The sequence below is a fragment of the Pinus tabuliformis genome, chromosome 6, assembly GCF_031772625.1.
Source record: "Pinus tabuliformis cultivar Carrire ecotype Pingquan chromosome 6, CPIR1, whole genome shotgun sequence".
Classification (NCBI taxonomy): domain Eukaryota; kingdom Viridiplantae; phylum Streptophyta; class Pinopsida; order Pinales; family Pinaceae; genus Pinus; species Pinus tabuliformis.
The window spans coordinates 425,271,813-425,560,170 of NC_142292.1; the positions used below are offsets into that span (position 1 = coordinate 425,271,813).

Genomic DNA, 288,358 nt, shown 5'->3' on the forward strand with positions numbered 1-288,358 from the left:
TTCTCTAAAAAAGAATTGCAGGAAAAATAAATTCAAAATATTATAGCTAGATTCAGAGGGATTACTTCAACTCCCTCAAGAACAACGAAAATTTCATTTATGGAAAGCATCAATAAGGAAGAGTTGGTATCTTTGTTAAAAGTAAATAATCTAGCAAGTCATATAGATCATTTTGCGAAAGCAATATTATGAAATCATAAGGATCACAAAGATCCTCTACTAGAATGGAATCGCAGCATGATGAAAGCGTCAAGAGGAACAATCCAAAGGAAGAAGAATACTACTTAAGGTACATAAAGATGATCTTCAAAATTGTGAAAACTAGATTAAAAAAAAAAAAAATCAAATTTCATGCTTGATAATAATGATGAGCATGATGAAAAGAGGGAATTGCAGAAACTCTTGTGGTATTGAAGTTTTCCATCCAATAAGCATATTAATGGTTGAAGGATGAAGTTGAATATTTCGTCGCTTATGAAAGGAATTTGTTTGGTTTATGAAGCTTCTATTTTATTTATTTTAAGGATGGATCTTACTGCTATATATTGTGATAACCAAAGGCTCATAAATGGAACCTTTGTCTCATGATAAGACTCAGCATATTAAGTATTAAAGATATGATCGTGAATCTAATATATAATAATAGATTTTCTTTTATAGTTAGTTTTTTTATTCACACAAAACTTGACCAACCATTATTTTACTAGCACAACTACATTAAGAAATGTGGTTGATATAGGCCATAAACATAACAAAAAGTTTGTGTTTAAAAAAACCTATTTAAATTTTTAATAATCAAATCTAAGAAATTTACCATATGCTTATTCTGGATATTTTTTAATATAATTATTAAATACAACATTCATAACCATATTATTCAAAAATAATTTATTATTTATACAACATACTTTTTTTTACATACACAAACTCAATAAAATACATTTAATAATATTCATTAAAAACAAAAAAAAACATATATTAATTATTTAAAAATAAAATACATTTAATTAAATCAGCCCACGTTATACTTAAGTACCAATAATTTGTCTTTTAATTAACTATTTCAGTACCAGCCCACATAAAAGTCCATGAAACCAAAGAGCTTCACTTCAAAGGTTTTAGTAACAAGTCTATAATTCCAATCTAATGGACAAATGAAAGAAACTCTTAGGCATCGCCAGGTTCCTTATTGGTGTTTGAAAGGTGTCTCTTTCCAAGTGTAAACAATTTGTACCACAAATCCTAACCTGAGACCGTATGAAGACTAATCAGATTGAAGGACAAAGGAAAGATTAAGTCTATAATTAATGTGTGCAATATTGGTTCAAATGCTTGTTGCACAAGACTCCAAACTATTTAGACAGATTAGTTCTTCAAATGCTTGTTGCAGAAGACTCCAAACTACTTGGGATCTCTTGATTTTTTTTTGTGACTTCAAGCATTTGCATCTGGTAAGTTTAGACATTGTTGGGAAGAGGCATGACGAAAATTTCATTAAGAGATGAGTTATATTAGTTTTCAAGGATGTTCATTGGAGTGAATGAGGTAAGAATGGTATGAAAGCTATTGAAACAAAACAAGACAAAATAGTTCAAATCTAATAGGCTTAATGGCCTCAATCTCTTGATTTTTTTTTTATCTCAAGCATTTGCATCTAGTAAGTTTAGACATTGTTGGGAAGAGGCATGATGAAAATTTCATTAAGAGATGAGTTACATTAGCTTTCAAGGGTGTTGATTGTAGTGAATGAGGTAAGAATGATATAAAAGCTATTGAAACAAAACAAGACAAAATAGTTCAATTCTAATGGGCTTAATGGCCTCAATCTCTTGATTTTTTTTTTACCTCAAGCATTTTCATCTGGTAAGTTTATACATTGTTGGGAAGAGGCATGACAAAAATTTCATTAAGAGATGAGTTACATTAGCTTTCAAGGGTGTTGATCGCAGTGGATGACGTAAGAATGATATAAAAGCTATTGAAACAAAACAAGACAAAATAGTTCAATTCTAATGGGCTTAATGGTCTCAATCTAATTAACATTTAAATTTAATGTATTATTTATTGGTTTGAAACTGAAACATGTTTAAGTATTTTTCATATCCAGGGTTTGATGGTGTATAAGACTAAAAAAATTATCTTAAAATCAATTCTTGTCCATTCATTTATTAAAATTTCAAAATTCCTCAAACCCACATCCATAACTTGAAATAAATACACCTACAACATAAATATATTAAAACATCATTCTCATATAACAAAACTACTTTTAAAAAAATAAAAATTATCTATTTTTCATTGAATGATGACTTAATAGTTAAGAGTATGTGTTTCGTCCTAGAAGTATAGAGTATGTATACTTATGCCTTAGTAAACTTAGTAGTCAAATCAAATCACTACCAGATAAGTCCCTTGTCTAAAAACTTTCTATACATTAAAACATTAGCCCCCTTTTCATTCATTAAAAATGATGGTGTTAAAAGAAAATTTGACAGCTGTGGGATTTGAACCCACGCCCTTTCGGACCAGAGCCTAAATCTGGCGCCTTAGACCACTCGGCCAAACTGTCAAGATGAACAACATGTTTCTTTCCTTTTATAATGATTACCGATATCGATCTCGTCCTCTCCTGCACGCGAGTTCCACATCGAAGATTCCATTTCTTCCCATTTACTGCGTTTTTTTTTGTAGTAGCGTGCACAGCAGTAAAAACAATTGAATCGTTGACTATTTTAGGTTGCTGGTTCGATCCCCCGAGGTTAGAATATTTTGTTCTGTGGTGTTTTTCTATTAACTGCATTAATTTGATGTATCGTAACGCTACCTGAAATCTCATTAAGTCCTTTAGCAGCTTGTTAAACAGATGCAGAATTATCATCTAACAAAAGCGGTGAAAGGCAAAACAATTACTTCAAACACATTAGCTATTTGTTTTTCCTTCACAATGCCCAAAGAAGGCCTTTCAGTCACTTCAACAAGTATTTTAAAAATAATTTAATATTCATTCAAACAAATTAAAAAATTTAAATATGACGAATCCTTTTAATTTAAATTTTTAAAAATTAATTTATTACTTTTTATTAATTAACACTACAAAATCTTCTATAAAAATTGGCTTCATAATATACTTGATTATTTATTATTTTACAATTCAAAAATAATATTTTATTGTTTGGAAAGGTTTATTTATTATTTTACAATTTAAAAATAATATTTTATAGTTGGGAAAGGTATTTTAAAATTTAATATAGTGGAGATGTTGTAGTGTCCCTAAAAAGATATTAAATCAAATAATAATAATACTAAAATATATTATTAGCTCATTTTAATCTTAGATTTGGGTGTTCAAGACAGTTAGCAAGCTAATGACGTCATGTATAATCTACCCAATGGTAAAGGAAGGGCAACACATTATGCTTGCCAACTACACTCGCCACTTACCTCTAGATAGGATGTCTAGAAGACTTCGCATCAACATTCAATTTTTCCTTGGGAGGTGAGTTAGAGGTTAATTTAGCTAGAGTTCATTCTTTCATGCATTTGTAAAGTCAGTAGAATTGAAAGGTTGCATAGCAACCATGTTGGAAATTCTCATTTCATTTCAATGGTTTGAGTGAGGGGATGATATTGGTGAGGAGGCAAAGGAAGAGATCGTCCTCCTTAGACCTCCTAGCATGGCCCTAGTGTGGACAGATATGATGAGGATGTCCCTCTACATATCAGACATATGGTTACAAAGATTGATATAGAAGAAATGAGAAATACAGGTGACAAACAATGGACTTTGTGCAATCTACTCGGCAGGCATCTCAGAGATCAGGAAGATATTATGAAGGTGACGAATTATTGCATTACCAACCTAGAATTTCACTTGGTCCAGGCAAGATCTGCTTTGAGAGTCATGGCTGGGGTGCTTAGTATTCAATTCCCTCCTCCCCCTCTACCTCCAACAACTTCCAACTCTTCGAACAACCCTAACTCTCTGAGTTCCCCCAACTCGTCTCTCCACAGTGAAGAATCTGCCAAACATGGAACATCAAAGCCAACAACTCAAGTGGAGAAGCCTTTTGACGAATTAGGTCATTTGTGCAATGATGGGAAAGAGCACCATGCCTCCTACTATGAAGAAGTCGGGTGAAAATACTCCTCCTCATACCATGGACACTTGCTAGGGCAAAGTGACTATTGAATGGGAATGTCTTGACTAGCTCTCGAAGTACCAGGATGACACAAGTTATCATTAGCCATCAACATGCAAATGAATGCATCCAAGGTTCAGGAAAGCAACCCCTAGTCTCCTGTTATCTTTTTTATAAGCTTTAAACATTATAATGTTGTTATACGATAAGTAGGGAGACCATTTCGTTTCCCACATCTAGGTAGATGTTCCTCCACTGACTCGGCATAGTATTAGTTTTGGTTCATACAGGTTTTGGTTTTTTGGCATCATGACCATTCCAAACAAGGTCCATATTTATATCCTCTTGCTTGTACATTCTGTAAATTCCCAATAATATAACATGTTCTAGCTTACAAAAAAAATTAACTCATTTAAAAAAAGGTAATAAAAAAATAAATTGATTCAATTCAATTTGTTACTGTAATTTTGTTTTTTTTAAATAAAATTATAAACAATTTTTTGATAAAAAAATCATAATTCTTTCACATTAAAATAATTAAAATAATAATGATTAATAACCATGATATTGCATAACATGTATTTTTTTTTGTAGGTTATCTTTGTATTGCAATGGAATATATTTACATTAGATTAGGAAAATTATTGTCTTTGGCCTACCACCTTGGAAACTAGACTAGAGGCAAGTAGAGAGTCAAGAACATGAAAAATAGAGACCAAAACAAGTTGCTACCCCATACAGGGGGAACACGCAACATGATACACAAATAGCAGGTTTTTTGAATTGCAAGGTCTGAGCTAACAAGTTAGTTAAACTGGGCATAGAAATAAAGTAAAACATAATTATAGCCATGAGGGTTGGCTAGGGAAACCAAAATTGAAAGAACACTACATGGAGCAATAGCATCAAGATAATAAATAAGTATCTAGGTTGATTGGTTGTTCCACAACCTTACATGGTGGAGTAACTGAAGAGTTGGGTGGAAAACCAATCTCTAATCAAGCCAATGGAACTTCCATGCCAAGCATAAGGCATTAGAGTTCATCTAACCTATATAAAATATTGACCTAGGATTGTCTTCTATCCAGCAATAATTTTCCCAACAACAACTTGACATGCCAATATAAATCAACAATTTTCAAGTAATGAACTTGACAACCTCATCAATTACCTATATTTGGAACTCGGGGGATAATGGTTACCATGACATTAGAATCGAGAGTGACCTATCGTTCATGGTGGATTTCTTCCTCTACCAAATCAAATTTCCCCTTGTATGTTTTATGGTGTTCTATCATGAAAGCTATAGGTTGAGGATTTTTCTCAAAGGAGTGCCTCGAAACCCATTGAAGCTCCACGACCTCCATTGTTATGCCTCCAACGAGCTCTTTGTTGTGTCATGGCTGTCAGAGGTAATAAGGCATCACATGGACCCAGACTGAGGTGAGAGGGTAGTTGCATTAGACAACCATTAAAGAAAGAAGTCGTTACAAATTGCCAGTCATGTTTCATAAGTGTAGAATGAGGGACAATGCCCCCCCCCCCCCCCTTCTTCTGAAAAGAATCCAACAACATAAGGGGGGAACCTATCAACAATGATGGGAGACAACCCACCCAAGTGACCAAGCGAGACTCTAGGTGCATGGTGGGGAAATAAAAGAGTTGGAGGAAGTGACAAAGGAGAGCATTGAGGTAAAACCACCAACCTGAAACAAATAACATGTTGTGGAGTGAACAAATGTGGCCAATGCATATGACATATGATTCCCGAGGGGCCTCAACCTCCCGCCTTGGGAGGAGAGGCTCCTTAAATGTGCCTCAAGGAAGATATATTTGCAGGAAGTGGTAGCAAGAAGGCATGAGTCTTGACCTCGTTTATTTCATTATTTTCCATCCCCATGGGGGTATTATAGTACATATAATTAATAATCATATAAAAGCTTAATAAATTTAATTAATAGACACACAATTATAAAAAATAAATATTTCTATACATAAAGATGTGAAATATATGTAGATATAAATAATATCTATATTATTAAGATCCATTTTACCATATAAATCAATTTCTTTTTTTGTAAAGTTAAGCACTTTGTATTACTTAAAAAGGAGATTACATAGACAAGTATAATCAATTATTGGTTTTCCTGAATGGAAACCAAACTAGTAGCACAAGTTCACAATTTTGAGGTTGTTGACACCCATTTTGATCAGAGCACCCTTAAGACAGAAAACATTACAAACGGGGTGGTTATTCTAGACCTTTACATCTCGTGTCATAACTAAAAAAACGTATTACTATAAGCATAAACAAAATTCCAACAGAGCGTGTTAACTAAGGAGGAGGATCCATGTGCATATACGATTATGGATCACCTTCCTCGTCTGAGGAGAAGGTGATATTCGCGGAGATCTTAGCCATAATGATCAAATTGTGATCAATGTGATAAATTTTGTCCTCTAGTTCTATAATTTGAATTGCATTTTCTTGTTGGATGTGTGCTCTGTCTGTGAGAACATGACCCATAAGAATCTTTGTGTGCTAGTAAAAATTAAGGGCTTGCATATGCCAATAGAACCAAGACTGGGAAGAAGATCCTATATCAAGAATCCATTCTTTGGTGGCATTGTCGACATGGATGTCTGGATGAAGCATAGCGCACATATGCATCCACTTGTTCAATTTCTTGGTAGACCAATTTAGGAATGATTTCTTATGAATGGGAAAAATATATGTGGAACTGAGCTTGGGCCTAATGCTCAAAGGAGGAGACGACTTGACTATCCACTAATGTAGAGGTAGTGGCTTGACCATGTCTTCCATCCCTATGCTCTGAAACTAACCTACCATCGGGCATGTTGAGAAGAGAGGAGACTACAAAGAGGATGAACTCAGGTGGAAAGGCCCTGCATTCTGAGTTGGCTAAGACAACTCTCGAGTTGGAAAGAAGAGGAGTCTAAGTGGAAAAAGGGCATACGTGAGAGAAGTTGTCACTAGCTAGGATGATAAGGAAAAGCTTATACAATAGAGCGTGAATATTTATAGAGTTTGGGAGGATTCTATTTGGACTAGTGGACGACAAAGAGTGGCTAGGAGCACACATAATAAGGAAAAGAATCACCCATGTAGATTCCAAACGAGCCCTACAAGGTAAAATTTTGAGGTATAATGGACAAGATAGAGAGTGTTGAGAAATGACTCAATGATTGGAACTTATCAACAAGATAGGACATGGAATCGAAAAAAGAATGATACAATAATTCCAAGAAGGAAAATAGAGACCCAACCACTAACAAAACCAAAAGAAAACAAGACCCGGTGAAGAGAAACAATAATAATAAAAACCTTACAAAAAAGAGCATTACCACTATGAGTGGAGAAACTACCACTGACAGGTTGAATCCTTGCACACTAAAAGGCCTAGATGAGGAGGAGATGGATATATCAATTGTATCAAAGAAGCTCGACATGGTTAGATTTCTCTATTGTCCATGTGTTGAACTATGAACCATCACAGTAATCAAGTTCCCAAACACGGAAAACCGAGATTTCAACATCCAAAAGTAGGAAGTAACCTTGGAGGTAAGACGTCTGAAAGGAAAAACGAGACGGAATAACCAAAAAATTGAAGCTTTACAAAACCACTGTAATCCATTTAAATTGCTAGAGGTAATCCCCTTGACAGGCCTCCTGTCTGTGTAATGATGTAGAGAATCCAGAGTGAATTTTCCCCCAATTATGAATCAAGCATGGTAAGTTACTTCTTTAACCTCCAATTGAGCACATGTGTACTCTCCCTTACCCTCTCAGCTACTCAATTAACATTTCCCCTCATGCTCGTCAACCACCTTCACATTTGAACAGGTGTTCTTACATGCATTGCACTAAGTGGGGGTTGTACAATATCCCCTATTTAATTGCCTCATAATTATATCAAAGTGAGGGGGGGTGACCCCACTATTAGGCACCCTCTGTGGAGAAATAAAAATTTAAATAATTATTCATATTTGCAACCACTATATTTCATAAATTTATATTTAGATTTAATTAATAAACATATAAAAACTTTATTCTCTTTATATATATATATAAGTGTTATGTATATCACATTAAAAAAATAAATAATAAAAATTATAAAAAATATAAAAGAAAAATGTGAAATATATATATGTAACTACGTATTAAAATTTTAATAAAATTAACAATAAAACTATTTCTTTTTATATATTATTTATAAAATATAAATTATATTATTAAAAATTGATAAAAATCGATGTTTTATTAATTAAGTGGCTCTCCAAGTAAGAACCTTGAGATTGCCCAAGCACTTCACACGTACACACGGTCTACAATCAAGAGAACAACCTAGTTATTTATAGGCTTTCTCACAATCAGGTGGTTTGAACCACTCCTTGGATATTAGGATCTGAGATTTAAAATTAGAGTCTCAATCCTATCATCACTATAACAATAATCTAAGTTTAGCTTTCTCCATTATCTCCAACACTCCCCCTTAATGGAGAAAGGGTACTGAACAATAACATATGCATGTTGGTCTAGTCTCAGCTAGGCTTACAATTAAAAACATGAAACAAACTTGGTAACAGAGTTTTCATTTTGGTCTTCTTGCCGTAGAGTCCGTACTTGTTCATTTGTGGATGAGGCTTCATCTTCACTTTCTTTGCTATGAGGTAGTGTTGTATCTTCAACTCATTTCTTCCCTTGTGAAGGAAAGCTTGAATTGTTATTCTTCCCCTTCTCATAATTATGGCAGGCTAGATACGAGAATTTTCCTTCTCACTATTTCCAGTTTCAACCATTTGAACGCCAGCGATGATGTCTTCACCATTTATTACTACAACTTCCGTGTTGATTTCATAAAGACATGGTGTTTCAATCCATGCTTCAAGAAACTTCAATTCTTCTTCAAACTTTGTTACTTTTTCCTTGTTGCTATTGGTAACATCTACACACATAGAAATATTAATGAGATCATAGTTTAAATTTCTTCAGCTTTGTTTTCTTTTGCCACATATTTGCAAGCAGCTTCGTCTGGCTCATCCCATTGATCTTCAACACATTGTTCCTCTTCACATCCTTCCTGAAAAACAACTCGTGAGTCTTCAGTCTCACAATGTTTCAGAACATGTAGAATCTCTTGATAATCGTGGTCATTAATAAAACCACTATGCCTTATGAAAAAATATCATTAGGATCAAATATGTCTAAAAGTGCAACCATATTGGAAAGTCCAACTTATCTCACTTTGAGATTTCTTTTCGACTCCACACGGTCCTCTAATGAGCTCCAACAACCCCGTTACTTGGCAGGCGGGAAACTTCTCCCTTTGGCAGCTCTTCAACTGTAGAACCTTGTAGACTATGGCTTCTGTGCCACACAGATATTAGTTCCCTTGGCTCTGGCGATGAGCGACTAAATGACCTCTCAGAAGCTGGAAACTCTATCAATATGTAATTTTGAAGCACATATTTCTGAAGATGGGTTTAAATCAACAAAAAAAAAATTCTCATTTTTTATGGCATATAATAATTTAGAAGGAAATTTCCAAATTGTTTTTTAGATCTCCACAACCTGCACCTTCTGCTCAGGGCCCACAGATTCTTGATGATGACAATTTAAAAATTTATGTATGGCCCAGAGATCTCACCATTCAAATTCAAATGTGGAGTCTGCGTGGCAATTAGATTGGAAATATGACAACCAAGTATACACTCCCCGTAATGATGTGAGTGAGATATTATTAAAACAAAAAATCAGATGATCGAATATAACTATCAATGGAAATTGGACACACAGGTGGTCAGCATGCAGATGATTGTCAATTTAGTTTCACTTTTATTTTTGCACATGCCTCATCTACCAGATCAATTGCCTTATCCGGAAGACGCCTCCAGGCTGCTTTCGCCTCCACTACGGCCTCCTTCAATTCCGCGCAAACCACCATGCAGCAAATCCAGAACAGGCAGCACCTCTCTCAGCCCACTATGCACAGGTCCAATCTGCGCTGCTGCCGATCTCTTTCACGCAGCCTCTAGCAGGCCTCAACCCTTTGCTATAAATGTAAGCTTTATTTCAAAATTATAAAGTTTGGGTAAATGAAGTTAACAACTAAGTGCTTACTAATTATAATGGTTACTATATTTAGTAATATTATTAACGTCTAGTATTCCTAATGAAAAGTGAGAAACAACTATCTAGAGTTATTTAGGCATAGAGAAACTATCATGGTTTTCAATACACAGGATTGTAATTAATTAAAGTAATTTAGAGTCTTTTGAATTTTTTACTTAATTTACCACTAATCAATTTCTTCACCATAGTCATGGTTTTGCATATTATTGAAAATGAGTAGTCTAGCTCCATTTAAAAGTCATGCAAATCACTATACTACATCTTGGTCGATGGGGAAACCTTATTTAACCACAATGTTTTTCCATGAAATCTATTGACGCGAGAAAAACTACCTAAAGGCAATTTCCCTGGTTTTCAGAATAACATTACCGTGAACCTGTGGGTTATTTCCCACCTATACAAATCATAAGCGTTTACATTGGTGGGTTTTCACACAAAATCGACCAACCACCAAACAATGCTTTAACATATAATCCACCAACAAACGTCGGTCCCACCTGAATGCACAAAACCGGACTCCAAATAAAATAAACTCGTGTCCATACATTTCTCAGGTCCGCTCAGCAATTGAACAACAATTGAAAAACAATTGAATAGCAATTGAACAGCAATTGAAAAACAATTGAATAGCAATTGGACAGCAACTGGTCCCACATTGACTTCCCTTTTTGCACAGGCGCTTCACTCTACGTCGTTGATCTTACCATTCAATCTAACGGTCTGTGGCCCTTCAACTAGCACGTGGATTACCAAACAACTCAACCCCCGTAGTTGACTGTGACGTAAGCGTTTGAAATTTAGATCGACGGTTGTGATTGAGTGTGGGCCTTCGACCATGATTAAGGCATCCATACACTCCTATCCCCTGCGGTATATTCCTTCACCATTCTTATTTCAGCCTTAGTCACAATTCCTCTATCGATTACATTGTATTCTCACTCTCTGTCTATGCTCTCGTACGTCCTCAGGTTTCATCTATTAAACCCCTTTTGTCAGAACATGAACAGGAATTGAACTCTTGGTTCAGGAACAGAACTACACTACGGAAGTAGGAATCAAACTTCTCCACGGAAACTGAATACCCTTCATCTCTACTCTAACACAGAGCTATGCAGGATTATTGCCTCCAATGTTACTACGTGTACACATCTCCTTTATACGTGGGGAATATACCAGCCCAAACCAGATCAATTCTGCAATCTAGTTTGGTCATTATACTTCTGATCAATTCGTATATGTACTTCCTCTTGGTGTCGAACAAAGGATTATCATCTTGATTTCACCTTCTTACCCTCCATAAACAAAGTTTTCCTTCATGGACATGACTCGATCTTCGTGGACAAACAAGATACTTCCTTCAATGTGGTAAATAAATTACCCATACGCACTCCAAATTCATGAAACACTTTAACTCAGCATACCTTCTGTGTTGATAACTTCAGCTCGGCATCACAGGCTTCTTCAATGCATATTTTTAGATCTTAAAGATTTGACATATTAGAATGATATTTTAAAATGATAGAATTGCTTCAACGCAGAACATTAAAGGAGCTACTCTCTTATCCAAGACTTCAACAAGAATTCAATCAATCAACAATCATCCAAGTTGAAATAACATAATGAAAACTTTCTTTCATTAATCAAACTATATACATAAAATAGTTGGACTGATTTCTACATTGAAATGACCCTCACACATTTACTCACACCCATCTCTGCCTTTTCCTCTATCACTACTTCTCCCTATCCTCTCTATCCTCATACACAAGCTTACATTTATAGAATCAATTACATAGTTATGGATTATTCTACATCCATGATTTTCTTTACAGGTCACTCAACTAAATCCCTAAAATATCTTATCCGTCTTTTGACTCAACTAATTTCTATTCAAGGAGCTCATAATCCATAACATATCTATACAGCTCAACTCCTCTCATATTCTCAATTATAAGAGAATATTTACAATAAACCACACACTCAAATTTTTCTCTTAAAATGCACATAATTTATAGAATAATTAAGAAAACATCACCCCCTAAATCAACCAAATAAAAAATGACATTTGAGCAGGATGCTCCTGCATCAAACTCCCCATGTAGAAAAGATTCCATAGACTCTCGTCTATGAGGTCTGTCACTTTTCTGTAATAATGTGACAGCCACAAGTCTCAATGACTTGCTACCTCCAGGATTCCAAACTCTGTTTTGCCACTGGTCCTTTAAAGCATCAACCCCATTTTGTAATTTTGCACAGAATTCCTAGAATAGTATTTTCAGAGAATTATTGAACATGATTCTCGAATTTCCATGCCACACCATATTTACCTCTGGAAATATAGACTTTCAAATTCTGCTGCAAACCCTAACTCTGCTTGTTTTCTCCTCAAATTATCGTGAGTTATTTTTTCATATCATCATCAACTTCACCCCTCCTTTCTACTCTCTCTATGGCTTTCTTCTACCATAGAGTTTTTTTTCGGGTTGTGCTAATTATCATTGAATATCTATAAATTATTTATTTCATATAATGGTCTTGATTTCTTTTTGGAGAACTGATTTTTTAGTGGATGAGTGATTTTGAGTGTTCCTTTTAAGAATAGACACTTGTTATAGAAAAGTGCTATTTTCACCTTGATTAATGTATGTTTGTTTAAATATTGTATAATTATATGGAGATTTTATTTTTAAATAGTGTATAATTATATAGAGAGATACTTTATAGCTAATATAAGGGAGATGTGGCAATGGAGCTTTATAAAAAACAGTAATAATAATGTCAACCGAATTAAACAAATAATTAAAAATACAAAGTAATAAAAATAATAAATTGATTCAATTTAATTTGGTATATATATATATATATATATATATATATATATATATATATATATATATATATCACATTAAAATAAATTTAAAAATAATAACTATTAATTTGTAATATGACATTTCAAAACATTTAAAAACTTCTTTTTATGCATATTATATAAAAAATTTAAACTATAAAATTACAAAACATGTGAAAGGAAAATGCCAAACACATATATATAACTATATGTATTATAAGCTTTAATAAATTAAAAATTAAAAATATGTCTCTATATAAATATCTGAAATTTATATAAATATAAATATTATTATTAAAAACCAACATAAATATATTTTGACTTTATATCTATAAAGCATCTAAAAGAATCAAATCTCTTGAGGTGTAAATATTTCCTCAAGTTTACACTCAAACAAAGATTTGCATCTTCAAAGATTTGATTCATCTAAGATCTAATGGATCTATACTAGTAGTAATATAATTCAAAAACGTATGAGAGAAGATGAAATTTATAGTGTTTTCAGTGCATGTTATGAAAAGATAGGTGGAGGACACTTTATTGGAAAATTGGAAAAAGGGCAATGTATAAGGTGTTGCAATGTGGATACTATTAATCAATTGGATTGAAGCTAAGGAATAAATTCAATAATGTGATTATTGTCAGAGAAGAGATAGACCCACAAAACAAACACAATTCTTATTTGCATATTTCCATGGTGGTTGGAATTTGAAGAGAGTGAGACTAGAATTTAATCCACATTTTCTATTTTTCAAATAGATGTTTCAAGTCTAAAACATGGCGCATCATTAACGCATAATGGTTGAGAGAAAAAGGAAATGAACCAATGCATAAATAAAACTAAAGGATGGGAAGACAAGAGCACAACCAAGATGTCTTTAGAAGCCCTAAAAAAAATTTGAAAACTAGAGAGCATGGAAATAACAATTGAATAAAACAAACAAAACAAAATTGACAGAAACATACATATATAATATTAATATGACCAATAAATATAATTAAAAATAGTAGCATTAATATATATTAATGCTAGGGGTTATTAATAAAAACCATTAATAGATGTAGTCACAAAACAATAAGTATTAATACTATTTAGTAGTAAGTATATTAGCTTACTATCAATTAATAATAAATATTAATATGTAATATTAACATGTACAATTAAAAATATTAATGTAGTAGTGATTGATATTAGTACGTAACAAGGGTTACATAGTAGCTAGTACCTCTGCTTAGCTTAAATATAGGTTAATAAAATAAAAAAAATAACAAAGACAAAGATTTCAGCACAAAAATAACACAACTAATAAAATATTGTATTGGTAAATGCCATCACCAAAACTTAAGAAATATGATTAACTAATATTGTTTATATTAAGATAGATATGTGTGTGTGTGTTTTATTTTTATTAATATATATAATTGTCTATAATTAAATTTATTAAAATATGTTTTTAATATAATAATAAGTCACTTTAAATTGAAAATATCGTAAAAAAATTATAATTGGTGAAAATAGAAATAATATAAAAAAAAATTCAAAAAGTTAAATAAAACAAAAAATAAAAAAATAGTAACTAATAAAAATGGGAGTTACTAAACAATCCATAATAAGACCTCAACCAATTATGTTACAAATAAATAAATTTAAATAATAAAAAAAAATGAATTCTTAATGTTAAACTATAGATATAATACCCAATAAAAAAAATACGTTATACCATGGTTGTGGAAAGTATAATACTAATAATGTGATGTTGATAATATTCCTCATGGGAGATCTGAGAGGTTAATGAGCCCTATTCTAGGATGATTCATGGAAAGAATTACCTAAGTTCTAAGATCATAATGATTTAAACCCTCATCGAGTCAATATGCTGACTCAAGGCCCGCATAAAGTCAAAGATTACTCGGTTTTTCCCAATACCATCTCTTCACGGAGACGATGCCGAAACTAGAGGATTGGCTTCCTAAACCCAACGAGGAAATATGGATACAATCCCGGTAGAAACTCCAAGAAAGACGCATGATGACTTCCTCTCAAGCGGATAAACTAAGATAGGGATATGCAACAGGCAAAAAAAAAATCTCAATTAGAGAAGCCTAAAACCTTGAGGCAAGGTGTAACAAGATCCCAAAAGCTTCCTTCTAGAGCAATATCTGGTTCATGTGGCTCCTAATGCAGAAGAAAATGCTAACCTGGAATAATATACAAAAGCAAAAATATTTGGAACCCTCTACGTGTTACCTTTGCTTCCTTTAATATGAAAACTTGGAGCATTGATTCAGTAGTTGCTCTTGTACTAGCCATCTCTAGAAATATTTAGAGATTACTATGAAACATTCAAATCACGGTCCTTCAAGTATCCCTGCAAACATCGAAAATTGGAGATCAAAAATCTTACACAACCCCATCCTAGACATGAAAATTGGAGATCACAAATCTTTCACAACCTCATCATAAACATGATTTAGATCCTACTTCCAAGCGTGCTTCTTTAGGCTATCTGGAAAGAAAAGAACCACCACATCTTTCTAAACAATTCCCTTCCTCGTGAAAATATTTGGCTCCTTACCTTAAGGAACATTCGAGCAAGAAAATTTGTAAGGATGGAAATGTATCTAAAAGTTTAGAAAATTGAGCGAACCTTACTAGTATTTGATATGCAAACTACAAAATGTTTAATGATATTTTTCTAAAAATATTAAAATTTCTAATGATTTTATATAAAATTTTGGCAATTTTTAAGGTAAAATAACTTTATAATATAAAATTTTGGAGAATCTTTTTTAGAAAAATATGAAATTAGCGAATATCTTTTTTGGAAAAAACATGAAAAAGTGTCCCACTTGCCAATATTACCCCCTAAAATTTTCCCTGCATGCGAGAATCCATTGCAATGCAACCCTGGGCAAATCAGGACAATAAGCCTCAAAACAAGAAGCCTCCATATTGCAAAACTAACACCTACATCCTGGTACCTCTTCTCCCTCAACTTCTGTCCCCAACTGCCTCCCATCCTCTCCATATGGACTCCCCCAAATTCCCTAAAGCAATTTCAATGGAGCCTCAAAAGGAAACCTCATCCTAGCAATATTTGGTGGAATCCTCAGAGACCACTTAGGGAATCCTATTTATATATACTTTAGGCCCATGGGATACACTAACAATGATGCAACTGTGTTGAAGGAACTAGAAGGAATTAGGATAATGTAAACTCAAAGCTATACCAAGCTCATGGTGGAAGGAGACTCATAGATAGTCATAAATATGATACTCAAAATTCCTAATGGAACTCCTCTGATTAAGGTTTATTATAGTTGGAGGCTTGAAAACCTCCTAAATCAAGTCAATATCATTCTCCTCACAACTATCCCTATGATAATCCCTAATCACGTTCATAGGATGGGAAACAAAATAGCTAACAAGATTTCCTGCGAAGGACACTCTTCTCAAGACAATATAATCTCCACTCTCTAGAATTATTTCACTAATTCTTCCCTCAAATAGGAGCGTAGGACCTTAGCCCAATAGGAGTTAAACTCCCCGGATGGGATGCTCAAAAAGAGACGAGGAAGGTGTGTTGTCGTCATCCCACTAGCCCATATGCCAATAGCACGGTGCAACACACCCCCTTAAAGTATCATTACTCACCATGAAAAATGCATAGGCCAAGATTATGCTCCACCACTGAGTGATTTGGTCAGTTATTTTCTATAGAGTCTATATAACTAGGTAGATGGCATAAAATACAGGAAAATATTAAAGAGTTAATGTTGTACCAAATCATCAAATAAGCCATCCAAGCCATGTCCTCACACTAATTTGGCATTTAATTAGCACCAAGAGGTGGGAAATCAATACTAGACCTTGCCCTCAGGAGAGAAAACTCATCATTGCGCTTGGTATAGGGTTTGGTAAAATCTCTATGATGAGGGTCCTTAAGCACTCCCGAGCTTGGAATTTCATTTTAATAATCTTATAGTACATGACTTTTGGTCCTCAACAACATAAGGTCTAGTTCAACAGGGGGTGTATGGAGTACTGAGTGTCTTATGAACAAAAGAATGAAAACTAGGGCGAGCTAGGTTTTTTCCCTTTCTATCCCTGTGGTTCACATACACTCCAAGTTTTTTATAGAATTTTATGTTATTTGAACTAACTTGCAAGAAATTGCTATCTCAGTCAAAATTTCTAAAGCTTCTATTTATTCTAGGCCTCCCTAGTAAGTTGCCTCCATTTGGTTATAACTCAAGGTGGAAAAGGATTGATTCTAATCCACCCTTCTCTATGAACAAATATGATGGTTTTGTCATGGCAAACTTTGTGTTTCTTTTTATCCCAAGAAGTTTTGGGGTCTACTAATAATTTGCCATGAGCGAGTCTCACCAAAGGTCCCGTGTGAATGGTAATTCAAGGAAGTGAAACGACTCCAGTCACACATTTGTGACTTGATATCTCGAACATAATCGGTCTCATTGAGTTCTATAGTATAAACTCACGAGTCAGTCACAAGCTAAGGTGCCAATTCGTTAGCACAGCATTTATCTATTTATGTTGACATACGCCATGCCTTGACAAAGAGCAAGGGTGCATCAAGGCACAACATATTAACAGGAAAGGGGATACTCTAGAGCACAAATCAAAGTTGAGAGGTCGACTTCCAGATGCAAAGAGCTTACCCCACAACAGGTTCAAGAGGAAATCACCTAGGTAGAAAGGGAATTAGCAAATGAGAGTTGCATTCTCAAGGACACTTAAGTTTTGGTAGAGGTGGCAGACTAGGTTCTAGATGTCGAGCACACCCAAGGTTGCTAAAATTAGTATATATACATGGTTAACATGTATTTCCATTCAAATTTTCTCTTGGGAAGAATAATTTTGGATAGAAATGAAATCAAGGAGGAAATACTCTTGACCCTGAATGAGATGCAAAGGCACATGATAGCAATGGATCAAAGGTTTGAATGTATCAAGAGACACATGGAAATTCTTCCTAATATTGGTTGTTCCCTAGGTGATAACAAGGAGCCCATTCTAGTTAAATCCATTGATTCAGATAAACCCATTTACATGTTTTTCAATTACTTCATTTTTAATACTTTTATTGTTCAATTATGTAGTTTTACATTTAGAATTGGCCTTGGAGGCCCAATAGCTGGTCCTAGGATTTTGAATTTTACAACTCTACACAATACTCAATCTTTTGCAATTTTGAATCAATTGAGGTTTTGTATCTATTTTAGTTTTCCTAATGGAATAAACAATGTAAACTTTGAAACGAGAACTATAAACTCAAAATGGGAACTCTAGCGAAAAAGCCCTGAAAAAACATAAAAAACAGTGCTAAAAACGAAAAGTGTGTATTATTGGAATGATGTTTTTTTTAGGGTCGATTTTGAACATGTTTTAAAAATGGCAGTGAAAACAAAAATTTTGTGCAAAAAACACCCTAAAAATTAAAAATGTTGATACTGGAACGATGTTTTTTTTAAGGGTCAATTTTCAACATTTTTAAAAAATGTTAGTAAAACAGAATTTTTATGTGCAAAAAAAAACTGTTTATGAGGAAAGAACACACTAATGTTTTTGGTAGAATAACATTTTTCTTTCTAAGTATAAATTCAACATGTTTTAGTAATGACCATGAAGATAAAATAATGGGATCTGAAATACATTAAAATTATATTAGTTTTCATCCATCTTGTTAAACATATAATAACATCACACTAAAGATTGCTAAAATTCTAATTGTTTTCAACCAAACATTAAAGATACAAAAAAAATTGGAGTTTTTTCAGCCATAAAATTAAAAAACCATGACATTGTGAACAAATTACATGACTAAATCAATCAAAATGTCACTATTTGTATATTGAATGAAACATACATTATATCTCTAATTTAATGTTGCATTGTAGATATTCTAAGCAATAAAAATCATCATAATTAAGACATATAATTCAACAACATAAAAATGGTTTGAAACGTCGATCAAAAAAGAAATTGAATGCGATGGATCCGGAAGAAAATCTACATAAACATAAAAATGACTCATAACTTTTGATTTAACACCATATGGAAATTAAAATTTTTATTTCAAGATACGATGCAAACATCAGTTATATAAACTGTCTTAGACAATTATTCAAAATCACTCATATTTTCTTGCACACCATCAGAATTCACATCTTCAGATGAATGACTGGATGAAGACGAAGATGTCCATATTCTTATCTTTCATCAACTAGTGCCCCATCTGAGTCCACATGCATGCCCACCATTTCAGGCTTCAAAATTTTTCTGGATCTACGACTGGTTTCAGCAGACTCCCTTCTCAACATTGTTCATTTTGGTAACAACCTTTTCAGAATCTATATCGTCTTGAAGCAAAGAGTTCCCCTCTTTGTTAAATTGAAGTCATAAACATTTATGTCAACATCCTCCAATTTTAAGAGGTTTGTGCGGCGGCGATTTATATTTATACCCTTTCTTTTTCTCTTTCCACCATTTTTTTGTCAACTACCATCTTTGGCTTATACCCACCATTGAGTGGGTGTGTATTTGTGGCATACCAATGTACTTCAACACTTGTAACATCCTCATTTTCTTTAAAGACCTTTATAACCTTAGCAACCCAGAATGGATAGCCATTGGGATCTCCATCTGCTAGCACTGCGATCATGAAACCCTCCTTAATATCTTGTGCTAAACCCTTGTAAAGGTCTTCTATGGCTTCACATTGTGCACGAGATCTTCTAGAACCAATATACATCTCTCTTTCCTCTGCCTATGAAGAATTAATAATACCTTGAGATTGTTGATGTTCAACAATGTTTATTTCTTCATGTTCATTTGACACATTTTGTGGCCAAATAAATGGATTTTTCAAAGGTATATCTTCATTTTTTGTTGTTGAAATGATATCACTTTGATTATTGAAAAATGACTCCCACCAAACTGAATCAACAATGTCAAAGTACTCATATGTATATTTAATACATTTTTTAATTTCTTCTAGGCAATCAAATTAATTTATATCTCTATTCTGTCTGCGTGCATTATGAACTTCACCAACTGATTGTAATAACAATATTTTTGATGCAAATATTGGATGATCTGGAATGAACTTATAAAATTCCAAACTTGATGACGGTGCCCATTCTGCAGTAGTTGAATACTTCTTGCCCCATATTAGTGTTTTCCCATCAATTTTTTTGATACGAAATTGATGTTGGAAGCTAATGTCATTAAGTTGTTCAATGCATTTCTCCTCACCATGCGATCCCAGAATAAACCCTTGCATGTCAAAAGTTTCTTCTAACACATCAAAAGTAGGCTCTAGCATGTATGATTTCTTAATACATTCAATTAATGATGGCAAGCTCCCAAATTCGTTCCTCCTTAATGTGACTGAAAAACGACTAAACATCTGATCAATATGATCATGAGTGTGCCCAACAAGAATGAAACCAACCTTTACCTTCTAAAAAATTCTCAATTCAACAAGCATGTTTAGATATCCAAAAATAACCTAATTTTTGTTTTCACGGAAAGTGTTGTCCCACATCCACCATGCTGTAAAACAATTCCATAATATTCGTTTTATCATAGTTTTCTATATCGCCATAACAAAATTAACATGTTAATTTTTTTATAAACAAATTAATCCCACATTAACTATATGGTAAAACATTTCTGTAATTCCATCCATATAATAAATTTCATTATCACTATTACTCACATCACATCAAGGTTTTCTGAGGTTCGTTAAAAGACTTGGAGCGAATTTATGGAGCAGCTACATTGCTATTAACAACATATTCAACGGAGGATTCTCGCATTTGAAAGGTTAGTTAATTTTCCTGCTTTGCAAATTTTAAAATTAAATAAGTTTAATTTTTATTTTTTATTTTTAAATTAAAAAATTTTGTGGGCCAAATTTACCCACTACGTCCGCAATGGGCAGGGTGGGCTCGATAATTCTCACAGCTGCCAACAGGCCCATAGGTTAGGGCCGATGGGGCTGGCTACCCGACACCTCGCCCCACCCCGGCAGCCCAACGGCTAGCGGGGATGGTGAGGGGATTCTTGAAATCGCCCTTCCATTCCCGCAGGCTGTTGGGTCATTGGGGTGGGGCGAGGGGCTACAGACAGCCTCCGGCCCACCCCGACGTCCCAATGGCACACGGGGGTGGTGGGGTGATTCCCGGAATTTCCCTGCCACCCCCGTGGGCCATTGGGTCGCTGAGATGGAGCGGCTACTATCCGCAGCCCTCAGCCCCACCCTGACGACCCAATGGTCCGCGGGGGTGGCGAGGCAATTCTGATGTCGTTGGGTCGTCGGGGAGGGGCGGAGGCTGTCCACAACCCCTCATCTCACACCGGAGGCCCAACGACCTGCGGGCCGATTCCAGGAATCGCCTCACCACCCTCGCGGGCCGTTGGGCCTCCGGGGTGGGGCGAACGGCTACGGACAATCCCCGCCCCACAACGGCAGCCCAACAGCCCGCGGGGGTGGCGGGGCGATTCTTAGAATCGCCCCGCCACCCCTGTGGACCGTTGGGCCACCGAGGTGGGGCGACGACTGTCCACAACCCTCTGCCCCACCGCAACGGCCCAACGGCTCGCGGGGGTGGCGAGGCGATTCCCAGAATCGCCCCGCCACCCCTGCAGGTTGTTGGGCCACCAGGGTGGGGCGAGGGGCAACGAACATCCTTCGCCACACCCCGGTGTCCCAACGACATGTGGGGGTGGTGGGGTGATTCCCAGAATCGCCCTACCAACCCCGCGAGCCGTTGGGTTGGGTTGGGGCTCGGGTTCAGGAGGGGGGACATTTGTTGGGCCACTAGGGGGGCCGGACCGAATGGCCGATTTGGTTGGCCAGCCGATTTTCAGGTTTATAAAATTAATTATTATTTATCGTTTTTCGTTGTTAATTTAAGTTATTTTTTTGTGATTTACTGATTTATATGTGTCTTCTTTTTCTTCAGGAAAATGGCATCAAAGAAGATTTATGTGAATCTTTCCGGACCAAAGGCTTTTAAAGGTGGATCTTCAAAAAATATTGGTGAACGAACCCCACCTGAAATGATGGCTACAAATCTTTCAAGTGTCTCAAACGATAAGAAGATGATCTCATACTGGAAGAAATCAAAAGAAGTGAAACTTCCATCAAATGTCTGGTATGTGAAAGAAAGAGAAAGCTAAAATGTGCATATATACCTATACGCTGATATACCTAATGATAATGGAATTTATGAAGTGATGGGAAAGGTCATAGACATGTGTTCGATACTGGATAGTGAAGTTGTTTACAAACTTACAAAACCACCCAAGTCACATGAAAGGATTAAATATTAGTTATCATATTCATTGTATGACACGAGAGAGGTATCTACAAAGTTGTGTAAACAAATCGTAAATGAGATGACACAAAATATCGTAATTATTGTTATGTATATTTGTGTTTTGCGTTCTTGTAACTGTCTCACTATATTTTTATAGCTTTGTTTTTATTGACATATGATATTTTATTTGGCAGAATTTTGTTGAAAGTTGTTCAATTAGGTTGGGAGACATTCATTTCATAGAGCATGATATTATGAAAGTTGTCAGCAATTTTTACTCAGTGTCAGAAGAAGATATGGAAAACAAGAAAAATGTAGTAATTCATGATGCTACAAAACTACATCCAAGAGATCAGAACAAAAAAAAAAAAAAAAAAAAAAGAAGAAGAAGAAGAAGAAGCCTCTAGTGGATAAATCTAACAAAGGTAGACAAGTTACTTTTTGAAGATGAGGAAGTTGAAACTAACAGTGAAGAATATGTTGTCGTTACTGAGGATGACATTGGAACTGAGAAAAGCCGTAAAAGACCAAAAGTAACAATGCCCAAGAAAAAATTTGTTCCAATTAAGGATGAGAATGTTATGAGTAAGAAAATTAGATTTGAACATTTTGAAGTAGTCATTACCAACAATCAAGAACCTAGTGAAACTTCAAAAGAAAGCAGAGAAATCATTACACCAGGAGCTGATTTAGAAGATGGCATTATCAAAACAAAACAAAATGCCATTCGACAAAACTTGACAAAGAGAAACTTAATTGAGGGTGGTTGTATATTTCAGCTTAATGTCAGACAAATCTGTAAGGCAAGTGAAGGACAATGTAAATATCAAAACAGAAAGCCACACTATCTCCATGTTCACAACTTGAAGACATTGATGAGGTATAATCCATATGCTCATGTGGTTAATTATGTGCTTCTTGTTGATCCAGTTCAAGTTCTCAACAAAGAAGCATTTGATAAGTCAAAATGTTTTGAATACAATTATTATGTGCTTGGGGGGACCATTCTGTAGAACCTCAAAGGCAATTGATGGAGGAATATCCTAGTAACCCATGTTTTGAAACAATGAAATGTATCATTTATGCTGATTTATCAGATACAGAGGAAAAGTAAGTGGCATGGGATCATAATTCAAATAATGAATATAGGATGTCTATGACTTTCATCCAAAGGGTTAGATTTATTCATAGTGAATCTGAAGAAAAATGTGGTGGGGATAAGATAAATGTTACTGTAGATTTCCGAAAGGAATGTTGTATGGAAATAGGCTATCAAATTGAAGAGAAAATCAATTCAAAAGGCGGAAAATGAAGAAAATTTAGTGATTTATTCAGAAGTGTTGATAACATTTTCCAGTTGGCATTTAGAACTGGAGAGATATGGGAGTTGATTAATGAGATTTTTAGCATGTGGGAGAACATTGGCATTAAAAACCAGAAGGTCAAAAGATCTAAACCATTGATATGTAGAAACAATAAATCAAGTCCTGAAATGAAGCAGCTTTCAGAAGATATGACTATCACACCTTGGAGAGCATTGCAAGGAGTGAAGGATAAGAAACTTGTCAAAGCAATATTATCTCATGTGAGGTCAGGGGAATTATCATTGGAGGAAATGTCTGAGGAATTTCAAAAGTATGTTTGTTGAATTATTTTTATTTATTTCTAGATTATAATTTTCTTTTAAAGATAACATATTGTTCTTGGTAGTATTTGTTATATGCAGTCACAAAGTTTAAATGAAAATTCAAGAACAAATGGTTAAATTGTTGAATGAAGATAGTTGGGATGATGTTGTATGCAACTATCCAGATTCAACTTCTACATCAACATTAAAAAAAAATTATCTCGCATTTAAAAAGCTATGTTGATTTAACATTCATTTTTATTCATCTGTATACTATTTTTAATTTATAACTTACACATATATTTATTTATTTTATAAAAGATGAAGAAGGATGCAAATGGAGCACCATATAGTTTCAGAACCTTTATTGAAAAAATTAAGATCGAAAGACTGAAGAAGCAACGTCTTAAGAATGTTGAACTTGATCCAAATTTTACTCATTTCATTTGGAATGGGATTGACACTATTCAATATCAAGTAATACAAAGCGACTGTGACGACATTACTAAAACCATAGCTAAAAGGGATTATGCCCTAGTTATTGCAAATATTCCCCATGGTTTCAATATTCCAAACATTGACTATGATAGTGACCTTATACTTATCGAGCTCTTAGTAAAGTGGTTGCGGGATTTCTAGAAATCACGTCATCACCATTATGGAGATTTGTGACAATTCATTCAAACACACAATTGGCAATGTTATTGTCAAGCTTCAAGGGGAAAACAAATTCAAAGATGCAGCTTACATGGTAAGACGTTTAAAATGTATATATGATTAATGTTAAAAATTTTATTTATGTACAAGTTAATTGAATTTTTGCTATTTCATGTTACAGGAAGAAGTCAAATCTTCTTAACCGTGAAGATCAACTATTTATAAATGATTGTGAGTTCATCCATATCGATAGTTGGGCAAAAGATGATAGTTATATGTCTATTATTTCTAATCGGGTAGATGGAAAGAGTCATAGCCAAATACTGACTTATGACGTTGTTGTGAGAAAACTAACATATGAAGACAAAGAAGCAAAATGAGAGATAGTTAACATTTATCAAAAACCACAATTATTGATTAACTATCTTATAAACATATGTTCAAATGAAGGAAATTGGGTTCTGGATTTATTTTCTGGCTCAGGTAAGTTTTATTATATGGAATTGAATTTCAATATGTTATTTCTTAATTTATATGTCATTGTACTAATTTACTTCATTATTTATTTTGTGCTTGATAATTAAGTACAACACTACCATGCTGCCTTCAAAAAGGAATAAATTGCATTGCCATTGAAAAAGATCCAATACAGTGCAATTTTATTTAGCGAAGAATTAACGCTCTTCAATTTCTTCGAAATGCAATGCAAGAAATTTGGTTGAAGAAAGGGGACTTTAGTGAATCACGTGTGGCAAAGAAGGCAAATGAATCCCAATCACCCTTACACAAAATGATTGGAAAGACATACATTGAGAGATTTGCAGACATCAAAAATCCATTGGAAGAGGAAATTGAGCAAAATGAAGCAGAAAATATTGTGGAAAAAGACAATGATGAAACTCTAGAGGACGAAGAGTTTGGATTATGTGACATTGTTGATTAAATTTAAGTTATGCTTAGAAATCAAGCTCATTTTTTGTAACTATTAATTATTATACTTGTAATGTTTTGACTTTGACATTTTATGAGAAGAATAAATACTCAATTAAGGTTGTTATGCATTCAGTGTTTGTATTATGTGATTTTCACATTAATTTTTATGTTAATCATTATTTTTTGAAAAAAACAATGATTATTATTATTTTTTTGACATGAAATTCATTAAAAAAACTATTATTTAACCATTTTTAGTTAAAATTTTCCTATAAAAATTGTGATTTTGACATATCATTTCTAACAAAAAATTACAAAAAATTATCAAAACGTGTAGTTTTTTAGTTATATTTATGTTAAAAATGGTTATTTTTAAGTCAATTGTTAAAAATTATTGTTTTCTAGAGACAATTATTTCATGTGGATTGAAAAACTAATTAACGATGTATAAATATGTAGAATATCGAAAATTCAAAATATTGACCTTTTTCTTTAAATATGCAAAACAATAAAAACCTCACTACAAAAAAAAAAAAAAAAAAAAATATGAAGAAGAATACTACTTCAAAAATTATTAAATCTAGAAAATAATTATTTACATTTCATAATTAATAAATATAAAGTCAAAAATAGGTCTTTTAAAAAAGGGCTTGATGCAGAATTACCACTTTTTTTAGTCAGCATAAAAATCACTACCATTTTAAAACGCAATGTACATAAAAAAATTTAAAGTGCCAAAAACTATGCTTTAAAAAAACATGTGTGTTATGCATCATCCCTTTTCAAAATCGGTTCACTTTTTTGCTATCTCTATGAAACGGGTAACAGTATCAGTTCTCATTTCAAAGTTTACATTGTTAAAACCAAAACAAGCCTCAAAAGACATTATTGTAAATGATTTAAAGGAATGAAATTTTTTACCTTAAAAAAATGTAATGTCAATAATATGAATAATGTAATAGTAGTATTAATATTAGTATGCATGTACTATCACATTAGGATTAACAATGTAATAATAGTATGTATTACCATCAATGCTATTTATTAATAAGTATTAATTGCACAATCATATAATTTAAATGGTTAGTAAACATCGATAGGCATCAATCCATGATAAACTTAAAAAAAACTTAACCTATGATACTTCTCACATCGCCCACATAAAATAAATGTAGAAAATCCACAAAAATCTACAATTACTCTAATTAACGATTTGAAAGCTAGTTTCTTTTCATTAGAACATATATTTTTTCTACCTAATTTGCAACAAAATAGGAACATAAATAAACACAATCACAAAATTCAAGACATAATTTCTAGGGAACCCAACTAGGAAAACCCTCTACTAGATGAGAATTTTATTGATAGCAAAAATTGAGATATTGGTCTCTTACAAAATACAATTGTTTCAATCTGAAAGACACTCTTGGTATTTCTTGCTTGATCTAAGCTTGAAACCTTTGCAAAATTGTCGATCTCTGCTACCCTCTACCAACATGTGCATATGATTCTTTTGCACACTCTTTCTATCACAAGCTCACACACACAAACTTGTGCAACCTGCTCACAAACCCTTGAGTTGTATTATCTTGTCTCACTAACTCATGCTTACATGATAATGAATAAATTGTGCCTTCATTCCTCCTTTAAAAGCAATTCAAATGGCTAAGTTTAGACAATTTCTAATTGAGGAATGATTTTGTGATTGATTGAGTTAGCATGAGTTAACTACTCATGCAAATCATCCTGTCTCTTGAGACACAACCATAGGTTATTTTCCTCAATTAACTCACACTAGAAGGCTAATAACTCAACCTTCCACTTTGACACATTAGTTAACTGCGTCATGAACACTTCCTAAATTTAGGAACACATCCTACTTTTCAGGAATTAGCTCTTAACTCATGACTTGTGCATGCTCAAGGAAAAACTCATCACGATTCCTTTGATTAAAGCACAAATCAAGGAACCCTTTCTCGCTATTATTTTCAACACTCCCTCTTAGTGAGGAAAGTGTTCCTGGAAGACCCTGGTCCACCTGGATTTGTCTCTAATACTACCATGTTCTCTGCTATTGCAGCTTCTCCCTATGAACTAAAAGGTTTACCTACTCTATTAACGAAACCTACTTTGAAGGTATATTCTTTCCCACAATACTCTGGGATTCCACCACTTTAGTGCCATGTACCTTGTGTACATGTGTTTCTGCTTCCTGATGTTGGGAGCCTCAACTCTCTTTTGATCTCCCTTAACCAAATCCTCTGCCCACTTGGTTTGAACTCTCCCTATACTAGGATTCTCGACTAAGTAGTTGCCTCCACTCACCCTAGGTTATGCTCCTCATCATCCTGTTGGTCATCCCAACTGCCAACTAGCTTAGACTCAAACTGAGATACTGGTTGAGGCTCCATCTTGAGAACTATATCCTGCTCTTGCTCAACCACCACTTCACTACTTTTATCTCTCCCTTACTTACTGCTCAAAGCTACACCCGTCTCAAACAAATCTTCCCACTACCTGCTTTCCTGCTCCTCCAAGATCATCAACTATTAGGGTCTTCAACAAACTTCCCACTAGCATTAATATGGCTACTCCATCATCACTTCTCTTAGGGACTTCTGGAACTACCCTCTTATCAACCATATGGCTCCTTTCATCAGTTGTACTAGGGCTCCCATTCCAATCTACCTCCTACCAACCCATGACTCATTCCATGAACACTATACTTGAGGTCTTCAACAAGGTTGGCTTCCCATGGTAGATAAGTACATCTACCCACTGCATGCTCACCCATGAGAAACATTGTTCACAACTTCGTTTGTGAACAATACTTTGTTGCCTAAAAAAATTTAGGTCTGAATTCTTTGTGTTTTGGTCTATATTTTGTTCATTGCTCTGGGAGTCCACCACTTTAGTCATAAGTGCCATGTACCCTGTGTACATGTGTGTCTGCTTCTTGATGTTGGGAGCCTCAACTCTCTTCTGATCTCCCTTAACAAAATCCTCTTCCCACTTGGCTTGAACTCTTCCTATATTGGGAGTCTCGACTGAGTAGCTGCCTCCACCCACCCTAGGTTATGCTCCTCATCATCCTACTGGTCATCCCAACTGCCAACTAGCTTCGACTCAAACTGAGATACTCACTAAGGCTCCATCTTGAGAACTATATCCTACTCTTTCTCAACCACCACTTCACTACTTTTAGATCTTCCTTCCTTACTGCTCAAAGTGCACCCGTCTCAAACAAATATTGCCACTAGCTGCTCTCCTGCTCCTCCAAGATCGTCAACTCTTAGGGTCTTCAACAAACTTCCCACTAGCATAGATATGGCTACTCCATCATCACTTCTCTTAGGGACTTCTGGAACTACCCTCTTATCGACCATATGGCTCCTTTCATTAGCTGAACTAGGGCTCCCATTCAAATATACCTCCTACCAACCCATGACTCATTCCATGAACACTATACTTGAGGTCGTCAACATGCTTGGCTTCTCATAGCAGATGAGTAACCTACCCACTACATTCTCACCCATGAGAAACATTGTTCACAACTTCGTTTATGAACAACACTTTTTTGCCTAAAAAACTTTAGGTCTGCGTTCTTTGTGTTTTGGTCTAGATTTTGTTCACTTCTTTGGGAGTCCACCACTTTAGTCATAAGTGCCATGTAACCTGTGTACATGTGTGCCTACTTCTTGATGTTGGGAGCCTCAACTCTCTTCTGATCTCCCTTAACCAAATCCTCTGCCCACTTGGCTTGAACTCTCCCTATACTGGGAGTCTCAACTGAGTAACTGCCTCCACTCACCCTAAGTTATGCTCTTCATCATCTTGCTAGTCAGCCCAACTGTCAATAGAATCAAACTCAGATACTAGATGAGGCTCCATCTTAAGAACTATATCCTACTCTTTATTAACCACCACTTCACTACTATTATCTCTCCCTTCCTTACTGATCAAAGCTACACTCGTCTCAAACAAATCTTCCCACTAGTTGCTCTCTTGCTCCTCCAAGATCACCCGCTCTTAGTGTCTTCAACAAACTTCCCACTAGCACTGATATGGCTACTCCATCATCACTTCTCTTAGGTACTTCTGGAACTGCCCCCTTATCAACCATATGGCTCCTTTCATCAACTGAACTAGGGCTCCCATTCAAATCTACCTCCTACCAACCCATGACTCATTCCATGAACACTATACTTGAGGTCGTCAACATGGTTGGCTTCTCATAGAAGATGAGTACATCTACCCACTACATGCTCACCCATGAGAAACATTGTTCACAACTTCGTTTGCGAACAATACTTTTTTGCCTAAAAAACTTTAGGTCCGCGTTCTTTGTGTTTTGGTCTAGATTTTATTCACTACTCTGATACCATGTAGAAAATCCATGAAAATATACAACTGCTCTAATGAACAATTTGAAAGCTAGTTTCTTTTCATTAAGACACAAATTTTATCTATCTAATTTGTAGCGGAATATGAACATAAATAAACACAATCACATAATTCAAGACATAATTTCTGGGGAACCCAACTGGGAAAACCTTCTACTTGATGAGAATTTTATTCATAATAAAAATCAAGCAATTGATCTCTTACACAATACAATTGTTTCAATCTGAAAGATACACTTGTCTTTTCTACTTGATCTAAGCTTGAAACCTTTGCAAGACTGCCGATCTCTGCTTCCCTCTACCAACCTGTGCATGAGCTTCTCTTGCACACTCTTTCTCTCACAAGCTCACACACACAAACCTGTGAAACTTGCTCACAAACCCGTGATCTCTATTATCTTGTCTCACAACTCGTGCTCACAAGATAATGAATAATTGTGCCTTCATTCCTCCTTTTAAAGCAATTCAAATGGCTAAGTTTAGCAAATTTCTAATTAAGGAATGATTTTGTGATTGATTGAGTTAGCACGAATTAATTGCTCATGCAACTCGTCCTATTTCTTGAGACTCAACAACAAGTTTTTTTCCTCAATTAACTCACACTAGAAGACTAATAACTTGGCCTTCCACTTTGACATATCAAGTACTGCTTCATGAACACTTCCTAAATTTTAGGAACTCGCCCTAAATTTCAAGAACACGTCCTACTTCTAAAGAATTAGCTCCTAACTCATAGGAACTCGTGCATGCTCAAGGAAAAACTCGTTGTGGTTCCTTTGATTAAGGCAAAAATCAAGGAACCCTTTCTCGCTATTATTTTCCACAAGAAAATCATAAGAATTTACTAAATTATAACTTTATTATTATTATTATTATAACTTTACTATTTTATTATTGATAATTAAATTAAAAGTATGGAAGACCTATTCGAAAATAGACATTCCTATCGGCGTAATAAATAAATTGACAAGCATTCACTTATTTAATGTCAAAAAGACAAAACCCAAAAATCATTTTTTTCCAATGTTATATGCCCTTGGACAAGGGGATAGAGGTTGCGGTCGTTGTAAGCATATCCCTTCTAACGGGAATACCTATAACTCGAGTGAGAACTTTGGCTATTCCTAAAAGCACAACAACCACCTTGTGCCAGTCGTTCTTTAGGTTTGCTAGGACCTCGGGCTTGCAGGAGTTGCACTTGTAGCATAGAAAACCCTCCTCATTATTCCATGTTGTACAATCTTCTTCCAGCATGTCTATAGCCATGTTGTTTTTGTACATGAAACAACATGAATTAGGTAGCTTATAGGACCCAAACTACACAAAAACCAAGAAACAAAGAATTTAATCAACTACAGTGAATCGAGCCCTTTCCAAAACAAAGAAAAATGTACCTAAAATCCATATTAATAAAAAGAGATTGAGAAATCAAGTTCTCACCAAAGATAAGGCTAGTGAGTGTCTTCAACGCCCTCATGAAAAATTTAGCAAGTAGATCTACAAGTCAACTATTACCATTTTAATATTGAAACAATAGAGTATTAAGAATAGTCACATGAAAGAAAATGATCGAGATATCTATAAACAACACAACATAATGACATATTTTACAAACCATGTAAACATACCAACAAATGGAACAAGTTCAAATGTATTGGTTGAGCGAGAAAACTTGAGTTCTCACATTCAGGCCTAAGGTGCTTCTCAATAGGGATTTGCATCTTGAAAAAAGAATAAAGTAGACCTGCAAATCAACAATTACCATTACAATACTAAAACCACATAGTAACAGTAAATCGAAATCACAAATACCCATCAAAATCTTATTTGATAGAATATACGATTTCAAAAACACAAAAACTAAAACATTAAAATAAACCAACCAAATACCAATATATACTTAAATAAATGGCCATTAATACTCAGATGTTATACCTTCAAATGAAAGACTCTCTGAAAATGCCATACTATGTATGTAATGCAACTGAAAGTATGTGCAAGAAAAACCTCTACTCCTCTTCAAGCTCAAAGCACAAAAAGATACACAAAACTAATAACTAGGAATTACTATATTTAACAGCCAAAAGCCATCATATATTTAAATAAACCACAAAATAAACTCTAGAGAAAAGCTAAGATGCCATGCTTTTGAACTGAGAGGCAACTTTCTGTAAATGTCAGACATGTTAAAGCATTTGAACAAAAGGCTCTCTGAAAATGTTGCATTGTGTGTAGAGAATAGGAAAATATGTGAGAAAATCCCCAAGAGAATGATGCTTATATACTCCGCAATAGCGAAGGTAATCATTGGCTCCATCTACGCCTGTCCAACACTAGAGAAGGTAATCATTGGCTCTGTCTACGTCTGTCCAACGCCTAAACTACACAAAAACCAAGAAAAAAAGATTTAGTTAACTTATGAATCCACCCTAACACATGGTGGGCGAAAACCTTTCCAACTTATTAGTTAGTCATGGAGGGTGGAATAGTTATTACATTCATTGAACCTTAGCTAAAAGGGGACAAGTAATGCTAGCTATTTTATTTTAATTAAAAGAAACTCACAGCTGATTCTGGAATCATATGAACCCTTGATGTGCGCAAAAGGTTATGAATATTTTTTTTTTTGATATTCTTGGGAAGTTAAATCTCCATGGTCCATTTAATGTTTTACATAAATGAATTAAAATTATGAAATCCCAATTTTGAAATAAACGTGTCTATCGATATACTTAATTAAGTATTAATAATATTAACAGTAAACAATATTATTAATATTAATAATATATTAAAGATATAGTAGTGATATGATTTAACCTAACAAGGTAACCTAAATAGAACAAGTCAAATCAAACAAAAACATTGGTATTCTTTTAAGATAATCTTCAAGTTGTCAAGACAAATATGGTGTTTAGAATGTAAGGACTTCTTTGCAAGAGTAAAGGTGTGGGTACATTGATTTCTGATGTATGCTCTGTATTCTTTTATCCTTAATTGAAACTGGAAGATCCTTTGAGAATTGTTAATCAACATTAGTTTTGTTATTAGTATTTTGTTTGTAGAGATGACTATTTGGATATGAGTGTCATTTTTCTTTGTTGGTTGTGCTTTATATATGTGCTTTTATCGATAACTTTAGCATTTACATGAAGTGGTATTAGATACATTGAACATTAAATGCATTTATTTGCTAAGATAATCTTAATAAGGAATGGTGTTGCTATAGTATCAAATAGTAAAGTGATTATATTTTATAGGTAGTATTGTAAAATAACTAATGAGTATTGTGTTGTAGATTCAAATGGAATTTGGAAAAAGAAAACTATATTTTATGGAGGTGGAGGTTTTTTCCTTATTTTATTTTTAGAGGAAGTTGTTAGTGAAAACGAGAAAGTGGAGGTTTTAGCCAAGATTTATTTCTAGTGCAACTAAAATATCAAGATGTACTAGTATATTATGTTAACTCGTTGACTCCTATACTAAGGTTTTATCAGTGTACTAACAATGACAACTCAAACAATTCCTCATCATTCTCAAATTTTTTAAAACCAATAATGAAATAAAATTAAATAATAATTTCGAAAAAAAATCAGAATGCACAATAGGGCTACAATAATATTGGTGTGTCCATATATACACATCAATATATCAAGATATGAGGCACATTATATTAGGGTTAAATTTTTAAAAATTTACCCAATTGATTTATCATTTTTATCCTCCATCAATACTTCAAACAATTTCAAGATTTCTTTTTTTCTATTCCTTTATGAAGTTCTTGTTTTCCCATTCTTATTAATTGCTAAATTTCATTAAAAATATTCATTTATAACATACTTCATTTCACTTTTAGATTTTGCTAAGCCCCTAGAATTAGTTTATGATTTATGTAGGAACTATGGCTCAAGGCAAGGGCAATGATTTCATTACAAAAATTACATTTTCATGGTTTTTATTTTCCATTTCAATCCTTATTATCTATTTATTTTCAATATATATGATTTTGAGAAGATCATGTTTTGTTCAAGTTGTATGTATACTTTGGGACAACCCTTATCCTGATTGCATATTCTAGGAACTTCGTACACTACTGCTAAGGCCTACCTATCTATCTTTGTTTACATAAAAGGACATTGGCATAGCTGGGTAGTTCAAATTCCATGCCTCGAGTTCCTCACTAGATGAAGTAAGGACAATGGAAAAATATCAAATGTAACATGTTATAGAGGATAGGATAAGTTTCTGGATGTGAAAATTTTCTAACAATAAATAGCTTTGATAATGAACATCAACATTTATCTATGTTAACAAAAAGATAAAGAGGTCGGTTTGAGCAACCACATAATTAAATTCCAAGAATCAAAGATAAGAATGGCAATGAATTCCATTGACCTAGTGACTAATTGACTTCCTTAGTTGAAACTGAAAACATTACCATTTGTATTAACTGAAAACAGATGTTGAATGCAAATATTTGTAGTGAATAAAATAAAAGTTAATGAAAAATGATGAATAATGGGCCGCCATTTTGACCCATCAATTCATGAATGCATCAAACACTTAGGGAGTTTAGTACATTCAACTATTTCAGAGAATCCTTCATCGATGAGCTATCTATCAAATAAAAAAGACTACTAAGGAGAAATATTATAATATTATACCTACATACATATATCTAACAAAATTGAGACAATAGAAGAGAAAATTTGCAAAAAGATCCCATCAGAGAAGGAAGAAGACAACTTCATTTGTTGGCCTATTCAAGTATAGATGTAGATTGCTAGAAACATGGCTTGGATCAGAGCTGACAAAATCCAAATGCGTTGTGGCAATGTCAGTTAACTCAATATCATTAAGTTGTCTTTGAATGGCATTAAGTTTATCATCCTGGCAAGAGATTTTGATTTTGAGAGATTGGAGTTCTTTTGTGACGAAGATGAGGTGATTGTTTTGCTGGTGAATTATCCTTTTTAGATCCAAATTCTCCACCTATAGGGCTTACAAATGCTTGTTGCATGCATAACAGACATAATTACTTGAGGTGGAAGAACTGTTGAGGCCGGAAGACATGACTGGAAAAACAGTGAAGGGGGTCCAAGAGGTAGTAAAGGTTGATTGCACATTGAATATGCAAATGGCAGTGTAAGGGATGCTCGGAATAGAATTGGGCATAAGGTTGTCTTGGGATGAGGAAGCAGCACCAGAGGGGACGAATAAGTGTAGGGAGGTCATGCACAAGGGTTCAGGATTAATGCAATGGACACATATACCATTTTTGGCTGCAAAAAGGGAAGAACTGGAAAATGAGACCCAACTTAGGTTATATGGATGGAAGGGGTTCCAAAAGATGATTTGATGTAGAGAAAATTACCATATTAAGGAGAATGGGTTAAGAAAAAACAAAGCACAGGCACTGAAGACAAACTCGAAGATGCCTAATTGTTGAATCCCAAATTGCAGAAGTTGTATCGCAATCTAATTAGTATCATTCTTCTTTTTAGGAAGGGTCCATGAGAATGAATTCATCTAGTTGGTAATAAAGTTGCAGTGGTGGGGGACCTAAGATCTTGTCCCACAAAATATGAGGATGTTTCTAATCATGTGGGGCTCATTACAATTAGAGAAATTTTGAGGTCGAAAATGGGGCTCAAAAAAAATGTACGACCAAAATCAACTTTATAAGAACCAATAGGATTAAATATGATGATGTCAACCATGGGGGATGATTCACCATTTTTGGAGTAGAAAAAAACAACAACAACAAAAACTTTTCAACTTGTATTTTCAACTTATCTCCCTACGATTTTACTCAAATTTCGAGATGGGGCACTCGTTGAGTGCAAAATTTAATTTCTCATTTAAGGAGTACCCATGTAGCATAATTTCGATGGACCCTACACAAAAAATGAGAAATACGTGAAAAATGTGATTGCAATAACATTTTTCATGTATCTATTATTTTCATGTAGCAGGGTCCATCGAAAGTATGCAACATGGGTACTCCTTGGATGAGGAATTAAATTCCGCATCCAACAAGTACTCCTGCTCGGAATCTGATCAAAATTGTAGGGAGATAAATTTAAAATGAGTTGAAAAAAGCATTTTTTCTTTTTTCCCTCTAAAATTTAATGATGTAATCTAATCTTATTTTATTATTTCCACTATTATTTTATAATATTCCTTAAGAAACCCATTTTACACCTCAAAATTTCTCTAATGAAAACCCCTTGGAGCACAAATTTGTAGGCACCACAATGTAATCAGAGGGGAAGAGCCTAGAATTCTAGTCGAGACGAGGAGGAAAGATCCTCAACGGAATTATTGCACTGACAAAGATGCAAGGGGGGTCAAACTAGGCCTGAAATTTATCAACGAAGAAGTTGCCCTCACATGCAATGCCCATCATATCACAATTAAGACTCTGCAAGCTCAATGTTCTATGTTGTTGGATTCATCACTATGGAAGGTGGTGGAGCAAAACGAGACACCCTCTTCTATACAATGCAAGGTGAAGCATGGGGATTTAATAGATCCTCCCACGCATGGATTGAACTCGAAACGAGCACCATGAATTCGACCAGTATGGCCCCTGAGATATTAATGCAAATGTTATGTATGGTCCTTTAAGTATTCATATGAGGGTTGTGCGAGGGTAGGAGCATGAAGTTAGGAATTATCATACGAGAAATATGGGATTATATGACAGTCCTTGAGCCCATTAATTTCTTTTTGTCCCACAAGAGGCAAGCTAAATTGGCTTCAAGATCGGCCTCTGAATTTTGGTTTCAAAGAACATGGTAGAAAGGTTTTGAGGGAAATAGGTCTGAAGCACAATTTATTCTTTTGAGGAGTTTAAGGAGATTCTCCTCATGATAGTAACTATTGTTCAAGTGTTGAATAGTAATCATAGAGTCTCCCAAGATTATCTAATCCAAAATTCCAATGTTACGAGCCAAAGTTAAAACCTGTAAAAGTCCACACATTTATGCTTGATTGTTGGTTTTCCTACCAATCCCACAAGAGTATTTGGCAACAATTTTTCCTTCGAGGTTATATATAATCATTCCCCCTTCTACTACCCCTTTTTGCCAAAATCTAGTAAACAATTGTTAGAATTACAAATTCTAGTTGTAAATTCTATACAATCTATGTGTGTTGAATATATATATATATATATATATATATATATATATAGACTCTAAATACATTTATATATATATATATATATATATATATATATATATATTAAAAATGTATTTTAAATAACAAAAAGTCATAATCTTGTTGAAAATTATATCATCACATTTTAATAAACAAAACATAAAATAATTAAATCACATCATTTTTAATTATTTAGTCGCTTTGTTCCATAATAATTTCATGAATAAACTCTCTAAAATCCCTTTTATATTGATTTCATCCATAACATTGTATACTTTCTTCATTTCAATTAAAAAATTAGAGATCCAATTGGAATAGAACAAGGCCGCATAGCTAGCATTACCTGCAGTTTAATTTAATTATTCAACTTTGAAAGCTATGAACCAATTTCTACATTTGAACAAGGGCTGCAAAGTATAATTTCTGCCTAGGTAGAGATAATGCAGCTAAGTCTAAGTAAAAAAAATGTCTCCGTGATGGCAACCAACTGATAATAACTTGATTTATATAGCTCTTGTTAAGATGACCCACAAGCATGTGAATTTGAGAGTCTAGTTTAAATCTACAACATCCAAATGGGATAACAGTAAGTCATGGCTTGATTTTTTTTATTTGGTCAATGCCCAAATGTCAGCGGCATTTAGCATGTGCTTTACAAATTTTCAACTTTTTTTATTTACCAAACAATAAACGGAAATTAAAATTAATAGTAATAATAATAAGTTCTTAAGTAAAAAATATTTTGTTTGAAAATATTGTATATATAAAATGCCACTTAATTTAAGTATAGCTAAATTAAACATTTAACATTACAATTTGATAAATGAATGATGAATTTCTGAACATTGATTAGACAAATGTGAAATAAAATATCTTTTTAATTTTAGATAAATGTGAAATAAAATATCTTTTTAATTTTATAAAATATATTATATAGTTAATATATATTTAAATTATAATTATTTTAAATTTAAATTTAAATTTAAATTTAATTTAAAATTATTTAATTTAAAAATAATAATTTAAGTGGTGAAATTTAAAAAGATATAAATATTAAAAATTAACATAAATACTTTTAATCATAATACATTCATTATGTTTTTTAATTAATTAAAATTACTTGGAAATAAAAAATAAGAATCTAATCATAATGTGTATTATTAATAAAAGGATAAATATAAAAATTATTGATAAAGGATAAATATAAAAAACTACCAGTATGACTCATTATGTTAGTATGACTCATTATGTTATGTTTTGTACAAAATTCATAGATAGACATGTAATATATAATGGAGTAACGGTTAAATACTTTATATATTAAATATGAGGGTGACATTTTAAGGCAGGTTACGAGTTGTGATGTTGCAAAAGCATTTGAAGTTTATGCAGTTATGGATGAAGAATACATACTAAATGATGAGATAAGTGTGAGCCACATAATTAAAATGCATCTGATTGTATTGCTTAATGGTTAATATTATTATTAATCTGGTAAACTCTATTCATATTTTTATAATTTCAACAAATTTACATGTGAATGTGAAACTGTACTTAATTTGAATATTAAAAATAATGAATTATTTTAAACTCAAATAATTATCGATATTAGCATTCGAGCTCATATCTTTAACAAATTCATGTAAAATTTTTCACTAAAACTCATTTCGCTAAATATAAAAAATAAATAATTATCAATATTAGCACTCACTCAGTTCATATCTCTAACAAATTCTTGTAAAATTTCTTACTAAAACTCATTTCACTAAATATAAAAAATAACAAATCAATAAAAGCTTATAAATAACAATCAATATTATCACAGATTCTACTTAAACCTTCAACAAATTCACATGAAATTTGTGTAAATGTGAAACTTATAAATCAAAGTGATTTATTTATTTGGCTACAGAAATCCCATTGTTTGCATGTTTGAAGGGAAACATAGAGATTGAACAACCCTCAACCCAATTCCATTAATAAGATGTATTTCCTTTCCAATTTGATATGATTCTGAAATCTGATGTAAAATTTTTTCTTAATTAATATATATTTAAAAATTAAATATTTAAAACTCAAAACTATATTTCAGTTTATTTAAAATATTTTTATAATTAATATATATTTAAAAATTAAATATTCAAAACGTATTTTTAAAAAATTCATATATATTTTTAATATGAATATATATAAAAATTAATTGTTTTATAAAATTTATTCAATTCAAGATTATTTTTCTTTCCTGGTTATCTCAACTTTGTAAACCATGAAAAACCACACTGAAATTGAAAACTGAGAAAATTTCTCCACTCACTATTAGTTTCTATTTTACATGCTAACCATTTGCATCTATTTTTGTTTAAAAATCACAACATTTACCATTCCAAACACGCAAATTAACAAATCCTTATAAGAAACCGTGAATTTTCATTTATCCACACTAGATTACATTACCATGGACCGGATCGAACTTTTATCAAAATATTCGATATACGAATTTCCACACTTTTTTCTCTGATTCGGTGGTATTTGGTAACTATAATCTTCATAGAATTCAACTTGGGATGTTTAGTAGTTTGATGGCCGCATAGTCTGAGTATGAGGTAAATAAAATAAAAATACATTGAAGTCAGGATGCAGTAAATTGAAGTCAGTTTATGTTATTATTATATAGAGGTGAAATATTTTAGTCAATAATATTGGATAAAAATTAAGTGCTTTAATGAAAAAATTAATAACTATTTTTTTGACCGCTGCTGCTGCGCGCGCCTGCCTGCGCCTGAGCCTGCCCGCGTCCGAGCCTGCCTGGAGCCGACTGACTGAGATGAACCATGGATCCTCCGGATCCGCCCAGTGGGGATCCGGAGTTGCAACGAGCCTTCTCAAACCTGGTGAAGTCTCTTCCTCCGCAAAGACCTAGACCAACAGCAACCAAGTTTGTGAAGAAGCTAGATGTATTACAGGAAGTCCTTCTGCCTCCGACCATTCCACGCATGGCAGCCATTTCCTTAGCAGAGAAAGGGTTAATCGGACAATTTACAGGATTATGGCCTTCACCTAAGACAGTGCAAAAGTGGGTCGAAAGAAATTGGTCGGACAAGATCCAGGGCAAAATATCCATCCGATTCTGTGGTAGAGGATATTTTACCTTTCATTTTGAAACCAAGGAGGATAAAGACCTCATATTCAGAAACGGGCCTTACTTTATGGATTCCAGGGGCCTCTATCTCAATAAATGGACCCCGGATTTCGACCCTGAACTAGATATACCAAGTGCGGTTCCAGTCTGGGTTAGACTTCCTCATCTCCCGCTTCACTGCTGGGGGGATGACTCTGTGAAAGCAATAGGGAACGCGGTTGGAAAATATATAGACCGCAGTGAACCCAAAGACAACATGCAGGCTTGTGCGCGGATCTGTGTTGAGGTTGATCTGGGTCGAGGACTGCCGGAAGCAATCAAACTGAAAGTAGATGACTGGTGCCATATTCAGCAGCTGGATTACGAGCAAATACCCTTCAAATGCAAGGTATGCCACGAATATGGTCACTTTGCAAATAGATGTCCTAAAATTGTTAATGTTGAACCAGAAGAGCAAGATGGGCAATGGGAAACTGTTAAAAGGAAGAAATCATCCCTTCCCCTCAAGACTTCGGACTCTGAAGCCCCTGGTCCTTCCCATCAGCATCCTCCCCTCCAACCCTCTTCCCTTCAGCATCCTTCCTCCTCCTCCCAGCAGCCCTCCTTACATCGTCCGTCCTCCCCCCCTCGGATTCCCGATCCTCCCATTCCCCATCCTCTAATCCCTTCGCTTCCCTCTCTGAGGAAGAATCTGTGCCAGATTTCCCCCCCTCTGACCCTCCTCTTCACCCCTCTGCCTCCCTCATTTCCCACCCCTCTCCTGACTCCCCCTCCACCAGGATTACCCGAAGTTCTTCAAAGGATCATGGGGCGCCCAGTGATGTTCCAAAGAAACATGGGCTTGGCAGAAAATCGGCCAAACAACAGAGAGGAGAGTGCCCAGAAAGACATTGCAATGGGCTCTCAGACTCCTATAGAATCCTTTATTCTTGGGCATACGGATAAAGAAAACAACAACAAAGGCAAAGAGAGGCGAGCACCTCTCCATGTAAACAGTAAATCATGATGAAAATGCTATCCTGGAACAGCAGGGGATTAGGGCACCCCTCCAAGATAGCAGCCCTCAAGGATTTAGTCCAAAGTGAAAATCCTGAAATCGTTCTTATCCAAGAAACAAAACAAGACCAATCAGAAATGAATAAAGTCATCAACCAGCGAAAGCGTTACAGTGGATGCGCAAGTGAAGCAAGAGGAGCCTCAGGCGGCATTCTAACAATGTGGGACAGTAATAAATGGACTTGCATCTCCACCAGAATACACCAGAACTGGATCCGGGTTAACTTAGAAAGTAAGACAGATGGAGCAGCGGTGGTTATCTACAATATTTACGCTCCGAACCAGTATAGAGAGAAAGATGTATGCTGGAGCGCGCTGGAAGCCAGTATAGAAGAAGAGCGAGACAACAATCTCATTATTGCAGGGGATCTAAACTTGGTTTTGCATGCAAACGAGAAAAGAGGGGGACACTTCACCCCAGATCCTTTCAGAAATCGACTTGAGAATATTATGCAGGAGCAAGATCTCGTAGATATCAGGCCTAAGAATCGAAGATACACCTGGAGCAACAGAAGAATAGGAGTTGGCAATATCATGGAGCGCCTCGACAGGTTCCTAATAAGCATAGCTTACCTGTCCACTTTCACTACCGGTCAGTCAAATATCCTCAACGTCTCCGCCTCTGATCATTATCCAATAACGCTCACTTTGCATAGTCAATGTCAGCTTGGACCTCTCCCATTTAAATACTGTTCCATTTGGAATCGTACACCTGCAGCAAAAGACGTGGTGTGGCAGACTTGGATACAACATGTGGAAGGCTCCCCAACTTATATCTGGGAGACAAAACTAAAGAGAGTAAGACAGGCCTTAAAAAATTGGGCAAAGAATAATTACCAAGAGCCTGAGTTGAACAAAAAACAAATTAAGCAAGATCTGGAGGAAGTGCAGCGAAACATTGAAGCCTTTGGGCTGACCCAGCAAGCCAAGGAGAACGAACAAAAACTATACTCTCAGCTGAGACAAACTATAAAGGACGAAGAAACAAAATGGAGGCTAAAGTCAAGACAGCTCTGGCTTCAGGAGGGAGACAAAAATACTTCTTACTTTCATAAGCAGGCTATAGTTCGAAAGGCTAGAAACACTGTGAGCACAATTAAAGATAGTGAAGGGTACAGCTACAACACCCAGGAATCTATAAAGGAAGCAGCCACCAATCACTTCAAGAACCTCCTGACTGAGGATAAAGGTGAGGAGGACTACTCAAGTTTGTTACAGCATCTATCCAAAGGAGTCACACAAGAAATGAACAGCAAACTCAAGAAAGAAGTTGATGAAGAAGAAATTCAAAAAGCGATCTGGAATCTTCACCCAGATAAGGCTCCAGGGCCTGATGGATTTCCAAGCAGCTTTTACAGAGAGTATTGGCAGCTGATCAAAAAAGATCTCGTCAAGATGATACGTTGGGTTTTAAAGAAAGGTAAAATGGGGGGATTTACCAACTCCACCTATCTAGCCTTAATCCCCAAAGAAAATAGACCCTCCACCTTTTCAAGATTTCGGCCAATATCTCTATGTAATTCTGCGTACAAAATAATCACAAAAATCCTGTCAACTAGACTCAAGCCCCATCTTCAATCCCTGATCTCAGAAAACCAAGGAGGCTTCCTTCCCAATAGACACATCTCTGACTCTATCCTTCTTGTGCAAGAGGCTATCCACTCAAGCATAAGCAGAAAGGAGAAAGGATTTGTTCTAAAGCTGGACCTTGCCAATGCCTTCGACAGGGTAAGGCATTCTTTCCTCTTTGTTGTTCTTCACAAAATGGGTTTTGACTCCTCCTTCATCACAATGATCAAAGCCTGCATATCGGAACCCTAGATCTCTCCTCTGATAAATGGGAGACCGTGTGCTGCCTTTCAATCCTCTAGAGGCCTTAGGCAAGGCTGTCCCTTGTCTCCTTACTTGTTTATCCTTATGGCCGAGTCCCTTAGCCAAACCCTGGATTTCAATAGGAGAATAGGTCTAATCACGGGCATCAAATTTGAGCAAGGAACAAAGAACATCAATCACTCTCAATTTGCGGATGATACCCTCCTAATTGGAGGAGCGTCCACCACTATAGCAAGGTGCTTCAAAAAGATCTTAGACCAATTCATGGAATACTCAGGGGGAAAGATCAATCAGCAAAAAAGTTGCATATATGGTTGGAACACTTCAACTCACACCATTCATAGTATTGCAAGTATATTAGGAGTCTCTTACAAGCTTGTCTGGAGCCACTTCACCTATCTTGGGATGCCAGTAAGTATGGGACCGCTGAAAGCTAGCACATGGAATGAAATCCTTGATAAAATAAAGAGAAAAATCCAGCAATGGGGCACCATGTGGCTGAAACCAGCAGGACGGCTTGTTCTTCTCAAATCAGGTTTGGCCTCTCTACCTAGTTATCGTTTTTCTTTATGCCAAGCCTCTGCTGTTTTCCATCTTAAAATGGAAAGAGCTCTCAGACACTTCCTTTGGCAAGGAGGGAAAACGGAAAAAAGAAAATTCAACCTTGTCAGCTGGAAGAATGTCATCCAGTCTCAGGAAAGGGGAGGATTAGGAATAAGATCCCCAAAATTGCTGAATTTGGCTCTTGGAGCTAAAATAATATGGAGAATGATCACAGGGCCTATAGCTTGGTGGAAGAAGGTGTTAGAGGCAAAATACTTGAACAGTTCAAGGCAACAACTTCTGGAAACCAATAAACCAAGTAGAGAAAGTTCAAAAATTTGGCAACTATGCAAGAAAGCCATACCCTTCATGTCTCAAAACATCTCAAAAGTCCCAGGAGGGGGGAGTAGCATCAATTTCTCCACAGACAAAATTCTAGGACAGCATCCAATTGAATCAAAAGTTGAGGCAATCCCTGCTATAAACTGGTTAAATGGACAAGGAATATGGTATCTAGATCAAATATCACAATGGGACACCCAATCTCAAGCTTGGATAGGTTGGAAGTTCCCGGCTTTCCCTAGGGAGCTAGAAACCAGTCTCGCCGCCTTAAAGAACCTCCTCCACAGCAAAGCACCGATTCAGAAAAGCAAGCAAGATGGTTACCGTTGGGACCCAACTGGAACACATTACATGGCCAAAGTGGGGCACCAGCATCTATGTGACAACACCTTCCCTCAGGATATATGGAACCAATGGAAAATTGTCTGGAGAGCAGAAGCACCCCCCAAGGTCAAATTTTTCATATGGCTGCTCCTGAAAGGAAAAATACTAACAACAGAAAATTTAAAGAAAAGAGGCATAATGGGACCATCAAGATGTCCGAATTGCTGCAGGTCAGAGGAAACAATACAACACTTGTTTATAGATTGCTCGGTTGCTGATGAATGTTGGAGACAGATGGCCTCAATTGGGGATGCTCCATGGGAGCCTCAGGCAACTATTGCAGATACAATACATAAATGGAGAAAGAATTGTCCATGGAAAGAGAAAAGTAGCAAATTGACGCAAAGGATATGGAATGCCATTCCTCTAACCCTCCTATGGCGCATCTGGCTGGCACGAAATAGAAGGGTATTCCAGGAGAAAGGCTATAACATCAGAGCAATCTGTCACAAGGCAAAGCACTTAGCGTTGGAGGCAGTCACAATCCACATCAAAGGTAGGATAGAGATGAACAACTACAGCATGGAAGAGAGGAACCTGATCAGCTATGCCCAAGAGAACATAACTAGTGCACAGGATTTAAATCAAGGAAAGACTCAAACGAAAGAAACAAACAGGGGTTGGAAGTTGAGGCTAAAGGAAACTGAATTTGCAAGCTGGCTGAGAAACTGTAATAAGTTCTATTTATTTTTTGATGGCGCCTCAAAATCAAACCCGGGCCAAGCCGGCGCAGGGGGTCTAATCTGCAATGCTAACGGGGAAAGAATTCTTCAGTTCGAATGGGGATTGGGGGAGTTGTCCAACAACAGGGCAGAAGGGTTGGCTTTGTACCAGAGCCTCTCTCAGCTGATCAAGTTAGGGATAAATAAGGTAATAGTGCTTGGGGACTCAGCAATTATTATTAGACTCATGGCGCAGAGGCTGAGCTCACCGAACATTCTGCTTCAGCAGATAAATTATAGGAACCAGATCCTCAGCGCCTCATTGGCAGAAGTCACCTATTACCATATCCTCCGTGGACTGAATAAGGAGGCTGACAAGTGCGCCAACAGAGCTTGCGAGCGCCCCAAAGGTATCTTGTGCTGTAACGATAATTCCTCCTTACAATCGTTACCATGAATATTCCTCAACCAGTCAACAGCAAGCGTACCGTGGATAGCAGAATCTATGACAGCAGGCAAACAATCAATTCAGTTGGCAGAACAGGTATGGTAAGAAAGATTTTGATCAGAAACAAGATTGGGAGATCTACTCAGAGTAGGGGAATCAAGCGAATCGCAGGTGAAAGACGTCCTTGGCGACAGACCACTTGTGTAATTCATGATAAGTTTTTGACCATGAGCTGGAGCATCGGGAAATGCAGGGCTCCTTCCCGCTCCTCTAACTTGTGGTTAGTTTCTATTTATAGATCGGGCTACATGCCTCTCCATCACGCTGAGAAAACCTGTGCCCGCAAGCAGAAGAGCAAAACTGCTTCCGCCTCTCTTCAGGCAGTCCGTGGGAACCAACAAGCGCACAACAGCCCTGCGCGTGCTGGGGAAGTCGCTTACAGCAAGCAAAGAGACTTGAGCTTCTGTGGTAAAGTAGTGAACAGAAAAGGCAAGACCCATTCGGCGTCAATGGAGCGTCCAGAAGAATGTTTTCACTGTAGAGATCTACAGGCTGAATTTGAAGAACTGCGAGCTCAACAGAGGGCTCTGGAGGATCAAGTGCGCAGTCTGGAGACAAGACTGGAAGACCAATACCGAATTCTTAATGAGAAATATAGGGCTGAGATAAATCTCTTTCTTCACAGAGTCAGCTCCTTATATGAACAGTTTAACAGCCTGGCCAATAGATGTAGCCATGCCGAAGAATCAATTATGTTCCTTAAGTCCATGATGGATAAGAAGTTCAAAGATGCTCCTTCCTCTTCGAGCGCTAAACAGAATGAGCCTGATCCTAATCCAGAAGCGTCCACTGCTAGGAAGATCAGTCATATAGAGATAGATTAATTATGTTATGTAGTTGTAAATTTTGGTGTCTGCAGTTTGTCCGGATTTACAGTAGTTTAAGAAGCCCCAGAGGCAGGAATACTAGGAAAAGGATCAAGGAAGAGAAACTTTTTGTAATTCCTTGGATCCAGCATGCTCAGGAAGCACTATATGTATGGCAAACTGCCTTCTCTCTTTTTTCAGATTAATATATAGCACCCAAACTTTGTCTAAAAAAAAAATGAAAAAATTAATAACAAATTAAAAAAATGAATATATATGATTATCTTAATCACTGATTTAACAGTTAAATTATAATAAATTTTCTTACTATAAAAAAAAAATTAATACATTTTTTTTTAAATATCCTCCACCATCATCTTCAAAATCTTTGTTAACAACTTAAAACCATACATAAACCTCCTCTCCACTTAAATCTTGGATCTTCAAAAGATGTTGTTAATCTACCCAACGTTGATGAGAACTTGGGAAAGCGTTGATGTTAATCTACCCAACATTGATGAGACCTTGGGAAAGCGTTGAGCTCCTTAAATGGGAAATGTCATTGTGTAAAAATCGAACTTCAGTTTGACCTTGTAAACTAGTATTTGCACAAACATGTAAAGAAATGGCGAAGGCATTAAATGAAAAGGGAGAAATGAAGAGGGAGAAATGAAGAGGGAGAGGGAGAGTGTCACGCTCCTACACTAGCAGTAATCTTCCAATCACTTACACCGAGGTGTGGTACCACCAAACACTTTTTTTTCACCAACACTTATGTTCATGGACTACGCCTTAACATTCGATACTTAGTTTATTTTATGTTACCAAGTATTATGATTAACTTTTATATTAATGAACACCCATACACATTCATTATCCACAACAATTAACATATATACACAATTGCAACAGTATAAAGGGAGGGGCAACTCCATGATATGAGTCTGCCCGATATCAATATATAATTTCCACTTTCATAAAAATACAAGTTAAACCTTGGAAACCCCAAGTTTACACTTTGCCAAATTTCAACCTGTGTCGTTTGCTCAACTTGAGCGCTCCTCGTCGTAACCGTGTCGCCACACCTGGGCGCCCTCCGCACGAGTCACACCTTTGTTTTGTCAAATCGGCACACCACCGTTTCATCGTGCACAGCACGCCCTCACCCAGGTCACCTCACCGCATGAGTCACCATTCCTTCGTTCGGGCGTGCACGGCGCGCCCACCCGGTCGCCCGTCCGCACAACCTTCGTGCACAGCTGCCCACCGCACACTTCACCCGGTGCTCACCCAACTGCTCCATCGCACAAGCTAACTGACCGCACTTACCCACCGTGCATGGCGTGCCCACCCGGGTCGCCCGTTCAACCGCACGAGTTACCTTCGTGCAACCCTGCGCGCTCGTTCAACCAAAGTCACCCAACCACCTTACTATTTCCACCGTTCACCCAACTGCCTAACTTGTCGTGCAGGCGCACCCGGCGTGCAGCTCTGCTGACTTGTCCTCCGTTTCGTCCTGAACGATAACCGTCGACCTACTCGACGTGCGGGCGCATGACCTGCGCCTAGACCGCAGTCACACTCGTCCCTTCGCACTTCTGCAGCTCCCCAACTCCTTTGCACTTCTTGCCTTGGCTTGAATGCTCAAACTTGTTGGTTGATCGATTTGTTTCTTTGCCACCCAGCCGACTCGTCTTACTTCGCCCGGCCGACTTGCCTTCACGTTGTAAACTCGTCCAAGAGGTGTGTCGGCCTGCCCAGCTCGTGGGACCGCCCCCTCCTTCGCTCGCCCTGTTTACAACTTAATACAATCGGCCCGCAGGTCGAGCTATGACTCGCCTACCTATAACCATGCAACCGCACCTTCGCCCGCACATATATGTCTCGCCTTGTTCGGTCGCACTTTGTCCACGCAAGTCGCAGGGCGTTGCATTCTCTCCCACTTGAAATCATTGTCGTCCTCGACAATATCCCACCTTAGTAACCATCTGCCACCAAGATAACTATTCGAACAGTCATACCCTGATCCATGATATCAACCAGTCCATACATCACAAACATCCCTGCAACATATGCAAAACGACTGTCTCCATCATGTGTCGTCCCATTCTGTAAACTGTGGTCAAGATACTCACAACACAATGCCAACACATCTCTGCACACTAGTACCCCTCATGACTCGAACTAGTTGGGTAGTTAATCCAACCATCACATCCAAACCATAAGAATGCACATCCTTATGTCATCATCAGTCTTTCTCTGACTTCTACTACATCTTGAACTCATCAAAAATCTGCTCTAAACCCCATGCTCAAGTCCTTGGAATCTCCATCCCATCTGCAACATGTCCATGCAGTCCATGGTCTTTTTGTACAAGAGTGCACAATCTCTCCATCGACTCATACACACATCTCCATGTTACATTCAACGTCTGCACAACATCCCTGCCTCGACACTCATAGGATGCCCATGAGTGACACCTCTACAAGTGCTCCTGCATAATGTCCCTGCATAAACCGCCATGCTCCATGTTTCCAACCTGATGTCCATGACTCTAGTTGTCCATGATATCCAACCAAGTAGACCTCATCCCAACATTTGGTCATTTTCATCCAAGTCTGCAAGTTTTCCATAAGAAGCCTTTCTCCAAGGCCCCTTGCCAAGGTGGTGCAGCTCCTTCCAATCAAGGTCCCTGCACCAACCTATCTCCAAGGTTGTCTATCGAGAAAGGAGGGCCAGGAAGTTTCCTCCCTGACTCTCATCCACCCATGTATCAGATTGGTGTTGTGTCCTCAAGTATTTGTGCACAGCCTCAACCTCTTCACATGTACACCCAAGCTCACCAAGCTTGTCTTTCGTCAACTGAAAGTCATATATGCCCATAGCATACCTGCAAAACTCCACTATGCCAGCCGGATCTCTACCTGCATAATCTTCTCCAACCACTGCCTCTGAAGTAGTACTTGGACTCCCTTCATCTGCAACTCCATTGTGAAGATCTTCAATAGAAGATGTCTCTGCCAAGTGCTTCAAGATTCGTGAGATTGATCTCCCACTTCCTTCCTTCTTCCTCGCTCTTGCAACGAAGTCAATCAACTTCCCTTCCTTCGTTGTTTGAGTCATACTCCCAAGTCCTCTTTGCTCCACATCCTCATGCTTCATATTCGGATCTTTGGGATACAAATTCATAGAATTCATCCTCGGTCTATACCCCAAGCGACTCCTTCTATTCATCGGAACCATCATAGTTCTCCCTTCAGCGGTGATAAGGAGAATGTCCCGATCCACCATTGGTATGGCTTGTGCAAGCTTCATGAAATCTTGCCCCAGCACCATAGAATGATCATCCATGTCCACGATCCTCAAGTCCAACTTTCTTAACCACGAGCCCACTCTCACCTGAGTGTTCTCCATCACACCAGTAACAGCCTTCATGGTAGAGTTGACTACTTTGAAAGCACTCCACTCTTTTTCCATCTCAGTTTTCTTCCCAAAAGACTTTGTTGCCTCCTTGCTTAAGAAGCTATGAGTAGCCCCCGTATCCACCAAAGCTACAAATCTCTTACCTTTCACAGTCACCTGCACAAAACTGAGCTTCAAGGCATCACCTCCTTCTGTCAGCTTTATCTTGTGTCTCACATCAGCAACCTTCTTCAAGAATTCGGCCTCAAAAGTGTCCATTGGCTTATTTTCCAATTTGACATCTGCCTTAAGGTATTTTACTTTTATGCTTGGCTCTTCTAGGCAATTCGATCCTGGCTCAGTTTGCCTCCCTTCAAGCTTGTCCTCCATCGCATTCTGCTAAAGTGCACCAACCAAGTGTCCATTGACTACTTCCATAGAACTAAGCTTCCGAACATCCTCTGGATTGTTACGGTAGTAAGTCCCCAGCCTGTCAATGTAGTCGAGCTCTTCCTGCTCAATTACAACAACCTTCTTAACAAGAAGCTTCTTCTTTATCTCCTCCTCAAGCTGTTTGACTTCGGCCTCCACCATGGCACTCTTCTTCCTTAGTCGAACTCTCTCATCCAAGAGTTCTCGAAGACCAAAACCATTTCGTTGGATCTCCTCATCAAGTTCCCTGAGTTCACCATCCATCGTACTTCTGCATTGGTTCTTGAGTCCTTCAAGTTCTTTTCTCAGCTCCGAACAGATTTCCCGAATCTTCATATTCTCGACCTTCATCGAAACCCAGTCAGAACTCCATTTACTCACTTGCTCCAACACTTTGTACCAGAAAGCTTTACCTGCATCATGGCTAGATTCACCTGCCATAGGTTCTTCTACCATCTTTGCCATTCAGCCTTCTTCACCATTCACCAGGTTCCTGCACAATTGACGAGCTCTTGATTCCACCTTTCAGTGAGATCAACTTCCTTCACTTGTGTTCACCTATCACCACTGTCACTTCACCAAGTTTTCTGCAAACTTGTCCCAGCTTCTGCCAAACTTGAACTTCTTTTCAAGTCTTCAAACTTGTCCCAGTTCCTGCACAATTGACCAGCTCCTGATTCCACCTGTTAGTGAGATCAACTTCCTTCACTTGTACTTCACCTATCACCACTATCACTTCACCAAGTTTTCTGCAAACTTGTCCCAGCTTCTGCTAAACTTGAACTTCTTTTCAAGTCTTCAGCCTTGCTTTGATACCAACTGTCACGCCCCTACACTGGCGGTAATATTCCACCACTTATAGCGAGGTGCGGCACCACCGAACACTTTATTTTCACCAATACTTATGTTCATGGACTACGCCTTAACATTCGATACTTAGTTTATTTTTCGTTACCAAGTATTATGATTAGCCTTTATACTAATGAACACCATACACATTCATTATCCACAACATTTAACATATATACACAATTGCAACAGTATAAAGGGAGGGGCAACTCCCTGATATGAGTATGCCCGATATCAATATATAATTTCCAAACCACCAAGGTCCAAGAGCTCAAATTTTCTTAAAGTATCAATTTTTCCCTTGGTGGGTGAGCTCCAAAAATTAACTTCTCTTTGACCTGCGAATTTCTCTATAATTAGTTTTTACTCAAAATTAATTAATTTTCTGGATTAATTGTTTAATTTAGCCAAAAAAAAAATTAATTGACACTAGAGAGGATTAATATTTTTTTCACCCTCAAATATTTTAGCCATGGTGTCTAAGTAAGAGGGACCATGTGCAAAAATATTTTTTACATTAAATATTACAATTAATTCAAATCTCAAAGGAGGAATACACTTTTACATATAGACCCTCGTGACTATACCCAATTCTGTGACTCAATATCATCTAGTATAGACCAAGTGATTTGTAATAAAATAATTTAGCCAAATGTGATTAAATTATTCCCAAACCACTTTTACAAAGACTCGATATAACACTAGGACTCACCTAAGACCTTGCCAATGAATTCCACCCTAGCTTTGGGGTTTAAGCTAGAAGAAAAACATTATCGATTATACGTGTTTAGAAACACAGAGAATTCAGGGAGTTTAAAAAGCTTCCTAGGATGAAATTCATCGTTGAAATCAGAGGCTTATCTAGGTGTTGTTACATAATTAAATGGTCATACTAACATAATTTACAATATAACTTGCAAAAATTGGGTTTGTAATGATAAAACTATGTTTGCTGATGACTTTGAACTTTGAAAAAAATTCTTCACATCTTTGCATTATGCTTCCTTGGACTCTTGACAAAGCATGGTCAACACAACGCATAATATATGAAACAATTTGGAGGTGCTTAATTCCTTCATACATACAATGGAAAACATACAAATTCATAATGAACTCCCAAATAGTTTGGCATTGCATCAATTTGTGTGTGAGTTCTACCCTCATCAAGTGCAAATTCTTCCATGATGCTAGTTGCAAACACGTCGTCTACCAATTTAAATTCAACCTTGAGAATCACTTCTTCCTTGTTTATTAGTAACACAATTATTCTAAGGCTCATACATTGTAAGATCTCCTCTTGTATTTTGTATTCATTTCAATCAAGCCATGTCCCACCAAACATCTACCTTATGGGGTTAGGAATGATATATGATTTTTCCCAAATGGTCCTTGTTACCCACCAAAATGGATAACCCTATAGGAGAATTTTTTTTTCCTATCATGGATAAACAGTTAGTCAGGAACCCCACATGTTTCTCAGAGATGATGATATGCCACATTTCTATTCCATTTGCACTAGTTATGCACCTCTCACCATCCAACAATCCTATTGAATGAAGGTGGGGTACAACTCAACATGTACTTTAACGAATTTGCAATCAAGTGCTTTTACTTAATGTTTTGGGAATTTGAACATGGATAAAGGGGTGAGCTAGATGATTAATCGATCTTGATTGTAAACTTGTTCTCTCACATTATTAGGGGAGAGAGTCTTTAGCCCTAGTCTAGTGGGATTATGGGACCTCCTCTATGGCCTTAGGGTTATAGGAGGGTCTCTACTTGGGAAAACTGGATTGAAGTAGCATGTTCATTACCATTCAATTCTTAAGATCTTTCATCATTCCCTTGATACCACCCCCACCCTTTGGGTTAACTATCATTGGTACATTGGGATTCAACACTCACACATACACATCCTTGAGTAAGGCTAGAAAACATTTCCCTGGAGGTTGATGTAGCTAAAAGAATGAAAAAACATAACATGGATGCAACAAATGAAAACACAAAGTAAAAAATGCAAAAAATAGTTGGGACAAAATTAGTGCATGGGAAAAGTCCTAGCATGACCTCTACCCCTTCACTAGCCATCACCCTCCTCCTGAGCACTTGACGCTCCATATCATCGTAAGGGACCATTACATATCCCTGTAGGTTTTAACCCTGTACAGAAATTACCTGCAAAGAATTCTTAAAAATAGAAAATTAACAATGGCGAGAGCATAAAACATAAAACAGATATACATAGAGATTTTCTGCTGGATACCAAAACTGAGACTACCAGATTGATTTTTCATTATATTCCTTTCAATGTTACAATACATATATATACATGTTGAACCATCCATAAACCCCAATCCATTAACTCTGGATTAGAACATAATCGTAGTTCCCTTGACCAGATCTACAAAATACCATGGGAAGAAAACTATCATGCCCAAAACCATGTGCAAAACCCATGCACAAAACCACAGGTAGGTCCGCCCACCTACTATAGGGTCCAAAATATCTTTTCACGAGGCGCTGCCTCGGACCTTGTAGAGGGGGGCGGTAGTGACCCCCTGTTGTGCCCCGCTCAATCAGGGGGGTTGGTCGTCCCCCCTCTAACCCCCCAGCTTCGCACACGAGGCTAGTTGTAGAAAGAATATAACACACATCAAACAATCCCAACCCCGATGAGTGAGAAAATGACTCATTTTAAGGGGTAAAACAAATGATATATCATAAAGAGAAAGTTTTGATCCTTGAGCTATGCACCATATATAAACATTATAAAAAAGAAGTAAAAGACACACTAAAGGGGTGGAAAAAGTAGGCCAAGGAAAGGGGTAACTCATGCCTCCATGATTGCTCCCTCCGTTACGTCTATACACTCATGATGTGGACATTAGTTGGTCCCCTAACCATGGCACTTGGCCATGAAGTCATTCCCCTTCATTGCCACCTATTATCACTAACACTTATGGATTGAAGGGTTGAACTTGGAAATGTCACCTCCCCTTAGGGTTTGGGAGCACCTAATAGGATTGATTACCTAGCCACCAATACAAAGGTAGGGAACACTTCTACGGGACTTGGACTAGTTAGATATTTGAAGGTGATCTTGATTTAAAGGATTATTATGCCCTTAATAGTTAAGTATGGTCCACTTAGATGCATCTATGGTTATTGTCTCTAAAGAATGATTGTTTTCACTTGAGTTTGAGATGGTTTTTCCAAGTGGTTTTGCACAAGGTAGCTGAGGCCTCTATGAAAATTCTATCATTGCAACAACTGATTTACTTTACCTACTTATTTTCCAATTAGTTATTTATGAAATTCCTTCAATAAACATTAAAATAAATTATGTTGTGGATATCACACCATAATACAGAAACAAACACATGCACAAGAATAAACTCATCGACACAGATATTTTGGACAACAGGTCCTGGAAAAACCAATGTGGGAAAACGGGTGCAGCAAGGGAGGATTTTATTATTTAGCAATTCTTCAGTACAATAGGGTGCCAAACTGGCTTACCTAGGTCAGCGTCACCCTGGCTGACCTCTGCGTAGCTCCCAGACACTCTGCGTCAGCCCCTGCCTCTTTGTGTCAACATTGGGCCTCTCTGCGTCACCCACGCAGGCCCTCTAGTGACTGCGTAGTCTGTTGCTGCCTCTGCGTCTGCCTCTCCAACCTCTGAGATGGTCTTCTGGTGCTGCTCCCGACTCTTTGTTCTGTACTTGCTGCCTCCTGCTACACTACAGACCACTAGTTTGAATTTCTTAGCTAACCCCACTCCAGAAATCGAACTGACTGGTCTCCCTCAATGTGTCCTCTAACTGACCCTCAAGCCTCTTCTTATACTTTTCTCATTGTTCCATCAACGACCGAGATTAAATCTCTAATCAACGGCTAATATTAGATTTGGCTTGATCCATGACTTTTGGACCCTTCTAACCTAGTATTATATTAATACCCATTAATATTTTATTTTTCCTAAGTTTAGACTTAGGAACTCCATTAAAAATATTAATTATTTTAATATCTCCCAAACCGATTAGAATCTGCCTAAACCATTTATGGGTCTTGGATATCAAATGTGCTTTAGCCTTTCCACCAATTTTCATGGCTAGAGCACATCTGATGCTACTCCAAATCAACACTCCCTCTTAGCGAGGACTGTGCTCTAGTAATACTCCTCACTGAGTATCACTCTGATCATCTAGCATCGATCCCTATGCTGATGTTAGGCCTCCCTTCCCAACATCCTCTGCACTGCTGCATCCTGTACTACTGCCCATGGTCCTGCCACTACCACTGCTGCGTCTGTATGGTAGCTCCCTCTGCATTCGTGTCGCTGCTGGTCCTTTCTTCTGACACTGCATCTGCACTGTAACTCCCTCTGCCATGTTGCACCGTGCTACTGCTAACTGTTATTGCACTGTACCATCACCCCCATTTCTGCTACTGAAATGGGTTCTTTATCATCCCCATCTTTTCCCTGAAATAATCAAACTTTGTTCTTCCAAGGGCCTTGGTGAGGATGTCTACCACCTGTTCTCCTATAGGAGTGTAGCTCAACTGTACAATGCCTCATTGGACATAGTCTCTGACAAAGTGACACTGGATATCAATATTCTTTGACCGACCATGAAACACTGGATTCTCAGAGAGCTTGATACAACTCTGATTATCGCACAAGATCCTGGTTGCCTCCATTTTTCTTCGAAATAGGTTCATAAGCAATTTTCTGAGCCATATGGCCTCACACGGAGCTGTGCTTGCTGCCATATATTCTGCCTCAGATGAGCTCAGAGCCACGAACTTCTGTTTCTTACTGCACCAGGAGGTCATTCCTGATCCAATGTTGAAACAATACCCAGAGGTACTTTTTTGATCAACTGAACTTCTTGCCCAATTTGCATCAGTAAATCCACTCAATATGATATCCTTACTCCTAGTGTACAAGAGTCCATAATCGATTGTTCCCTGTAAATATCTGAGAACATGTTTGGCTGTTACCCAGTGTGCCCTCTTTGGGTCCACCATGAACTGACTAAGGGTGTTGACAGCGTAGCAAATGTCTAGCCTGGTATTGACCAGATACATCAGGGACCCTATGAGCTGCATGTATAAGGTGGGATCAACATCCTTGTCTTCTAATGCATCAATCTTCTTCCAGTTGGTGATCATTGGAGTAGCCATGGGTCTACAGTCCTCCATCCTGAACTCTTCAACATTTCTGTAGCATATCTCCCTTGCCCAAGGAAGATCTCTCCCTTTTGCTGCCAAACTTCCAACCCTAGGAAATAATGGATTCGTCCCAAATCCTTCATATCGAATTTTGTGACTAGATTCTTCTTGTAGTCCCCTATGAGCCTGGATGATCCTGTCAGAAAGATATCATCCACATACAATACTAGGATTATCGGCTCATTCTCTACAACCAGATAGTAGAGATTTGGATCTACTTCACTCTTGATAAATCCCATCTTTTGCAAGTAGCCATCGATTCGACCATACCATGCTCTAGGTTTCTATTTCAGCCCATACAAGGCTTTCTTCAACATGCACACATGAGACTTCTTCCCATGTGTCTCAAAGCCCTCTGGTTGTTCAATGTATACCTCTTCTTCTATCGCCCCATTCAGAAATGTCGTTTTGACATCCATTTGATGAATCTCCCACCCCATCTGTGCTACAAGAGATATCACGGTTCTAATAGATGCATACCTGGCTATCGGGGCGAAGGTCTCTTCATAGTCAATTTTTTCCTTCTGAGCATACCCCTTAGCCACAAACCTGGCTTTATATTTCTCTACACTGTCGTCTGCAGTGTATTTGACCTTGTAGATCCATCTCGAACCTACCACTAATTTGTCTTGAGGCCTTGGCACTACCTCCCAGACATCATTCACCATTATGGAGTTGTACTCCTCTATCATCGCATCTAGCCAAACCTGATGTTGAGCTACCTCCTGGAAACTCGCAGGCTCCCCATATTGAGCTACTAATGCCTGATATCTATCTAGATGTTTTCGCTCCCTCTTATTGTTTCTTGGCGCACTGATGAAGTCCTCTGCATCTCACAGAATCTGATGAAGTTCCCTGCTAGTTCTTCCTCTGCTAGCAGGTGCTTCTATTAGCTCCTCCTCATCCTCTGAATATTCCTGACCCGAGGAAGAATTCTTTACTTCCGTTGGTTGAAGAGGTTTAACCAACGGCTCCTCTTTTGACTCCTCAAAAGGCATTTCACGAGATTTTCTAAAAGCCCTGTCCTCCATGAACTTCACATCTCGTCAAACCACTATCTTCCTGCTCCCTAGAAGATAGATTTTGTATGCCTTAGCGTTCTCACTATATCCCACTAGATACCCTTTTTCCACAGTTTGATCCAGCTTTTTCCTCTTTTCCTCGGGTATCTGGCAATATGTTAAACTCCCAAATATCCTGAAATGACTGACTTCAAGTGTTTTCCCTGTGAAAACTTTCTCTGGAGTAATCTTGCCCAATGCCCGATGAGGAGTCCTATTCTAAACATAGACTGTTGTGTTGCATTCTTCCTCCCACAGGAATTTTGGCATATCTTAATCATACATCATGGCCCTAGCTACTTCTACAATAGTCATGTTCTTCCTTTCTACTACTCCATTCTGCTCCAGATTGTAAGGAGCTATCCACTCTCTTCTGATGCCCTCCTTAGCGCAAAAATCAGTGAAGTCCTTATCGACATACTCTCCACCATTATCTAAGCGCAAAACTTTTATTTTCTTCCCAGTTAGATTTTCCACCAGAGCCTTGAACTCTTTGAATCAACATAAAACCTCGTCCTTGGTTTTTAGAAAATAAATCCAAGTTTTCCTTGAGTGGTCACCAATGAAGGTAAGGAAGTACTCGGCACCACTAAGAGCTTTAATGGACATAGGTCTCCAAATATCTGAGTGTATCAATCCTAGTACACTCTTGGCCCTGTTTTTACTTCTAGGAAATGATGCTTTGGCATACTTTCCTAGAGCACATCCTCTGCATACATCATCTCGTTCCATACTAAGATCTGGAACTCCTATTACAGTGCTTATTAGAATTCTCAGAGCCCCATGGTGCAAATGTCCCATTCTTCTGTGCCATAGTTCGTTCAAATCTTTGTCTCCATGACTGCCTATTAGTGCCATTGGTGATTCTAGTTGTAGTCTATACAACCCTTTACATCTGCACTTTCATTTTCCAGCTCGAGTGTTTGACGTATACTTTCTCCTTGATGAAGAAGACGTCATAGCCTTTGCCTTGAAGTTGCGACACGGAAAGTAAGTTCATCCCCAATCCTGGTACATGCAGCACATTGGTAGCACGGAATCGCTCTCCCGATTCTGTTTGAAAAACTATGGTACCCCTCCCTATTGGAGTACACTTTGCCTTGTTCCCCCATGGTGATCTGAAAGTTCATCTTCTCCTCCCAATAATCTGAGAAACATTCCCAGATTCTCGTCATATGCAAAGAGGCTCTATTGTCTATATACCATACCTCTGATGATGTAAAACTAGTCATACAAGCCACTTCTTCCAGCCTAGAAGCCAACATAGAGAAATCGAAATCACTTTCTCTTGTGCAATTTTCTGAAAATCTTTGCGAGCCTCCTGACGTAGATGCCTCTGCATCATGCTCTTGACCCATAATTGATTTTTCCTTCTTGTCTCTAATTACTTGCTCCGATACCATGTGAAAATTCTATCAATGGAACAACTGATTTACTTTACCTACTTATTTTCCAATAAGTTATTTACGAAATTCCTTAAATAAACATTAAAATAAATTCTACTACAAATATCACCATAATACAAAAACAAACACATGCACAAGAATCAACACATCGACACAGATATTTTGGACAACAGTCCCCGGAAAAACTCAATGTGGGAAAACTGGTGCAGCAAGTGAGGATTTTATTATTCAGCAATTCTTTAGTACAATAGGGTACCAAACTGGCTTACCCAACAGAGGAAAAAATTCTCCAACACTTCTCCCAGTCTCAATGTCACCCTGGCTAACCTGTGCGTAGCACCCAGACACTTTGCGTTAGCTCCTACCTCTCTGCGTCACCCACACAGGCCCTCTAGTGATTGCATAGTCTGTTGTTGCCTTCGCGTCTGCCTGAGAGGCCCTACGTCTGCCTCTCCAACCTCTGCGCTGGTCTTCTGGTGCTGCTCTCGACTCTCTATTCCGTACTTGCTAGCTCCTGCTACTCTACAGACCACTAGTTCGAATTTCTTAGCTAACCCTGCTCTGGAAATCGAACTGACTGGTCTCCCTCAGTGTGTCCTTCAACTGACCCTCAAGTCTCTTCTTATACTTTTTTCATTGGTCCATCAATGGCCGAGATTAAATCTCTAATCAACGACTAATATTAGATTTGGCTTGATCCATGACTTTTGGACCCTTCTAACCTAGTTTTATATTAATACCCATTAATATTTTATTTTTCCTAAGTTTAGACTTAGGAACTCCATTAAAAATATTAATTATTTTAATATCTCCCAAACCGATTAGAATCTGCCTAAACCCTTTCTGGGTCTTGGAGATCCCATGTGCTTTAGCCTCTCCACCAATTTTCATGGGCATATCTGATGCTACCCCAAATCAATAGCCTCGTGAGGCATAATTGTAAATGTTCTCGAATGTAGGAGAACATGAGAGATTTAGGATAGTTGAGTGATGAGAGGATTGAGAATTAATTGTAAATCTCAAATTAAGAGTTAGTTCATGAAATTATGGATTAGAGAAGAGTTTTAGGAATGAGGAAGGGATTTTAGAATTTTGTTGAAGAGTTTGTGGATCTAAACCAGAAATTGGTTTTAGAATCGCTTTGTATAAATGTAAGCCTAAAAGGCATGATCAGAGAAGAGACAGGTTAGAAAAAGGTTAGATAGGTTTGATTGTAAGCCTACGGGCAGAGTGTGAAGCAAAGACCACTAATTAGAATAATCAGGCCAGAGAGATAGAGTCTCAATATGTAATAATTTGTTTTATATTTATATATAGAGAATTCGATCCTAAGTGTGTGTGATTCGAATATTGAATGATGTAATCAAAGATTTGCATAGTTTATATATGCAGGCAGAATCCAGGCGAATACACAGAGGAGGAGAAGAGACAGAGGATCGTGTGGATCTTTGAACCATTCAAAGGATCAATTAGAGGCCAAGAGGACAATGATCAAAGAAATCACGAAGTTAAGCTCAAGCGGAAGTGAATTGAGAGCGAAAGGGCGAAACCATTGAAAATCCGAAAACCACAAAAAACTGAAGAAATGGCAAAAAATCTAAGTGAAACAAAAGAGCGAAGAAATGAAGTATCGACGCACAGTATCCGTTGGATCTCATAGATCAACGATCATCGCATGGTGGAAGAGCGTGGATGATAATCAGCGAGGAAAGTGGTTCCACAACAAGAAATGGTATTTCGAGCAAGGTAGAAGTGGTAAGAGCTAATTCGGGGTAAGCACCCAATTCCACTAACCGAGCGACACGTAGCACTTGGGAGGAGAGAGGAAATCGCTTTTTGGGTAGGTAATCCCCGTGCTATTTTTCTGCCCGAAATCTCTGATGGTTGTTGGATTAAGTGTGTTAGATCTAAGGTGGAGGATTGTCGTGCAAGTTGATTTAATCGGAGGTATCGGTGAACGGGGTTTCGGAGATCGAAGTGCAGCGCTGTGGAAAGGTGATAAGGGTAGACCCGATAAGTTATATGGCGTGGTTAATAATATTTGAAATCCAATATTGTTATAGCATATCGGATGCAATAGAACTTGTGTTAATGAAACCCGTGGAGGAGCAATTAGCGATAGTGATAAAGGGAGCATCGATATCTGTGCAGAGGCCGTCTAAAGGCGGAAAATGTATGTTTTGCGGGTATTTCCTTTGTAAATGGTTTATAAAGGATTAAACGTGGATATATGAGGTTTTATATATAAGTCCAATGTTATCAAAGGATGGAAGGTTTTATGTGTTAAAATATATGCAACCAATGTTAAAGAGGGAAAAGTTATATATATGCGGTGAAAGGGATGATGAAGGTTTATAAGGGTGAATAAGTCCCGATATTAACATTAATGAAGGTTATGAGGAGTTTTAAATTCCCGATAGGAAGGATTTAATGAAAGGCTTTAATAGAGTCATAAATGAAGGCTTGAGGGTTGATTAAAGTCCTGAAAAGTGGATATTGCCTAAGGGTTAGACTATGTTGGGTTTTAATAAAACATTTCACATAGAGTTTTATTAAAGTGGGCCTTAAACCTTAATTTCGGAAGATTTAACTCGGAAAAGAGTTAAAATTCCTGGGACAGACATACTATGTGCATAATCCATGCAAACTGTGGGTAGGCAGGGGTAACCCTGCATCATTTTGGGATTGAAAACTGTGGGTAGGCAGGGGTAACCCTGCATCATTTTGGGATTGAAAGAAGGAATTTTCTTGGAAAAATTGTATCTTATTGCATATCTTTTATGGTTTTAAATGTAATGAAATATTGTTAAGGTTTTTTTTGTTACTTCTTTAAATCCAATTTTTTATTGTAAAGTCTTGGTGAATTATTGCATGTTTAATATATTTTCCTTGAAATCCCTAGAAGACATCCTAGAGAGCTTTTCTTCTAGTTAATTTCTCCCCTCATAAAATATATCTACGGTTTGGAAGTGAAAATTAGGGTTTTCTCCCTTACTCCATGCATGAATTTGATATCTCCATAGCTTAAACCCCTAAGACTCCATCAACTGAGTAGGGAAAGGCACTCAGATCCTATTGATGAAAAAAATTCTTTAAAGCTCTTACCCTTTTCCTCTTTTCTTACTTTTTCAGCGCTTTAAGGAAAGCTGCTAGGGGTAGGGCAAGGGTCGAATTCAACTAGGGCTTGAGTCATTGAAATGTTGGAGCTACTTTGGCATTCTTTCACGTTGATTGACCTCACACACTCAAAATCTAGCTTTGTTCATGGTGAAAATTGCCTTATTATGGCTGATGTCATAAACCCTAGATAATTTAGTGTCCTAGTAAACCCTAGTTCTATACAAGGCTTCAACTTAGGGCTTGTTGAAGGTTTACCATCTCCTATTGTTGATCATACCTTTAAGTAAACCTTTTCTTTGTGTTTGCATGCCTAGATATACTCTTTTTGAACTATATATTGAAACCCTAGGCCTCAAGTACTCTTTTCAAGGCTTAGTTTATGGTACGTTGCTCCTTGACATAAAGAATTGTGCCCTAATCCAACTAAGAAGTACCTTGCTTAGCCATTCACATACATCACCTTGAACCAATTGAAATAGAACATTTTTTAGGTGACATACTCTGGGAAGCCCCCCATGTTGTGAAATTCCACTTAAGAGAAGAAGGTGGAGTGCTAAGGTGACAGTGACAACCACCTCATTTTTATATCTTAGTCTAGTTCTTTCCTTGTGAGGCTTCTCACAAGGCCTGCTAGATTTTGGGGAAATAGTCTTTTCGACATGCCACTCATCCATTGCTTGACTGGCTCTATTTTTCTAAATATCTGGCGTCTAGCTCATAATGAGTGTCATCACTAATGATTATAAAGAAAAGGCACATCCTTAAATTGGAAAATCTGAATTCATCCATGTTGCACAGTGAAAGAATCACCTCCTTGTTGCTGTCCGCAAAAATGCCATTGAAATGATGTCTTTTCAATTAAAATCCTCATCTTAATCATACATCAATTTCACTTATGCTCTTAGACAACATAAGGGATCATGATCCTTTAGGGCTGACTGACTTTCCAGGGCAACAACAGTGTCTTCACTTGGCATATTTCTGGAATTTGCACTTAAATCACTCTCGTCATTGAAAGGTTTCAAATCAGAAGAGATACTTGACTGGAAATGGACAACAATTCCTTACAGAATTCATTGTTCATTTGATGATTGTTCCATCATCCCTTAAACTGCCAGAATCTTCAATAGGAAGATGGGACACTCTGGTTGGGGATCTGTGGTCATTTCATCATCAACAATGTCACTGCCATCATCAAAACTGCATATGAAAGTCCCCAAAACAATGATACTTTGATCACCAAAACTTTGAGCGGTGATGTCATCAGTCTTTGCAATGATCTTCGTTTGTGTGATCAATATTGTTATCTCCTTCAAATCTTGGGCTGCTCCCCTCATTTATAACAACAACAAAATCAGCTGAAAAACTAGGATGTTTTCAATCCACACTTGTCACATCTTCATGGTTTTCTTCAATATTCAAGGATGAGATAAGGGAGCTGCCCAACTACTCCTTCCTGAAAGTCTTGGAAGAAGGGTTTGTTCAAGAGGGATAATGAAAATAAAATACCATGACCACCTGCTCAATACTTAATTGCCATCGTCCATAAACATTAACGAAGACAAAACAAGTGCACATACTTAGATTACCATGCATTAATCCAAGCTGCATCACTATCCATCCAAGAAAAGAGTGAAATCCACATCAGTGAAACCTCTCGAAGAGGTTGCTCAACCCATCCAACCGTACACAAATTATAAGAACAAAATTGCAGAAATTGCATACTCGCTAAGGAATCTCTTCCCCAATCCAACCATGAAAAAATGAGAGGAAGTGCACCTCTATTTATAGACGAGGTGCTCAACTTCATTTACATTAAAATATTTATTTTCTAGGCCAAAAGCCCCTAATTTGGCATATGGAGGGGCAAAAGGCCCTCTTTAATTACTTAATAAAAGTCAATACAATATAAGGGCTTTTCAAGCCAAGTGTACAACAACTAAGGTGTAGATTCTAGAAGCCCTTGACAATGACCAATCTCCATAAGCGAGGTTGTAGAAGGGGTGTTTTGGTGCAACATCCAGCCTTCAAAGGCCCTTCTACAATGTACCATTCTAGAAGTGTTAAATTGGAAACTAGGGCCAAACTCCATGTGGGTCGGCTTATTTATGGCAGCTGATATTTTTATTGGATCCCTCTCGTCGAGAGGTGTAGGATTGATCCAAAGATCATCCGATTCCGATAAGTATTTATGGAGATATGAATTTATTTTGTCTATGTAATTATTATCAAGCCGACCAGCTCTTATGTAGGATCTAGAAGCCCAACCGACGTGTCTATTCATCATCCTCATTTTAGTATAAATAGATGAGTATTTGATGTCATTTGAATATGTATTCTTGAGTGATCTCCTCCTCTCCACGTCTTGGGTTTTTGGAGAAGGAGTGAGACACCAAGAGTAACATGCTTATACGTGGATGATGCCCTAGCTATATACGCAACAAACCTGTTACATGCACAGTGTGCCCTATACTCTACATGCAGACATACAACACAGCTAAAATGGATCTATACGCAGCTATTAAGCCAACGTAATGAAGCAAAGGATCAGAGTCATATAATATAGATCTATACGCAGCTATGAAGCCAGCGTAATGAAATAAAAGGAACATAGTCATATAATATGGAGACAGTGATACGTGGACAACCCTATCAATATACGCAATTCATAATTGATGAAATACGTGGACATTTCATGTTGTAGCATGCTCTCATGGGAATGACTTACACGCAGTCCATACAACGCACTCATGTGAAACGCTGGATACTAACCATGTAGTCCATACAACGCACAACACTTACACACAGTCCATACAACGCACAGCTCTCTATATTCATTGGCAATATATGCACAGCTCTATATATATGCACAACTCTCTATACGCTGTCAAAGGTAACGAAGTTGCAGTTGTAGTGATGCTCTAGCCGCAATAGCCGTAGACACTTAGCCGCAGAGAGCCAAGATATATCCACAAGGATAGAAGAGTCGCAGTCCAGGTATGTGGAACCGCAGTCAAGACATGTACGCAATCATGAAAACTCAGTTTCAATCTTCTCCCAGTCTCGGTGATCTCCGTCATCACTGAAGCAATTACAATCTCGGCATACCTGTAACGCAGTATCTCGGATGGACAAAGAAGACTGTGTATATATATTGCAGAAAGAACAAGGGTTACATCTCGGCTCTATATTCAGATCTGTCTATACATATCACAACGAATATATGTGATACTTAGTATACCTGTGATTAAAGGAAATATCTGCGGATGTATAAATCTAGGAATATATATGAACAACATCTCGTCAACCTGCAAGTGTTTTCATCAAACAGATGAAGCTGAAGGATTTGTCCTATGATCAAGGATCTCAGCATACAATTTATATTAACCTGCATACCTCAGTGTGCACTGCAATTTGATATCTCTCGATGGGTATTCGAAATAAAGTTCCATGGTTGCAATCACAGTTTAGACACACATGGAGATCTAACCTTCAGGTAGACTTCATGGATATGATAAGGAAGCAACAGTGAGGGTCTCAATGATGATGAAATAATGGTGCAACAATAAGGACAACTTCAGTCTCAGCGCTGGAAGTCTGGGCATAATTACATTCATAGCAAGGTCAAGATCTCAATGAAGCAGTGATGAATGATGATGAAAAATGCGACACTGTGGGCGAAGTAATCATGGGCAGCACAGTGATGTATGAGAGCATGAGCATCATGATGATCATGGGCAGCATGATGGTGCTACACAGTAAGGTGTAGCAAATGGATGAGATGCAGCACGATGATAGGTGAAGGAGTCACCTTGAGAATCAGTTGAAGCAGAATGTCTTCAACTGATTTCATCATGATATGAAATTATCTATGCTAGATCTAGATAAGTCAAAGTATTGACTTCTGTTGTAAATGTACTCTCTCTCTCCCCTTCTCTGCTGAACTTTGAAGATAAAAGAAGATTTGATCAAAGGGTTTCCCCACACATTGTGGGGTTTGTCCCTGGCTCGCGCCATATCTTGTGTCCTCTTGCCTTGGCTTGTCTTCTGCGTTTTATATTTATGTTCTATCTGCAGTTTATCGTAATGCTGATGTGATTGCTAACTATGAAAATTTTATAAATTGCTCTAGCATAGAACATACCCAAAACATAACATGGTATCGGAGCTGAGGTGAAGACAATGCCCAAGCAAGAGTGAAAGAGTAATCACCGAAGACAGTTGGGACAAGACAAAAGGATCAATGGGTTCCTCATAATTCACCTAGGGTGAAGTCAAAGCAGAGAATGTTATCAGAATGGTGCAGCGGAAGATTCTGATGGTCCATCTTAAGATCACTTCATTGGGAAGTTCGGATCTAAGGGTGGAAGGAAAGGCGGATGCCTTGTTGAAATAAGTTTGGCCGTTATGCGAAGGAGTGTCTGAATGGCATAGACACATCTCTTGATGAAGATAACAATCATTCCTAAGACATATTCAATGATCAAAAGAATGACTGGTAATGCAGGTCATCAAGGAAATGGTCGACTCTTCCACGAAAGCAAGGAACCCCAAAATCTCTTTTATGTACCTGATCGAACCTGATGTCCATCTCGGAAATGGAAGTCAAAGGTTACAGGGTGGCACTTATCGATGGAAAGGTACGTGTTTGAAAATAGATCTTTTAAAGATGTTTTTGAGTTCAGGGTTGTATCAAGTTGCAGGAAGTCCACTAGGGACCATGTCCATTGACTCAGCTCCGGAGGTCTGTGAGTCAGATGGTGACTAGGATGCCTGAATTCAAAAGGAAGCATGAAGGTACATGTCTGAAATGTACCAAAGGAAAATATTATAAGGGGACCCTTCCCCTCATGCAGCAGGTTCACAGGTTTGGAACAACCCGAGGAGTTTGAGAATCATGATCAAGGAATCTCATGTATACAGGTGGAAGAAAGCCCTCTATGGCTTGAAGAAAAACACCTCGGGCATAATATGAAAGGATTGATAGCTGTCTAATGCAGCTGAGATTCACTAGGAGTGAAACCGATCCAAACCATTACTTGAAGGTTGTGAATGATAAACCTCTCGTACCGACACCTATGTCTGACAGGTGCAGACCCTCTCATTTATAGGAGACAGAGGGAGTTGGATTCTGAATGTGGGAAGATAAGCTGCAAGCTTGTGACTGCCTCGAGGATCTTAACTTTAAGAAGTTATATGGTAATGATGTCAGACTAGATTTGGGAAATGCCTCTGAGTTTCATAAACTCATTCGCATTGATGTTCTTGGAGAACCTCCATCCAGACATCTGTGTTGCAGTTAGCATGGTGAGCTCATATTTGGTTTAGCCTCACTAGATTGGTGCCAAGAATCTTCTAAGATATCTTCAGGGCACAATCTCTCATGAATTGAGATACACTGTTGGAAATATGAAACCACATGATTATTCGAATGATGAGTGGGCAGGCAGTATGGAGGATCACTAGAGCACTTCTCACTGTTGTTTCTCTTTGGAATTTGCCTCGATATCCTGGATGAGCAGGAAGCAGAAGTCGGTGACCCTGAGCACCACCAAGGCAGAATACATTGTTGATAGTATGGCCTCCTGTGAGGCAGTCTGGTTGCTGAAGCTTTTCAGTGAGCTGTTTGTGCACATGATGAAAACCACTGTGATTCTCTGTGACAACCAGAGATGGGATTTGATTATTGAGGAATCCCGTATTTGACACAGATAGACATCAAATATTGCCTTATTTGGGATATGGTAAGTCGATGATTAAGGAGGCTCCATCGCACTGAGATGATGTACAGGATAGAGCCCTGAGGAAAGATCAAATTTGTGATTTTCCCGAACGACTTGGAGTCATCGAGAGACCTTTGTAAAAGGGTCCTGCATGTTGCATACATTGAGCTCTGGGAGCTTTAGGGGGCTTGCAGTTATATTGGAGCAACATACAACCACAGGGTGACTCACCCTCCCCTGGTGGTGCGCATTGGAACAAGATGATTCCCTCTCTTGTGGGACAAGATGATTCGCTCTCTTGTGTAGCAGGATGATTAGTTCTCCTGTGAGGCCTGGATTGATGTGTTCTCCATGGCAGCCTGGATTGATGTGTTCTCCATGGCAGCCTGGATTGATGTGTTCTCCATGGCGATTGTAGCAGGATTGATGTGTTCTCCTGTGAGGACAGGATTGATTAAGTTCTCCTGTCGAGGCATCCTACCCATGCAGTCTGGGACTCAAGGGAAGTACCTCTCATCTAATCAATGAGCAGGGAAATGAAGTTAGGGACCATAGTAGTACCGATGGACGCATCGTTGTATCTACCGTACTCCCTACGCTAGGATGTCCTCCATTGACATGGGATCAATGATACTGGTCTGGGACCAGTAGTAGGAGTGGTACCTACTATGACGCTGACTTTAGGTCGATTGAGACTGGTCTGGGACTAGTGGTACGCACTCTGAGTCTGACTTCGGGTCAGTGGAGAATGGTATGAGACATTCTTGATCAATTCTTCTTCTTCATAGTTCAGCAGAGCAGAGTAGAGCAGAGCAAAGCTAGCAGAGCCAGCAGAGCTGAGCAGAGCCAGTAGAACTGAGCAGAGCCAACAGAGTTGAGCAGAGCAGAGTAGAGCAGAGCCAGCAAAGTTGAGCAGAGTTGGGCAGAATAGTGCAGGGCACTGATGGCAGAGATAGTACAGTTGGACTTATGGATCAATGGATGGAGTTCTCCCTAGTTGAGAGGGAGTGTTAAATTGGCAACTAGGGCCAAACTCCATGTGGGTCGGCTTATTTATGGCAGCTGATATTTTTATTGGATCCCTCTCGTCGAGAGGTGTAGGATTGATCCAAAGATCATCCGATTCCGACAAGTATTTATGGAGATATCAATTTATTTTCTCTATGTAATTATTATCAAGCCGGCCAGCTCTTATGTAGGATCTAGAAGCCCAACCGACGTGTCTATTCATCATCCTCATTTTAGTATAAATAGATGAGTATTTGATGTCATTTGAATATGTATTCTTGAGTGATCTCCTCCTCTCCATGTCTTGGGTTTTTGGAGAAGGAGTGAGACACCAAGAGTAACATGCTTATACGTGGATGATGCCCTAGCTATATACGCAGCAAACCTGTTACATGCACAGCATGCCCTATACTCTACACGCAGACATACAACACAGCTAAAATGGATCTATACGCAGCTATGAAGCCAGCGTAATGAAGCAAAGGATCAGAGTCATATAATATAGATCTATACGCAGCTATGAAGCCAGCGTAATGAAATAAAAGGAACATAGTCATATAATATGGAGACAGTGATACGTGGACAGCCCTATCAATATACGCAGTTCATAATTGATGAAATACGTGGACATTTCACGCTGTAGCATGCTCTCATGGGAATGACTTACACGCAGTCCATACAACGCACTCATGTGAAACGCTGGATACTAACCATGTAGTCCATACAACGCACAACACTTACACACAGTCCATACAACGCACAACTCTCTATATTCATTGGCAATATATGCACAGCTCTATATATACGCACAGCTCTCTATACGCTGTAAAAGGTAACGAAGCTGCAGTTGTAGTGATGCTCTAGCCGCAATAGCCGTAGACACTTAGCCGCAGAGAGCCAAGATATATCCACAAGGATAGAAGAGCTGCAGTCCAGGTATGTGGAACCGCAGTCAAGACATGTACGCAATCATGAAGACTCAGTTTCAATCTTCTCCCAGTCTCGGTGATCTCCGTCATCACTGAAGCAATTACAATCTCGACATACCTGTAATGCAGTATCTCGGATGGACAAAGAAGACTGTGTATATATATTGCAGAAAGAACAAGGGTTACATCTCGGCTCTATATTCAGATCTGTCTATACATATCACAACGAATATATGTGATACTTAGTATACCTGTGATTAAAGGAAATATTTGCGGATGTATAAATCTAGGAATATATATGAACAACATCTCGTCAACCTGCAAGTGTTTTCATCAAACAGATGAAGCTGAAGGATTTGTCCTATGATCAAGGATCTCAGCATACAATTTATATTAACCTGCATACCTCAGTGTGCACTGCAATTTGACATCTCTCGATGGGTATTCGAAATAAAGTTCCACGGTTGCAATCACAGTTTAGACACACATGGAGATCTAACCTTCAGGTAGACTTCATGGATATGATAAGGAAGCAACAGTGAGGGTCTCAATGATGATGAAATAATGGTGCAGCAATAAGGACAACTTCAGTCTCAGCGCTGGAAGTCTGGGCATAATTACATTCATAGCAAGGTCAAGATCTCAATGAAGCAGTGATGAATGATGATGAAAAATGCGACACTATGGGCGAAGTAATCATGGGCAGCATGATGAAGATCATGGGCAGCACAGTGATGTATGAGAGCATGAGCAGCATGATGGTGCTACATAGTAAGGTGTAGCAAATGGACGAGATGCAGCACGATGATAGGTGAAGGAGTCACCTTGAGAATCAGTTGAAGCAAAATGTCTTCAACTGATTTCATCATGATATGAAATGATCTATGCTAGATCTAGATAAGTCAAAGTATTGACTTCTGTTGTAAATGTACTCTCTCTCTCTCTCCTTCTCTGCTGAACTTTGAAGATAAAAGAAGATTTGATCAAAGGGTTTCCCCACACATTGTGGGGTTTGTCCCTAGCTCACGCCATATCTTGTGTCCTCTTGCCTTGGCTTGTCTTCTGCGTTTTATATTTATGTTCTATCTGCAGTTTATCGTAATGCTAATGTGATTGCTAACTATGAAAATTTTATAAATTGCTCTAGCATAGAACATACCCAAAACTTAACAAGAAGTTACCTTCCGTGAACATCAGGCTTGAAAGAAACAACTCAGCTCCAAAATCCCCTCAAAGTAGCCCTCTTCCACCAGTACAAGTAATACCTCTATATCCTTAACATGTGGACACGGGCTTCCAAGGGGTTTTCCAGCCTTCAAAGGCTCCCCAAGCATGTAGGATGAGGTTCCGGAGTGGATCATCCAGCCTTTAAAGGCTTGCCAAATATGTAATTCATACCCCCAACTCCTCAAGTGGGACCAATGTGGGCTGTCAAGCCTTCATCAATCTTCAACGTGATCTTCAAGTATGCCACACGTAATGACTCTGGAATCTATTTACGGTGAATGTTTGGGGATTCAAAAATGACTGCTGAGGTCTCCATACAGTAGGCAGACCCTTGAAACAACCCCACACTTTCCTTAACTCGTGGACTCATGGATCGTCAAACAAATGAAACTTCCAGCAACAAAATAGTTCCCACATGGTTTAAATGACATGACCAAAGGTCGGCCCTGTGCCTGGCAATTATTCAACTTAGTTATTCTGTACCACGGGTCGGCCTCATTTAACCACATATATTGCAACACAGGATGGCTTAGTTATACTTGTTTCGCATGTAGGTTGGCCTTACTTTGATATATATTAGCAAAGGCCGGCCAACCTACATGCGAAACAAGTATAACTGAGTAGCAGAGTGAAGCAGTTTCTACTGTGACTAGAATTACAAAGGAAGGTGCTTGATTTTCTAGTCACAGTTGAAACTGCTTTACGCTGCTACTCAGTTATACTTGTTTCACATGTAGGATGGCCTTACTTTGATTTATATTACAGCATTCTCTCTTTCTCTTTCTATATATATTATTCCAAAATCAAACACCTTCCTTTGTAATTCTAGTAACAGTAGAAACTGCTTCACGTTGCTACTTAGTTTACATGTAGGTTGCCCTTCTTTTATTTATATTACACGCTGCTACTTAGTTTACATGTAGATTGGCCTTACTTTTATTTATATTACACGCTGCTACTTAGTTTACATGTAGTTTGATTTATATTACAGCATCTCCATATATATATATATATACCCCACAAAAATTACTCCAAAATCAAGCACCTTCCTTTGTAATTCTTGCTGCCGGGAACATGTCCGAGTCACGGTAGAAACTGCTTCACGCTACTGCCCAATTCTCTGGCCCAGGCCTCTGTATCACCGCAGGTCTCCCATCCATTCAGCTTGTATAGAATCCGTGGATGTTCTGCCATCAATCCGAAGTTTCAGTATGCCCTATATTCTGATTCATTAAGATTCCAAGCAGCCATACAGTGAAGTCAGCACGTTAGCACATAAAGCATACGGTTTGAAACCAGCCATGGTCAAAGAGGATCTTCTCCTAGCACCTTCACACGGAAAAATATTCCAAATCACATGCTAGATACTGCTGCTCCAATTTTGTCCAAATTAGTGTTTGCTGATCTATACAGATATCATATAGATCTCCTTCTGGTGCTTCAGATCAGTGTACAGTGCAAAATCCAGCCTTGAATCATCAAAAACTCAGACAGAATCAAAGGAAATCCTTTCCTTAAGCTTCCAGATATACTGAGCGTTTGTTACAGCCACTTTTGTGTGTTCTAATTACTGATACAGTAAGCTCCAAAGACGGGCCTTTCAAACTGTCATAGGTCGAAGATTATTGCTGCAATAGAATAAAGATTATGGCCTTATCCCTAAGATTATGGCCTTATCCCTTCAATGTTAGTTTGACAACGAATTAGTAACTTTAGGTAAAATGTAACTAGACAGTTTTATACCGAATAATTAGTTATGTAACGACAGTTGATGATATAAAAACTATCAAATGCTCATGAAATGTAATGCGAAGAATCATTGTTAAATAATAAAGTCCAATCCAAATTCAGTTCAGTTTTCTTGGTCATTCTGTTGTGGTTTCTTTGTTGTTCCTTCTCCTATTTTTTCTGCTATTCTATCAACAAGTGGTATCAGAGCTCCGAGGGCGGTGCCTGGGCGTGAAAGAAAGGCGGCTGTGTGAGAACCTGGAGCAAATCCAACCTGTGTGAATCTCCCTGAGCGTGATCAGAGTGTGGGCGTTGAAGAAAAGGCAGCTGTGTGTTGCAATCTGCCTGTGAGAAACAAAAAAAAGAAGGCAACTTGCATGAGCGTGATCAGAGCGTGGGCTTTGAAGAAAGGTGGCTGTGCGTTGGAAAAAAAGAAGGCAACCTGCCTGAGCGTGATCAGAGCGTGGACTTTGAAGAAAGGCGGCTATGCGTTGAAGAACAGGCAATCCAGCCTGCGTGAATCCAGAACCGACAGTTTTTTGAGGACCTGATCTGCGTGCGGTGAGAACCGGCGGCTGAGTGAAAACCTTATCTGCGTGAGGTGAAGACCAGAGCGTTGTGGAATGCTGTCCAGAATCTGCGTGCAAAGAAAACCCTGCGTGTTTGCACAAAGGTTTGTGAAGAGCGTGTGCTGTCTGCAGAGATCGCAGAATTCTGTGCTGATCAAAGCTGCGTAAAAGACCGGGTATCATTTTTCCTTTTCAGCCATTGCTAAATAAATTATGGGCTGGTTAAAGTTTTTTTTTTTCTTTGAATAAAAAAACAAAGGAAAAAAATATTCAGCAATTGTTTCAGAAATTTTAAATAAAGAAATGTGTGAGTGAAATAGAAGGAAAAGAAGACAGGTTTCTTTTTTTTTTATTGAAGGAAAGGAGAAAAGTTTTTTTTTAAGGGTTCTTTCTATTTGGAGAAATAAGGAGATATACACCCTAGCTTAAGGAAATTAAAAAAAAAAAAAGAAGGAAATATAAACCTCTCTGAAACCCTAGGAGAAGAATAAAATGGCCAAGATGTCGAATGTGAAATTCGAGGTAGAGAAATTCACCAGAAATAGCAATTTTGCTCTTTGGAAACTGAAGGTTAGGGATTTGCTTGTGCAACAAGGGTTGCACAAGGCATTGGATGGGGCAACTAAAAAACCTGCAACCATGACTACTTCAGACTGGGAGGACTTGGATGCCCGAGCTCTCAGTACCATCCGGTTATGTCTAGCGGATGAAGTTCTCTTCAATATTGTTGAAGAGACTACGGCGTCAGGATTGTGGGAAAAACTTGAAAACCTCTATATGACAAAATTATTAACCAACAGAATTTATCTGAAACGAAAGTTATACAGTCTTCGAATGAAAAAAGGTTCAAACGTTGTAGAACATTTGAATGTTTTTAATACACTAATATGTCAATTAACAGATATGGAAGTCAAAATACAGGAAGAAGATAAAGCCATAACCTTGTTGTGTTCTCTGCCTGAATCGTGGAATCACTTCGTAACTTCAATCAGCTTCAGCTCTGCTGATTCTTTGAAGTTTGAATCAGTCGTGGGAGCTCTCCTGTCTGAAGAAGTACGAAGGAAATCCAGCACTGAAACCGCTGCATCAGAAGCCATGGTCGCTAGAGGATGCTCAAAGGAAAGAGGAGAAAAACCAAGGGGGTCTTCCAGATCGAAATCGAAGGGAAAGAAGTGTAAGGAAAAATATTGGAACTGCGGTAAAGTTGGACACTTGAAGAAGGACTGTTGGAAACGAAAGGAATCCGAAAACCTGAAGAACGAAGCGAATCAGGTCGATTCATGTATGATAGACGAAGTTTTATCTGCTGAAGAATTATGTATGATAGATGAAACTTCACCTGAATGTAATGTCTCTCAGGGTTTTGATAGTTGGCTGTTAGACTCTGATGCTTCGCATCACATGTGCCCACATAGAAATTGGTTTATATCGTACGAAAATATAAACGGTAGTTCTGTGTTTATGGGTAACAATGTGTCATGTCAGACTGTTGGGATGGGAGATATCAGGATTAAGATGTATGATAACACAATTTGGACATTAACTAGTGTTAGACATGTACCTGATTTGAAGAAAAATTTAATCTCTTTGGGAGTGTTGGATTCAGATGGTTATAAGTTTACAGGTCAGGATGGCGTCTTGAAAGTCTTTAAAGGAGCCCTTGTGGTTATGAAGGCAGAAAAGGTCGGAAATCTTTACAGGTTAAAAAGAAGTACTCAGGTCAGTGAAGCAGCGGTTGCATCAGAAAAGGAAGAAGCAGGTACTTGTCTGTGGCATCAGCGTTTGGGTCATATGAGCGAGAAAGGTCTTCATATACTGATGAAACGTAAATCTCTTCCCGGTCTGAAATCCTTGAATTTAAATTTCTGTAAACATTGTGTGTATGGAAAACAGTGTAAACAAAGATTTAAAGTTGGAAATCATAATAGTAAAGATGTTTTAGACTACATTCATTCTGATCTATGGGGGCCTTCCCCTGTTGTGTCATATGGAGGTGCATTGTATTTTTTAACGTTCATTGACGATTACTCCCGTAAAGTTTGGGTCTATATGCTAAAAACGAACGCTGATGTATTAAATTTTTTTAAACAATTTAAAGTAATGGTAGAGGAAAGAACAGGCAAATCTATTAAATGTCTAAGAACTGACAATGGTGGTGAGTTCACTTCTGTTGAATTTGAACAATGTTGTAAGGATGAGGGCGTTGTGAGACACAAAACTGCTATTTATACTCCTCAGCAAAATGGTGTTGCTGAGCGTATAAATCGGACTCTTATGGAAAGAGCCAGAAGCATGATCAACAATGCTAACTTGCAAAAGGAGTTGTGCGCAGAAGCAGTGTCTATTGCTTGTTATTTAGTTAACAGGTCACCTTCAGTAGCAATTGATTGTAAAATTCCTGAAGAAGTTTGGACAGGTCAGTCTTGTGACTATTCACATTTGAGGATATTTGGTTGTGATGCTTATTCTCTTATTCCGAAAAATCAGCGTTCAAAATTAGATCCAAAGTCGAAATGTTATGTCTTTGTTGGGTATGAATATGCAGTGAAAGGATATAGGTTGTGGGATCCTACATTGCGGAAGATATTCATTAGTAGAGATGTAACATTTGATGAATCCTCTTTGTTAAAATCAAATGTTGAAAGAATTGAACAGGAACAGGTATTGCCGAGTCAACGAGTTCAGTTGGAGGCTAGACCTTTCGGTGACAGTCGAAAGGAAGGAGAGACTTTTGGAGAAAAAGGTGTTGAAGACACAAAGGAAGCCGTTGAAGCTTCTGAACCAGTGCAAGTTGCTGAACCAGTTCAGCAACTAGTCGCTCTGAGAAGGTCTACAAGGGAAAGGAAAACTCCCAAAAGGTATGAAGATTCTGCTTCATCTTTTGCTTTGATTACTGAAGATGGGGAACCTTCTTGTTATCAAGAAGCAGTAGATGATACAGATAGCGAGAAATGGAAAATGGCTATGGAAGAAGAAATGGACTCCTTAGCCAAGAACAATACCTGGGATCTTGTAGAGCTTCCTGAAGGGAGAAGTGTTGTTGGATGTAAATGGGTCTTCAAGCTAAAACGGAAAGTTGATGGTAGTATTGAAAGGTATAAGGCGCGACTGGTAGCAAAAGGGTATTCTCAGGTTGAAGGTATACACTTTCATGAGATTTTTTCTCCAGTTGTAAAACTTGTTTCTATACGTACTGTGTTGGCACTAACTGCGTTGCTTAATCTTGAGTTAGAACAGTTAGATGTTAAAACAGCTTTTCTACATGGTGATTTGAACGAAGAGATATATGGAACAACCAGAAGGTTTTGTACGAGGTCGCAGTAGAAGATTAGTTTGCAAGCTCAGGAAATCATTGTATGGTCTGAGGCAGTCTCCCAGACAATGGTACAAGAAGTTTGATTCCTTCATGGTGAGCCATAACTTTATAAGAAGTGAGTATGATAATTATGTGTACTTCAAAAGTTTCAATGGCATATTCATTATCTTAGCTTTGTATGTTGACGATATGCTTATTGCAAGCAAAAGCATGGAAGAGATCAACAGGTTAAAGGCTCAACTCTCTAGGACGTTTGATATGAAGGATCTTGGAGCAGCAAAACATATCTTGGGCATGGAGATACACAGAGACAGGAAAAATGGTAAGCTTTGGTTGTCACAGTAGAAGTATGTGAGAAGGTACTTGAAAAGTTCTCTATGAATAATGTGAAACCTGTTAATGTTCCTTTAGCTTCCCATTTTAAGCTTTCTTCGGTTTTGAGTCCTAGAGCTGATGAAGAAAAACAGTATATGTCTCATGTACCATATGCAAACGTTGTAGGCAACTTAATGTATGCGATGGTATCTACAAGACCTGACATTTCACATGCAGTTGGAGTTGTCAGCAGGTTCATGGCAAATCCAGGTAAAGAACATTGGCAAGCAGTGAAATGGGTGCTTCGATATCTAAGAGGCACAAGTGGCCATTGCATCGTCTTTAATGGTAGTGAAGGATTAGTCTGCGGATATGTAGATGCTGACTATGCAGGTGATTTGGACAAAGAAGATCTACTACAGGTTATGTCTTTACTCTTGCAGGTGGAGCAATTAGTCGGATGTCAAAGCTTCAAGAAACAATTGCGCTGTCCACTACCGAAGCTGAATATATAGTTGCTTTAGATGCCAGTAAAGAAGCAATCTGGTTAAAGGGTCTGCTCGATGAGATTGGAAGGACGCAATAGAAAGTGAATGTACTTTGTGACAGTCAAAGCACTATTCACTTGGCTACAAATCCTGCTTATCACAGTAGAACCAAGCACATTGATGTAAGGTATCATTTTCTGAGACATGTGATCGATGGCGGAAAAGTAGCTCTTCAAAAGGTCCATACACGAGATAATTGTGCAGAAAAGATGATGAATGGGCATGGGCAAGAAATTAAGAAAATTGTTGTCAAGGTGGAGTTTGTTAGTTTGACAACGAATTAGTAACTTTAGGTAAAATGTAACTAGACAGTTTTATACCGAATAATTAGTTATGTAACGACAGTTGATGATATAAAAACTATCAAATGCTCATGAAATGTAATGCGGAGAATCATTGTTAAATAATAAAGTCCAATCCAAATTTAGTTCAATTTTCTTGGTCATTTTGTTGTGGTTTCTTTGTTGTTTCTTCTCCTATTTTTTCTGCTATTCTATCAACATTCAACAGTTGAACTGGGATGTTCGATGAGGTTTTGATGGATTATCTCTCTCAAAATACAAACCGTATTGATGTTGAACCGCTGTCACCCTCTCCATTGAATGGGATAGCTTCCTTGATTACCCTATTTTCTCTTAGATCAAGTTGTGGGTAAAAAGACAAAATAGCATGGAAGCCAACATACTTTGCTTAAGATTTATTCATTTGTTAGGTGTAAATACCTCAGCCCTCAGTATAAATAGTACACTCAACAGTTCATTCGTTACAACAGTAGCACCATGGAGAAGTATAGAATCTTAGTCCCAAGCCTTATCGACTCCCTTTCACAGTTGTGGCTCAATATTGTGCTTCAAGAAAGAATTAGAAGAGACAAGAGAGGATGGGACCATGAGACGAATCCCTTTGAGGAAATATCAACCAAAACTATAAAAATGTATGGCTCTCAGCTTTCTCAAAATTCCTACAACATGATAATATCTAAATCATAATTCTTTGTGCTACTGCCTCATCCTCTTTTTTAGACCTTGTGTGACACATTGTACGTAAAAACTCTGTGAAAATTCTATTGCAGTGAATCTATTTATTATTCTCCTATTTTTTATAGATTAGTTGTCCTGGCAAATTAAATTACTGCAAATACTGAATAAAAACACAACTGCAAATTTCACCATTTAAGTAAACCACAAGAACTGAGAAAACATCACACATAAAACAAACACCAAGATTTTTGGACAAATTGTCCCTGAAAAAGCCCCACTGTGAGGAAACTCAGTTTTGCAGATGAGGGTTTTCTTATTCTTCACAAATCTGTGATTGAAAATTACATAAACTGCTTGCCATAAAATGACAATGCTCTGACAAATATTTTTCTTCACTTCCACTGACCAAATCAAACCTCTGCAAATAAACTCAACCTTCTACTGGTCAATTCACACTGGCCAACTGGAAATGTGCATTGGACTTCTTGGCAATTCACACTGCTTATGGGAAATTGATCCTGCAAGATAAACTGCCTCCAGCAACTCACACAAGCAATTCACACTGCCTCTAGCAATTTATTCTAGAAACTGGCAACACAAACTGTTCCTCCGACAATTGCATTGGTAAACTAAAAACTCACATTGGCTAATCTGGACTCCCTCTGGAGAAATAATGTAATGTCCTGTTTTGATCAAAATTAAGGAATTTTGGGACACTATAATATCCCTTATTGTTGGACACCTAATCCTCAATGGGTTAGTGTGGAAGCCGAATGGACAAAAGGAGTCCAAGAGACCTTGGGATGTGAAACCCAGCGGTCAAACAATGTACTATAAATGTATATCATTTGTCAATAAAAATTGTATTGCATGTTTTATCTTTCATATCTCTCTTGCTGTCCATGTGTGTTTAACATGGTATCAGAGCTATGATGTGTGGCCTGTGTAGTTTTCTTCTTCACAGTTTATGCCTTAGCTAGAAAAAAAAAATGCCATGTTATTATTTCCTGCGCAACTGGTCTGAGTCGCCCTGAATAGCGCTGGCCTGGTCTTCATTACCTGTAACATTCTATGCATACCTGACGGTCCTGAGCACTTTGCCTTCCTGCGGCTTCCTTCTTGTCAGAACTATCATTCCTTAGCCTCGTATGCAACAATTTTTCCCTGAGATATTATGCCCTGACATGACATTCTACTGCGCCAATTGTGTTAGGTAGAAAGGAATCGAATGCTTATCTTTTGATATCTATTGTTAATATTTGCTAGTTATGCGTTAGGTTTTCTACCCTGCAATTCCCTACCAACTCTGTCAATCCTGACATTTCCTCAGCGTTGTCGATTCTCTTTCGCCATGAATAAGCGCTGGTCTCTGTCCCATGCAATTTGTAAATAAATTCAAACAAAGAAAAAGGAAACGGTCCCTGCTCGGATTAGAGGTCAGTTTGTGAGGCAAACTAATGATATCGAAGCAGCTGGTGCTAATGGGGTTGTTTATGGTGTCGATTCCTCTGAAGATGAGGATGATGGGTATGTACATGGTTCTATCATGCCTGTTCAAATGCTACTTGTAATTCTGTTGTACGTTTAAGCGACAATTATTCATTTGTTATTGATTTCCTCAGAAAGAATCAAGAAGTTCCTCATTGTACAACAAAGCATATGGAACGTCCTGGTCGTTATCTTCGCGTCGGTCATTGTTGAGAACGTGTTGAAAGAATGAGTTGAAACTCCTGCATGGTGATGTATGAGGTTTTTGTTTGAAACTCCTGCATGGTGATGTATGAGGTTTTTGTTTCTGGCCCTTTTCACAGAAGATAAAGAGGTCGACACCATTTCGATGTCATTTCTGGCCCTTCTTGTATTGTGCTTCTGAGAGTCTTCATTTCTGGCCCTTTTCACAGCAGATAAAGAGGTCGATACCAATTCGATGTCATTTCTGGCCGACAAAATGTTGGACGCCAACTTGATAGGCGACTGCTCAAAGTGACGCTGATTATAATTTGATAGGTACACTCTCTGCAACTCAAAATTGTGAGAAACTGTGCCACTGGAAGCAAATAAAGAATTACTAGGCTGCTGCCCTACGACAGGAGGATACTGAAAGCCGTCAGTTGGCGGGTTATTGAGAACTGGATTCGATTTGCTTGCAGTTCGGTCATTGATATGGGCATTCTGATGTCCTCCCAGTGCCTTAGAACTGTGGAACACTTTTGAGCAATAGCGACAACGAAAGACACGGCCTTTAGGGCCCTGAGCAGTCCTTGTGTTCTTGGAAGCAGAAGCCACTAACTGCGGCACCACGTTACGGTCGTTGCGGCTGAAATTCGTGTAGTGTTGGGTGAGATCCACTCCAAACAGTCTGAGTTGTTGCTTCTTATGATCGCCGTCTGAAGCCATGGATCCGCTGAATATTTGTATATATGACTTCTGGATTTCGTAGCGTTATATTTCTAACACCGTTTTCCATATATACATAGATATAGACATACTTCCTAGCGTTATGTTCCCAAGGCTCACAATGGCTCCACAATGGCCACATACTTGCTGGCGCACAATGGCTCCATAGGTGAGAGTGAAGAGCTCCGCATTCACGCGTTCGACATTTGCAAAGACTGCATCGCCTGATCTCGGTACGAGGGGAGCCATGATAACCTGGATTATACTTCCTTTCTTCTTCCTTCTGCTGTTGTTGGTGTTGTATTAAACTGATGCTGCCTATGTGTGCTGATGATCGGAGTCCTGAAGCTGAATATACACAGATTCTCCAAGTGATAAATTGATATGTTGTAGGCTGAGGTAACTCTGAGGCTGGCATAATTTCCTGAGGCTTTTTGGAAGTCCGGCCACAACCTGTATCACACCCGCAGTCACCTGATACACACTGAGATAAGTGCGGAAGGGTTCATAAGTCTCGAAATCTGTGAGAAGCTCCTGTAGTGAAATTTTGAAGATTGGTTTAGGCCTGTACAGATTGGGATTTTCACTGGACTGAGGTAAAAATAAAAAATAAAAAAAAAATGGGATGAGTATCTGAAGCAAATCGCAGGCAGAAGCATTCTCTCGGGACAGATTTCGGAAAGGTTCTTGCAAGTCTTTGAAGCAGTTATAGGATAAACTCGGATTGTTGATTAGGGTATTATTGTTCGTTTTTTAGAACTGTTGGATTCAGAACTTTGTGGAATTATACTGGACTTTGAGAATTTTCCAAACTCCTTCGCACAAGCTGTCAAGGGGGCGAAGATTTCTCCTCAAACGAAGCCCAACTGACTTATTTCCTGTATATGTTTGAAATGATTCTTGCTCATTTTCATTAATCACCTTACACATCTCGTTGTAAAGTCTAGCTAATTCCAGGCGATTTGAATCATTATCAAAAGCATGTGTTGACACCTCTTCTGGATCTGGAATCAAAACTTTGGGTCAACTTTCAGCAGAAACGCATAAATATCAACCTAGAGCTGATAGAGCAGAAAAAGCAGTGCTACCAATTTCTGCCAGTGGTTGATTTACAGGGCTTGGTACATGTGCATCTCTAGCCTCTTGCTCAGGTTCTTCATTGATAGACTCAAATTCCTTCTGCTCTGCAATTATTGACTCCTTATGGTATTCAGCATTTAGTGTTTTTTCTAGAAGTGATACCCTCTTTCTAATAAACTCAAGGAGCCTCTTTTGTACATCTCTTAATTGGGCAAGAAGACTCTCTGAAGATCCAACTTGAGGCAGCTGGTTTCTCTTCTCAATTGCCAATGTTGCTACCACTTCACCAACACCTGCAAAGAAGGTAACCTCACTTGACCTTCTACCATGCTGCTACAACCATCTTCTTGTATATGGGAACCCTTGTTTTCTATAGCAGAAGAGACTCCAGCATTTTTATATAATGGATCTCCCACGGTAGATATATTTAAGGGTGGAATATAGTTAGTGCAGCTTTATGACTTGTGATGGGTATGAATTGATATTAAATGCCCATGACATGGTGTTCTGATAGCCATCATTTCTGAAGGAGTATTTGAAGGATCCAAGCAAGTTTGCAGTTGTTGCTGCCCCAGTTGTGGAACTGTATTTAAAACTCATTATAGTTTCTGTTCCTTGATTCATTTGCTGCACATTTACAAAGGATTTTTCTGTGTCTTTGTACTGTGAGTGGGTGTTACTTTTACTCATTGGGTCATAGTTGTAATCAATGTTTTAAAGGGGTGTAATTTTGACAATGAAGAATATGCCTTGAATTACTGAAATATTAGAGTTCTTAAAAACTCTGATATATTCCTCTAATCATGAAACATTCCAAATCAGCAAAAGCTCTCTCTCAGAAATTCAAACATGTCTACAATATGCACAAGAGAAAATTGATTTTTTGCAGCTTGAAACACAGCTACAGCAAGAAGAACTAAAACGAAGGAGTCATTCTGAACCTGTTTCTGTTCAGAACAATGAAGCAGACTCCCATAAACAGCAAGTCAATGTTGTTCAAGTTCATTCAGATCCAGTACCCAATAAAGCAGCAATTGTACAATGTACATGCAGATGCAGAAACTCAATCTGCACTTCCCAAGCCCATCATCAGACCTTGGGAACAGCTTGTCCACAACAAGCACAGAACTGGTCTTGGATATGACAACGACTTGTCCTTTCATATTCCAGACTACGCCAAGCCCATTCAATTTCAGAGTGCTGGATTCATTCATGACAGTTCACCTGCTCCTCATGACAGTTCAGCTTCAGCTGTTCCAGATTCTGCCCCTCTTCCACAGCAACAACAACAACAACGGATCGTGAAATGCCAACACCGTGACCGAGTTGGCCATCTGAAAGATCACTATTTTGATCTTCATCCATGTAAGCATTGCCATAAAACCAGTCATTCTTCACACAGATGCTTCAGAAACAAACTTCCTGCAAGAACAAAGATTCATCTTGGATGGATCGCTTCTTGGCAATGGGCATCAACAGCCAAGAAGATATTCCAAACACATGTCAGAACTTGTTCCAGAATATTGAACAGTCTTGCAGTTGAGTTTCCTCCATCATCTCACCTTGTATCTGACAGGGGGGAAATGATGGTCATCTACAAGCTTCAAAGTCACATCAAGCGAGCCTGAGCCACAACCTGCCACACCAGTTTCAGAGTTGTAGCCAGAGACAAAGATGCTCGTGAACATGCCTTCAGTTGGCAATCTAGGACACTTCCTCTAGCAGAAGACTTCAGCTTCTTGCCATTTCAGAAGCATTCCAGGAACACAATTGAGAACACTTCCTCTAGCAGAAGACTCCAGCTTCTTGCCAGTTTTGGAAGAGTTCCAGGAATTGCATTAAGCATTCCAGAGTTGTTGGTCATCCTTAAACCATCACAGGTTGAGACTTCTCTTTTCAGGTTGAAGTTTTACCTTTTATGTGGGGTGAGACCTCCCTTTATTGGTTGAAGGTTTCCCTCTTCAAAACAATAGGAGCACTTCCTCTAGCAGAAGACTTCAGCTTCTTGCCACTTTGGAAGAGTTCCGGGAACTGCACTAAGCGTTCCAGTGTTGGTGGTCATCCTTAAATCACCGCCTTTATACCAACATTTCATAGAGCACATTCAGCCTAGTGCTGCCATGCATTTTTACACATTTTGTATTATAGCTCTCTTCTTGGACTCATACGTAACCCTTCGGATTAAGGGGGGGAATGTTGGACACCTAATCCTCAATGGGTTAGTGTGGAAGCCGAATGGACAAAAGGAGCCCAAGAGACCTTGGGATGTGAAACCCAACGGTCAAACAATGTACTATAAATGTATATCATTTGTCAATAAAAATTGTATTGCATGTTTTATCTTTCATATCTCTCTTGTTGTCAATGTGTGTTTAACACTTATAATATTTTCGTTAAATCTTCAGGGTTTTTCTTCAGAAAATTATGCTGTAATGGTCTTCAATCAAATTACACTAAATTCACCATGAAATTATCAGCAAAACTAAGAAACATAAACCTACAACTCAAAATTGACAGGAAACAGAGGCAACGAATCTCAACCTTATTTTTATTATAAAATCTGAAATTACATGCTAGTACAGATGTGGTATCCCCTATTTTGTGAACTACTATGGAGATAGCCCTTAGCCCACTTGGTTCCTTGGGAAAAAAGGATAAAATGGTAAAGAGATCACTTTTTGGCATACTAACACTTTATACTTAGGAGATATGAATAATAAGTGGGTCCCATGTTGAAGAGGGTCACTTAAGTTGTGGACCACATAGAAAACAAGTCTCATCACTAAGAGGGGTTCGACTAAGATGAAGACATGGGGGCCACCAAGCAGGTCGAATTGGATCATGAGGTATATAAGGGACATAAAAAGGTGACACCAACTTATCTTGGCCATTACACTTATTAAATTGGCCTCTTGTGAGCTGCTCAGCGTAAGGGTTTGGAGTGTCACTTAATGTATGGATTTTAGGCAAAATCCAGGCCAGTTTAGGAGAACTTCGAGTGCTCCCTAGTTGAAAATCAGAGGAGTCCATCTCAGGGCTTCACTTGTGCGTCATCTTCAGCTAATTTGGACAGTTGTGCGCATTTCTGGGGCTTGGAGGTTATGGATTTCTAGCTTCATGATTTATCTTCAAAGGGGTTTCTTTGTGGAGTGAAATTCCGTGGTTTAACCTTCGATCTGATATTTGTATTTTGGTGGAGCCTACACATAGGGAATAAGGGAAGTTGTGGGGGTCGAGTCACCGTTTCCAGTAGTTCATGGGTCTCCCTAGGGAAAGCCTGTGCAACCTTCTTATGGGATGAATTGACATTCCCAGTTTGAGTTGGAATTTGGGGTTTGCCTTAGGGAATTATCAGTGAAATTTTGGGGAGTCTCTAGTTGACAGATTGGAGGCCATTTTCAGCAGCATCAGTTCTACAAAGTGCCACATAGACTATTCAGTTGGGTCATTCACACTATTTGGTGGGGTCTCACACTTTCAAGTTATGGACCAAACCCCTTCTGAGGGTTTTGGGATTTTGGAGAGGATACCATGGGATGATTTTCAAGTTGATCCAGACACTTTTCAGGTCAGTTGTCATCATTCTACCAGCTAGACAACAACAATTTATCCACTAGGCCATTTACATCACTATTTAGAGTTACACATCACCTAGGTCAGAGACATTTATTTGGGTTTTTCCTTGCTTGCTTAGCAAGCCCAGATTCCACTATTTCTTCCTACTGATGTACTCTTTCTAGTGAATTAATAAAATGGCTCAGTGATTTGTTGGTGTCTACTTGTGTCTAATTGTTGGTTGTCTTTATTTTGTCATTATTCACTATTTCAAGATCATCTGTGTTTATTTACTGTATTTTTCCTAATGTTGGCTTATTGGGGCCTGAACCAGGTTCAGAAGTATTTTAGCCAAACAAATCCCGAAACTACCGGCCCTTTTGGAAACAGTCCGCAGAGCACGCACTGAGGTCTCACCCGAGGTAGTATGGGAGGGTGCTGGAACCAGGTTTCCGCACCCTAGGGATATCTAGATGAGGTCTGGAAGTTCGCAAATCGATCCTACGTGCTGCGCTACTTCCGCGCAGCCGTCTGTTCAGAGTATCTAACCTTGTGCGGCTTGGAAGACGAGCACGAATGCAATTTACCTTTTTTGTGCTTAATATTATTATAGATCTTGAATTAACTTAAGAAGGCACAATGCTTTCAGTTATCATTTAACATAACAGACATACGCGCAATCATAAACCATAAACAGATGCATAAACTAGAATATAGAATAGATACACAATATGCCAAAACCAACTTATCTTTATTAACGCCTTTTTCCAGTTACAATCCACTTCCTGCCCTGAGCACACAGCTGCAAGGGTCCGCACACACAGCTGCGGAGCTTCTATCTCCTACTACAACCCTTGACTTAGACTCAGAGCGAATATCGCCGTTAACAACCCATACACTTTAGATCTTATTCAAAACTTCCCCCAAAAGCTGCCTTCTACACCTAGAGCCTTGCTCTATTTATACATTCCCATGGTCCGCAATACCAATATTCCAAAATTGAGGGCTTTAAGGCCCAAAACCGTTATGCAGGGGATCCGCTGCCCAACAGGCCCCCAAGACAAACATCGTGACTCGTCCCGAGTCACTTGGCTGGTGCGGTGATCTTTGCTCGGAGTCCATCCAACAACTTCTGCGCTTCGCGGACGTCTGTCACACATTCCTCCGCTATCTGCTGTATCAATTGTACGCAATTCTCTGGTGCATCGTTTTCAGAAGCATCCTCTTGCCTTTTCGCATCTGTGTCCTGTATCTGGGCCAGCTTTCCTTTGATCGTGGCAGTCACTGTGAATGCTTCCTCGAGCCAAGGCCGGATGCGTGCTTTAAGCCCTACTTCTTTCTTGCGTGCGGCATCCACCCATTCTTTCAGATCCTGAGCCTCCCTTATCTTGGCATATAACTGGGTAAGAGCGACCGTCTGCGCGGTTCCCCGAACATCATCATAGGCCTCCTGCAATTCCTGCGCTTCTGTTTCTAACTGCTGTAGCATTGGGTCCTCGTGGAGTGAGGTGAGTGTTAAGAGGGATTGGTCCAACAAGCTAGTGCAATCTTGTACAACATGCTCTATCTCTTTCAACCCCGATTGGATGGCACAATGGCGCTGCTCTCTGACTTCCAGGGGTGTGGAGGACTACGCCTTCAGTCGCAGCTCCGCGATCTGCAAGTTCAGCTCCAACTGAACCTTCGTAGCCTCCTCCTGGGTCCTGCGGACTCCAGCTGCCAGTTGATGAATCTTTTCTGTGGTGGGAAGTGCCGTTGGCATGGCCAACTCCACAATGCTGCTATAGGCCTCCCCCACTACCTGTTCTAATCCTTGGTTTTGGGCGACCATGCTATTGCACTGTTGGCTAAGTTGTTCTAAATTTACCTTCTGCTCACTTAAGACTTGAAGAGCGCGACCCTCCCTGGCACGAAGCTTAGCAGTTACCCCATCCTGCAGCTGGTATAGGGTTTCTCTGGAGAGGGCAGCCAGATTCAACCCCCAACCCCTCATATCACCTTCGGCTTCCGCTAAGACGACACCTTCTGGTAACATCACAGTGTTCATTGTGCGTGCGCACAACATCTGCTTAGCTTCGGATATACCTTCCGCAAGGAGTGGTGTCGTCATTCCTGGGGGCCACACCAGTAATGCCTTCAACTACGCCCTGAGCACCCCCAACACAGTTGTCTGCTCCATCATCAACACTGCCAAAGCATCCTTAGTGACATTGCGACAGGGTTTGCTACTGTCAATAAGGGTTCCTTCCACGGTTTTTGTCGTCTTTGTCTTTTTGTGCGCGGGTGGCTACTCTTGGACGCACGGCCTCTTGAGTTGGGTCAAGTTTGTTGTAAGGTCTATGTATTCCTATGTCTTCACCTCCCCCTGTATGTCCTGCTCCGTGGACATCTCCTGGCCTTCCTCGGTCTCCTCAGTGGGCACGGTTATGGTTTGTGTCATCTGTTCCAGTGCTGCTGCCTCCGCCGCATTCTGTTGCGTGGCCACTTCCTGTTCCTAACACTTTCTTTGGGCCAGCTTCGCGAGGCGCAACCTGGTCTCCTTCTTCATCTGCTGCACCGCAACCTTTTCTAGTTCCGCCAAATCCGGGGCGCGCCACTTCAGAGACCATGATGCCATTACTTCGAAGATTGCATCATCTGTGGCAATGAATGACAACTTTTCCCACGCTCAGGCTGGATCCTTGCAGGCCCGGATATATAAGTTATGCATATCCGCCTTGAATTTTGCCGCACTCTGCAAAGTGTTATATATCGTCGGGGACAAGCGCGGCCTACGATTGATCCATGTTCGTAATCTTGCCTCTACAAATGTCCAAAATACCTTTATCCCTTGAATCCTCGCCGCGTCCTTTGTCACCCAGAGCGAGGTGTACCTCACGGCTTTGGGTAGGTTGCCCTCCACGAAGGAAACTGGCTGTCCGTCGGTAGCTCCCCAACAACCAATAGGATCGATAAGAGCAACCACACGTAGTGGAAGCTCTTACCATGGTCCTGTGCTTCCCTGCAATTCGTAAAAAAAATCATCATAGAGAAACTGCCCCCAATTGAACTGGACCCCTTCTGCACATTGCTCCGCCAATGCAATTACCGATGTTGGCACTTCGTCTGTGCGACATTTCCTCATGAGCTTACTGGCCAGCAGCTGGGTGGCGAGCACCCATCGGTCCTTGATGCTTGTTATTACGTACCCACACTTCCTTTTCTCTAGCTTATATTTGGCCTTCATAACTTCCGCGAGGCCCAAGTCGCTACTCTTTGCAGCGATGGCTGCGGGATTGCTTCCTTTAATGGGCAGCCACGAAATTTGGTGAATTAAGTCGGTCGTGATGGGAATCGGCTCCTCCAGCCAAAGATACCCATCGTGCACTAGACATAGTAGCTTCCAGATGACAAAAATTGTGATAGGCATGCGGTGGTAGTGGGGTATCCACCTCAGATGGAGTAACCCAGCCTTCTCCACACCTCGCAACCATTTCTGTTGTAGCAATTTCTCCGCGGCCAACTGTGACAACTTCTCACTATCCGCGAGGTCCCATTCTTCAAATTTTATATTCAGTACTAGGCGCAGTAGCGGACTGTCAAACCTTATGTCATCCGGAAGAAGCGGGGTCTGGAGCGCACTCTTCGAGGCCTCCAGGTCCTTTGGTATCTTGGCTGTCCCTTTATAGGGGGGAACGCAGGGGTGTAACTCTATCGCTGAAGGTACTTGGGAGATATTTTCCACCTCATCGTCCTATGCCTCAATTTGGGCTATCAGGTCTTGCAAATCTTCTCCTCCTCCTCTTTTTCAACGGCGACAACTTTGCCCTTCTCTGTCAATGATACTTTACTAACTCTTGGGTTTCGTGGGGATACCTAGACCGGCCCCATTGGCTGTTTGTTTTTATGTGGTCGCGGCATGCGTGGGGACTTCGGTACCTCTGTAGCCTCTCCAGGCTCCTCCTGGGTCACCCGGGGTTTTGGGCTAACTTTTGTAACTCGCACTCTAGTTCTCGACATTGTGTTTATACTGGATTCGCTCGGTTGTGTATTCGCGGGTGGCATGGTAGCTCGAGGCTCGCTGCTCTGTACTAACTCAATTCTCAAACAACCTAGGGTTGCTTCGAAACTATCCCGCTGAATTTTATAGTAACATTCGATTTGAATTTGGCCATTCCCTCCATTTCTGAGTCATTCGTACCTACTTGGCGGTAGATCTCCCCGATTCTAGCTCGTAATTCATGTCTTAATGGCTCGCCACCCGCTCCTTTCTTCATTAAATTAGCCTTCTTGTCATGAACAGTGACATCAACGGTCACCCCCAGCCTATCCACATAGCAGTGCATCCCCCTAAGCGCGACCGCGAGCCTTATGACAGACAGGCCCTACACGGAACCTCCTTTCCGCGCAGATTTCCTACAGCCTTGTTTATAGTCCCGCGCCTCCTTTCAACTACCTAGAGCGCTGAGACTATGCCTTCTACAGATAGTCAGGTGGTCGCACCCCTGGTGCGACGCTGCGCTTTTCCTGCTAGCCCGGGCTGCAGGCACCTTTCACATGCCTTTGCGTCACGTTCCTCTATATATGGTACCTTCCCTTGTGTAGTAAGGTGCAGTTGCAGCCATGATAACAAGGTCGCAACTCTTTCTAATGCAGTAGTAGGGCTGGGTGTACTTGGTCTCATCATACTTCGTTTCTCGCGACCCGCTGGCGTGACTTCAGTTTTCAGTTTGCGGATTTCTTCATCCAATGTCATACTTTTGTTCCTCAGCCGTGCCCATTCATCATTGATTTTACGAAGTTTCATGCTTCCTCGCCGAAGGTCTTCTTGCGACTGCTTAATTCATTTACCCAGGTCCTCGCGTCCTGTCCCTACTGCGGGAGTCGTGGTCTGGGGCTTCTTCTTTGTTCTCCTGGTTTCCTCTATTCTTTTCACCATTGAGATAATTTCTGCGCTTCAGTTTTTGCTTATGTTCCTATAGGCCCATCGAACCACTAGTACGCGCAGGTCCCAATCCGTTTGTCCCAACTGGTAAACTTTCTTCATGATCCCGCATAGCCTCGTGAATGCTCTGTCGTGGGGTATTTGCGGTGTGCATCGCTCTTTCTGCTGCCGCGTCAAGTCCGGATTTTTTATCCTTAGCCTGGGTTGTGCCATCCCAGCACGTGACTACACCCATCGACATAGGTGGGCGCGCAAACTACTTTTCCCTGGTTGCCCGGCTCATTTTGGACGCCAGAGACTTCCAAACCGTAAGTGCATCCTTCTTCTGCAGTTGCTAGCTCTCAGTATTCTTTTGGTTCATCTGCCACCACTGTGCGGGCATCGCGTGCAATGCCCAGTCCATCGCATCGTACCGTTGCTGTTTTGGTACTGACCTTCCGACTTTGTCTAAGAGTTCATCCCCACTTGTGTCCCCATCATATGTTGGTAGTTCCCTAGCTTCGGTCGTCACGTACCGCAGTGATCTAATCATCATGTTGCAATTTAGCGTTGATACTTTGTGCAACCGGTTCTGCCAATGTTCTATTTCTTCGCCTGAATCCGAAGTACAGGAACTATCACGCTCCCATGAGATTCTCCCATGTTCAGTCGGGTCTACCCTATCCTAGTCTTGTGTCGTTATCTGGTAAATGCAATCCAGCTCATCGTCGTTGTCATCTTCGCGCACAGGTTCAGTGTAGCACACTCCTTCAGCTGGATCCAGCGGAACTACTACGCGTAGAGACTTTTTCTCGAAAATCATTTTTCGCTTCTTCAGGTTGATGACTCCATTCATATCCGTAGCCCAATCTATCCCTAATAACGCAGGGTAAGGGTTACTGTCATCCACAATCTCTATTACCTCAAAGTCTGTCTGCGTGCTCGCACCTTCAATATCCACTGTTACCCCTTGCAGTCTTCCCATGGGCACGATCTTTTGTTGGTTCGCCATCCGTAATTGAATAGGAGACCACTGTAACATGGGCCGACCCATTCGTTCCCAAGTCTATTTTGGTAACACGTTCACGTCCGAACCCAGGTCGAGGATTACCTGATCCATCTCATATTCGCTAATTTGCGCCGTCAACCACATTTCCCTCCCATTGTGCAAAGCATGCTGCCCCATCTTTAGAACTACGCGTGGTTTCCCTCACCCTGCGAACCTAGTGATCAGCTCTTGTAGTCCCTTAACCACCTTATTGTCTCGTAACAACTTCATGCATCTCTCTAAAAAGGTAGTAAGCATAGACGGATCCATTCCCGGTTCTAGTTGATCCTTACTACCTGAAGTAGAGGCCTCCTTGAAGCTCTTCTTAGCTTCCATAACCGTTTCCTTTGCACGTTCCAAGTCAAGCTCAGATTCCTTCGTAGGGGCCTTGCGAACCCATGTATCGTCCTCGGGTTGCTTTCCCTTATCTTCCCCTGTAGTCGTGCCACTTCTAAGCACCATATTCACGTTGGGGTCTTCTTCGCATGGTTCAGACCTCATCATTTGGATATTTTGAGTTGGGGCAGGCTGTAGTACCCCTTTTTCGCGCATCTATGCGATCAACGTCAGACAATCTACGGTTTCATGATCAAACTGATAATAATACGGGCAACATATTCTGGTTGTATTCGTACAGTTGCGCGCGTAGTGCCCGGTCCTCCGCAATTATAGTAGATTAACTCTCTACGCCTTCGTCCGGGTCCCATTCCTCCTCATCCTCGACCTCGCCCTTGAAATCCCCCCCACGCGATTGTTGCAGCTGGATCTAGGCCTCGTATTTCTGTTTGCATTCGATAAGCTGGGGTCCTATCCATCATTAGCTCATAGCACCGGCATGCCCGCTCATCGTGACCCACTGATCTACAGAAATTACAGTACAGTTGCTACGGAGTCTGGGTATACTTCTGCAACAGGTGACAGTAGTCCGTCATGTGCTTTCCTCCCACCTAACAAATCGCGCATCGGATCGCGAGTGTCGCACTCGGCCCTGCTTGTGCCTCCGATTTCAACGGCATCGGTCCCCCTCCCACCAAATAGTTCGCAAATACAGGATAATGATCCTTATCATGACCCTGGCCTTTACATTTTATACACCACACTTCTTCACACGCCTCTGGCCGGGGCACCCTATCCTGCTTCAAACTTTGCATCTCCAAGCATAGGTTTTGTAGTTGCGCGTGGATTTGTTGGACTCCCAACCCCGGATCCTATATCGGTGTTTCGTGCAACCTCATCGCCATTTCCAATGCCTCTGCCTGGGTTGAGAGCTTCTATTGTGACAGTGCCATCCTCAGGTGTGGTGTCAAAGACGCCACAAACCACACGCGGTGTTGCACATCTGTCAGTGTCATATTAGCCTCGCGGATCGTACTTTTCAGCCTCTGATCCAGATCCCAGGGGGTTTCACCTGGAAGCATCGCAATCTCCTTGAATCCAATGATCGACTACATCTCTAATTTCGGCTGGCTAAATTCTTTGTTCAATGCAATTTGGATCTCCACTATTCCAGTGTTCAGATGATCATTCGAGTGCTTGATATACCATGTCAACGTGCAATCCTGCAGCGCACTTACCAATGTAGCCTTCTTAATATTATCATCCGTAACTCCATGTGCTTCCCACATAGCTCTTACTACAAACCAAAACTGATCTGGGTCTTCATTCCCTACTCCTCTGAATACGGGCAGCTTGATCGTGCTTGCCATGCTAAACTGCTAGTTTGGTGGAGGTGGTGTGGGCGAAGATGGAGGGGAAGGAGGTGATGCGAGTGGTAGTGTTAGCAGGGAGGATAACTGCGGAATGCGTTGCCTTATCAAACTGACTGCACTCCTTGGAGAAACCCAAGCGCGCTCTTCCTCACTCGTTTGCAGAATTGAAATTAAAGGATTGTTTCAAACCCTTCGATACCTTTGTAGACCTTTCCACTCTGCGTCATTCCACTCATTGATATATTCACATCACCCGTTTTTCACATAACAACATTTTAATCCAGGTATTCAGAGACTTGATGTACTTACCTCGCGGTCCCTTGAGAAAATGTCTTTCTAATTCGATGTAGCTGACAGTCATGTCTATTGCAAATTCAGTGATAAACCCTCCTATTATCCGATCCAGCTAATGGTCTACGGCCCCCGCGATCTTATCTTTAGATGCCTCTAGCCTGCACACCAACTTTGGAGTCGACATTATCAGTTGATAGAGCTTGCACCTTCCCTGGCTGTCTACTAGCCTCGCAATCCAATCATACAGCTCTGACGAGAAGGTTGCGAAGAAGATTTCGTGGATTTCTATATATATGTAGCGATCCAACCACCTTTTCTCAGATATTTTCATGGTTTTGTTTTCCTATAATACAAACTCGTGAAGCTTCTGATCCAACCAATCTTCAATTTCCTTCTTCGTAGGGTTCCAGTGTTCCGACATTAGACATCCCTTAGGTAGATCCCGGTCCCGGCAACGGATCCATTTGTTGGCTTATTGGGGCCTGACCCAGATTCAGAAGTATTTTAGCCAAACAAATCCCGAAACTACCAGCCCTTTCTGCAACAGTCCACGGAGTGCGGACTGAGGTCTCACCCGAGGTAGTATGGGAGGGTGCTGGAACCAGGGTTTTGCGCCCTAGGGATGTCTAGATGAGGTCTGGAAGTTCGCAAATCGATCCTACGTGTTGCGCTACTTCCGCGCAGCCGTCTGTTCATAGTATCTACCCTCGCACGAATGCAATTTACCTTTTCTGTGCTTAATATTATTATAGATCTTGAATTAACTTAAGCAGGCACAATGCTTTCAATTATCATTTAACATAACAGACATACGCGCAATCATAAACCATAAACAGATGCATAAACCAGAATATTGAATAGATATGCAATATTCCAAAACCAACTATCTTTATTAATGCCTTTTTCCAGTTACAGTCCACTTCCTACCCTGCGCACATAGCTGCAGGGGTCTGCGCACACAGCAACAGACTCTACTAGGCCTCCGCGCACACGGTTGCAGAGCCTCTATCTCCTACTACAACCCTTGACTCAGACTCAGAGCGAATATCACCGTTAACAACTCATACACTTTAGATCTTATTCAAAACTTCCCCCAAAAACTGCCTTCTACACTTAGAGCCTTGCTCTATTTATACATTCCCATGCTCCACGGACCATGGGCAGGCCGACTCACTTTTTATTATTTTACCCTATTTTCGGGCGGACTACCCTTTGACTTGACCCATTACAACTCACGCTCTGTGCACTTCACGGAACCTTTACAATACCAATCTCCCAAAATTGTGGGCTTTAAGCCCCAAAACCGTTACGCGGGGGATCCGCTGCCCAACACCTAAAAAGGAATATTACAGTGGTATCAAAGCATGTTCTTGGTCAACTGCGGGAGTAGGAATAGGTGATGCCACCTATCTCCTATCTTCAATGGTGTGGTATTTCACAGGGGTAGGGGCTGAGGCAGAGGTTTGAAGTTTGAACCATGAACCTTTTTCTTACATTGAGGTAGATCATGCAAGGGAGTGTGATGATTGGGATGGAGAAACCATGGAAAATGTGGAGGAACCTGAACAAGGGGGAAAGGAGCCAACATTGTTTGAGTTAGCAAGACAACATAAGATCATGATGGACATATTGGCATAGTTGGCTAGTGTTCATGTAGAGAATCAAGGGAAGCATGATAGTAACAGGGAGGAGCCTAGGCCCTAATGCATTTGCAGCCTTGATGAGATCATTCGCAGCTAGGATTGATGATTATGATGCATTGGACCCGATGGTTAAATTAGTGCTATCTTTTGGTGAGTTTTGTCACTTGAAGGAAAAATCTAAACCCTGGGCTAGGGCACCATATATAGAGGAGGAAAATAGAACCAAAACCTATAGAGGACAGTGGGAAAGGTAACACTTCCCAACTTTGATGGATCAACTATGAGTTCTACCATATTTTGAGGCTTCGATTAGGTAGTTTGATCAAAATTGGGCAATGTTGACTAATATCCCTAGACAATCAAGGTAGAGGCAAACACTAGACAAGAGGAGAAGAATCTAGATTCAAGATGGTTGATGCTCGAATAATTAATCGTTGATGTACAATGGATGCCATATCTATCTCGATTTATGTGCAAATATGCATATTTTCATATCTTCTACAACTAATTTGGTATTTTGGATATTTTTTAATATAAATGCAAAAAATATAAACACACACACACACACACACACATATAGTAGATGCTTCTGAGATGCTTCGCTTCCTAGATTTTTGGAAAATGATGCTTTCGACACTTTGCTTCCAAACAATGTCCCCGCTTCATGAAATATTTGGTGAGGGCCTACAACCTCACCACACTGCAAGATGTAGTCACCAGGACTAGGGGCATGCAGTATGCAGTCCCTAAGGCCAGATTACCTCCTAGGCCTACCTTTCCTCGAAAGGGTAAGGACATCAGACCTCCTCAAAGGGAGTGGATAGGATGTGGACAGTCGGATGTTGAGGTCAAGAGGGACCTCCAAAGGAGGAAATTGTGTTTCACGTGTCAGGAGCATTGGGCACCTAGGCACAAGTGTTCTAAGGGCAAGGCCTGTTGAGCCCTAAAACTACCTCTCTTCTACATACTTTCCTAGACCTTTTTCCCCTCACCAGTGCCTCATAAGCTATCAACGATCATTACATATTGATTCTAAGAGTGCATTTAAGTGGCTTTCTAACTATATTTTTGTGTTTGCTATTTGACTTAGATTTTGCTCATCAACTACGGAATGCAGCCACTTTCCGCAGCTGACTCGTGATTCCGCAGCTGTTTTTATTGATCTATAGGTTACAAGTGTTGGCAAGTAAAACGAGGCAAGTGGGCAGTTCAGAAATGATCTGGACATGGACCAAGTCCTATCTGTTCAGCCAAATTCGTAAAGAAAAGCCTTGGTCAAAAGATGGTCAAACAAGGAGTCCTACAGCAAACATGTCTCTGTTTTCAGCACGTGAAAGGTCCAAGACCATTCCTAGATCCATGGATCCTTCTTGGCAGTTGTAGACCGTCTCCACGATGCAAATCCAACATCCACCTTTTGTAGATTGAATGATCATGCAACCAAGACGCTAAGCTCACGGGTTCTGTCTTTTTACGTGTCCTCTACTGAAGGTTTCTCACAGAAAAATAGTTATGTAATTTCCTCTATAAATAACGCGTTTGCAAACGCATGTAGCTAGTCTTGATAGTCTTGCTGTTAGTTTTTATACTGTTGTTGTAGCACTAGTCTTGCTGTTGTAACAAGAGGATACTTCCTCTGTTTTGCAATATAAAGACTCTGTTTCTTATGACTGTTTGAGCGTAATCTTGGGTTGACAGCGTATTAACCAAAGGCCGTGCAGAGGGCCCCTGCTGGCTGAGGTTTTGTTTCTTTATTTCTATAAAGTCTTCATGTATCGTTTTCTTATTTCCATTATAAATATTTCATAGCTTGTTCACCTGTACATATATTTCATAATTCATTTATGGTGTTAACATTTCATTCCTGTACATGATTTTCCAGCACTGTATATTTTTGCTAACACTGATCAGTGTGTTTCAGGATAGGTTATGCTCGAGCGTTTTCATATAATTTTTGCATCAAATAATGACATGAGATTGGCCTCTCTGCTGACTTTGTTTTTTTAGCTTTTCAATTTCAGTTATGCTTTGATTTCAATCTTATTTATTTGTTGTTGTTAGCTAGTTTAGATATTAGGTTCTTCATGGCATTTGACGTTATCTCCAGAGCCATTGCTTAACCCCAAAAAGCTACTTGGCGAGCTATCAGATTATGAGTGAAGTGATTTGGTTTTACTTTCGTTTCTGCAATTAGATATCAGGTTCTTCATGACATTTGACGTTATCTCCAGAGCCATGGCTGAACTTCGAAAAGCTACTTGGCGAGCTATTGGATTATAAGTGAAGTGACTTGATTTTACTTTCATTTGTAAGTAGGTAATTTAGATATCAATTCTTCATGTTATTTGACGTTATCTCCGAAGCCATGGCTTAACCCCGAAAAGCTACTTGGCGAGCTATCAGATTATAAGTGAAGTCAATTGATCTTACTTTCATTGGTCTGCAATTTTTGGTTTGTTTTAGTGCAATAGTCTAACTTTTATTTTTGTATTTAGATGAGCAACAGAGGCAGTGATTTCATGATCAGTATTTCATCATTTGTTTGATTTGAATAGCTATACATTTACATTCCTGTTCAAGTACTCATTTTATCACTAGTATGTTTTGAGATCCTTTGAAGTGTTAAGCTCTGGAAGTTATCATAAGGGACATAAAACCTTGTCTTAAATCTATATCCATACTTTCCTTCTAGAGTATTCTTAAAACTTAGGAATAGGATTTCCATTTGCATTAGGAGACAAACAAAGACAAAACCCCAAAACAAAATAAAATTGAAAACAATAAAAATTAAGAAAGAGGTTGTCTTGCACATATAGTGCGTCACACTTCATCAGTTTATGACTCCCGGATTGATAATTAATGAAGCAATTTAGGACATACTAAATTGACTAAACATTTGGGTGCCGTTTTCGGGGAAGTGTAACTAGGTAGCCGATCTTTTACATAAAAAAAGAAAAAGGGAAAATTGATAACTTCTTGAAGTATGCTCTCCTCTTGCACCTAGTGTGATCTGGAGGATTAGAAAAGAGAGTTCTTAGTTCAATAATTTCTTGAGTATGCTCTCTTCTTGCACTTAGTGTGATCTGGAATATCAGAAAGAGAATTATTAGCCCGACTAAAAAATATATATATATAAAAAAATGACATTCATAGAGCAAGAGAATCTAGGGGAAGGTTCATAGCTAGGGCCAAAAGTTTGATTTTCACAACTCCAGCTACTTCAAGGCATAGACAAGATACACCTCCATCCTAGACTCATACTCCCAGCCTTAGGATTCCTGGAATTCAAGGGGCAGCAGTTGAATTAGAAGATTCTCCCACACTATCTACTAAATCTGATCTAGGAGAAGAACCTTTCTTCACTTCTACAGGGGAACATATTGTAATTGAAGAAGTAGAATCACCTGAAGAAGAAGGAAAGGGAGAAACTCTCTCTCGTCAGCCATTAATAGAAGAACCAGAAGACACCAAGGAAACTATCATGACATAAGAAGTAGTAGATGGATTTGGAGGAGGGGGTAGAGGTAGAGGAAGAAGAAATGATGGAGGTAATAATGGAGGAGGTAGAGGTAACAATGGGGGAAATAGGGAAGGAGATAACTCATTCGGATTCCCTATAGCCGATGAGGAAATCCATGCAACAATGAAAAACATTTCACCATCTGTCCTCCCAAACTTCTATGGGTTGCGAAGTGAGGATCCCGAAACATTTCTATTTGAGTTTGAAGTCTTGTACCGAACATATGACTATATGGAAGACTCTCAAAAACTCAAACCGTTTCCTTCAACACTGAAAGGAGCTACTTTAAAATGGTTCATGGGATTAGTCACTCAATCTATTGGATCTTGGAATGAAATGAAACAAACATTTTTGGATAGATATCTGGATTATTGTATGCCCACTAATCATAAGGATGAGGTATTCAAAATGATGCAAAAAGAAGATGAGAACTTGGAGGATTTACTTGAAAGATTTCAATGCAACTTAAAGAGAGCGAAAATGGGTAATTTAGATGAGGAAACCTTGAAAGCCCTTCTATTGAAAGCCATTAGAGATGAATGGATAGATATTTTAAACATGATGGGGGAGGGAGACATTTCTCAACTTCCACTTCGTGACATAGCAGCACTATGTGTCCATCTCTCAGGGGGAAAATCTAAAACTGGAAAAGGGCCTAGAGATCCTTCTCTTATTAGAGCAAACAAATCTGCAACTGGATCAGTAAGTAGGGTAGAGATTGGCAATATGCTTGATGAGTTCAAAACTGATATTCTAGGGAACCTTAGTGAACAACTAGACACCCTTAAAATTCAAAACAAGTAAAAAGCAGAAGTTGATGCCTTGGCCATCTTTTGCCCAAAATGTAGAAAGAAACATGCTCTCAGGGAATGCCCCTTGGATGCAAAAGTTGTAGAAACATGTATGATTTGCTCAGAAAGCCATGAGACCAAAGATTGTCCTTCAATTCCTGGACTCAAAACTGTCTTTCAGGAAGATCCAAATTCAGTAGAATCCCTTTGTTTTGTTTCAAAAAGACCTTGGCAAGGGCAACAAAATCAAGGATTTAACAATCCTATGAATTTTCAGCGCCCGCCAAATTGGAATTCTTGGCAACAACCTTGGCCCCAACCTCAAAATCCATACCAATCATGGGCACAAGGGGTGCAAAATCCTTATGGGAGATTTGCTCAATTTTATCAATACCCTCCATCTTTTCAAAATCAACAACAAAATCCGCAGCTTCCAAATCAGAACTCACAACTTTCATTGCCATTTCCACAACAACAACCTTCTCAACAAAATCCAAATTCCAAGCTCTTGCTTCCATTTCAACAAAAGCCAAATCAACTACCAGCCCAGCCATTATCAAATCCCAACAACAAAAATCCTCAGAATGCTTACATGGTAGAAGGACAACAATTTCCTACATATATTATTGTTCCTCTTAATGATGTTCAACTCAGATCTGGTAGAGTTTTAGAAAAACCTTCTATAGCTATTCAAGAGCAAGATGCCTCTGAGGAGGATTCTCTTAAAGTCAATAAAGGTTCTGAGGAAGCATCTCTTCAAAACCCAATCATTCAAAAAGAAAAAGAAAAAGAGTCAACCCCCACAACTCCTATAGTTGAGCAACCTGCATCTTCATCCACACCTCCTTTCCCTGAAAGATTACAAATTGAGAAAGGGGTGGAAAAACAAATCTTGTTGCCTGGCTATGATTTTCTAGATGAATTAAAGAATGTCTGTATCAAGATTCCCTTGCTACAAGCCATTAGAGAGATTCCTATTCTAGCAAAAACAATAAAGGAGTTGAGTGTCAAAAGACCAGGTAGGAAACCAAGAGATACAAAAAGAATCCATCTGGTAGAAAAAATTGCAGATATCATGATGGGAAGGATTACCATGCAAAAATATGTGGATCCAGGTAGTCCAATTGTCAAGACACACATAAATAGGATAGAAATTCCAAATACTTTGATTGGCTTAGGGGCTGCTATAAACATTCTGAGTAGACAGACTATGGAACAACTTAAACTTCCTAATCTTCTTTTTACACCCACCTTACTACAACTTGCAGATAGATCAATAATCAAACCAGATGATGTATTAGAAGATATTTCAGTCTCCTTAGATTCTTGGGAATATCCAGTAGACTTCATGATTTTGACTCCCAAGAGTAATCTAGGAGGGCACCCACTCATCTTAGGAAGACCTTGGCTAGCCACAGCTGATGCTTTCATTAGTTGTAGATCTGGAGATATGTACATTTCTGATGGTAGTTCGACAAAGAAATTCAATTTCTATCCTCCAGCAAAAGCAATTACAGAAGTAGGAGACAATGAATGGGTCAATTATGAAGATATTATACAACTTGTCTTTACTATCTCTGAAATTAGTGAAGATAGTCAAATTTTGAACACATAAGAAAATTTTGAAACATCTTCAGAATATGACCACACACAATTTCAATTAGGTTATGATATTGAATATTTGTCATCAAGGCAAATGTCTCTTTACTCTATGGAAAAGTTTGGTAGTTCTACCGTCGAAATTTTTCCAAGTAAAACATTGAATATCAACAAAAATTTGGAAAAGTCACAACAGGAAGAGCTAACTAGAATCTTGCAAAAACACTCTGTTGCATTTGCATGGGAGTATACTGATATGAAAGGTATTGACCCTAAGACTTGCATCCATCATATCTATATCAAGGAAAACAATAGACCAATCAGACAACCTCAGAGAAGGATGAATCCAAATCTTAGGGAGATTGTGAAAGAAAAGCTCCAAAAACTGCTCAATGTAAACTTCATTTACCCAATTTCAGATAGCCGATGGGATCTCTCTTGGTTATAGTACCCAAAAAGAATGGTAAATGGAGGGTGTGCATTGATTACAGGGAATTGAATAAAGCAACTTTGAAGGATCACTTTCCTTTGCCCTTTATCGATCAAGTATTAGATACATTAGCAGGCAAAAAGTACTTTTCATTTCTGGATGGTTTTAGTGGTTATAATCAAATTTAGGTAGCACCTGAGGATCAGGATAAGACCACATTTACTTGTACATGGGGAACTTTTGTTTATCGAGTGCTTCCTTTTGGATTATGTAATGCACCCGCAACATTTCAAAGAGCAGTACTATATATATAAAGGTATATATGGATGATTTTACAGTTTATGGTAACTCATTTGAAAAGGCATTAGAAAATTTGGAAAAAGTCCTTATAAGATTTAAAGAAACAAACCTTTCATTAAGCCATGAAAAATGCTTTATGATGTTTATTGAAGGTATTATTTTAGGACATCATATTTCAAGGGATGGGATTAAAGTTGATAGATCAAAAGTTGAAGTCACCTCCAAATTACCTATTCCAAATTATCAAAAGGATGTTAGAAGTTTTCTAGGATTTACTGGATATTATAGAAGATTTATAGAAAACTTCACCAAAATAGTATCTCCACTCTTTAAACTACTTACAAAAGACTGTGAATTCAAATGGGGTCCTGATTGTTAATCAGCATTTGACGCTTTGAAAACAAGAATATCTGAAGCGCCTATCTTGAGAGGACTAAATTGGAAACTTCCTTTCCATATTTCTAGAGATGCTTCAGATACAGCTCTAGGGGCTGTGTTGGGACAAAAATATTTAGTTCCATATGCCATTTACTATACCAGTAAAAATTTAACTCCCACTAAGTTGAATTATACTGTGATTGAAAAAGAGTTCTTAGTTGTTGTTCATGCAATCAATAAGTTTAAACATTATATAACAGGATATGAAACTTGTATTCATACTGATCATTCTGCAATTAGATATCTAATGAACAAACCCATTACTAATGGCAGAGTTACAAGGTGGCTACTACTTTTACATTAATTCAATATTACTGTGTTAGATAGACCAGGGAAACAAAACACAATAGCTGATTTCTTGTCTAGGATTCAGAATACTAAAGAAGATTCTCCTGTAGAGGACAAGTTTCCTGATGAATATTTATTTGCGGTAACTACTAAGACTCCTTGGTATGTAGATATAGCTAACTATTTGGTTACAGGGAAACTACCTCCACATTTATTTCCTAGTGAAAGAAGAAATATTATTCAAGAGAGTTCAAAATATTCATGGATTTCTAATGAATTGTTTAAAACAGGGCCAAATCTTGTAATCAGAAGATGTGTTAGGGAAGATGAAATGCCTGATATTCTCAAAGAATGTCATGATGAACCGTGCGGCGGAAACTTTGCTGACAAAAGGACAGCCTATAAAATCCTTTCTTTAGGATATTATTGGTCGTCCCTCTTCAAAGATACAAAACAATATGTCAAAAGATGTGACAGCCGCCAAAGAGTAGGGAAACCTACCCTCTCAAATGAGATGCCATTACAACCACAAGTACTCATCGAACCCTTTGAAAAATGGGCTTTAGACTTTATTGGACCTATTAATCCACCATCTAAACAGAAAAAGTATATATTGGTATGTACGAATTATGTCACTAAATGGGTAGAAGCCAAAGCATTATTTTCTGCTACTGGGCATTTAGTTGCTAGTTTTCTTTATGAGGATATTTTTACTCACTTTGGTGTTCCAAGAGAAATTGTGACAGATCAGGGAGGTCAATTCACATCCAAACTGGTGGAAAAGCTAATGGAAGAATACAAGGTCAAGCACAGAAAATCTACTCCTTACCATCCGCAATCAAATGGTCAAGTAGAGTCCACAAACAAAGTTATTGAAGGCATTATTACCAAGACTGTTCATCTACACAGAAAAGATTGGGCAGAAAGGCTTCCTGAAGCCTTATGGGCCCACAGAATTACATGGAGGAACACAACAAGACATTCTCCCTATGAACTTGTTTATGGAAAAGAAGTTCTGCTCCCCATTGAGTTCCAAGTTAGAACCTTCAAGATGGCAGTTCAATTGGGAATGGATTTATTAGAAGCTCAAAAGCATAGAATGGAGCAGTTGAATGAACTAGACGAGATCAGACAAGAAGCAATCCTAAGAACTGATCTAGTTCAATATCAAAGAGCTAAGTGGCATGACAAATACATCAAGGAGAAAAAGTTTCAAGAAGCAAATTGGGCATTGCTATTTGATTCCAAGTTCAAAGATTTCAAAGGTAAATTTCAGACTCATTGGCTTGGGCCATATGAGATTGACAAAGTCTTTAGCAATGGAGCAGTAAGAATCAAAACCATTGATGAGTATCAAACTCCTCTCATTGTGAATGGTCACAGATTGAAGATTTATCATAAGCCACTCTCAAAAGAGGAATTTGTCAAAATCTTTCAAGATAATTCTGCAACAAGGCTGGTGAAGAAGAATCCTTCTTCTCCACCAGCCTAGTCTTTGTTCTTTTCACTGTTTCTTAAAAAAAAAAAAAATTAAAATTTGTATAAACCTGAAAACCAATCACTGATTGGCAGTCTTATACAGAAAATACATGGTGAAAATCAGAAACTTCCGACGCCCTATATTTTCCAAAAAATTTCCTCTCATTTAATTCATAATTGTTCCATTTCATGTCATTTCATTTCCCTTCATTTCATTCCACTTCATCATCACATTCCGCCAATAAAAGCCCTTTCATGTCCAGTTTTCATATATCATTCATTCAATCATCATTCATTTCCATCCATCTCCATTCAGTCATATGTTCACTGTGGCAGTTTCCGCTGCTGAATTCTAATTCCGCAACTGAATACTGATTCCGCAGCTAATACTCTGTTACTCAGCAGTAACAGTCAGATGTTAGCCAAACAATGATGAGAACCAAATGCAGGTATGGAAGAAGAAGATATTTTGAAGATGTTAGCACCTAAAGCGCCAACAAGAAGCAGCCAATCAAAGGTCAGTGGACGAAAGTGGTAAGATTCTAAGGTATGAGCAAAATTCATTTCAAATAGCATTTTAAAGCACATAATCTATATAGTTGTGAAACCACCGGCTCCATTATGTGTAATGATTCGCATTGATAGCTTTCATAACTCCTCCATGACCTTTGCATAATTCCACCATGAACTCCGCATCAATTTCTAACGGCCTCATGATCCGCCTCCGAATCTAACTCGTACTTAATTGTACATCTGCATTCCACCTGTTGAACTGGGTAATTATGAAGACGTAATCTATTTGACCACGGCTCTTCTCTGCCACACAAATCCGCAGTCATTTTATGAACGTGCTAACGTCCACTCCACAGCCTTTTAATTCAAAGCTCTGCCAGACTCACTCTGTTTCCATACTCTCCCATTGAAGTTGTGGCCTGTTTATACAAGCCTCCGCTCCGTGAACTCATTTTCACTGCATGTTCTGTGTTCTTTTGTTTTACAACTACTGGTTTGCTCCACAATCCTTCTCCATCTTCCATTCACACAACCGTTCCACCTCCGTCAATCTAACACTTACAGTCCATCACCCGCAAAGGTATTTTCAAGGCAGGAGGAAGGAATGGGCCTTCTGGTAAGAACAAAGCCAGACGTGCCTAAATCCATGGAGGGTTATCCACAATTAAAAAGCATATTAAGGAAGGCACAGTGGCTGCAATTTATCCAAAAATTCAGAGGTCACAATAAAGAAGTCATGAAGACATTTGCAAGGTCTTTTAATGGCGTGGAAGTTGAGATTGGAGATCTCAAATTTTCAGTCACAGAGGCATCCATTGCAGCAGCAATGGAGCTCCCACAGGAGGGGGAACGATGGTTCAAAAACAAAGAATTTGATAAGAGGGCCTGGAGGATTATTTTGCGTAACCCAGGTATGGTTATAACCGTTTTCAAACGTGGAATCCCTGTCTCTACTCTAGAGGAAAAGTGGACTAGTTTATTATTGATAATTCATAACTTTATTACATGTGAAGGACGGTTTGGATCCATGTACATGTACCACATCAGGTTACTAATGAATTTTCTAGAAAATCAAACCATCAATTTGCCTTATTTCCTGTTGAGTAGCCTGAAAAGGATGTCCACAACTGTACAAAAGAATCTGGATGACGTAGAGCCTAGCCTTTACCATCACGGCCTTGTTAAAATTCTGATTGAAAAACAATTGAAGGAAAGAAAGGACACTTGGGAACAGTTCTTGATTAAAAATTTCTTTCAGGACCCACCTGAAACACCTGAAGGTAGCTCAACAAGGAAAAGTAGGAGAAGGAAAACAAGTGTAAACATTCAGGATACTCCTACTAGCATAGCTAAAGAAACTAGTAAGGAAGAAGAAAAGCTGCTTGAAACTTTCATTGAGGCTAGGAAGCAAGTGAAACTAAAGGGGAAAAGAAATGTTGAAGTTGTCTATCAAACCCGAGAACCTTCCTTAAAAGAGGATCAGATACTTTCTGAAATACTAATCCTCCTTAAAGAACAATCAGCTAAAGCAAAGGGAAAAGGGAAAGAAAAACAAAGTGTAGAGAAAGGAGACACCAACTCACAGAATCTAAGGAGGAGCTCCAGACTTAAGGGTAAACTGAAGAAAGTACAAACTAAAGGGGCCCACTTCATAGACTTAGGAGGAGAAACACCAGAACAGTCTCCAGCAATCCGTCCTGACCATAGCCCACAACATTCTCCTTTTTCTCAACCAGATTTTGAGATCAGTCCTTCTCAACCAGATTTTAGGGTCAGTCCAAGAAAGGCTACACCTGAAATAGACCCAACCCAGCAGGAAATGTATGATTTTATTGAATCGTCGGAAAAGACTGCAACAAATCAAGGCACTTCATCTACTCAGCATAATACAGCCCAGGAAGTTTTAATCCAATCACTAAAACAAGAAGTTTTTGAACTGGAAGTCCTAAATAGACACATCAAAAGGGAAAATGAAACATTGAAAGAATAGAGCAGGTTGGATAAAATTATCCATGACAACACCATGTTGCATCTTGGGCTGTGGCAAAAGAAAAATAGGAAATTGAAGAAAAAGAGCAGGAGGTTGAGCAGAGCCCTTATCAACCTCAAATACAGGTGCCTTATGAGGAAGCCTAGGATGACAGTGGTACCAAGGAAGAAGAAAAGAAGGTTGGATCTATTAGAAAAGGTCTCAGGACAAATGAACTGAAGGGAGGATGGACACAGTTTTGGTTGCATGAGGACATGCAACACCTTCACAGTGGGGGTATGTTGAGCCCTAAAACTACCTCTCTTCTACATACTTTCCTAGACCTTTTTCCCCTCACCAATGCCTCATAAGCTATCAAAGATCATTAAATATTGATTCTGTTGACCACTACCGGTCAACTACCCATAGCATTACACCCCCCTTTTCTTTGCAAAAAGGGTAGCGCTTGATCGACATGTCTGTGCCATTCGACAGTCATCGACAGCTTGATCAATTTATGTTGTAAACCCAGTCTGCATGTATAAATTGTAAATAATCTTAGCAGATATGAGTCATGTATGTAAATTGCCTAGGTGGACCTAATTTTCTAAGTGATAATCTACGTTCTGGAAGGTTTTTCGTCTCTCCGATCCATGATCGGCAGAGTTTTCCTTCAGCCTAACCCCAAAGGCGGAATGGATTTTGTCATCAGAATCTTAGGAGAATCCTAGTGTGTTAATCTTCTAGATTATAGTTGTGTCGCAAAACTGGGTGGTTTATGAGGGTCTTTGTCAAATGGATTGTCCCCCCTTTGGATGTAAAGTTGTAAAAGTCATGATGTAAAGTGTCTTGAGGGCTAAGAAATTTTTAATCCCCTCATAAGTCCTAAGTCCTAGGTCCTAGGTGATTTTTCCAAAAGCTAAGTTCGAGGATCCATTTAAAAATAATTTTAAAAAATTAAAAAATATATAAAATAATAATAATAATAATATAAAAAATAAAGTAAAAAACCTAAAAAAAAATAATAATATTTTGAGTAAATAAATGTAGAATTTCAATTTTTTAATACATTAAAAATTCGACGGATGAGATCAAGAGATATCTTGATCCTCATCAAGAGTCGAGATCATTTGACGTGGATCACTCGAACTAGCTGTTGGGAATTTTTCCTTTAAATAGGGTGCTAGGGGTCATTTGAGATCATTTGATCTGTGAGTCTTGTGCTGAAGAAGCTCTCTTGTAATCTGTTTCTGGTGTTAATAAAGAAAGACTTTGGGGTTGAAATCTTGCTGGTGTTACTCTCTGTAAGTGCTGTGAGCTATTTTATTTTCTGCATATTTTAATTTTCAGCCATTAGTAACAGCTTTTTTGAAGAGCATTGTTGAACATAGGTATCTTGTTCACTTGCTAGGGTTTGAATGGTATTAGATTTTCCGAAGTAATGGCAGGTATCTCCATTGCTTTTGAGATCTAGTACTGCTTTTTCTCTCCTTATTGATGGTTGAAGTGAGCTGTGCAGGAAACTCTTATCAGAGAAAACTAGCGGGCGTTTGGGGAAGTTCTCGACTGAACCAGCCAACTCTCGCAAGCATTTTCTTGCAGAGCCCAGCTAGTTTTGATCCTGGGTTTATCATTTAGTTTATTTTTCTGAATTGCATGAGAGATTTTCTGAAGTTTTTTTTATAGTAAATCTAGAATTTTCGATAATAGTACTGCTGAAATATTGATCAATCTAGCTATTTAAGAGTCAAAAGCTGTAAATCGTTTAGCTGATCTAGGGTTTTTATTCTTGTTTATGCATATATTAGTTTTGGGTAATTTTCCATTCCAAGTTACAGGGTCACTGAAGATTTCCAAGGTTTATCTATGCTGTTTAGCTGATCTGGGGTTTCAATTTTTTTTAATACATATATTATATTAGGGTTTTCCTTTCTTCTGCAGGTTACAGGTGCTTTTGGAGCAGGGAAATTCAAATATAAATTTCGTGGAGAACTGCAATGGTTTCTCTTGGCAATCCGGGTAATCCATTTCATCTCCATAGCTGCCAAATCCACAATCTGTCAAACCTTCACGCAGTTCCTTTTGGAATTTTCAGCTGCCCAACCTGCAAATCTATTCTCATCCCTGCAAAGCCCTCTTATCTGTCTGCTGTCAACAATCTTTTTCCTGATCCGCCCTCCTCTTTCATTTCTTTTCTGTCACGGTTCCATTCATCCCCGCGCCATTTCAAACCTGCAGTTGCAAAAAACATTTAAAGCCTGCAAATAAAGCAAAATAGCGTGATCGATCCGTGCTACTGATTCATCGCGTCTCTCTCAGCCTACGTCTGATCCTTCACTCCTCTCCGCGTAGTCAAAAAATCGCGTTTGCAAATCAAAACCCGTCATCCGAACTATGGAACATGCGTCTAACGTTGCCCAAGCAGTCCATCTCCATTCGACTGCGCCGATTTTCTGGGTTCCACACACCTACACCCACCTGCAAAGACTGCCTGCGTGCTGCGGCCATCTGCATCCATCCAAAGCCCGCACCTGAAACCTACAGCCACCTGCAAAGACTGCCTGCATGCTGCGTCCATCTGCATTCCCTTGCCCGCCGTCAAGTTTCGTTTCACCTGCACGCACACACAACACGGGTTCGATTTTCTTCGTTTCATTTATGTTGTGGTGTAGCATAAACCGTTCTTTTTTTTAATTTTAATTTGTTTAGGCTTCATAAAAATCAAAATCGATTTTCAAATTTTTTTGTTTAGATTTCGTATAGCTTAGTCTACGTTAGATATCGTTTAGTTTAGTTTATTTTCTTTTAATTATAATATAAAAAAAGGGGGCACATTTTTATTTTTTTTTAATAGATTTTTTACTTTAGACATAAGTTTTAATTCGATTTTAGATTAGACTCCAGTTTTGAAATTTAAAATCATAAAAAAGGGGTTCTGGGTTTTAAATCTATAGTTTAAGTTTTATTTTAGGATTTAGATTTAATTTTTACTTTAGTTAAATTTTATTAAAAAAAATAATCTTAAATCTTAGATTTTGATTTAGCATCATTTAGATTTTTGTTTAATTTTCTTTTAACTTTAAATTTTTACTGTATCTAGAAAAAACATAAAAATATTTTGGAAATATTCAGATTTGATCTTAGCTCGGGGATTTATCACATTTTATTATTATTATTTTTTTTTTTCTGCTGAGGCTGAATTTTTTGATGTGGAATGAATGTTTATCATCTTATGTGAGTTGGCATGAATGATCATTTTGAAAATTAGCTACATGAATATGATATCTGGTTAATGTTCAAATTTACGTGGTCGTGTATCAAGCTTTATCTTGCGAAGTTTTAAAATTGCTAGATCATCGTTAAGACATTGTGAATTTACTGGATATCTTGCATCGTTCAAATTATTTGATGATAAATGATTGTTGTACATGGTTTATATTTCTACAACATCTAGTAATTAATCGTTTAAACATTTACTCCACAAAGCATTTGTCTGTTAACTTAATAAAATCAATTTAGTGTTGGTTTCCTTTCGTGTCTCCCAAACCAACTGATTCACGGTTGGTCGTCCTTTTTCCTATAGGGTCTACCCCCCTTAGCCGCAAGAGACAGGCTTAAACGGAGGGATCGGGGATCAGGGTGACAGCCCTCGGTCTGAGGGTTGTCGTGACAATTTGTGCAACAACATTTTTTGGCGTTGTTGCTGGGGAAGTTTTTCTGTCCTTGGTTCTTTCATTTCGAGCTTTTTCGTGTTCCACTTCTTGTTCAGGTGGCGACTCCACTTCATATATTATCTTCAAGAGTGTATACTAGAAGACATCCAAGTAGTCTGTGCAATCCAACTCCTGATCTTGAAAAGGTCCTCAGGGTACGATTACACAAACTCTCTTCTCGTACACTTCTTGTTAACCTTGGACAAGAAGCCCTCTCTGACATTCATTTGCTTTTTAAAGGTCAAGTTAGGCACAACATCATGGATATGTATGCCCCTTGCAATTTTTCTAACATTCCAGGGTATCCCAATGCTATTCCATCAGTTGGGATAGATAAATTGCCTAAATTTCAGGGAGAATGCTATTAGTGCAAATTCGCATCTAAGAGACTTTAGTATATGGATGGCTAAATATGCAAGGTCTCCTGATTTCGATCATGAAGATGTTAGAATGACTCTTTTCATTTTAACCTTGGGGGGTGATGCTCATGAATGGTTTACTGAAAAACCCCAGAACTCATTTGATTCCTTAGAATCGATCATTAATGCATTTAAAGAAAAATATGGAGATAAGAGAGAAGGAAGACACCTCGTAAAAGCTATTAGCCTAATCAAAAAGAGAGAGGATGAAACTGTTGAAGAATTTAATAAAAGGTTTAATGGTATTGTTAGAGAATTACCTCAAGACTATAAACCTACAGACAAAACTCTCCAAGATTTTTACATTGATGCCTTTAGTCCTGAGCCATCTTATGAATTAAGGCGTGCTAAACTTAATGATTATAGACATTGCCAAGCCTTAGCTATAGAGCTTGAAAAGGACAAGGTCGCATCTGGGAAGTCTGAGATCCCAGGTTTCGATAGGGCTGCTACGAAACTAAATGAACCTAAAGGAAAAGCAGTTCAAGAACCTGAAAGTGAGCTTGTTCTCAAATTGCTTCAAAAAATTGAAACTATGGAAATTAATCATAATAAGGAGATAACCACTTTGCAGAATAGGTTGATCCAAATGGAAAGAGCGCAAACGCAGAATTTTCAACCTCGAAATAATAATAATAGAAATAACAATTGGCAAAGGAAGGGTCAATCTAGTGAGCAGAGACCTCCTAATCCGCTAACTAATTTGGTTGATAATGCTCCTCCTTACTGTCGGGTTTGTGATGCTCTTCATGAAGAGGCCACTTGTCCCATTGTTAGAAGAATTTTAGATAATGGAATGTTTGGAACAGGTGATCAAATAAATGTAGTAGGCAGCAAGTTTCCTTTGTCTATGGATGATTGGATAGAGGTCAAGGAAAAGAGTCGTGATGTTATGATTCCTTCATCAGATTTTAGTATAAATAACTTGGAACATGAAGATGACATTTTCGCTAGGTTATATGGTGAAAAACCCTCTCCCGAGCAAATCTTGGAAATTGCTAGAGATAAGGGTTTGACCTATCAGAGAAGGGATAGAGATCAAAGCGGGAATCAAATTCCTCCTCGAACTTTTAACCCTGGTGTAAACTCTGGAATAGATGTCGATTTGGGAAGTTGGTTTAACAATGCGAAATCTGGGTTCCTGTCTCCGAGATTGCTAAAATCCCTTCCCAAAGAGACAAGTTACTAGAAGCTATTCAAGGTCCTCAAGTCAATACTTTCAACAGAAGACTCGGGAAGTTGACTATCATGATGCTCCCATATATTTGCAAAGCTTAGATGCTGATAACAAAGATCACCAGCCTTTCTTTATCACCTTGTTAGTTAATGGATGTAAATTGAATAATTGCATGTTGGATTCTGGTGCATCAGCTTGTGTAATGACTAAAAGGGGCATGGAACAGCTTAACTTAAGAGTTTCTAGACCCTACTATAACATATGCGCCATGGATTCTAAGAAAATCAAAGTGCATGGTTTAATCAAAGATTTGCAAGTTCATCTATCAGTTTACCCAGACATCATGATTGTCATGGATATTGTTGTTGTGGATGTGGCTGATGCCTGGGGTATGCTGTTATCTAGAAAGTGGGCCTCTGATCTAGGAGGAAGTATTCAAATGAATTGGTCATATGCTATGATTCCTTCTCCTAGGGGTGATGGTTTTGTAAGACTAAATAGAGAGCCTGAAAGAAAATTTCATGTTGAAGATCCTAAGAGACCTCACAACGAAATAATCAAAGAGCAATCTGATATTGGGAACTATGCCATCATGTCTAATTTTATAATTCCTCCCAATGATAAGATTAGGGATTTCAAGGGTAAAGTTTGGTATATGTACTTCGATGGTGCATCGTCTAGGCATGGTAAAGGTGCTGGAATAGTGCTTAAATCTCCCCTTGGTCACATTTTCAAGTTTGCCTATCGATTAGAATTTGAAGCAACCAACAATTTCGTTGAGTATGAGGCTATATTGTTGGGGCTTGAGTTGGCCAAGTCTTTAAAGGTTAAATTGCTTAGCATTAAGGGGGATTCTGATTTAGTTATCATGCAGCTTAAAAATAAATTCACATGCAAAAATAAAAGATTAAGAAATTATCGAATTGTTGTGTGGGATACTATGGAGCATTTTGATGCCCTTGACCTCGAAGCAATTCCAAGAGAGAAAAATAGTTTGGCAGATGAACTTGCTGTAGCTGCTACTACTTTCCAATTATCTGATGAGCTAATTAAAGATAAGATTAAAATGGAAGTAATATTCAGACCATCTGTTCCAGATAACTCAGAGCATTGGCAGGTATTCAATGATGAAAAGCAAGTCATTCGTTTTCTTAATAGTTTGGATGAGTTTGAGGATTTCCGGATAGTTTCTGAGGAGGATGGATCTTTAAATCATGAGCATATCATAAATCCTACTCGTAGGAATGTAGTTTCCTTAGAGCAACATTTTGATCGGCATGATGCCACGAAGCTGAGAGAACAAAATAAGATCGACCCAGGCAAATATCTTGAGATAAACATTGGTACTTCTGAAAACCCAAAGATCGTTAAAATTGGTAGAGGTACTAGTGTGGAGGAAAGAAAAAGGTTAACTGATTTACTTCGCGAATATCGAGATGTTTTAGCTTTTTCTTATGATGAATTAAAGGGCTATAGGGAAGATGTCATGGAACATACTATCCCTTTAAAAGATGAAAATTCTAAACCCTTTCATCAGAAACTTAGGCAAATTAATCCTAAATTAGCCCCCTTGGTTCAGAAAGAACTTGCGAAAATGCTTGCAGCAGGGATTATCGCCCAAACAAGGCATTCAACATGGTGTTCGAATCTGGTGATTGTTAGGAAAAAGAATGGTACGATAAGGCTGTGTGTCAATTTTCGAAACCTTAATCTACCATGCAAGAAAGATAATTACCCTTTGCCAAACATGGAGACTTTGTTGCAAAGAGTAACCGGTTCTGGAATGATGTCGCTGCTAGATGGTTTTTCTGGGTACAATCAGGTTTGGGTTAAGAAGGAAGATCGTCATAAAACCACATTCACAACGCCATGGGGTACTTTTGAATACATCAGAATGCCGTTTGGATTAACAAACGCTGGGGCTACATTCCAAAGGGCTATGGATTATGCCTTCAAGGGGTTAATCGGGAAATTTATTGAAATTTACCAAGATGATCTTACTGTTTTTTCTAAAGATGGTATCAGTCATGTAAATCATCTTAGGCAGGTTTTCGATAGATGTAGAGAATACGGGATTTCTTTGAATCCAGCTAAATCTGTTTTTGGAGTAACAGAAGGGAAATTACTCGGCCATATCATTTCTAAGGAAGGAATCAAGATTGATCCTGAAAGAATTGAAGCAATCCAAAAGATTCCTCTCCCTCATAATCTTAAATCCCTTCAGTCTTTCCTCGGAAAGATAAATTTTATTAGAAGGTTTATTCCAAATTACGTAGAAATAGCTAAGCCTATTCAAAATCTTCTAAAGAAAGATGCAAAATTTGTTTGGCAAGAAGACGGCAAAAAGGCTTTCCAAGAAATCAAATGTGCTATCACAAGAGATCCTGTCTTAGTTAGTCCCGATTATTCCAAGGATTTCATGATTTTTTCTTTCGCCTCCGAAGATACCATTGCTGGTGTCCTGCTTCAAAAGAATAAAGATGGTCACGAGCAGCCTATTGCTTTCATGAGTAGAGCACTTCAAAATTCTGAATTGAAGTACAATACCATGGAAAAGCAGGCTTATGCCCTGGTCAAGTCTCTTAACCACTTTAAAACTTATGTGGGTTATTCTAAAATCATTGCTTTCGTCCCACATTCTGCTGTTAAGGATATATTAACTCAAACCGATTGCTTAGGGACTCGTGCTAGGTGGGTTACTAAAATACAAGAGTATGAGTTAGAAATCAGACCCACCAAGCTGGTCAAAGGCCAAGGTTTAGCTCAGATGTTAACTGAAGGTAACGAAAAGACTCTTGGTTTGTTCTATCTTAGCGATCTATCTTCGCCAGAACTACAAAGATTAGCAGAGCATGAATGGTACAAGGACATAGTTTATTACTTGATGAATCTTGCATCTCCTAACCATTTAGTTGCTCACAAGAGAAGGGCTCTTAGAATAAAAGCCACTAAGTATTGCCTTATGAAGGATGGCCTTGGGTGGAGAAATCCTGAGGGCATAGTACTTAGGTGTGTTGATGACGTTGAGTCCAAGAAAGTAATCTCTGACTTTCATTCAGGATTTTGTGGTGGTCATTATGCTACTAGAACTACCGCCCACAAAATCCTGAGAGCTGGCTATTATTGGCCTTCAATCTTTTCTGATGTGCACAAGTTTGTGTTAGAGCTTGTCAAGCGTGTCAACTATTCACTGGGAAACAAAAGCTTGCTGCCTTGCCCCTACAACCTGTCATTGTAGAGGCACCTTTTCAGCATTGGGGTCTGGACTTCATAGGGAAGTTCCATGAAAATTCTAGCAATAGCTACTCATGGATTTTGACTGCTACGGATTATTTCACTAAATGGGTTGAAGCCATTCCTAATAAGAATGCCATTGAAAAGGTTATTATGGATTTCATTGAAAATAACAACATTACTAGATTTGGTGTCCCCGCTAAGATCACTACTGACAATGCCAAAGCTTTTATTTCCTTAGAGTTTTCATCTTTTTTGTTTCAAGTATGGCATTGTCTTATCTCATTCGTCAAATTACTATCCTCAGGGTAATGGTCTGGCTGAATCAAGTAACAAGAATCTCATAACCATTATCAAGAAGATAGTAGGAGATAATAAGAGATCATGGGACAACAAAATCAAGTATGCTTTATGGGCAAATAGAATCACTAAGAAGAAAGCTACTGGTAAATCTCCCTTTGAATTAGTTTATGGCTTGGATGTAACTTTACCTGTGCACCTCAAATTTCCAGCTTATCAGCACCTCCAGAATTTTTCTACTAATAAAGATGTTGTTCATAATAGAATAGATCAGATTGTGGAGTTAGATGAAACTGGTAGGGCAACTTTTGATGCTATATGTAAAAATCAATCTAACATTAAGAAAAGCTTTGATAAATTCTCTCGATCTAGATCAAATCAGGTGGGAGATATGGTATTGCTTTGGGACCGCAGGAATGAGAAACCAGGAAAACATAAGAAGTTTGACAGTTTGTGGCTGGGACCTTACATCATTCGAGATATAGCTGGACCAAACTCATTCCACTTGAGCAGACTGGATGGCGAACCACTTGATCTACCAGCGAATGGCCAAATGCTCAAGTTGTTCTTCAAAGATGATATCTGATGCCATAGGGCATCCTTTGTATTGTATTTCTATCCCTACTCCTTGTCATTTCAGCATTTCATTTCTGTTTTAGATTAGATTTACTTTTCATAGTTAAAGAGCTTCTATCTTTTCTGTGCTTAAATGTTATATGATGATTTTTGAATGGACGCTACTTATTTCTGTTGTGTGTTGTGTGGATGCAGATTCTGGATTCTCACATTCCTCCAGTGCAGCAACGTGTCCCCAAGTAGAGCCAGATGTTGACCACTACCGGTCAACTACCCATAACAGTACACCCCCCTTTTCTTTGCAAAAAGGGTAGCGCTTGATCGACATGTCCGTGCCATTCGACAGTCATCGATAGCTTGATCAATTTATGTTGTAAACCCAGTCTGCATGTATAAATTGCAAAAATCTTAGCAGATATGAGTCATGTATGTAAATTGCCTAGGTGGACCTAATTTTCTAAGTGATAATCTACGTTCCGGAAGGTTTTTCGTCTCACCGATCCATGATCGGCAGAGTTTTCCTTCAGCCTAACCCCAAAGCCGGAATGGATTTTGTCATTAGAATCTTAGGAGAATCCTAGTGTGTTAATCTGCTAGATTATAGTTGTGTCGCAGAACTGGGTGGTTTATGAGGGTCTTTGTCAAATGGGTTGTCCCCCTTTGGATGTAAAGTTGTAAAAGTCATGATGTAAAGTGTCTTGAGGGTAAAGAAATGTTTTAATCCCCTCATAAGTCCTAAGTCCTAGGTCCTAGGTGATTTTTCCAAAAGCTAAGTTCGAGAATCCATTTAAAAATAATTTTAAAAAATTAAAAATATATGTATAAAAATAATAATAATAATAATAATATAAATATAAATATAAAAAAATAAAAAATAAAGTAAAAAACCTAAAAATAATAAAATAATAATATTTTGAGTAAATAAATGCAGAATTTCAATTTTTTAATACATTAAAAATTCGACGGATGAGATCAAGAGATACCTTGATCCTCATCAACGGTCGAGATCATTTTGACGTGGATCACTCGAACTAGCTGTTGGGAATTTTTCCTTTAAATAGGGTGCTAGGGGTCATTTGAGATCATTCGATCTGTGAGTCTTGTGCTGAAGAAGCTCTCTTGAAATCTGTTTCTGGTGCTAATAAAGAAAGACTTTGGGGTTGAAATCTTGCTGGTGTTACTCTCTGTAAGTGCTGTGAGCTATTTTATTTTCTGCATATTTTAATTTTCAGCCATTAGTAACAGCTTTTTTGAAGAGTATTGTTGAACATAGGTATCTTGTTTACTTGCTAGGGTTTGAATGGTATTAGATTTTCCGAAGTAATGGCAGGTACCTCCATTGCTTTTGAGATCTAGTACTGCTTTTTCTCTCCTTATTGATGGTTGAAGTGAGCTGTGCAGGAAACCCTTATCGGAGAAAACCAGCGGGCGTTTGGGGAAGTTCTCGACTGAACCAGCCAACTCCCGCAAGCATTTTCTTGCAGAGCCCAGCTAGTTTTGATCCTGGGTTTATCATTTAGTTTATTTTTCTGAATTGCATGAGAGATTTTCTGAAGTTTTTTTTATAGTAAATCTAGAATTTTCGATAATAGTGCTACTGATTATTGATCAATCTGGCTGTTTAAGAGTCAAAAGCTGTAAATTGTTTAGCTGATCTAGGGTTTTTATTCTTGTTTATGCATATATTATTTTTGGGTGATTTTCCATTCCAAGTTGCAGGGTCTCTGAAGATTTCCAAGGTTTATCTATGCTGTTTAGCTGATCTGGGGTTTCAATTTTTTTTTATACATATATTATATTAGGGTTTTCCTTTCTTCTGCAGGTTACAGGTGCTTTTGGAGCAAGGAAATTCAAATATAAATTTCGTGGAGAACTGCAGTGGTTTCTCTTGGCAATCTGGGTAATCCATTTCATCTCCATAGTTGCCAAATCCACAATCTGTCAAACCTTCATGCAGTTCCTTCTGGCATTTTCAGCTGCCCAACCTGCAAATCTATTCTCATCCTTGCAAAGCCCTCTTATCTGTCTGCTGTCAACAATCTTTTTCCTGATCCGCCCTCCTCTTTCATTTCTTTTCTGTCACGGTTCCATTCATCCCCGCGCCATTTCAAACCTGCAGTTGCAAAAAACATTTAAAGCCTGCAAATAAAGCAAAATAGCGTGATCGATCCTTGCTACTGATTCATCGCGTCTCTCTCAGCCTGCGTCTGATCCTTCACTCCTCTCCGCGTAGTCAAAAAATCACGTTTGCAAATCAAAACCCGTCATCCGAACTATGGAACGTGCGTCTAACATTGCCCAAGCAGTCCATCTCCATTCGACTGCGCCGATTTTCTGGGTTCCACGCACCTACACCCACCTGCAAAGGCTTGCGTGCTGCATCCATCTGCATTCGTCCAGAGCCCGCACCTGAAACCTACAGCCACCTACAAAGACTGCCTGCGTGCTGCGTCCATCTACATTCCCTTGCCTGCCGTCAAGTTTCGCTTCACCTGCACACACACACAACACGGGTTCGATTTTCTTCGTTTCATTTATGTTGTGGTGTAGCATAAACCGTTCTTTTTTTTAATTTTAATTTGTTTAGGCTTCATAAAAATCAAAATCGATTTTCAAATTTTTTTGTTTAGATTTCATATAGCTTAGTCTAGGTTAGCTATCGTTTAGTTTAGTTTATTTTCTTTTAATTATAATATAAAAAGAAGGGGGCACATTTTTTGTTTTTAATAGATTTTTTACTTTAGACTTAAGTTTTAATTCGATTTTAGATTAGACTCCAGTTTTGAAATTTAAAATCATAAAAAAGGGGTTTTGGGTTTTAATTCTATAGTTTAAGTTTTATTTTAGGATTTAGATTTAATTTTTATTTTAGTTAAATTTTATTAAAAAAAAAAAAACTCAAATCTTAGATTTTGATTTAGCATCATTTAGATTTTTGTTTAAAGTTTCTTTTAGCTTTAAATTTTTACTGTATCTGGAAAAAACATACAAACATTTTGGAAATATTCAGATTTGATCTTAGCTCGGGGATTTATCACGTTTTTTTTTTTTTTTTTTTTTAGCTGAGGCTGAATTTTTTGATGTGGAATGAATGTTTATCATCTTATGTGAGTTGGCATGAATGATCATTTTGAAAATTAGCTACATGAATATGATATCTGGTTAATGTTCAAATTTACGTGGTCGTGTATCAAGCTTTATCTTTCGAAGTTTTAAAACTGCTAGATCATCGTTAAGACATTGTGAATTTACTGGATATCTTGCAGTTATTTGATGATAAATGATCGCTGTACATGGTTTATATTTCTACAACATCTAGTAATTAATCGTTTAAACGTTTACTCCACAAAGCACTGGTCTGTTAACTTAATAAAATCAATTTAGTGTTGGTTTCCTTTCGTGTCTCCCAAACCAACTGATTCACGATTGGTTGTCCTTTTTCCTATAGGGTCTACCCCCCTTAGCCGCGGGAGACAGGCTTAAACGGAGGGATTGGGGATCATGGTGATAGCCCCCGATCTGAGGGTTGTCGTGACATTCTGTGCGACAACAGATTCTAAGAGTGCATTTAAGTGGCTTTTTAACTATATTTTTGTGTTTGCTATTTGACTTAGATTTTGCTCATCCGCTGCAGAATGCAGCCACTTTCCGCAGCTGACTCGTGATTCCGCAGTTGTTTTTATTGATCTATAGCTTACAGGTGTCGGCAAGTAAAACGAGGCATGTGGGCAGTTCAGAAATGATCTGGACATGGACGAGGTCCTATCTGTTCAGCCAAATTCGTAAAGGAAAGCCTTGGTCAAACAACGGCCAAACAAGGAGTCTTACAGCAAATAGGTCTCTGTTTTCAGCACGTGAAAGGTCCGAGACCGTCCCTAGACCCGTGGATCCCTCTTGAAAGCTGTAGACCGTCTCCACGACGCAAATCCAACATCCACCTTTTGTAGATTGAATGATCATGGCAACCAAGACGCTAAGCTCACGAGTTCTGTCTTTTTACGTGTCCTCTGCTGAAGGTTTCTCACAAAAAAACAGTTATGTAATTTCCTCTATAAATAACGCGTTTGCAAACGCATGTATCCAGTCTTGATAGTCTTGCTATTAGTTTTTATACTGTTGCTATAGCACTAGTCTTGCTGTTGTAACGAGAGGATACTTCCTCTGTTTTGCAATATAAAAACTTTGTTTCTTATGACTGTTTAAGCGTAATCTTGGGTTGACAGCGTATTAACCAAAGGCCGTGCAGAGGGCCCCTGCTGGCTGAGGTTTTGTTTCTTTATTTCTGTAAAGTCTTCATGTATCGTTTTCTTATTTCCATTGTAAATATTTCATAGCTTGTTCACCTCTACATATATTTCATAATTCATTTATGGTGTTAAAGTTTCATTCCTCCAGCATTGTATTTTTTTGCTAACACTGATCAGTGTGTTTCAGGATAGGTTATGCTCGAGCGTTTTCATATGATTTTTGCATCAAATAGTGACATGATATTGGCCTCTTTGCTGACTTTTTTTTTTTAGCTTTTCATTTTCAGTTATGCTTTGATTTCAGTCTTATTTATTTGCTATTCTTAGCTAGTTTAGATATGAGGTTCTTCATGACATTTGACGTTATCTCCAGAGCCATGGCTTAACCCCGAAAAGCTACTTGGCGAGCTATCGGATAATGAGTGAAGTGATTTGATTTTACTTTTGTTTCTGCAATTAGATATCAGGTTCTTCATGACATTTGACGTTATCTCCAGAGCCATGGCTTAACCCCGAAAAGCTACTTGGCGAGCTATCGGATTATAAGTGAAGTGACTTGATTTTACTTTCATTTGTAAGTAGGTAATTTAGATATCAATTCTTCATGTTATTTGATGTTATCTCCGGAGCCATGGCTTAAACCCGAAAAGTTACTTGGCGAACTATCGGATTATAAGTGAAGTCAATTAATCTTACTTTCATTAGTCTGTAATTATTGGTTTGTTTTAGTGCAATAGTTTAACTTCTATTTCTGTATTTAGATGAGCAGCAGAGACAGTGATTTCATGATCAGTATTTCATCATTTGTTTGATTTGAATAGCTGCACATTTACATTCCTGTCCAAGTACTCATTTTATGACTAATATGTTTTGAGATCCTTTGAAGTGTTAAGCTCTGGAATTTATCATAAGGGACATAAAACCTTGTCTTAAATCTATATCCATACTTGCCGTCTAGAGTATTCTTAAAACTTAGGAATAGGATTTCCATTTGCATTAGGAGACAAACAAAGACAAAACCCCAAAAAAAAATAAAATTGAAAACAATAAAAAGTAAGAAAGAAGTTGTCTTGCACATATAGTGTGTCACACTTCATCAGTTTACGACTCCTGGATTGATAATTAATGTAGCAATTTAAGACATACTAAATTGACTAAACAAGGCCCACTACATCAAGGTGTTTTCTGACAACGAGCTTGAGGAGGAGGGTGAGTAGGAGATGTTAGGAGGAGAGGAGGATCACCAAGGCACAGGAGAGGAGCCACATCATTAGAGTGCCAAAGGGGGCATCATTGCTTCACTTACAGGGATTCCTAGATATCGTACCTTGCAGATCAAAGGAACTATTCTGGGACAAAGGGTGATTGTTTTGGTTGATGGTGGGTCAACCCACAAATTTATAGATGCACAACTGGTAAACCAGAGGGTGTTAGAAACACAACCTTCTAAGGGCTTTTCAGTTCTGATACCAGGGAACCAAACGATGGAGTGTACTGGGATGATCCCCAAGATAAAGTTTACGATGGGGAACTACACAATCATTGATGACTTCTTTGTGGTGAATGTGTCAGACACCAATGTGGTGTTGGGCGTTATACTACAAATTACCAGGCAATTGAGATGGAGTTCATGGGGCAAAATACGAAGAAGGTGGTGTTGAGGAGCATGCACTCCTACCCACCTAAGATAGTGACAACCAACAAGATGGAGGCATATCTACGGTGGGGGGATATAGCTTGAGTAGTAGTGTGTAGGATCATAGAGACGAGGACAAGGATTAGACGCGACAGTACCACTCGGACATTCTAGCCATTCTGCAGAGGCAACATGCGCTTTTGGAGACATCTCTCCAGGTCACCCGCCAGACAGGGGATTTGAACATATCATTGAGCTAGAGGAGGGGGTCTAGGTGGTTATCGCCATCCCTTATCGACATCCCAAGGCATATTAGGATGAGATTGAGAGAGCCATTTAGGGTTTGCTAGCCTTGGGCCACATCAGGCCAAGTTCTAGTCCCTTTGCTTCTTCGGTAGTGTTGGTAAAGAAGAAGGATGGGACTCTATACATGTGCATTGACTACAGGGCCCTAAACAAGAAGACACTCAAGAACAAGTGACCCATTCCGAGGATAGATGAGTTGATGGATGAACTGAGAGGATCCAAGTATTTTTTCGAAATAGACTTGCGCTTTGGGTACCATCACATTTGAGTGAGAGAGAAGGATATACAGAAAATCACTTTCAGGCACCACTATGGGTACTATGAGTTCCTAGTTATGCCTTTCGGTTTAACCAATGTGTCAGCTACCTTCCGTCTTGTATGAACTACGTGTTCCACAAGCAGTTGCGCAAGTTCGTGTTGGTATTCTTTGATGATATATTGGTTTACAATAGGACATGGGAGGAGCATTTGCAACTCTTAGAGGAGCTGTTGAGGTGCTTAGAGGAACAGCAGTTCTATGCGAAGATGTCCAAGTGCGAGTTTGGCCTCACAAAGACACTTTGTTTGGGCCATGTGAATGGAGAAGAGGGAGTACGGGAGCATCAAGATTCGGGCTATCTTAGATTGGCCGACTTCTAGAAGTTTGACAGAGTTGCGGGTATTTTTGGGCATTTTCACTTACTAAAGGTTGTTTGTGAGAGGATTCTCTCAGTTGGCAATACCCATGGTAGATCTCATGAGGAAATGGGTCTTTGAGTGGTTAGCAAGGCACAGGAGGCTTTTGAGTGCCTCAAGGTAGTGATGAGTTCATGCCCAATTTTAGCATTGCCTGATTTTTTGCAGCCCTTTATCCTAGAGTGTGACACCTCAAGGAAGTTTTGACGCAGGGTGGTCACCCCATTTCCTATCAGAGTAGGAAACTCCAGGACTATGAGTGATTATACTCCTTGATAAGGAGATTCTAGCTATAATTCATACCTTGGCCAAATTCAAGAAGTACTTGGTGGGGAATCAGTTCAAGGTGAAGAGAGACCATAACGGATTGAGGTTTCTCTTGGACCAAAAGGAGCTTAATGATAGGCAACAAATAAGGGTTAGAAATATTCAAGCCTACAACTTTGAGATAGAGTATGATAAGGGGAAGATCAACGTGGTGGCAGATGAGCTCTCCAGGAAACCAGCAACACTCTCTCCTATGGATATCACCCAATATTGGAAGGTGCAACTTTTGGTGGAGTACTTTAAGAATCAGCAAGCGTGCGAGATTTTGAATGACCTATTTGGGGACGACAAGTACAAGGTGATGGATGAGGTGATCTATTATAAAAGAAAAATTTATTTGGTGCTAGATCTCAGCTACGAGAGAAGATCATTTGGGCATCCCACGACTCCCCTCTTGCAGGATATCCTGACTTCCTCAAGACATACATGTTTGTCAGGGAGCAATTTACATGGAGAGGCCTAAAGGGAGATGTATTGAGGTACACGCAGGAGTGCAGTGAATGTTAGAGGAACAAGGTGGAGCATACACATCCAATCTGGTTACTACAACCTCTCCCTGTTTCAGAGTAGAAGTGGAAGTGTATCTCCATTGATTTCATCACAAGACTCCCAGAGGTACAAGGGAAAGATTGTATTTATGTGGTGGTGGATAGGTTGACCAAGTTCGCCCATTTCTTTTCTATTCCAGCCAGATACTTAGTAGCACAAGCGGTCGAGCTCTTTTTCAGGGAGGTGTTCAGGTTGCATGGACTCCCTAAGACCATTGTTAGTGATAGGGAAAACAAGTTCATGGGGGATTTTGGCAGGAGGTCTTTAGATTGGTTGGTCACCAACCTTACACCTAGCAAGAGCTACCATTCGCAATAGATGGGAAGACCGAGATAGTGAACAAGTGGCTAGAGGGCTACTTGAGGAACTATCTGACCGAGTAGCAACGAGCGAGGGTGAAGTGGCCTCATTTGGGGGAGTGTTATCCATCAGAATGACACCTTTCATAGAACTCTACAGTTATGACGCCCTATTGTTTACTGACATGGTATTCAGGGATAGAAGAATTTAGAGGACAAAGGATTGTTTCCAAAAGAGCCATGAGATCCTTAAGGCTCTCAAGGACACTTTGCAAATGACACAGAACCAACAAAAGATCTAGGCAGACTACCATAAGATAGAGAGGCAATTCGAGGTAGTAGACTGTGTACCTCCTCTTGCAGTCATACTGACAGTCGACACTCAAACAAAAGTGGGTTGAGAAGCTCAAGCTCATTTCTATGGACTTTACAGGGTGATCATACGTGTAGGGGAACTGGCCTATGAGTTAGAGCTACTCTAAGTAGCAAAGTGCACAATGTATTCCATGTGTCCTGCCTAAATAAGGCTTTGAGACAACAGGTGACAACTATTGCAAAGTTACTGCTTGATGAAGAGGGGAAGGTAGTGTTGGTTCCTGAAGCTATCCTGGAGGTGCGGGAGAGGAAGCTTAAGAACTGCGTTATTAGGGAGTATCTTTTCAAGTGCAAGGATTTTCCTTTGGAGGATGCGACATAGAAAGTGGAACAAATACTACAACACCTAGCACTAAAATTGCTTGAGCACAAGAAAACTTTGGCGAGGAGGACTGTGATATCCCATATTTTGTGAGCTACTATGGAGATAGCCCTTAGATTTTTCTCCTTTAATTGTTTTCAACCGACAACCAACAATCCCTTGTAGCCACCTAATAGTTATTATGTGCTACCATTCTCCACTACCTGAGCCAGTTGGTGTGCACCCTCGCTCCTCTATCAAGATCGTATGTTTGAAGGTGGGCAATCCATTCCCGAAGGTATAATTTTTCATTATGTAGGGTGTTTATGCTTGATTTTCTTAGGCACACTTGGGCATGAATTACTGAGAGACTAAGAAGGAGGGGCTTTTCATTATGTAATTGGGTGTTTATGCTCTACTCTTGTTCCCTTACCTCAGCTTTGGGGTCAATCTTGTATCATTGTCCTATGGGATCTCCTTTATTGGCTACTAGCTTTAGGAGTGGAACTACATGGGAAACCTTGATATTGGTTGCATTGTCACGCTTCCCAACACCATATGTCTCACTCCCCTCCACTCATTACAAGCCCTTTTCACATTTTCCCCACATGGGTCCACATTTGCCCATTGGGTCCACAAGGTGTTAGCCTCCCCCTCTCCTTTTTCACACCTTGGGTCGGGCCTAGAATGATGCCACAAAGGTTGATGTAGCTAAAAAATAAAGATAAAAGCATAATATGGCCACATACAACAAGAAATGTAACACAAAATGCAAAAGAAGGTCGAGACAATAACATTTAGCATGTGCGAAAAACCCAAACATGGGCTCTACCCCCTATCATTATGGCCATCACCCTGGTTCTTGTCACCGCTCAATCTAGCAGGGGTCCTAGGAGGGGTTCCAAAGGAGAAACTACTAGACCAAGTGGCAACAATGGGACAAGGACCCACTATCACCTAAGTTGATGTCCCCTTCTCTTTACAGGCTTTCACCGATGGAAGGGGTCCTAGTATAAAGGAAATCACAAGGAGGAATAGGTCAATGATAAGATATATATTGATTCCCAAATCCCATTCACAAGAGTGTCTCAAATAATAGGCTTGCTTGCTTTAAGGGCAAGGTGAGATAATGAATGATGTAGATATGGGACCACAAAGAAGCCCAAGGGTGCCCAAATAAGACCTATGGTTTCGGGGCAATATTTGACCAAAACTCTGAGGCAAGTAAGGGGAAAAGTTGGATCAATAATAGATGAAATTCCTTTGAGTTTTCAAGCACAGTATACTCCTTTAAATGCCACTAACCTAAGGATACCTAGACCAAAACAATTCAGGGGCTAGAGCTTGATGTTCCTCCAAAACGAAAAGAGCGATTACCTTCAAAATTGGAGGGCTAGAAGAGGAGAGCCAACGGAAACGCCACCAACTCGCACCTCAAATGGATGGCTCTAAAGAAAATCATTTGATGCCCTAGTCAGGATGTCTAGGGTTAGGGAAAAAGCAAAGAAAAGATAAAGAAAGGTTTTTTTTAGGGGTGATCACAATGGATTATGGATCAGTGCCTTGCTTTTAGGAAGAAATGGAGTCAAATGACCTTGACTAAGGCAACTTCGATGCTTCAAGGAGACCTTAAGGGACTTTGCTATCCTAATAGAGGATGGCTAGCAAAGATCCTCAAGTATTTTATACTTCCCATACAATGTGTAGATGGAGTTTCAAGGATTTAATTATAGAATTATTCCCCTAGGAAAATTCACCCAAACCTTGTCAAACGAGTAACACATGCAAAACCTCAATCAATTTTCAATGCTTCAAGCAACTTCGTACTAAATTGCAAGGCGTTAGGCAGTTATTATGAAAAAATAAGCTTTACAAAGCACTTACAAGGTAAAAAAAGAGTATATCCATCCATCCAACATGCAAATAGAATCTCCAAGAAGAAGTGTGAAGTAAATCCAAACATCAGAGTTCATTTAAAGTCTCCAAAATTCGTCCAAAGCAAGTTCGAGTTCTCTTTTAGAGACAAGTTCCAAATCCAAGTGATGATGAGAGATCAAATGATCCTCTAAGGGATTTGAATGGCTAAATTTAGCCTAATGATGCCCCTCTAATAAAATAATGTCCAATAACTCTAACTTTTGGTGACAAGACCACCAAATAGATCCATAATAAGAATAATTAGCCTCTAAAGAGGGCCGAAATGTTAGAAAGATAGCTAGAAGCGACGTTGGAAGGCAAAATGAAGTCCCTCATGTGCCAAAATGAGTAGGAGGGCTCCAATAACACTGATGAATGAGGTGCCCCCTCGATCTTTGAGCAAATGACCTGTGGTGCTCCCAAGTGGCTATGGGGGAACAAATAACATCCTCATAGGTCTCCAATTGAATCGATCAAGCATGTGCTCCATCTATAAGGGATGCAATAATGATTGAAACCCTCCCTTGTCTCCATATGAGAGACAAACCCCATGTCAGCCCTAAATCAACTACAAAGTGTGTAGTCGACTGGGCTAGGTGGCCTAGGTGCATCATCATCATTGAATAAGTCGGAGATGAGCGAGAAATGAATAGTGCTGAATGTGAAAATTTATAAAATAGAAATCCTACTGCAGTGATTAATATGACTTCTTCTACTTATTACTTCAAAGATAAGTTATCTACTATATTCTTACGGAAAATATTGAAACATATTCTACTACAACCTTCACAATTAAAATATTGGAGAGATTAAATGTAAATAAAATGCCAGCACATATACAAACACAATGAAAGTTATTTTTGGACAATTGTCCTAAGAAAAACCCAATGTGGGAAAACCGGTGCAGTAGATGAGGGTTTTATTATTCTTCAGCAAAAATCAACATTTACAATATTTCACCCAACAGTATAGAACTGAGAAATATTTAGAGACGTTCCTGAATAAGTATCTGACCCAAGAGTGATGTTCCTTCACCCTCTGCGTATCTCTGGCTTGCCCAACATCACTTTCTCTGGCCTCTGGACTGGCTTGCGCAATGCTCGTGTCACTCAGGTCAGCGCTTCCTCTCCCAGCGTCAATCTGCCCAGTGTTGTTCCTTTTGTTGCTCCATGTCTTCGTCCTTGTCTCCCTGACTGATGCTGAACCCTCTCTATCTCTCCACCACCTGCAACTCTCCCTCTGAATCGATTTTCTCTTGTCGAACTTCGACCAGTGAGAAAATCGATTTATCTTGGGCAACTGAGTATCTGCCCGATGTGTTTTCCAAATGACCCTCAAGCTCCTTCTTATATCTTCCTGTTGGGCAACCAACGGCTTAGATTAAATATTAATCAAAGGCTCAGATCATTTTGGCTTGATCCGTGGCTTTTTCTAGAAGATTCACCACTGATTAGATTAATACCCATTAATCTTTTAATTTTCCTAAGTTTAGACTTAGGAACCCCATTCAAAATATTAATTATTTTAATAAAATCACTTATGGGTGAAATTTCCTAAAACTCTTTTTAGGTTCTTTGGAATACATGTGCCCAAGCCTCCCTGCAAAATTTGAGGCTTAGATCACATCCGATGCTACCCCAAATCAACACTCCCTCTTAGTGAGGAATGTGCTCCAGTAATACACTGCTACCGCATACTGCTCTGACTCTGAAGCATCGTCCCCTACATTGTTGATATCTGACATACTATCCACCAACTACTGCACTGCTAGTGCAATTATATTTCTGTCTTTGACACTGCCACTGTCAATGCTACATCTTTACTACAACTCCCTCTGAATTGCTGCATCCGTGCTGCTGTTGGCACTACTTCTGCCAACCATCTCTGCACTGCATCTTGCTACTGCTACTGAAACAAATTTTCAAACATACCCAACTACTCTCTGAACTGAGTAAACTTAGCTCTTCCGAAAGCCTTTATGAGTATATCGGCCACCTACTCTCCATTGGGAACATACTATAGTTGTACTGCCCCACGCTGAACATAATCTCTAATAAAGTGACAATGGATATCTATATGTCTCGACCGATCATGAAATACTGGATTCTCAGAGAGTTTGATGCAACTCTGATTATCGCAGTAAACCTTGGTTGCCTTCATCCTTTTTTTGAATAGGTTCACAAGCAATTTTCTTAGCCATATGGCTTCGCACGTAGCTGTGTTGGATGCCATATATTCTGCTTCTGCTGAACTCAGTGCTACCGATTTATGCTTCTTGCTGCACCAAGATCTGATCCAACACTGAAGTAGTACCCAGAGGTACTTTTTTAGTCTACTGAATTACCTGCCCAATCTGTATCGGTGAACCCATTCAAGCTGATATCCTCCCCTCTAGACTACTTCAATCCATATCCGACTGTTCCTCGTACATGTTGATTTTGGGTAGCATCAGATGTGCTCCAGACCTGAAATTTGGTGGAGGCTAAGGCACATGAGATCTCCGAGACCCCAAAATCGTTTGGAGAAATTCCACCTGAATGAAGAGATATTAAAATAATTAATATTTTTAATGAGTTCCCAAGTCTAAACTTAGGAAAATAAAAATATTAATGTATCAATATAATATGGGCGAGAAAGTTCTAAGTGACGAGGATCAATCCAGTTCTAATTTTAGCCGTTGATTAGGGACTTAATCTCAGTCGTTGAATCGTCAACAGGAAAATTATAAGAAGAGGCTTGAGGGTCAATTGGAGATGCACCAAGAGAGATCAAGAATTCGATTTTCTGGGGTGAGGTTTGCTAAGGAAATCGACTTAGTGATCAATTGCAGTGAGGGGCAGTTCAGCAAGGAATTTCCATCCGAAGCGAAAGAATACATTGCAGAGAGATAGTGAAGTGCTGGGAGAGACAGTGCAGGCCCTAGAAGGGTTGACGCCTTAGGAGCTGACTAGAGGATGCAGAGGACCGTAGAGGCTGACGTAGAAGCCATAGAGGGCTTCAGAGGTAGTGCTAGAGAGATTCTGTGGGGCAGACTAGGAGCGAATAAATAGATTCTAAGCTGGGATAGGGTGACGCAGCTCCTGGAGGAGTGATGCAGTTCCTGAGTAGTCCCTGGAGCAGCTTTCGCTATCCAGCATAGGGAACAACCTGAGTCGCTGTGGGGTTTGATCATCCAGTTGTGGATTTGCTGGAATATCTGTCTCCAGATAGAGGCACTACTGCCGATGATATTATTTGTTGGGTGAGCCATTTCTAGCACCCTAGTTGTATTCACAAAATCTGCTTAATAATACAAATCCTCTATATGTTGCACCGGTTTTCCCAAATTGGGTTTTTCCGGGATGATTGTCCAAAAATAACGGTGTCCCTCGTGTTATTGTTTATGTTTATTTTAGTGCATGATCTGTATATTTGTGAAGGCTGCAATAGTGTTTACTTCGATGTTTATAACTTGTTAACGTAAAGAACAAGTAGGAGATTGTAAACCGGTAATTGCAGTAGGGGTTTCTGATGTGTTAGATTTAGGAATTTTCTCAGTACATACCTAAGTATGTGCCTTGCTGCTGCCTAATGCACCCTTTTTGGTTCCACCATGAACTGACTAAGAGTGTTGACCGCAAAACAAATGTCTAGCCTAGTGTTGACCAGATACATAAGCGACTGAATGAGTTGTTTGTACAAGGTTGGATCTACTTCTTTATCCTCTAAAGCATCTATTTTCTTCCAGTTTGTGATCATGGGAGTAGCCATGGGTTGGCAATCCCGCATTCTGAATCTCTTCAGAATATCTGTAGCATACCTTCCTTGACCAAGGAAGATCTCCCCATTCTTCTGCCAAACTTCCAACCCCAGAAAATATTGCATCAATCCCAAGTCCTTCATGTCAAATTCGACTTCAAGATTCTTCTTACAGTCCTGGATGACCCTAGATGATCCAGTTAGAAACAATTCATCTACATATAGTACCAGAATAAGTGGCTCATTCTCTACTAGTAGATAGTAGAGATTGGAATCAGTATCACTCTTGACGAATCCCAACTGCTGCAAGTAACTATCAATTCGACCATACCATGCTCTAGGTCCTTGCTTGAGCCCGTACAGGGCTTTCTTTAACCTAAAAACATGAGACTTCTTCTCATGAGTTTTGAAGCCTTCGGGCTATTTTATATACACCTCTTCTTCCATCACCCTGTTTAAGAAAGTTGTCTTAACGTCCATCTGGTGAATCTCCCATCCCATTTGAGCTGCTACGAATATAACAAATATGAAAGAGGTTAACGAGCAATTGGGTCGAAGGTCTCTTCATAGTCTATCCCTTCTTTCTGAGCATACCCCTTTTCCATGAACCTTGCCTTGTACTTCTCTATGTTGCCGTTTGCAGCTTGTAGATCCGTCGTGATCCAACAACTGATCTATTTTCTAGTCTAGGTACTACTTCCCAAACATCATTCGTCATGATGGAGTTGTAGTCTTCCACCATGGCATCCACCCATACTTGGTGTTGAACAACTTCCTTAAAGCTATAGGATTCTCCAACCTGAGCTACCAATGCTTGGTATCTATTTAGTTGTCTGCGTTGTGTTTTCTCGGGTCTAGGAGCTCCAACAAAGTCCTCTGCATCCATTAGTGTTTGTCGCACTTCTCTGCTCATTCTACCACTGGTGGTGGGAGGCTCAACCAATTCTTCCTCCTGATCTTGTTGTTTCGTCCATTGAGAAGCATCTGCATTTCCTCCCTTTATGGAAATACTAGTACTAGTCACTGTACTTGACCCAGGTGTATGCCCTCCTGCCTATCCCTCTTGCTGCCCCTGCTGCTCTTGGACTAACGAAACATCTCCTGACTAATCTTTTGTAGGCGTTTCACGAGATTTCCTGAAAGCTCTATCTTCCATGAACTTTGCATCCTGCCTTACCACAATGTTCCTGCTGCCTGGAATGTAGATTCTATATGCCTTTGAGGTCTCGTTGTATCATACGAGATACCCCTTCTCTGTAGTTTGATCTAGTTTCCTGCGCTTCTCGTCTGGAATGTGGCAATAAGCCATGCTTCCGAATATCTTGAGATGACTGACTTTTGGCTTCTTCCTTATGAATACTCTTTTGGGTGTTCCTTTCCCTAATGCATTATGACGAGTTCTATTATGGATATATACTGCCGTGTTGCAAGTTTCTGCCCATAAATACTTAGGTAGATCTTGTTCATACAACATGGCCATGGCTGTCCCAACAATAGTTCGGTTCTTTCGTTTTGCCACTCCATTTTGCTGCGTATTATATGGAGTTGTCCACTCTCTTTTGATGCCCTCCTTTGCGCAAAAATCTGTGAAGTCCTTATCTGTATATTATCCACCATTATCTGAATGCAATACCTTTATCTTTTTCCTTATCATATTTTCAACAAGAGCCTTAAACTCTCGGAAACGATCAAAGACCTCATCCTCAGTCTTTACGAAATAGATCCAGGTTTTTCTGGAGTGATCATCAATAAAAGTGACGAAGTATTCACCACCACTAAGAGCCCTTGTGGACATAGGACCGCAAATATCTAAGTGTAATAATCCTAATACATCCTTTGCTCTATTGTTACTTCTGGGAAAAGTTGCTTTAGCGTACTTTCCTAGTACACATCCTTTGCATAAGTCATCATGTTCATTGCTTAGGACTGGTACCCTTGTAATAGTATCTCTGAGCATCCTCAGTGCTCCATGGTGTATGTGCCCCATTCGCCTATGTCATAATTCATTTCGCTCCTCACCATTATAGTTGTTGCCTATCAGTTCCATTGGTGATTCAAGCTACAACCTATACAACTTGTTGCTTCGAACCCCAATTTGCTTTTTCCTCTTCCACCCTGTATGCTTGATGTATACTTTCTTCCCGATGAAGTATACACCATATCCCTTGTCCTGTAACTGGGACACTGAAATTAAATTCATTCTTAATCCTGGCACATGCAGAACATTGGTGGCTCGGATGCTGGTCCCTGCTTCCATCTGAAAATCTATGGTGCCTCTCCCTATTGGAGTGCATTTCGTTATGTTTCCCATAGTTATTTGGAAGTCCATTTGTTCTTCTTGATAGCTCAAGAAATGTCCTTGTTGAAGTTTCTAATTTTACTTAGTTTAGAAACCCTTCATGCACTTATTTTGATTTATTCCTACCTACTTGTTATTTTTCTTTAAAAAGTTATTTACAAAGTAAATACTCAAAATAAACACTAGTACATGCTCAGCATATTATAGATCAACAACTAAAAGAAACAAGAACAAACACACCACATGACACCATTATTTTTGGACCAATGTCCCCGGAAAAACCCAATGCGGGAAAACCAGTGTAGCTATCTGAGGGTTTTCTTATTAAGCAATATCAGAGTACAATCTGGGTGCCAAAATTGGCCTACCCAACAGAGAATTTCCTTAGCATCTATACCTCGCAGTTTAAGAGAAATCTCCTAGCCGAAACCCTAGAAAAACCTTCCTGCAACTCCTCACACAAAACTGCTCTTGCAACCCCAACATTTGCCCAATCTCGACAGTGTTAGTCCCTCTCTGTCTCACGTTGACCCTGCGTCAGCTTTGGGAGCCTCTGCATCAGTTGTACTGACCCCTCTAGTGCTCTGCGCAACACTTGGTTGCCTCTGTGTGGCCCTGCACGAGCCCTTGCTGGCTCTACATCACCCTCCTTGGCTGCTGCGCTGCTCACCCGACACAATCTCTTCCTTCTCTATTTCTCTGTACTCAATGCCCCTCAACTGCTCTCCCGATCACTGATTCTATCTCTCTTAGCAAACCCCGCTCTAGAGAATAGAATGACTGATCATTTGGTGTATTCTCCAAGTGACTCTCGAGCCTCCTCTTATACTTTTCCTATTGACATCTCAACAACCGAGATTAAATCCCTAATCAACGGCTAAGATTAAATTTGGCTTGATCCATGTCTTTTGGACCACTCTAACACAGAGTCATATTAATACACATTAATATTTTATTTTCCCTAAGTTTAGACTTAGCGACTCCATTAAAAATATTAATTTTTTTAATATCTCCTGATCTGTTTAAAATCTGCCCAAACCCTTTCTGGGTATTAGAGATCTAATGCGCCCTAACCTCTCCACCAAATTTCGTGGCGGGAGAACATCCGATACTACCCCAAATCAACACTCCCTCTTAGCAAGGACTGTGCTCTAGCAATACTCCTCACTGAGTATTACTCTGATCATCCGACATCGGTACCTGTGTTGATGCTAGGCCTTCCTGCGCACCATCCTTTGCACTACTGCCTCCTGTACTGCTGCGCATGGTTCTGCCACTGCCACTGATGTATCTGTACGACAGCTCCCTCTGCATCTGTACTGCTACTGGTCCTTTCTCCCAGCACTGCATCCGCACTGCACCTCCTCTCATCATGCTGCATCGTGCTGCCCACTGCTGTATTGCAACTCGGTTACTGAGAAGTAAGTAATTGATCTCCCAACTGACCTCCCTGTTGGGCTAGAAACACCCACTAATGGCGAAAATCTCTCTGTCGCTGACAAGTGCTCCCTCTCTCTGACCTCTACGCTACTGCAACAACTCCCTGCATCTCGCACCATTGTACACCTCTCTGTGCCTTCTTGCACTGGTGCAACACTCCTGTGCCTCTCGCACTGCTGCAGCCTGCTAGCTCTACGTTGTCTTGGGACTCCTGCACTGTAGCTCTCTCTGCTGCTCCATCCGCATCCGTCTCTACCCACCCAGCCAGTCCTGCTACTCCTCGTCGGCGCTCCCATAGCAAGGTCTAATCCAAGAGGCTGGGTACCTCAAAAATCCTACCCCTCATCACCTGTAGTCCGCCAGACTACAGCACGATGTCTCCCCACTTCTTCTCAAGTGGTGCGTGTGCAATCATGGCACAGTCATCGTCTATCAAAACTTCCTTATCTGCCTGTGCTGGCACTAACTTAGTCGTAGAAGACTCTCCCTTATTGGGCACTAGGTCGCATAATGACCTAGCTCCCCACAGTGGAAGCACTTGATCTTGGAGAGATCTTTCTTCTTCCGCTTCTCTTGCTTTCCCTCAGATGCTAGGGCCATATCCTCCTCCTCCTGCTTGACCTTGATCCCTTTGTTGCTGCTACCTATCTTTGATTGTCGTCTGATCTCTTCCTGGCAAAGCGCTGCCCACATCTTGTCCCAAGGTAGGAGAGTCCCTCTACCCAGGATTCTCTGCACAAACACTTCCAACTCTTTTGAGACAGCATTCAGGGCTGTCCTCACCATAAGCTCCTGATCTGGTGTCGCTCTTATAGCAGTCAACTGATCTCGGATCTCATTTAGTCCTCCGAAGAAGGAGTCAATCGTTTGACCCATCTTCATCTTATACGACCTCATATGATTCTCGAGCAACATTATTCTCTGCACAGAAGTATGCTGGTACAGGTTCTTGAGAGCCTCCCACATCTCAAATGTCGTTTCTTTCTCGGCTATATGTGGTACCACATGATCCTTGACCTCGTCAAGGATAATGCACTTGGCTCTCGCCATCGCCTCTTCGTACTTGTCATTATAATTTGAGTCGACTAGTATAGCTATCGTCTTCAACGCGAAGTTCTTGACACGATTCCTGTCAAGCACTGATAAGATTCTGGCCTTCCAGATTGTGAAGTTCGATGCTCCATCTAGCCTATCCTGGTCTCTTACCCCGTGTAGTGCCATGACGCTCCTCTACTTCCCTCCTGGAAGTTCTCTGTTCGACTCCCCTGAGCCTCTACTTCCCATCTGGAAGTTCTCTTCTGGACTCCCTCTGAGTCCTGATTTCCCTCTTGGAAATCCTTCTGTCGCTTCTCGATATGCCCCCTACTCTGATCGGCTTGTGCACTTGCACTGCTAATCCAGGTTCCTCGGCTAGAAACCCTCCGTAACAACTCCTCTAGCCATGCTCTACAGGTACTGTTCTGACTACAGTACCTCAACATCTCCACTCTGCAATATTTCTGCAGCCTTCTAGACTCCAGCAACTGCCTCTTTGTCAACTGTGTCAGCCCCTCTCTTCCCCACGCTGGCTCTGCGTCACCCCAGATGGGTCTGCGTTAGCCCTGGGATGCCCTAGGATGCCCTACTAGCCTCTCTGAGGCTCTGCGCAGTTCCCAAATTCTTCTGTGTGGTTCTGGATGGCTCTGCATCACACTTCTCGGCTTCTGCACTGCTAGAAACAACTTCTGTCACCTCGGGACAACTGTTTTCTATTGTTATTGCTCCGTTTGACTGTTGTCCTCCTGTGATCTGCAATCATGCTCTGATACCATGTTGAAGTTTCTAATTTTACTTAGTTTAGAAACCCTTCATGCACTTTTTCTGATTTATTCCTACCTACTTGTTATTTTTCTTTAACAAGTTATCTACACAGTAAATACTCAAAATAAACACCAGTGCATGCTCAACATATTACAGATCAACAACTAAAAGAAACAAGAACAAGCACACCACATGACACCATTATTTTTGGACCAATGTCCCCGAAAAACCCAATGTGGGAAAACCAGTGCAATGATCTGAGGGTTTTCTTATTAAGCAATATTAGAGTACAATCTGGGTGCTGAAACTGGCCTAACCAACAGAGAATTTCCTTGGCAGCTATACCTCATAGTTTGAGAGAAATCTCCTGGCCGAAACCCCGGAAAAACCTTCCGGCAACTCCTCAACACAAAACTGCTCTTGCAGCCCCAGCGTCTGCCCAATCTGGACTGTGTCAGCCCCTCTCTGTCTCACGCTGGCCCTGCGTCAACTCTGGGAGCCTCTGCATCAGCTGCGCAGGCCCCTCTGGTGCTCTACGCAGCACTTGGCTACCTCTGCGTGGTCCTGCGTGAGCCCTTGCTGGCTCTGTGTCACCCTCCTTGGCTGTTGCGCTGCTCTCTCGGCACAGTCTCTGCCTTCTCTGTTTCTCTGTACTCAATTCCCCTCAGTTTCTCTCCCGATCACTGATTCTATCTCTCTTAGCAAACCCCGCTCTAGAGAATAGAATGACTGCTCATTTGGTGTATTCTCCAATTGACCCTCAAGCCTCCTCTTATACTTTTCCTATTGACATCTCAACGATCGAGATTAAGTCCCTAATCAACGGCTAAGATTAGATTTGGCTTGATCCATGTCTTTTGGACCACTCTAACATAGATTCATATTAATACACATTAATATTTTATTTTCCCTAAGTTTAGACTGAGGGACTCCATTAAAAATATTAATTATTTTAATATCCCCTGATCTGTTTAGAATCTGCCCAAACCCTTTCTGGGTATTGGAGATCTCATGTGCCCCAACCTCTCCACCAAATTTCATGGCTAGAGCACATCCGATGCTACCCCAAATCAACAGTTCTCGTACTCCAGTGAGATGAGCTAAAGCACTTCTATCAATGTACCAAACATCCACTAATGCTGAATTCGCTAGGCATGTGAATTCTCCATCTAATCTGGTAGATAAATCTGGGATATTTTTAGTATCCATATTGTGCCAATGTCTGACGCTAACCTATCCCAGCAACTGTTGTAGGAAAAACTTCATCCCACCTGAATTAATCCTCCTTGTTGAACCTTCTGCTACGTTGTTCCTTCTACCACTGATGAATTTCGACTGGAAAAGACTTACCTCTCTATCGGCTCACTCAGAGAGAGTTTTCCCATGAAATCCAATCTCTTTGTTTCGAACTGCTCAATCCTCTGGGAGATTCAAATTTCTGCCCTTGCAGGAATTTTTAATTCCCTTCTTTTCTCGGTGTCTGGATCTTTCGGCTTTTCTCTTCTCCTTCCTTCTAGGTCCGATACCATGTGAAAATTTCTCAAACAAAAATCCTACTGCAGTGATTAATATGACTTCTTCTACTTATTACTTCAAAGATACGTTATCTACTGTATTCTTACGACAAACATCGAAACATGTTCTACCGCAACCTTCACAATTAAAACATTGCAGAAATTAAATGTAAATAAAATGTCGACACATATACAAACACAATGACAGTTATTTTTGGACAATTGTTCCCGAAAAAATCCAATGTGGGAAAACCAGTGCAGCAAATGAGGGTTTTATTATTCTTTAGCAAAAATCAACATGTACAAAATTTCACCCAACAGTATAGAATTGAGAAATATTTACAAGCGTTCCTGAACAAGTATCTGACCCAAGAGAGATGTCCCTTCACCCTTTGCGTCTCTCTGGCTTGCCCAGAGTCACTTTCTTCGGCCTCTGGACTGGCCTGCGCAATGCCTGCATCACTAAGGCCAGTGTTGCCTCTCCCAGTATCAATCTGCCCAATGATGTTCCTTCTGCAGCTCTGTGTCTTCGTCCCTGTCTCCCTCATTGATGTTGAACCCTTTCTATCTCTCCTCCACCTGCAACTCTCCCTCTGAATCGATTTTTTCTTGCCGAACTTAGACCAGTGAGAAAATTGATTTCTCTTGGGAAACTAAGTATCCGCCGAGTGTGCTTTCCAAATGACCCTCAAGCCGCTTCTTATATCTTCATGTTGGGCAACTAATGTACTAGATTAAATCTTAATCAAAGGCTAAGATCGTTTTTCCTTGATCTGTGTATTTTTCTAGAAGATTCACCCTTGATTAGATTAATACCCATTAATATTTTAATTTTCCTAAGTTTAGACTTAGGAACCCCATTAAAAATATTAATTATTTTAATAAAATCACTTCTGGGTGGAATTTCCCAAAACATTTTTTGAGTTCTTTGGAATACCTGTGCCCAAGCCTCCCTGCAAAATTTGAGGCTTAGAGCACATCCGATGCTAACCCATATCAACACTTAAGGATCCCATAGCATGTTTATCTACTATAGTGGAGGCCCATGGCTCTGAATGCACATCCTACAAATGTCAATATGACCCTCTAGAGGGCTTGGGCACCGTATAGGGAGACCAAACCCCAAGATAAAGATCCAATGCGTCTCCTCACCTTCCAGTATAGCAATTCATTAATTCAATTGAGCAAATGAGCTTACAAATCATGGAACCTAGTGGGCACCTCATAGTGACATGCCTTTCCATAAAGGGCTTTAGAATGTACAGGTGTCCCCAGGTTCAAGAGGGAGGTTAATCAAGTACCCTATTAGGTGGTTTCAATCTCTAAGGGTGTCCATGGTACATCTGTCAAATGGCAGTTGTCATGTGAAATAATAGTGAAACAGAGTGGGGTAGCAAGGGAAGGCTCCAAGCCACATGCCACGGTATAAGGGTAGCTATAACGAGGGAGGCCTACATATGGGTGTATAAATGTAGGAGGGAGTAATTGTCGTACATGAGTTACCTCGGCCTTTGTTTTTCCACCCTTCTTCATATGCCTTTCTCCTTTTATTGATTTTTCTTTTTATAACTGCTTGGGGGTCTAGGGAATGAGAGCATGATGTGAATGATATAGCAGTAAATACCTCCTTAAGGTTGGGAAGTTCATTGCCCACTAGGGGTTGGGACAATCATGGGTTCCTTAATGATGCAGGGGCTCACATAGGGTCCCTAGGGACTAGGGTGATGGCCATGATATGGGGTAGAGCTCATGCTTGGCTTTTTCCCACGTGCTTAATTTTTATGTCCCAGCTATCTTTTGCATTTTATAGTACATTTCCTGTTGTAGATGGCCAAATTATGCTTTGACTTTCTTTTTCGTTGCATCAACCTCTGGGGCATCATTACAAGCCCGACCCAAAGCGTGGACAAGGGGAGAGGGAGGCTAACTCCTTATTGACCCAATGACCAAATGTGGACCCAAAAGGGAAATATGTCAAAAGGGGTTATAATGAGCAGAGGGGAGTGATGCATGTGAAGTTGGGAAGCTATGATATTCCTACTTAGTGTTTCACTAAGTAAATTTCAATTTTTTCTCAATTTTGGCGTATTACATTGTTTCACTTAGGAGTAATGGGCTTAGGGGACCCACATTCGATTTTTGCTATGAGAAGCACCCCGACATTAGTGTTTGATGGAAAGATTGTGGCTTTGGTGGAGCGTGGGGGCCACCACAAGGGATTTTTGGCCCACATGGAAAGTACGCTGTCATTGGAGTGAAATTGGTGAGGGAAATTCGATGTGGGCCCACATGGGCAGCCTTGGAGGCAAATCAACAAAAGGAAGTAGGGGCTCTCATTTTTCTCATCATGTACCATTTTTAGAATTTGTCTTTTGACATAGCACACTTGAGCAGTGAGCCAAGTCTACATGTGTTGTTTAGCACACCAGGTGTTTCTGAGCGGAAATCCTAGCCCTTGCTTCGTTGGACTTCGAGTGCTAACCCAAGGAAGGAGTTCTACTTCATCCCAATTCGTACCAGCAACAGTGAGTCGAATTACAGCAGCAGGAAAGGCTACAACAACACTGGGACTGCGCAGTCTTAGCTAGAGGCACTCTAGGAAGTTGAGGAGTCAGGGAAGTTTGTAGAGGAAACTTGTCAGAGTTTAGGAGGATATTCATGTCTGTGGATGGGCTAGCAGAGCCATTATGTGGGTTAGTGAGGTCCAATAAGCCCATTACATTACAGGATGTGGTAGGGAGAGCCCGAGATTTACAGGATGCCCTACCTAGGGCACGAGCACCATTACCCCTAGACAGGGTTTCCAACAGAGGGAGAAGGACACCAAGGCTCCACCACTGAGAGCCAATCAAGGGTGTGGGTAGCTGGATGAGGAGACCTGGAGAGACCTCAGGAGGAGGAAATTGTGCTTCACTTGTCAGGAGCCATGGGCACCAGGCCATAGAAATGCAGCAGAAAGGCCCACTATATTGAGGTCTTCTCTGACAGCGATGCAAAGGACGAGACCTATTTTGAGATGGGTGGAGAGGGCACCGCAGCACCTCAGGGGGGAGGACCACCACCACCAGGGGGAGTTTCCTTCGGACTCACTGGAGGGATCCTTGCATCACTACGTGGGGTACCCAAATTCTTGACTATGAAGATTAGAGGCACTATTCAGGGGAAACGTGTATCAGTTCAGGTGGACAGTGGGGCTTCCCAACAATTTCATTGACGATGAGTTGGTTCATAGGAGGGGCATCACAACTGAGGAGTTTGAGGGATTCTCAGTTCTTGTGCTTGGGGACAGAACCATCCAGTGCACTCGTTATGTGCCATCCTTGATAGTGACCAAGGGGAACTACTCCATGACAGATCATTTATTTATGGTGGATGTTCTGGACACCAATGTGGTGTCGAGAGTCCAGTGGCTCTATACGCTTGGCAGAGTCACATCGGACTGGAGGAAGTTGGAGATGGAGTTTGTAGGGCCAGATAGAAAGACCATGTTGCTTTGGGGGATGCACTCATACCCACCACACACTGTTTCAGCCCACATGATGGAGGCTGACTTGAGACATGGAGACATTGAGTGGACTGTGGAGTTGAAGATCTCAGAGGCTGGGGGAAAGCCCAAACCACCACATCTGGAGATACAGGTTATTCTTGACAGGTATCCAGTGGTATTTGGGGACATACTGTCTGGTCAACCACCTGACCGGGGTTTGAGCACACTATCAAGTTGGAGCCAGGGGTGTAGGTCATCATCACCACCCCTTATCGACATCCCAAGTCTTATCGGGATGAGATCGAGAGGGCCATCCATGAGCTATTGGCACTTGAGCACATCAGACCTAGCTCTAGCCCTTTTTCCTCATTAGTTGTGTTAGTGAAGAAGAAGGACAGATCCTTACGAATGTGAATCGATTACAGGGCCCTCAACAAGAAGACAAAGAAGAATCGTTACCCCATTCCCTGTATAGATGAGCTAATGGATGAGTTGAGGGGAGCTAAGTTCTTCTCGAAGATTGATCTACAGTTAGGGTACCATTAGATTCAGGTGAGGGACCAAGATGTCTCGAAGACAACATTTTGGTGTCGTTATGGGCACTTTGACTTCCTGGTTATTCCCTTCAGGCTGACCAACGCACCTGTGACATTCCAGTCATGCATGAACTCTTGGAAAAAGTAACTATATTGGGTCTTCAATAATGTACTTGAGTCATTATGTAATGTACTTGTCAAAAGAATAAAGAAAATAATTTTTATTATTGTAACAATGACTTATTAAAGCATGGGTTTCATGCTTGGGTCATCATTATATTAGTCAAAGTCCCCTTGGGCTTTCGAATCATGTAAAAAGGTTTTGTATCAAGTCAAACATGAATTATGTCTCCTCCACATCATGCCAACCTAAGGAAGATCAAGTCAGCCCAAGGACCCCCATTCGACCCACTAGAAGCCTATATATTGAAGGAGGTTGAATTCATTTTAAGCATTCACTCTCAAGCAAGCTCGATATCTCAAGAAGAGCTGGAGAAGTGTGAAGTCCATTGTTGGGAGGACGAAAGAAGTGTGAGTTTGGGGGAGTCTCTAGAGAAGAAGAAAATCAAACTTTTGGTGTCCCTCTCTCTATTTTGTTGTTTGGGTTGGGAGATCGAAGTCTCTTAAGATTTCGTTGTCACCGTAAGTTGCATGTTGACGGAAGTTGTTGCCTATTCGAAGTTGCTGGAAGGGGCCGAAGATCTTGGAGGCTGACATGGTGTGGAGGGAAAATCTGATCTTGGTCTAGGGTAAGGAATCTCAAAGAATACTATTGAAAGGAAGAATTATCTTGACTGGTTTTTCCCCTCGAGGGGGGTTTTGCCCTGGCATGTGCCTATATCTTGTGATCTTCATATATGTATAATTGCTTGATGAAAGATAAGATAATAAAGAAGTAAAAGAAGCCAACACATGCATAAGTAATTATCAAAAAAGGAGAATCAAACCCTAATATAATATCCTTGATTTTCCATCATGGTATCAGAGCTAAGGTCAAGAGAAGTCGAAGATCACTTTGTTGGCATGGATTCTCCCTCTATGGTGAATTACATAAGTTTGGGTTTCTTCAAATTCAAGAGTAAAGGATTCTTCACTACCCTTATAGGTTCTCTTACTGATGACAATGCATGGATCATTGATAGTGAAGCATCGAGACACATGAAAAGTCAAAGTAGGCAACTACACACACTATCAAAGGAGTCATCCTCTCATGTAGTGGAATTGGGTGACAACAAAAGATATGTTGTTAGAGGCCTAGGATCTACATCATTGAAACTGGACAATGGATCAAAGTTGCACCTCAACAACATTCTCTATGTTCCAGGTTTGAAAAAGAATTTACTTTCTATTTCTTGTTTAGAAGATAAAGGGGAAAGAATTTCTTTTGTTGATGGAAAAGTATTGGTTTGGGGAAAGAACTCTAGTATTGACAAAGTTAGGCTTATAGGAGTTCGTGAAGGAAGCCTTTACTGGGTTAACACTCCATCTCCTCAAGCTCTGGTTCATATCGAAATAAGTCTCGTTGAACTATGGCATCGAAGGTATGGCCATCTTCATTATAGGGTCATCCCTACTCTTAGTCAATTGTTTCATGGTATTCCTGTTATGAAGTTATACCATGAAGGTTTGTTCAAGGGATTTTCTCTAGGGAAGCATACTAGAAGGCCATTTCATTATAGTGAATTTAGATCTAAAGAAATATTAGATCTCATCCATTTCGAAAAACAAAACACTTGGAGGTCATCTCTACTATGTAACATTCAATGATGACCATTCGAGGAAGACATGGCTCTACTTACTCAAAACTAAAGATGAAGTATATGATAAGTTCAAGGAGTTCAGAGATGAGGTGGAAACCCTAACCGAAAAGAAGATAAAGACTCTAAAGTCTGACAATGGTGGGGAATACACCTCTAAAGAGTTAATTGCATATTGTAAAGATGCAGGTATTAAGAGGGAGCGCATTGCTCCCTACTATCTCGAACAAAATGGATTGGCCAAAAGAAAGAATAGGTCAATTGAAGAAGGCATTTGAACTATGCTCCTTGATCAAGATCTATCGAAGTTCTTATGGGGTGAAGCAGCGATAATTGTCGTATATGTTCAAAATAGAAGTCCTCATAAGATTCTTGATAATACTACACCCGAAGAAGTATTCACAGGAAAGAAGTTGAGTGTGTATCATTTCTGCATATTTGGAAGTCCAGCATATGTCCATATTCCAAAAGACAAGCGAAAGAAGTTGGACTCGACAAGCATCAAGGGAATATTCGTTGGTTATAGTCTGTCCTCAAAAGCATATAGAATCTACATAAAGGAGGGACAATACATTGAAGTAAGCAAGGATGTCATATCTGATGAGAATCAAGCTGACAAGAAATGAAAGTATATTCCTATTGATTCATGAGAACTCTACTGCAAATGATGAAGAAGAAGGACCAAGTGAGCCTATTCAATCGGTAGTTATCCCAACCACAAGGAAGAGGCCAAATTGGTTGAAAGCTACATTAGAAGATGATGAAGGATATGACACTGCAAAAGGGTCCTCCAAGGAAAGTAAGAAACCGAAAAGGTATTCTGGTTATGCTGCATATATGACAAAGTTGATTGAAGTTGAACCATCTACATTCCAGGAAGCTGAGCATGAGGAGGTTTGGAAGAAAGCTATGCAGGAAGAATATCAATCCATCATGAAGAATGGGGTTTGGGAAATCGTTCCTAGACCTAGTGACAAATAAAATGTCAGATCGAAGTGGATCTATAAGATCAAACATGTTGTTGATGGAAGTATACACAAGTACAAAGCAAGGTTTGTCGCAAGGGGTTTCTCTCAAAAGGAAGGCATTGACTATGAATAAATATTTGCACCTACTGCAAGGTACACTACCATTAGATCATTGGTTTCAATAGTTGCTACAATGGGATGGAATATGTTGATTTCTGGTAGCATCGGATGTGCTTTAGGTCTCAAATTTTGCAAGGAGACTTAGACACATGTATTCCATAATACCCAGAAATCATTTTGGGAAATTCCACCCAGAGACATTTTATTAAAATAATTAATTATTTTTAATGAGTGCCTAAGTTTAAACGTAGGAAATTAAAATAATTAAAGGGTATTAATCTAACTGTGGGTGAAACTTCTAGAAGAAGACGAGGATCAAGTCAATATGATCTGAGCCATTGATTAGAATCTAATTTGGGTCGTTGAATACTCAACTAGAGGATTATAAGGACTTCGAAGGGCATTTGGAAGACACACCAGGCAAATACTCAATTACTCGAGTAAAATCGATTTCCTCACTGGTCGAAGTTCGGCAAGAGGAAATCGATTCAGAGGGAGAGTTACAGGTGAGGAGGAGAGAGGGTATCAACAACAGTCGAGAGGCAGGAGCAGAAGAAGCAAAGTAGAGAAGAGGCAACGCAGAATCTGTGACGCAGAGGGAAAACGCAGAAGTTGAGACGATGGGACTGCATAGTCCCTATGCAGAAGTTGACACAGTGCGTGACAAAAGGGGCAGCAGGTCCTTTCCCATATCAGAATCTTTCCAATGAGTGTGAGAAAGTTGTCTGTAAAATTCTCACAGAGATATCTTATCTATTATGCTAGTTGCATCTTGTACATGAGATTTGCTAAAGATTAATAAAGAAACACTCATCTACTGCACCGATTTTCCCACAATGGCTTTTTCCGGGGATGATTGTCCAAAAATAACTATGTCATTATGATCATCCTTGTGCTAATATTTTTCTTTGCATTTACTTTCCGCAGTATTTTAATTGTGAAGGCTGCAGTAGAATTTATTTCGATATTTGTCATAGAAACACTGTGAATAACTTATTTCTGAATTAATAAGTAGAAGAAATAATATCAGTCGCTGCAGTTGGATTTTATTTTGAAGTTTTCACATGGTATCAGAGCTGAGATAAGTGTAGACCAGAAGAGCCAAGCATTGGAGAGAAGAAGGGAGTTTGAAATTACTGCATAGGCAGAAAATCGAAACCCCAAAGTAATTACGCAGACCAGTCCTGGAGGGGCAAATTTTTCATAATAAAATCCCTCTCTGAGTGAGTCGACAAAGAGGAAGATTTACAGGTTGAAATTGCCAATAACAGAGGGAGCGGCACAAAAGCTTTAGCGTAGAGCAATATTCAGGTAAATACGCAGTCTTTTCTGCAACCGTTGCTAGGGGCAAAAAAAGCGTCAGAGATTGATAACACTAAGAAGGATGGAAAATGAAGATGTCTCCAGATTATCTTCTAGATTAGAAGAATAATTCGCATGTTTGTACAGTTCAGCATCGATAGATGTTTGGTACATTGATAGCGGGGCTTTAGCTCATATGATTGGAGTACGAGAATGTTTCTCGAGCTATCAAGAAGAACAAATAGACCTCTAGATTACTATGGGAAACAAAACGAAGTGTACTCTAGTAAGGAGAGGAACCATAGCATCTCATACGGAAGCAGAAACCAACATCCGAGTCACTAATGTTCTGCATGTGCCCGAGTATCAAAATCTATGAGAATCCATTATTTCATGATCAATTGAAACACATTGATATCAGATGTCACTTTATCAAAGACTGTGTTTAGCGTGGGGCAGTACAACTATAGTATGTCCCCACAGGAGATCAGGTAGCAGGCGTACTCACAAAGGTTCTAGGAAGAGCTAAGTTCATTCAGTTCATAGAGCATATGGGTATGGTAGTGAATCTGTTTCAGTAGCAAAAACAGGTAATTTTAGTTGGTGGATAGTGATGTCAGACATCAACAGCACAAAGGGAGATGTTACAGAACAGGGTGGTGCTTCGGCAGTTTGCAGTTTGGACTTAGAGCGTGTTGCATTGTTAGAGCACGTTGATTTCTGGTAGCATCGGATGTGCTCTAAGCCCAAATTTTGCAAGGAGGTTTAGACACATGTATTCCACAATACCCATAAATCATTTCGGGAAATTCCACCAGGAGACAGTTTTATTAAAATAATTAATTATTTTTAATGAGTGCCTAAGTCCAAACTTAGGAAATTAAAATAATTAAAGGGTATTAATCTAACTATGGGTGAAACTTCTAGAAGAAGACGAGGATCAAGTCAATATGATTTGAGTCATTGATTAATCTAATCTGGGTCATTGAATACTCAACTGGAGGATTATATGGACTTCGATGGGCATTTGGAAGACACACCAAGCAGATACTCAGTTACCTAAGTAAAATCGATTTCCTCACTTGATGAAGTTCGGCAAGAGGAAATCGATTCAAAGGGAGAAGTGCATGTGTGGAGGAGAGAGGGTATCAACAGTAGTCAAGAGGTAGGGGTAGAAGTAGAGCAGAGAATAGACAATGCAAAAGTTGTGACACAGAGGGACAGTGCAGAAGCTAAGACGTTGGGACAGCGTAGTCCCTACGCAGAAGTTGACGCAGTGAGTGACAGAGGGGGCAGCAGGTCCTCTCTGAGATCAAAATCCCGCCAAGGAGTGTGAGAAAGTTGTCTGTAAAATTCTCACAGAGATATCTTATCTATTTTGCTAATTGCATCTCATGCATGAGATTTTTGATGGAGATTAATAAAGAAGCCCTCATCTGCTGCACCGGTTTTCCCACACTAGGTTTTTCCAGGGACAATTGTCCAAAAATAACTGTTGTTGCGATCATCCTTGTGCTAGTATTTTTCTTTACATTTACTTTCCGCAGTATTTTAATTGTGAAGGCTGCAGTAGAATTTATTTCGATATTTGCCATAGAAACACTATGAATAACTTATTTCTGAATTAATAAGTAGAATAAATAATTTCAGTCACTGCAGTTGGATTTCTATTTTGAAATTTTCACAGAATATCCATCCAATGGATGTTAAGACCGCATTTCTAAATGGGACCATTGATGAGGAAGTGTATATCAAAAAACCTATAGGATTTGAAATGAATAGTAGGGACTCTCATGTTTGTAGACTCAAGAAGGCCCTATATGGCTTCAAACAAGCACCAAGGGCATGGTATGCAAGAATGGATGGATATCTTCTTAGGATTGGATTCGTGAAAAGTATTGCTGATTCGAATCTATATATCAAGGTTGTGAATAATGAGCCCATCATTATTCTATATATGTGGATAATTTATTCATCATCAGTGTAGAACAAAGAATTCAAGAATGCAAGAAGATGTTGGCAGTTGAATTTGAGATGAAGGATCTAGGACTGATGCATTAGTACCTAGGTCTAAAAGTATGGCAAAGACCTGTGAGATATATTTGGGGCAAGGAGAATACATCCTCAAGCTATTGCAGAATTTGGGATGATGGAATCCAAGCCAATGGTTACTCCTACGATCACCCAGTGTTGCGAAAATTGCGATAACATAAAAAAATTGCAACTTTTTCGAATTGCCGATAAACTCGCCCGATCACTACGCAATTGTTTTTCAAAAAAATCGCGATAACTTCAAAAAAGCGTGATTTTTTCGAAATTATCGCGATTCAATGGGAAGTTATCGCCAGGGTGACGAAAAACGCGTTTTATAAGGGAAAACATGATTTTTTTTTGTCATTTTGAACAGACAGTGGCATGGATTGAGAGCTGAGGAGGAGAGGAACCCTGGAAGGTGTCTACAAGGGCAAAGGAGGAAGAAGCCTGGAGATTTTAGCATCCCAAGCAAGAGAAATTCGTCTTTAAATCAAATTTCTTCGGCAAACCGTGGTTTCCAAGTATGGGCACCAAATTTGGCCATTTTGTTTTGACTTTTTTCTTGTTTTTGCTTGGGTTTATATAACCCATTGATTATCAATGATTTTTGAGTGGATTTGATGGTGGTTTTTTTTTCATTTTTGTTGCATAGAGTGGAGAGAGTTCATTTTGGATTGAGTTGAGGTTTTTTTGTTTGTTTGTAAAAAATTCAATGTGTTGTGTCATGTATGTAATTTTTTTTTTAAATTTTTGTAACTTGCAATTCTTATTGTGCCATAGATTCAACTTCAAAGTTCAAACTTCATCTTATATTAAAACTCAAGAGTTCAACCAAGTTACAAACATGCCAAGGAAATTGGACCCTCTGTGGGAATTTGGTGAACCTGATGGAGGGTTTGAAACTTTGATATATTGAACTTGTCTTGCAAGTTGTGTGGGAAACACATGTCAGGGGGTTTATAGATTGAAGTATCACCTTGCACAAATCCCTGGACATGATGTACGGCCTTGCAACAATACAAATGCGGAAATCATCCGAAAATCCATGAGATCATTGGAAGAATTAGAGCAAGAGAGAGTGGCCAAAGTAGATTTGAAGAAGCAACTTGCAGGAAAGGTGTTAGGAGGTGAATATGGAAGTGGTACTGGTTCGACTTCAGCATCAATGTCTACAACCAACCCTATAGCTGCCTCATCATTTTTTGTTCCTAGAACCACTCTTGGTTCACAACCATCTATCACTTCAATACTTAAAAAAAATGAGAAAAAACAAGCTGACAAGTTGTTGGGCAAGTTTCTCCTTTGGAGTGATATTCCTTTTAGCGTTGCAAGGAATAATCCATTTTTCGAGCCTACTGTTGATGCTATTGCAACTGTTGGCATAGGGTACAAAATCTCTTCTATGATAACTTTAGAGGCCACATTCTTCAATAGGAAAAGGTTGACTACACCAAAAGATTGGAGGAGTTTAGGGCATCATGGGCATGAACAGGATGCACTGTGATGTCAGATGGTTGGACCGACCAAAAGGGGAGAACCCTTATAAACTTCTTGGTTAGTTGTCGCAAGGGGACAATGTTTATGAAATTTGCTGATGCATATTTACATATCAAAGATGCAAAATTATTATGTGATTTGCTGGATGTGTTTATTTTGGAGGTGGGTGCAGAACATGTTGTCCCAGTCATAACGGGCAATGCTACAAATTATGTTGATGCTGGCAGGATGCTTATGGAGAAGCATTCTACTTTATTTTGGACACCTTGTGCTGCACATTGTATTGATTTGATGTTGGAGGACATAGGAAAAATTTCCTTTGTCAAAAATATTGTTGACTCATCAAAAATCATTACAAAATTTATATATAATCATGCATCTGTGCTTAGCTTGATGAGAAAATTCACCAACAACAAGGAGTTGGTGTGCACCGTCATTACACAGTTTGCCACCAGTTTCATATCTCCTCAATCCCTCTTGAATTCTATGTGGGATGTGAAGAGAATGTTTCTTTCAGAGGAGTGGCGTGCTTTGAAAATGAGCCGCAAACCAGAGGGAGAGGCCATATGCAGATTAGTTTCATACCAGGAAGACTTCTGGGCGGGAGTGCAGGAGGTGTGCACCATTACTGAACCATTGGTAAAGGTTCTTCGATTAGTTGATGGTGAGAAGCCCGCAATGGGCTATTTGTATGAGGCCATGGACAGGGCCAAAGAATCCATTCGAGCCTACTATGATGATAAAGGAGATGAAGGGTTTCAGAAACAACTCCTCCTATGGGAAGTGAATGATGAACGATGGAACAACACACTCCATCATCCCATTCATGCTATAGGGATCTACTTGAACCCCGCATTTTCTTACCCATGTGGGTTCTTATTTGATGCCAAGATCATGGATGGATTCTTAACCTGCGTTCAAAGGATGCTGCGATCTCTAGTAGAACGTGCAGAAATCTCCAAAGAAATGGAGATATACAGGATGGCAAGTGGCACATTTGGCTTTGAGATGGCTGTAACTGATAGGAAGACTACAATGCCAGGTATTTTCAAATTTCATTGTCTCTTCAAGTTCATAACTTCATACTTTGCTTCAACTTTCAAATTTCATTTTTTTCTTATGTTTATCTTATTCGTATTTTTGTTGTAGATGCATGGTAGACTCGCTATGGTGCCAGAGTACCCCCTCTGCCAAAGCTTGCAATTCGAATCCTCAACCAAACATGTAGCTCCTCAGGATGTGAGCGCAACTGGAGTGTATTTGAAAAAATACACAACAAGAAGCACAATAGGTTAAACTTAAAACTTAAAATATTCCAAATTTCCAATTAATTTTTTGAATTCATTTTATAATAATTTTTTAATAATGATTATTTTATGATCTTTGTACAGGTTGGAGACCCAACGACTTAATGGCATGGTCTACGTCTACTACAATCTTTGATTGTGGGTGAAGCAAATTGAAAGGATACTTGATATGGAGGCAATCTCATTGGATGGGATTGACACCACTGCTACATGGAGGGTTGAGGCCGAGATGCCTCTCATGGAGTCTGTCGATGATTGGTTAGAGCAAGAGGTAGTGGATGGCGTAGAGGGGGAGGAGGAAGAGGTGACACCACCTACCCAGGCTACAACTGCCACCAGTAGAAGACGTGGTCTACCTCCTATAGCTCCTAGTTCTTCAACTTCTAGAGCACAGCAGAGTCCACTGCCAATTCCACCGGCATCTACATCTAGGGAAAGGGAAAGCTATTGCATTTTCTAGCAAGTGGGGCATAGGAAATCAATAGTATTAGTTATTTGGTTCATTTCATTGTATATGACATTATGACTCATGATATGAGATACATTATTATATTTTTTGTTGATATTTTGAGTCTGAGTTGGGATTCGGGAGTCAGGACTTACTATTCAGGGCATGATTCACTGTTATGTGTGATGTAGCACTAGAAATGATATTACACATCTTATATATTAGTTCTTTATCATATTTATGTGTCAATGTATTTATTTTATGTTTTAGATGCTTTAGATATTAAAAAATTGAAAAAAAAGAATATTTTTGTATTTTACGATTTTTTCCCAATTTTACGAATTTTTCCGATTTTTTTCCCTCGTCGATTTACTCCCGATAATGATTTTTGCAAAATTGTGATCACCAACCTCAAGAAGTTGAGGAGCTCCAACTGGAGTCTCATGGATCCTACCTCATATCATCAGTTGGTGGGTTCGTTGATCTATCTAGTAAATACTAGGTCAAATATATGTTTTGTAGTGAACATTCTTAGCTAGTTTCAGTTGGATCCTCGTCATGATCATTGGATAACTGCCAAACATATATTGAGGTATCTTCATGGCACAATACATCACTTCCTAAAGTATGATAGTAAGGAACTAAAGCTAATTGGATTCACAGACTCTGATTAGGGTGGCAGTGACACCAATGGAAGGAGCACTACCGGAGAATGCTTTAGTCTGGGAGCTGCTATGATCTCATGGATGAGTAGGAAGCAAGATCCTGTGGCATTGAGTAGTGCCGAGGCAGAATATTTGGCTGCATCTGAATATGGAAAATAGGTTACTTAGTTAAGGAAGCTTCTAATAGATTTGATCGAGAAGTCTCTATGTCATACTGCGATTAATTTTGATAATCAAAGTTGTATCAAGATGTTTGGAGATCTCGTGTTTCATTCATGGACGAAACATATCAATAACAAGTTCCACTTTGTTAAGAACTTGGTGCAGGATGAGATCGTGAAGTTAGAGTATGTTCCGACAAATGAACTGGTAGCAGACATTCTGACAAAAGCTCTTCTTAATAAGAAGTTCAAATATCTAAGGAACCTGATGGGTTTGGTAGATATTGGTGATTGTATTGATCATAAGGACTTGGAAGAGATTTTTTGAGGCTTTGCAAGTGAAGCATTGCCTGGGGAGACATCAAGCTGGCACTCTGTGTTGATGTCTGGAATCCCGGAATTGAAAAGGATGTGTTGTTTATTGAGCTCTGTTTTGAATACACACCTGTATGTTTGGGTTGGTGGTTAGCAAGTAAAGCCTGGTGGTACCTATCGGGGTTGAAAGCTTGAGTCCACCTTAGTCCCACTTGGATAAATTGCCCTAGTCGGAATCTAGTCCATGGCATTGCGGTGCGTAAAGGTTCTTCATGTTTTCATATAGTTTGAGATTTTCCATTGTATTTGTACATTATGAATACCTCTCTAGTTAAGAGGGAGAATTGGAAAAAGTAACTATGTTCGGTCTTCAATAATGTACTTGAGTCATTATGTAATGTACTTCTCAAAATAATAAAGAAAATAATTTCTATTATTGTAACAATGACTTATTAAAGCATGGGTTTCATGCTTGGGTCATCATCATATTAGTTAAAGTCCCCATTGTGGACTTCTAGGATTAATATTGTGTTTATAGAGTCATTGTATATTTGAAGAGACCCTTCTTAGGCTTTCAAATCATGTAAAAAGATTTTGTATCAAGTAAAATATGAATTGTTTCCTCCACACCATGTCGGCCTAAGGAAGATCAAGTCGGTCTAAGGACCCCCATTCGACCCACTAGAAGCCTATATATTGAAGAAGGTCAAAGTCATTTGAAACATTCACTCTCAAGCAAGTTCGATATCTCAAGCAGAGTTGGAGAAGTGCGAAGTTTGTTGCCAAGAAGATGAAAGAAGTGTGAGTTTGGGGAAGTCTCTAGAGAAGAAGAAAATCGAACTTTTGGTGCCTCTCTCTCTTTTGTGGTATGGGTTGGGAGATTGAAGTATCCTAATATTTCGCTATCGTCATAAGCTGCATGTTGCCGGAAGCTGTTGCCTAGTCGAAGTTGCTGGAAGGGGTCAAATATCTTGGAGGCTGACATGGTGTGGAGAGAAAATTTGGTCTTGGTCTAGGGTAAAGAGTCTCAAAGAATACTATTGAAAGGAAGAATTATCTTGATTGGGTTTTCCCCTTAGGGGGGTTTTTCCCTAGCATGTGCCTATATCTTGTGTCTCTTGTTTTGTGATCTTCATATATGTATAATTGCTTGATGAAAGATAAGATAATAAAGAAGTAAAAGAAGCCAACACATTCACAAGTAATTATCAAGAAAGGAGAATCAAACCCTAATATAATATCCTTGATTTTCCAACATGAAGCACGTGTTTCGTGGGCAGTTGAGGAAGTTCGTGCTGGTGTTCTTTGATGACATACTGATTTATAGCTAGACATGGGAGGAGCATTTGCAGCACGTTGAGGCAGTATTGTGCATTCTGGAGGAGCAACAGTTCTATGCCAAACTATCCAAGTGGGAGCTTGGGCTAACCGAGATTCTCTACATAGGGCACATCATTGGGGAGGATGGTGTCAGAGTACATGAGGAGAAGTTCAAGGCTATCCGGGATTGGCCAAAGCCCCGGAATGTGACCGAACTGAGGGGTTTCGTGCGAATTTTCACTTATTACAGGAAGTTTGTGAAGGGATTCTCCCAATTAGCCGCACCCCTCGCAAAATTGACAAAGAAAGGGGCCTTTGAGTGGACCACTACAACAGAAGAGGCATTTGATCACCTCAAGGAGGTCATGAGTAGTTGTCCAGTGTTGGCACTTCTTGACTTCACTCAACCTTTCGTGTTGGAGTGTGACGCATCAGGAGTGGGTGTGGGGGTTGTGTTGATGTAGGGAGGGCACCCCATATCATTTGATAAAAGGAAGCTACTGCCCCATGAGCTACTTTACTCCATCTATGATAAGGAGATGCTGACCATTGTGCATGTGTTGGCCAAGTTCAGATAGTATTTGGTGAGGAACAGTTTTAAGGTCAAGACCGATCACAATGACCTTTGGTTCTTTTTGGAGCAAAAATAGTTGTAGGAGAGGCAACAAAAGTGGGTTAGCAAACTAAAAGCATATGACTTTGACATTGACTATGTCAAAGGGAAGCACAACGTAGTGGCTGATGCGTTGTCCACGAGGCTATCCACTCTTTCCTTGATGAGCATCGCCCTGGATTCGAGGGCACAGTTATTAGTGGAGTACTCTAAGGACAAGTTTGCATATGAGGTCCTTGATGGGTTGGTGACAGATGATCGGTATCAGGTGATGAATTGTTAAAATGGCAACTAGCGCCAAACTCCATGTGGGTCATCTTATTTATGGCAGCTAATATTTTTCTTGGATCCCTCTCATTGAGAGGTGTAGGATTGATCTAAAGATCATCCGATTCCGATAGTATTCATGAAGTTATGAATTTATTTGTGTTATAGGACAATTCGTCAAGGTCGGCCAACAACCAAATAAACCCCACAGGTGCTCAACGTTTTAGTATAAAAGGAGATGACTTGAGAGTCATTTCTCACACACACTTCTATCTTGATTTCTCTCCACTTGTCTTGGGTTTTGGTGGAAGAGAAATCTAGGAGTAGAAGCCTTGGACATTGGAGGAGAAGAGGCTGCCCTAGACACAAATGGAAGGCAGCCCTAGACATAGATGGAAGGCAACCTCAAATGCAGAGTAAAGGGTGCCCTAACGCAGACCTAAAGGCTGCCCTAAACGCTGGTGTAATCCAACCCTAAACATTGATCTAATTCAGCCCTAACGCAATCAAGTTTATGGGCTGCAGTGAGGGTCTGTTGTAGGTAACAACGTGGTAAGTAAAGGCTTTTCCAAGTGCATAATGCTGGGCAGATTAGGCCAAGGAACAACTATGTGGACAACAGAGTCATAGCCGCAATATGAGGGGTCAAAGGAACAGTGTGGAGGCTGCCCTAGACAATGTAAAGGGGCTGAAGGGCCAGTGTGGCCTTAACCACAGTCAAACAAGGCCTAAAGAAATAACGTAGGTATGGAGGGTTATCCAATTAGAGAACCGCAGTCTTTAGAAGGCTGCCTTGCTGATTTGTATGGAAGATAAGGGCTATAGGGTGATTCCCTATCCAGTGATGCAGTGTAGTAGTGCAGCGTGGTGAAACAACACATGGCAGCAAGGTTACATGGTGCTGCAAACTAGTGCAACAAAGTAAATATACAGCTGGGCTACATGGTGCTGGCAAGACGCATGGACAGCAGGCTACATAGTGCTGCAAAGTCACATAGGACAGTAGCAAGGTATAACAACCATGTTTGGAAAACAACCATGTTGGGACATCAATACTAATAGGACAGCGAAGGACATAGTGTTGCTAACATGCATGGGACAACAAGGTGACATAGTGCTACTAACATGCATGGGACAGCAAGGACATAGTCTTGCTAACATGCATGGGATAGCAAGGACATAGTGTTGCTAACATGCATGGGACAACAAGGTGACATAGTGCTGCTAACATGCATGCGATAGCAAGGTGACATGGTGTTGCTAAGACACATGGACAGCAGCCAGGTATGCTAAAACATATGGGACAACTGCACGGTATGGCAAGGCAAAGTGAGACAACAGTTGTGACATGGCAAAAGGCACATGGTACAACAGCAAGCATGGACAACATGGATAACAGTGTTGAAATTTCTAAGTCTACTAGTTAGAAACCCTCCATGAACTTTACTGATTTATTCCTACCTACTTGTTTCGTTACTTAACAAGTTATTTACATTGTAAATACTGAAACAAACACTAGTGCATGCTCAAGACATTATAGATCATCAACTAAAGGAAACAGAAACAATCACACCAAATGACACCGTTATTTTTGGAACAATGTCCCTAGAAAAGCCCAATGCGAGCAAACCAGTGTAGCTATTTGAGGTTTTTCTTATTAAGCAATTTCAGAGTACAATTTGGGTGCCAAATCCGGCTTACCCAACAGAGAATTTCCTTGGCAGTAGTGCCTCTCAGTCTAAGACAAATGTCCCGGCTGAAATCCCGGATAAACCTTCTGGCAGCTCCAAGGCTCCAATCTGCCCCAGAAACCCCAACGTCTACCTTTCTAGACTGCGTCAGCCTCTCTCTGCCGAGCACTGGCCCTGCGTCACCCTGAATGGGGTTGTGTCAGCCTCAGGAGGCCCTGCATTAGCCTTCCGGGCCTCTGCGTCAGCAACGCTGGCCTCTCTGAAGCACTGCGCAGCTCCTCGCTGCCTCTATGTGAGCCCTGGCTGCCTCTACGTGAGCCCTGGCTAATACTGCGTCACTCTCTCTGGCTCATGCACTTCTCTCCCGGCACTATCTCTGCTTCCCTGTCCCTCTGTACTCAATGCCCCTCAGCTGCAACTCCAATCACTAATTCTATCTCTCTTAGCAAACCCCGCTCTAGAGAATAGAATAACTGATCATCTGGTGTACTCTCCAAGTGACCCTCAGACCTCCTCTTATACTTTTCTCGTTGACATATCAACGACCGAGATTAAGTCCCTAATCAACAGCTAAGATTAGATCTGGCTTGCCGCTTGATCCATGTCTTTTGGACCATTCTAACACAATTTTATATTAATCTACATTAATATTTTAATTTCCCTAAGTTTGGACTTAGGGACTCCATTAAAAATATTAATTATTTTAATATCTCCCTAACTATTTAGAATCTGCCCAAACCCTTTCTCGGTACTGGAGATCTCATATGCTCCAACCTCTACACCAAATTTCATGGCTAGAGCACATCCGATGCTACCACAAATCAACACCCCCTCTTAGCGAGGACTGTGCTCTAGCAATACTCCTCACTGAGGATTACTTTGATCATCCGACATTGGTCCCTGTGTTGATGCTAGGTCTGCTGCCCACCATCCTCTGCACTGTTGTATCCTGTATTGCTGCCCATGGTTCTGCCACTGCCACTGCTGCATCTGTATTATATCTCCCTCTGCATCCATGCTGTTGTTGGTACTTTCTCCCAACACTACATCCGCACTGCAACTCCTCTCATCATGCTGCATCGTGCTGCCCACTGTTGCACTGCAACTCAGTTACTGAGAAGTAAGTAACTGATCTCCCAACTCTGACCTCTCTGTTGGGAAAGAGACCCTCCTGATGTTGAAGCTCCCTCTGTCGCTGAAAAGTGCTCCCTCTCTGACCTCTGTGCTGCTGCAACAACTTCTTGCATCTCGCACAGTTGCACACCTCTCTGTGCCATCCTGCACTGGTGCAACACTCTCGTGCCTCTCGCACTGGTTCAGCCTGCTAGCCTCGCGCTGTCCTGGGAACTCCTACATTGTAGCTCTCTTTGTCGCTTCATTTGCATCCGTCTCTACCCACATCAGCCAGTCTTGCTACTCCTCTTTGGGGTTCCAGTAGCAAGGTCTAATCCAAGACGCTGGGTATCTCGAGGATCTTGCCCCTCATTGCCTGTAGTCCGCCAAACTACAACTCAATGTCTCCCCACTTCCGGCTCAAGTGGTGCGTGTGCAATCATGGCACAGTCATCGTCTATCTCCACTTCCTTCTCTAACCTTGTTGGCGCTGCCTTAGTCTCAGAAGACTCTCCCTTACTCTTCTTCCTTGGACACTGGGTTGCATAATGACCCAACTCCCCACAATGGAAGCACTTGATCTTGGAGAGATCCTTCTTCTTCTGCTTTTGTTGCTTTCCCTCAGATGCTAGGGCAACATCTTCCTCCTCTTTGACACTGATCCCCTTACTGCTGCTTCTCACCTTTGACTTTTGTCTGATCTCTTCTTGGCGAAGAGCCGCCCACATCTCATCCCAAGGTGGAAGTGTCCCTTTGCATAGTATACTCTGGAGAAATACCTCTCAATCTTCTGAGACTACATTCAAGGTTGTCCTCACCATTAATTCCTGATATGGCATGGCTTCTATCGCAATCAACTGATCTCGGATCTCATTCAGTCCTTCGAGGAAGGTGTCAATCGGTTCTCCCTTCTTCATCTGATATGACCTTAGCTGATTCTCTAGTAACATCCTTCTCTGCACAAAAGTATGCTAGTACGATTTCTTTAGGGCCTCCCACATCTCACTTGTCGTTTCCTTCTCGGAAATGTGTGGTATTACATGGTCCTTGATCTCGTCAAGGATGATGCTCTTGGCCCTCGCCGTTGCCTCCTCGTACTTGTCATTCTCAGCTGGATCGACTGGGATAGCTATCGTCTTCAAGGCGAAATGCTTGACATGATTTCTGTCAAGTACGGATGAGATTATGGCCTTTCAGACTGCACAGTTTGATGCTCCGTCCAACCTGTCCTAGTCTCCTACTTCATGTAGTGCCATGATTGTCTTCTACTTCCCTCTTGGAAGTTCTCAATGAGACTCCCTCTGCATCTCGATTTCCCTCCTGGAAATCCTTTTGCCAATGTCGAGATACCCCTCTCCTATCGTCTATGCAACTGCAACACTGATCTGGATTCCTTGGCTAGAAATCCACCTCAGCAGCAACTCCCTCTACCTTGGCCTTGCCCCGTTAGGTACTATTCTGACTACAGTACCCCACGAGCTCCACTTTGCAACTTACCCACAGCTTCCTAAACCCCAGCAAACTCAAGGTTAGAGCTCCTAGGCTCTGCGCAATCCTGACACCGGTAAATCAGCCAACTGTGTCAGCCCTCCAGGCCTCTGCATGAGGCTTCCTTTGCCTCCCTCAGCCTCTGCGCTTCCTCTTCCTAGCTCAATCTGGGTGACGTAGGAACTGCGTCACCCCTTCCTTGTTGCTACTCTGCTAGGAACAACTTCTGTCACTCGGGACAACTATTTTCTGTTGCTGCTGCTCTGTTCGGTTGATGTCCTCAGTTCTCTTGTGATCTGCAACCACGCTCTAATACCATGTTGAAGCTTCTAAGTCTACCAGTTAGAAACCCTCCATGCACTTTACTGATTTATTCCTACCTACTTGTTTCGTTACTTAACAAGTTATTTACATTGTAAATACTAAAAATAAACACTAGTGCTCAACATATTACAAATCATCAATTGAAGGAAACAAAAACAATCACGCCAAATGACATCGTTATTTTTGGACCAATGTCCCCAAAAAAACCCAATGCGGGAAAACCAGTGCAGATATCTAAGGGTTTTCTTATTAAGCAATTTTAGAGTACAATTTGGGTGCCAAATCTAGCTTACCCAATAGAGAATTTCCTTGGCAGTAGTACCTCTTAGTCTGAGACAAATGTCCTGGCTGAAACCCCGGATAAACCTTTCCATAGCTCCTCAGCTCCAATCTTCCCCAGAAACCCTAGAGTCTGCCATTTTGGATTGCATCAGCCTCTCTTTGCCCAGCACTGGCCCTGCGTCAGCCTCAAGAGATCCTGCATCAGCCTTTTGGCCCTTTGCGTCAGCAACGTGGGCTTCTCTGAAGCACTGCACAGCTCCCGGCTGTCTCTCGGTGAGCCCTGGCTGCTACTGCATCACTCTCTGGCTCTTGCACTGCTCTCCCGGCACTATCTCTGCCTTTTTGTACTCAATGCCCCTTAGCTACAACTCCGATCACTGATTCTATATCTCTTAACAAACCCCGCTTTAGAGAATAGAATGACTGATCATCTAGTGTACTCTCCAAGTGACCCTCAAGCCTCCTCTTATACTTTTCCCATTGACATATCAACGGGAGAGATTAAGTCCTAATCAATGGCTAAGATTAGATCTGGCTTGATCCATGTCTTTTGGACCATTCTAACACAGTTTTATATTAATCCACAATAATATTTTAATTTCCCTAAGTTTAGACTTAGGGACTCCATTAAAAATATTAATTATTTTAATATCTCCCTAATTGTTTAGAATCTGCCCAAACCCTTTCTGGGTATTGGAGATCTCATGTGCCCCAACCTCTCCACCAAATTTCGTGGCTAGAGCACATCCAATGCGACCACAAATCAACACTCCCTCTTAGCAAGGACTGTGCTCTAGCAATACTCCTCACTCATTATTACTCTGATCATTTGGCATTGGTCCCTGTGCTGATGCTAGGCCTGCTGCCTACCATCCTCTGCACTGTTGTATCCTGTACTTCTAACCATGGTTCTACCACTGCCACCACTGCATATGTACTACATCTCCCTCTGCATTCGCGCTGTTGCTGGTCCTTTCTCCCAACATTGCATCTGCACTGCAACTCCTCTCATCATGCTGCATCATGCTGCCCACTGTTGCACTGCAACTCAGTTACTGAGAAGTAAGTAACTGATCTCCCAACTCTAACCTCTTTGTTGGGCTAGAGACCCTCCTGATGTTGAAGTTCCCTCGGTCGCTAACAAGTGCTCCCTCTTTGACCTCTGTGCTACAGCAACAACTCCCTGCATCTCGCACCGTTGCACACCTCTCTGTGCCATCCTGCATTGGTGCAACACTCTCGTGCCTCTCACACTGTTGCAGCCTGCTAGCCTCGGGTTGTCTTGGGAACTCCTGCACTGTAGCTCTCTCTATCGCTTCATCCGCATCCGTCTCTACCCACATCAGCTAGTATTACTACTCCTCTTCGAGGCTCCCGTAGCAAGGTCTAATCCAAGAGGCTGGATACCTCGAGGATCCTGCCCCTCATCACCTGTAGTCCGCCTGAATACAGCTCAATGTCTCCCAAAACCCGCTCAAGTGGTGCGTGTGCACTCATGGCACAGTCATTGTCTGTCTCCACTTCCTTCTCTTCCCTTGCTGGTGCTACCTTAGTCTCAAAAGACTCTCCCTTACTCTTATTCCTTGGACATTGGGTCACATAATGACCCAACTCCCCACAGTGGAAGAACTTGATCTTGGAGAGATCCTTCTTATTCCGCTTTTCTTGCTTTCCCTCAGATGCTAGGGCAACATCTTTCTCCTCTTTGACTCTGATCCCCTTACTACTGCTTCCCGTCTTTGACTACCGTTTGATCTCTTCTTAGCGAAGAGCCGCCCACATCTCATCCCAAGGTGGAAGTGTCCCTCTGCACAGTATACTCTGGAAAAATACCTCTCAGTCTTCTGACATTGCAATTAGGGTTGTCCTCACCATCAATTCCTGGTACAGTGTGGCTTCTATCGCAATGTTTCCTCGTGGCTTCTATAGCATTATGTTGCACTTACAAGACAAATAAGTGAAGGAAAGTCAGGGAGGAGGAAACACACAAATTGACACAAAATTCAAACACAATAACATGAGTTGTGGCTCTTCAATTGGTCACACAAACTTGATTATTACAATGAACCCAGTGAGGGGTATTTAAGCCTTTTGGACTACATACCCACCCAAAATAACTCAACATGCACACACCCATTGAACCCATTGAGGGGTATTTAAACCTTTTGGACTACATACTCGCCCAAAATAACTCAACATGCACACACTCTAAATTCGACTTTTCCCAAACTATAACTTAACTCAAACTCACTCAATTTGACTCAGTGAACTTACTCTCCCAAATTTAGCCAACTCTGGCATGCAGGAGCAATTACGATTTCTAACACTCCCCCTTAACTATGACCGTATGATTCAACATAAATCAAACATTAATCAACATGAATTAACAATGCATGTTAGGCTTACAATAGAAATTGACTTTATTGTCACTCAAATATGTCTGCTACTCTATGTCTCAGCTAGGCTTACAATGACCCAAAACTTTTACAATTTTGCATTTTATTTCTCTTTTCTTCCAACTTGTATATCCTCGAAATTGCTTCATTCTTTGTTGTGCATTCTTGTTGTAGGTTCCATATTTCTTTACTTGTTTCTGTTGCAATGTTTCTTTGACTTGTCTTAAATTTGTGCTGAAAAACAATCTGATCGTGTCTTCTACAACTTCCTCTTCAAAGCTTCGTTCAACTATGGATTGCTACCACAACTCTCCATTTTCAAACTGTCCTCTTCCCTCTGCTGCTTGTGCTTCATATTTTTGTCTTTCTTTTTGCCATATTTCTTGATAGCAGAATCTTATCTCTTCTTGACTCCATTGCTGAAAATTTGTTTCAATACATTCATCTTTGTCTTCAGAAACATCCATATCATTCTTTTCACTTTCATCATTAGGTACTCCAGTTCTTTTTTGTAATTTGCACACTCAAGATCATTATTCACCATTTCATTCAATTCATTTATTCCAGTTGTTGCTTTAATACTTGCATCAATTTGTTCAATTGGTTTCTAAATCCATTCTTCAATGAACTTCAAAACTGCATCAAACTTCCCGGATGCGGGTGTTTGAAGGCATTGAAGGCTGGCAGGTGGTGTGTCACATGGGCAGGTGTCCGCCCAAGCATGCCACCGGGTTCAGCGCAGGACAAGCGAGCTGGCCTCGCACAAGGTTATTAATGCGGGCTCTTAACTCCTCCACCCGCCTCATGGTGAACTGTGCAATGGCGCACCATATACGCCATATTCCCGCGGCTCCATCGCTCATTTCTGCTGCTTCATGGATCACAGTGGTCTGTGTCATTCTTAGCTGCTCCACTAGCGTGTCTGAGCCCGACCCCTCTCCAGGTTCAAGCGCGTTATTCAAACGCCGAGCTCAGGTTCCAGGGGCCTGCGACTTAGGGGGAGTTCGGTCTCAATCTGATTTGGGTTCCAAGGGCCTGCGACTGAGTTGGAGTTCGGTTGCAATGCCGCAAGAACGGCTCAGGATGTTAAGCAGGCGAGGAGGCTCCAGAGGACGTGCCATCTCTCAGCGGTCAACCCCTCCGACACACTCTTTCACGGAAGTGTTGGAACCAGGGCGCAGCAGTCCCCCTGCTACCAGATCTGGTCGAGGCAGAGGACGCGGGCGTGGTAGGAGGGATGATTGCGAGCACGCGGCCCACCCCACGGTTCGCTATCGCATCCCCTGTACTCTTGCTAATTCCACCTTTATCGTCTCCGTTACGATTGAAAAATGCGAAGATCTCAGAGGCCAAGGAGAAGCACTTCCTGAAGTTCCGGTTGATCAGAGGAGGGCGCCTCCAATTGACAGTCAGCGTCCAGTAACAGGAAGCTCCTCTATGGCGAATCAAGCTGTCTCTGCAGGTCCAAGCGAGCCAGCTCAGAGAGAACCAACAGGCTCCGTGATTCTTCACTCCGACTCGGATGACTCATTACAGTTTGGCTGCAGGGTCGTTGAGGAACCCTATACCACTGACGATGATTGACCTTGTCCGGTTTTCCGCTCTCGGCAGCTTCAGAAGTAGGAACACTACTCTGTTTTGTGTCTTGAATTATGCCAGTGTCAGGTCTCTGCATGTCTTTGTGTCGTTTGTGCATCGTGTTACTTTGTCTATGTTCAACAATGTTTCGAGTGCTATATTGTCTAGGTTCAGCAATGTTTCGGGTCTTATAAGAGGCCAAATCTCAGATAGCGGTCCACTAAGAACTGAGAATATGAACATTTGTGCAAATTGCCAACTTCTTGGCAAGATTTTCAAGGCCAAGGCCTTGCTGTAACTTTTTGCTCCTTTTTGTATAATAATAGAAGTAGACAGATTGAGAAAAAAAAACTGCATCAAACTTATTAACAACCTTGTTTTTAACTTCTGCTCCCATGCCATTTTGAATACCTACATATTCAAAAACAATGTTAAAAACATTTTTATTATTCTCTTCATTGAGAGCTTCCTTCTCTGCCTTCTTTTGAACTGCATGGAGGTTGTCTTCTACTATTATGTTGTTAGTTGATATTCTCATAAAAAATCCTTCAATCACTTTCCCTCTTCTTGATCATCAGTTGCTGCTAGATCATGTATTGCTTCATGAGCCGTTCCAACTGCTTCATATCTTGCTACTACAGTGGCAGCTTTAACCTTGAATTCTTCATCAAACATGGCGCTTATCATATTGCCACAATCAATCCCTGTTTCAAAAAAAAAAACCACACATAACATCAACATAATGTTCATCCACACTATGGTGAGATTCCAAGCATGCATGTGCTCATTAACAATTTCAGCTTCACCAAATTCATCAGTCGCAGCTGGATTCACCAATTCACATCTCACTTTGCAGTCATCATCCACATTTGTTTTGTCATAGTGGGATTCGCCATCATCTGCACCATCCACGTTATAGTGGAGTCCTTAAGCATTTATATGCTCTTGCTCTGTTTCACACATAAAGGATTCAACTTCTCTCTTTGCAATCTCTGCTGCATCTTCATCTATATGCACGTCTGCATAATGGGTTTCAATTTTATAGTCTTCACGACCATCATCCACTTTTGAGTGGGATTCTCCAAGCTCTGTTTTCCTCTCAGAGTCTTGCTCACCTACTCTTAAATTTGCGGTTGTCTTCTTTGCTTGTGACATAACCCGTTGATGCATGTCACTCCCCCTTGCACAAAATTCTTCTTCCAAGATCTCCTATGCTTCATTGGAAGATGTAGCTTTTGCTACCTTGCACATAACTGTTTCATCCATCGCTTGTTGAATGAAAATCAAAGCTAGGGCATCAATAAACATAGGAGGTGGTAGCAAATCCATGCTATACCAATCAACCTTGATTTATTCTGTCTTCTGCTAGACTTCTCAGTTCCTTAGCTACGGCCTAAACCTCTCTAAACACGACAACAATCTCTGCCTTTTTCTTTTCGATTCATTTTCATAGTCTTCTCCAGTCATGCTTTGCTACCCATGACTGATGTCTTTCCTATGTCTTATAGCTACTTTCTTGATTGAATGAGGCTATCTTCGATATCGTCCCCGAAGAAAGATATGATTTTTAATATGTGACCCCTGTATGTCACAAACTTCAACCAAAACGTTGTCATGCTTGAAAAAGTTCTAAACTCTCTTTCCAATAAAATAATCCAAATCCTCAAAAACAACTATCACTGAATTCTTCCTTGTAATAAACCATGCATACGCCCTTTTTTTTTTAATTTTTGAATCTCTTAACAAAGCCCTCTTATAAATCCAAATCTTTATATAATAATCCCTTTAAAGTTTTCTTTTAAAAACACTCGCTTTAAACATATCACTTTGAATGACTTTAATACCATGTATGAATACTTTATCAAGAGGAACTTTCGGCAGCCACTTTTAATAAAATATTTTTCAAAAAAAAAACTTTGCCTACACCATTTTAAAAACTTTTCAAAATAAAACAAATTTCGAAACCTTTGTCTTAAATCCTTTTCACTTCTTACCGGCTAAGTCTCTGACTAGTCAGAGCTAGATTATTCTTCATGGCAATGACGACAGGAGCTAGCCTGTTTGGCGGCACGATGGTTTATGGCCTTAAGGTTTTCGCCCTTGTTTTAAAAAAAATCCGCAAAGCTACGACTTTTTACTCTCAACGTGAATTATCCCTCACATGGTTTGGCTCTGTAAGCTGTGGCCACAAAATCTCTCAAGAACTTTGAAACCTTTAATGCTCTGGCCCTTCTGCAAGTTGTTTTTGTAGACTCTCTTACTCCTGAAATCCTCCAGTGTCTCTTCCTAGGCTCTGATACCAATATGTTGGATAGGCAGAGAGAAAAAACACAATAATTAGCACACACAAACCATAGGAGTTGTTGCTCTTGTATTGATCACATAAACTTGATTATTACAATGAACCCAGTGAGGGGTATTTAAACCTTTTTGGACTAGCTACTCGCCCAAAATAACTCAACATCCACACACACTCTAAATTTAACTTTTCCCAAGTTATAACTTAACTTTAACTCACTCGACTTGACTGAGTTAACTAACTCCCCTAAATTTAGCCAACTTTGGCATGCGGGAGTAATTATAATTTCTAACAAGAAGAGTATATCCATCCACAATGTTTCCAAAGAGAAGCTCCAAGAGATATAGTGAAAACTTTCCACAAACAAAATGAATTTAATCATCCAAATCATTCCACAAATTGCAGGTCCAAAACCCTCTAATGTTGTAGTCGAAAATCCCAGGTGTGATGATCCAATACAAATGAGGCTCTCTTTAATTTATATGAGCCTCTCACAAGTTCGAATGGTCTAATTGGCCTAATTAAGCCGCTAACAATATTTTAATGAGCAAATAATAATAACTTTGGTGACAAGCCCACCAAATAGCTCAAGAGTCAAATGTGTAAACTAAATCTTCCTAATGAGGCCGAAATGATAAGCTTATGGTGCAAATGGCCATTGGAAGGCCAAGATGAGTCCTCAATGTGCCAAGATGAAGAGGAGGGCTCCAAATGATGATCAAGGGGTATGGCCCGTTGATTTCCAAGCAAAACATCCTGTAGTGCTCCCAAGTGGCTGTGGGGCACAATCAGTGGTCTCATGGGTCCCCAGTGGCTCAAAAACAAGTAGATGCTCCACAAGTGAGAGCTAGAAGATGATGCATGCCATCCCATGTCTCTCCAGATGAGACAAAATTCCATCTGGGCCTTGGATCAACTACCAAGGCCCAAGTGTCAGGTGCAAATGTGTGGTCGGCTGGGCAATGTGCTCCAAGTGCATCATCATCTTTGTATGGCTGGGGCAAGAACAAGAAATGTGTGGTGCCGAAGAATCTGTAGGAATTTACAGGTTAAGTTCCTCAGATAGAACACCAAAGGACACCGCTCACAAACAAATCAATACACCAATATTCTTGACGTGGTTAAACCCTCAAAGAGGGAAACAGTCCACGGCCTAAGCCAACGCGGCCACTTTAGGCAATTTATTAATAAAAGAAAGAAAATTTACATAAGCTTCTCTCATGAACAGTCACCCTACAAATGACCCTCCATGCTCTTTAAATAGAGATCATAGAACAATTGGGTGTTAAGCCACGGATCAAGTGTCGGTAATACCGAGGAGAGAATGAACCGTCGGATCACTTAATGTCTAAAGCATATCGTGACCATCAAATTGTAAGTTACAAAAATACATAGTAAAGAAACACATTTTACCTAACTCTACACTAGACCAAGTTATACTTAACTATTTCCTATGTGTCGGAATATCCTAACATCCCCCCTTAAGAACAACTTGGGATAGGATTGAAGGATGTACAAATATGACACCATAGGAGAAGGAAGGAGGCATTAGAGCCTATCCCCCCTTAGTGACAACTTCCTGAACTCCAACCATAAATCGAAGTTTAGTAAACTTCGCCTCTGTGAGAACCTTTGTAAAGATGTCTGCAACTTGATCATCAGTTGAACAATATTGCACTTCAAGAACATGGTCATGAATGAGCTTTCTGATGAAGTGCATGTGTAGTTCAATGTGTTTGCTGCACTGATGTTGGACTAGAGCTTTACATAGTTGAATGGCACTTTGATTATCACACCAAAGTGTAGTAGGATGCTACCGCTGAAAGCCAAACTCTGTCAGGATCTGACAAAGCCACGGGGCTTCCTTACTAGCTTCTACGGCGCCACGATACTTTGCTTCTACTAAAGAAAGGGAAATGGCACTTTGTTTCTTACAAGCCCATGTAATAGGTCCAGAACCAAGAGTGAACACATAACTTGCAGTAGACTTCCGATCATCAGGGTCACCAGCCCAATCAGAACCAGTGAAACCAACCAATAGAGGAGATGCTTCCGCACTGTAATGAATCCCAAACTGAATTGTACCTCGAACATAACTAAGTATTCTTTTAGCTGCTTTCCAATGACTTTCATGGGGGTTTTGCATAAACCGAGCAATAAGGCCAACAACAAAGGAAAGGTCAGGACGGGTATGGGTCAGATACAAAAGTTTTCCTACAAGTTGACGGTATAAGGTAGCATCGGCTTCAGGGGAAGTACAAGTGACTTAAAGTTTGACTCCAGACTGAAAGGGAGAAGGGACTGGCTTACAATCTTCCATGTGAAAGTGGCATAGAAGATCACAGGCATACTTGGACTGGGAAAGGGAAATACCTTCCTTGGATTGCAAGACTTGAAGACCAAGAAAATAATGCAAGTGTCCTAAGTTTTTCATTTCAAACTGCTTTTTAAGGCTGGACTTCACATGGTTTATAAGGTTGGGATCACTACCACTAAGGATAAGATCATCAACATAAAGAACAAGAATGATAAGAGACTTATCCACTTTCTTGGTGTAGATAGTATTGTCAGAATGACACCTAGAAAAGCCAGTATCTAAAAGAAAGCTATCCATTTTGGCATACCAAGCCTGAGGGGCTTGCTTGAGACCATAAAGGGATTTCTTAAGCTGACATACAAGGCTAGAGTCTGTTTGTATAAAGCCAGGAGTTTGTTCCATATAGATTTCTTCATGCAATTCCCCATGCAAGAAGGCAGATTTAACATCCATCTAATGGACTTCCCACTTAAAAGAGGCAGCAAGGTAAAGAACAAGGCAGATAGAGTTCATTTTGGCAACAGGGGAGAAGGTTTCAGTATAGTCAATGCCTTCAACTTGTGAAAAACCCTTAGCAACAAGACGAGCTTTATGTTTATCAACTTTTCCATCTGGTCCAAACTTGGTTCTGTAAACCCATTTGCATCTAACAAGTTTTCGCCCCTTTGGAAGAGGAACAAGATCCCATGTATCATTTCCCAATAATGAACCATATTCTTCATTCATAGTTGCGTCCCAATTTGAAGGTGTCAGGATCATGATTCGTTGAAGCTTGAGCCAGTAAAGAAGAGGCTCTATCAAACTGAGAACGTGTACGTCGCTGATCTATAGGATCACCTGCAAGAGCACCTGCAGAATCTCGAGTAGCACGGACGCATTTTGGAAGCTGAGGAGCTGAAGGAGGATCCTGAGAAGGTGGGAGAGGATTGTCATCCTCACCAACATATATAGTTTTGGTGTTACAATCATTTAAAGAAAAAAGCATGGCTTTGTTTTTGGCCATGTGATAAGAAGCTCCAGAATCAATCAGCCACGCATGAGAATGAGAAGAAGAAGATACATTTAGTGCATAACCAGACCGAGATGTTTGACAACCACATGCAGAAAGTGTTATTCTCGAAGATGATGTTGAAGTTGAAGAGTGCTCCAAATGGATGTTATGCTTCTTCATTGCTACTTCCAAGGCTTCCATCTTCTTAAAGAATTTGGATTCTAAGTGGCCATCTCGATTACAAAAGTTGCAATGTCTATCAGTCTTCTTCCCTTTCTTTTTATTTGCCTTATCATTTTGTTGAATTGATTTTTCATTTTGAGACTGAAATTTATTATACCCTTGTTTGGTTTAGGACCATTCTTTTTAGGATACTGCTTCTTAGGATTCTTTGAATTTGGTTGTTGCTGGGCGGATAAAGCTTTCTTAGAAGAGTTTCCAAGATTAAGAAGAGCAAGATGTAAGTTTTTCTTGTTCTCTTATTAAGGAATCACAAAAGGCATCAAAAGAGGGGGACTTGTAGTCTTGTCCTTGATAAATAAAGGCTTCTCTAATAGAACGGAAGGTGGAAACAAACACAGAGTAGGTTGATCTCAACTTAGTAAGAATGGAATAGATAAGGCTACCATCTTCTTTCTTAACCTTAACACCTTCCAAGAGAAGTCTAAGGGTCTCGAACTTGGACAAAAAAACTTCAATGGAAGAAAAATTATTGGGGTTCGACGTAAGCAACTCATTTTCGAGTGGGCTCTAATTTCATTTTTAATTCCAAAAACTTTAGTGAGTTGTTTCATCGCTTCATTAGGGGTATCAAGTTTTGCGATATGGAATCTAAGGTTTGGAGAAATAGACATCCCTATCAACCCACGTGCCTGATCTTGCCTATTTTCCCATTTGGATGTCTTATCTTGATCTTTAGGTTTAGATTCTTGGCCTAAGGCTATTCTGTAAAGACCTTTACTTCTAAGTAAATCCACAATGTAGGACCACCATTGGAAGTAGTTGTTGCTGTCAAGAATAACTTGGCATGGACTTTCCATTTTAACAGAAACTGAAGTTGTAGATGTTGAAACTAAGTGTTCCAATGGAAATATCTCAAAAAATGAGGCCGATCAATAAAAAACGGCTCTGAAAACAGCTTCGGGATGAAAAAGTTATGGCTTTTTGAAGAAAAGTTGTTGAAGATGCCGACGAAGTGCGTGAATGTGCAGAAGTGAATGATAATGTTATATTTAAAAAAAAATCTGCCCCCCCCCCCTTCCAAACTTAATCTAATTAGCTCACTTAAAAAATATATATATGTGACCCACTTTTATAAATGAGTGAAAGTCACTTTTACAATGGTACTTGATGAGCTACCCACTAAATTGTAACTTAAATAAAAGATAAAGAGACTTTAGAATTATAAGTGACTCACTTTTTATAATGGGTGGGAACACTTTTACATAGAGTAACTTTAAAACATAACTTACATGTGCTTTTTGAAAAAGTAACTCAATAAAAAGAAAGACTTGAACCCAAGGACTCTATTCTCATAAAGTAACTTTGGACCATGTGAGCTAGTTTAAAAGGTTAGTAATTTTTGGAAAAGGGGAAGGGCTTTTTTTTCTTAGTCATTGAAGCTTTAGGGTGCATGCTTACTTGAAAAATCCCTTTTTTCCTACAAAACAAAAAACCACACAACCCAACACAAACATGCAAAAAACGAAACCCTGTGGCTTGTAGTTGGCTTTCGCCGGAAACTAAATATTTTCCTCAATGTTTCTGATTTTCCGATATCACACTAAGGCACGGCAGAAAAGAGCATACGCCTGAGAAAAATCCTTCCTTTCTGTTTCTGATTTGCCCAAATCTCACAAAGTCGCAGGGCAAAGAACATACATAGAAATGAAACTTTTAGATCCGGTAATAAAAAACAAAGAGATAAATAACTAAAACTACAAATAAAGACTGTATACCTCCAGATCTTAAAAATGCGGTAGCTAGGGCTACCAGAAACCTTTTCGCATGAAACAAAAGTGGTTCCTCACTAGAACAGATGCTCCTAACACAATAGAGAAGTCCACTCAGCGCAAAAGCAATCAGAAATAGTCTAAGAAACAACAGTCAGATGCAGTTCTAGCGGCTTCAGATTTGGATCACCAATGGATACGGCCCTCAAATAGCTCTAATACCATGTAGGAATTTGCTGAAGTTTCTAAGTTTACTTAGTTTAGAAACCTTTCATGCACTTTTTTTGATTTATTCCTACCTACTTGTTATTTTTCTTTAACATGTTATTTACAAAGTAAATACTGAAAATAAACACCAGTGCATGCTCAACATATTATAGATCAACAACTAAAAGAAACAAGAACAAACACACCACATGACACCATTATTTTTGGAACAATGTCCCCGAAAAACCCAATGCAGGAAAATCGATGCAGCTATCTGAGGGATTTATTATTAAGCAATATCAAAGTACAATCTGGGTACCGAAACTGGCCTACCCAACAAAGAATTTCCTTAGTAGCTATACCTCACAGTTTGAGAGAAATCTCCTAGCTGAAACCTCGGAAAATCCTTCCTGCAGTTCCTCAACACAAAACTGCCCCTGCAACCCCAGTGTCTGCCCAATTTGGACTGCATCAGCCCCTCTCTGTCCCACGTTGGCCCTGCGTCAGCCTTTGCTGGCATGCGTCAGCTTTCTGGGCCTCTTCGTCAGACACGCTAGCCTCTCTGGCTAAGTTGCACGAAACGGGGAAACGGGGAAGCGAAACGAAACGCGACCTCCCCAAATTTTGGAAACGGGGAAACGCGAATATATATAATAATATATATATATTAAAAACATTTAAAAATTATTAATATACATATGTGCAATCATAAAGAATTAATGATACATTTACTTAAACATTTTAACATTAAGATTAACTTTAGAAATGGTTTCTAGAACAACTTAGAAACCCTAAAAAAATTTACAAACTAATTAGAAAAAAAAAAAATTAAAAACAAGTGACTTTTTGGAGGAAACGGGGCCCGTACGGCCTGGAAACGCGTTTCCGGCCGTACGGGCACGTTTCCATTTCGGGAAACGTGCCCGTACGACCGGAAACGCGTTTCCAGGCCGTACGGTACGCGGAAACGCGTTTCCGTTTCGTTTCCATACGGAAACGGACCCTCCCCCTGCGTTTCCTGCAACTTAGCTCTCTGGTGCTCTGCGCAACACATGGCTGCCTCTACGTGAGCACTAGCTAGCTCTACGTCACTCTTCTCGACTACTGTGTTGCTTTCCCGACACTATCTCTGCCTCTCTATCTATCCGTACTCAATGCCCCTCAGCTGCAACTCCCGATCATTAATTCTATCTCTCTTAGAAAACCCCGTTCTAGAGAATAGAATGACTGATCACTCTAGTGTATTCTCCAAGTGACCCTCAAGCCTCCTCTTATACTTTTCCTGTTGACATATCAACAGCTGAGATTAAGTCCCTAATCAACGGCTAAGATTAGATCTAGCTTAATCCATGTCTTTTGGACCCTTCTAACATAGATTCATATTAATACACATTAATATTTTATTTTCCCTAAGTTTAGACTTAGGGATTCCATTAAAATATTAATTATTTTAACATCTCCTGATATGTTTAGAATCTGCCCAAACCCTTTCTGGGTATTGGAGATTTCATGTGCCCCAACCTCTCCACCAAATTTCATGGCTAGAGCACATCCGATGCTACCCCAAATCAACACTCCCTCTTAGCGAGGACTATGCTCTAGCAATAATCCTCATTGAGTATTACTTTGATCATCTGGCATTGGTACCTATGCTAATGCTAGGCCTTCCTGCCCAAGATCCTCTACATTGTTGCCTCCTGTACTGCTGCCCATGGTTCTGCCACTGCCACCGCTGCATCTGTACGACAGCTCCCTCTGCATCCATGCTGCAGCTGGTCCTTCCTCCCAGCGCTGCATCTACACTGCAACTCCCTCTGCATCTATGATGTTGTTGGTCCTTTCTCCCAACCTGCATCTGCACTGCACCTCCTCTCATCATGTTGCATCGTGCTGCCCACTGCTGCACTACAACTCAGTTACTAAGAAGTAAGTAACTGATCTCCCAATTGACCTCCCTGTTGGGCTAAAAACATCCATTGATGTTGAAGCTCCCTCTGTCGCTGACAAGTGCTTCCTCTCTATCACCTCTGCGCTACTGCAACAACTCCCTGCATCTCGCATCGTTGCACACCTCTTTGTGCCTTCCTGCACTGGTGCAAGACTCCTGTGCCTCTCGCACTGCTGCAGCATGCTATCTCTGTGCTGTCTTGGGACTCCTACACTGTAGCTCTCTCTGTCGCTCCATCTGCATCCGTCTCTACCCACTCAACCAGTCCTGCTACTCCTCATTGGGGCTCCCGTAGCAAGGTCTAATCCAAGAGGTTGGGTATCTCAAGGATCCTGCCCCTCATCGCCTATAGTCCGCCTGACTATAGCTCGATGTCTCCCCACTTCCGCTCAAGTGGCGTGTGTGCACTCATGGCACAGTCATTGTCTGTCAAAACTTCCTTCTTTGCCCGTGCTGGCACTGCCTTAGACTCAGAAGACTCTCCCTTACTCTTCTTCCTTGGGCACTGGGTCGCATAATGACCCATCTCCCCACAATGGAAGCAGTTGATCTTGGAGAGATCTTTCTTCTTTCGCTTCTCCTACTTTCCCTCAAAAGCTAGGGCCACATCCTCCTCCTCCTGCTTGACCTTGATCCCTTTGCTGCTGCTACCTGTCTTCGACTATTGTCTGATCTCTTCTTGGCGAAGAGCTGCCCACATCTCGTCCCAAGGTAGAAGAGTCCCTCTACCCACGATACTCTGGACAAACACTTCCCAATCTTCTGAGACAACATTCAGGGTTGTCCTCACCATAAGCTCCTGATCCGGTGTTGCTCCTATAGAAGTCAACTGGTCTCAGATCTCATTCAGTCCTCCGAGGAAGGTGTCAATTGATTGACCCTTCTTCATCTGATACGACCTCATCTGGTTCTTGAGCAGCATTCTTCTCTGCACAGAAGTATGTTGGTATAGGTTCTTGAGAGCCTCCCACATCTCAACTACCGTTTCCTTCTCGGCTATATGTGGTACCACATGATCCTTGACCCCATCAAGGATAATGCACTTGGCCCTCGTCATCGCCTCTTCATACTTGTTGTTATCATTGCGGTCGATTGGGATAGCTATAACCTTCAAGGCGAAGTTCTTGACACAATTCCTGTCAAGCACTGATAAGATTCTGGCCTTCCGGACTGCGAAGTTCAATGCTCCGTCCAGTCTATCCTGGCCTCTTACCTCGTGTAGTGCCATGACGTTCCTCTACTTCCCTCCTGGAAGTTCTCTGTTCTACTCCTCTGAGTCTCTACTTCCTGTCTGGAAGTTCTCTTCTGGAATCCCTCTAACTCCTGATTTCCCTCCTAGAAATCCTTCTACCGCTTTTCGAGATGCCCCCTACTCTGATCGTCTTGTGCAAGTGCACTGCTGATCTAGGTTCCTTGGCTAGAAACCCTCGGTAACAACTCCTATGGCCCTGCTCTGTCAAGTACTGTTCAGACTACAGTACCTCACCAACTCCACTCTGTAATATCTTTGCAACCTTCTAGACTCCAGCAACTGCCTCTCTATGAATTGTGTCAGCTTCTCTCTGCGTCACACTAGCTCTGCGTCACCCCAGAGGGTCTGCATCAGCCCTAAGATGCCCTGCATCAGCCCTCTAGCCCTTTGCGTTAGCAACACTGGCCTCTCTGAGGCTCTGCGTAGCTCCCGACTTCTTTTGCGTGGCTCTGGCTGGCTCTGCGTCACACTTCTTAGCTTTTGCGCTTCTAGAAACAACTTCTGTCACCTCGAGACAGTTGTTTTTTGCTGCTATTGCCCCGCTCGGCTAATGTCTTTTAGTCCTCCTGTGATCTACAATCAATCTCTGATACCATGTTGAAGTTTCTAAGTTTACTTAGTTTAGAAACCCTTCATGCACTTTTTCTAATTTATTCCTACCTACTTGTTATTTTTCTTTAACAAGTTATTTACAAAGTAAATACTGAAAATAAACACCAGTGCATGCTCAACATATTACAAATCAACAACTAAAAGAAATAAGAACAAACACACCACATGACACCATTATTTTTGGACCAACGTCACCAGAAAAACCCAATGTAGGAAAACTGGTGCAGCTATCTAAGGGTTTTCTTATTAAGCAATATCAGAGTACAATCTGGTTGCCGAAACTGGCCTACCCAACAGAGAATTTCCTTAGCAGCTATACCTCACAGTTTGAGAGAAATCTCCTGGCTGAAATCCAGGAAAATCCTTCTGACAGTTCCTCAGCACAAAACTGCTCTTGCAACCCCAGCGCTTGAGCCAACATGGCCACTTCAGGCAATTTATTAATAAAAGAAACAAAATTTACATAAGCTTCTCTCATGAACGGTTACCCTACAAATGACCCTCCATGCTCTTTAAATAGAGATCATGGACCAATCAGGTGTTAAGCCACGGATCAAGTGTCAGTAATACCAAGGAGAGAATGAACCGTCAGATCATTTAATGTCTAGAACATATCATGACCGTCAGATTGTAAGTTACAAAATTACATAGTAAAGAAACACACTTTACCTAACTCTACACTAGACCAGTTATACTTAACTATTTCCTATGTGTCGGAATATCCTAACAGAATCCAAAGGTATAGTAACCAATGCTCTATTGTGGTGGAGGCCCACGACTCTCAATGCTCACCCTACAAGTGCCATTATGACCCTCTAGAGGGCTTGGACCCGGTATAGGGAGACCAAGTCCAAAATGGACATCCACCCGAAATCCTGTATAAGATCCAGCGCATCTCCTCACCTTCCAGTACAATAATCCATTAGTGCAACTGAGCAAATAATCTTGATAATCAGGGGAAAATGTGGACACTTCATAGTGGCATGCCCTTCCAAATGGGCTTTAGAATGTATAGGTGTTACCTTGCTCGACAAGAGAGGTTAATGAAAGACCCTATTAGGCGGTCTCAATATTTAAGCGAGTAACAGGTCCATGGTACATCCATCAAATGCTAGTTGACATGTGAAATAATGATGAAACAAAATGGGGCAATAGACAAGGCTCCAAGCCACATGTCATGGTACAAGGGTAGCTATAATCAGGGAAGGTCACACATTAGGTGTATAGATGTAGGAGGGAGAAATCATGGTACATGAGTTACCCTAGCCTTTGTTTTCCACCCTTCTTTATATGCCTTTTTCCTTTTATTGATTCTTCTTTCTTTTATTGCTCGAGGATCTAGGGGATGAGAGCATGATGTGTATGATGTAGCAATGATTACCCCCTTAAGGTTGGGTAGTTCATCACCCACCATGGGTTGAGACAATCATGGGTTCCTTAATGATGCAAGGTGGCCTCATAGGGACCCTAGGAACCATGGTGATGGCCATAGTGATAGGGAGTAGAGATCATGTTTGGTGTTGACCAAGCACTAATTTTTTATGTCCCGACCATCTTTTTCATTTTGTGGTACATTTCTTGTTGTAAGTGGCAAAATTATAATTTTATCTTTCTTTTTAGCTACATCAACATCCGTGGCATCATTCCAGGGCTGACCCAAAGTGTGGACAAGGGGAGGGGGAGGCTAACATCTTGTGGACCCAATGGAAAAATGTGGACCTGGATGGTAAAAATGCGAAAGGGGGTTATATTGAGCCAAGGGGAGTGAAAGATATGGTGTTAGGAAGAGGGACCACACAACCAAAATTAGGGTTTCCCATGTAGTGCCACTCCTAAAGCTAGTATTGGATAAAGGAAATCCCACAGGACTAGGATACAAGATTAACCACCAAGTTGGGACAAGGGAACAAGAGTACAATCCAAGCATATTCTTTCCGTTGAATCCCCCCACTAATTCATGTCCAAATATGCCCAAGAAAAGCAAGTAGAAAAACAAAATTACATAATGAAAAGTCATACTTTAAGGGTTGGAAGGACCACCTTCAGGCATAAGATCATAATAGATGGGTGAGAGCACACAATTGTTGGCTCAGGTGGCGGATAATAGTAGCACATTGACCTATCTGGTGCCTGCAAGGGACTGCTAGCTGTCGGTTGAAGACAAATTTGTGAGAAAATTTATCCTATATGGGTCACCCACTAGTGATGCGTAACACAATTTAACCATTGCATGGATGGTAGGATATTCATCTGTATGATTTATAGGATATTTCAATAGAGGAGAACATCATATTTATGGTTCCTATATATCATAAGATCATAGTGAGATACCATTGTTTATATCATAATTAAGAAGGGCCTATTACAACTTAATTCCATATCCAAACCATTGGTGTTTGTCACTCGATGGCTAAGTGGTTGCTACCCACCAGAAGGTGGGTTAATTACTGAACAAAACTATTTATTGTTTCCTATAGTAAACACCAAAACTAACGCACTACAGCCTTCAAAATTTAAATAAAATGCGGAAATAAGAAACTGAACAAGAAATAAGTTCAAAACACATCTACACAGTTATTTTTGGACAAATGTCCTCAAAAAAACCCAATGTGAGAAAACTGGTGTAGCAGCCTTGAGGGTTTTAATATTATGTAGTAGTAATTTTTTAATACAATCTATGGATGCCTTGCTGGCTATCCAGTACAGAGAATATCACTGACAGAGAGATAAGTGAGATTACCTCACACTATCACAGGAGACCCTAGCTGATCCAGCCAATGAATGACTAGCCCATGGCTGCCTCTGCGCAGTCACTACAACAGCCCAGCGTCACACTATCTAAGGTCTGCGTCACTCCTCTAGCTGATCGATTTGCCTATGAGATTCTGACTTCTGCTCTTCTAGTCTCACACCCTGGCTTCCAGCTACAGAAATCGATCCCTCCAGCAAATTTTTAGACCTCCTCAAGGCTCTGTGCTGCCTCTGCGTGGCCCTGCGTCAGCCTCTTCTGGATTTGCGTTGCCTCTCGTGGATCTCCCTCTACCTAGTCTGCTAAGTATTCCCGGATCAGGAGAAATCTCCAACCAGAACTATCCCTTCCCCTCACTGCAAAAGATCACTTTGAAATTATTTCTGGCAGCTTCTCTGCTTCAGAAATTTGATCTTCTGATCTTCACTCGATGTGTTCTCCAAGTGCCCCTCAAGCCTCTTCTTATATCTTTCTGTTGGACAACCAACGACCCAGATTAACTTCTAATCAATGGCTTAGATCATTTTGGCTTAATCCTCATCTTCTTCTAGAAGTTTCACTCATAGTTAGATGATAGATCAATACCCTTTAATTATTTTAATCTCCTAAGTTTAGACTTAGGGTCCTATAAAAAATAATTAATTATTTTAATAAAATTGTCTCCGGGTGGAATTTTCCAAAACGATTTCTAGGTATTGGAGAACACATGTGTCTGAGACTCCCTACAAATTTTGAGACTTAGAACACATCCGATGCTACCAGAAATCAACACTCCCCCTTAGCGAGGAATGTGCTCTAGCAATGCACCGTGTTGAAGCATCACTCTGTTTTGTAACATCTCTTTCTACATTACTGATGTCTAACATCCTGTCCACCAAATATTGCGCAAATGATGCATCTGTACTGTTGCTGACCCTGCCACTGTCAACACTGCATCCGTACTTCAACTCTCTCTCAATTCTGTATTCGTGTTGCTGTTGGCACTGGAACTGCCAATACTACATTTGCACTGCAACCTTCTCCAACAGCGGCTGCTACTGCATCAGCAATAGAAAAGCATCCCAAATTACTAAACTGGTGTTCAGTATGACGCATCTCGTTGCTGGAGTTCTGATTGCTGCTAGTCTCTATGCTAACCCTCTAAAGGCTCTGCGTTGTTGCTGACCTCTACTCTATGCCAACTGCACTGCTTCCAACTCTGCTCTGTGTTGCTTAGTCTCTAGCGTTCCTAGCCACTACAACTGTAACTTTGGCACTCCTCTACACCAACTGACACTGGTCCATCCTACTATTAAAATTTATGCACCAATTACAAATGAATATCACTAGGTCATATAGGAACGTGTGTGGTTTTGATTCTAGGTCCATGCCTATCTATGGTCTTATCAAAGATCTTAATGTGTCTCTAGCAAGCAATAAAGATATTTTTGTATTAATAGATATTGTTGTCATTAACATGCTTGATGCTTGGGGCATTTTGTTATCCAGGAAATGGTGTGCTTCAATTGGTAGGAAATTGCAAATGGATTTATCACATGCCATTATTCCTAAGCCTGAGGGGACCCCATTTGTCCTCTATAGGAAACCTCAATTGCCTGATCATGTGGAAGACATCAACCCCTTCCCATTCCATGTGTGTGGTAGCCCAGAGACCAAAGTTTCAAGGGTGGTGAATCGAAATCCTCCTAATGGGCCTTCAAAACAAACAAATCCTCCTACTTCCCAAGAGGATTGCACATCAAGAAGTCAAAACCTAGGCCATGTGAAAATTCCTTGAATGCAACAACTGGAGTTTAATCTTCTAACTGTTAGTAGTTTATTTGTCTTTCGTTAATTATTAACAACAAATAACGATTAAATCATTGATGCATTCTTCACAAATAAAATGCTGCAAAAATATAAAATACGGAAGTGAGAAATAGATGCACACACAAAAGAAAATTTACACAGTTATTTTTGGACAATTGTTTTTGGAAAAACCATAAAGAGAAAACCAGTGCAGCAGATGAGAGTTTAATTATTATGCAACAATTTGAGAGTACAACCAATCAGATGCCTTTTACAGGCAATCCTACAGCAAATATTAATCAGAACTGGCAAAATAAATTAGAGATCCAAGATCTCCCTCTGCTACTCAATTTTGCCTTGTCCCGACAACTCGCACTCTCCCAGGCTATTCGCGTTGCCTCTAGGAAATGTGCACAGCTACTCCACATAAATTTGTACAGACCTCAAACTACCTCCAGGTGAGACGTCCAGCCTCCCTCTGTCTCTGGAACTAACTTGCTTTGCCTCTGGGACTCTAATTCAACTATTGGCAACTGAAACAAGTCTCTTCTGGCAACTCGCACCGGGGTTTCTAGATATTCAAATTGCTCTGTACAACCTCCGCTGCAAATAATTCAGCCTCCCTCTTTCCTATCTCCTGGGCACTAGAAGTAATGAGGAAATATTCCTCTGGAATTTTTGTTCCAAAATTTGTGTTGCTCCCTCTCTTCGATGCTTTCCCTAGCTCCAATTGCACCCTTGCTTAACGCTGCAAACTGGGTAAGTCTAACTGCTCAAACTCATTCAATGCCTCTTCTCCAAGCCCTAAACTTGTTATTATAACCTTTTGTTGGGAAACCAATGGCCAAGATCTAATCCTGATCAATGGCTTAGATCACTTTGACTCCATCAATAGAAGTCTCTAGAACAAAATCAAATTACCTTAATTAATTAACTTTAATTAACCAACTTCCCTAAGTTAGACTTAGAAAATAATTAAATTATTGGCTAATTAATTTAATTAAGGCATTTCTGAGTTTTATCTCGCGAAACCTTTTCTGGGTTTTGGAGATCTCGTGTTCCTTAGCCTCTTAGACATCATAGAGACTAGAACACATCTCTGCTGCTACCAAAAACTAACAGACCTACCATTCTAAAGAAGCAATGGGTCCAAAAACCAAAGAGAGATTACCAAGTAGGTGTAGACCTTATCCCTGTCAAGACCCATGGAAAAGTAGGTGTAGGTTACTTCTACATTGCTAAAATAAACTGTGAACTTTTAACTTCCCCAATGAAAGGAAGTCACTTCACCTTCTTTGATGGAAATTGACATCCACATATCATGCATGGTAGTGTAGGTGCATTGTATATTGTGTGAGCATTCTAATATCATTCATATCATGTTTCATGTAGACTAGATTGCATTTAGAATAGACTTTATTTCTTGTATGGATTTATACTTTCACATAAAACATGGGTGATGCCCTACACCTAGTGTACATGCTCCCAAACAAGTTGATTGCAATGTGCAGGCTACAGGTTTGTGGTCCGAGGAATTGCTGAAATTCTTATGAATTCCCCCATTCAAGAATATGGGTCATGCGCTCTAAGATGAGATCATATCCCAATTGGAGCTAGATGTTACCCACCAAAGTGGGTGACACTAGGACAAAAAAATTCTCCCATCCTTCTCATCTAGCCAACCAGCCATGCAGCCCTTGACAATCACCACTAGCTAATGACGTGCCATTTTATCTCTGCCACCTGCATCAATTTTATACTTTCTCACCCATCTGACAAGAGGACATGGATGAAGGTGGACTTCTAATCAAAATATACTTTATTCTTTTTCCAATCTGGTGCTTATGCTTGTTTGTTTTTGGACTTTTGAGATGGATTATGGGGTGACCTATAAGGAGGGGTTTTGACTGTGATCTTGTTCCCCCACCTTAAATGGGGGGTTAATATTTGATCCTAGTCCAGTGGGACCTTTCCCAATGGCCCAATGGTTATAAGAGGTTCACTACTCGAAAATCCTTTATTGAGATAGTGTGTGCCATCTATCCCTATTCCACACTTACCACTTTCCATCTTACATTAAAAACCCATATTCCACCTCCATCCTTGGGTTCAACTGACCATTGGTTCTCTGTGATTTGGCACCCATACATACACATAATTGGGTAGGGCCCAAAATCTTTTTCCCTAGGATATTGATGCAACTAAAAGAAAAGGAAAGATCATATTATGGCCACAAAATAAAACAAAAGAATATCAAAATGAAAAATATGGTCGGGACATACATAGTAGCGTGTAAGAAAAATTATAGCATGATCTCCACCTCACTCATTATGGCTATCACCCAGTTATTGAGCACATGTTGCTCCATTACATCATAAAATGAACCTTTGAATGTCCCAACCCTGATAGCAATGAGCTACCTCATCATGAATGTGTGATACAAATGTTATACATCATACAAAGCAAGCTCTAACCCTCTGAGCTATGAGCAATAATACTAAGAAAAATAAAGCAAAAGTAAAAGGCGTACAAGAGGTTGAAAAACAAAGGCCGAGTTGGTAATTCATGCATCCACAATTTCTCTCTCCTTACATATATACACTCAAGATATGGATCCCCATCATGTTGGTCCCTTTGACCATGGCACTTGGCCATGAAGTCTTCTCCCCTCCATACCATCATTATTATTCACTAACTCTTATCAATTGAAGGATGGATTGGGAAATGTCACTTCCCCTTGGCGGTCGAAAACACCTAATAGGGTTGTCCTTTAGCCACTCCTACCTAGGAGTAAACACGATTGTGAGTTCAAAGCCTCAATTTTGGAAGGGAATCCCTATTCGAAGAATTAAATAGCCCTATGCATTTAAGCTCGCTTCAATTAGATGCAAAAATGATTATTGTACGTGATGACTGGTTGCTTTCACTAAACTTTATGTTGTAATTGTCAAGTGAGTCCATAGCCCAGGCTTTAGGTACCTTACCCGCACGTACCCAAGCCATTTGAGAAGTATATTGACACCCACAATTCAAGCATTGAGAGCCTCGAATCTCCGAGCAACAATCGACAATATCACATCACGCCTAGCTCTGGACACCTCCTGCACCAAGGAAGTTTTGCCGCTTTGCACTGCATTTGATGATTCTTCGGGATGATGCACCTAGACTAGTATGCCCTCAGGCCAACCTTAGCACTCCCCAAGAGATGGCAGCTGATCAAGAGCCCAAATGACAATGGTCTCACCTTCTAATACATGGGAGGGCTAGTAGCACCTGGAAAGCCCTCAACGTTGGAGCAGAGATGGACATTTTGAGCAGTTAGAGACCCAGGAGACCACCTTTAGTGCCCCAAACTAGCTTTTGGGGTCCACAAAGGGATTTTGATAGAAATTTGAGGTTCAATCCTCACATCATGATTTTTAGAGGCTTCTACACCACTCATGGCACCTTAAAGTCTCAACACATGCCACATGGAGCTCAATGCATGGATGACATCAACCTTTCTAGGCCTTATAGCTCACACATGTGAGAAATTCATTTGAGTTTTGTCTAAGCTAGTGGGTTGGCTTGCAACCCAATACATCATTATGATTTTAATTGTTTTCCTAGGGGATTTTAGGCTACTTAGGAACTATTCCTCCTCATATGAATAGAGGAGAGGACTATTGTATCTCTCATCATCATCACTTGTGAACTTGGTCTCTCTTCTTGAGTATTTAGACTCTTTTCCTATTGGAGAGATGTGATCTATGAGGAGAAATTTGTCTTGGAGTTATTCTCTTGTATTTGGAGAAGTTATCTTGGATTGATGATTGGATTGTTCATGCATATTATCTTGTAAGTTATCTTTAATTGATAATTTATTATTTCATGAATAATGTATGGAATAAATTGGTGATCTAGGTTAAAGCTTGTGCCCTAATTTTGTTGAATACCAATTAATTGGAAGCTATGTCATATTATTGCATGCATTACTCATAGTATGATATGTGAATGGAAATCCCCTTGGTGATCTTACATTAGCTCTCCCAAGTGACTTTCAATCCCTCACAAAGGTAATAGTTAGGGTTTTGATGCTAGGGCATCAAAATATCCTTACTCCTTTGCAAGTTTTAGCCAACTTAAAGAACCCATAGACTCCATCAACTCTAGGACTAGGCACTAGCCATCCTTTGTTGGTGATCAAATCAAAATTTATCCATAAACTTTTCTCTTTCTTTCTCTCTACCTAATTCGACCCTCTTAAGGCCAAGCGGCCACCTAGGGCCTAGTGCGAATTGGCTAGGAAGGCAAATTTTGGCTCTTGGAAAGTCTAAATATCAAGGGTAGGGTGGTTTCCACAAAATCACTCACTTTGGTAGGCATTCATTCCAATTTTGTCCATAAATTTCCTTGCCCTAGTTGTTTGCCCTAGGGTAAAACCCTAGTTTGGTTTTAGCTTCAACTTGGGGGCTTGTTGAGGGTTTCATGTGCCATATCCTTGTTGAAATACATTGTGGGAAACCCTTTCTCTATACCTTGACCTTTGGCCATCCCAACTCTCAACCTATTAATCAAGTCCTAGGTCTTGTGTTGTACAAATTAGGCATCTATAAGGAAAGTGAATTGCCTTTAGATTGGAGCCTTGTAATTAAGTTTAGCCTTTCTCTTAGAAGCCTCCTATTCATCCTAATACCTTTATACCTAGAATATCTCTTATAGGTGACCTTATACCGAGACTCCTCCCATTGGTGAAAATCCATAAAGAGCAGGGGGTTTTGGCTGTGGTGACAATGAGCCATTACTCCATTGTTTTTACTTGGTCTAGTGATATCTTTATAGGGTACCCCTCTCCAAGGCCTGCTAGATTTTGTGGAAACAGGGAACACAACATAAATTAAATATAAGTGTAAGGACATGCTATGCAATTTTGTTTGTGATGAATAGCCACAAAGCAAGGGATAGTTTATCCAAACTCCACAAAATATTGAAAAAGGGAGATTTTATGCTATCAACATAAAAACAAATTAAAATAAAATCATTGAGTTATGTTAAAGTGAAACAAAACACAAGAATTTCAAAAGTGCCTTTGAAATGGAAGGTATATAAATAATATAGGTTCTCACATATATTGTGCTAGTCTTGCATTTTTTTGTTGCTAGGTGCAAATGTAGTCTTCTTCCTCAACCTTGCTCCAAGATCCAAGACAAGGAGAATCAGGCTAAGATAAGGAGGTGTAAATGGGAGAAGATAGGGGAAGGCAAGAGAAAATGAGATCTAAAGTAGAGGGGTAGAGAAAGAAGCATTGACATGGTGCATGGATATTAGGTTTAAAACCATGAACAAATGGATAAGGTTGAAAACCATATTTAAACCTCAACGTATGTAAGTTTATTACTAACATGGCAAGAAATTATGGGAATAGTACTAAGAAAAAACATGGGGAATGTGGATTTTCATACAAGAATATCCTTGACTAAAGGTGCCATATTTTGTGATTAGAGTCACTAAAGGTGCTGAATTTTGTGATCAAAGTCACCAAGCTAGTCCTTCACTTCAAACTAGTCAAATAAATCAAAAGGATTAAAAAATCAAAACAAAAAGTGCAAAGGCTCCAAGAATTAAGCAAAAACTCCATGAACAAGGAAAAAAATATAAGGGAAAATAAACAAAAATGTACCTAGGGAGTAAAGATTCAAGGAAATGAAAAATAACATTAGGATAAGAGAGCCATGCCCAATTTTGAGGAAAAGGACAAGGAATTGCACCAATAGACAACTCAATAAGTTTTTAGCAAAATATGCTCTTTGTTGCAATAGAAACAAAAACATTAAAAAACAACACCATGTTCCATTAGAAACTAACACTCTCACAAAATAATGAAAGAAAATATCATGAATGAGCAAAATTGCATGGAATGGACCACAAATTCATAAAATAGAAAGGAAAAAAAAAGTAGGACCATCCAAATAGAAAAAGGCAAGGTTGAAGGCAAAAGGATGGGACATTGACCCTCAAAATGAAAAAAAAACATGTGGTGTACCAACCCATGAGCAACCACTAACAAAACCCAAAAGCACAAACACAGGAATGGATTTTCAAATAGATTAATTTAATTAAATGTGTGTCACTTGCACATTAAACCAAGTAATAAGAGGTAATTCTTTATATTGGTTGCACGTGGTGGGGTCCACCTATAATCACAAGTGATCATGATATCCCAATGAATAATGCATTAATGTGAGAAGGAGAAGATAACTAGAGTAAGGATGAGACCATATAGCTAAATTGAACTGAGTAGGATGGTAAAAGAGAAAATAAGAGGAACAACTAAATAAGGTTAACGCACCTCTAAAAATTCATCATGCAATAATTCTTTTGGTTCCACGACACTAGCATTTAATACATATTAAAATAATGTTTGGAAAGAGAACTTAAGAAAAAGTTACAACACTTGGAAAATTCCTCTGTTAACGTCTTTTCACAAGCCATGTTGATCATTACTGTATTCTTCGTTGCAGACGATTTGATTTGGAAAGACTCATTACGACTATGGCTAAATTTGATCTTAGCTATTCACAATATTCACTATGTGTTGCCTTAAACTTCCAATCCATATTGGCCTTACCAATATCCTCTGCTTGTTTGTTCATTCTCCATCATGCCCTTTCCACATTAGGCACCATTATCAGGTCTTCTTTCATAGTCATGTTCTTTATTAGCTTTAGCACCAAATTAAACCATCTATGCATTGTCATCTTTGAGTTTAGCAAATCTTTGCCACTATTCACATCAACATTTATAATCTCAAATTGAAATGCAATCCAATATTAACCAAGTGTATCCAATATAACACCTCGTGTTTCCAAAAGAGAACCCTAGGATCATTCTTGGTGAGGCTAGATATTAATTTCAATCAAAATTTACAATTAAAAATTAAAACTAGACCATTATTATTTGTTTGAAAGACATGTAGGAGGTGATTAGTATTGAGTAGATGGTTCAAATGAGTTACACTAAGAAAGTTGAAGCACACAAATTGGCATACCATATTTACTTCAACATTACAGAAGCAAATTGTTTTTTGCTCTTCCTTTAAAAAGATATCCTAAGAAGTAGGATCCCCTAACAAGGTATTTACTTTATGGATATAAATGACTGGAAAATAGGTCACAAGTATTCAACAAATATACATATTTTGCTTGCTTTGGTTTGGGTAAAATTATTTGGTAACTAGTCAAGTCCTGCAGCATCCATGCTTCACTAGAGAAAATGAACTTTAGACCAAATATACGAAGTCCTAGAAAACCCCTAAAAAATATTTTTCTCATATAATGATTAATCTAACAAAAAGATGTATAATAGCACCTTTTTTTTGGCTCCATTAGATAATCTCATCTTGTCAACATGGAGAAAAGTTTGCTTTGCACACTAAGAGACTCGAGCATCAAAGGGCTAGAGTGTGTATATTCAATCTTGGCACAATTTCTAGGAAAATGGAAAAATATATTAAACATCGAGCTATATCACAAGAAGTGAAAACTACATTTGTATTTAGATGAGGTGAGAAGAGATACAATGTAGTAGCTAAAGCTAGAATAGTAATTATTTTCTCATGTTCTAGAAACCTAAATTTATCAAGTATAGATTTTACATCAACTCATTGTTGTACACAAACTACAAATCTAAGCCATGGATAGAGGAACTCATACCTATAATCTCTTGAAAATAATTGAATACAAAACCTTTTATATGGACTAGAGGTGCATATTGTTACCCACCAAAAGTGGGTGACCCCATAGGAGAAAATTTTTCTACCATCATCTATTCTTTTTAGCCAGCCAATAACCCCTGCAGCTAACACTAGTTGAAGACAATACACCATTCATATCCCTGTCACCTACATCAGTCACATGTCTTCTCACCCATCTCGCACGACTGCATGAACGAAGGTGGGTTTCGATCAAAATGTTCTTTATTCATTTTGCAATCGGGTGCTTATTCTTGTTTGTACTTTGGGCTTTTGGCATGGATTATGGGGTGACACATAAGAAGGATGGGCTTTGACCATGTTTGTTCCCTCACCATAATTGGGGGGTTAATCTTCGATCCTAGTCCAAAGGGACCTCCCCTAATGGCCCAATGGGTATAGGACAGGCACTACTTGGGAAGCCCTAATTGAGATAGTGAGTTCCATATATCCCTATTCCATACTTACCACTTTTCATCTTACATTGCAAGCCCTATATTCCACCTATATTATTCTGGGATTTGGCACCCATACATCCTCATACCTGAGTAGGGCCCGAAACTTGGCCCTGGGAGGTCGATGCAACTAAAAGAAATGGAAAAAGCATATATTCTCCACAAGAAAAATAAAATAAAGAATGTCAAAATGCAAAAGATGGTCGGGATATACACATTAACACGTGTGCAAAAGCCTAGCATGACCTCTACCTCACCCCTTATGGCCATCACCCAGTTCCGGAGCATCATATTGTTCTTACGCATCAATATAAGGAACCCTGTGTGTCCCAAACCTAATGGGCAATAAGTTGCCTCATTATTAAGGGGTAATATAATTGCGACACAACATACAAGGCAAGCTTTAACCCTTTGAGATATGAACAGTAATACAAAGAAAAATCAAGCAAAAGTAAAAGGCACACAAGATGAATGGAAAAACAAAGGCCAGGTTGGGAACTCATACATCCATGATTGCTCCCTTCTCACATCTATACACTTAGGATGCGAATCCCCATCATGTTGGTCCCTTTGACAATGGCACTTGGTCATGAAGTCTTCTCCCCTCCATTACCATCATTGTTCACATGACACCTATTGATCGAAGAGTGGACTAAGGAAATGTCATTTCCCCTTGGGGAGATGGAAACACTTAATAGGGTTGTCCTTTAGCCACTCCTACCTAGGGAGGTAACACCACTACGAGTTCAAAGCCTTAATTTTAAAAGGGAAGACTTATTTCAAGTGTCAAATTTCCCATTACATTCAAGCTTGGATCCCCTAGATGCAAAAATGGTTAAACATATCTAACGATGTAGTGGCTAGGACTAGATATTTTGTGTAATTATTAGGTGGTTTCACAACCATGGATTGGGCAACTTAATTGGGGCCCAAGTCTTTTAGAGGAGCATATTGGCACCCACAGGTGGAGCATTGAGAGCCATGGGACTCCAAGCAGTAGCAGAGCATCATACATAACCATGGGCACCTCCAACACCCACAACACCCCAACACTTTTCCCTACATTAATGACTTTTATCAGATGATGCACCTACAACAAACATGCCCTCAGTCGGCTTATCACTTTGTGAGGGGTTAGCAGCTGATCCAGGGTCCAAAGGAGGATGGTGTCACACCTTGAGACATGGGAGAGCTAGCACCACCTTGAAAGCCCCCAATGTTGGAGAAGAGAAAAGAATTTTGACTACTTGGAGACCCATGAGGCTACTTTTGTGCCCCAAATTAAAAATTAGGGTCCACAGAGGAAAATTTACAGATACCTAAGAGCCAACCCTTAGTAGGTGATTTATGAGGGCTTTTACTCACATCTTGTCACCAAGAAGCGTTAACATATGTGGGCAACAATTATGTTTTATCATTGGATACTATACTTGTGACCTAGCTTGTGATTAGCACATTATTTTATGATTTTTAGGGACATTTGTTGTTTTTCCACGACACTGGTGTCTAGGACAAAGTCTTAAATCAATGACGCTAGCAAACCAAATATCACAAGATTCACAACAAGACTACTTTGCCACAACGGAACAATATGCACAGTAAATCTAGAAGTGTACAAGAATGTAGACAACCTTTTACAAAATTTACAATATGTACAAACCCAACTTCGTTATATTACATCATCTCATAATACAACTATCTAGGGCTTCCCCATACTAGGGATAATGGATCTCAAAATCCACTAGTACAAGACAATACAAGATAATCTGATGATCTAGTTATTGATGTGCACCTCATAGTTGCTTTGTCATACCCTGGAACCTACTGGTCCTTCTACTCCCAATCTACTCACTAGTTGCTCCTTATTCCATCAAGGAACAACACAAATACTCTAGGAGGGCTACACCTTATCACTGTTGCAAGTCTCTTCTCCACCAATGAACTTTGGCTAATCCAATCTACTCCTCTAGTATAGCCAATACCTGAGCTCCAAAACTACCTTTCCTAGTAGCTTCCTTCTTTCTTAAAAGAGCTACTCATATGCTTAATACTTCACCCACCTTTAGCTGCCAAGTTCCTTTATGTCAAGTTGATCAAGGGCTACTCTTGTGTCACCCACACGCTGCCCTCCAATAGTCCAAAGGTGCCCAATACAACTGTCAATCAATCATTGTAGAAACTGCCCACTGGTTAGGGCTTCTAACCTCCACATCAACCCTTCCTCTTTGGCTAATACAGGCTACCAAAACATATCATCCACTTAGCAAACACTATCAAGAAGAAAGGGCTAATCATACCTCTTCTTAACCACGGGTTCTATGCACTTTAACTCTGAGATGACAGTCCTAGTTAGGGCTTTATAGCAACCCCAAAACACTACTGCAAACTTCTGTGTTATGCTCCAAGACTGGCCCCAAAAACTTCGTTGTACCTTCCCTTGACTGCGGCCTAGCCAAACTAAGGTGCTACACCTCTCGGCCTCCTCAAACAAGGGTTGTACACCTACTGTCACTTCAGGAAAGTCTGCGGCCCATACCTGTAACAATACACAACTCTAAAATGCACCCACACTGCCCAGATCTCCTCCCAACTAACTCGGCCCTCTCTCAAGTGAACTCGGCCTGCACTACAAAGGTAAAACAACCCTAAAGAAATCCAAACGACTCTTTCAACCTCACTATACTTGCTCTTGTCCGGCAGCCCAAAACAGAGAAGATCCCTTTGACTTGTTTGCACTTGGATGATGCCATTTGACTCAAAACTCCCCTTCTCTTTATACACAATAGAAGGGCTTCAATGATTTACACTGTTGAAATTTCGAAGTCTAACCCGTTAGAAATTTTTCTGCACTACCTTGTTTATTTCTCCTACTTGTTAATTACTAAACAAGTAATTTAACCATATAAATACTGAAATAAACACAATGTAGTCTCAACCATCTACAGATCAACAACTGAAAGAAATAGACAAACACACAAGGGACAACGTTATTTTTGGACAATCGTCCCCGGAAAAACCCAACTTGGGAAAACCGATGCAGCAGTTCTGAGGGTTTTATTATTATGCAGCTTTTCTGAGTACAACTGGGTGCCAAACTGGCTCACCCTACAAAGAAAATAATCTGGTAGTAATACCTCTCTTCGGAAGCAGATATTCTGAAAGTCGGCTCCACAAAACCCTCTCCAGCACCTCTCGAAGGCTCGACGTCAGCCCTCTTGAGCTCTGCGTCAGCCTGAAACCCCTGGCTCAGCCCTCTGAGGCTCTGCGCAGCCTCTCTAGCCCTTTGCGTCACTTTTGCAGCCTCCACGTCACTCACGTAGGCACTCTGGCCCTTTGCATAGTCACTGTTGGCCTCTACGTGGCTTTCTCCGGCTCTACGTCTTCCTCTCTGCCTCTACCGCTGGTCTTCCAGCACTATCTTTGCCTCTCTGCTATGCACTCACCGCCCCTCGCTGCAACTGATCACTGGTTCGATTTCTCTTAGCAAACCTCGCTCTAGAAAATCAAATTGACTGATCACTTTGGTGTGTCTCCAACTGACCCTCAAGCCTCCTCTTATATTTTTTTATTGAGTCTTCAACGGCCGAGATTACATCTCTAATCGACGGCTAAGATTAGATTTGGCTTGATCCATGTCATTTAGAACCTTCTAACCCAGTTTTATATTAATACCCATTAATATTTTATTTTCCTAAGTTTAGACTTAGGAACCCATTAAAAATATTAATTATTTTAATATCTCCTCCACCGAGCAGAATTTCCCCAAACCATTGCTGGGTCTTGGAGATCTCATGTGCTTTAGCCTCTCCACCAATTTTCATGGCTAGAGCACATCCGATGCCATCCCATATAAACTCTTAATTTAGGTATGTTCTATGCTTATAGCAATTTATTTCAATTTTCACAATTAGCTCAATATCTTTCCCAGATTAGCAATCACATCAGCATTAAAGTAAACTATAGATAGAACATAAACATAAATCGCAGAAGACAAGCCAAGACAAGAGGACACAAGATGTGGCGCTAGCCAGGGACAAACCCCAATGTGGGGAAACCCTTGATCAATTCTTCTTTTATGTTCTTCAATAGTTCAGCAGAGAGAGAGAGAGATAGTACATTTACAACAGAAGTCAACACTTTGACTTATCTAGATAAGAGCAGAGGTCATCTCTAAGTAGATGATACATGAGATCAGTTGAAGACATGCTACTTCAACTGATTCTCCAAGGTGACTCCTTCACCTCTCATTGTGCTGCATCTTGTCATCATGTTGCACCTCACTGTGCTCCACCATGTTGCACCCATCATCACAATGTTGGACATGACTGTTGCACTCCTGTCCCATGTGCCATGGTTGACCATGTTGTCATACTGCATGTCTCATGTGCTTGCAGCACCATGCTTGCACTGCTATCCATGATAGCCATGTTGTCCATGCTTCTTGTTGTACCATCTGCCTTCTGCCATGTCACAGTTGTTGTCCCACTTTGCCTTGCCATACCTTGCAGCGGTCCCATACGTTTTAGCGTACCTGGCTGATGTCCATGTGTCTTAGCAGCACCATGTCACCTTGTTGTCCATGCATGTTAGCAACACTATGTCACCTTGTTGTCCCATGCATGTTAGCAACACAATGTCTTTGTTGTCCCATGCATGTTAGCAACACCATGTAGCCCAGTTGTCCTATTCACCTTGCTGCACTAGTTAGCAGCGCCATGTAGCCTAGTTGTCCCATATATATATTAGCACTATTGTACTAGTTGCCTTGTTGTCCCATGCATCTATCCATCAGTTTACAAACAACCCTCAATTCTATTACATGCTACTGTTGATTTCTGCCTAGGGTTCTGTGCATGTACTAGTCTGGTTAGGGCACACCAACTAGCTTAACGTATAGGGAAAATATCCATGTTTGCCTTGCTGTCCTTAGAGGTGACTGCGGCCTGGTTAGAAGGTCCGTTTTAGGTCTCTCGGCCATCCAAACTTCATCTCCCAATTGTTGTAGCAGTCCCTCACTGCGGCCCTATAAATGTGTCACTAAAACTGCCCACAAATAAGTCCTATGACTGTGTTTGCCCTTCCAAGAGTCTATACTCTTCCACATGATCCTAAAACAATCCTTATTGTTGCAGTATGACAAAAAGGGAACTTGGCCCCTTCTCCAACACTTCGGACCCCTCCAAACAACAACTAAGACTATTTCTAAATACGTTGTCCATACAGCCCTTCCACATTATCTAGGGCAACCTCCTAATGTTGCGGCTAGGGCATGGTATTTTCCTCCTTGACTGCGTTTTTGTAGGGACCAACGTATAGGGTTGTAGGCTTCCTTCTTGAGAGCATTAGGGCTTCTCTTTCATGACTGCATCCTCTAGACTAGGGCAGTGTATTCCTTCTTCTAGACTGCAGCCAGGGCAGACTCTTTTCCTCCAACATCTAGGGCTTCCACTCCTAGATTTCTCTTCCACTAAAATGCAAGAGAAGCGGAGAGACATCAAGATAGAAGTGTGTGTGAGAAATGACTCTCAGGTCATCTCCTTCTATACTAAAACGTTGAGCACATGTGGGGTTTATTTGGTTGCTGGCCAATCTTGACGAATTGTCTCATAACACAATTAAATTCATAACTCCATGAATACTTATTAGAATCGGATGATGTTTAGATCAATCCTACACCTCTCGATGAGAGGGATCCAAGAAAAATATCAGCTGCCATAAATATGATGACCCACATGGAGTTTGGTCCTAGTTTCCAATTTCAACATTCCTTCTCAACTAGGGAGAACTCCATCTGTTGATCCATATGTCTGACTGTACTATCTCTGCCATCAGTGCCCTACACTGCTCTACTGAACCATGAAGAAGAATAATTGATAGAGAATGTCTCATATCATTCTCTACTGACTCGAAGTCAGTTTTATTGATCCCATATCAATATCACAAGAGAGTGTCTCAAACCACTCATACTGATCCCAGATCAATGGAGGTCATCCTAGCATAGGGAGTACGGTAGATCAACGATGCGTCCATCGATAGTACTACTATGGTCCCTAACCCCATTTCCCTGCTCATTGGCCAGATGAGAGGTACTTCCCATGAGTCCCAAACTGCATGGGTGGAATGCCTCGACAAGAGAACCATTCGTCCTGTCCCTAAGTCGCCACGGGTTATCACAGGGGAAGGCTGAGCCATTCACCCTGTACACAGCGCACTGTTAGGGAAGGGTGAGTCGCCCTATGGTCGCATGTTGCTCTAGTAAGTACCCCAAGTCCCCCGAAGCTCCCAGAGCTCAATGCATGCAACATGCAGGACCCTCATAAGAGGGTCTCTCAACGACTCCAAGTCGTTCGGTAAAGCCACAAATTTGACCTTTCCCTGGGGCTTTGACAAAATGTCTACGACCTGTACATCAGTCTCAATGCGATGGAGCCTCCTCGCTCATCAACATAACATATCCCAGATAAGGTGGTATTTGATGTCTGTTTGCTGGAGTAATCATAGAATACAGGATTCCTCAACAATCGAACCCCCCCCCCCCCGGTGGTTGTCACAGAGGATCACGATGGTATCTATCATGTGTACAAATAACGCACTAAAGAGCTTCCACAACTAGGTAGCTTCACACGAGATCATACTCATAGCTATGTATTCGGTCTCAGCAGTGCTTATAGCAACCGATTTCTACTTCCTGCTCATCCAGGATATCAAACAAAACCCAAAGAGAACCAACACTTGGAAGTGATCTTGCAATCCTCCACACTGCTTGCCCAGTCAGTATTCGAATAATCATGCAGCTTTGTATTTCCGGCAGTGTATCTCAATCTATGAGAGATTCTGCTCCGAAGATATCTCAGAAAATCCTTGGCACCAATCTAGTGAGGCTCAACCATATATGAGCTCACCATGCTACATGCAAAAACATATATCCGGATGGAAGTTCACCAACAACATCAATGCTAGAATGAGTTTATGAAACTCATAGGCATTTCCCAAATCAGGTCCGGCATCCCTACCACATAACTTCTGAAAGTTAAGCTCAATCGAGGTAGTCACGGGCTTGCAGTTCACCATTCCAAATCTGAAATCCAACTCCCTCTTACTTTTTCAATTGAGAGGGTCTACACCTGTCAGAAAGAGGTCATCGTCAAAAGGTGCTAGTATGAGAGGTCTATCATCCACAACCTTCAAGCAAAGTTTTGGATCAGCTTCACTCCCAGTGAATCTCAGCTTCATCAGACAACTATCAATCCTCTCATACTATGTCGGGGGTTTTTTGCTTCAAGCCATAGAGGGCTCTCTTCCACCTGCACACATGAGATTCCCGATCATGAATCTCAAACCCCTTGGGTTGTTCCAAACCTGTGGACCTGCTATATGAGGGGAATGGTCTCCTTACAAGATTTTCCTTCGGTACATCTCAGACATGTACCTTCATTCTTTTCTTGAATTCAGGCATCCTTGTCACCATCTGACTCACATCGGGTAGGGCCCCATAATAAGTAGACCTCTGGTGCTCTAGATGAGATGTGACCACTGACATGGTCCCCAATGGACCATCCTGCAGATTGCCAACCCTGAACTCAAAAGCATCTTTGAAAATTCCATTTTCAAACACGTACCTTTCCATCGATGAATGCCACCTGGTAACCTTTGCCTTCCATTGCCGAAATGGACACCAGGTTCTTCTTGCAATCAGGTCTGCAAAAGAGAATTTTGTAAATGAATCGAGTTACCCTCATTCAATTGAAGGGTAACATTCCCTACACCCTTTCCAGGATAGGTGGCATCGGCTCCAAGTATAATCCCACGATTGTTTCCATCTCTACTAAAATAGAGAGAGAACCCTTCTATCCGATGAAGTGCCTTGAAGCACTACAATCAATAAGCCAGATAACCAAATAATTTGAAGGAGAGGGCCAATACAAGATAACGCTTCTTTATCTTATTAGAAACAACATTTGATTCTTCATACCTGAGGTTCCTTGCTTTCTTTGAAGAGTCGGTCATTTCCTTGATGACCTGCATTACCTGTCATTCCTTTGATCCTTGAAGATGTCCCTAGAATGATTGTTATCATCATCAAGTGATGTGTCCCTGCCATTCAGACACTCCTTCGCCATTCAGACACTCCTTCGCATAATGGCCGAGCTTATTTACAAACAAGGCATCTCCCTTTACTTCCACCCTTAGATCCAGACTTCCCAATGAAGTGATCATTAGGTAGGCCATCAAAAGCTTCCTCTGCACCATTCTGATAATATTCTCTGCTTTGATTTCAACCTCGGTGAATTTGAAGAGGGATGAGGAATCGATTGATCATTTTGTCCTTTCCCAACTATCTTTAGTGATTTCTCTTTCACTCTTTCTTGGGAATTGTCTGCACCTCAGCTCTCATACCATGTTAATTTAGGTATGTTCTATGCTTAGAGCAAATTATTTCAATTTTTACAGTTAGCTCAATATCTTTTCCAGATTAGCAATCACAACAGCATTAAAGTAAATTGCAGATAGAACATAACTATAAATCGCAGAAGACAAGCCAAGACAAGAGGACACTAGATGTGGCGCTAGCTAGGGACAAACCCCAATGTGGGGAAACCCTTGATCAGTTCTTCTTTTATGTTCTTCAACAATTCAACAGAGAGAGAGAGAGAGATAGTACATTTACAACAGAAGTCAACACTTTGACTTATCTAGATTAGAGCAAAGATCATCTCTAAGAAGATGATACATGAGATCAGTTGAAGACATGCTGCTTCAACTGATTCTCCAAGGTGACTCCTTCACCTCTCATTGTGCTGCATCTCGATTCTCGTCATCATGTTGCACCCATCATCACAATGCTGGACCTCATGACTGTTACACTCCTGTCCCATGTGCCATGGTTGAACCATGTTGTCATACTGCATGTCTCATGGGCTTGTAGCACCATGCTTGCTACTGCTATCCATGCTATCCATGATAGCCATGCTGTCCGTGCTTGCTATTGTACCATGCATGTTTTTGTACCATGTGCCTTCTGCAATGTCACAATTGTTGTCCCACTTTCCCTTGCCATACCTTGCAGCTGTCCCATATGTCTTGGCATACCTAGCTAATGTCCATGAGTCTTAGCAGCACCATGTCACCTTTTTGTCCCATGCATGTTAGCAGCACTATGTCACCTTGTTGTCCCATGCATGTTAGCAGCACAATGTCCTTGTTGTCCCATGCATGTTAGGAGCACCATGTAGCCCAGCTGTCCTATTTACCTTGTTGCACTAGTTAGCAGCACCATGTAGCCTAGCTGTCCCATATATATGTTAGCATTGTTGCACTAGTTGCCTTGTTGTCCCATGCATCTATCCATCAGTCCACAAACAACCCTCAATTCTGTTGCATGCTACTGTTGATTTCTGCCTAGGGTTCTGTGCATGTACTAGTCTGGTTAGGGCACACCAACTAGCTTAACGTATAGGGAAAATATCCACGTTTTCCTTGTTGTCCTTAGAGGTGACTATGGCCTAGTTAGGAGGTCCATTCTAGGTCTCTCGACCATCCAAACTTCATCTCCCAATTGCTGTAGCAGTCCCTCACTGCGGCCCTATAAATGTGTCACTAAAACTGTCCACAAATAAGTCCTATGACTGCGTCTGCCCTTCCAAGAGTCTATATTGTTCCACACGATCCTAAAAAAGTCCTTATTGTTGCGGCATGACAACAAGGGAACTCGGCCCCTTCTCCAACACTTCGGACCCCTCCAAACAACAGCTAAGACTACTGCTCAATACGTGTCCATACAACCCTTCCACATTGTCTAGGGTAGCGTCCTCATGCTGCGGCTAGGACATGGTACTGTCCTCCTTGACTGTGTTTTGGTAGGGACCAGCGTATAGGGTTGTAGGCTTCCTTCTTGATAGCATTAGGGCTTCTCTTTCGTGAATGCGTCCTCTAGATTAGGGCAGTGTATTCTTTCTTCTAGAATGCGGCTAGGGCAACCTCTTTTCCTCCAACGTCTAGGGCTTCCACTCCTAGATTTCTCTTCCACTAAAACCCAAGACAAGTGGAGAGAAATCAAGATAGAAGTGTGTGTGGGAAATGACTCTCAAGTCATCTCCTTTTATACTAAAACGTTGAGAACATGTGGGGTTTATTTGGTTGCTAGCCAACCTTGACGAATTGTCTTATAACACAATTAAATTCATAACTCCATGAATAATTATCGAAATTGGATGATCTTTAGATCAATCCTACACCTCTCGATGAGAGGGATCCAAGAAAATTATCAATTGCCATAAATAGGATGACCCACATGGAGTTTGGCCCTAGTTTCCAATTTTAACATAAAAACTCCCTTCTCTAGAGGTACATGAGCACTCATGGCACAATCGTCATCATCCTCTACCTCCTTCTCTACCTCTGTTGGCGCTGCCTTGGAGTCAGACGCCTCTTCTTTATTCTTCTTCCCCGGACACTGGGTAGCATAATGGCCCAGTTCCCCACAGTTGAAGCACTTAATCTTGGAGAGGTACTTTTTCTTCCTCTTCACCTGCTACCCTACAGATGCTAGGGTTCCATCCTCTTCCTCTTCTTTCTTGACCCGAGCTCCTTTGCCACTACTTCCTGCGTTGGTCAGTCGTCTGATCTCTTCTTGGGGAAGAGTTTCCCACAATTCTTCCCAATCCAGAAGATTCGCTCTACCCAAAATGCTTTGGACAAATGTATCCCACTCCTCGAAGACTGCGTTCAAGGCGGTCCTCACCATCCACTCATGATCTGGCGTGGCCCCTACGGAAGTCAGTTGGTCCCGGATCTCCTGCAACCTGCTAAGGAAGTGATTTATCTACTCCCCGTTCTTCATCTGATACGACCGTGGTTGATTCTCCTATAACATCTTCCTCTACACGAAAGTGCCCTGATACAATGTCTTCAAGGTGTCTCACATCTCCTTTATCGTATTCTTCTTACCAGTATGTTGGACTACATGATCCTTGACCCCATCAAGGATTATGCACTTAGCCTTGGCCATCGCATCCTCATACCTTTTGTTATCAGCTAGGTCAACTGGGATAGCCATGGTTCTCAAGGTGAAGGCCTTGATGCGATGTCTATCTAGAATAGACAGGATCCTGGCCTTCCAGATGACAAAGTTGGACGCCCCATCCAGCCTGTCTTGATCCCTCAGTCCATTCATGGCCATCTCTACTCTTGTTTACGACTCCTCTAAGTCTCTACTTCCCTTCTGGAAGTTCTCTGCTAGACTCCCTCTGAGTCTCTACTTCCCTCCTTGAAGTCCTCTTCTAGACTCCCTCTGAGTCTCGATTTCCCTCCTAGAAATCCTTCTGCCAATAGTTGAATCACATCTCTCTGATCTCCTTTGCTCCTGTAATACTGATCTGGATTTCTTGGCTAGAAATCCGCCTAGGTAGCGACTCCCTTCTACCTTGGTTCTGTCCTGTTAGGTATCATTTTGTCTCAATAGCAACAGCACCCCACCAGCTTCACACTCCACAATCTGCCCATAGCTTCCTATGCCCTGACAACTGAAGCACTGAGCCTCTAGGCTTTGCACAATCACGACAATGGCTAAATCGCTCCACTAGCCAACTGCGTCACTCCTACTCAGCTGAGCAGGATGGCGTGGCTCTTCATGAGCCTCTTCTGCCTCTCACTACTTTTGCGCTGGCCCCTTCTCTGGCTCGAAATGGTGACGCGGGCCCTCTGCATCAACCCTTCTCTACTGCTTTCTGCTTAGGAACAGCTTCTATCACTCGAGACAGTTGTTTCTGCTACAAATTTTCTGATTCAACTAGTGCCTTAAGCTCTCCTGTGATCTGCAATGTTTTGATACCATGTTGAAATTTCTAAGTCAAACCTATTCGACATTTTTCTTCACTATCCAGTTTATTTCTCCTACTTGTTTATTACTGAACAAGTTATTTAACCCTATAAATACTGAAATAAACACAATGCAGTCTCAACCATCTACAGATCAACAACTAAAAGAAATAGACAAACACACAAGGGACGCCGTTATTTTTGTACAATCGTCCCCAGAAAAACCCAACTTGGGAAAACCGGTGTAGCAGTTCTGAGGGTTTTATTATTATGCAACTTTTCTGAGTACAAATGGGTGCCAAACTGGCTCACCCTACAGAGAAAATAATCTGGCAGTAAGACCTCTCTTCGGAAGCAGATATTCTGTCTGCTCCACTAAAACCTCTCCATCGCCTCTCTGAGGCTCAGTGTCAACCCTCCAAGGATCTGCGTCAGCCCTCTGAGGCTCTATGTAGCCTCTTTGGCCCTCTGCGTCACCTACGCAGGCCCTTTGGCCCCCTGCGTAGTCACTACTGACCTCTGCGTGGCTTCCTCTGGCTTTACATCTGCCTCTACGCTGGTCTTCCGGCACTATCTCTGCCTCTCTGCTACTCACTCACTACCCCTCACTGCAACTGATCACTGGTTCGATTTCTCTTAGCAAACCCCACTCTAGAAAATCAAACTGACTGATCACTCTAGTGTGTCTCCAACTGACCCTCAAATCTCCTCTTATACTTTTTTTGTTGAGTTTTCAACAGCCGAGATTACATCTCTAATAAATGGCTAAGATTAGATTTGGCTTGATCCATGTCATTTAGAACCTTCTAAACCAGTTTTATATTAATACCCATTAATATTTTTTTTTCCGAAGTGTAACCTATTAAAAGTATTAATTATTTTAATATCTCCTTCACCAGGCAGACTTTCCCCAAACCATTTTTGGGTCTTGGAGATCTCATGTGCTTTAGCCTCTCCACCAATTTTCATGGCTAGAGCACATCCGATGCTACCCCAAATCAACATACACAAAGATGGTTTTTCTAACTGTCATAAGGCCTCCAATCTCTAGGCCGACCTTAACCAAGCCAACCAATTATCTTCAAAAATTCATCTCATTGTAGTGAACTTGGAATTCGATGATTTTCATTGTGTTGGATTCCTCTCAATGTCCTCTATCACCTCCATCCATCACATGTCCAAAATCATCACAGATTCACACCCATCAACTTAGGTGCAAAGCCCGCACCTTGGGTTCCAAGCCCACAATGTCATATTGTGGTGCTCCAACCTCCAAACCCCAAACCATAGGGCTTGGAGTACCTCCCAAGCTACCAAAATCAGCAACATTAGGCAATATATTTTATGGCTTCTTATATAAATAAAGGAGAGATCATAGCCTCGGGGGTTAGCTCAATTTGTCGAGTTCCTACCACTAAAGCACCTCGTTAATGGGAGGTCATGGGGTCAATTCTCCTCCATGCCCTTAGGGTTAGGCTCTGCTAATACGTCAGTGGGATGTGATCCCTTCGGGTGACTCTGCTTGGATATTTCCTCAGAACATTAAAAAAAAAGTTAGAGGAGAGATCATTTGTATTAAATCACCATCACAAATTGGAGTGACCTCTTTTCTTGTGGTGGAGATGTGACCTATGAATGTACTTTGATATTGGGAGAAAATCATTTCTCTTTAGAGCTATTGTCTTGGATCAATGGATGGAAATCTTAGCATGTTATCTTGTGAGCTTATTGTTGAATATTATTTCTTTATGTCTTATGTATGGAATATATTGAATCTAGGTTTTGCTATTGTGCCTTAATTTGTTGAAAATCTATTTGGTAGAATCTATATATCATTATGGCGTGCATTACTCATCAAATAACATGTGAATGATAATCCTAGTGGTGAAATTTGATTAGCTTTCCCATGAAACTTCTTGATCCATTGCATAGGTAATTGCAAGGGTTGTTGGTGTTAGGCCATTAATTATCCTTCCTCCTTAACAAATTCTTGGTCATTTAATCAACTCATAGACTCCATCCACCCAAGGATAAGGAATAAGCCCTCCTTCTTGATGATCAAATTCATTTTTATCCATAAATTTATCCCTATTTCTCTTAACCTAACTCGGCCCCTTTAAGGCCAAGCAACCAAGCTAGGGCTTGGTGCAAATTCATAGAGAAAAGGAATTTCTGAAGTTGGAGAATCCACAAAATCCCTTATTTAGGTAGGCATTCACTTCAATTTCATCCATAAATTTCTTTGCCCTAGTTACTAGCCCTAAGTTAACCCTAGTTTGGACTTAGCTTCAACTTGGGGGATTTTTTTAGGGTTTTATGTGCCTTGTTCTCATTGAAAATCATTTTTGGAAACCATTTCTCCTTGCCTCATTGAAAACCATTTCTCGTTGCCTCATTGAAAATCATTTTTGGAAATCATTTCTCCTTGCCTTGACCTTTGGACATCCCAACACTCAAACTATTAATCAAGCCCTAGGCCTTGTGCCTCATTTAATAGGCCTCTACCAAGAAAGTGAATCACTTCCTATTGCAGCCTTGAGCCTAAACTGTGACTTTCTTGTAGAAGGCCTCATTGTGTAACCTTGTACCCTAACTTTAGAATGCCCATTAGGTGACTTTCTCACATACCAGGACTCCTCCCATTGGTGAAAATCTATAATGGGCAGGTGTTTTTGGCTGTGGTGATAGTGAGCCATCACCCCATGGTTGTCACTTGGTCTAGTGTTAGCATTGTAGGGTACCCCCTCTAAGGCCTACTAGATTTTGTGGCAACAATTATCATTAATATTATATTGCTGTTAGTGGAAGGGAGATCTATTTATGTTTTTGTAGCATTTACACTTAAATAACCAATCACAGTCAAACTAAACTTGTAAACTATTTTAGAATTACTAAATAAATCACCAATGGTAGTCACTCTAAGACTAAACCTATTAACTAATTCAGTATGTAATCTCACCACTATTAACCACACTAAGGAAAAACTCCAACTCAATGCTAACATATAAAACTATGTGAAATTTCAATGTATTAAGAACCTTGTCTTTTTATTATGCAATGATCTCATCCCTATATATATAGTAATTTTATTTTCTAAAAACCTAATCCCTAATAGTTACTAAGCATTCATCATTCATCTAAACTTGTTAATGGTAAAAAAAAATCAAAGAAACTAGATTAATCTCTGAACTTTGAAGGATAAAAATTGTTGGAAGGAACAAAATCAAATCTATCATATGAAAATCACAGCTACAACCACAACCACTTCCTAAGTCTGGATAGATATCCAACTTAACCACCTTTGCTTCTCACAATGATTTCTTAGAATTTTGGCCATCAACAATTCAATATAAATAGTAGAGATCCAACAATTAATCTTATGAATCCACATCACATATAGGGTTAGTTGTTTGAACACATTAAAAGGAATAAAATCAAATATACCATATGATAGTCATAACTACAACCACAACCACTTCCTGAGGATACATAGATATCCAACTAAAAGATGTTTGCTTCTAACAGTAATTTCTTAAAATTTGGATTACCAGCAATGCAATGTAAATAGTAGATATATAACAACTAGTTTTATGACCACATATAGGGTTAGTTATTTTCTCAATGCTTAAGATGAAAAAACATAGAATGTGTATCTACCTGGCCAAGAATGATGGGAACCTCTAAGAGTTGCACATCGCCAACTCCAAAGGAAATATTTAACTCCATCTTAGATGTAAGTTAACTGCAAAATAATCGAACACCACCTTATCCTCATAAATATTAAGAGAAAAAACAAAACTATTTCTAAAAGAAAGATAAAAACAAAGAGAAATAAATCCACTTACATCAACCATATCACTTTATTCATTAGAGAAGAATGTGTACCTGCATGCTTCTAGGTGAATATGGAGGGACAAGGAGGCCTTGATGAATCTCCAAACAAAACAACTAAACAAGAAAAGTCTCAACATATTCTTTTCTTTTCAATGACATCTTATCTCCTCCATAATTTAACTGCAAACCAACCAAAAACCACCTCAAAAAGATACCTTAGTAAAACAAAGGTAGAGACATCAACTCAAGAGGATAAATATTTGCAAAAATATAATAAACAAATTCATACCTGAGGAAAAATAAGAACCAAATGCATGCCTATTGATCCACCATAGCGTCCATTATAATTAACCTAATCCTCAATTCTAGTGATTACCCTTTATCAAAATACAATAAAATTGTACTCAAGATGACAAATATCTACAAAAATATAAAAATCAAAGCATACCTGAAGAAAGATAAAATCCAAAAACATACCTATACCAACTACTCCACCAGAAGGACCTTTCCAGCAGACCTGCTCCTCCATTCCAATGTTGACCCTTTATCGATTTTTAATAAAATTCTACACTCTCTACCTATCCCTACAATATTTTATAATCTATGTTTTCTTCCCAATAATAACAAAAGGGTAAATAAAAAATTGAACATAAATGAATAATTGAATCTAAATCGTCTATGCCATAACATACAAACTACAGGAATCTAGTTTACAACCTTGAATTAAAAGGCTAATGAATACAAATCTACAAAGGAAAACCTAATAGAAATGGACATTCTTCCAAAAACTAGTAGGTACTAGGTAATGTTAAAACCTATGAGTGAAGTCATGATTGAAGTTTCACAGACAATGGAAACCTTGATAGATCATAATACTGATCTATTCCGTGTAAACAGCTTGCTCCACCGGCAGAACATATTGTCCATTCATTTGTTAAACATGCCATTATACAACAACATGGAAAATTGGGCAAGAAAATTTAGTGACTTGCATCTTTATCTAAGAAGTTTGTGGTCAAGCCTCTCCTAACTAACATGTGTTCCCCAATCTCCTGTGCATGCAAACCACTTAATTTGCACTGAGAATGATTTAAGAAATATATTACATTGATTTCCATTAGAAATTACTTATATTACTGCAATCACACAAAACAGTTGGACAATCGAACTTAAACCTATAGCATCCCTTAATTCTATATTTGACAAAATAGCTATATCCCCCACATAAAAAGGTTACCTATCTAGTACCAAGAATGAGTCACAACAGCATCTTCTACTTTGTGTTGATTGGTAATTCTCCCCTGTTTCAAAGAAATTGTGTAAACACTTTCTACATGTCCATATACACATTGTTCTCAATTAAAACAATTGCAAGTCGTGTAGAGTAATAATCTTTTTGGGGGTAGAGTAATAACCCATGAGAATTTCACAATAGCCAAATGCATAAGAAATAATGAACTCCATTCTTCATATTCATTATCCCATCTCTATAATTTAACTACATATCAACTAAAAACTATAGGAGAAAAGGCAATTTAGTGCGGAGACATGTGAGGGAATAAAGATATATCTTAGGAAACTAGATGTTATTTATTTGAATTAAAGAGAGAGTTAACAGGGATGTTAAAGACTAATGGACAATCCACAAAAGTTAGTTTTCATGTGTGGGTTTATCTTGACTCATCCCCTACACAATCTACAAAGCTCTTCCATGGATGTAAGCATAGCATTAGGGGAATTTTGAGGTCAAAAATAGGCCTCAAAATGAAAAATGTACTAACAAAATCAACTTTAAGAGAGCCACTAGGATTCAAAATGATGATGTCATCCCTAGGGGAAGATTTTTGTGGGCAGAAAAGAATCAAACTAGACTTTTTTTAGTCAAATTCTTTACTTATCTCCTTGTAGGTTTACTCAAATTTAATGAGTATACAATTTTTGGATGTGGAATTAGATTTCGCATCAAATGAGTACCCACTCTACATAATTTTGAGTAGTTCCACACCAAGAAAAGTTCAATACATGAAAAACTGTGTTTTAAACATACCCTTGTATGCCTTACTCATACCCTTATAGCATGAAGCTATCCTTAACGCTAGTCCTTCGCCATTATTAACCACAAAAGTGTATTTACTCGGAAAAGTATGGTCTAATATATTTGTTAATTCCTACATGTGTCTGATGCATCCAAGATTTCCTCCTCCAAAGGCTCCTTAACGATATAAATATTAAATCGATCTCATAATTCCTATACTAGTCGGTGGGAGTAAAATGCTATGAGTGATTTGATCATAGTGAAGTAGACCTAAAAAACTAAAAAAGGTGGTATACTTCAACCCATGAGTGTCAATTCCGAGATTACTCACATCATTAGAAGTCAAGAGGAAATTAGTTCGTTGAAGCCACACCAACCAGGTGCACTAGACGCTTTTTGTCTTGAGAAATATCCACTCATAGATTGAAGCATAATGATCTTTGTTAGGCATAGGACGTGCAATAAAAATTCTATATATGAAGAGTGAGTAGTAGAACTCACAAGAAGCAGGTTCTTCACTAAATTCAACCTGAGGCCTTGAGGCTACACTCCCTTGAGCAAGTCATTTGTTTGTTCTCTTTACTTTTCAATGAATGTGAAAATGCCCCTAGGTTACTTATTTATTGAGGTACAAAGAGAAACTCCCACTTTTCTCCTCCTAGTTTGGTTGGGACCCTTACCATGGACACATTAAGTCTTCTGAGTCTCACCCTTATGATTCTTGTTTCGTACTTGTTACCCACCAAAAGTGGGTGACCCCATAGGAGAATTTTTCTCCTTTAAATCTCTTCAACCAACAACTAGCAACCCTTGATAGCCACCAGTGTAGCTGATGTATTATGTCGTTCGATCTATGCTCCCTAAACCAGTCATGTGTATCCTTGCCCATCTATTAATAGCATGTGTTTGGAGGTGGGAAATCCACCTCTAAAGGTATGTTTTTCATTGTGCAATCGGGTGCTTATGCTTGTTTTTCCTTGGGCATGTTGGGCAATTTGGTGACTTGGAAGAGAAGGGTTTTGACTATAGTGTTGTTCCCTCACCTTAAATGAAGGGTTAATCCTCAACCTATTCCCATGGGATCTCCTCTATTGGCCTATGGATTCAGGGAAGGCACTACTTGGGAGACCTTGATTTTGGTAGTGCAGTCCCATTTTCCCAGTTCACATTTTTCACTCTCCTCTGCACATTACAAGCCCTATTTCATCATCTTCCCTCTCTGGTTCCACATGGCCACTAGGTCCACAAGGCACTAGTATGCCCCCTCCCCTTGTCCACATGTTTGGGTTGGGTCTGGAATTGTTGCCCCAGAGATTGATGCAACTAAAAGCACATTAAAAGCATATCATGGCCACAAGTAAGAAACAAAAGAAAATAATATCATAAAATGCAAAAGATGGCTGAAACATATAATATAGCACATGGGAAAAAGCCAAACATGAGCTCTACCCCTTCATCATGACCATCAAACTGGTTCCTAGGGCCCTTGAGTGCCCCCATACATCATTAAGGAACCCATGCACGTTCCAACCCCTGGTGGGCGATGAACTACCCCACTTTAAGGGGGTAATAGTTGTTGCATATCTCTCACAACACACTCTTATTTCCTAGAGCCCTGAACAATAATACAAAGAAAAATCATAAAAGGTAAAATACAAATAATCAAGGGTGGTAAAACAAAGGTTGGGGTAACTCATGTATCCACAATTTCTCCCTCCTACATCTATACACCCAAGTATGTGGACATCCCTCATCAATACCATCCTTGAACCCATGACATTTGGCTTTGGGATCCATGTGTCCCCATACATCTCATCATTATTCACATGACCCCTATCAATTAAAGGATGTATCTTGGATCTATCTTTCCCCTTAGGGTTGGGAACACCTAATAGGATTGTTTATTAGCCATTCCTACCTAGGGAGGTAACACTATTATAAGCTTAAAACCCCAAATCTGGAAGGGAAGCCCACTATGAAGTCTCAATGTGCCCTTGATTAACAAGCTTGGTTCATTAGATGCACTAATGAATTATTGTACCTCATGATGAGGAAACACATTGGATCTTATTTGTAATTGGAAGTTGGTTTCATCATGTGCTGGGCAACTTAATTGGGGCCCAAGCCCGCCAGAGCATCATATTGACACTCCTAGGGGATGCGTTGAGAGCCATGGGGCTCCATCATGTGTTAGAGCATCATTTAATGCCATGGGAACCTCCACCACCCTCGACAGTCTGCCCATTGCCCCATATTATTTGCGAGATGATGCACTTGGACTAGGGTGCCCCGGTCGACTTAGCATATTATGGCAGCAGAACCAAGGCCCAGAGGAGCTTTGTCTCGCCCTTGAGACATGGGAGGGAAAGCACCATCATCAGAGCCCTCATCATTGGAGCAATATAGGAATTTTTATCATCAGGAGACCCATGAGACCAGTTCTTGTGCCCCAAACCCAATTTGGGGCCCCACATGATGAATTGCATGGAGACTAAGGGGTCATCCCTTTGTTCGAGATTTATAGAGCCCTCTCTCACATTTTCGCACAAAGAGAACTCAACGTGGCCCTCCAGTAACCCTACATCAGCATGACATCATCATTTCAACTAGCATTTGGATGGCTAATTCATATTATCATAAATCTACTTGGGTGCATTGTGACCAAGGGATGTATCTTGCCCAGTTTCACAATGTTGTGGGGCTTCTAGGCTTAATTCTACTTAGTAGATCATGTATAAATATATGAGAGCTCATTTGAGCTACCCAGCATCATCACACTTGGATTGGATCACTTGAAGAGAACTCACACTTGTTTCTTTGGCTATTGGAGAATCTTTTGGAATGCATTTTGACATTTGGAGTTAATTCACATTTCTTCTTTGGAGCTACTTCTTGGATCTTGGATGGATATATTGCATGTCATCTTGTAAGTGCTTGATGGAATTTTTCTCTTGAATTTGTCTAATGTGTGGAATTGTTGCTTCTGGAATGTGCTAATTGTGCCCTAATTCTTGAAAAATAATTTTGGAAGGCTTTCTAATTGAGTATTGCATATGTTATTCAATGTATGGCATGTAATGAATGTTCCTAGTGGAGGAAATGTTTGAACTCTCCATGAAATTCCATTATCTTTGAAGTGGGTAAATGTTTAATGTGGTACCTAGGGCATCATTTTTAAGCCTCCTTAGAGACTATTTAGCTCATCTTGAACATCCTAAGACTCCATAGCCCAAAAGACTAGGCACTAGTCCAAGAAACTTGGTGATCGACTCCTCTCTTCTCCATATTTTCTTCTCCTTAATTTTTAGGTCCTGTTACCCACCACTAGTGGGTGCCCCCTATAGGAGAAATTTTCTCCTAGATTTGTCTTTAGCCGACAGCTAGCAGCCCCTTGCAGCCACCAGATAGCTCGATGTGCCACCGTTCTCCGCAACCCAAGCCAGCCATTGTGTGCCCTCATCCATCTGTTATTATCATATGTTTGAAGGTGGGCCTTCCAACCCTAAAGGTATGGCTTTTCATTATGTAATTGGGTGTTTAAACTTTATACTTACTTTTCTTGAACACATTTGGACATGGATTAGTGGAGGGATTTAGCAGAAGGAATGGGATTGGATTGTACCATTGTTCCCTTGTCCCAACTTGGTGGTTAATCTTGTATCCTAGTCCCGTGGGATCTCCTCTATTGGTTACTAGCTTTAGGAGTGGCAATACATGGGAAACCCCGATCTTTGTTGCGTGGTCTCGCTTCCCAACAGCATATATCTCACTCCCCTCTACTCATTATAATCCCTTTTCACACTTTTTCCATTTGGGTCCACATTTGTCCATTGGGTCCACAAGGAGTTGGCCTCCCCCTCCCCTTGTCCACACTTTGAGTTAGGCCTGGAACGACGCCGTGGAGGTTGATGCAACTAAAAAGAAAGTTAAAAGCATAATTTGGCCATTTACAACAGGAAATGTATCATAAAAAGCAAAAGATGGCCAGGAATAAGAATTTAGCACATGGGCAAAAGCCAAGCATGAACTCTGCCCCTATCACTATGGTCATCACCCTAGTTCCTAGGGCCCCCATGTGTTCCCCTTGCATCATTAATGAACCCATGATTATCCCAACCCATGGTGGGCGATGAATTGCCCAATCTTAAAGGGGGTAATCATTGCTTTATTATACACATCATGCTCTCATCCCCGAAAGCCACGAGCAGTTAAAAGAAAGAAAAAACAATAAAAGGCAAATGGCATATAAAGAAGGGTGGAAAAACAAAGGTCGGGGTAACTCATGTACCATGATTGATCCCTCCTACATCCATACACCCAATGTGTGGGCTTCCCTCATTATAGTTGCCCTTGTACCATGGCATGCAGCTTGGAGCCTTCACTGTTACCCCACTCCATTCCACCATCATTTCAAATGACACTTGCCATTTGGCGGATGTACCATGGACTTGTCACTCACGTAGATGTTGAAACCACCTAATAGGGTCCTTTATTAACCGCTCCTGTAGAACTTGGTAACATCTATACACTCTAAATCCCATTTGGAAGGGCATGGCGCTATGAAGTGTCCACTTTTGCCCCTGGTTAGCAAGCTTATTTACTCGAATGCACTAATGGATTGTTGTACTGGAAGGTGAGGAGACATATCGGATCTTATACAGGATTGCAGGTGGGTCTCCATTTGGACTTGGTATCCCTATACGAGGTCTAAGCCCTGTAGGGTGAGCGTTGAGAGCCATGGGCCTCCATCATAGCAGAGTGTTGATTGCCACATCATGGGATTCTTCAACACCACATATTACTTGTCCGTTCCCTAGCCATACAAAGATGATGATGCACTTGGACTACGTTGGCCAGTCGGCCACACATTTGCACATGAAACTTGGCAGTCAATCTAGGGCCCATAAAAGTTGTTGTCTCATCCAGAGAGACACAAGAGGGTATGCATCATCTTCTAGCCCTAACTTATGGAGCATCAACTTGTTATTGAGCCATTGGAGACCCATGAAACCATTGGTTATGCCCCACAACCACTTGGGAGCACCAAAGGATGTTTTGCTTGCAAATCAAGGGGCCACCCCCTTGACCATCATTTTTGGAGCCCTCCTCTTCATCATGGCACATTGAGGACTCATCTTGGCCTTCCAACGGCCCTTTGCACCATTATTTTATCATTTCGCCCTCATTAGGAAGGCTTGTTTTACACATTTGCACATTAAAACATTATTATGGGCTCAATTAGGCTAATTAGACCAATTCAAACTTGTGAGAGGCTCATATAAATAAAAGAGACCTCATTTGTAGTTGGACATCACACTTGGGATTTTTGACCTCTCTATTAGAGAATTTCGGCCTGCACTTTGTGGAGTGATTTGGACGATTAAATGCATTTTGATATATGGAAAATTTGTGCCATCTCTCTTGGAGCTTCTTGTTGGCAAGATTTCGGATGGATATATTCTTATTTGTCTTATAAGCGCAATATAATGCTATACATTTGTTTTAGTGGATGTCTAATGCATGGAATTATTTTCTTATGGTGAAATAATGTTCCCTAATTAATGTGAATTAGTGAAATCATTGAAACTATCAGAGATTTTTTTGCTTGTGTTACTTATTGGACAAAGAATGAATGAATGTTCCTAGGGGATTTTTTCCATTTGCATCCTCGAAACTCCATAATAATTACCATCGAAGTGTAAAAGTATAAATTTGTTGTGTAGCTGCATCCATAGATAGTTAAGTTGCTTCTTTAGGCCTCCTTAAAGAGTGAAGTTTGCCAAGTCGAGATCATTTTGACTCCAATCCTCCCAATGAATAGGCACTGGTCCTAGATCCTTGATTATCACATTAACTCAATGAAATATCATCCTTTCACCTCTTTTCTTCGTCCCTCCAAGGATAAAGAGAATTTCTAGGGTTTGGTGCAAAATTTTAGGGAGGAGGAATTTTGGGATTTCGTCCAAACAAATTTCTTTATTTGTGTCTCCTCTAGGCATCTTCCAGTTTTGAATAAATTCTGAATGGTGGAATTTCAAATAAATTGATGCCCTAGCTATCACACCAAGTGGGAACCCTTAAAGCCGCTTTTGACTTGTGGATTTCTTGAAGTTTTGCACTTTATAATTCATCATTCAAAACCTTTTCTCTTAACTATATTTGACCATTGGATGAGCCTTTACCTCAATGTATCTCTCAACCCTAGGTCTCTTATAGTGTTTATTTTAAGGGGTTTTACATGGAAAGTTGTCCTAGCTTCTCCCAAAGCTCACACTTTGATCGAATCTTTCAATCTGACCATTGAATCTGTAATATCCCCAATTTTGTAAGCATGGGAATTTTGCCCAATTTTGATAATATTAATTAAAAGGTGCAAATATTATTTTGGAGAAAGGTGGCAAGTATTATTTTATTGGAGATTGACGACAAATTATTATTTTGGAGGCAAAAGTCACTTAGTGGAAAATGGCCCCCACCAATAAATAATAATTAAAAAGGGAGTCTAGAAGCATGGGGAGAAACTATAAAAAGAGAATGGACTCATTTTCTAATCATCTTTTGACTATTACATTTCACCTTTCAACTTTTCTTGGTGTTGTTTAGCACAAGAATTCCAAGCGGAAATTCTACCCTCATTTCGGAGAACTTCGAGTGTCTCCCTAGTAAGGAAATTTGGGAGTCTAATTCAGAGCTTCCCTTGAGCTTATTGCAAAAGATTTACCCATCTCTGCGAGCTACCTATGCGCGAGAGATAATTCACAGTACCCATTTGGAGAAGCTACAGCGGGATGGAGATTCCTAGCTTTTGTAGAGACATCCTTCACAGTTGAGGCCAGAATTTTGTAGTATTTTGCAGGGCAAAGGTTGAAGCTAGAGTTTGGGCCGAATTCCCTTTAGTTTGGCAGAGCACGGAATTTATTGGCTGAAGCTTGCGTAGGAGCAGGAGCTGGCTTGTTTCCCTAAAGTTTGGGATGGAGAAATTAGGCATTCTCCTAAGGGAAATTTTGTAGAAGTTAAGGAGGCATTTCAGTAGTGGATTTGGAGGCTTTAGCATGGTATTCACTTGTTGTGCACAAAGCTTGCCAGAGAGGGATTTGCACTTTTTGGGGTCATTCGGGCCAATCGGAATTGGGCCAAACCCTTTTTGGGTTTTGTTGGGATTGATGTGTAAAGGCTGGGGTTAATTTTGCATAATTTTCTAAGCAATATATAGGGCAAAAATCTAGTAGGGCCTATAGCCAGTTAGAGCCATTTGCACCATCTTGGAGGGATTTTTCATCATCTAGATTCAACCCAAACCATTTTTGGGTTTTACTGGGAGAGAAGTTCAGAGCTAAAAGTTTCAGAGCATTCTGGACAGTATTTGAGCAAAACTCCTAGTTCCATTTGGCATCCTTTAACATATTTTCTTGGCAGTGCACACTATCAGTTTAGAGCCATTTCAAAAATTGGGTCAACAAGATTTCACCTGGGGTTTGCATAGCTTGCATAGCAATCCTAGGTTCCATTGTTCTTACTCATTATGTACTCAGGTTCCCATTCATGAATAAAATGGCTCAGTTATTTGACTCAGTTTCTTGTGTATTTTGATGGGAATGCTTGGAATTTGTTTACTATTGTTTCTTCCTTGTGCATGTCTCTATTATTTGTTGTAATTTCAATTTGGAATATTACAGTGGTATCAGAGCATGATCCTAGCCAGCTGTGGGGGAGCTAGCAAGATCACGAAGGTGTTAGGCGTACATGCATAGTAATTAGTGGGACTATGGACATTTCCATGACACAAGGAAAAATGAGTACACAGGAAATCTAGGACGAGATGCATAGGAACAATGATAAAGTAAAGGAGATTAAAGAAATGTTGGCCCGGTTGAGAAGGGATAATGGGATAAATTCAAAGCCATCCTCATATTTATAACAAAGACCCTAGAGTTGAGCATGCCACGAGGGTGAAGCCATTCACATCATTTATGGGAGGTCAACCAAAGAAAAAGAACACCCGTGCATATGGTCAATCTAGCCGTCCCACTATGCCTCAGTTTCTGGATGAACTTGAGAGGGAGAGAGTGCTAGATACTTTTGCGAAATTGTTGAGGTATTTCTCATATGGGATGAAGGAATACATTAGATCCCAGGGTTAGGAGGGCTCTATCATTTGGGGAGTTTTGTTATTTTTAGGATGAGCATAGATCAGGAGTTGGATCTTCATATAAAGGGGGCAGTTAGAGGATGAACTTTGGCTTTACAGGTAAGGAGTCGTAGACCCCAAGGCGCACGTACACCAAGGTCTAATCCCACTCCATGGAGGTGATTCCTGACATCGAGCAAGAGGAGGAAATGGTGTGTGAGACAGATAATATCAATGGTTATGAGGAGGACTTAGGTCGGCCTAGTGTGACTCAAGAGTCACTAGCGCTGGACAGTCCATTGATGACTCAGGTTGAGACATTTGTCGAAAGGGTAGAGCATACTCCGATAGGGCCATCCAACTTACAAGGTGCTAGTCGACACAAAGGTACCCAGAGTTGTGACGAACTTTCCAGATGGCAACAACCTACAACAGCATGAAGAATACCTTGAGGAGCAAGAAGTAGTTCAGGATGTTATGCACAATGAGCTAGATGTGGAGGGACATCTAGTAACTCCTGTTGACCGCATGGTAGAGAATGGGAAGTCATATTTTGGGCCTGCCATTGATGGCGAGGAGATAGATGCGCAATCAGGTAGCAAAGATGCAATACTTCTAGACAGTAGCTCCCTTCATACCTATATAGATGGGGCTTGCAACACTATAAGGTTACCTATGCACATTGGAGAGAGGGAGGCAGGGTTACCTAGACAAATTTTATGCATTGATCTAGATGGTGGGACGAGGCGACACGAGTTGCGTAGGATGCAACACTCACATGGTGGAGTTGTTACGTGTACAGGCTTTCTTGCATTTGATCCCTCTCATAGGGTTGGATGGTAAGAGGTATTGAGCTAGTACCCGACGGAGGGAGTTAGGTGTCGGGATATATCCACAGCCATAGTACAACAAGGGTTGTGGGTTACCAGAGGGGCTCCAAAGCCAGACTATTTCTGGGATTTAGGTAGTATCCCCCATCACATCAGGGATTTGGTCGGTGATAGCAGTGTTGATTTGGGTTAGCACCGGATGTGCTCTAGCCACAAAATTTTGTGGAGAGGTTGGGGCATATGAGATCTCCAATACCCAGAAAGAGTTTGGGCAGATTCTAAACAGATCAGGAGATATTAAAATAATTAATATTTTTAATGGAGTCCCTAAGTCTAAAATTAGGGAAAATAAAATATTAATTGTGTATTAATATGAATCAGTGTTAGAATGGTCCAAAAGACATGGATCAAGCCAGATCTAATCTTAATCGTTGATTAGGGACTTAATCTCGGCCGTTGAGATGTCAACAAGAAAAGTATAAGAGGAGGCTTGAGGGTCACTTGGAGAACACACCAAAGTGATCAGTCATTCTATTCTCTAGAGCGGGGTTTGCTAAGAGAGATAGAATCAGTGATCGGAAGAGCAGCAGAGGGGCATTGAGTACAAAGGAATAGAGACAGCAGAGATTATGCCGGGAGAGCAGCGCAGCAGCCAAGGAGGGTGATGCAGAGCCAGTTGTAGCTCACGCAGGGCCACGTAGAGGCAGCCAAGTGTTGTGCAGAGCACCAGAGGGGCCAGCGTAGCTGACGCAGAGGCTCCCAGAGTTGACGCAGGGCCTCCTGGGGTTGACACGGGCCAAGAAACGTTGACGCAGGGCCAGCATGAGACAGAGAGGGGCTGACGCAGTCCAGATTAGGCAGACGCTAGGGTTGCAGGAGTAGTTTTGTGCTGAAGAGCTGCCGGAAGGGTTTTTCGGGGTTTCAGACAAGAGATTTCTCTCAAACTGTGAGGTATAACTGCTAAGGGAATTCTCTATTGCGTAGGCCAGTTACAGCACCCAGATTGTACTCCGATAGTGCTTAATAAGAAAACCCTGATAGCTGCACCGATTTTCCCGCATTGGGTTTTTCGGGGGACATTGGTCCAAAAATAATGGTGTCATGTGGTGTGTTTGTTCTTGATTCTTTTAGTTGTTGATCTGTAATATGTTGAGCATGCACTGGTGTTTATTTTCAGTATTTACTTTGTAAATAACTTGTTAAAGAAAAATAAGAAGTAGGTAGGAATAAATCAGAAAAAGTGCATGAAGGGTTTCTAAACTAAGTAAACTTAGAAACTTCAACATGGTATCGAAGCATGATTGCAGATCACAAGAGGACTAAGAGACATTAGCCGAGTGGAGCAATAGCAGCAGAAAATAGTTGTCCCGAGGTGACAAAAGTTGTTTCTAGCAGCACAGAAGCTAAGAAGTGTGACGTAGAGCCAGCCAAAGCCACGCAGAAAAAGGCAGGAGCTGCGCAGAGCCTCAGAGAGGCCATTGTTGCTGACGCAAAGGGCCAGAGGGCTGACGCAGGGCATCCCAGGGCTGACGCAGACCCATCTGGGGTGACGCAGAGCCAGTGTGAGGCAAAGAGGGGCTGACGCAGTTCACAGAGAGGCAGTTGCTGGAGTCTAGAAGGCTGCATAAAGATTGCAGAGTCGAGCTAGTGAGGTACTGTAGTCAGAACAGTTCTTGATAGAGCAAGGGCAGAGGAGTTGTTACCGAGTGTTTTTAGCCAAGGAACCTGGATCAGCAGTGCAGTGGCACAAGATGATCAGAGTAGGGGACATCTCGACAAGCGGCAGAAGGATTTCCAAGAGGGAAATCAGGACTTAGGAGTCCAGAAGAGAACTTCCAGATGGGAAGTAGAGACTCAGAGGAGTCGAACAGAGAACTTCCAGTAGGGAAGTAGAGGAGAGTCATGGCACTACACGGGGTAAGGGACCAGGATAGATTGGACGGAGCATCGAACTTCGCACTCTAGAAGGTCAAAATCTTATCAGTGCTTGACAGGAATCGTGTCAAGAACTTCGCCTTGAAGATGATAGCTATCCCAGTCGACCCAAATGATAATGACAAGTACAAAGAGGCGATGGCAAGGGCCAAGTGCATTATCCTTGACAGGGTCAAGGATCATGTGGTACCACATATAGTCGAGAAGGAAATGGCAGTTGAGATGCGGGAGGATTTCAAGAACCTGTACCAGCATACTTCTGTGCAGAGAAGAATGTTGCTCGAGAACCAGATGAGGTCGTATCAGATGAAGAAGGGTCAAACGATTGACTCCTTCCTCAGAGGACTGAATGAGATCCGAGATCAGTTGACTGCTATAGGAGCGACACCGGATCAGGAGCTTATGGTGAGGACAACCCTGAATGTTGTCTCAGAAGAGTGGGAAGTGTTTGTCCAGAGCATCCTAGGCAGAGGGACTCTCCTACCTTGGGACGAGATGTGGGTAGCTCTTCGCCAGGAAGAGATCAGACGGCAGTCAAAGACAGGTAGCAGCAGCAAAGGGATCAAGGTCAAGCAGGAGGAGGAGGATGTGGCCCTAGCATCTGAGGGAAAGCAAGAGAAGCGGAAGAAGAAAGATCTCTCCAAGATCAAGTGCTTCCACTGTGGGGAGATGGGTCATTATGCGACCCAGTGCCCAAGGAAGAAGAGTAAGGGAGAGTCTTCCGAGACTAAGGCAGTGCCAGCAAGGGCAGAGAAGGAAGTTTTGACAGACGATGACTGTGCCATGAGTGCACACGCACCACTTGAGCGGAAGTGGGGAGACATCAAGCTGTAGTCAGGCGGACTACAGGCGATGAGGGGCAGGATCCTTGAGGTACCCAGCCTCTTGGATTAGACCTTGCTACGGGAGCCCCGACGAGGAGTAGCAAGACTGGCTAGGTGGGTAGAGACGGGTGCAGATGGAGCGGCAGAGAGAGCCACAGTGCAAGAGTTCCGATACAGCACAAGGCTAGCAGGCTGGAACAGTGCGAGAGGCACAGGAGTGTTGCGCCAATGCAAGAAGGCACAGAGAGGTGTGCAATGGTGCGAGATGCAGGGAGTTGTTGTAGTAGCGCAGAGGTCAGAGAGAGGGAGCACTTGTCAGCGGCAGAGGGAGCTTCAGCATTAGAGGGTGTTTCTAGCCCAATAGGGAGGTCAGTTGGGAGATCAGTTACTTACTTATCAGTAACTGAGTTGCAGTGCAGCAGTGGGCAGCACGATTCAACTTGATGAGAGGAGGTGCAGTGCGGATGCAGTGCTGGGAGAAAGGACCAGTGACAGCACGGATGCAGAGGGAGTTGTCGTACAGATGCAACAGTGCCAGTGGCAGAACCATGGGCAACAGTATAGGAGGCAACAATGTAGAGGATGTTGGGCAGGAAGGCCTAGCATCAGCACAGGTACCGATGCCGGATGATCAAAGTAATACTCAGTGAGGAGTATTGCTAGAGCACAGTCCTCGCTAAGAGGGAGTGTTTATTTGGGGTAGCAACGGATGTGATCTAGCCACGAAATTTTGTGGAGAGGTTGGGGCATATGAGATCTCCAATACCTAGAAAGGGTTTGGGCAAATTCTAAACAGATCAGGAAATATTAAAATAATTAATATTTTTAATGGAGTCCCTGAGTCTAAACTTAGGGAAAGTAAAATATTAATGTGTATTAATATGAATCTGTGTTAGAATGGTCCAAAAGACATGGATCAAGCTAGATCTAATATTAGTCATTGATTAGGGACCTAATCTCGGCCGTTGAGATGTGTATAAGAGGAGGCTTGAGGGTCACTTGGAGAACACACCAGAGTGATCAGTCATTCTATTCTATAGAGCAGGGTTTGCTAAGAGAGATAGAATCAATGATTGGGAGAGCAGCTAAGGGGCATTGGGTACAGAGCAACAGAGAAGGCAAATATTGTGCCGAGAGAGAAGCACAACAGCCAAGGAGGGTGATGCAGAGCCAATAGGGGCTCACACAGGGCCACGCAGAGGCAGCTAAGTGCTACGCGAAGTACCAAATAGGCCAGCGTAGCTGACGCAGAGGCTCCCAAAGCTGACGTAGGGCCTCCTAGGGCTGACACAGTCCAAGAAAGGCTGACGCAGGGCCAACGTGAGACAAAGAGGGGCTGATGCAATCCAGATTGGGCAGACGCTGGGGTTGCAAGAGCAGTTTTGTGCTGAGGAGCTGCTAGAAGGGTTTTCCAAGGTTTCAGCTAGGAGATTTCACTCAAACTGTGAGGTATAGCTGCTAAGGAAATTCTCCGTTGGGTGGGCCAGTTACGGCACCCAAATTGTACTCTAATATTGCTTAATAAGAAAACCCTCAGATAGCTGCACCGGTTTTCCCGCATTGGGTTTTTCTAGGGACATTGGTCCAAAAATAATGGTGTCATGTGGTGTGTTTGTTATTGTTTCTTTTAGTTGCTGATATGTAATATGTTGAGCATGCACTGGTGTTTATTTTCAGTATTTACTTTGTAAATAACTTGTTAAAGAAAAATAACAAGTAGGTAGGAATAAATCACAAAAAGTGCATGAAGGGTTTCTAAACTAAGTAAAATTAGAAACTTCAACAGGCAACAACTCTGTGATGGATCCAGTGAAAGAGCATATGCACACTTTTCGATTTCCATTAGAGTTCCAAACAACCCTAGTGACAGGATGGATTGACAAGGGAGCAGGTATATTCCGTGAGTTTTCATGGCAGTATGGCCATACATGGGGTCTTGGGAGGATTAACACACTTTGGCAGGGGTTGATCAGAGGAGGTAGCATCAATAAGCCACTAGACAGAGCATTGTGGGGCACAAAGGTCACTCAACAATAGCACCTTGATTATACTGCCACTGGCACTTAGCGAGGTTTTCCTGTCAAACCCCTCTGAGAGGATTAGGAGGGGAGGTCCACTCATCCAAGGTTATGTAGATGTGTTAGTGGAGATGGCGACCCTAACATGATGAGAGATGATGCTTATGGACTTAGTTTTAGACCATAATATCTAGGCATGTATAGGGGTATGCAGCGGTGCACAACATGTAGAGGAGCACAGAGGTGCACAGTGGTGCGCAACAACATGTAGAGGAGCACAGAGGTGCACGATGGTACGCAACAACATGTAGAGGAGCACAGAGGTGCACGGTGGTGCGCAATGGTGTGCAAGGTTCACTGTGATTTAGGAGGTGTAGTTCACATTGCAATGTATTTCTTCATAGAGTGACGAACACATTGATATGAGAGGGATACCAAGTGGTCTGGAATGATGCGGTAGCATGTAGAAGGGCCCAGCGGTGCACGGAGATGTGCAACTAGGTGCAACATATGCTAGGGGGCAAGAGGATACATGGTTATATGCAATGATACTAGTAACGAGGATTTCAGGCATGCCATTGAGGTGGACAAACCCAGGTTGGGAGAGCAGATCGTCCATGGGATAGGCTGAGAGCATCCACACGGGTTCTTGATGATACCCATTGGGACGCATGCATATTCCACTTTGGCACAATGTACATTTGAGGGGAGCCTTGTTATGTTCGGTCCAAACCCACATTGCGGATAGCAAGACTTGGGGGATTTGCCTGAGATGACACCATGAGAGTCAATGCCTCAGGGGCATGATAGAGATTCTCTAGTGGAGGATCAGGGTTAGTGTACGAGTTGATAGCCACTGGCTGGGGGATGAGGTGATCTTCTTCAGGAGTGGCATACCATTCATGATTGAGCCTACACTTGGGAAGTTGGTCATGGAGGAGACATGTGCCACTCTTCCCACAGGGCATGTCAAGATCTTGCATGAGCAAAGGATACCATGTGTGACTGAAACAATTTTCCAGTGGGTGTCCCAGCTCCAGACATTGTATTGGCACATTATCAAGAGTGTGGATGGAAGACTTAGTGGTGAGGGTTGGTAGGAGCAGGACGGATCCGCATACACTGAGTCAATTGCAAGTATCAGATACCCATCTATTTGTTGCATTCAAGGGGTAGCTATTTGGCACATTTGGTTTCCAATGATCATCCGTACAACGCAATGGCAAGCCTAGGGCAGTTTAGCATGCATCATATTAGTTCTTGGTATATGGAGTCTATATATTGATTGCACGAAGGGACTAGAGACGAGGGACAAATGGATTCCAATAGTTTTCAGAGCTATGCTACAACAAATTTGGTTATGGGATCCAGGGATTCAGTTGGTTGGTAGGTCACTCTATCTCGTGATGAGTGGGGTCATGGAAAAGAGTGATCTAGTACACTCTTGGGTTGACACATTGGGGTTTGTAGAGGCCTTCATTGTATGGAGAGGTAGGCTTTTCATGTTGCTACATAGGTTCGAAGTTAGCTTTGGATGGGTAGGCTTTGACATCGTGGAGATGCTTGGGCAGGATGTATTTGGCCTTTATAGTTATTTCACTCTAAGGTTCCAGGAGAGGAGGATACGATATGCGCACATTGGGTCGTCAATTATAGTCAGAGTGATGCAATGTCAACATGGTGGTATTCCTTTGAGATTGGCATGGGACCCTAGCATTTCAAGGCTTGGAAGTCTAGCTATCCATTGGGGCAAGTTATTTTCGATAGGAGGAGATTTACAGAGAACACTTTGCTCCCTAGTAACATGTAGACAACACGAGGCACTACACCAGTATGGAAGACTGATCAGTAGGAGAAGATCACAGAGAGTTCAGGCGAGCAAGGATTCATGTCCATGGGGGTTGGATTGCATTTGCAGGAGCCTACTCAAGTGCATGAGATTGGTTTGTCAACAAAGCAGCTCTCGAGGAGTTGGTTGGGATTCCACGTGATCAGGGAGCTCTACTTACTGGAAATATGAAAAGTGTTTCAAGTGATTGTGTCTTGTGGGGCAAGGAGTACTCCACATTGAGTAGGATGACTCACGACCCTGGTATCGAGGGATTCATTTATGACAGGATAGTGCACGGGTTTAGGGTGACTCAGTGGCACATTTAGGACCTCGGTATTATTTGCAGTGATAGGGTGGGTCAATAGATAGGGGGAGCACTTGTTCAGGTATTACTTGAGGACAAGCAATTTTTGCGGGAAGGACTGTAATATTCCCAATTTTGTGAGCATGGGAATTTTACCCAATTTTGGTAATATTAATTAAAAGGGACAAATATTATTTTGGAGAAAGGTGGCAAGTATTTTTTTTTTTGAATTTAGACTTTTGTGATCCATATTAATTATAACAACATCTCGGTAAAACTCACATAGTAGATAAACACGCTTTTCGAACCAACCAGTGTGGTTCATCTTCAGGACAAGATGAACTACACTGGTTGATTCGAAACGCGTGTCTATCTCCTATGTGATTTTTACCAAAAGATGTTGTTATAAGTATTATTGTATTGGAGATTGGCGACACATTATTATTTTGGAGGCAAAAGTCACTTAGTGGAAAATGGTCCCCACCAATAAAATAATAATTAAAAAGGGAGTCTAGAAGCATGGGGAGAAATTATAAAAGGATAATGGACTCATTTCCTAATCATCTTTTGACTATTACATTTCACCTTTCAACTTCCCTTGGTGTTGTTTAGCACGGGAATTCCAAGCGGAAATTCCACCCTCATTTCAAGGAACTTCTAGTGTCTCCCTAGTGAGGAAGTTTGGGAGTCTAATTCAGGGCTCCCCTTGAGCTTATTGCAGATGATTTACCCAGCTTTGCGAGCTACCTAGGCGCGGAAGATAATTCACACTACCCATTTGGAGTAGCTATAGTTGGATAGAGATTTCGGGTTTTTGCAAAGACATCCTTAACAGTTGAGGCCAAAATTTTGGAGTATTTTGCAAGGCAAAGATTGAGGCTAGAGTTTGGGCAAAATTTCTTTTATTTGGCAAAGCACAAGACTTATTGGCTGAAGCTTGCACAGGAGCAGGAGGTGGCTTGTTTCCCAGGAGTTTGGGTTGGAAAAATTAGGCATTCTCCTGAGGGAAATTTTGTAAAATTTTGGGAGGCATTTCAATGGTGGATTTGGAGGATTTATCAAAGTATTCACTTGTTTTACGCAGAGCTTGCCAAATAGAGGGATTCACACATTTTGGGGTCATCCAGACCAGCCAGAATTGGGCCAAACCCTTTCCAGGTTATGTTGGGATTGGTGTAGAGGTTGGGATTAATTTTGCAGAATTTTTTGAGCAAGTATATAGGGCTCTGTTGGGATTGGGTGTAGAGGCCGGGGTTACTTTTGCAAAAATTTCTGAGCAATATACAGGGCAGAAATCTAGTAGGGCGTATAGCTAGTCAAAGAACCATTTGCACCATCTTGGATGGATTCTTCATCATCTAGATTCATCCCAAACCATTTATGGGTTTTACTCGGTTTTGGGAGAGGAGTTTAGAGCTAAAATTTCAAAGCAATTCAAGCAGTATTTTGAGTAGAACTTCTAGTTCCATTTGGCAACCTATGGCATATTTTCTGGAGCCATTTCAACAGTTTGGTCAACAAGATTTCACTTGGGGTTTGCATAGATTGCATAGCAAGCCCATGTTCCATTGTTCTTACTCATGTACTCATATTCCTATTGATTAATAAAAGGGCTCAGTTGTTTGGCTCAATTTCTTGTGTAGTTTGATTTGCATGCTTGGAATTTGTTTATTGTTGTTGCTTCCTTGTATATGTCTCTGTTATTTGCTATAAATTTCAATTTGGAATATTATAGAATGAGCCATCCTTGCCTCATTTGAACCCTAGTATAGACAAATTAATCAAAAGTGAGGAATATTGGAAGTCTTGATCTTAGGCACTCATCATTATCAAACATTCCTGAACCCAAGGTCTAGTCATCCTTCATAGGTCTTTCATGGAGAGACATTCAACTTCTCGTGAAGCATTTGAACCATTAATTGAGCCTCTCTTTTAATGGGCCTTGGAAATCATTTTACATCTCATCGTTGATTCTACCATTCAAGTGATTTCCCTTAGACCGGGGCTTCTCCCATTAGTGAAAGTTCGTAAAGAGCAGGGGACATTGACTGAGGTGACAGTGGGTCTTTGTCGCATTGTTTTCATTTGGTCTAGTAGTTGTCCCTTGGGTACCCCTCCTAGGACCCCTGCTAGATTGTGTGGCAACATTTTTTGCATCGTTGCCTAAGGACATGAGACGCGTATCTGGTTCCTATACGATGTCATTGATATATCATTCTTGGTGACTCCACTGGAAGAACAAAGCCCTAGTTCTTCATTGAAATTAAAATTCAATGCTTGTAGGGTGAAGCAAGCATCTCTAAAGACATTTCAAGTTCACCCTCGCGACTCCATATCTAAGATCTTACGCAAATTTGAATGGCAATAAATGGCTCATTGGAGAGGCCTATTTTATATGTTTCAATATGATGATCCCCAACACAATGATCATGATGTAATTTGAAGCCAAGAGGAGCTCGATGACCCTCTTAATGAATCTCTTAGGGGTCATGAAATTGAGGATCTTTCCCCATGCCCTGAAAGGGGGTTCTGGTTCTTCCCAAGATATGATGTTTGTAGTCCACCTTGTTCATCCCTCGATAATCAAGATAATGTGATCGTGGATGTGTATGATCAATCTATTTGTTTATGCCAGGAGGATATTTCTGATATTGTTATTCATCGAAATTTATGAGCTTGGTGGTTGAGTTCTCCACATTTTCACTGCAAGAAAGGTTGCATGAGTTGGATTCCTTCGTCCGCTCATCATCTATGACCCCTAATGCATGGTCCTCAAATGTTCTCACCCCCCACCCTTACCATTCATTGAGCAGATCTTGCAATGGGAAAAGTAATGTTTGGGTCCCTTGCCTCATAATGGTTCATAATGGAAAGTGTTTTGATATTTACTTAATCAAATGTTGGTTGCATTGGTTGTATGACTATACTTAGCATTTGCACAATGTAGCCATGCAGGTTAGAGTAGGATGCATTGCATATTGATTTTTGCATAGCTAACATCATCATATTATCTTCTCATGCTAGATTAGATGCATTTAGATTAAATTTGCATTATATAACAAATTTTATTTCTTTTTTTTTACTTACAGACTAACAAAAGCATAGGTGATCAAAGGACGCCATAAAAGCATGTTGCCCTATTTGTTTCATCTTTGATGCGCAGGAAATAGGTATGGGGTCCCATGAGATTGTTGGTGTTCTCATAACCTCTTTATTCCAGTACATGATTTGTGCACTCTACTGAGATATCATGTCCCAGTTGGAGCCAGATGTTACCCACCACCAATGGGTGACCCCTATAGGAGATTTTTTCTCTTATATTTGTCTTCAGCCAGCAGCTAGCAACCCCTTGCAGCCACCAAATAGCTCAATGTGCCACCATTCTCAGCCACCTGGGCCAACTATTGTGTGCTCTTGTCCATTTGTTATGATCATATGTTTGAAAGTGGGCCTTCCAATCCCAAAGGTATGGCTTGTCATTATATAATTGAGTGTTTATGCTAGCTTTTCTTGGACACATTTGGACATGGATTAGTGGAGGGATTCAGCAGAAAGAACAGGCTTGAATTGTACCCTTGTTCCCTTGCCTCAACTTGGTTGTAAATCTTGTATCCTAGTCCCATGGGATCTCCTTTATTAGCCACTAGCTTTAGGAGTGGTATTACATGGGAAACCCCGATTTTGGTTGTGTGGTCCCGCTTGTCGACGCCATATATCTCACTCCCCTCCGCTCATTATAATACATTTTCACACTTTTCCCATCTAGGCCCATATTTGTCCATTGGGTCCACAAGGAGTTGGCCTCCCCTTCCTCTTGTCCACACTTTGGGTCGAGCTTGGAACGATGCCCCGAAGGTTGATGCAGCTAAAAATAAAGTTAAAAGCATATTTGGCCACTTACAACAAGAAATGTACAATGAAAAGCAAAAGATGTTCAGGACATAAGAATTTAGCAGGTGGGAAAAATCCAAGCATGAGCTCTACCCCTATCACTATGGCCATCACCCTAGTTCCTAGGGCCCCTATGTGTGCCCCTTACATAATTAAGGAACCCATGATTGTCCCAACCCATGGTGAGCGATGAACTGCCCAACCTTAATGGTGGTAATCATTTCTTTATCATACACATCATGCTCTCATCCCCTAGAGCCCCGAGCAGTTAAAAGAAAGAAAAATCAATAAAAGGAAAAATGCATATGCAGAAGGGTGGAAAAGCAAAGGCCGAGGTAAGTCATGTACCATGATTTCTCCCTCCTACATCCATACACCCAATGTGTAGGCTTCCCTCATTATGCTGCCTTTGTACCATGGCATGCGGCTTGAAACCTTCTCTATTGCCCCACTCCGTTCCACCATCATGTCACATGACACCTGCCATTTGATGGATGTACCATGAACCTGTCACTCCCTTATAGGTTGAAACCACCTAATAGGGTCCTTTATTAACCTCTCTTGTTGATCTTAGTGACACTTGTACACTCTAAAGCCCATTTGGAAGGGCATACCGCTATGAAGTGTCCACTTTTTCCTTTGGTTAGCAAACTTATTTACTCAATTGCACTAATGGATTATTGTATTGGAAGGTGAGGAGACACATTTGATCTTATACAGGATTGCAGGTGGTTTTCCATCTGGACTTGATCTCCCTCTACGGGTTCTAAGCCCTCTAGAGGGTCATAATGACACTTGTAGGGTGAGCATTGGGAGCCATGGGCGTCCACCATATCAGAGTGTTGATTGCCACACCATGGGCTTCATCAACACCACATATTACTTGTTCAGGCCCTATCCATACAGAGATGATGACGCACTTGGACCACGTTGCCCAACAGACCAAACATTTGCACATCACACTTAACAGCTAATCCATGACCCAGATGGAGTGTTGTCTGATCCGAAGAGACATGAGAGGGCATGCATGCATATTCTAAACCTCACTTATGGAGCATCGACTTGTTATTGAGCCATTGGAGACCCACGAAACCGTTGGTTGTCCCCCACAACCACTTGGGAGCACCACAGGATGTTTTTCTTGGAAATCAAGGGGCCACCCCCTTGACCATCATTTTTGGAGCCCTCCTCCTCATCATGGCACATTGAGGACTCATCTTGGCCTTCCAATGGCCCTTTGCACCATTATTTTATCGATTCGGCCTCATTAGGAAGGCTTATTTTATACATTTGAGCTATTGGTGGGCTTGTCACCAAAGTTATTATTATTTTCACTTTAAAATATTATTAGGGGATCAATTAGGCTAATTAGACTAATTTGAACTTGTGAGAGGCTCATATAAATTAAAGAGACCTCATTTGTATTTGGACAACACACTTGGGATTTTCAACCTCGCTATTAGAGAATTTCGGTCTGCACTTTGTGGAGTGATTTGGATGATTAAATGCATTTTGATGTATGGAAAATTTTCGCTATCTCTCTTCGAGATTCTTGTCGGCAAGATTGTGGATGGATGTATTCTTCTTTGTCTTTTAAGTGCAATATAATGCTATACTTTTGTTTTAATAGATGTCTAATGCATGGAATTATTTTCTTTTGGTGAAATAATGTGCCCTAATTAATGTGAATTAGTGGAATCATTGAAACTACTGGAGATTTCATTGGAAAAAGAATGAATGAATGTTCTTAGGGGATAATTTGCATTTGCATCTTGAAACTCCATAATAATTTCCATCGAATGTAAAAGTCTAAAGTTGTCATGTAGTTGCATCCATAGATAGTTAAGTTGCTTCTTTAGGCCTCCTTGAAGAGCGAAGTGTGAAAAATTATGCTGCAGTGATTGATTTATTTCTCCTACTTATTTACAATAATAAGTTATTCACCAATGCTTTAGTAAATATCAAAATAAACTCAGCTGCAAACTTCACAAACTATGAACTGAGAAAAACAAGAGAAACACCAGCACATGAACAATCACATTGACACACTTGTTTTTGGATAATAGTCCCTAGAAAATGCAATGCGGGAAAACCGGTGCAAAAAATCTAAGGGTTTCTATTATTGGCAGTAAATTTCTGAATACAATATGGATGCCCCAGAGAAATGGCAATCCACTCAGAGAAGATAACTAATAGAAAAATAGTGAGAATTTTCTCACACTGAATCTGGAGATTTTGCACTGACCCCAGCTCCTGGATGACCCACTATGTAGTCTTTGCGTGAGCCTACGCAGTCATTGCGTGGAGACTCCCTCTGACTGTGTCACCCTTGTTGTTGATGTGTCTGTTGTTGGGAATTCGAGATATCATATGTCAATCACCCACAGTGATTCGTGACACTGATCTTTGCTATCCCCCAGCAATTCTGCGTCAACCTCCTCGAGTTGCAGCATTGTCCCTCCTTAGCACTACGCTGCCTCTCTGATTCTTCACTGTCTTCTCTGAAGTATATTCACTGGAACTGGAAATCACTTCCTTCTAGTAATGCCTTTGATCCTCACTACTTGATCACTTTTTTGAATTCCTTAGCCAACCCTGCCCTAGGAACATCGAACTAACTGATCAACTCTTTGTGTGTTTTAGAATGAACCCTAAGTCTCCTTATACTTTTCTTGTTGAGACTTCAACGGCCGAGATTAAGTCTCAAATTAACGACTAAGATTAAAACTTGACATGATTCGCTTTCTAGAACATTCTCACCTATATTTGGATTAATACCCATTAATATTTTAATTTTCCTAAGTTCAGACTTAGGAACCCCATTAAAAATATTAATTATTTTAATAAAATACAATCGGGTAGCATTTCACCAAACGATTTCTGGGTTCTTTAGAACTCATGTGCCTTATCCTCTCCACCAATTTTCATGGCTAGAGCACATCTTATGCTACCAAAAATTAACACTCCCTCTTAGCGAGGAATGTGCTCTAACAACATTGTCCAACTGCATGTTGCTTTGTCTCTGAAGCATCTCCTTTCCACACTGTTGTTGCCATCAACATTGTGCTACTGCGCTACTATATTACTGCCCATGGCACTGCCACTGCCACTGTTGCATTTGTACTACAACTCCCTCTCAAATGTTACATCACGTTATTGAAAGGGATTTCCCAACATACCCATCTGTTCTGGGAATTGAACAAACTTTGTTCTTCCTAGAGCCTTGGTGAATACATCTGCTACCTGATTTCTTGTGGGAGTATACTCCAACTGTACGCCCCATGCTGAACACAATCCCTGATAAAGTGACATCGGATATCAATGTGTTTGGAGCGATCATGAAACACTAGATTTTCAGAGATCTTAATACAACTTTGATTATCACAAAAGATCTTTGTTGCTTCCATCCTCTTCTAGAATAGATTTACAAGAAGTTTCCTAAGCCATATAGCTTCACATGTTAATGTGCTAGCTGCCATATCCTCAACTTCAGTCGAGCTCAGTGCTACAGACTTCTGCTTCTGCACTAGGAGGTCATCCCAGATCCAATACCCAAGCAATACCTAGTGGTTCTTTTCCTGTCTACTGAACTTCCTGCCCAATCTGCATCAGTGAATCCACTCAATTTGATATCATCGCCCTTGGTGTATCTTAATCCAAAATTCATTGTTCCTCACACATACCTGAGAATGTGCTTTGTTGCTACTCAGTGTGCCGTTTTTGGTTCCACCATGAACTAACTAAGGGTGTTGACAGCATAACATATGTCTGGCCTAGTGTTGACCAGATACATAAGCAACCCAATGAGTTGTCTGTAAAAGGCGGGGTCCACTTCCTTGTCTCTGGATGCATCTATTTCTTCCAATTGGTAATAATAGGGGTAGCCATAGGTTGACAATCCTGCATTCTAAATCTTTTTAGAATTTCTAACGCATATCTACCTTGGCCAAGGAAGATCTCACCATCCTACTGCCAAACTTCCAATCCGAGAAAATAGTGCATTAGCCCCAAATCCTTCATGTCAAATTTTGTTTCCAAGGTCTTCTTGCAATCCTCTATGAGTGTGGATGATCCCGTCAAAAATAGATCATCCACATATAATACCAAAATTAACTGCTCATCTTCTACTAACAGATAATAAAGATTGAGATCAATATCACTCTTGATGAATCCCAACTGCTGTAAGTAGCTGTCAGTTCGTCCATACCAAGCTCTGGCTGCTTGTCAGCCCATACAAGGCTTTCTTCAATCTACACACATGAGTTCTCTTTTCATGCGCTTCGAAACGTTCTGGTTGTTCGATATATACTTCTTCTTCTATCACCCCATTTAAGAACATTGTCTTAACATCCATTGGTGAATCTCCCATCCTATCTGTGCTGCAAGGGATATAATGGATCTGATAGAGGTATACCAAGCTACTGGGGCAAAGGTCTCTTCATAGTCTATTCCTTCCTTTTGAGCATACCCTTTCGCGACGAACCTAGCCTTATACTTGTCTATGCTTCCATCTGCACCATACTTGATCTTGTAGATCCATCTTGAACCCACAACTGATATGTTCTCTGGTGTTGGTACAATTTTCCGGACATCATTTGTCATAATGGAACTATACTCTTCTACCATGGCATCTACCCACACCTTGTGTTGTGCGGCTTCATGAAAACTAGAGGGTTCTTCAACCTGAGCTGCCAATGCTTGGTACCTGTCAGGTTGTCTACGCTACCTTTTCTCGACTCTAGGAGCTCCAACAAATTCCTCTATGTCGCTCAGAATCTATCGTACCTCTCGGCTAGTCCTTCCACAGGTGGTGGGAGGTTCCAACTGTTCTTCTTCCTGTTGTTGTACCTGTTGAGACACTCCTGGCTCCTCTTCTCTTGAGGAGATGCTAGTACTGGTTATAGTGCTCGAACCAGATACCTATCTTCCTGCTAGATCTGCTCCCTGTTGCTGGACCAGAGGAACATCCTCAGCCTTTTCTTCAAAAGGCATCTCTCGAGATTTCCTAATAGTTCTATCTTCCAAGAACTTTACATCCCGCCTTACTACAATCTTCCTACTGCTTGGAATGTAGATTCAGTATGCCTTTGAAGTATCGTTGTAACCCACGAGATATCCAACTTTAGAAATCTGCTCTAACTTGCTTCGCTTCTCATCTGGAATGTGACAATAAGCCACACTTCCAAATATCCTGAGATGACTCACTTCTGGCTTCCTTTTCGTGAAAACACCCTCCGACGTATTCTTTCCTAAAGCCCTATGAGGGGTCCTGTTCTGAATGTATACAGTCGTGCTGCATGCTTTTGCCCATAAAAACTTGGGTAGATTCTGATCATATAACATTGCATTTGCCGCTCCAACAATAATTTTGTTCTTCCTTTCTGCAACTCCATTATGTTCTAGATTATAACGTGTTGTCTATTCTCTTCTGATCCCTTCTCTTGCGCAAAAATTTGTGAAGTTTTTATCCATGTATTCTCCACCATTATCTGAGCGCAATATTTTGATCTTCCTTCCTGTTAGGTTTTCCACTAGAGCCTTAAACTCCTTAAACTGATCAAAGACCTCATCCTTGCTTTTTAAGAAATAAATCCAAGTTTTCCTAGAATGGTCATTTATGAAGGTTACAAAATACTCAAAACCACCGATAGCTCTTCTGGACATTGGACCGCAGATGTCTGAGTGTATTAAACCCAATACACTCTGAGCACTATTGTTGCTTCTCGAATAAGCCGCTTTGACATACTTGCCTGGTACGCAGCCTCTGCATGTATCATCATGCTTGGTAATAAGCACTAGAACACCCGTAACAATTTCCTTGAGAATCCTTAACGCCCCATGATGTAAATGTCCCACCCTTCTAAGGCACAGTTCATTCAAGTCTTTCTCTCCACTGACATTATTGCTTATTAGTGCCATAGGAGACTCAAGATGCAACTTATATAACCTGTTGCTTCGAGTTCCAATCTGGGCCCTCTTTTTCCACTTAGGATGCTCGGCATACACTTTGTTACTGATGAAGTATACATCATATCCTTTATCTTGTAATTAAGATATTGAAATCGAATTCATTCCCATACCTGGCACATGTAGTACGTTAGTGGCCCGAAGACTATCTCCTGCTATTGTCTGGAATGTAATGGTTCCCTTTCCTACTGGGGTGCATTTCATCCTGTTAACCATTGTGATTTGGAAGTTCATCTGTTCCTCCTGATAGCTCGAGAAATATTCTCGTTCTCCAGTCACATATGAGTTGAAGCCCTGCTATCAATGTACCAATCATCGGCTAATGCAGAACTCGATAAGCAAGCAAATTCCTCTTCCAGCCTGAAATCTAATTCGGAAATATTATGATCCCTACTATTCTCCATGCCATTTTCTCTGCTGGTAATTTCTATAAGGGATTGTGTGACTCTTTTGGAGATCAATTTGTTGCCAATGTGGCACCACCAACCTATATTGCAGAAATCACTGCCATCTTGCCTGATCTTTCCTCTGATACCATGTGAAAAATTATGTTGCAGTGATTGATTTATTTCTCCTACTTATTTACAATAATAAGTTATTCACCAATGCTCCAGTAAATATCAAAATAAATTCAGCTACAAACTTCACAAACTATGAACTAAAAAAAACAAGAGAAACACCAGCACACGAACAATCACATTGACACGCTTGTTTTTGGACAATAGTCCTCGAAAAAGCCAATATGGGAAAACCGGTGCAGCAGATCTAAGGATTTCTATTATTGGTAGTAAATTTCTGAATACAATATGTATGCCCAGAGAAATGACAATCCACTCAGGGAATATAACTGATAGAAAAATATTGATAATTTTCTCACACATTGAATCTGGAGATTTTGCACTGACCCCAGCTCCTAGATGACCCACTGCATAGTCTCTGCGTGAGCCTATGCAATAATTGTGTGGAGACTCCCTCTGACTGCGTCACCCTTGCTGCTGCTGCGTCTGTTGCTGGGAATTTGAGATATCATCTCTCAATCACCCATAGTGATTCCTGACACTGATCTTTGCTATCCCCCAACAGTTCTGCGTCAACCTCCTCTAGTTGTTGCGTTGTCCCTCCTGGCACTGCGCTGCCTCTCTGATTCTTCCTTGTCTTCTCTAAGGTATATTCACTGGAACATGAAATCACTTCTTTCCATTGCATACTATTTTCCTATGCTTGGTTTTGTTGTTTATTGGTCTTCATTATGCTTGCACAATATTGATTATGATAGTCTATACTTCTAGTTTTGCCTGAATATTTTTGACTGGAACAAAAGGATGATATTTGATGTATTTTTATTACATCTATATGCTTCTTTCATACCACATATGTTTGTAATATTTCTTTTTGATGAATATAGTGCTTTTTTCATACTGAAAAAATAAAAAAATTGTGCGCAATGGATAGATGTGAGGAGACCTTGTCAATAAATTACATGTTTGTCACAAAGCAAAATGATATTGGGCCCCGAAGTTGGAAACAGGAAGTCAGTGAGCCCCAATGAAAGATTGTTCGCAGACAGTTAGACGTTCAAGAAGGAGAGGAAATGAAAGAGTGTCGCCCCAGCCTAAGAAGAGACCAAGTCTGCAGGGACGGGTTTGCAAAAATCACCTTGGTTTCAACCTTTCATGAAAGTATGAAATGAGGATTATTGAACGATGAACCTGCCCACATATACTTATTAGAAGCTGAAGGATCAAATAAGGAAATAAGAAAGGAGGTTGCCAAAATACCTATTTGGTCGTGGAAAAGGTGGGGCATTATTTAGAAAAATTGGTTACCACATAGATTCTATTATTTGGCACATTGATTCTTTCTTCTTGAGCTGCTATGTGAATTCACATTATTTGTAGGAATTGAAACAAGGTCCATAAGACAATATCACAAACTATTTACAAAATATCAAATATAATAATAGTAATTGTTTGTTTTTATGTCTATAATGGTAATTAATCAATATCGATAGTGATATACATTAATTTTTTTAATGTTTATTAAGTAATTATATGAGTGAGTTAACAAGTAGATAGAGAACATACATGTCAATTGGTTATCGAAAACTAGGTACATGAGGTAATATATCTCCTTTGAATAAGTCGTCGTCATCTATATGAGTAATTATTGTTAATAATGACAATGATATACATTCATTTTATTTCATGTTTATAAGTATTTATATAATGAGTTAGTTAGCAAGTGGACAAAGAGCACACATGTCATAAGCGACCATTGATCACTAGGTGGGTAAGGTATTGTGTGATTCCTCCAACCATTGGACAAATCACAATTGATATGTTGAGTTTTCTAACTTATCAACTTACTCCATGAAATAACATGTGGTCAATTTTTCCTCCGAGGAAAGAAATCACTCTCCCTCTTACTCCATTAAATAACACGTGGTCAACTTTTTCCTCCTAAGAAAGAAATCATCGTCCCTCTTGCTCTAATAAATAATCTATGGTCAATTTTTTTTCTTTGAGGAAAGAAACCAACTTCTCTTTCAGCCCGAGGGCCTAGAGTGACATTGTTGTAAGAGAGAGGTTACTGGTACCTGGCCAACCCATAGTATGGACTCACTTAAGAGCAAGAGAGATAGATAGAGTGAGGTTGCTGCAAAAGAGTTAGAGTGAAGTTCTTAGCCAAACCATGATGTAGACTCACTTTAGAGAAAGACAAGGAGAGGTCTAGAGTGAGGTTGCTGCAAGAGAGCTAAAGTGGGCCTAGAGTGGGGTTGCTGCAAGAGAGCTTTAGAGTGAGGTTCTTGGGAAACCTACAATATAGACTCACTTAAGAGCAAGAGAGAGAGAGGGATAGAGTGAGGTTGCTACAAGAGAGGTAGAGTGGGCATGGGGTGAGGTTGGTGCAAGAGAGAGATTGTTGGTACCTAGCCATCCCATAGTATAGACTCCCTTAAGAGAAAGAGAGAGAGAGGGATAGAGTACTACAAGAGAGAGGTTGTTGATACCTAGCCATACCACAATATAAACTCACTTAAGAGCGAGAGAGAGAGAGAGAGGGCTAGAGTGAAGTTTTTGCATGAGAGCTAGAATGGGCTTAGAGTGAGGTTGTTGCTTGGAGTGAGGTTCTTGCAAGAGAGAGGTTGTTGGTACCTGGCCAACCCACAATAGACTCACTTAAGAGCAAGAGAGAGAGGGCTAGATTGCTTCAAGATAGAGGTTGATGGTACTAGCCAACCCACAGTATAGACTCACTTAAGAGCAAGAGAGAGAGAGCTAGAGTGAGGTCACTGCAAGAGAGCTAGAATGAGGTTCCTCACCAACCCATAGTATAGGCTCACTTAAGAGCAAGAGAGGGCGAGGGCTAGAGTAAGTTTGTTAATACTTGTCTAACCCACAGTATAGACTCACTAGCACAACATAGTTACTCCTTTATAGAGCTACAACATGTCAAACTACAAGACTTGAATTTGGGTGAGGAGGATCACAACTATTCCACCCAACCACCCAAACTGATTAACGCAATATAGTTACTCTATTATAGAGCTACAACATGTCATACTACAAGACTTAAACCTAGGTGGGTAGGATCATAATTATTCCACCCAATCTAAATTCAATTCACAAGTTGTGATCATTTATATAAGGAGTGATTATTATTAATCGTGATATAAGTTCATTTTATTTATTTATTATTATTTTTGTAACCTAGAGGAATAGACAACTTGGTAAATCTCATACTCGCCTAACACGAGGTTGATTATGGCCACTACCACTATACCTCTAGGGGCCTACAACCTATCCTCCTCTCTGTAGACTAAACCACCACTGGGGGATTGAACTCTGGATCTATTGGTTTGCATGATTTCACATCACTTCGATCACTATTTGAGCTGCCCCCGGGTCGATATATCATATAAATTCATTTTAATTTCATGTTTATTAAGTAATTACATAAATAGTTTTTTAACTTATTAACTTACTCCATTAAATAAGTTATGCTCATCTATATAAGAAGGGATTATTGTTAATAATGATCATGATAAACTCATTTTAATTTTATGTTTATTAAGTAATTATATTAAAAAAGTTATTATTAAATGGACAAAGAACACACATGTCACAAGTGATCATTGAGAATTAGGTAGATAAGGCAATATCTAACTCCAGGAACCATTGAATAAATCTCAATTAACATATTGAATTTGGTTACTTATGTAATTACAACATTAAATCAATTTTAATCATCTAATAATATTATAATAAAAACAATTTAATAAAAAAAAATTAATAATAATAATAAGAAGTTATATTTATTTGATAATTAAAATATTATATATATCTTAAATGTGTTTATAATTATCCTAAACTATATTCATTAATTTATGATTATTTTTAATTAATTCAATTTTAATTCAATTTCAATAATTATATAAAAAATAATAAAATAAAATATAGTTTAAATTAAAAAAATAAAATATTTAAATATATTAAAAACGTATTGTATTAAATAAACAAATTAAAATATAATGTAATAAAATTAAGTTTAAAATAATATAAAAATTTTGACAAAACTAATTTAATAATTTTGTTTCCATATTATTTTATGGCTTTCTATTATCAAAATGCTATCGTTTTAAAATCTTAATTACAAACAATTTTGTGAAAATAGCCGATATTTAGAGAAGTAAAAAAACACTTATGTTTTTCCATCTAATGCTCATTTAGGTTAGAGATCGTATACCTACCTGTTAATGAATACTTGAATGTCTATAAGAACCGCACGCACATACCATAAAAGCAGAATTGGTTGCCTCTTCAATGTTATCTGTAACAATGACACATATAATCATGAATGTCTATAAAAACTGCACGTACATACCATAAAAGCACAATTAGTTGCCTCTTCAATGTTATTTCTAACAATAACACAACCGTATTTGTTTGAATCACACAATCATATATAACAATGGGCTTTATTTTCATTTTGATATAAACCTTCACTATACAAGAAAATCTTAAAAACAAGAATATCTGATAACTTGATAAGTGGTTAATTGAAGATTAAATGAGAACTGAATCTTACTGAGAAAAAGAATTGAAGCAGAAACTACAGCCACCAAATATTTAAAAGGGACTTCCTCGGCTTCCTTCTCCACTGTTCTCTGCATCCCAAATCAACAAAAACCTATAATTGGACCTCTACTCTTTCATTTTAAAATTATACAAATTTTGAGTTCATTAACGAAAAATTTAACATAGCTATGAATTAAAAAGAATCAATAAGAATGAAATATACCGAACCAAAATGGACTGATCCGAAATTGCTTGACTCCGCCAAATCAGTTGAGATTCAAAGGCGAGAGTGTAGGAAATCCACAGGGATCGTCTCAGGTTAATTACATAACCAGTGCATACTTCTAGCAGAAGATGGAACTACAGCCTCTACAACCCATGGCACGGATCCCTAAATTATAAAATATTGTCTCCACATTGTCTCCGAGGCACAGGTAAGAAAACCCTAAAATATAAAAGATTGTTTGTACCATAAATTCAATGTAAAAAGCATTACCTAAGCCATCTTTTAACAACTGCATAATCTATAATGCTGGGAGCAAAGCCTGAGGCTGTGCACGCTTTCGTAGGAGTGATGTAGCATGCCCTGCCCTGTTCCATGAATTTGAAACCATTTCTCCATTTTACCCTTCATTTCTTGAACTAGATGAAGTAGATATTCTAAAGCAGAGATACCTGAATCATTTGCTTGTGACGGAATTCGCGAAACTGTCTCATAATAAAAAAATACCATCATCTAATTTATCAATTATTTGATTCAACTCTAACTTATCAATTATTTCCTTGCATCTCATTCTGAAGTGTATCTGAATCGCTCCGAACATCTGAGATTTTCACCACATTAGCTCTATGTTTCTTGAGTTCATTTTCTTCCGAAATGCACCCAATAGTTTCAGGTTATTATACAATTCCCAACTCGTCCATTCTGTCCTCTCCAATTAGAACACTGGTGTCATCTTCGTCTGCATTTTTCAAGCATTAAGCAACTGGAGACGTTTTCGTTTCGGAAATGACTGGTCCAACACCTTGGTCTATTCCATTGCCTTTTCGGAAAGAAGCCAACCAGTTCACTGGAAAATTCATCCGATGAGATTACCTATGTTCCATTGAAATGCTTTTGCTATGATGTCATTTCCTGAGATGCTCTATGCCCTAACTTCTCTTTCTAAGAGTCTCTACTATGACATAATCTCTTGTACACAACAAATTCAGAATCCTTGTTCATCACTTCAGTTTTTGTCATAAATGCTACCTTAGCAACCGGAACTTTTTGAAAAACAACCAGTATGAGATTTCATATTTATCTATAATAGCTGTTTTAAAAGTCTTTTAAGATGGATTTTTTCGGATGGTGTATGGATGGATTGGGACACTGTTGGCATCTTTTTGGGACACTGATAACCTTCGCTTTTTTGGGGGATGCTGTAAACAAGATAATAAAAGTTCCTTCACCCACAAGTTCCTTCACCCACATCTTTGAGTGGAAGAGGAAAGCGCTCATCCTCCTTGGGTTCCTTTGAGTAGAAGAGAAAGGCCCTCATCTCTCTCAGGTTCCTTTCGTTAAACTTGCTTCCTACAAATAAATATACAAGTTTAATGATGCAATAAGGACAATAAATCATGTCTCGATTGATTAGCATTTCTCATGTTGAATAACTAACAGTCCCAGCAGCAATTAAATGCTAGAATTTAGGTCTACATTAACTTTTCTTGTATGGATTGGTGGTGAAAGTCTAAGTTACTTGTAATCACATTTGCCTTGAAAGTGCTCTCCAGCGGAGTGTGGAAGTCATGTTGGGCTGTCCTGTTATGTTATGTTATCTAAACATTTTGAATCAGTCAAATTACTAGATTCTGGGTTTTGACAACCCATGGCTTTTCCCATGGTATTCTTCTCTAATGTAGTTTATTTAGAGGCATAAAATTCTGAAAACCCATGGCTTTTCCCATACTATTCTTCTCTTAGGTAGCCTATATAGAAACATAAAATTCCAAAAAACCTATTTAGAAGCATAAAATTCCAAAAACCCATGATTTTTTCCATGATATTCTTCCATTTAATTTTCCTTTTTTCCAAAAAAGTTGCAATCCAGTTATCTAAAAATTGTGGCGGGCTGTTGAGTTAAAGCTTCTTTAAACTGATGTTAGGCCAATAATTTCTTCTTCAAGGTCTGCAATGACTAGATCTGCTCTTACTCAGATCTGACCATAAGGATTGTCCCACATTCCTTTTTCAAAATATTAGAGTAGAAGTAGAAAAAGATATGGTGTTACATTTTCGTTCCGTGAAAAAAGATTTGGCAGCCTTTAGGCGAGAAGTTCAGTATGGAGAGTCTGTCTCCTCCTTCCTTCCATTAGTTGAGACAATATAATTGGCCGCAAAGATCAAAAGCACTCAAACTTCTTAATTTTAATTATGTAAAAATTGTAGCAGGCTGTTGGGTGGTGATGCTGAAGTTTAGAGCTTCAGATCATATTTCAGATGAAGTGTGAGCCAACTGGACCTTGATTTTCCACTTTGATGGCAGGCTTTTATTAGGTCTCAACTATCAAATGCGTTTAATAAATTTTAATGTGAGAGACGTCTATTTTGAATATCACTGACATCTCCATTCATCTGGCAGATCATTCTTTATTTTATATTTTCAACAGAGGGGAATTGGTAGCCACATATCCTAGTACCCACCAACTCATGGGGTCTCCAACTGGCTAGCACTCCGCTGAGAGCAACCGGCCTAGTGTTCTTTCCCCACCAGCATTTTTGGAAACACTTCGAGAAACATGTTAAAGGGTCTGCACTTCTTTAAGATTGCCAGGTATGAAGGGTAACATTTTTGCCAAAATTGCCCAGAACTCATGCCATGCAAGTGGGATAGACCACAGCAAAAATGGAACCTTAGCAGGCAAATTAACACTGAATTTTTACAGTAAACTATTACCTTATTGGCAAACAACAGATTATTAACAAGTCCAACAGTGATAAACTAGATTCCAACTCATGGTAAAACACCTTAATGCTAAAGCAACCTAGTTTTTATCTCAGCCTTAGGTCTGCTGATAGTCCTGGAAAATGGTAACAGAATTGAATGTCGTTCAGATAGTAGTCTATCAATATATATAGCAATATATAGCAATTCTGAAATCTCATGCAGAATCTGGGATAGCCATTCAAGTCTTTTAAACTCTGAATGTTTGAGAGATTTATTCAGAATAAAAATTTAAGAGTGTAAAGTCTTGACTCTTACTGCTTCACTGAGATTAAACATCTTCCAACACAGGCTTGGATCATAATTAGTAGCTTTCTAAAGAATACAGCCGTTGCAAGTAAATAATCTGCAATAGTTTTTCGGATGGCAGAACCATGTTGTTCTGTAAAGACATTTGATTTATATGACTTTTAAAGCGGGTGAAAGAAAGAACAAGATTGTATCAATGTCCACTGATTACCAAGGCTAAATATAAACACAATAGCAGTGCTGATCTACTTGCAGATCTGACAAATTAAAAACAGAGAATAACAGAACAGAACACAAACATAAAAACTATAATAACACAGGTCTGCAAACAATACCACTAACTTTTTTATGAAGAAGAGATGAGCATTTTATAAACAATGCAATCTTTCTCTTTATTACAAAAGATAAAATCAAACTGCATTATTAGATAAAGCCAATATATGTTAGATGTTTCCTTTTTTCTAATTTTTCAGATGTTTCCCTCTTTTCTATTCTTGGATGTTTCCAATGGAATAGTACGCTTTTTCGTGGTTGCCCAATCAGTGAGATGTTGCTGATTTTTGTGTTCTTTCTGGTTGCCCAATTCCTCCCTGTTTAGATCAGGAAGCGTCCCGGCTTCCTCCACCAACTGCGGGAAATTGCGTTGCAATGTTTCTGCACTGATCCATTTTGCCTGTGCTGGTGTGTGTCCCTTCCGACCAACCAAATATGAGAAGTATGGCTGATGTCGTGTATCCCGTTTCTTGAAGTCCAGAATTGTATCTTTGAGCAGAGGAGGCTGAAAATCTGGAATATTATCAACCGGATGATGAATTGTAACAGATTCCTCAAGGAGAGGTGGTTCAAATAATTTGAGATTATTAACATTAAGAACATCGTGGATGCCAAGCTGGGAAGGCAAGTCCAAGCGATATGCATTTTCTCCAATGCGTTCCAGAACAGTATATGGGCCATATCTCAGAGGGTGCAGCTTATGATGCTGGCCCTTGAAGCGTTGCTTGTCCAACAAGAGCCACACACGATCTCCAGGTTGAAAAGACAAGTGTGTTCGCTGCTTGTCATGTCTCTGTTTGGCACGATCTTGGGCTGCTTGCAAAGCAGCAGTTACTTGAGCTTGGCGTTGAGAAATGGAGTGTATAAAATGATGAGCTGATTTTTGTTCCTGTTGTTGATGTGCAGACCCAGAAGGGGTGATTGTCAATGGCATCTCAGAGGGTGCACTTGGTTGAAACCCCAAGCAAACCTCAAAAGGTGAGAAACCAGTTGAGGAGTGTGTTGCTCGATTGTAACTATGTTGAATGATGTGCAAATATGTATCCCACTGTTTGTTTTTGGAAAAGTAGCTGCGAAGTGAGTGAACCAAAGTACGATTGACAACTTCGGTTTGTCCATCTGTTTGTGGGTGGAAGGCAGTGGAGAAACGAAGTTGGCAACCCAACAAAGACCAAAGAGTACGCCAAAAGGTACTGAGAAAGCGAGAATCACGATCTGAAATAATGCTACTTGGCAAACCAAAGTGTGGCCACACATGATGGAAGAAGAGATCCGCAGTTTGAGCAGCAGAAGTAGTCTTATGACAAGGAAGAAATATAGCCATCTTGGAGAAACAACATACCACTACCCAGATAGCATCATGTTTACGAAAAGTAGTAGGAAGACCACTTAAAAAGTCCATGGAAATGGATTCCCAAGGACGAGAGGGAATTGGTAATGGCTGATACAAACCATGCTTACGATTTGAGGGCTTGCTTTGTGAACAAAGAGAACATGCACGAATGAATTTTTCCACTTGCTTTGGTAAGGCAGGCCAATAGAAGTGGCGTTGAAGATTGACAATGGTCTTGGCTGTGCCAAAATTCCCTCCGCATGAAGAGGCATGTGCTTCACGGATGAGAATGAGACGATCATCAGATTGTGGCACACATAGTTGGTTCAATTTATACAACCAACCATCACGAAGGGTATAATCAAGAAAGGGAGTTTGGTTGATGACTGTAGGGTGTTGCAAAGCTTCCCATATCTCACCAAAGACCGGATCTGTTGCATACATATCTTCCAAGCATCATATGCAGCACAACGCACCTCTAGAATGTGTAGGACCTGAGCAGGCAGTCGACTTAACAAATCAACCATCTTATTACTTGTCCCCTTCTTGTATTTAATCACCAGATGGAATTGTTGAATGTAAGAAGCCCACTTTAAATGGCGTTGCTCTTGAATCTTTCGTTGTGAGTTGATGAAGATTAGCGGATGATGATCTGTATGGAGGATGGTCTCTTTGCCAAGAATGTAATGGCGCCATTGCTTCAAAGCTTGCACTAAACTGTAGAATTCCTTGTCATAGGTGTTGTACATGAGCTTAGCATCCGCAAGTGCCTCAGAATGGTATGCCACAGGGTGGCCTCCCTGTTTAAGAACAGCTCCAATGGCGAATTGAGAGGCATCAGTTTCCATCTCAAATGGTTGATTCAGATCTCCCATGAAGCTCTTGAGGTCATGTGCATTGGAAGGGGCTGGCCATTGTGCCAAGGCTTGTACACGAGAGGGATCTGGGCGAACCCCTTTGTTGTCAATAATAAATCCCAAATATTGAACTGATGTTTGTCCAAAATAGGATTTCTTTTCTTTGACCTGAAGGTGATGTGCTCGCAATAACTCAAGTATGGTGCGAACATGCTGAAGATGGTCTTCCCAAGATTTACTGAATACTAAAATGTCATCAAGGTAGATGACCACAAACTTACCCAAATGTGCCCTGAAAACATCATTAATGAATCTCATAAAGGTGGCCGGTGCGTTGGTCAGTCCAAATGGCATGACCAACCATTCAAATAGCCCAAACTTTGTTTTAAAAGCCGTTTTCCATGTGTCGGCTGCATGCATGCGAACTTGATGGTAGCCTGCAGTTAAATCCATCTTTGTGAAGAAACAAGCCCCGTGTAAATGGTCCAACAAATCCTCAATGCGGGGAAGGGGGTAGCGGTTTTTAACAGTGGCTTTATTAAGGGCTCGATAGTCTGTCACGAGGCGCCATTCAGAAGTATCTTTTTTGGGAATAATAAAAGCTGGAGATGCACATGGCGAGGATGACGTCTGAATATGACCGGATGTCAACAATTCTTCAATTTGGCGTTCTATCTCAGTTGCCTCTCGAGGAGCAAGGCGATAAGATGGGGCATTGGGTAAGGAAGTGTTGGGTCCCTATAATACTAGTGATTACCCCATTACTATTGTAGTTATACCCCTTATTTATATTGATGTACCCATGTAGTGCCCATATTGTTACTATTGTGCCACATAGAAGCCCACTATTGTTATTGTTGTGCCCTACAATATTATTGTTATGTAGGCTCTGATTGTATTGGGACCACTTAGACTCCTATATATAGAAGGGAGGTATTTTCATTTGTATCATCCAAGAATTGTTCATTTATGTAATGTAAAGGAGGTTGCCCCCTCGAAGAGGCTGAATTCTAAGGCGTTGATCTTTCTTTTCTATCTTTTCTTGAGCTGGTTTCATAACATTTGGTATCAGAGCTTTGGATTCTAGGGTTTCGCTGCTCCAAACAGGTCATCGTGGCATTTTCGCTATAACTTTTTTTCTGTGACGTTTCAGAAGTCGCAAAAAAAACCCATTTGAGAAGACATCGCGCTGAACCTTGGGTCCGAATTTCAGAGCTTTTCGCGCGATATTTTCGGAGATATGATCTCAGGAAGTTGGTCTTTTTGATGACTCCTGAATTACACTCAAAACAGGTGACCTGGGGAAAATCGTCATAACTTTCTTTCTGAGCATCGGATTGAAGTTTCGTAAGAAGGTACAGAAATAGGACGGACTGTAGTTTCTTGTGGGTGTTTTTCAGATCCAAAGGTCGAAACAGTGACTCGTGGCACGTCGTACAACTTCGCTCTACTGAACCAGTCTAAAAGAAAGTCACCGTGGGAGATTTCACATAACTCTTCCTTGGAGAATCCAATTTGGCTCAGACCTGTGGCATTGGAAAGAGGACGCAGAAGGCTACTACAGGTAGCAATTTCAGAATTGGATGATCCGAAATTACAGAGATACATCAGATTCAATATCAGGCTTCTATAAAGTGAAAAAAGGTGTGTAGTTTTTTTTTTAATTTTTGTGTAAGCTTGGTTTAACGGAATTCAAAGGGCATAGTAAAGCATTATTATCGGTAACTGATGCCCCGAGGAAAGAAAATGCAAACCCCTAGTAAGGAACCTGAAAGCTCTAGCATGACTCATGAAGAAGAGAAAGAAATGCTACATGATATATCAAAATTACAAGAACAAGTGCAACAAATGTCACGCTCACAAAAGCTAACAGAAGCTAAGATAAGTGGCGTGGAATCTAAGGTAAATGGCGTGGAATCTAAGATAAAGGGCATGGAAGCTAAGATGGAGGATTCAATGGCAAATTTGAAGATAGATTTGAATACAAACATGGAAGAATTGAAGAAGTTGCTACAAGAAAGGGTCACTAATGGTGAAAAGGTAGTAAAGGAAACTCATGATGAGGACAAAAGAAATGTTAATCATGATTCCATAGACTCTAATGTTGGATCAAAGACTCACCATGTTCCAAAAATCGATATGAGGAAGTTTGATGGCAAGGATCCAGCCACATGGATATTACAGATGGAGCAATTTTTCGATCTCAATAATGTGCAAAACACACAAAAGGTACGTATGGCAACTTTATATTTGGAACCAAATCAGTTTGTATGGTATCAATGGCTTTGTTCTCGTAAACCATTTATCACTTGGGCCATTTTTACGGAAGAATTAATAGCACATTATGAGGATACAAAAAGCAACACTTTTTTTAGCCAATTGATAAGTCTCAAACAAAAGGGTTCAATAATGGAGCACATTGAGGAGTTCCAAAAATTGAACATAAGGGTAAAAGATATTCCAGAAAATCATAGGATTGATGTGTTCATAGGGTCTTTAAAGGATAATATCCAACATGATGTGCGCCTTTGGGAACCTGATTCATTAGAGAAGGCATTCAGGTTAGCAAGAAAAATGGAAAGCAAAATTATGGCAACTAGGAAGCATACCATTCACAACTATAAAGAAGGAAGTGTTGTTGCCCATAGTCTTCCACAACCTACAAGGTTGACACCACAACAATTGGAAGAAAAAAGAGCAAAAGGGCTTTGTTACAATTGTGATAGCAAATACACAAAAGGTCATAAGTGTGCTGAGAAGAAATTATTCTACATAGATTGTGAAGAGGAAGAAGAAAAGGAGCAAGAAAGGTCAAAAGAAGAGGATATATTCCAGGAACAAAGCCTAGATGAAGAACAAATAAATCCAACCATATCTTGTAATGCATTGGCGGGAATTACCACTCCTCAAACCATCAAGATAGAAGGACAAATCAAGAAGAAAAAGGTAATAGTGTTGATTGATTCAGGAAGCACCCACAATTTTATTCATTGTAGGGTAGCAAAAGAATTGAATTGCTTCCTATATCCAGCACCAGAGTGTCAAGTGATGATTGCAAATGGAGGAACAATAAATTGTTCTGGAAAGTGCCATAATATCAAGCTATCCATGGGAGAATATGTATTGACTAGCCCAATGCTTTCCATTCCAATGGCTACAATCCTTGGGTACAATAGCTTTTAATTTTCAAGAACTTTTCATGAAATTTTCTGTGGAAGGAAAGGAAGTTGAATTAAGGGGTATTGCAGGGAAACCAGGAAAGATAATCAGCTCTAATGGAATGACAAAGCTTCTAAAAAAGGAGCAAAGAGGTGTAATTGCACAATTATGTTCGCTAGATGTTTCCACATTGGAATCATCTATTTCTCCAGATCTCCAAAAAGTCCTGGACAATCATTCCAAGGTATTTGAGACTCCCAAAGGTCTCCCACCTATGCGTGATCATGATCATGCTATTCATCTGATTCCAGGAAGTGTTCCTCCAAACATCAGGCCGTACAGATATCCATATGTCCAAAAAAGTGAAATTGAACGTATGGTTGCAGAAATGCTAGAGGCTGGTATAATTCAACCGAGTCAAAGTTCTTTCTCAGCTCCAGTAGTATTGGTGCACAAGAAGGATGGATCATGGCGCATGTGTCCAGATTATAGGGAGCTCAACAAGCTCACTATTAAAGATAAGTTCCCCATTCCTGTTATTGATGAATTACTGGATGAATTGCATGGATCAATTTACTTCACCAAGTTGGATCTTCGTTCGGGATATCATCAAATTAGAATGAAGATCGAAGACATTCCGAAAACAGCATTTAGAACTCATGAGGGTCATTATGAATTTTTGGTCATGCCTTTTGGCCTTACCAATGCACCTTCAACATTTCAAGGTTTGATGAATTCAATTTTCAAACCATTCCTTAGAAAATTTGTGTTAGTATTTTTTGATGATATACTAATCTACAGCAAGTCTTGGAAGGATCATGTTGAACATGTTGACAGGGTGCTACAACTATTGGAGGAGAAACAATTATATGCAAAAAGATCCAAATGTTTCTTTGGAGTCCAGGAGGTGGAATATTTGGGTCATATTGTATCTCATGAAGGAGTTAAGGTAGACCCTAGCAAAATTAAAGCCATTAAGGAATGGAAAATCCCCACATCCATAAAGCATCTGCGAGGATTTCTTGGGTTGACAGGGTATTATCGCAAGTTTGTTAAGAATTATGGGAGAATAGCAGCACCTCTAACAACATTATTGAAGAAAGATTCATTTTCATGGACTTCGGAAGCAACAAAGGCCTTTGAACATCTTAAAGAGGCAATGTGCCAAGCACCGGTCTTAGCTACGCCGGACTTCACAAAAACCTTTATTGTGGAATGTGATGCTTCAGGAAATGGAATTGGTGCTGTTCTAATGCAAGATGAAAGACCCATTGCTTTTGAAAGTCGTCCAATCAAGGGAAAGTTTTTAAGAAAAGCTATTTATGAGAAGGAAATGTTGGCAATACTCCATGCACTTAAGAAATGGCGACCCTACCTAATGGGAAGACACTTCAAGGTAAAAACGGATCATGATAGCCTTAAATACTTTTTAGAACAAAGATTATCCTCTGAAGAGCAACAAAAGTGGGTCACAAAGATGTTGGGTTATGACTTTGAAATCATCTACAAAAAAGGGAAGCAAAATGTGGTGGCAGATGCACTCTCAAGAAAGGATGAGGATGTGGAAGCATTGTTGTGTGCCATTTCTATTATCCAACCAGATTGGATAAACGAAGCAAGGGAGGAATGGAAGAATGACGAAGAAGTGTGGGCACTTATTCAAAAGCTACAACAAGATTCCAGTACTTCTGATACATTTAGCTGGAAAAATGATTCGTTATGGTACAAAGATCGCTTATACCTCTGTAAGAATTCCCAGCTAAAACAAAAGATTCTTATGGAATTGCACACTTCTCCCTTAGGAGGGCACTCAGGATTTTTAAAAACTTACCACAGGGTTAAGAAGGAATTTTTTTGGGATGGCCTTAAATCAGATATTCAAAAGTTTGTGGCGGAATGTTTGGTTTGCCAACAAAATAAAGTTGAAACAATTAAGACACCGGGTCTATTACAACCTTTATCCATTCCAAGCCAACGTTGGGAGGAGGTTTCAATGGATTTTATCACAGGTTTACCCAAGTCTGAGGGAAAGAGTGTCATCATGGTGGTAGTTGACAGACTTACCAAGTATGCACACTTTTGTGCATTATCACATCCATTTAAAGCCAGTACAGTTTCTACTGCATTTATGGAAACAGTTCAAAAGCTACATGGAAACCCAAAGATTATTGTAAGTGACAGAGATCCCATTTTCACTGGAAATTTTTGGACAGAATTATTTTCTTGTCTTGGTACTCAGTTAGCTCATAGCTCATCTTATCATCCTCAATCTGATGGGCAAACTGAGATAGTAAACAAATGTTTGGAAGGATATCTTCGTTGCTTTGTATCTGATAAACAGACACAATGGGTCAAATGGTTGCCTCTGGCTGAATGGTGGTATAACACTTCCTTTCATACAGCAACAAAAATGACCCCATTTATGGCACTTTATGGGTATCAACCACCATCCATCACATCATATTTAAGAGAAAATTCTAAGGTTCAGGCAGTGGAACATCACATCGAACATCAACAACAAGTCCTCCAACTCTTAAAGGATAACCTTGTGTTGGCACAGAATAGAATGAAACAACAGGCAGATCAACATCGCAGTGAAAGAAGTTTTGATGTAGGTGATTGGGTATTCCTACGGCTACAACCATATAAGCAAATGTCCCTCAAGCAAGCTAAGAAGGATAATAAATTATCACCAAAGTATTATGGTCCGTACAAGGTGTTGCAAAAGATTGGTACTATGGCATACAAATTGGAGCTTCCTGCAGCTTCTCGATTGCACCCAGTTTTCCATGTTTCATGCTTAAAGAAGGTTATAGGCGACAAGCTCCCAGTTCAAACAATATTGCCAGAACTTGACGAAGAAGGAAAAATTATATTGGAACCGGAAGCAGTTATAGAAACAAGAACTCGACAGCTACGAAATCGATCAATTTCAGAGTACCTTATCAAGTGGAAGAACTTATCCGCTGAAGATTCCACATGGGAGGACGAGAATTTTATGCAGAAGTATCCTGAACTACTCAAGCGTTGAGGACAACACTTTTTTGAAGGAGAGGGGCATGTTGGGTCTCTATAATACTAGTGATTACCCCATTACTATTGTAGTTATACCCCTTATTTATATTGATGTACCCATGTAGTGCCCATATTGTTACTATTGTGCCACATAGAAGCCCACTATTGTTATTGTTGTGCCCTACAATATTATTGTTATGTAGGCTCTGATTGTATTGGGACCACTTAGACTCCTATATATAGAAGGGAGGTATTTTCATTTGTATCATCCAAGAATTGTTCATTTATGTAATGTAAAGGAGGTTGCCCCCTCGAAGAGGCTGAATTCTAAGGCGTTGATCTTTCTTCTCTATCTTTTCTTGAGCTGGTTTCATAACAGGAAGCGCCAGGAATAATATCAATGTGGTGTTCAACAGAGCGTGCTGGAGGCAGCCCTGTGGGTTGGGTGAAGACATCTGCAAATTCATGGAGTAGAGGAGCCATTGAAGGAGGGACTGGATTGGTGAGGTTGTCTGGCTTGACAGGGCGAACCAAGCACAAAGAAACATCTTGGTTTAAATTGACTCTCATAATGGAAGCTTTGCCAATGGAAGGTTGGGTTGATGTGCTAGCTGAGGATGTGAGCACATAGGTGCGCCCATCGTGCTGCAAGTGGTATCCGAGCTGATACGGGCGGGGGTGAGGAGTGGTGGGAAGGCAAAGGCGTTCAACTAAGTCTTGTGACACAAGATTCTTTTGACTCCCATTGTCAAGAATAAGCGTGGCCAACTCATGTTTGATTTGACAATTATGGGTAAACAAAGGCGTAACAGAGGTGTTTGGTGCATTAGCAGTCATGAGGATGAGAGAGGGGTCCACCTCTGTCGGATTTTCGAGAGAAACAGCTGGAAGTGGGGTAGTGGCCGTTGGTTGTTCGACCTCTGTAAAAAGAGTTTTCTGGGGGCGGGGATTTTTCAATACTCGACAATCTGCAGAATCATGTGAGTTGGTCTTGTGAAATGTGCACCAGGGGGTGCGGTGAGGTGTGGGGGATGAGGCAGAGGCGACATTAGAAGAACCAAAGGAAGATGGACCATTTCTGGCTTGAGGATATCGGATTCGAGTACCCACTTTGCGTTCCACCGCCAGGGCCCGAATAAAGGCCTTGTCTAATGAAGCACTATCAAACAACTCAACTTCACGACGAAGAAGCATTAGCAAACCAGAATTAAATTTGATAATTAGTACCTCTTCTGGATCGGATATATGGAGTTGAATGCGCAACTTGCAGAAGACATCAATGTAGGCTTGCACTGATTGATTGGGTAGTTGTCGAAGCTGCAACCATTTGGCAAAGAGATTTCGTATATATCCTGGAGGATAGAAGCGTTCACGTAAGGCCTCGCAAAAGAGATTCCAAGATGTGATAGGCGTCGATTTGGTCTCGGCTTGTTCTCCAAGTTCCACAACCAAGGACATATTCTCAAGATGAGTATCCCACCATGTTTGTGCTAGGCCTTCCAATTGTAGACTGGCGATCTGAAGTTTCATCTCCTCCTCCATTGTTGGACAGGTTCTAAAATAGTTGGAGAGGCTGCGGATCCAAGAATCAACAACCTCACCATTCATTTGCCCTGAGAATTTGGGCAGTTGAAAGCGTGTATCAAGCTGCATTTGCCCTGGAGGGCGTTGTTGTTGTTGCAGCGTAATTAGCTCTTGAAGAGCCCTAGCTAAATCATTCACTGGCGAGTGCATGATTGGAGTGAAATGTATGACCCTTAAAAAAAAAAAAAAAATTCTTCGAACAGGTGGATGGCTTCCAAGAACTTACGCTCTGATACCAATTGATCTACTTGCAGATCTGACAAATTAAAAACAGAGAATAACAGAACAGAACACAAACATAAAAACTATAATAACACAGGTCTGCAAACAATACCACTAGCTTTTTTATGAAGAAGAGATGAGCATTTTATAAACAATGCAATCTTTCTCTTTATTACAAAAGATAAAATCAAACTGCATAATTAGATAAAGCCAATATATGTTAGATGTTTCTTTTTTTCTAGTTTTTCAGATGTTTCCCTCTTTTCTATTCTTGGATGTTTCCAATGGAATAGTACGCTTTTTCTTGGTTGCCCAATCAGTGAGATGTTGCTGATTTTTTGTGTTCTTTCTGGTTGCCCAAGTGCAGTTTTTGGTTATAATTTTTTGTTCCAAGGCAATTTTCTTATAAGAATATAAATAACAATTATACACCAGCACAACGATCAATTTTAAGAAAGAGTGAAGAAAATGTTTCCTTGGGGTTTACATCCTTTTGGATTTCCTCCGCAGAGAGGAACAGAGGTTAAAGTTTAACTATTCAAGGATGCTCTATGGAGAAGGGTATGTGGCTATGACCGTATTTTCTCAGGTGGCCGTCGAAAAAGAAAGGAGAATCACGTTCCTTTCCTCCCTCTCCCGTGAGGGAGAGCTTCTCCATGATATCCTAGGAAGTGGAGCTTCTAACAAGAGATATTAGATATTATAAAGGGACTTAAGGCAGAGAACACAACGTTGTGAGATATTGTTCGCTTTCTTTTTATCACTTCTGCAACGCCACTCTTGCGCCTCTCTCCCGTCCAATCACTAAGTTCATGTAAATGAGGATGTATATAAAGGGTAGGACAGGTTGTAGGTGGGTGACTGCTAGCTCTCCTTTAACATATGGCTTTCCTAAACCAAGGATTCTTTTCTCGCTAGGAAAAAAATTAAAATTGTAGTTTAATGATTATGTTTTTTTGCTTTGAAAGTTATGGAAATTTTGGTTATATTTTGGAAAAATCTGGCAGAGATTTTTGTAAATCCAAGTAAAAGTTGTTAACTTTCATAATTTTAGGTGCTTTAGAGGTTTTTTTATGGTGCTGAATCCATTTCCGCCATAATTCAAACATTGCCTCTACAAGATTTTTTGAAAAAAACTTCCCTAAATTCCAACCAATTTTCATAGTCCAAACAATTCCTCCCACACCTAAAATAATCTAGTAAAAACCTCCAAGTACCATAAAACCATAAATAATAAAAAAATGTCCTCATGAATGTGTGACCGACTCCCTCCCTTGCTCTACTTTGATTAAGTCAAGCAATCAATAAATCCCTTCGATTTTCCAAAAGAGAAACTTGCACCAGCAGAGTTTCAATCAATGGGTAGAATACGAAGCTCTACCCCATCCGGGATATGTTCTCCTCTTACTCTCAAGCACTTTGGGAGTGGGGATTATATTTATATATAAAATTAGAATCATTTTAATTTTAATTTATGAAGTATATCGAGAGATCTTCTTTTGAGGTGTAAAAGTCTTTTTTAAAGAAGCTCTACCCCATCCGGGATATGTCCTCCTCTAACTCTCAAGCATTTTGGGAGTGGGGATTATATTTATATATAAAGTTAGAATTATTTTAATTTTAATTTATCGAGTATATCAAGAGATTTTCTTTTAAGGTGTAAAAGTTTTTTTAAAGTTTTGCATTTAAAATTGAGGTTGGCAAGATTTAATTCTTTTGATATTTACACTGGTTTATAAATATATATAGCATTTTTTTATGTAATGGGCCATTTTTGGTGGTTGGACAAAATAGTTGTTATTTTGCCCACTTAAATTTAAATCTCGGCATGATGAACTATAATGCTTTGATCAATATTATTATATTGGCTTCAAGTTATTGAAAGTAAGATTGATTTAAAAAAAAAGTATAACTTCTTTTACTTTGACTTTGTTGTTAATATATTATAAAGAATAAATACTTATTATTAATTAATTTTAATTTTAATTATTAATTGAACTTTAAATATATATACATGATCCCCGATCGGAGTGCTTGGCGACCCGCTTGGGTTTGATTGATATGACAAAGCATTTATTGGTTTGGGATGGTGGGTGGTATCCCCCACGCCCTCATCGGTGCCTACAGGTGGTGGGAGTGGAGGTGGAGTTAAGACCATCTGTCCGACGTATAAACTCGGGCCTTCAGCGTCTTAAGGAGCCTAAGTTTGATGTTTACAGGTTCACGACGCTGGAAACACGAGAGGTATACCCAGTTGTTCCCTGTCTTAGTTCGAGGTTGGCATATAAAGTCTAGTATGTTATAATGCTATCTTTGTATCCTTGGTTGGGGGTTGTTACTCGTGATAAGCTTCACGACTGGAGGGGAAAGGAAACATTGGTTAAATTAGCAGTTTTTGTAATTGGAAATATTGACCTTCTCGAATATGTAATGTCGATTTCTATCTTTTTTGGCAATATCCTTTCTCGCATGGGCATGTTTTGTGGTTTCCAATTTTTTCTAATGACCTTTCCTCTACATGTTGATAATTGGGTTCCCCGTTTAAAGCTTGAATTGTCTGGGCAAGCCCTGTGGAGAGTAAGCATTCGGGTAAATGATCAGGGTTGAATCTATGGACTCAGGGCTCAGGGGTGCATGGGGTCATTGTTTTTATTCTGGTGGTACTTCGCAATCCCGGAGGATTACTGTTTATGTATGCTTGTTGGCTCGAGTGGTGGAATTTTGAAGGGACGTAGTGCAGTCTGACGCTTCATTTGTTTTTCTGGTCATACATTAAATTAATGCTTGTCTTTCGGGTGGTTCTATGTATAAGTCATATTCCAGGTCTGCCTACGTTGTATCCACTTCCGGATTATGTATAGTGGGCTGGTTTACAAGCGTGGGAATTTGGTAGAATGGTGAAGAAAGGGGGTCCGGCCTTGGCAGGTATGGTGAAGTCTCAAGCTTGTGGTGGAGCCTCAAACCGAGGCAGAAGGGGCCATAGACACCAAGAAGGAAAAGGAAAATAAGTGGGTTCATCTTTTGGTCGAACTGCACGGCAGAGGACTGCACAACAGAGGGGTCGAAAAATGAACTTCGAGATTCTTCAGGCCACGGTGCAGGCATACTGCGAAGGGACCTCGGCGCAGGTCAAACAATTGATTACGACCTGGGAGGCAGAGTTGAATTTCAAAGCTGAGCTGAAACTACCAGCCAAACATTTGAGGGAGCTAATACACTCGCAGTCGTCTCACCCTATTTAGACAGTCCGTCCATCTCTATTGGTTAATGAAATGCATAGTGGCCAAAGCAATGACTGCGGCCACCAACACAGCAGCATAAAGTGAGGTCAAGTCAGGCCTCTGAGATATTCAAAAAGAGCTCCAACTTATTCAATTTCAGTTGCAGAATCAGAACACTCGCATGGGTTCCATTGAGCATCATATCTCGTGTCTGCCGCAATTTGAATTGCCAGGATCAAGTGCTAAAGATCTTGCTACGGTGGAATCGTCAAATGATTAGTTGGTTGAAGTTATGCGTGTTAATTTTGGCTTAATTTTGGTTGTATATGTTGGGTAGCATTTATGTTTTTAGTGTTATGCTTACTACTTGGTTTCCAGACTGTCAACCTTATAAAGCTTGGTTAAATAGACTCAAACTATTTATGTTTTGGATGGCTTATAATTCGATTTGGTGGCCAACCGACCTGGTTTCCTTATAAAGCTTGGTTAAATAGATTCAAACTATTTATGTTTTGGATGGCTTATAGTTCGATTTGGTGGCCAACTGACCTGGTTTCCCACTGGGCAGGTTGAGGCCACTGAATGGCTTGTATATTTGTAAATTGCTTGTTTATAGATGAATGAATGAAAGGTACTATTAGCAGTACCTTTCATTCATTCATCTATAAACAAGCAGGTTTCAAATATATATAAGTTGTAAATATATAGATATACATGAAAATTGAAACAATATAAATTGTAAATATTAAAACAATGTAAATAGTAAATTAAATTATATATATATTGGAAAGGAAAAATAAACAGAATAGGCTCATTTTAATGAAGAGGTATAGGGAAGAGCATCAGTCTAACTAAACAAAGGCATGGTAAAAGGCATCAAAGTTAAAAGTAAAAGTGATAGAAGCATCATGATAAGAGTATGTTAGCTAGGCCTAGTGATTGGCCCTAAGGCATCACTTCCAACTTAATACACTAATATGGCCCTAAGACATCACACTGAAATGGCCCTATGGCATCACCAACAAGGTTGTGAGATCAAAATTGCTTAATATAGGTGGTCGTGGCATGGTAAAAGGCTTTAAAGTCAAAAGCAAAAGTGGTAAGCGCCAATAAGGGTATGTCAACTAGGTCCAGTGATCGAACCTTTATGGATGAATAGATTAATATAACCCTACAACATCACTTCAAACAGAATAAACTAATATGACCCTACAACATGACCAAAAATATATGAGATCAAAATTACTTAATATAAGTAGCCCCTATATTCTATTTCCGACCTATGAAAAATAAATGATTTTACATGTTGTTGAGAAGAAAGTTGCAACAATATTAAATTAAAACATACCAATAATATAATATTATTTTTTAATAAAAATATTAAATATAAAATATAATTATTAATAAATAGAGTTTTATATTAAATAGTAGTAATTATTACGATACAATATAAAATAGAGTTTTATATATTCATTTTTAATAAGTTTATTTTAATTAGAGATTAGTAAATTATATATAATTTTTATTAATTAAATAATTTTATAAAAAGTAAGTTTATATGAAAATTAAAAATATAAATATTATAAATGAAAACTGAAATAATATAAATTAGATATTATAGTTTAAATTTTAGATAGTTTGAATTTTAAAATTCATTTCACTAAAAAATAATTATCAAATTTTAATTAAAAAAAAATTAAAAAAAAATTAAAAATATAATATAATAATTATTATTAATGATAATAATATTTATTCATTATATATTTAATTAAAATAAATTTCTAAACTATTAAATACTTTATTAACTTATTTTTGTATAAATTAAATACTTATAATACTCTAATGAAAACTTAAACATTAGAATACTAAATTTCTTTAAAAATATCAAATATAATTAATATAAAATAATATAAGAGGGGCAGAAATAATAGGAATTTTGTTTTTTAAGCGAAAACAAAGGTACATTAAGAGGATATTCTGGTAAGTAGATAGCATTTATATATGTGCTTTTGGTAGATAATTAGATATTAGTCTAGGAAGGAAGTAAATCATATATATAACAGAGAAAAGAAACATAAAATAAAAGGAACAATTTGTTTTATAGCCTATTTATTAAAAATATATGTATATAAAATGAAAATATATTGATTTTTTAATATATTTTATTAAAAAAACATTATCAAATTTTAATTAAAAAAATATTAATAATATATTATCAAATTTTAATTTAAAAAAATATTATTCTTATTATTAATAATAATACATGTTCAATATATGCTTAAAAAATTAAAACAAAATTCTAAGCCATTAAAGTAATATCTTTCGTATAAACTTATTCATTTACAATATTCTAATATTTAATATAAATGTAATTATATATAATCATCATTAATTAATATATTTTGTATAAACTTAATCATTTACAATATTCTAATATTTAATATAAAACATAATTAAATATAATCATCATTAACTATACTAATTAGACATATTCAATTATGTATAATTATTAAAAATATATTATAATAAATTATTAGAATATATCAAAGATATAAATATAAATATAAAAAATATTCAATTATTTATAATTATTAAAAATATATTATATTAAATTATTGGAATATATCAAAAAAATAAATATAAATATAAAAAAAATATTATTAGATATTTCTTACTTATTTTAAATTAAAATTATTGATTTAAAATTATTTTATATTAATTAAATTTAAAAAATTTAAAAATAGATAAATTAAATTAATTAAAAATTCGTATGAATTTAAATTTAAAAATATATTTTTTAAATAAATTTTTTTTTTATAAAATTTACAATTTACTCAATTTAAAAAACACAATATTAAAATATATATATATATATACTTACTACCTACGGTGATTGAAATTAAAAATAATATATACTAGCTACCGTGATTGAAATTAAATATATATATATATATATATATATATAATTTTAAAATAAATTAATGATGCTCTAATTTAACCCTAATACTGTTCCAATTTCATGATTTAGCATTAAAAAAAGTTTATACGTTGTGCGCCGACTTGACTAATAATGCGGTGAATGCCTATGACAACTGCACATCAATAAATAATCACAGAATAATTGCAGCCACAATAAACTGGTTAAAACTACTTTTATTTTCATTTTCACAAGGGCCGTCAATACACAAAAGAAACCCCGAAACGAAGTGAATCTCAGTGAATTGAAGAATTGGAACATAATAAAATCGAGCCACCAGATGTTCAAAAAGGATTTCCTAACCTACCTCTTCAACTCCTCTCTGCATCGAGAATCAACCGCGAAAACCCTCTTAATATTACCGTGGAAAATCTCAGTAAGAATTGGAGCATGAAAATCTCAATAAGACGGTTTCCTCTGCTACCTCCTCAACTCCTCTCTGCAATGCGAATCAACCACAAAAACACTCTCAATATAACCGTGGCAAATTCTAATTGCATCTTAAAAGTTTTAGCAGACTTATGATTTAAAAAGAATCAAACGAAAGCTACCAAATATTGGAGTCAGAATTGGAACATGAACCAGAGGGTTTTTCTCGGCAACCTCTCAACTCCTCTCTGCAACGCGAATCAACTAGAAAACCCCTCGAATCAACCAGAAAACCCCTCTCAATATAACCGTGGCAAAATCTAATTGCATGTTAAAAATATTAACAAACTTACGATCGGAAAAGTAAGAAAAAAATATTCACATATTGGACTAAGAATTGGAGCATGCACAAGAGGGGTTTCCTCGGCTACCTCTCAACTCCTCTCTGCAACCAGAAAAACCCTCTCAATATAACCGTGGCAAATTCTAATTGCGTATGAAAAATGTTAACAGACTTATGATTTGAAAAGAATCAAACAAGATTGAAAAAAAAATAGCTGGCCAAAAAGGCTATGGACTATACTGTTGTTTATATAGGTAATCTCACAGGATAAAACAACCTGGAATTATAACCTGCATGCTATAACACAAACTGGAATTATAACCTGCATGCTTATAGCGGAAGCTGGGACAATGGATACAATGACAGTATTAAACTATTCCACTGGTAAAAAGTCCCGAAAATAGAACAGATTGTCCATACCAACAATTCCCCAAAAACAAAGTTATGACTCCACATCACGTACCTGTAATGAAGGAGGACGGCACGTACAAGTCCTCCACAGTAAATAATTGACTGCAAACGCGCCAGCTAAATGGGGAGATGGATAGTGATGGAAAAGAACGCCTGTCAAAAATGGAATGAAAGAGAAATACGTGTTAGTTTAGCCACACCACCCCACGGGATTTATGGCAGTTCACGTACCTGCAAACCGGCCAATCTAAAATAGGAAAAGATAGCGCCACATCAACTCGAGAGGAAACTTACTCTGTAGCCTCCATTCTTCTGAACCCACCAATCAAACATTCGATAGGAAAACGAATAGAGAAACCGTTTCTCTGATAAGATAAATAAATATTTAAACAGCTGCTCCACCACCTGTTGAGAGAGATGAATATGATGGTTTCATCTCTGATTATTAATCTTCTCTTCTGGAATCTGTATTCGACAACAAAATAAAATATGACGGCGGACCAATTCGCACACAGAGAATAAAAAAGAAAAGAGAAAAATCACCCAGTACAATTAAAAAAAAACCATCAAGAAAAAACAACCAGCATGGCCACGCTACTGGACAAACAGCAATAAAGAAGCAAGCCAATTCAACCCAATCAGATGCCGACTACGAAAGAAGCCGAGATGAAACTAATGCGGCGTTTGTTCGCCTTTGAAAAGCTTTATGTGCTCTCGATTTCTAACGGTCACAGATTTAAATTATTTATGAAACCCGCTTTTTTGCTGGTTTAAAATCCACCGCGCATTGGTTCGGAAATGCACATCAAATTATTGTGTGCCGCTCATCCAGCTTGGAAGTTAGTTTGATTCGGGAAGGAAGGACTGGTTACATGGAAAAATCTTTGATGCCTCGATTCACACACCTTATGGAAAAAAAATTATTGTACGATTCGTTTTATACAAATAGCGCTATGGAAAATTATAAAGTTATTTAGTTGTCCTACAACTAGCATTTGCACCTTATGTTGCAAAGGAAACGCCGTAAGGCATAGAGTGGGAAAGAACATCATAAAGTGGGGAAGAATAGAGACATGTATAGAGTGGGGAAGAATAGGGACATGTGAATGGACATTGTTGAAAGCAAGGGTGGATGATAATGAGTTACAATTGCAATAGTTAGTTATGTGTATTTTGAAAATGAATATTTTGTAAATAATAATAGGTTGTGGAAGAATTTATAAAAAGTAAGCCATCAACTACACAATTGATATCTACATAAATAGAAGGCTAGAAAACAAGAATTTTAATTTATAAGATACAATTTACATGGTCGATCAACATGTAGAAACCCCTTGTGTCATCGCTCTGTCCAAGTGGGGAATAATAATATGACAGTGGAATCACTATTGTGAATATGCATAGACATAATACTATGGCATGCTTATAGATCGTTGTTGGCTGAATGAATTGCAATTGGCTTTCAAGCTGCTGGTTCACCATAAGTTGGATCTACAAAATATTAGTTGGATCTAAAGAACAAATAAAGCTAGGATAAAAGGTCCAAATTTATGAAATTATTAGTTTCTTCCTTACCCACCTTTCCATTGTTGTTATTATTATTATAATACTAATAATATTATTATTATCATTACCAGATAGCTCCCTGGATGGCATCAAACATTTAATATTAATTTTATTAGAACAAATCAAGGTATGGATAGAAAGCTAAAATTTCTGAAATTATTAGTTTCTTCCTCCCCTCTTTTTCGCTCTTAGCACTATGACACTTCCTTTCACATCCTACAGTGGATTGAACTTGCAAGAAAATTCGAGGTGAACCCTATACCTTTGCCTCTTCTGTTCATTTTTGTACAGAAGGAGGTATATACATCTTCAGTTCATATTTCTAGCCATTATCAACACCTAATACATGCTTTTGTATACAGGGAATTAAATTTTCATCATGTTTGAACTCAACTATTTGCCTTCTGAGGCTGGCTAAAATGGTTGTTGGGCTGAGGGCCTCCACTGCAAATATTTTTGTTGACAATGGCCGTTACATAGAGTTTATTTTCAAGCATTTTCAAGTGGCTTCTGTGGATGAAGAAAGTGCAGCAGTAGTTCTAGTAAGTTGATCATTCTATACAAGAAATTCTCATCTGAAGCCCTGAGTAGGCTATGAGTGAGACTTTTTGCCTCTACATAAGAGTTCATTAGATAATGTGTTCTACAAACCCCTCTCACATACTCAAATGCATGACTGCCCTATTCAAGAAGCCAGTTATTCCAAGAAGCAATGAAAATCAGCTATACAATTTACCAATTACAACAACAACCAACCAACAAAAAAAAAATGTACTCAGCAGACTAAGGAAACAAACTGGTCAAATAATAATCCTCAAAAGGGCCAATATACTAGGACTCTCCATTCAACTAGGTATTACCACCTATATTTTATCTTGATTTAAGTATATTTCCAGTAACAATTCACCAAACTGTAGTCAGCCTATGTGATGAAACAATATCACCAAAAGTTCAAACTATGCATGTTACCAATAAAACTGTTGGCTAAACCTATAAACAATCTTAATCATCCACTTCTACCAGCCTTCTTAGTATTAGGCTTTTAACAACATGTGTGTGATTAAGTTGTTTCTCATATTTTATCAGCTACCACGTTTGACAAAAAAGAATTACAAATTTCCTACCTCCACTATCTAACAGATCTGCTAATTTCTGAATCATTCAAAACTTGAACAGGGCCAATATATTGAAATGACACCATGAGAGCCTCAGAGCTTATGCCTCCATTTATAAGCTATCTTAACTAAGCCATTTCTTTTGGTAATCCAAATAACAAAAAAACCATTCCATTTCTTGCCTTTTAAAACAGATATTTTCATCCAACAACTTCTTGGGCATTTTATGGCCAATTTTCGAAGTACTGCATTTGCATTTTTGCTCACCTTGCTTGGGCTATATTTAGTAATCATCACAGTTAATGTAAGTTTTAACTCTATGTCCTAGTCATCTTACCTACCTATACCTACATATGATTAATGCATTCACACTGTTTTGACACACATGAAGGGAATTGAAGTGTTGATAGGTGTTGTAGTTCCTGACATCAGACGGATTGGATTAGTAGCATCTATTGTTTTGCTTGCCTTCATGATCACAAAAGGCTTTTACATTCAGGTATATGTTTATGTTTACTTTGGAACAAGTTCTTTCAGTCTGGGCTTATAATATTTGTGTTGTTTCAAACTTACCAACAAACAATGTCATGGTCTTGTAAACAACAACAACATACATGTTTCCAGAGGACAAGCGTCAAAAAATTCCATACAAACTGCATGAGTGCAACTGTCAGGTTCTTAGGTTCTTGGTTGAAATAGGATCGTTAAATTACGTTTGTATATGCTGATGGCGAGGATTTCTGAACAATCACATTGACAAAAGAGAAACGTAAATGTGGGTTGAAGTAGGATAACTTCATAAGAATCTGTCTAACTTAACTTCAAACAATTGATTCTACCAATATAATATGACCTAGGATGTTGGGACTGTTGAGCTCTTATTGTTGATACATTTCACAACCTTGTCAGAATGTCTTATCTGGCGGAGCAAAGAGCAAGCGCAATATGCATGGCGCAATATACCATTATATTGTTATTACCATTATATTTTTTCTGGGAGGTCTGGAAATGGAGAAATAAAATCATCTTCAACAACCACCAGATTTCTGAACTGCGGGTTTTGGAAAACATCAAACTGGCCCGGCCCACACTACTGGTTCATATATGCATACCGGGCCGAAGGTTTCTTCTTGCAAATCCACCCCTACAGTGGTTTTCCCGACTGCCTATTTTGATGGAGCATCGCAAAGACATATTTGCGGATGTGGTTTATGGATTGCCTTCTAGCTGGATCAGGGATTCTGGATACATTGGGGTGCTGGCCATGGCACGAACACTTAAGCTGAAGTAATGTCACTCTAAGGTTTACTTTGGTTCACAAAATTTTTGAACATCCCAATATTACACATATATGAGGACTTGGACGGGCACATATCTATCAAACCACTCTTCAAGGCTGGCTCTTCCAAGTACAACAACTTTGGACTTGTTATCTGGGTTCATCTATTGCATACATAGGAAGAGAGCATAACCATTTTACACTCTTCAAGGTTGGCTCTTCCAAGTACAACAACTCTGGACTTATTATCCGGGTTCATCTATTGAACACATAGAAAGAGAGCATAACCATTTTAGAGGCAGACTCTCGAAAAAAGGACTTCATGCTGAAGCGAACGTACGGCACATTGAGATTAAGATGGAAGGACAAATTCTAGACGTCGGGGTGATGACTTTCTCTGAATAAAACTATTTCTTTGTAGGAATTCTCATATGTACAAGATGAACTTTGCCGGGATACAACATGTTGGACATCCTATCAACCCATTTTGTGTTTTTGATTTGTACATATTACTTTTCCTATGCTTGGTTTGCTGATTCACTTGTCATCATTATGCCTGCACAATACTGGTTATGATAGTCTATACTTCTGGATTTGCCAGAATAGTTTTGACTGGTACAGAAAGATGATATTTGATGTATTTTATTACATCTATATGTTGATCTCATATCACGTGTTTGTAAAATTTCTTTTTGATGAATATATCACTTTTTCCATACTGAAAAATAAAATTAGAGACAACCTTGTATGAAGCAACTTGGTCTTATGTAATTTGTTCAGCTTAATTTGACGGTGCACGTGCTTTTTGTAAATTAACAGCTTGTCTATGGCAAATGTGAAGTACATTGAAAACCTGTGAGTTTGTCAATTTGCAAAGAGTTAAAAGTATATCCTTTACTGAATCATGATAATAATTAATTTCTTGGTATATGTATTACAAACTGATTCATAATGGTGTTGGATTGTAAGCAAGGGTAGTCCCTACAGATTTGATGGGAGATCGAGAAGACTATACAAATAGTTAACCCAGAAGATCTCAAGCAAGGTTACATATTGGAAAAAAGATATATCCTATCTAGCTAGACTACAACGGATCTGTGACTGCTGCATGTATGGACGGTTCTCTGAGAGGCAGAAGCACATCCATCATTGCATTCGTCAAAGAAGCAAAGCCATTACTGTATTCATCAAATAATATGTTTAGACCAAAAATATCAAATAATATGTTTAGACCAAAAATGAGAACGGATCAATGGAGAAGTATGAACTTAAGCCAAGATTTTCTGAAAAAATCATATAGAAATTTTAGGGTCGATAAGTTTCGAATCTCTATCGAGGTTCATTATAGGACATGGTGGAGATTTATTATATGATGGTGATAAACCTTGATAAAGGTTCGAAATGCGTCACCCTAAAATTTTCCATGTGATTTCAAATTTTGACAAATCAGAAATCAGAAATATGAACTTATTTGTTCAATAAAATTACATTACACATAAATCTTGTCGCATTAAGCAAGATATTTTAATTATCTACAGAGACAGGGACTAACTGCCTCGCAGCTATCCACCTTGTTCATTTTGGTTAAGATTACAAATTTGTGAAGGTTGTATTCGGCGAGCAGTGAACACTGTGGCCACTGGACCACGATTGTGATTATTAAATGTTGTTATATTTACTACTCACTTTCTTCACTGAAGCTTTCTCCCAAGTTTTCTTCACTAAAACCTTCTCCCAGTCGTTGGCGTAGCTGCTCGAATACTCCCACACTACATTGTAGTTTGGGACATCCAGACACATCAAGCTTCACCAACGATCTCAAATGCTCAACTTTGGGCAGCACCTGTAAATTGGAACACGGACGCAGCTGAAGAATTTGGAAGCCCTTTAGATCCCCAACTGAGTCTGGGAGCATTTGCAGAGCATGGCACCCTTCCAGGTCAAGACTTTGGAAAACCGTCAACTTCCCAACCGAGTCTGGCAGCGTCCGTAGAGCGCGGCACTCGCCCAGGACAAGACTTCGAAGGCCCACCAGATTCCCAACTGAGTCTGGGAGAATTTGCAGAGCACGACACCTACTAAACATGGCCATTGAATTTCAGCCCTTGACCATTACAGACAAACCATCCACATTTTTTCAAATATCAATGAAAACCATGGCACGGTAGAAAATCCAGAAATTCAAATTGCAGATCTGTTTTATATATTAATATGAATATGAAAATCTTGGAGCCCTAAATCAAACCCAGATACATGAACCATACACTGAAAGTGGCAAATATATTAAAAACAGCCAAGGGCATCATATATATTCCCATGATTGAAAATTAAAAATTTCTCAAATAGAAGTACTGTAAAAGCCACCAAGCTAAACTTTACCTTCTGAGCATCTTTGAAAAGTTTCCTGATAAACAAAATCAAAAGTGTATCAATTTCAGATCTCTCACATGTTTCTGCAGTTTCTTCTCAGAACCCTCACCTAATCATAGAGTACAAATTCCAGCAGCTGTGTGGGAATCCAATTGCTCAAGACATGCATAGAATGAACAATGTCCAAAGTATTTTCAAAGAATAGCAGCGTCTGTGTTATAGTGATATACATGACGAAAGTTCCTATTCCTCCCTCATTCTCACGGCGAAAGTTCCTATTCCTCCTCCGATGTCCAACCCAATTCGAATTGTCTTCTTCTTCAGATTCAATACCTCGTCGACAGAGTAATCCATGGAGCCACCGCCATTTACCCACCTGGTTTTCTCCCGGCCTTGAAGATCGAAGCAGTCTTTGCAGTCATCGAAGCCCTTCTGGTATTTTCTCTGAATGAGGCAGGAGTAATTCTTGCAAGAATATACAGTCCAGACGACACTGTAAAATCAGGGGGGCTTTTCGCATGCTCTCAAGAAGTTGCAACTTCTTCCTTAAGCTCAGCCGTGAGCCCACAGATGTCAAGTGAAAGGTGAAACGTTTTTTCAAGGTTTTTAATATTTTAAAACATTTTTTATTTATTAAATCAGACAGCTAATCAGACGGTTGATTTTTGTTCAATCGTCTAACAAAAAATCTAACGGCTACGATTAGGATAGAAAGGCATTTGGGGGAGTTCACTTCAGAGGGAAACGCCTTACGACGTAAATATGGATACAGGAAGTATACGAAGTTTTGCATACATACACAGAGCGCCCCTGTGACTCCACAGCTTGATCGAATTCAACCACAACAGATAAAGCACGCAACTGATAACAAATTAAGAATACACTACACAGGAATCACAGAAGTAACACAGATTGCTCAGCAATATTTTCATTCATACACAAATTCCTCTCACTCGACTGTCTTTTATTAAATCAAAACACAAATAAATACATTGTGGAGATCATTCCAGCTCCACGAGAGCAGGACCATAAGATCTAATTTAGCACAATCAAACTAACTCAGTATAAAATATGTTTTATATCCTGCTTTCTACAATATAATGAAGACAGCGGTGACCTTCCTAAAGTAAAGCAAAAGAAAAATATTTACTGAAGCATCCTCTGAAAGTTAATGTTAATTACTTGAATCACCAAGTGAAATACATCATGAGACCATTCCATAACGTAATGCCTTATCTCTATTAACATATGAACACAAATAAATACATTGTGGAGATCATTCCAGCTCCACGAGAGCAGGACCATAAGATCTAATTTAGCACAATCAAACTAACTCAGTATAAAATATGTTTTATATCCTGCTTTCTACAGTATAATGAAGACAGCGGTGACCTTCCTAAAGTAAAGCAAAAGAAAAATATTTACTGAAGCATCCTCTGAAAGTTAATGTTAATTACTTGAATCACCAAGTGAAAGACATCATGAGACCATTCCATAACGTAATGCCTTATCTCTATTAACATATGAGATACACACCTCGAACTAGATAATCCTTACTACAATGCCGCTCATAAGGCCAGTTCATGCACTCCTACAGAAGTGCTTTCTCCGATGAGAGGCCAGCACTCTCTCCAATACCAAAAAGAGAGTGCTAAAAGGATCAATTAAATGATGAAATGCACAGCCACATGAGACCTGCATACTCTACATACCCCACACCATAACAATATAAATGCATCGATGGTAAATTCTGGAATAAAACAAGATATTTCCACAAACTATTCCTGCTACTTTATCTGACCAGGCAAATAAGTGTAGAATCACAGATACATGGAAAGCACATTGCTTCTATGCAGATGTGATGTGTAAACAGTGATATACCATTTTCTGGATCTTATGCAAGAGATTTGCGATTCAAAAATGACTAGTTTTTTCTCACATATGAGATCCAAAATGCACACCTGATATCCCAATTGGCGTAGCAGAAACAGAACTGACTTAATGACAAGATGTTAAGAGGCCTGCACCTGATGTCCCAATTGACGTAGGAGAAACAGAACTGACTTAATGACAAGATGCTAAGAGGCCTGCACTTTGCAATCTACAATACCAAAAATATATTTGCAGTTGAATGATGGAATGCATCAACAAATGAGGCCTGCGTGCTGTAGATAGACCATGCCATAAAGATACATAGGCAGCAAGATTAAATTGTAGAAGGAACCACAAGATATTTCTAGATATTATCTGTGACTTTATCTGACCAGGCCAACAAGTGCAGTTAAGTGACAACCACATTGCTTCTATGTGGATGTGATGTCAAAAAGTTGTACAAACATTGTAGTCTATGTCAACTATCATTGATGCTAAAGAAAAGCATTTTTGAAGCTTGCAAGAAGATACTTATGCCATCCAAAGAACCCATAACTGATATAAAATCAGAACCAGAAGAATACTTGGTAAAATATGTACATTGTGCTGAATAGCTTTCCTAGATTGGTCATAATCTTCTATTCATTGATGCTAAAAGAAAAGCCGTTCTGAAGTTTGCCGTAAAAGGCACTAATGATACAACTGTTTTGAAATCAGAACCACCAGAATACCAAGTAAAAGATGCACATTCTTCATTGAGAACCTTTCCTACTTTAGTCATCATCTTCTACAAAATCTGAATCACTGATCTCAACTTCATCTTCATCACTGCTCTCACTCAAGGCATACTGCACAGGAGCTCGAGTCGCTCTCTGTGGCCTGCTTCGCCCAACTGGCTTTGGAGCTTCGTTGACTTCTTTAGGACTATTGGACGAAGATCCAGCAGAGCCATTTGCACTAGGAGGACTTGTATCACTCTCCTGCATCAGCTTTGACATTACTGATCCACTTTTCTTGTTGAAAGGAGATGGTCTCATTTTTCTCACTTTTTTCTCAGGGGATTTCTTGTAAGGTGATGGTTGTACAGCATCAACAGCAGCATCAACAGAAGTAGGCTTTAGCATTTCATCAATCAGCTTTTGTCCCTGGGTTGGCCTTTTGGGTCCTCTCTTTCTAGGTACAGGGGCAGTAGTTGTAGAATTAGACTTGTTAGGGTTTGTTTTCGAGGGTTTGGAGGCCTTAGCAACAGCACGCTTCTTTGACCCCTTCCTAGGAATGGCTTCCTCATAATCAGTGTCATCATCTTCATCAATTCCAAAATCAGAATCACCATCACTGGCAATAGTGGCCTTCTTTGTTCTCCCATTGGCAGCCTTCCCTTTTGCACCAGCCTTCCTTGGTTGTTTCTCTCCCTCTTCATTTTCTTCTTCTTCTGGAATGGTTTCCATTGTACCATCTTCATCTGACATCTCAACGTAGACAGGGGCAGCCTTTTTTGCCCGTCTAGTGGTCTCTTTCTGGTTTGGTTTAAAATCTTCAGTTGGTGAATTTTGTTTGCTTCCCTGATCCTCAACAACTGCAAATTGAAAAAAATACAAGTACTCAGATTACAGAATGCAAATTTATATTAGAAGAGACTGAAGTGCCCAAATAACAAAAGTTTTATATTCATGCATTGTATTTTTTATAGGAGACTGTTTGGTTCTCCCACAATTTATGGACATCATTGTACTCAATAGTCCCTTTGACCTACTTTGTGGTCATTAGTTGGACATAGATATAATTATCTCATCTTATCTCATCTCTTGAGTAAATATCAATTGCTGCAAAAAAATATGATGAGGAACCTGATTGATCTGTTGATAAGCCATTGTTATAAGATGCCAACCGATCCTGCAGGCTGGTATCTAATTCATCATCCTCGTCGCTTTCCACTTCCTGAAAAGATCCAATTCACATCATCCATGTTAAACAACAACATAAATTGGATCCTACGGAAATAAATAGAAAGCAACTTAAACAAACCATTTGTTTTTTCGCAGCCCCTTTCTTGCCGCCTCCACGCTTGGGTTTCGCAATTTCTGCAGATAGATGCCAGGCATACGTCAAAGCTTTTACAACCACAGGGATGACATTTATAACAGTGAATTTCAATCGCAGTTGATTAAAAACAGCATTACCATTCTGTGCATTAGTTGTAGTAAGAGAGGCAGTCGATGCCTGATTGTTGGTGGTTGATTGAGAATCAGTTTTTTCAGCAGTTACAGTTTTTTTGGTATTTTTTTCTCTGGTTTTTGCCTACTTGTCTGAAGATTCTGGCAGAATCATTTCCCATGTTGCTCAATTCATATTCATCATCCTTGGGCTCCTGTAGTTCTTGAGCCTACAAAAATTACAGACAAGTGAGAAACCAAATATACCAAAAGCCATAAGAGTGGATGAAGCAACTCGTTTATCAGACAGGATGAATCACACAAATCTCGATCTACCAAAGGTGTCAAAAGATGAGGAACATACATCCAACTCCTTTGTAAAGGCATCCAAGTCTTTCCACCATAGAGATTTGGGTGTTGCCTTTTTAAGCTCCTCAACGTCATCCTCAAGCTTGTCTCGTTCAGCACATAATTGCTGCACCTTTTCTAAAGTCAATGTTCCTATTGCCAAGGATAGAAGATACTCATAATCTCCAGCACGAACACCCTTTACTGTCTCAATGTTGTACGATTCGTTTTATACAAATAGCGCTATGGAAAATTATAAAGTTATTTAGTTGTCCTACAATAATCTACAATTGTATTACAAGATTTTGCTTTAAGAAAGTTGTCATAGGCATATATTTCATTCGTTATTAAGTTGTACAAGTTTGTATGAGATGTTGTAAAGGAAATATTAGTGTAGAAAAGAGTAGCATTATACAGTTACTTTTCTTCATGATAAGAGAGGAGCATTATACCGTTACTTTTTCATTATGAGAGTAGCATTACACAGTTATTCCTCTTTCATGATGACAAAGTAGCATTACACAGTTACTTTTCCATATATACTTAGTCTTCCATGATGACAGTGAGTGTGAGCTCTTTGAAGAAGAGCAACAAAGTTTTGTTTAATTTTGTTTGATGTTTTAGTGACGATTTTTTAGCTCTATTTTGTGAATATGTATAGAAAGTAAATTGGACATGGATTTTGTATGCCATGCAAGGTTAAAGAAAAAAAAAACTCAAATGTCGAGTGTTTTGGATGATCAAAGCCTCCTTAAATCTAATTTTATTTTTTATTCTTCACACCTATACCATGGGATGAGTATATGGTGTGGAGTGATGGCCTTGGAAAATAAATAACCTCAGGTACTAATACAAAGGGTGATCAAGCCAGTGACATGCATAGAGTCTTTGAAGAGGAGCACAAGTTATTTCTGAAGAGAAAAAGATGCAATTTCAGAGTAGAAAATTTGATATTATGTTGGGTGATACGGTTTATCAAGAAATTCCTTTGACATAGTTCTTTATAAGCAGTTAGGAGTGACCTTGATTATGGGCCTTCAAACTATAGTTGCAAGAGGCTCTCTTAGCCTCCATGGTAACAACCCAATACCACCACCATGATGCCTCCATTTCTGATTGCAATTCAAGCTTCTCTGAGATGGGTGGTGGTGACCAAGGGGAGATGACAATGTTATCCATATTGCAGGCCCTCAAGTTCGAGAAATTTTAGTAGCAGGTCCCCAACCACAAGTAGGGTGAGGAGGAAATGCAAAGTTTTTTTTAGGTAATTTATAGAAAAAGCCATGACACTGTTGTGGTTTTGACCTAGAGTTTGCAGTGTTAAATATCACACTATCATAGTTACAAACTGGAATTTGTAGGGTTAAGTGGCATGCTATTGTAGTTCTTAGCTGAAATGTGTCATGCTGTCACAATGTTGAGCTTCAGATTCACACTAGTTATGCCAATAAATTGTAAAGAGAAAAGTGCTATGTGAATGTAGTGTGAAAGTTACTCGAGAAGCATGAAAATTGCTTAAATAGTTAAGGAGCGGCATGAAGGTTGAAGTGTGGAAGTCATCAGAGCATGCCAAGGAGTGCTTGTATGTAGCTACAGATGCAAGATGTCACCTCATGTCAAGAACTTTTTTGTGATTTTAATGCATTGTAAGTGTTCTTTGTACAATTGGTTACCATGTCTCACAAGTTGGTACAAATATTCCCATGAAATTGCTTTCTACATGGCATGTGCCATTGATGTGTAGCTCTTGGTAAGATTGAACCAAGCCAAAGTTTAAGTCACCCCTCTGATAAGAATATTGAAGTTATTGATTATGGAAAATGAGAAAAATGTTGTGTTCAATATAAAGAAGGGAAAACCAGAAGAGACCACTCTAGAATTTAAGGCTTATACATTTGACATCCTTTGAGAATGACAAAGGAGTATGTGATCTGCACAAGTTGTTTTTTATTCTACAACAAGTCTCTAGCTCATGAGGAGTCCAGTAGTGGAAGTTGAGAATGCTAGTGGTAGTCATTTTTGGAGATGTACTTTCCATGTGATAGAAACATGGTTGTAATGAATCCAGAGATCAAGTAGCTTAAATGAAGAACAATTAATGAAGGTTGTAAGCATTGTGTCTATATATTTTGGCATTTACTCAGTTGTGTCTAGTGAAAATGTGATGTTGTTTATCAATTTCCTAAGGCGTTGAGGATTCCTTTTGAACCATATTTATGGTTGGCTACTTCTTACACATTCCCATGAAATTGCTTTCTACATGGAATGTGACATTGATGTGTAGCTCTTGGTGAGATTGAACTGTCCAATTTGCAATAATTCTATCCATATCTAAAAGACATTGTGTCATCTCATTGCTAGAAAATCATTGACATTAGTCTTGGCTAATTGGTAATGCACTTCCCAAAGGCCTCCTGCCCAATGTTGTGAAGAGCTACACTGTTGAGGAATAAGGGAACTTCAATGTTCATTTGGATAATCCTTGTTATGCTAAGTTTGAGAATCAAGTCCACCATGAGAAAATTGTAAAGGGTAGTCTCAGATATGGTCATATTGGTGGGATTTCAAGCATTGTTGCATAGGAGATTTTTCTATGGTTTCCAATTAAGAGTATCTGTGTGGGCATTCTCAATAGTAGATTCATCTATTTTGATGTTGGAAAGTTATCACTTTCTTTGTTTGAGAACCCTCCCCACTGTAAAAAAGTGGCATACAAGTTGGGCTTGAACTGATGGGAGGGAAGATCACCTCAAAGATGCTAGCCAAGACCTTATTAGGAAAATTATGGTATGAGAGTGACAATCATGCAAGGAAAGCCATTCAGTAGTGTAAGAACTATGTTGGGTGTTTGGATAACTCTTTGAAGAAGAACAACAAAGTTTTTTTTACATTTTTTTTATGTCCTAATCATGTTTTCTTTTATCTCTACTCTACGAATTTGTATAGAAAGTAAATTGGACATGGATTTTGTATTCCATGCATAGTTAAAGCTAAAAAAAAAAACTCAAATGTCAAGTGTTTTGGATGATCGAAGCCTACTTCAATCTAAACTTTTTTTTTTCTTCACACCAATACTATGGGATGAGTATATAGAGTGGAGTGATGGCCTGGAAAAATAAATAACCTCAGGTATTAATACAGAGGGTGATCAAGTCAATGATATGCACATAGCCTTTGAAGAGGAACTCTAGTGATTTCTGAAGAGGAAAAAATGCAATTTCATAGTAGAAATTTTGATATTGTGTTGGGTGATATGGTATATCCAAGAAATTCCTTCGACATAGTTCTTTACAAGAAGCTAGTAGTGACCTTGATTATGCCTTCAAACTATAGTTGCAAGAGGCTCTCTTAGCCTCCATGGGAACAACCCAATACCACCACCATAGTGCCTCCATTTCTGATTGCATTGTTGGGTGTGGAGCCTGATTATCTTCTATAGTACCGGCATTTTGGACCCCAGTTCAAAATGGGGCGGCAACGCCGCCCGTAAAATGATCGCTGCCGTGCCAGGGGGTTTCGGGGGCAGTGCCCCCGAAGCTAAAAACAGCTGTAAAATTGCCTTGTAAAAGTATAGTAATTTCTAGTCAATCTGGGCCGTTCATTAGGCGGATGATCTGACGGTAGAATTTATGTTTAGTTTAGGGTTTTTTGCCCTAGAAGGCAACCCCTCTCTTTATATGAGGGCATTGTATTTGAGGCTGTGATATATAGATGTGTATTCGGTGAGCGAGAAACATAGAGGTGAGACTGTGAGAGAAAACAGAGGATATTACAGCGGTTTTGCTGTAGGTTGTATCTCTTCATTTTGCTGGATAATAGAAAGGAAGGACTGGCTGTTCGGGGTGGACGTAGCCCAAACTGGGTGAACCACGTATATCTGTGTCTCTCTTGTTTTGTGCGTTTTCTGTGTTTATATTTCTGCAATATTTTATGTGTTCCATTGCTCCGTAATATATAATTTTCTAACATGCATTTCAAGCTTCTTAGAGATGGGTGGTGGTGACGAAGGGGAGATGCCAATATTATCGATATTGTAGACCCTCAAGTTCAATAAATTCCAATAGCGGGTCGCCAACCACAAGTAGGGCGAGGAGGAAATGCAGAGATTTTCTTAGGAAATTTGTAGAAAAAGCCATGACACTGTTATGGTTTCGACCTGGAGTTTGCAGTGTTAAATATCACACTATCATAGTTACAAATTGGAATTTGCAGGGCTAAGTGGCATGCTATTGTAGTTCTTAGCTTAAATGTGTCATATTATCATAGTGTTGAGCTTCAAATTCACACTAGTTATGCCAATAAATTGTAAAGAGCAGAGTGCTACGTGAATGCAGTGTGAAAGTTATTAGAGAAGCATGAAAATTGTTGAAATAGTTAAGGAGAAACATGAAGTTTGAAGTGTGGAAGTCATCATAGCATGCCAAGGAGTGCTTGTATGTACCTATAGATGCAAGATGTCACCTCATGTCAAGAAATTTGTGATTTTAATGCATTGTAAGTGTTCTTTGTACAATTGGTTACCATGTCTCACAAGTTGGTACAAATATTCCCATGAAATTGCTTTCTACATGTGCCATTGATGTGTAAATCTTTGTAAGATTGAATCAAGTTGAATTTTAAGTCACCCCTCTAATAAGAATATTGAAGTTATTGATTATGGAAAATGAGAAAAATGTTGTGTTCAATATAAATAAGGGAAAACCAGAAGATACCACTCGAGAATTTAAGGCTTATACATTTGACATCCTTTGAGAATGACAAAGGAGTACGTGATCTGCACAAGCTACTTTTATTCTACAAGTCGCTAGCTCATGAGGCCAACAGTGGAAGTGGAGAATGCTAGTGGTAGTCATGTTTAGAGGTATACTTTCCATGTGAAAAAAATATGGTTGTAATGAATCTATAGATCAAGTACATTCAATGAAGAAAAATTAATGAAGGTTGTAAGCTTTGTGTCTATAGATTTTGGCATTTACTTAGCTGTATTGGTTTGTGGTCTTTCATTTGGTCATTGTTGTTTATGATCTCCAATCTAATATACTACCTAATTATTATAACCTGACAAAACATTCTTAAGCATAGCTCCTTGTACCAATTATTTTCCATTGGAGATCTTCCATTGTGCACCAAGTATCCCTCTTTATGGTTGAAACAAAATAGTGGGTATCATGAAAGTTGGACAAATATCTATTATCGAGCCCATGATTAATGCAAGAGTATTGTATGACATAATGTAGTTAGATGGATGCACTACTGTGACAATAGATGTTAAACAAAGTGTTTGATTTGAACACACCCTCTTAATAATAGATACAAGACTGGAAGTAATCATAACATGCTTGACCAGATGTTCAAATATGTTCCCCTTGAACAAGGATACAATGGTCATGGGTTTGGTAATGGAGATGACACAAACAATGAACTTGAGCAACCACAAATATTAATACAACAACTAGAAAGAGATTTATTAAATGTAAACAATACAATTAGCACTTCAACTAGAGATAAATATGCATAAACTCTACTCGTGAGGAAAAACCTTTCCCTGTTAAGGTTTTGTTCTAAATCTTAAAATTTGTCAAATATATTTCAATGTGTTTGTTTGTGTCATTCAAAATTCAATCTAAGAGAGTTAGCAAAGAGCTCTAGACATTCAGAAGGTAAAAGGGTAGTGCATGAAGACCCCACCCCAAAAAACATTGTAGCCATTGAATCATCAAAATAATCTTGTTTTCTTATACCAGTACCAAAATTATTTATACCCTGTAATAATTTACATGCATTTATTTTTTTGTGTGTCTGAAAAGAATGAAAGAATAGATGTAATAGAAATGAATAATTGGAAGTAAATAATCGATGGAAGGGTCGAGTATCCAACATTCATTCACTGAATTCAATGGAATTGAATTGAATTGAGGGGTCATTTGCATTCGGCAATCGGTTTGCGGGGGAATCTCTTGGTGTCTAGACCGTAACAGTAGATCCTGTAGTTCTTTTGTACCCACTGGAGCCTCTGATCTTGGTTCGATTCCAAAGTGTCCTATGTAGCTACGTCAAATGAAGAAGTAGCAGCAACATTGAAATTACGGAAGGATGAAACAAAGGGAGCTTTAGTTCAGTCGGTCTTCACAAGCGCACCTCCAGTTTCCTAATCATTTTCATTCCAAGGCTGGAGTAGGCCCTCAATGATTGGTTCTTAAGATAATGATAATTTTTATCCACTTTACCCAACTTTGTCTCCATGTTCTTAAACACTCAAACAAGAGTCTCATCTACAGAAAATCTAAACAACAACAAGCATGAATACCACAGTCATGTTAGTTTGAGAGGTCATTGTATTGTATTTTATTATATTACATTGAAAGAAAAAGGATGGATGAAAAGAGTGATTAGAATATATATATGATTTTCTTTGATGTACAGAGCACAGACTAAGTGTGGAAATCCAAGGTTGGGTCGAACCACAAATAAAATTGTTTCTCACGCCCACCAAGGCCTTGAGCAAAGTCATTAGTGTGCATAATATAGGGATCTCTAGAGAGGTTTCGTAGAAATTCAAAGTCTATTTCATCATGTTTGGGACCTTGAGATGATAGTTGTACAGAGCCATAACAGCAACAACAACATGTTAGTAGAATTTATACCTTCAGTCTAAGGAACCAAGGTAGTGCTAATTAATTGAATTGAATAGAAATAAGGTGAAGTTAATTACATAAAAGGTAGTAATTGTGCCTACAGAGTTTCATATCAATTCTAGAAAATAGATACTCTTGCTTGGATTGAATACCACAATCTGTTACCTTTGAAGAGAAGCACATGTTATTTCTGAAGAGAAAAATTTACTGTATCAAAGTAGAAAATTTGATATTGTGCTGGGTGATATGGTGTATCCAAGCACAAATAAGGCAGGGAGGAAACGTGAATTTTTTTTAGGAAATTTATAGAAAAACCCATGACATTGTTGTGGTTTCGACCTGGAGTTTGCAGTGTTAAATATAACACTATCATAGTTACAAATTGGAATTCATAGGGTTAAGTGCCATGCTATTGTAGTTCTTAGCTGAAATGTGCCATGCTATAACAATGTTAAGCTTCAAATTCACACTGGTTATGCAAATAAATTGTAAACAGAAGAGTGCCACGTGAATGTAGTGTGAAAGTTATTGGAGAAGCATGAAAATTGCTGAAATAGTAAAGGAGAAGCATGAAGGTTCAAGTGTGGAAGTCATCATAGCATGCAAAGGAGTGCTTGTATGTAGCTACAGATGCAAGATGTCACCTCATGTCAAGAATTTTTTGTGATTTTAATGCATTGTAAGTGTTGTTTGTATAGTTGGTTACCATGTTTCACAGGTTGGTACAAATATTCCCATGAAATTGCTTTCTACATGGCATGTGTCATTGACGTGTAGCTCTTGGTAAGATTGAACCAAGCCAAAGTTTAAGTCACCCCTCTACTATGAATATTGAAGTAATTGATTATGGAAAATGAGAAAAAGGTTGTGTTCAATATAAAGAAGGGAAAACCAGAAGAGATGACTCTATAATTTAAGGCTTATACATTTGACATCCCTTGAGAATGGAAAAGGAGTATGTGATCTACACAAGCTATTTTTTATTCTACAACAAGTCTCTAGCTCATGAGGAGTCCCACAATGGAAGTCGAGAATGCTAGTGGTAGTCATTTTTTGAGGTATACTTTCCATGTGACACAAATATGGTTTTAATGAATCCAGAGATCAAGTAGCTTAAATGAATAACAATTAATTAAGATTGTAAGCATTGTGTCTATAGATTTTGGCATTTACTCAGTTGTGTCTAGTGAAAATGTAATGTGTTTTATCAATTTCCTAAGGCGTTGAGGATTCTTTCTAAACCATATTTATGGTTGGCTACTTCTTACACATTCACAATGCAAAGGGCTATAGATTTTATTAGCATTGCAAGCCATTGAACAAAATGAAATTTGAGTAAGTGCTGACACCAGAAGAAACTATGCTCTCAAACAGAGTCAACCTACATGATCAATACAATGCTATGTGACTAAATATTGGTAACATTTCATATGAGGAATCATTGAATCTAGAATAATAGGCTCGTTATGTTAAGTAAAATATTTAGTGAGGAGATGATTTCTAGGTGCTTAAAAACAAACAAAGCTTCTACTCAAATATAAAGTATTATTTTCAGGTTCCATGGATTGAAGTCAGATACAACATTTGACAGGAAGAGTATGAAAAAAGAGTTAGGCTAGGCAGTTTGAAGTGGATTTGCAAGTGCCATGAGACCTTCATTAGGCAGTAGCTACTCCAGAAAACAAGTGTCCAATTTGCAATAATTATGTCCATATCTAAAAGACATTGTGTCATCTCATTGCTGGAAAATCAATGACATTAGTCTTGGCTATTTGGTAAAACACTGCCCAAAGGCCTCCTGCCCAATGTTGTGAAGAGCTTTATTATGGAGGAACAAGGGAACTTCAAAGTTCATTTGGATAATCCTTGTTACAATAGGTTTGAGAATCAGGTCCAGCATGAGAAAATTGTAAAGGGTGGTCTCATATATGGTCATCATATTTGTGGGCTTTCAAGCATTGTTGCATAGGATATTTTTCTAGGGTATCCGTGTGGTAATTATCAATAGTAGATTAATCTATTTTGATGTTGGAAATTTATCACTTTCTCTATTTGAGAACCCTCCCCATTGTTAAAAAAGTGGCATATAAGTTGGGCCTGAACTAATGGGAGGGAAGATCACCTCAATGATGTTATCCAAGACCTTATTAGAAAAATTATAGTATGAGAGTGAAAATCATGCAAGGAAAGTCGAAGTTCAAGTCACACCCACCAAGGCCCTGAGAAAAGACATTAGTGTGCATAATATACGAGATGTCCAGAGAGGTTGCCTAGAAATTCAAAGTCTATTTCGTTGTGTTTGGGACCTTGAGGTGATAGTTGTACAAAATCATAACAACAACATGACATTAGCAGAAGTTATACCTTTAATCTAACGAACCAAGGTAGTGCTAATTAATTGAATTCAATAGAAATAAGGTGAATTTAATTACATAGAACGTAGTAATTCTGCCTATAGAGTTACATATAATTTTTGGCAAATAGATACTTTTTCTTCATTGAATACCAAAATCTGTCATCAAAGAAGAGTAAGATTGGTTGAAGTTAATTGAGAGACAAAGGCATAGCTAGAAAAATAAGTGTAGAAGAAGAAAAATGCATTATGGCATGAGAACTTCAAATATTACCTGAAGAGCTATGAAGAGTAAACTGCCACTGTTGTCCATTTTCAAGGATTTTAGCACGATCATTGCCCCATGTGATGTCGAAATAACTGTAAAAATTTACAGAAACAAGAGCTACCAAGGAGGCTAATAAATGAAACGAGAGGTGAAGAGGTGTGAACATGTCGATTATGGATCACTTTTCTAACCTACTTATATTATTTATGTCATTATGATTATATACACTTATTATTACAATATCATATATTTTTTAAAAGAAAGTTTTTAACTTCAAAAACAAAAACATAAAGGATAAAGGATAAAGTGACTATTCCGTTCTTCCTCATGCACATTTTGACAACATAATTTTATGGAAATCTTGGCATGCTAGAAAAATTTGGAGAAATTTTCAACTAGAATCAATTCTATAAGGTGCCATTTTCATGTGATTTATCATTCTGATAGCAATTTCATTTAGCATTGGTGTGTGGGTTGGTGAGAACGAGGGGTCTGGATTTGACGCGATGGGAATTGAAACATCTACATTGATCCTGACCCATATGAATCTCTTTTGCTCCAATTTGAAAATTTCCTACATGTATCTTGCAATATACTTTTCCTTCAGGATTCACACCATATAAGATAAAATATGTGACTAAAGTATGAACATTTGTGAATAAATCCATTATTCTATTGGGTCAGAACCCAAACAAAGATCTCAGGCTGCATTCAATGACTTGTCCTAGTAACTATGAGGAAAATCGAAGTTGAAATACTATGATATTGAAAATCTGTAAGCATCAAATGCAAACCTCCCAAGAAACTATAAGAATGTGGTTACCTAATAATCACAAGGTTATCTTAGCCCTGAACTTGGCCAGTTCAATATCAATTTAAAAAACTTCATGCCTTGATCAAATAATTCACACCCATTGCGTAGGCCATTGGAGGTTTGGTGTAATCTAAGGGTAATGTCAATATAATGAGTTCCTGTAATCCAGTGCTTTAGAGTCGGGTATGAATTAAATTTTGTGAAAAGACATAATACTGAAATATCTAGTATTTAATACGAAATCACCAATGGGGTCTCACTAAGAATTGAGTTATTCACTGGGGTTTCATTCTTATTGTGGCATGACCCACCCAAATATTGTGTGAATAAAAGAAGGAAAGAATCTAAATGAAATACCTAAGGGATTGTAGAGACGAACCTTGTAGAAAATAAGGAAAGAAGTTGAATGAAAGACCTAAGGCATTGTAGAGACCAACCTTGTATAAATCAAAACAACTGAAAAATACAAAACTAACCTAACAATAACAACATGTTATATACCTTCAGTCTAATGAACCAAGGTTGTGCTAATTAATTGAACTGAATAGAACTAAGGTGAAGTTAATTACATAAAAGGTGGTAACTGTGCTTGCAAAGTTGCATATCAATTTTGGAAAATAGATACTCTTGCTTGGATTGAATACCATAATATGTCATTGAAGAAGAATAAGATTAGCTAAAGTTAATTGAGAGACAAAGGCGTAGCTAGAAAAATAAGTGTAGAAGAAGAAGAAAGAGTGATGACATGATAACTTCAAATATTACCTTAAGAGCGGTCAAGAGTAAATTGCAAATTTTGTCCATTGTCAAGGATTTTATCACAATCATTTCTCCATGTGATGTTGAAATCACTATAGAAATTTGCAGATACAAGATTTGTCAAGGAGGCTAATAAAAGAAAGAAGAGGTGAAGGGGTGTGTCCATGTCGATTATGGATCACTTTTCTAACCTACTTATATTATTTATATAATTATGATTATATACACTTATTTTTACGATATCATATATTTTTGAAAAGAAAGTTTTTCACTTTAAAAACAAAAGCATAAAGGATAGAGGATAAAGTGTCTATTCCATTCTTCCTCATGCACAATTTGACAATAGAATTCTATGGAAATCCTAGCATGTTGGCAAAATTTGGAGAAATTTTCAACTCAAATCAATTTTGTAAGGCGCCATTTTCATGTGATTTGTCATTCTGATAGAAATTTCATTCAACATTGGTGTGTGGGTTGTTGAGAACGAGGGGTCTGGGTTTGATGTGATGGGAATTGGGACATCGACATTGACCCTGACACATATGGATCTCTTTTTCTCCAATTTGAAAATTTCCTACATGTATCTTGCAATATACTTTTCCTTTAGGCTTCACACCATATAAGATATCAAATGTGACTAAAATGTGAACATTTGAGAAGAAATCCATTATGTTACTGAGTCAGAACCAAAACAAAGGTCTCAAGATTCATTCATTGAGTGCCCCTAGTAAATATGAGGAAAATCGAAGCTGAAATACTATGATAATTGAAAATTCGTAAGCATCCAATGCAAACCTCCCAAGACATTGTAAGAATGTGATTGCCTAATAATCACAGGTTTACCTTAGCCCCAAGCTTGGCCAGTTCGATATCAACGTAAAAAACATCATGCCTTGATGTTGCGTAGGGAATTGGAGGCTTGGTGTAATCTAAGGGTAATGTCAATATAGTGGGTTTTTATTTTTATTTTTTTATTTTTAAGTCAGGCTAATAATTCTCTTTCTGATCTTCTAGGTCACACTAGGTGCAAGAAGAGAGCATAATCAAGAAATTATTGAACTAATAACTCTCTTTTTTAATCCTCCAGATCACACTAGGTGCAAGAGGAGAGCATACTTCAAGAAGTTTTTTCCCTTTTTTTTTGTAAGAGATCGGCTACCTAGTTACACTTCCCTGGCAACGGCGCCAAAATGTTTAGTCAATTTAGTATGTCCTAAATTTCTACATTAATTATCAATCCGGGAGTCGTAAATTGATGACGTGTGGCACACTATATGTGCAAGACAACCTCTTTCTTACTTTTTATTGTTTTCAATTTTTTTTTTTTTTTTGGGGGTTTTATCTTGGTTTGTCTCCTAATGCAAATGGAAATCCTATTCCTAAGTTTTAAGAATACTTTAGAAGGCAAGTATGGATGTAGATTTTAAGGCAATTATGTCCTTTATGATGACTTCTAGAACTTAACACTTCAGAGGATATCAAAACATGCTAGTGATGAAATTAGTACTCGAATAAGAATGTAAATGTGCAGCTATTCGAATCAAACAAATGATAAACTACTGATCATGAAATCTCTATCTCTGCTGCTCATCTAAATACAGAAATAAAAGTTAAGCTATTGCACTCAAACAAATCAAAAACTGCAAACTAATAAAAGTAAAACCAATTCACTTCACTTATAGTCTGATAGCTCGCCAAGTAGCTTTTCGGGGTTAAGCCATGGCTCTGGAGATAACGTCAATAACATGAGGAATTGATATCTAAATTATCTACTTGCAAATGAAAATAAAATCAAGTCATTTCACTTATAGTCCAATAGCTCGCCAAGTAGCTTTTCCGGGTTAAGCCATGGCTCTGGAGATAATGTCAATAACATGAAGAACCTGATATCTAATTGCAGAAATGAAAGTAAAATCAAATCACCTCACTCATAATCCGATAGCTTGCCAAGTAGCTTTTTGGTGTTAAGCCATGGCTCTGGAGATAACGTTAAATGACATGAAGAATTTGATATCGAAACTAATTATCAACAACAAATGAATAAGACTGAAATCAAAGCATAACCAAAATTGAAAGCTAAGAAAAACAAAGTCAGCAGAGAGGCCAATCTCATGTCACTATTTATTGCAAAAATTGTATGAAAATGCCCGAGCCTAGCCTATCCTGAAACACACTGATCAGTGTTAGCAAAAATATACAATGCTTGGAAAATCATGTACATGAATGAAACATTAATACCATAACTGAAATATGAAATATACACAGGTGAACAAACTACGAAATATCTACAATGGAAATAAGACAACAGCATATGAAAACTTTACAGAAATAAAGAAACGAAACCTTAGCCAGCAGGGGCCCTCTGCACGGCCTCGGTTAACATGTTTTCAGTTCGAATTACGCTCACATAGTCATATAAAACAGAGTCTTGTTATATTGCAAAACAGAGGAAGGATCCTCTAGTTACAACAGCAGGACCAATGTCACGGCACAGTACATGAACTAACAGCAAAAATTACATTCAAAGAACTAGCTACATGAGTTTGCAAACGCATTATTTATAAAGGAAATTACATAATTGTTTTTCCGATGGAACTCTTTCAGCAGAAGACACGTAAAAAGACAGCACCTGTAAGCTTAGCGTGTTGGTTGCCATGATCATTCAATCTACCAAAAGGTGGCTGTTGGATTTGTGTCGTGGAGGCAGTCTACAACTGTCAAAATGAATCCATGGATTTAGGAATGGTCTCGGACCCTTCACGTGTTGAAAACAGAGACCTGTTTGTCGTAGAACTCCTCGTTTGACCACCATTTGACCAAGGCTTTCCTCTACGAATCTGGCTGAACCAATAGGACCTGGTCCATGTCCAGATCATTTCTGAACTGCCCACGTGCTTTGTTTTGCTTGCTGACACCTACAACCTAGAGATCAACAAAAACAGCTGCGGAATCTCAAGTCAGCTGCGGAAAGTGGCTGCATTCTGCAGCTGATGAGCAAAATCTAAGTCAAATAGCAAACACAAAAACATAGTTAGAAAACCACTTAAATGCACTCTCAGAATCAATATGTAATGATCATTGATAGCTTGTGAGGCACTGGTGAAGGGAAAAAGTCTAGAAAAGCGTGTAGAAGAGATGTAGTTTTAGGGCTCAACAAATGTTTCTCAAATTCAAAAAAGATATTGTTCTAAACAAGGAATAGCTAATAATGATGACTCTTATACTAAAATTCATCTTGTCGTAGTTGTGAATGAAGCTGGAAAAACTCAAATTTTCTTGTGCATTTTGTAAATAGATTTGAACATCAACAAGAGTGGCTTTGCTGATTTTGATTGCATCATCAATAGTTGAGAGTGTTATAGTATTGAATAACTCTAATAGCTCATTAATTCGAGCCATAATTCAAGCCCAACAAATAAAGAGTGCCAAATTCTATTGAAAATGCACCCATTTACAATGCAATTAAAATTATTGTCAAAAGAGTACATGTTAGTTTACAAAAATACAAGTAGTTATAAAAGGAACTCATTTGCGTATACAATCTTGCACCAATGAACTAAGGTTTGGAGCGAGTGAAATAGACCCAATAATACTTAAACCAACTGAGTGCATACAAGAGTCTCGAGAATGAGTACACCCACAAAATTATGGATTTATCTCTAGTTATTCATAAGCAAGATATAAAAAAAACGCACCATTAATGAAGACTATCAAAGGTCGAATCTAGAAGGAATGTCGCTAGTTGATGAGCATAAAAGAGTATATAATGGAGAATGGATGTGCAAGGAAACTAACACCACAAAAAAAAATTAGGACTCAATGAAGGGAACAAATATGATGGCTAACAAATCCTAAGGCTATAAAACTTGTAGAAACTATGATACCGTTGTTAGAATACACATAAAATAGAAGAGATTAATAGTAAGTGGTGTGACCATTTCCCATTCATATGATACACATAAATACATTGTGTTATGATCCTTGGTTTCATCTTCCAAGAGGTCTCTTGGACTTCCTATAGTTGTACATGTTTATTTATGGCTTTAGCCTTTCTCTCAAGAGAATAATACAATTTTACATAATCCCTAAAAATTATGTTTCCAACAATTAACTTACATCCACCTTTATCATTTTTGCCTATTATGTCTTTTGTAATCACATAATCAAATTTTAACTCTATACATATTAATAACTAAATTTAACTAAAACTTATATTAAATTTTATAAAAAAAACTTTAATATTCCAATACAACAATATAATTTAAAAATTAATCACTATATAAACCCTTCTTAAACGTTTCCATTTTCATTTTCACTCATTTTATACATTTCTTTATAAAGCACCATTTACAAAGAAATATCCACAATTTAAAACATTATAAAATTGTTCGAACGACACATTTAGAAGAGGCGCATGCTTAGGCTTATTTCTACATAATTTTAGACTCGTACAACTTAATGATGAATTTCAATTTCACTAATTTTATAAATTATTATAAAATTGTTCGAACGACACATTTAGAGGAGGCCCATGATTAGGCTTATTTGTACATAATTTTAGACTCGTACAACTTAATGATGAATGGGAATTATGCATGAATGGGAATTATGCATATCACTGTAGATTTAAAAGTTAAATATAATATTATTGTGTGTATTATGAAATGAAATGAAATGATATTTTAAGGTATGTGAGACTAAAAAATAGTTTATGAGATTATTAGTGTTTTGTTTTTAGTTTTTTGTAATTCAGTGTTTTTCTGATTCAAATTGATGATGAGCTGACCTAACCTTCCAACAATCCCCTTGCAAGTGCATGATGTAATGGTCGGCGGTCGGTTTGCACCCCCTCCGAGTTCGATTCTTGCTGAGCTGCCCAAAAACGCTGCACCAGCCTATTCTGCCTCATGTGGTTGTAATATGATCGGGGTATTCTGCCCCATGTGGTTGTAATACCCATCTGGTTGTAATATGATCGTTTCGATGTGACGGTTGTCAGGTTTCTGACTCGTATATGTAAAAAAAAGAGGGCCTATGATGCTTCTATATCAAACCGATTCAAATTGATGATGCACTGACCCAACCTTCCAACAATCCCCTTGCTAAAAAGACAATGCCAAGAAACCGATGCTAACATGTTCTCATAATTTTCTCTGATGCCTTTGAATGCATCACATTCTAAAATGAAATGTTTTTCCAGTTTCACATCCCACTTGTAAAATAACTCAAATTTTATTACACTTTTTCCACCGTCCTATGTCACACCAAAATTAATGTAAATTGCTCTTTAATTATATTGTATCACCCCTAAATAACTTTATAACTTTTCAATTCTTAGTGCTATCCAACTTTATGGGTGTGTGAATGGAGGCATCGGTGATTTCTCTAACTAAACATTCCTAGATGGGCTGCGCAGGATAATTTGACGTGGATTTCGGAACCAACAAGCGGATTTTAAAAAGAGAAAAAAGCGGACCTCATAAATAATTTAAATCTGTGACCGTTGGAAATCGAACCCACATAAAGCTTTTCAGGGGCAGACAAACGCCGCAATGGTTCCATCTCGGCTTCTTTGGTATTCCGCATTGGGTTTGGGTTTGCTTGGTTTGGCTTGGCTGGGCTTGTTTATTGCTGTTTGTTCAGGAGCATGGCCATGCTTGTTACTTTTTCTTGATGGGTTTTTTAATTGTATTTGGTGTCATGCTTGATTTTTCTATTCTCTTTTTAATTTTCTGTGTGCAAATTGGTTCGGTCGTCCTATTTTATTTTGTTGCCGGATACAGAAAAAGAAGATTAATAATTAGAGATGAAGCCCTGATATTCTCGGCCGGCGGTGGAGCAGCTGTTTCTCTCCTCGTTTTCCTATGCAGTGATTCATTGGTGGATTGAGAAGAAGGGAGGTTACAGAGTACGTTCTTTCTCATTTGGTATTTCCTCTCGAGTTGATGTGGCGCCATCTTTTCCCCAGCGTGCCGGTACGTGACCTGCCATAAACCCTGTGGGTAATGTGGTTAATCTAAGAGGTATTTCTCTTTCTATCCATTTTTGACAGGTGTTCTTTTCAGTTTCTATTCATCTCCCCATTTGGCAGTGCTGTACATTCCATCCTCATTCATTATAGGTACGTGATATGGAGTCGTAACTTTTTTTTTTGGAATTGTTGGTACGGACAATCTTTTCTACTTTTGGGATTTCTTACCAGTGGAGTGGTTTAATGCAGTCTAATTGTCCCATCTTCAACTATAAGCATGCAGGTTATAATCCCAGGTGGTGTTATTCTGTGAGATTATCCAGATAAGCAACAATAGAGCGCATTACCTTTCTGGCCGGGTATTTTTCATCCTATTCTTTTCAAATCATAAGTCTGTTAAATTGTTTATCATGTAATTAGAATCTCGCTTTGCAGAGAGGAGTTAAGGATGTAGCAGAGGAAACCCTCGGTTCATGCTCCAATTCTCACTGAGATTTTCAATGGTAATATTAAGAGGGTTTTCATGGTTGATTCCCGATGCGGAGAGGAATTGAAGAGGTGGCCGAGAAGCCCTTATAAAATATTTTTATGCTCCAATTCTTCTGCTCAGTAAGATTCACTTCTCAGTTTCGGCGTTTTCTTGTGTATTGAGGGCTCCTGTGATAATGAAAATAAAACCAGTTTCAACCAGTTTATTGTGGTATGCTGTTATTCTCTGATTTTTAACCAGTTTTACCAGATCCTTTTTCGTATGTGTTTACTTATTGTATGTGCAGTTGGAGAGGCATTTACCGCATGGTTGGTCAAGTACGCAACCTGTAAATTATGAAATTGGAACAAAAATAGGGTTCAATTAGATTACTATTAATTTAGATTAAAAATTATGTTATTTTAAATTTAGATTGAAATCACGGTCGTGAATATATATATATATATATATTAAAATTTTATATAAATATCAAATCTAAAATTAAATAAAACATTAATTAATTTGAAATAATTACATATCAATAAACTTAATTTTAAAATAAACACGGAATATTCAATATTATCCTTTACATTTTAATGTTATATTATATTTTAACATTTATTTTTATATATTTTCATAGTATATTATATTATATTTTTTTTATGTTTGATATATGAAATGGATTGAAAGACTCTCATTATCTTTATTGTCGTTAATAATAATGATACATAATTATATTTTATATTAAAATATTATAAATAATTAAATTTATAAAATGAATTGAATTTATATTAAATATTTTTTTATTAAAACAGTATAAATGATTAAATTTATATTAAAAGTATTAATTAATAAGTTAGATATATTGAGAATATTAATTAATAGTTTAGAATGTTGTTTTAATTTTTTTTTAATTTTTTATAATATTGAGAAATGTTTTTAGCCATAATCACATCTAAATTTTTACGATATTATTATTAATCATAATTTTTTATTATAATAAATTGATTTAATTTTATTTTTATAATAGTAATTTTTTTAATATAATAGGTTTAGGAAAAATTAAATATAGGAAATTTAAATCATAATATTTAATATTATGTTATCTCCATTATTTTGATATTTCACTTGTAATATTTGTATTTTAAATTTATTTTTTATAAAATTATTTAATAAAGTATATATATAATTTATTAAAAATATATATATTATATCATGTATAATTATAATTACTATAATTATACTTTATATTTTGCAGGGTAATAATTTATTATTTATATTATTTCAATTTATTTATTTATTAATTCACTTTTATATAATTATTTAATAAATAACCATTAAAATAATATACATTGCTTTTTTTCTTTATGTGATTTTTTATTCAAAGATCTCTCCACATTCATAATACAAGTCACATAAATTTGAATTTAGAAAACACATTATTATTATTAAATTTTATATAATTTTAAATAATAAAAAATATACTCATTATTTATGAAAATAAATAAATATTATTTAAAAACAATTGGACCTAGAATCTTTGGAAAATCATTGAATTCCAAAAATCTATTACAACTATAACACCACATACAACTATCTCAAATTTACCATAAACTACACAATTAAAACATCTCTTTAAAAACTTAAACACTAACTATAACACCACATACAACTATTTTAAGTATATTATAAACTACACAATTAAAACATATCTTTAAAAACTTGAATATAAAGAAACAAAATTTTCACTAAACCATTTACATTAAAATCTTTAAACTAAAATAAATAAATACTATTATTAATAATTATATTTTATATTAAATATTTAATAAATTTAAAATTAATTAATAATTTTTTTTTTTCTCGGCAAAAAACTAGCTAATTCATATATTATATGTACAAGTGAAAATTACAGACAGTAGAGCATGTCTTCCAGGGCCTGTAGTAGCACCCTGGGATCTTTGACCATGATTCAGAAAGCTCCCTTGAAGGGGTAGCTTCACCAAAACATCATAGGCTCCCTCGCAGGGGCAGCACCGGACCAACTTTTCAAGACAGTTCCAGAAAAGATCAGACTCCCTGAGGAGCATCAGAATGAAGACCCAACGCATTCTTGCCCACGCAGGGGCTTACAACCAAAATGGACTGACTCAGAAACTCAGCGATTAACTTAGACCATTTGAAATTAAAACTAGACCAGAGACTGAACAAGATAACATATGGCGAGGATGTAAGCATCCTCTGCCAGCAAACAGTAAGTGATAACAGGAGATAGATACCCGCGTCCACGCTAGTCCTGGAGTTGAGTTGTCGAAGGAAGGAGAGCCGCGAGCTGGGCCTCTGCCTCTTCAGCAAGGCTTTTGTCCTCAACGATATACGCCCAGCCATCACCCTCTGGTCGTCCCTCCCATATCTTCCTCCAAACCTCTTCGTCGACGCCTGGAGGGGGTGGGCCCACTGGAGGAAAGGTGTCTTGCGGGTCTTTGTCTTCCTTGCTCCCAGCTTCAGACGCTGGAGTCTCCATGGCTGAGCCTTGTTCCGCCACCTCTTTGTCTCCTCTGTCAATTTCCTTCCCCTTGCCTTCCGGTTGCTTCTCCGACAAGCTCTGAGGGGTGTCCTCCCCATTGCCTTCCGGAATTGCTGTGAACATGACTGATATGTGAGCAGTGAGCCCTGGGTAGTTCTCAGAGCCTTGCAGGTTGAAAACCACCGAACCGAAGGAGGGAAGCTCCAGTCTTCCTTCATTGGAACTCCCCACTTCCAAGAATTGCCTAATAGGGAGCAGGGTGGCCCTGACTCTCCTGTGACAATAGCAGCAGCAGCAGTGATGATGCTCATCTGCTGCAGGGGCGCGTGAGGAGGAACCTCTTGCTGGACCTCTCCTACATGGCTGTCGCTCTCGGAATTTGACCATGGTGAGTCCAATTCTTCTTCTGTAAACTTGTGAATGAGTTTGGAATGGATAACTGAACCAGTTGCTTTCCAGAACTCTCTCTTGCACCCAATCTTCTTTCTGCAATTCTCCCCTTGGTTGCAGGTTAAACCTCTTCCATAACTTGCGTTGCACTTGAGCCAATTGCCTGCGTCTGCTTGACCAACGACCTGAGTGGCAATCGCACCAGGTATCCGAGCCTCCGGGTGATGGTAACTGCCACAGCCACGGCCCTCTGTATTTCCGCGGCTTCCACCTCTCTTCAGTCAATAATTTCTTGCCCAATCCATCTTGCCTGTATAATACTGCCTCAATTCCTCGACGCAGGCGGACATTAACTCCGTTCTGCAAATCCATCTACTCTGCCCTCTTGCCATTAAATGCCTTCACTCAGCAAGGCTTCATTAATCATCTGCCGGCCTTCTTCAGGTGGGCAAGGTGCCGACACGGGGTAGCCCATGCGTGGCATGTGGCTCCCTGTCCTTTCCATTCCGCCACCCGCATCCGGGGAAAATTAATTAATAATTATCATCTATTAAATTAACAATAAAATAAAAAATACTAACACATGCTTCTCTGGCCATCAATTAAAAAAATAAAAAATTAAACTAGTAATATAGACCTAAAACGCTCATTTAACTGCCAATGGGACTCCTTTCCCAGTCACCCTAGCTCATTTACCGCCCTTATTGCATCGTTAGACTCTTATATTTATTTGTGAGAAGCAGGTTCAAGCGGAGGAGCGTGGTTGAAAAAACTTTCTTGCGGCAACGTACCCGAAAGAGAGCCCGAAGTCGAAAGC

The 288,358-nt window shown here is 39.3% G+C and overlaps 2 long non-coding RNA genes, 1 other non-coding gene and 1 pseudogene across 4 annotated transcripts; all 4 read right to left on the bottom strand.

Annotated features, from left to right (window-relative positions):
- Positions 1 to 2,489: 2,489 nt before the first annotated feature.
- TRNAL-UAG (transfer RNA leucine (anticodon UAG)) lies at positions 2,490 to 2,569 on the bottom strand. The gene has a single exon. It is a non-coding gene; the product is annotated as a tRNA-Leu (tRNA).
- Positions 2,570 to 31,194: 28,625 nt separating this feature from the next.
- On the bottom strand, positions 31,195 to 236,893 carry LOC149259119 (uncharacterized). The gene is made up of 10 exons (XR_016246770.1): positions 235,876 to 236,893; positions 235,663 to 235,741; positions 235,325 to 235,404; positions 203,289 to 203,328; positions 203,101 to 203,188; positions 202,863 to 202,991; positions 202,635 to 202,719; positions 31,741 to 31,856; positions 31,553 to 31,609; positions 31,195 to 31,429 (listed from the first exon to the last, which is right to left on the bottom strand). It is a non-coding gene; the product is annotated as an uncharacterized LOC149259119 (long non-coding RNA).
- On the bottom strand, positions 81,726 to 82,003 carry LOC149259120 (uncharacterized). The gene is made up of 2 exons (XR_016246769.1): positions 81,847 to 82,003; positions 81,726 to 81,795 (listed from the first exon to the last, which is right to left on the bottom strand). It is a non-coding gene; the product is annotated as an uncharacterized LOC149259120 (long non-coding RNA).
- Positions 236,894 to 265,237: 28,344 nt separating the features above from the next.
- Positions 265,238 to 267,584, bottom strand: LOC149259121 (DNA topoisomerase 2-like; annotated as a pseudogene). Its single transcript, XR_016265147.1, has 5 exons — positions 267,372 to 267,584; positions 267,035 to 267,237; positions 266,880 to 266,935; positions 266,702 to 266,792; positions 265,238 to 266,430 (listed from the first exon to the last, which is right to left on the bottom strand). The product of XR_016265147.1 is annotated as a DNA topoisomerase 2-like (transcript).
- Positions 267,585 to 288,358: the final 20,774 nt, after the last annotated feature.